Raw genomic sequence first — 243,793 nt, 5'->3', positions numbered from 1 at the left:
TCGCACGCAGCACACACTAACTGTGTGTATATAGGCTCGATGCGCACTTCACACATGCACAAAAGCTCCAGATGTGCTGTGTATCTTGTTTAGTTGACTTTATTCTTCTGTAAAGCCAAGAGAAATATTAATCATTCATTTACTGTTAGGGGATGGGTCTTCTTCTCATATTTCAGTAAAGGGGGTGGAAAAGTAAAGTAAGCCAATTTTTTTCCTATTTAAGGCCAAAGCTGGGGAATGCTTGTGGCTGAGTTCTGTACATGGCCCGGTGCTGGAAGGGCAGGGAACGACCGATGTTGCTATTTTGAATAGATTTTTCTTCCCCCCCAGTTTTTTCTTTTTGCACAGAGAGTCTCATGTCTAATATTTAGACATGATGAGCTTTGTGCAAAAAGTAACTTTGCTCATTCTTGCCGTGTTTCAACCCTCAGTTATTTTGGCACAACAGGACGGTGAGTAATTCAAGCTTCTTATGATTTAATGTTTTTGTTTTATTTTTTATTTTCACCAATCATTTAATAGCTGGTAAGAAACGCGTACTCACAGACCTCACCAGAACACTTTTCCTTCGCTAATCCAGCAGTAACGACAGCGAATGCTGAAGCTGAAAGCTGCGGGAGCATGCATTACCCTCCCAAAGGTTGCTCTTCACTTTGCTGTTTGCCGGTGGTTAAGGGGACTGTGCAGTGCTCACTGCTGTGCTGCATTTCTTCTTGTTCTTACTTGTTTTCCTATTACAGACACTGGAGAGCTTTTCGACTGTTTCCTTTAACTCTTGGAATAGCGTTTCAACTGCTGGCTGGGTGCTGTCTGGAAGTTATTTGTCACAAGCTATAAGTCTGCTTCCAGCTTTGTATCTGGAGCGCTCCTTTGTACTTGCCTGTTTCCCCCCAGCAGCATGGGGCTGTGTTTAAACAATTTGTGCGCGGAAAACTGCCTGAAAAATTCTCCTCAGCTCTGATGAAACAGTTTTTAAGAGCGATACATGAAAAATATTTCAGCGCGTGGGATTTTTCCTTTGACATAAAGCGGGGGGGGTGACTGAATTCCCCTAACCACGATGGTTTCTGTCGTGCGTCTGCAGGCTGCTTTGGTCCCTCCTGGGACTGACCAGCGGCTGGCAGTGTCTGCGAGTGCCTGAGAGTGCTTGTGTGTGTGTCTGCCAGACAGCAAGTGAGCGTGGAATTTGGAGAGAGGAAAAAAGTCCTTCATATAGAATAATTCAGCTTACTGGGGAGATAAGTGTGGTATGGTGATTTAAGTTATACATTCCCAAGTGCATCTGACCTTTTTTGGATGTGTCCTGGTCCTGCTTGCCAGGCAGTTGAGACCAGAGCTTCCTTAAGATAAAGCGTTTTTCTTTCTTGTAAATATAAAAGATCTGCAATGTATTTATTCCTGCACTAGGGCAACAAATAACTTTACAAATCACTGGATAAGTGGCAGCCAGTTACACTGCAGCAAAGGAGAGCCAAAGGCCTTTAAAGCCACACCCTAGCCCTGTCTGTATGCTGAAAATCAGGAAAACAGCTAGTCAGCTGATAGCAAAGCTATCTGGCTAAGCCTGGTTAGAAAGCAGGAGCTTGCCATGAGACCAGCAGCCAGCTGTGGCAGCCAGGTAGCACCGCCTGCAGCAGCAGCAGCGTGCCCAGCACCAGCCCACCTTGCCACGCGTGGGCATGGGCGAGGCACTGCACGGCACCTGGAATTCTGTAGAGATGAAATGTGGTGTGCTGCAGACCGAGGCTTTTCTATTTCTGCTTTTCCAGCATATATGCTGTGCTTCAGTAATCCTCAGTGATGGCAATATGGGAAAATTTGAGCTAACACATGCTGTGAGTTCTTTCTCTGCTTACAGCAACAAACACTATACATATATAATTTGTATTAAATATTTATATTTCCTCTCTCTCTCTCTTCAGAGGGTTAAGGAATGTCCAATATAAAAAGAACAAACATCAGTTTTATTTCTCCCAATAAACTGAGGCCAGGTCTCTTTCTTTCCCTCTGGTTGCTTCCCTGGACGTTTCTGAAGTGCAACACATATTTGACTCAAGAGATGGTAAATCTGGGGTTAGAAGAACAATATACAAACGAAGTGTGAGGGAGTATTCTCATTTCTCTGCTACATTCCTGTTTCATGGTGTAGTAACATTTCCTTCCTGGGCTCACTTCCATACTACTTACAGAGATGCAGTTACACAGAGAGATTGATAAAATGCAAGTTAGCCTTTCATATACCCAGTAATATCCTCTCCTTGGAATGCTCCTTTCCACACTGCTCAATTTGCTTTTCTCACAGGGAAAGAGATAATTGAAGTCGGTTATTAGCATTGCGAATCCCAGTGATGGACTGGGAAGCCAAATTTTTCAGGATTCAAAAGAGAATTTCCAGACATGCTAAAATGCTCTCTCTTGTCAAGAAAAATGTTTATATGGTTAGTATCAAATGTAAGTCAATATAAAATTTTCCTTGGGAAAGCCTGCCAGGAGACAAGACTTGGCAAGATATTAAGGAAACTGCTCAGTATATACTAAGCTTAGGATAGTCAGATGTACCTCTGGGCTACGTGTTTCTTTGTATGGCTGTAATAGCTAGGAATGGAGGTTTGAGTATAGCCTCAGGTTGAACTTCTTCAAAAGCTTGGGCTCTGGATGTTGTGGAATAAGAAATTCTCTGTGACTTCCAAGAAGAAAAGCTGAGTACCCTGGTAATCCATTTCAGCCTGTAAATGAAGTCAGCTTGAGACAATTCAGGTTTTCTGATGTGTGCTGAGAGTTGTGGTGTAAAGAGCTGCCAAGCCCTGAGCGTGTTCAGGATGAAATGCCACCTGGTGACTGACAGCTGGCCTTCAGGTAGACGTGACACATTCCAGAAAGGTGTATTAATTTCCACTATCTGTAGGCACCTTTGCACCCTGCATGCTAAGCTACCAAATAGCAAAAGAACTCAGAAAACAACCTCAGGAAAGAAATCCATCCTCTACCCAGCCCACATGACTCGTATAGTTGTGTAGTCTTCAGGCCTAGGTTCATCTCGTTTAACTTGAGTTAGCAGAGTCAGTACAGACAGCAACTTCCAGAAGACAGCTTTAATTTTAGCTAGACTGGCTGGAGGTACTTGGCAATGTACACTGGCTACACAGGAAGCACATGCACAGCCCCACTCGTGTCGGGGCCAAAAGCAAGCTGAGATGGACCTGGGCCTGCCTCAGCTGTATCTGAAATGAGCAAAGGCTGTCACCTGGAGCGTGACACTTCTCATACGTACACCCACCAGTCCATGAGGGACTTCCCTGAGGTCACCAGGAGAACACTGCTGCTCTAAAAGCAGGGTGCAAGCAGAGACAGAAACCCATTTTTATTCCAACTAGATTTTTTGCTCTAATGTAATTTAGTGTTTTCATTGTAATGTATTATCTTGGATGTCCGGTCAGGAAGTTCATTTCTAAGATAATGACTGGATCTTAAAATATCACTGAGAAGACTTATTGACCTTTCCTATTAGTTCGAGTTCCAAGTTACGGTTTTAAAATGAAGGAGGCTTTAGGGGGCAACATGTAAAGAACTCTTTATGCTGAGTACTGATCTCTGATTAAAATACCCAAAAAGAAAGGATGATATTTTAGGAACACTTGTAAATAGGTTGATTGAACTATTTTGCTTTCTTCTTTTAATTGGAAGGGATTAGATGGGCAATGGAATAGACAGGTACTGCTCAGATGCAGTGATACTTCCAGACTAGCATTTTTAGCACTTAGCTATATGCAACATTGTACATATTCTTTTATTTTTTTGTTGATAAATTAGCTAGTTTAAGGGTAATGTTAATGACAGTCAGAACTATCTTTCCTGAAAGGTTATGGTAACACAAGCAAAACCTCCTCCAGATTTTTGAAGGTAAAAACAGACAATGTATATGTGGTACGCTTACTGTGTGTTAACATATAATTACATACTCTTAGGTCATCTAAACTATTGAAGGTACAGTAGGTCAGGGGTCTACTGCTCTTCTTCCATTTCTCCTAACTAGTTTATAGCAGGCAATGTTCTGCTTAGGAAAGTTGATACATCTCTTTCTGGTTTGGAAAAATCATGCTAAACGAAAGCCTGGGGGATCCACCCCCTCTAAACATTATATATATGTACTTGGAAATATGTCAAATTTCATAAACACATTTCAGATCACACATCCCTGGAAGACATTAGACTTAGGAAAATGAGACCATTAAGTATCCTTTTCATTATTTTCCATATTTGTTTTTGATTTGAGACCAAGTCTACACAGACTGCATTTTTAAAGGAGAAGGGGGAGTTGGTTTATTACAGGGAGAAAAGGCAGAGGTAGAAGGGTGTTGTCTCTGGCACTGATGTTAATGGTGATGTCTCAGAGCCATTACAGTTGCTCCCTTCTTTGTGTTGCAGATTACAAACTGGTCCTATTTCCTCTTCCAGCTTCTGCCAAAATTTTGAGGCTTGAAATAGGCAGGCAAAGTGTCACTTGCAGAGTCGTACTTGATGCCAACCTTACACAACAGCTGAGTGTTAGCTTTAATTAATGCTATTGAAGAGAAAGAAAGGAATTAATTTCTATTATTTTATCAGACTGGCTGATAAAGCAGGCTGACATGGATCTACTAGTTATTGTCCTGATAATGTGCTAACGTTGCTCCTTTCTTGTTTAGATCAGAAATGTGCAGAAAATCGGACATACCTAGCTTTACAAACGGGAAAGCTTGCTGTAGATCAGCAGTGATCAGATAGTCACCTAGCATTTTGGATCAAAAGCAATCTCTTCAGAGTTGAAAGGTTCAGCCTACCAGTAGGGGGAAACAACAACAAAGTGTGCTTCCCCAGGCTAGCCGGTGACCTGAAAGCTACATTGCTCGATGCTCTTACGGCAGGTTAGCAGTCTGGAGAAAAGCACAAGCCACAGCTGCTGTAGCAGTTGCATGTTTTAATTTGTCGCTTAGAAGTAATGAGTCCTCAAAACCCACAGAACTGGAAATTAGCACAATTGTCATGTCCATTAATGCTCCAGATTGTGTTATGCTTTAGTCATGCTTAAGCAACAAGGCAAATGATCTCAGCTGAGAAAAGGAAAGCTATTGGTAATAGCAAATACATGTTGTTAGCAAAGTGTTTTGTTGGACTTGAAGTAACTAGATTAGATTCCCAATTCACTGCAGAAATTTGATGTGATGGAACAAAATTCAATTTATTGTTGGCAATGCCCAGAAACTAAAGCTCAAACTTGAAAAGGACAGAATAAAATCCTTTCTAATGCAACACAAAAACCTGTTGGTTCATTCTCTTTGAGGTAGCTTGATAAATTGTACTTGCACAACCTTCAAGTGGCTTAGAGTTCAGTACCTATCACCTACCTGTATGCTTACAGTTTAAGACTTTCTGGGTGTGATTGTTGGCAGTCAGGTAAATAACCTTCAACCCAAGGTGGAACAAAAAGGGAGCTATTTTAGTGTCATCATTTTACCTTGAAGTAGCTGCTACAATACTTTACCAACTTGTCCCTCCTTCAATACATCCATGATGATATGTCTTGTGCACATGGAGAACTGAGCATGGATGTGATTCCTTCTTCAGGAGTAGTGCACAGAGAGAGCTATTTTGTCCCTGTTCCTTTGGGAGAGGCTGTTGAGGGAGGTGTAGATGGATGCAGAACAGCGTACTGCAGCCCCAGCTCTCCATGTGCTGCCCATCACCAGACGGGGACCCAAGGGACTGCTCCCGGAGAGAAGGTTGTCTGGGGCCATGCTGCTCATGGTGATGTTCTCTCAGTTACAGGCCGCATGGTGACTCACTGCAGTTCTCTCCCAGGACCATGCTGTTAACAGACAGTGCTCTGGCTTAGTAACTGCTGTGGGACGGCTAGTCCTGTATGGAGTTTCTTTCTTGCATTAAATCTGTTGATGCACAGGGGTTGTGAAGCTTTGCTTTCTGTCCTCTCCATGGTTTCTCTGACAAGAGGTGCTTTGTGCCTGCAAAATCTAGAAGGAATCCCCGCGGAGTTTTCTGAGCCTTCTCCATTTAGCCCAGTCAGACACTTTGCATTTCAGGCAAATAAGAGTCCCATGCATAACTGTAGGGACAGTGTCATTAATATTGCTTGCATTGCTTGGCGCTGCATAATAGCTTCAAAGATTAACCCTTACTTTGCTCCTGGTTGTGGCTACTGGACTGATAATCACCACAGACATTAAAAAATAGAGTATTTATAACACCTTACAGGAGTCAGAAATTCTCTTCTGTAAGTATAATAGAGAGGTGTGCTTATCCTATCTTGAATGCCAGAAGGGTGCAAGGAGGAATGAGTTCCATTGCCAGCAATAACCAATACATCTTTTACACAAAGGTACAGTACATTGTACGTCACATTTATACTTTCAGACAACCATTTCTCTTTCCCATCTTGTAATGCACAGCAAAGGTTCTCCCCATTTTGCTTGAGAAAATCTACCCTAGTTCCAAGCACTATTTATTTTCACTTCAGACCCAATATCCTCATCTCTGAGTGTGCAAAGTTGAAGTCTCTGCCTGCTTCTTGTCAAAATGACAATGGAAAACATGATATAACCCCCTCCAACAACAATCGTTTGTTGGCTTTAGTTTAGATAAACTTCATCTCTGGGACTTCTGGCTTTGTTTAGTGAAAGGACAGCAGAAGAGATTCCTTTCAGATTAACTAAGAGTGCTTCCATTTTCCCTCATTTACGTCAACCCCTTCATTTAAACATGAACTATCAGGATGAGAATGGAAGCGGTACCTCATTTAACAATGTCTGCACAGTTTTGTCTTTCTTTGAATCACACAAATACTCCATGAAGAGATGGCTGTCAGGGGAGAGAAAGCATGCACAGGACATTGAACAGGAATGATGTGAAGATAATGACAAGATGCATGTTTTAACGCTGAATGTGTTGTTTTGGAAGCCCAGGGCTTCTCTTACAGTTAAAGGGGGGTGACATTTGTAAATTTAAGACTAGCTGACTTTGTACAAGAATGGCCTGCAGCATAAGCCAGAGGAACACAAAGTTATCCATAGCCAAAGGAGACCAATCCCTGTCTGCTGCTGCTTTGCTCTCTCAGTTAATGTGCATCCTGCCCCATGGGGTGGCACAGGCACCTCTGCTCTCCTGCCAGGACAGCCAAAGGTCTGCTTCCATGTGGAAAATTTCTGTGGGCTGCTATGGTGGCTTCAGGGTCTGTGTTAGTCCCAGCCTCAGCACTGCGAAGGGCAGCAGAACCCAGGAACAACCCAAGCATGGTTGCAGCAGTAGATATCAAAGGATGATCTGTGTCTGGAAACTACTTCTCACAGCAATTCAACACTGGCAGTTCTTGGAAAATTTCTGGACGTAATTATTTCCCACTGAAATTCATGCCCAATGCCCAGGCATCAGCAGGCCATCTGCTGCAAAACTCTATTTTCCCCCTCTTCTTTCCCATCCCCTTTCTGCTGCTGCTTTTTTTTTCTCTCTTTTCCTTCTCTCCATTTTCTTTTAGGAAAAGAGGCAAGAGCAAAGTTGCAGCTCCTTTTTCAAACAGACACGAGAGAAACAATTGCTCGCTTGGATACAGCTAATGGAAAATATGGGCAGCATCACTCATTATTCCTTTGATGTTCAGGATAATAGCCACACTGAGCATCAAAGGAGAATGAATTTCATCCCCCATGTTTTTCTTCAGTTATAAGCAGTGAAAATAGCCTTCATATTATCTTGGAAAACACTTCTGCATTCACGAGAGGCTCTTTTAAAAATTTATATTTTTTTCTGGGCTTGGCTTTAAATCTGCTGTATGTTTCTAGCTCGTTTCCCTGCAGAGCAGTAGTCATTCTGTGCCAGTTGTTTAAGAGAGGAATGTTCTAGTGAAAGCAAACAATAGGCTGTGTGGTGGGAATTGCAAATCTTTGAAAAGAGTAATTGAAATCTGCGCAGATAGTTGCAAGATTTTTTTGTGCAATGTTCTGAGCCTGTTGGTGGCTTCGCAGTTGGCAGGGTGGTCCTCTCGTTAGAGCACTCTTTTTTTTTGCATAGACAGAATAGCATAAATATGGAGGGGAAAAAAAAAGAAAAAAAAAAGAGGAGTTTAAATCCAACCAATTCTTTTGCTGCTAGAGTAGCTGCAAGGAGAAATAGTGGCTTAAACTTCTTTCAGTGAAAAGGAGAAAAAAAAAAAAAAGAATAAGAGGACAGAGCCTCTTCATTTATCAGGTTTCCTCTGGCTCAGGCTCTTCCACTCATACCTTTTAAGGACTCCAACAGATTAACTGGTGCATCTGGCTGTGTCTGCTCAGGATGTTACAGCTCTCCTCTGCTCTGGGGAGCTGCCTACCCTCGCTCCATGCCAGCTGGCTCTGCGGCTGCATGGGGCTGGGCGAGCAGGATGCGTGCGAGGGGCCAGGCAGGCACCGCAGTAAGCGATGCTGCTCAACTCTTGTAGGAACAAAAGTCAGCTCTGGCCTTGCAGGTGCTTTGCTACGCCTAAAGCTTGGCCTTCACCTGACAAGGGCTCTAGTTTGGAAGATGCTTAGGGATTTAGAAAATAGGTGGAGAAGTTGGAAGTGTCTTCAGTACCCTGAGAAAACCATCGCAATACTGGCTTTAGTAGCCTTAGCAAGTTGACAATAAGAACATCGTGCTCAGCGTACAAATAGCCAATTAATGTCCTCTATGAGAATCAAATACTGCCATCTGTATCCAGCAAACTGTCCAGAATGGCTGTGAGGTGAATTGGTACAAATTGGAACAAGGAGTGAATGAATACAGATCCTTTTGCAGATGAAACTAGGCTAGTGATGTTCTAGGCATTCAGAAATGCCTGCTGCCTTTTGTTTTTCCCCTGACCTTGTGAATTACAAATACTTTTAATTTATTGTCAAAGACATGATTCTTTTCTGTGGACTATATGCCAGAGTTCTTTAATCCATCACTGGAATATGAAATACAAGAACCAAAGCCTTCATTTACTTCCAAATTCTGAAATTACAGGGAAATCAATAAAACTGTACAGGGAGTTATGTGAGCATAGAATTTGACCCCCTGTTTTTTTACTCATCTCTGATGCAAATCCACTACGGCCACAGAGCTATAAGAGGGCTGACTTTGCCCAACATATCTGAAAATATAAATGTTATTACCATATGTAATACAGTGCACTATAACATTTCCCATCTGTTCCAGCCTCAGGAGAGAAGTATTGAATCAAGCTGGTCTCTTCCAAGGAAAAGCAGAGAAACGGCATTGCATAAAGTCATTAGCCCTCTCACTGAGCTAAGGGGGAAGAGAAGATCATGGGCAGCTCAAAACTTTAATTATCTGGAAAAAAAAAAAAAAAAAGTTGTTTTAATTGCAAATTTAGGCAATGAAAAGCAAAATCTGGTTGCACAGCCTGGGCAACTTGCTCATACACAACAACTTTCCCAGATTTTCTTTATTCTTCGCAGAGCAGGCCTATGGCAAGAATGGTGCAAAGAATCCTTCAGCATTATAAACAATTTGTCATCCTGGTCAAAAACAGAAATGGAGAAGAGAATGTCTTGGAGATACACCTTCACCTTGGGTGATTTTTATCTCTGTGATAGAATGGTGTGCTGGATTTTGGTAATTTTTTCCACTTACTTAATCCTAGTAGTAGTGAACATGAAGCTATTGCTCTCTTTTAGAAAAATGTTAGGCCAGTTTTTGATGGGATTAAATTGAGATTAACTTGACACTTGAACTCTGACCATACAAGCATTCATTGACTGCCCAAAGAGTGGGCAGGATATATGTTTAAAGAAACCAATAAATCCATAAAATCACATCAGACCTTGAATTTATGTCAGCTTCCGTCTGGTTGAAGTTTTAGACACGGGTCTTTGTGCCATTTGGCATCCTTCGCTCTAAAGACAAGGAGCACATCAAAACAGATTACTGCAGAGCAGTGAGAATTTATACCAGCACTACAGCTAAATGGCCACAGATAAGCTGATTGCAGCCTGCTGCTTATTTTTAGAGTGACACCAAATGGCACAAAAGGTGATGTGCAAAAAACATTTTAATATAAGAGCAGAGGGGATGGAAAAACCTCATAGGCGTTTTACCAGTAATGGTAAGAATGACTGAGAAATTATGCAATGGCCCTCCAAAAGACTGCACTGAATTAAGATGAAATTTTTACTTGCTATGTGCCTTCCTCTAATGCAACCAGTTGATCTTGTCAAAATGCTCAGTAAAAGCCCAGTAAAATCAAGGGAGTTTCTGATCAGATGCTGTTTACCCTTGATCAGGAATGAATGATACACATTGCAGATTATAGCAAAACAAGTCTACCTCTACTTAAAAAACAAGTAAAAATGTAATTGGTTGAGTTGACTTCGGAGAGGAAATCCAAGATTAACATCCCAATACAAATGGTCATTCAGAAATATAAAAAACAAACATATATATAGGCCATGAAGTTGTCAAGAAATAGCTAACATCAGAATTGTTTCTTGTGTCCATCGGGTGATTTTCCCAAAACAACTCTTACCAATCCAGAAACAGGAAAGAAACAATTCTCAGGACAACCTTAAGAAATAAAATTATTGACCCAACAACACAAACTAAACCAATTTGTTTTCCCATTAAGAGCTTTGAAACAAGAAATCTGTTCTGCCATTGTCCTCCCTGCCGTCCCGCAGCTGAAGGCGGTGGGGCTGTTGAGCAACAGCATCCATGATGGGATGTCACTGGTGCCTGTTTCAAAGCAAGGCGTCCGTGGCAGGGTGACCTTTAGGAGTTTCATGGAGAACATCATTCAAGGATGTCACCACGTGAGACTGAATAGAGAAACATAAATGCTGAACGCAGGGCACTGTGACAGTCCCAGTCCCTTCAGATCACATCACCTTCGAGAAGAGCAGCAGCCTTCAGAACATATGGAAGAAAAGTTGGAGCCCTTAACATCAATCAAACTTTGAAAGATTAGGAAAGAGCTATAACCTGTGAGGAAAATAAAAGCATTTTGAGTTTTACTTGGTCACCAATTATGCCCATAAGGATATTGTTTGGCAAGTGTTTCAGAAATTTCTAAATGCCACAGAAAGGTTGCAGCATTTGGAGCTTACAAAGAAGAATGAAGGACACAAGCAGTGATTTGCTTAAAACACAAATACTTGCTTGTACTTGTGCAGACCTGTTGGGTTTTTGTTTGTTTTTTTTTTTTTGTTTTTCCCCTGTTTTGTAATGTGACAGACTGGGTGGGTCTCAGAGCAGGGACAGTCTGGCTACATGGCATAATGGACCTTCACTTGAGAATCCAGCCTTCTCTATACATCGCCAGTGAAACAGAGAGAGTTTCCTTTCTCCAACACTTCTGACATAAAAGTACAGCATTATGGTTAACCAGCATTGTTTTATGCTGCTTTCTCTTCCTTGCTCTGCAGCTGAATAAAGAGGAAAAGGGCTGGGAGTGGAGCAGTGGCACTGTCCAAACGCCAGCTTTTTTGGCAGATGAGCATCCCTAGAAGCTTCACTTTCAGTCTAAAAGTCTTTTTTGCTCTGAAACTTTGGAAATCTGGGAACCATTCAGTTGCACTCCCATCCTATTGCACCCAGTAACAGCTCTTTCTCCTGCAGGCAATGGAGAAGGAAAGAATTTTTAAGATGACACCTCTCTGATTTTTCACAGGCTGAAGTTGTTGTTTTGTCAATGGAGGTTTCATCCCTGATGCTTCCATTCACCCACATAGGCAGTACAAAATTCGCCAGCTGTTTTAGGACAATTCCAGCTGAGCAAATGTCTGCAGGCTCAGCAGTTTAAAAACCATGTCATTAACCCACTGCTTTTCTTATATTTCTGCCTCTTTTCCTGATGCCTATGAAACACAAACTATTTCAGGCTTTTCGAGTCCTCAGCACTTACCTTGCTGGAGTCCACATGGGCAGAGTAGGGCCGTCTGGCTCAGCAAGCCAATTAGTTGATGAGGAGAGTCCATTTGTTTCCATTAGTGATCACACCATGGAATGAGCGTGTTTGATTTTGTTATAAACACCGCCTTAATACCAGACAGCAAGGCCAAACCACTTGCTTTGAGGTAGACGCTGGCATTATTTTTCTGCTCAGTAGATGGAAAGCAGGGATGCTTCAGGAGCTGGGATGGGTTCCTCAGGCTCCTTCAGTGTAGGGGAGAATGGGGCATTTCCACTGAAAATGAAGTTTGTCCTCATAAATTGGCCTCTTGGTTGAATAACATACAAAGTATTGCTGGAATATACAATAAATAGATGCATTTAGTCTAGAAGAAATGCAAAAATACTTTCTGAAGTAGTCATACAGTAAAGCAAATAACCCAAACCAGGTCAGCGTAAGAAAGCATTGGCTTTGTACAATTAAAAATCCCTTCCTGTCTCCAGCAGGCTTTGGATCCAGTCAAATTTAGGGGCAAGGGCTCCTTCATTTCAGCCTGTTAGGCTTGACTAGATCTAAGGTAAATAAATGCAAAACTTTTGCTTGACTGGTGGTGGTGGTGGTCACCAGATTCTCGCAGATCAAAGCTTCTCAGCTCTGCTGGCAACTGGGCTCTGTGAGTTTGCCACTAATGCAATAGCTGGTCATCTGCTTTGTCCAAAGTGGAAAAGCCTGTGGTTTTGGAGGATGCTGTTAGGAGATTTTTTTGTTTGCCACATAAATGTGGTCAAGTCATAATCACAGCACTTGCACAGGTACAAAGCCAAAAGCAAGTAGAAAGCAGGTCAGCTTCTCAGGTCATAGCACTTGCTAACAGATTTCCCAGTATCAATACTTATGTAATGTATGACATCTGTCATCCTCCAGGACTAAAATGACCGTATTTGCTTCCGTCTCTACCTGTCTGGGCTCCTTAATGTTCCACTCTTAATGTTCACTCTCCTTCAAGACAGAATGGTGATTTTCCTTTCAGCTCTGCCTGATTTGTGTGCTTCCATATACAACTGCTAGTCTGCTCAGAAAATGGGAAATAACTCAGAACTAGCATATGACAAACACTGTTACCATTTTTTTCTCCTCCTTTTTTTAGGCTGGCCCAGAGAAATACTACTCACAGCAAAATACAAAAATATTTTTAAATGTGAATGCTCAGTAAAAGGCATAAAAGCCAAGTTATTCAGGCTTTCAGATACTCTACAAAATTAATGATTTTTAAAATTTATCATAGATTGACACAGCTCCCAACAAGCCATCGCAATAACTGTCACAGAAACAAAGCTTTCCAGAGCCACCGCATTGAGGGCTTTCAGGAGCAGAATAAGATTTTGCATTGCCTTAGGCCAACACTATTCAGTTCTAATATATTTTTGAAATCTTTGGCTTATATATATGTTCAGGAATCCATCAGAAAAGCTGGTTAAGGCAAGCATGCAACTGTTTTACCACAAGTCTAGGAGCAGGGAAGTCAGCTTTTTTACGACCTTAGGCTTCCTATATGTTACTTGCCAGTGCTTTAGCACAAATCAGCTTTCCAAAGCATTTCAGAGCTAACATTTAATCTTTATGAGCAATGCAAAATGCATTATGTCATAACATGCTGACAAACGGATCTACATCTGAGCACAGAGGGGGTGTCTTGAATGGACTAAGTCTTCCCAGATGCGAGTTTCCTTTGGAAATCTATTTAATACTTTCATTCTGCCAAAGGCCACAACGATTTTCATTGCAACTCTCCTAGCTTATTTCTTAATTCATTTAACAATGTCCAGAAAGTTAGAAGCAAGTATGAATGTCATTACATCCAGATGGCTTCAAGCTTTATTTCCTCTTTCTTCCTGTTGAATGATGCCATCTACTGCAGAAAAACTGAATGGCAATCTTGTAAAAACAGAAATTTGCTTTATTTTTTTTTTCTTGTACAATGAGGTCAGTCATTTAGGTGTACATTACATGTACACACAATAACAGCATTAAATTCTTCTAGATCTGAGTAATGGTGTTTTTATTTAATAATTCTGTGCAAAACTGTGTTTTGCCCTAAGCTAAACAAAACTGGTCTCTTACCTTGCTCATGATGTTTGTAAATGAGAAGGACATTTTAACCTATGGAGGTGGAAAGTGTGTAAGTTGAGGTGATGCTGGGTACATTGCTGTACAGCAGATCCATGCCCAACTGTGATTTCAAGAGCACATCCATCTACCTACTTTCTTATGGACAGCAAGCTCTAGTCTTCCTAGTAGATTTGAATTTATTCTACTCCATGCAATATAATGCCTTCTGGGTCTTCTTGTATACAGTGAGCCACTCACTCATACACTGACCTACTCAGCTTCTGGTACTTCTAATTCAGGTTGGTTTGTTTGTTTGTTTTATGAGTCATTAAATCACTAAAAAAAAAAAAAAAAAAAAAAAAGATTTCATTTGTAATGCTGCTCTTGTTTTGTAAAGTACTTTTCAGCCTTCTTGTTTATTGGGAAGCATTTCTAATTTGTCTTGTCAAGTTTGGTATTTTTTGTTTGTTTGTTTGTTTTCAACACAGTGAATTATTGGTTTCTTCGAGGAGGAAAATGTTTCTTAGAGAGACAGTCAGCAATTAATCAAGCAGAGAATCAGTTTATTTACCTGGGACGCTGACGTGATTATGCAGGATGAGAGCTGGGAAACCTAGCAACTATTTAGAAACTAAATCTAACCTGAGAGACTAATGATGGATGTCTGGATCCTACCCTGAAATAAATATGACACTTCTTATCGATATAGTGGCTGTTAAATGTTGTCCTCTGAAGCAGCACCTGATGCTGTGACCCTGTGTCCTGGAAATAAGACGTTCTTCACCACCTCTCAGCCAGACAGGAGGTCTTGGTGGGCTTCCCCATTACCCTCCTGTTTGAGCCCAGATAAAGTATGAGTATGATGACATGAACTTCATGGGTGATACAGAGGGAAAAGTCAGGTCAATAGGGACAAGGAGATGCAGTGTCTGAAAATCTCATTTCAGTTGAGTGCAGGGCAGAAAAGTAAGTAGACTGTTCAGCTCTAAGACAAGAGGCTGAAGGGAAGATGAAAAGTACTTATGTATTATGAGAAAGATAGACCTGAGCAGAGAAAACTGGGAAAAAAAGAAAGAAAAGAAGCATGAGAAGAGAAGAAATGCGACCAAGAAAGACAGAAAGAAAAGCAAAGAATATAAAATTAGGCCAATGTGCCAATGTGGTAGTGGTACAGAGAATTAACAGAGATGAAAGATACTGCATGTGAGAAAAGAAAATAGGGCTGCATGACCAATAGTAATAAGCTGCAGTATAGATTTGGACTCAGTCTTGTACTACATAATTAGGACCATTACAACAATTTGATGGTATTCAGAGTTTTCAGTCCGGAGCCAGCAGTAATTTTAATGTCAGAACTCTAAATTACATTATTTGGTATCTTTTTGTTTTTCTTTTCGAAGAATGATGCGTAGTAGGCAACTTTACCTGGTACCAAAGTCTTAAGGACCGTGTAGGTACACAGATAGCTATTTCTCTATCCCTATGTATTTGCAAACAGAATTATTTTGAATTATTCATGGAAAAAAAAATATGTCATTAATGAAGGCATTCACTGGTACTTATATTTGCAGTCTGAGACTCTAATACTTCTACAAAATTTACAAGGAACTTTGTTGATTATCTAACTTTGTAGCGTTATTTGTATATTACTTTATTAAATGGCTGAATTCTGGATCTGGTTTCTTAAAGAATACACAAACCCAAAGTTTAATGTTCAAATCTGTTTCCCATTAGTCTCCTCAAATTCATTATCTACAACAAATTTGATCAGTGGAATAGCTGCTGGAAGGAATTCACATAGCCATGGATATTACAGATGAACAACTTTCTGAAAATAGAGACTTACAGCATTTGAGCAGTCCAGATGACAAATTTATGGCAACCATTTGAGCAATTAATGCAAACATTCTTTTAGATCTATTGCATATGTCAGCTTTCGAAAACCATTTTGAAAACTCTTGATGCTCTCTATTAATGCAAGATGCTAGCAGCAAGAGCTCATGATGGACAGACCACTTATTCTGCGTCTATGTGCAAGTGCACATGTTGGCACTTGGGTGCCAATGGTATGCTCATTTGAGAGATTTGGCACACTTCCTTTTTATCTGCATCAGAGGATTCAATTGCTAATTACACTCAGTCTGACACTGAAATTACTCTAGACAGAAGATTATCACAGATTTAATTGGGCTTTGGATCAACTCCAGGAGGTTTCTATTGATGTCTATTTATAGATTCAGAGCAGACTCTGCAGTTAGTGTAACAGATCGTCCCAGTGTCTGAAAAGAAGCATTTAGCCTTTTATTGTACACAGATAAACTATATTACAGTAGAAAACAAAACAGACTATCTGAAAGCTTTCATGTTAATCCTCTTTGATTTGTAAAATACATCTGTAATAATACTGAACATTATTTTTTTCTTTCTTTCCCATAGTCCTAGGAGGATGTACCCATCTTGGGCAGGTTTATGCTGACAGGGATGTTTGGAAACCAGAGCCGTGCCAAATCTGTGTGTGTGACTCCGGATCTGTTCTCTGTGATGACATCATCTGTGACGACCAGGAGTTAGACTGCCCCAACCCAGAGATCCCCTTTGGAGAGTGCTGTCCAGTTTGTCCACAAACAACACCACAGCCTACAAAAGTAAGTCGTCGATACAGTTACTTTGATGTCACCTTCTTCTTGAGCTAGGCCAATCTCAACTGATTCTCTCTTAGATAGTTTTAAATACTTTTCTTTTAAATACAAAGCATGTCACTTTATGACTCCAGGCAAATACTTAGAATGGGCAAATTTTGCCAAATCAAATAAAAAACACTGAACTTTCACTGAGTTTTATCTTTATTTTGGTAAATTCGAGAATATATCACTATGTCTGTATTCCAGCAGTGGATTGGTACCAGATCTGATAAAATACTTGTTAGCCCTTTGGATCATGCAGCTGAAAGCCTGAAGTCCTTCAACCCACTTTTCCATAGCCAACAGGCAAATAGAAATAGAAAAAAAAGAGGGATAGAGGGCAATGATTAGCTATTCATTTTTTCATTTTATGGCAAAACACAAGACTAATGCAAACAGCTTATTTGTCAACATCATGCTCAATGTAAATCCATGAAACTATTGCCAGCACAAATTTCACAGCATGCTGTGAGCCTGCATTTCTTATCATCTCAATTCTGTATCTTTGTATAGTAAATTTATTATTGCAGAGTTATCGCATGACTTACTGCACTGTAAAGGAAAGTAAGCAGTATTAGCTAAAGCAGTTGCATCAACTTAACCTAATGAAAAAAAATATTGTTAGTGCATGGCAAATCTACCTAAACTGCCTCAGTCCTTGAGCTAGCTATACTGAAATCTGCATTGTAGAAATACTCAAAGGTCATCTGAACATTTCATCCTTGTTCAAGATCCGTGAGATCTTAAAAAAAAAAAAAAAAAGTATTAAAAAAAAAAGTTGAAGTATATTGATTTCCACAGGTACATTGACAGTTCTTAAGCAGGCACTTAAATGGGACAGACTCCTGAGATTTTCGTTGCTTCAAAGGTTGGGTTGTATTAAAAGAATTCTGATGAATGATCTGTCAGTATTTCAGTATCCCAACTTCCATTATGAATAAGAAATACAGATCCCTATAGAGTGATCTTTGTGTTCGTGTATGGAAGAGAGGAGAGACTGTGCGTAAGAGAAAAAGAAAAGGCTGAACAGAGATGTGTAGACAGAAGAGGAAGGCAGAAGATATGCAATTATGGCTTTATAAATAGTGTTTCTGTTTAAACGTGAAAAGTCGCATACAAATGTGTATCCTAGTGTTGGTTCCATTATTCTAGTGCACTTATACGGCTTCCAGAATTGCCTGAGCTGCTTCACTGAACAGTTTGTAGCTGCACAAATGAGTGGTCCATACTAGCATGATGGAGATTCAAGCACAGCTTCCTCTCTCCTTGAGTCTTGGAGCTGCTTTCTGTTCAGTTCCTGGAGTAAGGGGCTGTCATTTCAGGACTGAAATCCCCAGGCAGGTTCAAACCCTATTTAATCAGTTCCGTGGTACCTTGTAACAAAGGCCATGTGGACTACTTCCTTCAGTCTTCAGTTTGCAAGAGTTTGGTCAGCCCAGTGGAAGCTGTCCTGCTGACCTTGGGTAATGGACAGGAAATCTCCACCTTGAAAGATCCAAGATCGTTTCAGCTGAATATCCTTTGCTATCACTAGCAGCTGAATTCAAGAAAAAAAAAAACTGTTCTAAAATGCTAATTGAGAATCCAGATTGTAACCTATAGATGAGTTACTGATTGAAAAATAAATTACTTGGGGGAGTAGGGCTGAAAGAAAATGAAAGTTAACTATGTTATCACATGTATTAATGTGCTTTTTAGTAGACAAGGATGCACATAATTTGTCCTTTACAGACTTTCACGGTGGACATCTGTCCCTATCGTACTAAATGGTAAAGCCCTACTGACTTCATTAGCACCAGATTTTTGCCTGCAGTAGATGCACACACTTTATGGATGCGCCATGAATATGAAGATGAAAGACTGACTGAAAAAAAAAAAAGGCTTTTTAATGTTTTGAATACGAAGAATTTTAACTTATTTGATAAAACTATATTTCAGTATTTAAATGTATTTTCCTCTTGTTTATTTTTTTCATATATATATTCAGTTTTCAGTTTGACTTTGTTTTTCTTTCTTAATTTAATTGCTTTTCCTTTTTTTCTAGCCTCCAGTCCCACAAGGCCCCAGGGGAGAACCTGTAAGTGCAGCTTTTTTTTTTCTTTTTTTTTCCCAAGAAAACTAAAAAAATCAAGAGCCAGTTCTTACATATATACCATTCAAGCTGCAATATATACCATTCAAGCTGCTGAGATACCCAGCTTTCCTAGATGTCAGCGCTGTCTGCAGCAAATCTGTGCAGTGTCGTTACTTTGAAGTAATCTCTTTAGCTTCAACTCTTAATGATTCCAACTGGGGAAAAATAGACAGTGAGGAGAGTTTAGTCCAAACTGCATTGCATGTTATTTTTGTTGTTGTTGTTGTTTCTTCCCAGTAGAAGGAAAATCTATGGTCTCCACTTGCAGTATTACTTTCGTATTCAGGAATGGACCTGTTTAATATTTCTGGTGTGCTTGATCAAATATTGGATGCAATAAGGCTCCAGCAGCTAATAAATGTTTCCTCATTCAAACTTGCCTACTGTCTGCATCTTTCCTGAATGATCAGGCCTGTCCCTAATTATGCTTAATAGAGAACGCTTCCCACCACCACAACCCCACAGACTTTGCTACGAATAGAAATATTCGTCCCACAATGCCCTTGCACTTCGAGGCAAGCTTTGATGTCTGTATCTGCTGTGTTTGTGTCCTTGCAGGGCCCTCCTGGTCCTCCAGGCAGAAGTGGTACCCCTGGATCCCCAGGACAGCCAGGGAGCCCTGGAGCTCCTGGTCCCCCAGGCATCTGCCAGTCGTGTCCCAGCATCAACGGAGGTGTAAGTCATCATTGTGTTCAGCTTCTACTTGTTGCCCATGAGCAATACTGTCCTGTGGACACCCACAGCCCTTGCCATGAAGCAGAGAGGCTGGGCTCTTGGGCTGGTGATGACTTCCAGAGATGACTAAAAAGTGGATGGGGAGGGAGAGAAGCTTGACTGTCTCTCAGCCTTTTCCAGTCCTCAACAAACCATCAGGAAGGTAAATAGACGCAGTTGTGGCAAGCAGTCTGCAACTGGAAGGCACCCATGCTGAGGAGAAATTTTAGGCATAATATAGTCAATAGCAGCACTTCATTGACTTCAAAGGGCCATTATTTCACCAGGAAAGCTTGGGGTGAACTGGAAAATAGGAGACATCCTGTGTCATGTGAATCACAGGATTGCCCTGATTGTTTTTGTTTTAAATAATACATAGGAGGGGGATTTTCAAAGGCAGTAAAGAATTTATCGCTTGTACCTTCACACATATGTTGTTTTCAAAGGCATTTGTCTCTCATTTGTGCCTTTGAAAAACACAGCTGAGTAATAGGTCAAGGTTTTGTTTCTCTGTAGTTTATTTGTTTTTCCATGAAATTTGGCTGGAGCACAATTAAATCTCAGTCTTATCTTATTTTTAAAACTTTTGGGCCAGATTTGATGAAAGACTTAGATGACTCAGAAATAATCTGCCCAGAAAGAACTGTGCTGGAGGAAGTGTGTCCCCTCAAGCTTAATGACAAAGCAACTCTCTCACTTTCCTTTATTTTGCATGTTTAACAAAGAAACATTCCTAGGCAACTAGACTGAAACTCATGTCCCCTGCTTGCAGAGAAGTCCCATTTTGGTTGCTATTTGTTGTGTTCCCTCTTTATTTTTGGCCCACCAAATCTTGAATTCTCTTCTGAAGAGCTGGGCAGACACAGAAGGAAAGCTCCTGAGGTCTTACTGGGGTGGTGGTCAAAACCCCTGAGTCCCCTGTGCAGCACCAGCATCACCAAGATTAGCTGGCTAGTAAAGAGGAGACTTTAATATTGCAATTTCATCTTTAGATGCCTAAAATTCTGTCCAAGCCCCATTTTGGACACCTTCCAGATGTACAGGCCATGATTTTCAGGCACAAGTGGCCTTGGTAGCTATGCTTAGCACTGTAGTATAATTGAGGAAATATTTTCTTCATCTTAATTTTTTCTGCATGGGGCAGTGTTCTTTTTTGCACTCTAAGTGGTTCATGCTGTATTGCGGAAGATTTTAACTGCAGGTACTGTGCAGCTTGATTTTTAAGGTTGTTGATTCACAGTTAGCACTTAGTCAAGTGGTCCCACTGTCTCCCATGTAATCAAGCAAGCCCAACCTTACGAGATGGAATGGCTTTAATGCAAAACTGTTAAAATGTTATGATAAAACAGTTACTTTTGAACACAGGCCACTGTTCATCTGTTCATAGTGTCCACATACTCTTCCCACTCACAGGTGAGCCAAAACACTGAGGAAAGATGTCTTGGTTTTATTTAGTTCTGAAAGCAATCGTCAGGGAAGGACTGAGCTGCTGCAAGATGTGCTTGAGGTCAGCCTAACCAGCCTCAGTGGACATCACAATAATATACCAAGATAACTACCACTTTTGGCTTGGCAGATGCAGATACAAGAGAGGCTGAACTAGTCTCCACCTCCAATGCTGTTAAATCCTGGCCTGATGGCTGATATCAATAGCACAGGATCCTTCTTGGGCCTGGCCAGTGGAAGAGCTGGGTCCAAGGTGGTTTGGGTTATCAGACAGAACTCTGCATGTATCTGCACGTCAACCACCTATGTGCACTAATGCCATGTTGTTCAACTAAGTTCCCTAATATCTGCATAATAAAGTCAATGTTAAATAGAAGACTTACATAGGATCTCCTTGAAAAACTGATTGTAAAATTCAATGGTTGGGGCTCTTTTCAAGCAGTATTTGATGTAAGTGGGCATGTCAGAGAAGCTATCTGCTGTCACAAAGCCCCACAAGACATGTTTTCTCTAAATGCTTTTGACTGAACTTCCATTGGTTTCCAGACAGATTGTCAGAAGTGTTTAAACCAAGAACACAAAAGTTATTGGCTGGGCTTCTCTTATGGATGATGGTACTCAATGTATGCAAATGAGTTCTTTCTATTAATTTGCCATATAAATGTAAGAAAATACTTACTTGATTTGTAGCAAACATTTTTTCTCTTTTTTTTTTTTTCTGTTTTTCTCTATTTCTTTTACAGAGTTTTTCCCCACAGTATGACTCCTATGATGTGAAGGCTGGCTCAGTTGGCATAGGTTACCCCCAGCCCATTGTAAGATGATAAAGCCTTTTATCTGTCCTTTTTTTTTTTTTTTTAAAGAACAAACTTTTTGCTTGTAGATTGTGCCTTGGATGTCTATGTATCCTGATTATAATTTAACAAATTATGTTTTAATTTAATTATTGCCTGCAAGTGGAATGTGGTGTAAGACAGGAGTTTGCTTGGCAGCGTCATTCTAGAAAGTTACTATAGATTATCTGTGGGTGCTTTGTTTTGGGGGTGGTTTTTTCTGTTGTATTTTTTTTCTTTTTCTCTCTCTTTCTTCCTTTTCATCTTTCTAATCTCTCTCTGATTCATTTTCTCATCCGGCCCAAGAGTTTACTTCTTTCTCCCTTCCATACCCTCCTCATTTATCTGTTTTGGTATCTACTACCGATAGCTTCCCCCAACCTCCACCACATTTTTATCCCTTCTACTGTCCCAAATCTTCCTTTATTCTTTCAACAGCATCCTGTCCTTACTCAGTGTGATTTTCCATACTTGTTCACATTTCCACAACTCAAATTTGCCTGATAACAAGTGAGAAAACCCCTGGTATAATCTCCTTTTCATCCCAGGCATCAAAGCTTTTCGCTTTTTATTATTATGATTTTTTTTACCCACAGCTATTCAGACTGTGTACTAAGGATCCCTGCTATGCCTGGCCCAAGTTTTTCACAATTTTTCTAGTGAGCTAAAGCTTGGATTGCCTGAAAGAGTTATGCATGAGCTATGCTTACTATATAAATTAAATGGTAAAGGTGTACCTCATGACTTTTCTTTTAGGCAATAGGATTTATAGATATTCACCACCGTTGACATGGATCGTTCTTGCAGCAGTGATATCATACTGATATCTTTAAGTGTCTTTCTTGATTCAGGCAATCTGCTATGTGATGGATGTGATGAATTGCTATTATTTGAAATGGGCTGCTGCTTTGGTTAAATGTAATCGTGATTGCTAATCTTGTGCTGTATAGCAAGTTTTGGGTACCATATATTGCAATATATCCAGGCATTCCCAAGCAAACGTATTGTTTTTCAGGGTTCCATCAGATCATCTTGTGAAATAAATTTTACTTAATCGTTGGAGCTGTTTGTCCTGAACTGTAGTTCGTTATTTTCTCACCTTTATATTCATCTCTTTATTTCTACCTCATTCGTTCGCTAATGTGGTCATTCATCCATTTGTCTTATTCAGTCCTTTATTTTTGTATTTGTTTGTTCATTTATTTGTTTTCAGCTCCTTACAGTTTTTGCCCACAGCTTGTTGCATCATCTACATTTTGCTACTTGGTGTCTTAATATGGGATGCACTGAACCATGCTTGTTACCAGGGTTTCTTTCAGTTAACAAGCATGGTTACTCCTCTCTTGGCATTTTTCCCTGAGGTGTTTACTGCTTGTGCTTTGATCACAATTAAAATAACAAATCAAGTCAAATTACTAAACTAAATTAAATAATAATTTAATTGGGCATCCTAGAGTGTTTTCAACCAGAATTTTCTATATACTGTCACCTGTTTTTTTTTTATACTGCATCATGCAATACATGACTGCAAAGTAAGTAGCAGAGCAGTAACAGGCAGATGTGACTAAATTCTCTAGAGCTATGCAGCACTTAATGTTAACATTACATAGATTCTTCCCCTTAATTTTAATAAATATCCAAACTGAAATAAAGTGGATGCATAATAAAATGAAAAATGTCATCCGTAGCACTGACATTTTCCAATGGGTGGTTACTATGCCTGGTATTTCCTCAGTCACACATCTCCATTCCTGTCTTTCCAGTGGCTTTCTACTGCATGTAGACTGATTTTGTATTTTACATCTCTGTTTCTGTGTACTTTCTCATATAACCTCCACATGTTGGCTTTGACCCTTTCCACCAGTGCACATACCCTAACTAAAATCCGCTCATTTATCCACAGTCTGGAGACACTGGCAGTGAGCAAATGCCATTCCTAACAATGAGTTTATCTCTCCAGTGTGCACCCTGAAAAAGAATGACATCTCATTTGTTTGTAGCCGTATGTCTGATGGACGGATTGCAATTGATGAGTTGATGATTCCAATCCACGCTGAATCCAGACTGAGTCTGTGCCAAATGGGTTGTAACAGTGAACAGAGAGGGGCTGTCTGTTGTATTCATGTACTGAAGGCAACCCCGTTTAATATATAGCTATACTATTAATCTTGTATTACAAAAATAAGTTTTGTGTGACATCTGTAACGCCTGACCTATTCTGACACCATATAACAATATCCCATGAAACAAACACTGTGCCATATTAAGGTACAGCATGTATTTGCTGTACTGCAGCACACTGTTTCTCATATAATACCTATACTTCATTTTTTGGGCTGTATCAAATCCACAGAGTTAAATTTAGCAAAAGCATTTTTAAAGAACCACATACAGCTGCAATAAGTCACTATGCTAATTTTTAAAAACATTTGCATATCAAATGCTTTTGTGGCTGTTGCTACTAAAAGTAGAAATATTAACACTTTTCCCAAATTGAGAATTTCCTTAGTTTTTTATTTTACTCCATTTTTATCAATTAAATAAGGAACAGTGTTGCTGATTTGAGTTACTCCATGGGTATATTGAGGTGTTATCCTCTGAGTCCTTTGGTTAGTCCAGGTATAATTTATGCCTTATGGCTTTGCACTGTTAATGTTCAGAAAAAGGCTCATTGGCAAAAATGCTTGCTTTGCTGACAAGCAACAAAAATATGGCCTTAATTCAGTAAGTCCTATGGTCATAAACAGAGTTCACTAACTGCACCAAGTGGATTTTTCTCAGTACTAATAAGCATTCACATGTAAAAATTTATTTCAGTTGTTGGTGAATATTGCAGCTGCATTAAGCTTTGTAAATATATTACACTGATATAATGACTATTTTTGAATCTACAATATAGACTGGCTTTCCAGGACCCCCTGGCCCCAGCGGCCCCCCTGGCCCACCTGGTCATGCAGGTCCCCCTGTAAGTAAAATTAATCTTTTCATAAACATCTGACTCTTCTGTCTTAGCCTCTCCTTTTCTCTTTCATCAGTATTAGGTACATTTGCAGCCATTAAATCTAGATACTAAGCTGAAGAATTTTATGGATAGATGTAATTTCTTATTAACGGGGCTCTACCATCTCTGCAGCACCAAGACTCAATGGCTGAGGGCTATTCTCTGTGTTTATGCCTGGGGCTTACTGTGATTCTGTGGAGTGTCACCTAAAGTTGAATATTGCCCTTAAAATACACCACTGGCTATGAGTCTCTGCTAATATTCCCAAATGTTTGTTCACACAAAAATTTCACATGAGAAAAAGGAAACTGGAAATCCTAGTGCACATTCGGTAAACACACAAAGGATTTGAGGTTTTCAATGTATATCCCCTTTTAGAGGAGTACTTTTAGTTCTGTTTTCATGGAGGCATATTCTGCTTGGTAATAAGATCATTACAAAATACAGTAGCACCATGGTACAGTGCGTGGAGTTATTCACATCCTAACTGCTTTTTGCTGCATCATAGGGTTCTAATGGATACCAAGGTCCCCCCGGAGAACCAGGACAACCTGGCCCTTCTGTACGTATACATTACATATCATTATATATGTCAAAGGCATGCTCCTACAAGCATGAATCTGTGTCATCACTGGAGTGGATTGAAATCTGGCAGTTCATCCTGCCTGTTTACTATTGTCTATGTCAATAGTACAAATATTTTATGGCACTTAATGCATTTTTAATCTGAAAGAGACTTAATATCTATTATTATATTTAATATTCATTATTTTTCTTCAGGGACCTCCAGGCCCTGCTGGCATGATAGGCCCAGCTGGTCCACCAGGAAAAGATGTAAGTTCACTATTATTTAAATTATTTATAGATTTAAAAATAAGAAAAACAAATTTCATTAAATGTTAAGTTAGCAGAGCACATTGATACCATTGCATTTAAGAATTTTTAACGTCTCCCAGTTTCTCAATTAAACAACATGACTGTAAGAAACTGGATTTGGCTTACGTCAGGTATAAGTGTCTATTCCAAAAAAGTTTCAATTTTAGCAGGATATTCGACTAACACAATTAGGAAAAAAAAAAAAAAAAGCAGACAGTAATGGTGGTTGCCTGCTCCCTTCAAGTCTTGCTTTGAGAGTTGAGGTTTTTAAAACCATCTTTTGACTCACAGCTGGAAATCCTGGATATGTATGGTACAGGGAGAGACAATCAGCTAAAGTTTTTGTCCATTTTGAGTGTTTCACCATGAAAAATACTTTTTTTCTATGTTGATACAATTTCTAAAATGTTGGCTTGAAATATATTAGTTGTTAATCAAAATCTTGATTTAAAAAAAAAAAAAAAGTGAGTTGATGAATTCTGGCAATGTTTTTCAGAAGGCAGTCATAGTGTGTACCTTCACCCTTGTGTAATTTTCCTTGCTGTCTTCAGTGGAAGTTTCACCTCCTTATTCCAACTCACCTTGATCTCTCAGGGCCAGATCTTTGCCAGTAACTGAAGCAATAGCAAAGAAGTCAGCAATTTACTTTCTTTCCACAGGGAGAACCAGGAAGACCAGGCAGGAATGGAGACCGTGGAATCCCTGGATTACCGGTATGAAAAAGCCCCCAATAACAGTGATAATCTAATGATAGGTTTTGTTTTCCCATTTTGTATTAGTAAAGTGAACATGATAATTAATGAGCATCAGTTTGTGCCCTTCATACAGTAGGTATGTAAATTTACTCATCTTTCTGTGTTTGTGTGTTTAGGGTCACAAGGGACACCCTGGAATGCCTGGAATGCCTGGAATGAAAGGGTCACGAGTAAGTATTTATTGGCTGTACTGGGTGCAATGGAGTCTGTTGCTCTACATGAGCCATGGTATTGCATTGTGCTCCTTAAGTCATCAATTTCCAGCTAACGAGATTGAATTATAGTAACACAGACCGTTGAATTTTATCTAGTTACCTCAATTGTACTGCTCCATACTGCACGTTGGGTTAAAGCATGTGTTCCAGAAAAGCATCCACTCTTAAATAATGCAAATAGAGACACGGAGGAATAAGAATTTTCTTTCAAAGACTGTTCCACTAGCTAATAGCACTCATTGTTTAAATGTGCTCCTTTATGTCTAACATCAAGTAATGATGACTGAATGTGTTATAACATGTCTGTCTGAAAGCTCAGCAACGTGCTTCCTTCTGTGTCAATTAAAAAAAAAAACAGGAGTGGTACTTAAGTTATAAAATCCTAGTATCAAATACCATGTCTCCATCTCTACAGCACCTAGCCCAAGACCCCAATCTAAATGAAATTATTTTGGTAATAAAAACATAAGTATATGATATGATAATTCTAAGTGATAATTAACCATTTAATAAAAATATTATTAAACATTATTCAAATATTTGATAAAGAAGAATAGTGACAGACATACAATTTATGCTATTCTGTTAAAGTCAACAGTAAAAAACCAGTGTGTCAGCAAGCTAACCCATTGTGATATCATTTATTAAATTATAAATTGTAGAAAGTGTAAGACAGTATACAGTCTAAAACTATTATAAAAACAATTGCAGTAGCAGAATAATTAAACATTATACTGTATAAACTTTACTGACAAGGTGAAAGTTTGATTTAGATTAATAGCTATTTTATAAACAGCTGTCTGTTGTTTATACAGTCTGTTTCCATCCACATCACCGTTTCTTAACTTTATGACATTATAGCTTTAAGTATAAAGGAAAACAATATAAATGTATGTAAAAGTTAACTGAAGTCAAAGATAAATTAAAAGCTCTGTTTCCACTTCTACTGTTTATACTTTGGAAATTAAGATTAATCAATCATAACTATAAAGTTATTCAAGATTTTAGAAATAATTGTTTGTAATCTCTGCTCTAAGTACTCAGCTTGCACCTGTTATGGTAATGATATAATGAATATTTGTATTCAGCATTTATACCATGCATCTTTATAACAGGACTAACAGGATTCAGTCAACAGTATTTAAACATCTCTTTTATCATAAATTTTAGATCTGTGTGAAGGCTAGAAAACTAGCTGAAAAGAGACAAAGTGAGTTCTCAGCAGTGTAAACTGGAGCCCACAATTTAATCCATGTACACAGAGATTTTTGTCACTATTTTTTTCCCTGTAATTCTTTCTTAAACAATCTCAAATTTCCTACTGCCGTTCTGTAAGAATGTGTAACGTACCTTCCTATGGTTCAAAATCATTTTCAATCTTCTTCAAATTTAAAATATTCACAAAAAAACAATGTACTTGAAGCTCAATAATTGGCCAAGGGGAATCAGATTTTCTAGACCACAAGAGAAATAGTATTCACAGATATGGTTTTCCTTTCCCGCAGGGTTTTGATGGAAAAGATGGTGCCAAAGGTGACAGTGGTGCTCCTGGTCCAAAGGTAAAAAAAACTGTAGTGTAATGTTTTTAATAGGTGCAAAAATACCCTCCATTATTTGTTATGTAGCTATGCATTGCATATTATGCTATTCTGAAAAGCCATTAAGCATTGAAGAAACTGACTGAAGATCTCCATGAAAAGAACCATTCCAAAGGAGTTAGACTCTCTGATCTATGTCATGCCCTGATCCTATAGCTGTGACAAAGATGAGATTCTAAAAGGACAGGACATACCCAGATCAGTTGACTTTATTCCATAATATTAAAGGACTGTGTCTTCCTAATTATTTTTTTCTGTTCAAATATTTTCTTTTGGCATTTTCTTTGGTGGCTCAGGCCTCACAGATGTCTGTTCATGCTGCAGACACAGCACCACACAGAAAGGGGCAAAGGGGTGGGCTGTCTCTTCCTCTTGAATAAACCAAAAAATGTTCTCACCAGAGTTGATTCTGTAATTGTTTGTGTTTTTTTTTTTTTTTTTTAATTTACATAACAGGGTGAAACTGGTCTTCCTGGAGCAAACGGATCACCGGGCCAACCGGTAAATATGTGTACCCTGTAGCATCTAAATGGAAGGGCCACTGACACTTTCCCCTTAATAGATTTATTCATCTTTTCATTTTCTTTTTTTATTTATTTATTTTTTTTAGCCTTAGTTACCCTACCACATACATTGACCAATAGTAAGGTCTGCAAATAAAAGCAGTACCAAGCCATATGTGTTTAGGAAACCATGTCACAAACTAGTTTTCTTATGTTTTCTAGGGACCAAGAGGACCATCTGGTGAAAGAGGAAGACCTGGGAATCCTGGTGGCCCTGTAAGTAATTAATCACAGCTGTTGTTCTTATCAGCAAGCACATATATCTTGTTTCAATATGTTGGGAATTCCTTGCTTGTTTTAAGATTTATCTTAAAACATCTGTAATGCAAAGGATTAGAAAACTGCATAGCATCTGTAAAATCATATATGAAAACATATCCCTCCCCAGCTAACCAGCGATGTTTGTACAAATACTAGATAACCTGAGCAGCGGACCTGGTCTAACATGTCTGTAAGACAGGCAATTTATGATTTAAATCATACTGTTCTGGTATCACATTCTGTTAGACTTTTGGAGTGATCTTTTTGTCTTTTATGTGAGTTAGAAGTAACTGTTATTTTGATCTTACTTATTTTTACTTTTTATTTACCAGTAAAAACTGGCCACAGGTGATTCTTGTAACTGTTATTTCCTTAAGAATTCTCAGAAGAATATATTTTTGTGTCTTGCTGTCTCATCATTACAGTGCAAGTCACATAAAGTGATGGATATTCCTTCAATAACATTTAGTTAATTATTATTCTAGAATTTCACACTTGAGGAATCCTTGGGGTTTGGTAAACTAAGTGGGACTGTACAAACACAGAGAGATGCTTTGTGAGTCATGGGTATTAAGGCATGTGGGTTCTGTGCCCAGGTAGTGCTCTTATCAGACCCCTCTGTTTTTTCCATAGGGTGCCCATGGCAAAGATGGAGCTCCAGGAGCAGCAGGCCCACCTGTAAGAAGACCTAGAGTTGTTTGAATTTGAATATTTGTGTTGATCAAGATGCTTGAGCCATACAGTGAAAATAGGAGATTTTTAACACTTTAAATCAGAATAGAATTGCTGTTCTCTATGCAGATAAAATTTTGAATGCTCTTATCCAAGACATTATTTTGCTGAGGTATGCAAAAGGTTATTTATCTTTTCCATCTGCATGATGAAACCTGAGCATGCCCATTTGTATGTGTAGCACCTTTATGGGCTTATTTTTCTCCTACACCTGTTTATTATAATTAAAACAAATCTGGAACAATTTTATAACTGTATTTCTTTAATGATAGCTTTCATGTGTTTTTTAAATTGACAACAAAGAAATTTAGCTGAACATGAACATGAAAGTCAGGATAACAACACATAGGTGTGATATTTTAGGACTAGCCAAACTTCATCTTCTATAGCATAATTTATATTTGTTATTTTGCCAGGTGTTTCCTTATTCAGAGAAAAATGTCATAATCAGGCTTTTCTTTAACTTAAGATTAATTCTATCCATATGGCTTTCAGCTCTTGTATTAATAGGATTTCTTTTACTTTTTAAGGGTCCCCCAGGCCCCCCTGGAACTGCAGGATTTCCAGGCTCTCCAGGTTTTAAGGTATTCAGCTACAGATACATGATAATACAGGATTTAGTGTTTTATTTTGCATTATGGGAGGGTCTCGAGTGAACTTTCAGCATCTAGAGGAGCTATGCATCATACATTTGATGGATTGCACTGGGACCACGTGTCTCAGCATTGGGTAGCTGAGCTGATTTGGCTCTTGCACTCAGGTGATGGTAGTGGTAACGTTTTTCTCAAATCACGCAAAGGAGAGGAAGAGGCCATGACATTAATACTGATTTCCATGGAGATATGGCTAAAATGCATTCATTTTTCCCTTTTTATCCTTAGGGTGAAGCTGGTCCTCCTGGTCCTGCTGGTGCTAGTGGTAGTCCTGGAGAGAGAGGAGAACCTGGTCCTCAGGGTCATGCTGGGCCACCTGGGCCTCAGGTATGTAAATACCACCTGAGAATGGGGAAGTGGAGTGCCAGCTGCTCTTCACAAAGCCTTACAGCTCCTTTGGTTTAAGGATGATAGGTTAGCAGCATCAATTTAGACATTTCTTTTTTCCAGGGTCCTCCTGGAAGAGCTGGAAGTCCTGGCAACAAGGGTGAAATGGTGGGTACTTTTCATATCAGTGTCTTTTACTGCACTAAGTTCATGAGGGTCACTGATGACCTGGGCAGAATCCAACCGTGCTGAGCTCTGTTCATCCCGGTCATCTCCTTTTGGCTCTCCACAGGGACCTTCTGGTATTCCTGGTGCTCCTGGTCTGCCAGGAGGCCGTGGTCTTCCTGGCCCACCTGGTGCAAGTGGAAATCCTGGAGCAAAAGGCACTCCTGTGAGTTACTAATATTCATTACACTGTTTGTACAAAAAAAGCATGGTGGAAGTACTTCTGATACTGTTAAAAAAATAAATAAATTGAATTTGTCCTATTAATTTGAGATGGTCTCATAAATTATTTTATGGTAACTATAGAGAATTATTTTTTATAAATATATTATTTATTTTTCACACATTACCTTGTATATTGGTATATATGAATTAAACATATCAATAATACTTATTCACTTTCTTAAATTATGTATCAAATCAGAAACACATAACAAAACAGTATCTTGACTAAAACTGTTGCATTAAACAAAATCCGTCATGTTAAAATCCCAGTTTCACCTGCTAAAATTCCCATTGTCCTGAGTCTGCAGTCCACTACACCTAGTGAGTTGTATCTAGTCTTACCCTGTCGTTTACCCTGATATGCTCTCTCCTGGCAGCTATACACCACACATAGTTCTTTCTCAACAGACATAAAATTCTTCTCAGTGGTGCTTAAGGTTACATCACTTCTTTACTGAATTTTCAAAGAGCACCATACATTCAACATCTGGATCCAATTGGTTTCTATTAATTCTGTTGCAATAAATTACTAAAATAATAAAAATTAGTCAATATATTGAAATATGTCTATTTCTTAGTATTTTAGTACCACCTGATAGTGCTGGAATAATACCCTGTTGCAATCCATAACGCTAATGAGATTTTCTTCTGTTTAGGGAGAACCTGGTAAGAATGGTGCAAAAGGAGATCCAGGCCCAAAAGGCGAGCGTGTAAGTGATTTTAAATGCATTCAGAGGCTTCTTCCCAGGAAGTTTGAACCTTGAATCATTCCACGCACAAAACTAGGGGATTTCTTTTGGAATCCTAAGGTTACTGGTGGCTTTTGTTATTGTTGCCAGGGTGAAAATGGCACCCCAGGTGCTCCTGGACCTCCTGGTGAGGAAGGCAAAAGAGGTGCAAATGGTGAACCTGGCCAGAATGGTGTCCCTGGAACACCTGGAGAAAGGGTAAGCCACTGTAGATGACCATGCATACTAGGTATATTTTGAGTTAGTACAAAGGTGAAAAAAGCTGGTATTCAAAATTCTTTGAGATGAAATTTGATTCCATATCAATTCTCACCAAATTCAACATGTGGAACAGGGTTACAAAACTTGGGAGAATTCTTATCTAGTTCCTAATCTCAGCTGCAGAGTTTGTCTCTATCTCAGTCTGAAATACTTTAAATTCTTTTTTTGATATTGAGGAACTAAAGTGGAAGTCATATCTAAAGCTTCATGCTGAAAAACAACTGTAAACACCACATAGGAATTGGAAGCATTTTTTAATTTTTATGCTACTTTCAAAATGTCTTCTCTGTTTAAAAAATAAAAAACAAAAAACTATTTGTGATAGCCATCACAAAGCATTAGCTTTGAAAAGTGAAATTTGTGCAAATTCTTCGACATTCGGGATGTGTCATTATATCATCATCTTTATTGTCAATATGTCTTTAGCATTGATAATGTCAATAACAATATGGTCAGGATATCTTATATCTTATAATGTCATTATTATCAACAGTTTTTCAGCTAGTACATTCAGTAACTTTCCAAAAAGCATTCTCACAAAGGAGTTCTTGAATTGATTTATTGAATAACAAAATAGCAACAACATCACAAATTTTATATTTCTGTTCCCATCTACATCAAAGGAACTTGTATTCATTTATTTATAACACCTAAATTAAGAATCGCTTGCAATGCTTGCTGAAGCTATGAGGAAGCTATGATATATGTGATGCACAGTGAACGAATAATTTTAAATATATAAATTAGGCTGCAATTTATATTTTATAATTAAAATTCTTTGTGAGCAATAAAGATAGTAGTAAATATAATTATTACAATAACACAGTAGAGCACTTTTCAGTATTGAATTAGAAGAAAATAGTTCTTCAAGACTGACTGTGTTGTTTTATTTTTTATATGTATTTTAAAAAAACGCTCATGAATAAAGGGACTAATGTAGGGCCTGTTGAAAGAAAATGAAGGACTATCTATTATATCAGTAGGGTTATGTCCTTGAGAAAATTCTTCTTCAGACTTTCTTACCACAGTGAAATGCCATTTCCGTGTATTTCTTTCATTAATTTTCTGAATGTCTAAAGGTAAATAGTTTAGAGAAAATATTTCCCATTACCCAAGTTATATTGCCTAAGATCCATATTTTTTTCTTTTATTTCACAGGGCTCCCCTGGTTTCCGTGGTTTACCCGGTAGCAATGGACTTCCAGGCGAAAAGGTATGAGTCTTCCACTAAAACCATCCCACGCTTCTGTTGAATCCATGTTAATTTGAATGGACAATTTCAGACTGAATATGATTCCAATTTCCTTCCTGATATTTTTTTTTTTTAGGGCCCTGCCGGTGAACGTGGCAGTCCAGGTCCCCCTGGCCCAAGTGGACCTGCAGGAGACCGTGGACAAGATGGAGGCCCTGGTCTTCCAGGAATGAGAGTAAGACAAGATATCTACAGAAAATAAGATAAATTCTATTAAAGATGCCTCATCTGAGCTGATAAAACAGAGAAGTCCAATTAGAGAACAAATTCTAGTGATGTTATTACTTCCTTTGAATCTGGTACATACATTCATAGCTCTATAGATCACCATGCAGGAATGTGGAGCTTTCAGAAACAGCTGTCACAAGTGAATGTATGAAATTTATATGAAGCTGAATATGCTCCACAGCTCTCATGCATTCTTACGAGATATGGCTTTAATATGAATTAGCATTGGATGAATTTCTGTATTGTCTTTTTAAGTTTTAATGAATATTAAAGTGTATTATAAGATGTGTTATGTTTATAACATTTAATAGATAGCTGGTTTATTGCATTTGATATTGTTTTACTTATTTAAATAGAGCTAAATTTGAAATTTAAATACATGTTTAAATTATGCATTAATATGTGTGTTTTAATATACTTAAATATTTAATGCTTTATATATAGTTTATTTGCAATTAATGCAAATTAATATAAATCTGATTGATCAGATTTTCATAGCATATATATCAAGAAGACTTTCAGAGATAATTTATTGTATAATGCACACAGAACATAGTAACATTCTGTGAACTGCACTAAGAATTAGAAACCGCTGACAAGAAATACATTGAAATTTGAGCTTGGATGCAGGCTTCTGGGAGTTAAAATTTTATTGGAAATGAAAATAATGACTTAAAATATAACATAAATAATCTTATTTTAAAATATAAAACATAATAAGTAAAAATATATTATAAGTTGTGCTGCTTTTAAGTACAGGGCACAGTGAAACCTGTTTCATTCTTTGAATTTTTACCCTCTGAAATGAGTTTTTTCTCAAATAATGAAATAATATATTTTTGTGCATGTTGTTTGATGGCTTGATCATATACTATGAAAATCTATGAGAAAGGGATTAAATCCTAGCAAAATTATTTGTTAGATTTCTTCAATTTTCCCCTTAATGAGAGGATTTTAATAAAGAAGTTAAAAACAAGAAAATATTTTTAAAATTTATTTATTGTAACTCAATACTACACATTTTAAACTGAAGAATAACAATTTTTTTCTTCTATTGCAGGGTTTGCCTGGAATTCCAGGAAGTGCTGGAAGCGATGGGAAGCCTGGCCCTCCAGTATGTACAACATGCATGTATTTTATACTAGTCTTCCTACTGGCCTTACCCTGATCCCACAGTATCTACATGACACTTTGTTATCATAGTCAGATTGTCTATTGTTTGTTTGTTTGTTTGTTTTAATTACCAGAGCGCTTCAGGTGCTGTTTCATTGTAATAGCTTTGTGCAGATCTTATACTCCATATTTCAAATGTATTGAATTATATAGAAGCTTGGTTGAAATTCAAAATGCATGAAGTCTTGCATTTAAATGTCTCTAGCCTGATCTCACCTTGACTATTAATGACTCACAGATAGGCATTTATTTCACCAAAGAGATGCCATGTCTTAATTTATTTTCTGCTTATCCCAGGGTAATCAGGGTGAACCTGGCCGTTCTGGTCCACCTGGCCCAGCAGGCCCACGTGGTCAACCAGGTGTAATGGGTTTCCCCGGTCCTAAAGGAAATGAGGTTAGTGGTATTTCTCCACATCTGTGCTTGAGCAATCAACTGTTATGATTGCTTCATAGTGGAGGAATTTGGTGCTACAACTTTGAATTATTTTTTTGACCAGAACAGGTATTTTAAATGTGATCTTACTCTTTTGTAAGGGTGCACCTGGTAAGAATGGAGAAAGAGGCCCTGGTGGACCACCTGGAACTCCTGTAAGTTTTATTCATGATTTTTTTTAATAATATAACAAAAATATTAATTACTAATAATGTGATTTTATAAAAATATCAACTCATAACCGTGGCCAATTTTGCCTTTGTTTAGGGTCCTGCTGGAAAGAATGGTGATGTTGGCCTCCCTGGTCCTCCTGGACCTCCTGTAAGTGTGGGACTCCCATAACAGTCAATTATCAGCTATTGCCAAGGTGGTCTGCAACCTACAGAAAGAGACTGTAAATTTGGGGGGGGGGGGGAATGTTTTTATGATATAAAGAAACTTCCTTTTATGAAGACAAATACCAGAGTTCTTCTTCCCCATTATTTCCATACATTAAAACTATGTTGGGAAAAACCTGAGGCAGGTATACGTGGTATGAGTTGAAATGAAAAGTCAGTTCACAGCTGTTAGGGATATATCTTCTCTAATTGAGACATATTCGTGCTCCCTTCAAAGTTTATCAGAGCTAGCAATTTTGGACTAGTGTCAAGTGACACAAATATTAAGTGAGATAAATATTTCTCCTAAATTATATCTAGTGGTTGGGGTGAAAAGAGCAAATACCAGAACACTGAGATACATTAGCCTTTAGAACTGTGAAGTATCTTCTCCAACTCAGGATAAAGAGACATAGATTAGAGGTGGTGTGGAGGTGTTTCTATGTTGAAATATTCTCAGACAGTTTCACTTTTTCCTCATTGCTTTGATTCTAGGGTCCTTCTGGGGAGAGAGGAGAACCAGGGCCATCAGGTTCTCCTGGGCTCCAGGTACTGTGTGTTTGTAGTTAATTTCTTTCTGATTAACAGACTAACAAAACAAAAGAGAAAGAAAAAAGAGACATCTAACCACTTTCACTAGCATGCATGTCATCATACTTTGAAGTAAAACAAATCAATCAGTTGATAAAATGTATTGCTCAGTATTTCGTAATTGCAAACCAGATGGCTGGCTTAGTGGATATTAAACTGCTGACTATCAAATTAGTTCCTCCTCCTTTGTAGAGGATGGGAATGAGTAGGGTCCACATCTTTGTGTCAAAACATTTTGCTAAATAGAAGAATGCATATCTATGTAACCTAGACTTACCTTATGATACTGTTCCTTCTTGTAGGGATTGCCTGGTGGACCAGGACCAGCTGGAGAAAATGGAAAGCCTGGAGAACCAGTAAGTATTATTTCCTTTCAAAGCTCTTCCCAGATATATCAAGTTTCCAAATTCAGACAGCCATCAATGTTCTTCAGAGCAGAGAAATCTGTTTTCAGGGATAATAAGAGGGAGAAACAGGGTGCCAACCACAGTGCAGATTTATTAAATAAAGTGCACGGATAACTTGTGTTTATTTTCTCATAAACAGGGGCCAAAAGGTGATATTGGAGGACCTGGATTCCCAGGCCCTAAGGTAAATCATACAGCATCATTTCTACAGTTACATTAATAAATTGACAATTATGAACCTGACAACAAAGAATAACATGTTTCTTTGTCACAGGGTGAAAATGGTATCCCAGGTGAACGTGGTGCACAGGGTCCTCCAGGACCTCCTGGAGCGAGAGGTGGGCCAGGTCCAGCTGGCTCAGAAGGTGCCAAGGTACCGACAGACTTGCCTGCCTTCCTGTTGCTCTGTGCAGCATTCAGTCATGCCCCACACCGCTTTTTTTTTTCTTTCCTTTTTCTAATTAGTTTTGTCACTCTTTAGGGTCCTGCTGGCCCCCCTGGTGCCCCTGGAGGCACAGGGCTGCCTGGCTTACAGGGAATGCCCGGAGAAAGAGGACCTTCTGGAAGTCCTGGACCAAAAGGGGATAAGGTAATGCACCCATCTTGCGCACCCTGCCAGTTTTATGCTATCTCAGTGTCAGCCTCCCATAAGGCACGGGGTTTGTTCACGTGTTCACTTTTGGCCTGATTTCAGAGGTACTGATTGTGCAGTATTGTTGATTTAGCAGTGTTATATGGACCATATACATTTTTAAAATACAGCATTTTACAGCTGATGTAATATGCTAGCTATTTTGTTCTGCTTCGTCTCATGAGGGAAGGATAAAACAAAACAGGTCCAATGAAGCTAATAAACAACTAGAATAGTTTATGCCAAGTTGCCTGCCCATAGTATGGACTCCATTTTGAATCAGTCTGGAGTTTTTGCATCCAGGTATTCTGTATCTGATGCTGAATACTGCACAGAACGTCACCTTGTTTCAGATTTGTATGACCACAATAAGGAAATATGGTTATTTGGATACCCTCAGTAGGAGATGCTCTCTTCACTAATGTGTGGTGGTTTTTTGTTTGTGTTTGTTTTGTTTTGTTTTGTTTTGTTTCTGTTGTTTTGTCTTTCGCTTGCTTTTTGCTTATGCTTTTTACATCTTCTGCTTGCTAGGGTGAACCTGGTGGCAAAGGTGCTGATGGCCTTCCTGGTGCAAGAGGAGAGAGGGTGAGTGGTCTTTCAACTTCTAACAGTTTATGAATTAGCTTCATACAGTCCACGCTTAGAAGGCGAGTACACTTACAGTGAATAAATACGATCTAGGAGAGGTAAAATAGTAGCCCCATTGTATTTCATTCTGGCTGTGTGAATCTGGTTTTATGAACTAAATGAGACGTACTACTATTCTTTGTGATCATGGCTGCCCAAGTAGATATAACAGTTTTTGCAAGTATAAGATTATAGTTAATTGGTGCTTTCCCTCCAAAGCATTGTCCCACTGCAGAAGTAGGAAAAATGTTATTAGCTTCCTTAAGCTAGCCAGCTGAGAAGAGTGTTGGTTATAATGAAGCACAAAAAGACACTGTGATAGCAAAGGCTCTCATACAGACTACAGTTTACTATGTATGATATATTTATACATCTATATAGCATATGCACTTGAAATGTATACATAAATCCAACAAATACTGCTTGCATGTACATACATCAAAATAATAAGGGATAGCAAAAATATAAACACAGCTTGTACTAGTGGGAGGAAGTAGAAAAATAGATTTCAAACCATAAGGTACACATCCAATTCTCAAGGAAAAAAAATTGAGGGCAGTGGTCAAGAGATGTTGAATTTATCCCAAAGAAATATGGACCAATTGTCTATATAAGAAGTTAGAGCAATAGGTGACTTTTATTGTCTGACATTGAAAGAGCCTTACTGACTTCAAATGGCTTTGGATTAGATTTATATGGGGGGGAAAAAAATAATGAGAAATGGAGATGTCTCACATCACAAAATAGTGTGATGTCAGTATATCACTCCAAAATGTAGTGTGCAACTACATGCTGGCACTGTAGAGCTGCTTTCATTTAAATATCATTATGAACATTTGCACTGAAACACATATGTTATTGATCAAAATAGGTGAGATAACACCGTCATATTTTGATACAAAATATATTATTTTCTAATTGTTTAGGGTAATGTCGGTCCCATCGGTCCTCCTGGTCCTGCCGGCCCACCTGGAGATAAGGTAAAGCATCCTCCATAAAGATGTGTAATACCATGAACAGTAGCATCACTGTCTCCTGGGAAGAGGAGGAAATCCTGGTAATCATTCTTGTTCCTTACAGGGAGAGACTGGTCCAGCAGGTGCCCCAGGTCCAATGGGTTCCCGTGGCGGTCCTGTAAGTGACAGTCGTTTTCTTCCAGCGTAACTTTACTCATCTAGCCTGGTTGTACAGGTTTACACCCATGTTGTAAACTGTCCCTATCAAGAATGCACTCAGTTGAGTCCATAATAAACTAAGTACATTCAGCTCTCATTGACTCTTGGGATTTACACATGCTGAGCTTCAGAAAGTCAAAGCTTTTAACATTGTAAAGGGATTGGAGGGCTGCAATGACAGATCAGAGCAAGAGTTTGAACCAGTAGTTGCTAGATAAAGCAGAGGGATGTCTTTTGATTTGTTTCTATCTTGTCTTATGATTAAGTAAAAAAATAATATATACTTAGATTAATAAAACCACTTGTGGCTCTCAGTTGCATCTAAGAAACAACATGGACTGTGATCAGGGTTTATACAAGTGTACCTGAGATCAGTTTGTCACACTTTAGATAGTTATCATATAATTACTGAACAGTTCTTTTTAGAGCTCAGGAGCAACTGCTGGCTTTGGTTGTTTGCCTTTTTTGTTTGCCTTTTGTCTGGTCGTGTGTCCATCTGTTCCCCTACCCTAACCCTCCCCTCGTTAAGGCAAAGAAACTTCAGCTGTATTCATGAGTGTTCTCTAACTTCTAATATGAAGCCTATTTTTCTGACATCTTCCATTGCTGACTTGTTGCTATCTACAGGGTGAACGAGGTGAACAAGGTCTCCCTGGACCTGCTGGCTTCCCTGGTGCTCCAGTAAGTATAAATACTTAAAAGCAATTGAATATGGCTATCAATTTTTCATCTCTCTAAATTAATTTTCATCTCAGAAAGACTTGGCTGTAACCACTTTAATGTTAATACTTACTGCATACATTTAATTTACTTGCTACTCTTTTTGTACTCAGTCACGCACAAAGCAACATTTTCTTTACCCTTCCCTTCCCATGCCAGTAGACCAATAAAGGTCATCCCTTCTGAAGAGTGTCTAGATAAAGTTTCTCATTACAGTGGTATTGTCTGCATTGTTTGGTTGTCATGTCATAATATAACAATACAATTTTTCTACAGGGCCAAAATGGTGAACCTGGTGGGAAAGGAGAGAGAGGCCCACCTGGTCTAAGAGGAGAGGCTGGACCCCCTGGAGCTGCAGGTCCACAAGGCGGCCCTGGTGCACCAGTAAGTATGTGCTGTTCCTTATTGCTCCAAATGGAGACACTTCTTCGGTTCTCCCTCAGCCTCCAGGTGGCTTGGCCTAAGTGCAAGCATTCAAACTGCCTGTAACTTAATGGTGCAGCCTATAGTTTCTTATTTATTTTTCACATTATCTGCTTTACTTGTTTCTTTCCATTTAGGGTCCACCTGGTCCCCAAGGAACAAAAGGAGAACGTGGATCACCTGGAGGCCCTGTAAGTGTTTCTTTGATTTAGTAACTGATGAATGGTTCTGTCTGTTAGAACAAACATGGTGTAAATGAACCACAAGGCCTTCAGTGACTTTAATATTTGTATTTCAAGAATAACTAAAGCCTTCCACAAGGAGTAATAAAGGCTGAGGCGTTTGTGAGCAGGATTTCATAGATTTTAATCTAAGTAAGGTGCCAAAATGGCTTTTGGGACAACAACACAAAGCTATAAAATGGTTTATATCAGCAGTTATTAGATTTATATGATATCTATGACAAGTTTCTCAGAGATAATTAGTTCACGTTTGAGGGACATGTGGGACCTTTCCATGAGGTATGGGGGGGGAAATTCCTCACAAAGTTGATAGTCAGTTGCAGGCTGTTTAATTCAGATTTTATTAAAAAATATAAATAAATGATTTCTGTACAAAAACTGACTTTAATTGGATAAATTGTCATTTTTCTAATCTTCAGAAACTGACAAAATTATTGATGTCTTACAGGGTGCTGCTGGTTTCCCTGGTGCTCGTGGTCTACCTGGTCCCCCTGGCAACAATGTAGGTTGTATTCTTACCTTGCAGATATCTTTAGACTTATTAATCTTAATTAATCTGGATGTACTTTGATATGAATAGTGCACAATCGAAGTTATCTTGAATATGATGTTTGTGCTTAGAGAAAAACTTCTAGTAAAGAGAGTTTACCTCTGTAAAAAAATCAATCTGAGTTTTTATTTGCTTTAATGATTAAGCAAATACAAAGAATAAGATGTATTTATCCCTTTTTAATAAAAATTACAAATTATTCATTGTACTGTAACTAAGACCTGAGAAAACTTCTATTTTATTTGAATAAAAGAATTTTATTTCGGTTTTATAGTTAATGACAGATGCAAATATTGCTAAATAATAAGAAAAAGTAGGGTTTTATTTAACATTAACATTAAAGTCAATGCAATTCTTCCCACTGATTACCTAAGCTAAGAGTTTTAATGAAAAACATCATTCAGCACACGTTTGCGATAGCAGTGAAGTTATCTGGCATGAGTGAATCTAGAAATCGGCTAGGACTGCTACTATTTAGAATTGCTGTGGCAGAGCCTTGGGTAAGGAACGTGCATCCTGTTTTGGATGCATAACAACCACTGGACATCCCAAATAGGCAGGTGTTTCCTTATGCCTTCTGAAGGGGTTGTTAGGCATTGGAATATGCTGCCCAGGGAAGTGGTTGAGTAACCATCCCTGGAGGTCTTCAAAAGATGTTTAGATGTAGAGCTTAGTGATATGGTTTAGTGGAGGACTTGTTAGTGTTAGGTCAGAGGTTGGACTAGGTGATCTTGGAGGTCTCTTCCAACCTAGATGATTCTGATTCTGTGAAATGCAAATTGTATGTCCAGATAGTCAGGAGAAAAAATGTGGCTTGAAAGCAGTAGACAATGGGACTAATTCTCTTTATAAGAACCAGGTCAGAGTTGGGTGCATAGGGGTTGCGCCCTAACTCTACCTTTAGGCAACAAACCAAGTTTGATTTGCTTCTCTGAGGAAAGATAAATGCAGTAAGTGTGTAGCACTGTTTCAGATACTACAGCTCATGCTCTTCTTTTCAAAATGTTTAGGGTAGTCCAGGTCCCCCTGGTAATGCAGGGCCTGCTGGCAAGGATGGGCCTCCTGGACCTCCTGGTAATGCTGGTCCTCCTGGCAGTTCGGGATCTCCTGGAGCAAGAGGTGAGCCTGGCCCACCAGGTGAAAAAGGGACACCAGGCCCTCGTGGAGAAAGGGTGAGTACATGGCAAGCTAGGGCCTGTTATACCGATAGGTAGGGATTGTGTATTGTCCTCTTGTACTCAGCCACACCTCAAGTACTGTGTTCAGTTTTGGGCACCTCAGTACAAGAAGGACATTGAAGCCCTGGAACATGTCTAGAGAAGGGCTACAAAGCTGGTGAAGGGCCTGGAGCACAAGTCCTATGGGGAGCGGCTGAGTGAACTGGGGTTGTTTAGTCTGGAGAAGAGGAGGCTCAGGGGAGACCTCATCGCTCTCTATGGGTACCTTAAAGGAAGGTGTGGGGAGCTGGGGGGTCAGCCTCTTCTCACAGGTAACTGGTGATAAGACTAGAGAGAATGGTCTCAAGTTGCACCAGGGGAGGTTTAGGTTGGAAATTAGGAGAAAATTCTCCTCAGAAAGTACAGTCAGACATTGGAATGGGTTCCCCAGGGAGGTGGTGGCATCACTGTCCCTGGGGGTGTTCAAGGAAAGTTTGGATGTGGTGCTTAGGGACGTGGTTTATTGGGTGACATTGGTAGTAGGGGGATGGTTGGACCAGATGACCTTGGAGGACCTGTCCAACCTTAACAATTCTATGATCAAGAACCAGAAGCCACCTTCCTGAATGTCAAAGATGCACAGTGTTGACTGACCTTTCTCTTAAACAGGGGGCACCTGGCGACCCCGGTCCTCAAGGTATCATTGGTAGCCGCGGTAACACGGGTTTGCCAGGCCCGCGTGGCCTCCCTGGAGCAGCTGGCATGGCCGGTAGCAAGGTGAGTGTACATTCACTGAAATGATAGCCTCCAAATTAGTGCAGTGACTGTAATCCAGCAGTCAAAAATAGTCTAGAGTCACAGTAATTAATATGTTGTACTTCTTAATGCTTTTTAATCCCATTATTTGCACTTACAACCATAAGGTCAGGCTTTAAAACATCCATTGGACAGCTATGGGATGTGAGGTTGTCTTTAGTCTCTAATACCAAGACTTTTAGACCAGATTACTTAGAAGTATATAACGAGACAGCAAATTTAACGTGAGTCAGCAGTGTGCCTGGCAGCCAAAATGGCCGACCGTACCCTGAGGTGCCTCAGGCACAGCACTGCCAGCTGGCTGAGGGAAGGGAGTGTCCGGCTCTGCGCTGGTGCAGCCTCACCTTGAGCACTGTATGCAGATTCAGGCACTAAAGTATAAGAAGGACATTAAACTATTAGAGAGGGTCCAAAGGAAGGCTACGAAGATGATGAAGGGTCTAGAGGACAAGGTGTGTGAGGAGTGGCTGAGGCCCCTTGGTGTGTTCAGCCCAGAGCAAAGCATGCTGAGGGGAGGCCTCATGGCTGCCTGCAGCTTCCTCATGAGAGATAAGGGCCTGCCCCTCTGCTCCTGCTCTTTGGGGACAGTGACAGTACCCAAGGGAACAGCATGAAGCTGTAACAGCTCCATGGGAGGGTCAGGCTGGGTCTTAGGAAAAGGTTCTTCACCGAGAGGGTGGTCAGGCACTGGACAGGCTCCCCAGGGAAGTGATCACTGCCCTGAGCCTGCCACAGTTTATGAAGCATTGCCCCTTTATGGAGAGTAATGGGCTATAACCACTCCTTGAGTTTAAGTTACAGTTCCACCTACTGCCACTTGTTTATCTTTGCTTAATTCCCAATATGCTTCTTGCCTAAACTTAGAACCCAAACAGGAAAATACTTACACTTGCCTCCAGAAAAGAAGGTGTGAGGCTTGGTTTGTGTTTTACCACTAATATTGTGATAGATGGTCATTTTTTTTTGTTAAATGCTTTGGCAACTGTTTTTGGGCACATAAGAAGAGACACACCTACTAATTTTCTAGTTGAGAAAACAGTAAAGTACACTGCTTAGGTTCAATGGTCTTGCATAAATATTACTAATGATGAAAAGAAAGTTTGGACAAGCTGTTTTTTTTTTTGTTTCTTGTTCCAAGTATTCAAAATCACCAACGTCACACTGGCATTTCATTTTATCAGGTCGCCTTTGTAATCACTGTATATTTCACTAAAGATATATAACATGATGGCATTTCATAAGCATATTATCTACAATTAAATTTCTTCCTTCTTTCTTTAGGGTGAAGACGGTAAACCAGGCGTCAATGGTGTTCCAGGAGAACGTGGTGCTCCTGGTCCACAAGGTCCTATGGGACAAAGAGGCTTACCTGGAGAGCCCGGCAGAGATGTGAGTGGATGTGTTAGGCTTTCCTGATAGCTTGTGAGTTATATACAGAAGACTCAGGAAGTAACTATGTTTTAAGGTTCACAAAGCTTCCCTCAAGCACCTGATGGACGATGTCCTGTACAGATTACCTTCTCACGTTAGGAGAAAGTACGATCTCTGTTTTACCTTTTCCTACCAGTGGACCATGTCTCTGTCTCACGTGGAACTGAACAAGAGACTTCACTGCCCATGTACTTACAAAATAAAATGTCCAATAAATAGTTTATGGGCCCCTCCACCTCCAGAAACACTTCGTTTTTGAAAACCCTTGCTCCGATGAGCACTATTTCAGTTACTAGAAAACATGGTGGTTGTTCATAATCCAGTTTATAAACAAACTGTACCACACTGTTTTTTTTCCAGGGTAACCCTGGCTCGGATGGCTTGCCTGGACGCGATGGATCCCCAGGAGGCAAAGTAAGGACTGAACACTGTCTTCAGAGTGTCATCTCTGTGTAATATTGGCAATATAGATAGCTAGTTCTGTGCCATGTAACTTGTTCCTCAATCCTCTTACATTCCAAAGAATGCAGTCTTTATGTTGAAATTCTGTAAAACATTAAATTTCTTGCTCTATTTGCTGTTACCATCTGCAGGGTGACCGTGGTGAAAGTGGCCCTCCTGGATCTCCAGGACCTCCTGGTCACCCTGGGCCTGCAGGTAACAACGGTGCCCCTGGAAAAGCTGGTGAAAGAGGATTTCAGGTAAAACCAAAACAAATAGCCTACTGCTTATTTATATACCTTTCCTGTGAAAAGTCCATTTCGTACAGTAATAGAAGTGGAAATTTGGAAGACTGATACTATAGCTATCTGTATTTGTTTCTGCCCTCGTTTCTTGGCATTGAGGGCCACTTTTATCAAAATATCAAGCGGAAAGACATCACAGTTTATATTGCAGATAACTATGTATACAGTAAACTCAAAATTCACATACCTAAGATGCCAAAAAGCACATCGTCCCACCAGGCCATTAATTTTCATCCCATATGATGCTCATTCAGCATAAGCAGCCTTATTTATTAAACTAAGGAAGTAAGTTTGGAAGTATTCAAGTTATTTTTCTGAAGTGCTGACACCAGCACTGGGTGCACTGAGCACCTCACAAACTGAAGGAGGAGTCTTCTGCACAAATTATGCATTGGTGCATATGAGCAGCTGAGTAAGACTAACTTTGGTAGGAAAAGCAACTGATCAAAATTCTTATTGATTATATAGTATGTGTAGCTTTTCCTTGTCTCTGAACAGTTTCTGGCTTTGAACATACTCCATCTGGAAATAAAAAGGTGGTCTAGTCGATTGCAACTGATCCATTTTATCTTGTTCTTATTGTGTCACAGGGTCCACCTGGCCCTCCTGGCTCTGCTGGTCCTGCTGGTGCTCGTGGTCCTGCTGTAAGTCATATTTAAAGTATTTGTGATAAAACACACTCACTGTTTTCTGAGGTTCCGTCATGTTTCTCATTTCTTTCTATACTCCTTTTATTGCAAATCTACTCTTGAAGGGTCCTCAAGGTCCTCGTGGTGATAAAGGTGAAACTGGTGAACGAGGCAGCGCAGGCATCAAGGGTCATAGAGGATTTCCTGGTACCCCTGGTCTCCCTGGTCCTCCTGTGAGTATTTTGCAGTGGATTGAGAATTTCATCTGTGTTCTTAATTTATGTGGTTTGCATCTCAGGTAACTAGTTGGCTTTCGCTAATTCACAGAGGAAAGAAAAAAATGCAAAGAAGAAATGACTTGTGTAATTTAATTGTCATACATGTTGAAAAGTTCATGTTCCTGAATCAACCTGAAAAAAAAATATTAAAAGAATTGGAAGAAGCTGCTAGGAGCTAGAGCTGAGTTTGCTAAAATCCCTTTTAGTTTTGTGTCTTTCTGACTAAAAAAAAAAAAAAAAAAAAACGCTCTTCGTATTCATTTATATAGGCTATTCCTGATTAAATTGTCAGAGATAAAAACCTATGCTAGACAGGCATCTAAATCCATTTAAAAAAAAAAAAAAAGCTGCTTGGAGTTTAAAGATGTCTCTTCTGTCAGGCATCTTTCACAGTAATTAATTTCAGAGCATAATGGGCATGAAGTTGTAAACTACTGACTTGTAAACATGCATTACCATTTGAAACAGTTCTTAATAGCTAAAATTGAAGGGTAAGAGACAAGCATGCCCTAGGTATTTATGACAAGTAAAAACTTAAAGAGGTGGTTATAGTGGAAAGAACTCTTAATAGCATGCATGATAGAAGTGAGAATCAAGAAACCAAAAAGCATCTAGTTACTCTACCAATGATGGCAAGAATATGGAAGTTTTAACTATAAATGCCAGCTATATAAATTTATTTAATAACACACCATTACCCTATTGAGTCACTTATGAGTAAAAAGAAGGCTGATAAATTCTCAATTATCCTATGACAATGAGATGAATCATTTTAAAACACATGGTTTATCTCTTTGAATACAAGATACCATTCAAAGCTTGTTGATGTCCGTTGGTTGTCTTGCATTTTGAATATCACTAACTTATTTTTCATTAAGAGAACATTTGGTAACTTTTACTGGCAAAAGAGTGACAACTATTATTTCTCATATCTGACATAGTCCTTTCATAAACTTGTGTTTCATACAATCATAAAGATGTTTTCAGTGTATTTTTTTAAGGCACATCCAGCTAGCTGAAAAATATTACTGGAATGACTTACTTACCTGTTCCTCATAGGGTCCCCTGGGTCCACAAGGTGCAATTGGAAGTCCAGGAGCTTCGGGTGCAAGGGTAAGAAAAACTCCTTACTTAGCATAACTGGAAGGAAGATTCAGCATGTTTGAAAAATAATAATAATTTTAAAATGACCATCCTAACAGGCAACTGCTGAAGAAAAAGAAAACACCTGATAAACTGTACAGAAATTTTAGAAAGCTCTCACAAATATTTTTGAATTAAGACTATCTGGTAAGCTATTTTTACCATAATATATGCATTCACCTTTGTTCTAGGGTCCCCCAGGACCAGCTGGGCCCCCTGGAAAAGATGGTACAAGCGGCTATCCAGGTCCAATTGGTCCTCCTGGCCCCCGTGGTAACAGAGGTGAAAGTGGCCCTGCAGTAAGTCAACTGTGCACACTCAAATACTACTTTAGCGATTGTTCATTTAACAAAAGCTCTCTCCCATTGAAATATCTCCCTCAGAAAATTCTGTACTTCATGGACTGAGTTTGTGGTAGGACAGATCTAGCTATCAAGGCTATGTCCAAAAAAATACAGATAACTTGTAGTTCAGTGTAACTACTGATGTGTTGGGTGTTGTTAGTCCCAGATAATTATTGACTTTTCTGTGTACAGTGGGAAGATAGAATTTCCACTTCAGAGAACAGCTTCCCTTTGTGCCCTAAAAAAGGGCTTTCTTAAATTCCTCCAAAGAGACCAGCACTGCAGAGGTCACCAGCATAGCTTATGGCACTACTTACAAAGCCAAGAAATATTCCATTCTCTAGATTTTGGTGAAAAGGGTTCCACCTTCCTAAAGCTTAAGTAGAAGGAGGACAGTCACAGCCTGACAAAATCAGGAAAAGAAAATTCCAAGTTTAGGAGAAGAACGTCTAACAAATATTTATTCATAAACAAATATTTTCCTGTAATGTCTAACATATTTATTCATAGCAAGTGACATTATTAAATAAGTAAATGAAATGAGGATTCTTTTTTAAGATTAGGATTCACACAGATTTATAGTTTTAACCTGTGATCTCTACTCAGCATCATGTTCCACTGTTTCTGTTTAGGGTCCACCAGGCCAACCTGGTCTTCCTGGGCCTTCTGGTCCTCCTGGTCCATGTTGTGGTGGTGGTGTAGCTGCCCTGGGTGCTGGTGAAAAAGGTCCAGTAGGCTATGGATATGAATATCGAGATGAGCCAAAAGAAAATGAGATCAACCTGGGTGACATCATGTCTTCAATGAAATCAATCAACAACCAGATTGAAAACATCATTAGTCCCGATGGATCACGAAAGAATCCAGCTCGTAACTGCAGAGATCTGAAATTCTGCCATCCTGATCTTAAGAGTGGTATGCTAAGTTTTTATTTGCGCTAATGGTAGCAGATCTAGATCTTTCCTGAATACTATTGTCTTTGAGTATTTAAATACTCAGAGACATGCTATAAGAAGTATTTAATTTGTTCAACAAATGTCATGATAAAGTTGGTAAACACAATAATCATTTAAATACCCTGCATTTACACAGTATATACACTGATTTCAATTCACTTATAAGTGCAAATTTGTTTAAATCCCTTAAAAAAAAAAAAAGTTCAATAATTCTTTTTACACTATTCACATAAAATCAGTGTATTTTTATATAGTCTTATTTTCTGAAATAGAAATAAGCCTAATGTCATACAGTCGCATTCTTCTCCAAATATACTAAGTCCCTGAACACTCTTTTTACCATCTGTAGGAGAGTACTGGATTGATCCTAATCAAGGCTGCAAGATGGATGCTATTAAAGTATATTGTAATATGGAAACTGGTGAGACATGCCTCTCTGCTAACCCCAGCACTGTGCCAAGGAAGAACTGGTGGACCAGTGAAAACAGTGGAAAGAAACATGTTTGGTTTGGAGAGTCTATGAATGGAGGCTTCCAGGTGAGAAATTAACACTGTTAGTAGCCAAAAAGGTAGTACAAATAATGTACTCGTATACATCACAATTTGCTAAGAAATAATCCTGAAATTAAACTGAACTAAACATTTAACGGGTAAATAGTAACTATATAAACCAGCTCTAGGCATGACTAAATGAAAACCTTTTGCTTACATTTTGTGCTCTGCAGTTCAGCTACGGCGATCCTGACCTTCCAGAGGATGTCTCAGAAGTTCAGCTGGCATTCCTCCGCATCCTCTCCAGCCGTGCCTCCCAGAACATTACCTACCACTGCAAGAACAGCATTGCCTACATGGATCAAGCCAGCGGAAACGTTAAAAAAGCTCTGAAGCTGATGAGCTCTGTGGAAAGTGAGATCAAGGCTGAAGGAAACAGCAAATACATGTATGCAGTTCTGGAAGACGGCTGTACTGTAAGTAAACAAGACTTTACTATGGTAGTCTAATAAATAACTCCTGCTAGAGTACTAGGCCCAGAATAAAGGGGGAGAGAGCCTTGTATGACCTTGGTCCTGGGAGAGGACACAGTTACAACTGTAGAAAGTTGCACACACTCCCAATTAAATCTGTACTTTACAGACATCTTGCTCTAGAGCCAAAGACATTTAGAGGCCCACAGTGAAGTCGTGGGGACCAAGCTTTGATCCCAATCTCATGTCAACTCTAAAACTAACAGCAGTAGTAAGTGAATCATCTCAGTCATTCAAGAAATTCAAGGCTAGCGGAGTCAAGCCAGTCGCATAGGCTATGATTATGGGAATGCGCAAACCCAAGTATTTTGCATATTCAACTGTGCTGCAGCAGAAAGTACTGGAGAAAAACAGTAACATAAATGAGCATGCTGATCTCTCACTATCTGCTGCCTTTTCAGTAACAAATACTAAACACAAGATACCATTTCTGCCTCCTGCTAGGATCCCAAAACACTAACAACCTGTAGATTAGCAACATACAAGGATACCTGCATGCATCTACTTTGCAGCCATTTTGTGGCCATTTTTAAAATATGAACATGAAGAGCTACTTCATTACTGCTAGCACTCTTACCTGTGGCCAAAACAACTTTCCAAGCTGCGTAGCCATTTGTACAACCTCTCAGCACACCAAGCATATTTCAGTATTAAGTCAGGGCACTGCTCCAGAGTACCCAACTGTCATCAAGGATCCCATCCATTCTTAGCAGAAACGTCTAAAACACCACAATACCACACAAGCGTCTGACCAGAAATTAAGAATGTCTATCAACGTGTTAATTTCTAAGGAGATTGTGGGCTGTTTTTATGATGCTGAAAGGAATAAATTAATATGGAAAGATAAAGTAGAAAATGCAGTAAACTATAGGATAACTTTTATATAGCCCAACATTGATTTCTAACATTTTTCTACCTATTTCATTTCACAGAAACACACTGGTGAATGGGGTAAAACAGTCTTTGAATACAGAACACGCAAGACAATGAGGTTGCCTGTGGTTGATATTGCACCCATAGATATTGGTGGTCCTGATCAAGAATTTGGCGTGGACATTGGCCCGGTCTGCTTCTTATAAATCGAAGATCCTGCTCTTTCTGAAACCCCAGCAAACAGATTCACACTCCAACTGTGCTCCTTTGTTTTAACCTTGTCAGCTAGTACAGATGACCATCTGTATCCCAGTTATTTATTAACAAAATTTCTGGGGGAAAATTAATTTGATATCAAGGGTTATTTTTTTTCGCTATTACACAAAGTACAGTAAAAATGCTTTTTGCTCTTTTTTTTTTTTACCAAATTCCATCTTCAGAACATGTCTCCGTGGTGCTATAATAAAACTTCAACACTTAATAAAACAACACTGTGTTCTATTAGTTGAATGTTAGCCAATTTACAAAGCACTGATTGCTCCCAGTACCAAAGTTTACCCTTCTTTCTAAGATGCAGTCCATAAAGCTAGAAAGACTTCCCTGTTTCAACTACCTCAACATGGACAGAAACTGGGATGTCTGATGAGTCAAACCAAAACAAAAAATCCACCAAATCAGTCAAAACACATTAAAACCATTGCTTAAGTCAGTGGAATCATTTGGTACAAAATTGTGTTATTTCTGTACTGATTAGCTGTGAAAAAGTACAGTGTATTTTAAGAGTTTAATACCTTAATGGCAGTTGTCACCGTAATTTTATTGTTGGATTGTATTCTGTTATCAAAGGTGCTTCTCTACTTTCCTGTCATTGCTGGTCAAGACCACTAAAATTAGGGAAGTGTAAAAGACTAATATGATGGTGCTAATGTATTTTTTCACTCCTAACTCTGCAAGTCAGGGTTATTGACTTGCTTTTTTTAAAAAAAGAAAAAAAAAAGTAAAGGATTAAAAGCAATTGTAAATGTCTCCTGTCAAAGATCGTCATTGGCATGTCATAACTCAGAATTTTTTTCCCTTCACTCTGTAAAAGTCAATAAAAAAGCAAAATTGTGAACTTCTTTTTTCACATTAACACATTTATAGTGTTGAAGGTTAACCATCTTTGTAAGCTTTTATATGGTTGTTGGTCTATTCCTTACAGAGACACATAATAAAATATCTTAATAAAACTCCTTGTTGTTTCATAAAACTGACTTTTTAATTTTACTGTTTGTACTTTTTTCCTCAAACAAATTAATAAGGTAGGACACAACTCTTGTGCTACTTCAACTGTTTTTCTCAGATAATTTTGCTTAAAGGAGAACTTTGTAATCCTAAGGAATGCAATTTATGGCATCATACAATGAAATTTTCTGACTTACTTTTTCCACTCTTCTTCCAGAGGCTCATGTTTTCAATCACGGTGAACTTCTCTGCCTATCAGCCTGGATTCAGTTCTGACAGAAAGAACCAAAACAGTACCCATGCACCTAGACAGTTCAGTTTGGAGGAAACACAAGAGCTTAATTACTTCTCCCCTCAAAACTGTGCCTCCATCTAAACAGGCCGTTGTAGGCTGCTTAAATAAAATGGCCCAAGGGTCTTCTACAGTGCAGGCTAGTGGCATTGGTTATTTTGATACAGCTGACAATCTAAGCATCTCCATATTGTTTATAGCTGATAGAGATGCACAGCTCAGTCATCCCTTGACCTTAACAAAAGCTCAAGTAGTTGCAATTACCTCAATACTTTGATGGTGTCTGAGCTTCAGGCCAGAAGAAAGAAATTAGCCGCACACCAGAATCCTGGCTGTGAAACCTCTCCCACAGGTAGATGCTGATAGATGCGACTCAGTCTTTAGCATGAAAGAGGATCCAGGAAAAACAGCCAGAATTACTGCACCACCATGCATCACCTCAGAGTCCAGGGTGATGAAGGCCCCTCCTACAACAAGGTCAGACAACAAAACTTAAGGGAAAAAAATTATAAAGTCTTAAATGCTCCTACTGATGACTGCAGATCTGGCATTCTCTGAAAATACTTCCTAGATTGGACCAAGCAGGAAAAATAAGTAGAGAAATGCTGAAGGTTTTTTAAGAAACCTCAGTAGGCTTGGGGCTGAGCCAAGACACTGGCCTGCTCTAGTTTCACAGAATTTGGACAGGCCCACACAGAACCAGAGCAGTGAAGGTCTGGGAAGACTTCGCCAGCACAAATACAGTATCAATGCAGACATGACTGTACTTACAACACAAAAAAATAGTGCCAGCAATTCATAAAAAAAATTGGCTCTCACAGGAAAACTCCCCATTTTATGATGAAAATAGCTCCTGTTTGTGGAAGATGAGAATTACATGTAATATTAGTCTGACATACATTACATGGTGGGAAGTCTAATAATTGGAACTGAACTTTTACAAAAGCAGTTCGTAAGAATGCTAGCTGATGGAAAAATGCATTGGAAAAGCCTGTTCTCAACCAACATGGCAGAAAAAAAATAGCCTCTAATCTCCATTACTACCATAGCTGAGTGTATGACGACTAAGTTACTCAACCTAAGTAATTTACTTAATTCAAATAACCTTCATTTTTTTTCAGAAGGTCACTAATTAGGCCAATATTGATTCTGATACTTCTGCACTTTTATAGGAAGGCCTTTGAGACAAGGGAAATATGAAATAGACCGCATTAATAAAAAAGAGTTATCCTAGAAAATAAGGATAGCCTTTGAAAGACTTAGCTTTCTAGTCCCATTTCTTACTCTTATTGTATCAATCTGCAAAAGGCTCCAATTTTTATTTTACATGGTAAATATATATAATAACAATGACAATGACAACAACAACAACAATAATAAATCTTATCTGACACTTTAAGGCTAGCAGCACCGTTACTCACCACTGTAGACAGCGAGCGCATCAAGATCACAGACTACAGCAGTTCTGGAAATAACCCTATTTTGCAGAGGTTACAACAATTAGAGAACTTTCAAAGATGCACGGAAACACCAACACTTGCTTTCAAGCTCTAAATTGATTTTAGCACATATTCAAGCATGTCTTCATTTGGTATATAAATTTCAATTTGTACTAGGGTCACCAAATAGGAATGTTTTGCTTGCAATGGATAACACACCCATTTCAACCAAGTCAGAAACCTTAGTGGCTCTTTGAAAAATCATATAAATGTCTTGTCACCTTAGAAAGCACAGGAAAGAAATCAGGTCTGACAGGTTATGATTTTTAAATTAAGTGCTTCTCTTCCAGAACTGTGAGTAAGGAGGCACTTGTTGCACAAATCCTAGGCTGCAGAAGTGTATGAAATCTTTTTCCTCATATTTAGCATTTTAATTCAGCATGTGGTTGTAATTATATCTCAAGATCTTAACGACAATCTACAAACCTAGATTTAAAGTACTGAGAAAGATATTTTGAAGGATATTTTGGGAGATAGGGAACCTTCTCAGCATAACATCTTCTCAGCTGTTTCTGCCCACCTGCTTACCATGAGGAGGTAAGATGTCATCCGCTCCGTGCTGAGGGATTGCCACTCCAGGATGAATTAAGTCTCACAGAAAAAACTCCTGATGCTCTTGTCTTCTTACCCATACTTTGTCCTGAAATAACTACAGCTTAAAGGGTGTCTTCTGGAAGCATTGACTGTAACCTGCCCTGCTGCTTTCCCATCACATCAGCCACTCTGCTTGTGACATCTCCTGCCTAGCAGGTCTGCGGCCATCCTCTTTTCTTTTCCCCCACGTTGCCCGTGACAAAGCTATGCTCATTCAAAATTGCTCTATCACTGCCAGAGGAGATTCACGAGATAAACTGCATAGTCTCCTTTCAGCTTACATTTAGCCATGGACACCTCTGGATTAAGGATCAAAGCTTGCATTTTGTTGCTGAATTTCAGGTCCATGTTCATATCCATTAAGAACACAGTTAACAAGTCCCAATTCCTCAGGGGTTTTGTGAATGTTCCTGTCATGACTCACATTTCAGCTTTACTGTCTTTGTTACAGTACCTCCAAGGTACCCAAAAAAGCCTACTGATGCTTCCTTGTTCGTTTGGTTGCATCTGCAAGGCAGAGAATAGGACTGCTGTCAGGAAATGGCTGAGTTGATAAGGCAGCAGTAAATGCTTTGGGTTTACTCATTTTTTATGTAGAATAATATATGTTCCTTAGAGGACAGAGGTTCCTAAATTACCATGATGGATCCTATAGTTGTCACAATGTTCCGTGAATGTTGTGTTCCTGTGTCTCTGGGAAGATTGCTCCCTACCATACAGGGAAAACTATTTGACTGGAGGTTCCGGAACTACAAAAGTGTTCTTTTATTACAACCAGCTGGATTTTTGACTCAGCTGACTAAGGTCAAAGGGCAGTTCTTTGATGCTTTGTCAGACACAAACTTGCATGTTTTTTCTGCACTTACATTCCTAAATAAGGCTGCAGTTTTCTCTGGAGGATGCATCACTATATCTCAATTAAGGAATAAAGTCTGCAATAGAAACATTTGATAGTGCTCCATCTTCAAAACTGAGAACACAATAGATTGTAATGATTATGAAATATTATTAGTTAGAGAAACCTTGAGCAAGAACTTATAAAAAGATGATTTCTTATTCTAACCACAAGGAAACAAAAATGTGCAAGAAATTAAGGTGCAGGGGACAGAATAGAAAGCAACTCCTCTATAGCTTTAGGTTCAGTTAGAATGTTGCACGATACCTTAGTACTTTCCCAGATCTTCTCCCAACAAATGGTAAAGCATACATGATAGCACAAGAGGTATACTAGCAATTAGTCTCTCTGAATTTTCTCCTATATTGGGTACACATATAAAGCATCTCAGTTTTAATCTTTGCATCATTCTGCTCAGGTCCTCCCCAAAACTCACTGGCTTTACCACAGTATGTCCTGTTCCTCATGTTTGACACTGTGCCCTTTCTTATTCTGCTCATGGAAAAACAAACGAACAAACAATGGTTTCTTTATCTATTCCTAAAGATATTTTATTTTTCCTATAATCAGCTCCTAGGAGTGAGTAACAACTTCACAAGAAAGCTGGTCTTTTGTACTTGGTTTTCCCTTTGCAACCATACATATGCTTTTGGGGCAGTCAAGGGCTCTTAATCATAACTCATTATATTCATAATGGTTCTCATGCTATTTGATACATTAATAAGCATTACCTCCAATTTTAACAGTAGCTAAATTACTGAACTACAAGACAAGTAAAACATGTAGGCTAAAGATATTATACTTTTTAAGAAACTGAATCTAACTTTATGGTACCCATATCTATGACTGCATGAAGTCACGGGCTTTAACAAAATCTTTAAACTCATAGCAATAAAATAATGATCTACTGGACACAGTAATCCAGAATCAAAATCATATTTTTTCTAGCATAAACACACTAACCGGGTCTATGGCTCCACATTTTCTTTAGCATTTCTGTTTAAAGTATTGAACTGATGGTTTGGTTTTACCTTTTGTCGTGAGGAGTGTGTGATAACACCGTCAGTTTTTATTATAATTTTTACCTTGTTTTCTGTATGGTATTTTCCTGCTTGATGGGGAATCTTTTTCTTTGCATTGCTATTTCTACATTCACATTTAGTTCTGCTATTAGTTTTGCATCTGTTTTGATATCTTCCTGACTGCCATTTTTTACTATTATTATTATAAATACAGCCTCTCTCATTGAGTCCAACTGTCTAGCAAGTATTAAGCCTTTAGTGTATCCTCCCTTTCCTGAAAAAAATAATAAAAAAAATTTAATCTGTAGATTGAGAGATTTAGTCAGTGAGTAGATAAATTATCTTACCTGTTATTTTAAAACCTTGCACATTTCTGAGCAAAAGGCTGCTGAAGGCCACCTTTGTATAGCGGGTTCTGCTGTCTGGAAAATCCTAATCACTTTCTTAAATTTCATGTAGGATTCAAATAATTTTTTACCCAGTTTTAGAACTGGGAATTCCCTCTGGAATCTCATCTGAAATTCTGAGAGCCTTCCAAGGGATATTTGACTAAACTAAATCAAATTCAGCAGGTCACAGGAAGTGATCCTGCCTGCCTGTTCAGCACTGCTGAGCTCACACCTAGAGCGTTGTGTTCAGTTCTGGGCTCCCCTGTACAGGAGAAATACGGATTTACTGCAATGAGTCCAGCACAGGACCACAATGATGATGAAGGGACTGGAGCATCTTTCATATGAGAAGGAGAGAGAGCTGGGACTGTTTGGCCTGCAGAAGGCTCGCCTGGGGCTCTGGGGAATTTATACATTCATGTGTATAAATAGCTGATGGGAGGGAATGCAGATGAGGGAGCCAGACTACTACTATTTTTTATTTTTTACTGTGATGGTGTTCAAACACTGGTACAGGTTTCCCAGTGTCCACCCACAGAGACACTCAAACCCTGACTGGACATCTAATATAGATGATTTCTTGAGCAGGGGCTTGGACTAGGTGTTCTCAGGTGCTCCCTTCCAAACTCAATTCTGCGATTAGAGCTTCAAACTCTTCTTTATTTTTCTAATTTCCCACACATACCTCATATTCTTCAACCGTGTCACCTCTCAGCGTGCAATACTCTTCCCACATTTACCAGTCTAGTAACTGCTTTGCTCAATCTCAGCCAACTACAGAAGATAAAATAAACCTCAGGGCCCATACCCAGCAGTAATAAGAAAAATAATACATTTTGCTTTTAATCCATTTTTAGACTCTTTACTTGCCTTCACAGAGAAAAGCTTTTCCTCATTCTCCTCTCTTTGATTGCTATGCTCTGCAGACTTTGATTGTGTTGCCTCTAGATACAACGCTATCAAATTTCCTTTCTTAAATTTCCACGTTGCTTGGTGCATTCTTCTACTGCTGTGTAGTACCCTGGTACTCTACAGAATGATTTCAGCATTGAAAACTTAAAGTCAAATGTTTATTGTAGTTACTAAGAAGCTAACAAATAGTTAAGGAAGGAGCTTGAGAGGGAGAGGACATGAGATTTGAACTTCTGGTCCCATACACCCAGAGACGAGAGTAACCACCGAGCTAGAGGGCGGTGCCAGAGCAGGGAGAATTGAAAAGGTCTGTAAGGAAGGACAGTGGAGGGGAGATATCTTAAGCTGCCTTTTAAAAGGGCAAACGGTTCATGCTAAAAGTAAACTCCTTTTCACAGTCACTCTATAACTGAGGTGCATACATCCAAAAATGCAAGCCAAAAAACCGCTCTTATTCAGGCAGGATTAAACCATCAATTCCTTTTCTGCCGCACATATTAAGCATACAGAACTGCTCAATATAAAGAGCTGTCTGTGAGGAGGCTCTGATCACACTTGACACATGCATCCAGAGCTGGGCTCATCAGGAAATACAGAAGGAATAAGAGCACTGTTTTTTAAAAAGCTATAATATTAATTAAAAAAAATCAAAAAAAAAATCAAAAAATTCATTATACAGTATACAAAGCAGTATTAATATCGCCCAGCCAAACCACTGGGCAAGTTGACTGATATGCTCAATAAACTGTAGCACCACGATCAGTCCTTCTCCGTGACCCTTACCGCTCCCAATAAATTAGGAAAAGATGTCAAGCAGCAGTAAAGGAAAACATCTTGGAGAAAGCATAATTAAACTCCTATCAAAGTATAAGATGAAAGCTTACTAAAACTAGTCAACAGCAAAATAAGAATAGGCTCAGCGATACTTGAATCTCAACTCCTTGTACATTATGCTTGCAGAGAAATACACTTTTTCATCTCTGGGAATATTTGCCAGACCCTTCAAGGCCCACTGAACATATCTGAAAGATCTTTCACATTTTTTCATACCTCAGAATGAAAATATTCGCTCAAAGATTTAACTTGTAAAAATCTAAGTTAAATACTCCATAAAAGTCATCAGTGTTAGGAGTCACTGCTCAAGAAAAGACATCCAAAATGGATTCTGTCGTATAGAATCAAAGCCCCAAAGGTGAAAAGTTAAAGAACTCATAGCGCCACAGACCAAAGCTGCTCCTTTCCTTACTCGGCTGCTTTTTTCTTCTCAGTGAGATATTAAAAAGGATGGGATCCCATTGCACTGAAAAGGCCCCTCACAACAGACAAGCTCTTCTTGGTCTCAAGCCTATAATAAGCTGCACAATTGCACAGAGTCAAGTCGCATATTTTATAGCTACAGTTCAGTGACACGGGGATAAAAGCTTAGCAGTGATGATACGAGCTTAAGAACAATCCAGACAAGTTGGTTAAAATCAAATTAAAAAAAATAATAATAATCCAATTAGGTCTTTCTCTAAACATTCAAGCTAAACTATTGTATCATCAACTCCACCATTCTCAGCATACAGTAAAGTGCCAATTTGTGAGTAGTGGATAACAAAATTTTACCTTCTAGATGAGATTTTAGTGACTATTTGCCACACTACTGCTGTACAGCTGCTATTGGGAGGTGTCAGCTACTGGAAACACTGGGGTTCCTTTCTCACCGAGGACAGCACTCTGCGGGGCTGGCAGTTATGAAAAGCAGAACAATAACCAATTCTTTTAATTATAAAATTGATTTAAATGCAGCCTCTGACATTTTACTGCCATAACTGTTTTAAAGTATCTTTTCTATCATCCCTGAGGCCATTAGCAAAAAAGACAGGAGAATTGCACTAAATGCCCTAAATAGCTAATATTTGATTAATGCTATTTTAGAAGCAAATCAGCGTTTTGCAAATTATCAGCTCTTTCATTCTACATTCATGGAATTAAATCTGCATTTATACAAGGATATGCCACGTGGCCAGATGAGAAGAAAAGTAACATCAAGCAGCATCAAGCATCAAGCATCCTGCCCCAACTCCTCCCATCCACTCCCCCACCTTTTTTTTTTTTTTTTTCCATGCTTAAAAAGGTTCTACATTACTTGGGGAAAGTTTAAACAATAAAAGAGAGGTAATACGCATGTACAAAACAGACATTGCTATTCCAGAGCAGAAAAAAAGCATGTCCGACTATTTGCATTACAAAGACTCTTAAGTTAACTATTTTGGTTTCCTGAGAGCTCACACTTCAAGGCTTTGCCTCAGCAATTCTCCAATGATGTATTTTACAAAATATTATTTTAGGGTGCTTCCTAGTCAAAGCTCTCTTTCTGTGCTTGAGGCACCCTCCTGAGGAAATATTGTGCATTTTGTATGGAAATAAAGATGCAAGGAGAGAGACTTGAAAAGAAAGAAAACATATATCCCTTACAATTAGCTACTCTTCTCCTTCAACAACCTCGCAAAACATTTATACTAATCATGGATTATGATATTCTGATGATGAAAGTCACAAATTAAAAAAAACAACAACAACAAAAAACTTTCAAACGTGCTTTTACCCTCCACGTGTTCTTTACTTTGTGCTTCTGGATAAATGTCCCTTAGAGACACGATCATCACCATCAGATATCTACCTTTCCCCAAGCATGTTGGAGTGAGCCGTCATACCTCAGATCATTCCCTGTAGATAATATTATCTAAACATTTCTTAAGGCTACAATATGATATGCTGACTCCTGAGCCACATATTAACAGAAATCATTTCATAATAGTAAAAAAGAAGTCCTAAGTGTTCCAGCATTTGTAATAAAACAACAGATAATGACAGCATGAATCTGACGACTCCCAACTCCTATGGATGTGCCTACGGACAATAAGGGAACTTCCAAAGCTCCTGCCCTTTCAGGAGGAAACAAACAAATTCTTGCCTGCCTTAATAAAGTGCAACTTTATGGGTTGTCCAGAAACTGTTTTCTGTCAGAGATAACTTACATTGACACTTGGAATCAGATAAATCACATTTTGCTCAGACTCAAATAAAAAATACAAATCTCTGGTGTCTCAGACAACACAAGTTTGGCAGCCTTAATAGTAGTTCTTGTGACTACTCCAAACAAATCGACACCTACCTTGTGAAAACTGTCACAAAGTATTATTCAATATACTTTCATATTCTTTGGTGTAAAATACTTCAGGTGAACGCATTGCAAAGGAGTTTTTCAAACAGCAACACAACAAAAGTTAAATACTTCTATTTTTACTTTGGAAACAAACTGATATGGGACACACTGGAAGGAATTCTACAAAAAGGAAACCACTTCCATAGCGAGAAGCATGTATTTAATTAAATGCTTTGCAAAGATACATGAATAAAGCTATGTGCATGACTTTCTTTAGGGATGGCCCCAGCTGTTTATTTTTTTTTTTAAAGAAACAAACAAAAAACTTGGAGAGCACAGATGCAATAAAGAAATAATAATAATAAAAAAAAAAAACTACGTAAGTTTGTACCAACATACTTTACAAAATAAAGCATGCTGGTGGTACAAAACATTTTATATACTGCATGACCAACAAATAAATGCACTGCAACATTGTTCTCTCAAACACCGTAAGCCTAACAGCTAAACTCTGAAAATGACATTGACAGTCAGCATCTTTATTTCATCGGCCTTCTACAGAGTCATTTAGCACCATCACTTTTTGTTTGTTTTTGCCCTGCCTATCTCCTTTCTCGAAATAATAACAGAAGCGTAGCACCTTTTAATATCTAAAATAAAAATAGGAATATTAAATGCATCCCAACTTCCAGAGATGAGGTAGCTCATGCTAAGAAATGATGGAATTTTCTTGCCTTGACAGCTCAAGACCAGTAAGACAAAATTACTGGTGATGCATGTCTGGATGTCAGCTAAAACCAATAAATTTTCTTTTTCTTTATTAGCAATTGGTCTGATATACATGTGAATGATTTCCAACATACATAAATTGGCACCATATATAAGACACTGGTATAATTTGATATGTAATGGCTTATTAGATGGGCAAGTATTGGAAAATCGACAAGTATTGGGTTTAAAATGTATTTTGAAGCTTAATAATAATTTAATGGAATTACACAGATACATTGTGAGAAGTGAAATCAGGCCTTACAATTTAATATATGGGACACCTCTACTGAAATCTTGTATTTACCCCAGTAGTATTTTTGCTTCATAAATTAATCATGGCTGTGGAATACTCTTATGAGCAGACTATTATATAGGAAAGTGCAGGAAAGACAATGCCAGATTCAGATGATTTTGTCTGAGAGATTTTCTTCTACAAGAGACAGATATCTGTGAATGGCTAACACACTGGCAACCACAGGAAGATAAACTGGGGTAGAGAGAGTAGATATGATTGAAATATTGCCAACAGTTCACAAAAGTGCTCTACTTTTCTGTTATTCAGTATGCATCCAAGCGAAAGAAATTATTAGAGCCTTACATAGTCCCACATTAAAACTATCTATTTTGAATACCTGTAAATTCTGAAGTTATCTGAAACAAAAGCAAGGACAAATATTCATGTAATTTTTAAAAGGTGGTCATCAGTTCTCTTAAAACCGTACTGTTGTACTAAAAAGTTGGTTTCAATCATTTAAAACGGAACGTTTATAAGTAAAATAAATATTCAAAAGGAGGCCGGGCATTTAACAAGAACTGTATATACAATGCTGATCCAATATCAGCCATTACTTCAAGAGTCTCAGGATTAACTTCAATCAGTCTAAGTTCATGTGTTTAATTGCTGCTGTGGCTGGGTAGTGTGTTAATCTCCCCCCTTCCTCTTACACAAAACAAACTGGCCCAATTTCAACTCCGAATTCCTGGTCAGTGCTGCCAACGTCCACTGGTGCAATATCTATGATAGGTAAGCGTGCCACATTTTGTGTTCTGTACTCAAAGACAGTCTTGCCCACGTTCCCATTACGTTTCTGGAAAAAAAAAAGGGGGGGGGGGGGAGGAGGGGGAATTAGTCCAAATCTCATCTGAGAAACAGCCTGAATTCCAGCTGGTGAGTCAATTGTCCGAGATATTTCAGAATTATCTCATTGCATCTCTGCTGAGTAACGGCATCCCCTTCTGCACTGCACCTCGATTATTTTAAAATGCGTATGTCTTTCTTTTACAGTGATGAACAGATCTTTCCGACTGACAGCAGGATTCCTCCCTCAAGCTGGATTGATTGTTCTTTTTGATATTAAATTTTTCTTTATATCTGTGTGACCTGCACCCACATTCTTGAAGTACATTCCTTTAAAGTACAGAGAGTAGTCTGATATATATAAAAGGCAAAACAAATTTTAGGCATATTTTGCTGTATATCTTGGACTAGGCCGAGAATGGTATTGAACTTGACAAAATTTATACCACCTCTACTTTCTGTTTTTTAAGGCCACTAAAAAGTTTTGGGGGGAACATTTTCCTTTCCTATTCAGTAAGCCACAATACCAATGAATTTTCTCCAGGGTATTGCTGCAATAGTCCTACCCAATTGGTAGACAGATGCTTGAAATTAACTGACTTCTTTGTGTGATTTAACACAGAAGTAAACTAATATTGGGAAATGCAAACTCTGAAGATATCTATTTCCATATGCTCACTAATAACTAGTAAATTATAAATATCCTCTAAATAATGAAGACTTCTATTATATAAAATTGGAATTAGTAAAATACCTATGCAATCACTTACTTCTATAATTCATGGTGAAATTCTGCAGCACTATAGTTACCCTGTTCTATGGATTATTTTTTTTTTTTCCAAATTAAGGAAGAACTGCCATTACTGCCATTGTTAGAAACCAAAAGTCCTTTTACCCCATACCAAGTGACAAAAAGACAGAACTTACTGAACAGCTGTCATGAAGCACAGTGTATCTGAATCGGCTGTTTCCTTCTGCTTTAATCTCCAGGTCATTGGCCCCTTTCAGAATTACTGCTTTTTTCAGGTTCTTTGTCTGGTCATCCATGTACCCAACACTGTTCTTACAAAGGTAAGTGATATTCTGGGATGCTTCCTTTGATAAGAGGCGCAGGAATGTCATTTGAGTGACAGCTGTATCCCCATATACAAACTGTGAAGATATGAAATAGATCACCATTTATTACATGAAAATTGATTAGGATCTTGTAAATTTTATAAACGTTTCTGAAACACTATGACACACATGACAACAACTTTATTTTCTTTAAAAACAGATTAGGTGACAGAATTAACAAAGTAAAACTTGTAACTTTAGCAGTATGGAGCTTTCTGAAAGAAAGTATAGAATTCAATTAAACAATTACAGCAGTGATTTCAATCATATATTAGCGTAAATATACACCCTAAATACAAAGATAGTGAGTTACTAAAATAGGTTGTTTAAAAAGCTGGAATTTTTAGGGTCAAGAGAAATAAACATCTACCAGAAGTGGTTTATTTATAGCCAATCCTGCATCAGATGTTCTTTCATTGTTTCTCCCAGCTCTCTTTCCTATAATTTCTGTATGATTACAACTAACTGTATATAACTGAGTCTAATCAAGAGTTAAAATGTTCTGACTGTTGCAGAATATTCTCAGTAGAGCAGACGAAATTCTAAACCAGAAGGAATCAATGTTCACAGTAGTTAATTCTTGAAATAAAATATATTTATTTACCTGTGATCCCCTGTTCATATCAAGGCCATACCAAATGGGCTTCAAGTCAGATGATCTGCTGGTCCACCATGTTTTACGTGGGATAGCAGATGGATTTGCAGAAATGCAGGTCTCTCCAGTTTCCATGTTGCAGTATACTTTTATAGCATCTTCAACACATCCCTGGTTAGGATCAATCCAATATTCACCTACAAAGAATAATGAATGAAATATAAAATTCTGTTATATCACTAAGATTCTTGAAATAACAGGGGAGTTATACGAAAAAGTATGTCTTGACAGTACAAAAAACAAGAAAAAGCATGCATATCTTTCATGTGACAATCCAATGTGTGTTTTGATGTGTGCTTCGGGTATACACTATAATGGTGCTTTAACTGAAAGCTGACAAGTATTTCAAATATTTCCAAATTGGGGAATTCAGACTTGAAAGTTGTTTAAGGTTATTTAAATCCATTTCAAAGCTCCTGGATGCTCCAAGCACATAAAGTACACAAAAAATGCTAGAAGATATTTTTTTCTGCAGATTCTGAACTGATATCAGCCACTCCTAAGTTGATGCTGGAGGCAACGTATCAGGAAACAGGTGAAAAGCTGTTAAGGCCTGCAACAAATTGTCTCTACCTTCCAGTCTGTTCTGATTTATCACTGGTAACCCATATTAATTAAGAAAACTCCTGATTTGCATGTTAGAATATTGCCACCTATGAATTGCCAGTATGGAGCAGCAGCAGAGAATTCTGGATGGAAAGCATTCATAGGACATCAATTCACAGGTAACATTTTGAGCTAATAACAATTAAGCCACTATTCCCAACTGATGTACCAACTTGCATCTACCATCACGTAAGTGGTACTCCATTGTGCTAACACTTTCAGAATTAGTAGTCCATGGAAGTATAAAATATTTCAGATGTAAAAAATACATCTGAATATATGTTGAATAAATGAATATGCAGCACAACATAATACATACTTCATAGGGAAGAAGAAATAATTTTTATGAGAAGTTTTTGAGTACTTAGTGTTAATGTTGATTTAGACCATCAAAATCTGTACTACACTTTTTTTCAGTGACCAAGTATATACCAGAAATAAGACAGAATCATATGGCTCATACAGAAGGTGGTGTGTTTATACGCACCACTCTTCTTGGATGGGTGGCACAGCTTCAGGTCATCACAAGTCCGTGCTGGGTGTTTCTTTGAACCATCCGGGCTGCGCATAGTCTCAATCTGGCTGCTCAGTGACTTCAGCGTGGCATGGACTCCTGGGTCTGTTTTATTGTGGTCATCTGGAGCTGCTTCATCTTCAGTAAACTCTGGGAGTGGATCTGCCATAGCATCATCATAGTGTCCCATAATGTCACCAATGGCAGCAGTGAGGTGGCCTGGAGGGCCTGGAGGGCCTGGAGGGCCAGGGTCACCTGGTGGACCCTAAGATAAAACAAAAAAAAATAGGCAATAGAGGCACAGCAGAGTGAATACTAGGCAAAATGATATAGAAACTAGCAACTAAACAAGCAAAACTTCAAGGCCAGTCACCTTGATGTGCAAGGAAAATTCAGATATAGGTAAGCAGTTTACATTTCCAGGATCAGAGGTAAGAGATTAGAACTGCACATGAGGTACCACACTCTGAGAAGAGATTAGAACTGCACTCTGCTTCATGTCCTCACTGACTGTCTTAATACCTTGCTCATTTTTTTCTGACTCTAGCTTGCAGACAACAGCTGGAAAAAGTCATCAAGGAACGGCCTCTTGATTCCAGTTTTTTAAGCCATCTGTCCCTCCTTGTTCTCAAACCCCAGCCTAATTGCTTTACTTCATAGAATCCCAAACAGCTGCAAGTAATTTTTAGAGCAATCTAAAATTCCTGCCTCCCCTGAGTCACCTCAGGCACACTTGCAATTGGTAAACCTGGAGGGAAAATTTGGCACCATCTATACGTTTTTCTTTCGTAGCGCTAAGCTTTCTGGCCCCAGGTCACCAAAGATGTGAAACAGAATTCACACCATCCTAATTTGGCACAGCAGGTATTTTCCTGAATAAGAAGATATCCCTGAGTGGCAGGTTTTGAGGTCCTTCTGTTAATCTGGACTGTGCTATGTGGGGAGGTAACTGAGCCTTGAGACAGAAAACATCTGTCAATAGGCATCATATGTCCACGTGCAGGCTCTGTGAGCTCCTTGGCAGTGGAAAGTCTGCAATATACCTTCACTGTAAGTTTGATGCTCTGGTGCGTCAGAAGGTATATCAAAATGTAACATTTCCTTTGAGATTAATTAGTGCTCCAAAACTAGTGCACACACCCAAACTAATACACTCTACATCTGGCAAATGAAATGCTTAACATTTATTTCTTATTGTTTCCAATTAATAGTGGCATGCAAGTCACCATTAAAAGGAAAACTGAAAATATTGGTATGTAGTATTTCTTGTATTGCCTCATTACACAAAAGAAATATTTGGATACACATATTATTCTTAAACTTTACCACAGACTATTCATGCAATATTGATGCCTCAGCAGAAATGGAAATTCTGATAACTGACAGAAATTCAAATGAAATAGTGTAAACATTTGCACAATAAAGACAGGAAACACCATAAATATTTGTCTTACAAGACAGGAAAACAGCTGAAAGTGCCTCCTCTGTCTTGCTCTTTGTTTTAGGCATCTTTCTATCCATGCTCCCAAAATAAGCAACGTCATTCTTTAACTCTTCACATGCTCATCCACATCACCCCTTTCTCAGACCACTCTAATTTTCTAACTACCCTCCTTGGGATGATATAACGTGTTTTATGATTTATGATTCCTATACATAGTTACCCCAACTAGTTGCCTGAGAAGCTGTATCTAGTATCATGATTTATCTTGAGCTCATGGACATTTGAGAACGTGCTGCAATGGATTGCAAAAAAAATCTCATTATGTGAAGGTAACCTCTTCCCTCCATATTCCTATCAGCTTACCTCAGGTCCAGCTTCTCCTACACTTCCTCTAACACCAGGAGGCCCAGTTGGCCCAAGTGGCCCAGGACTTCCATCTTTGCCTGAAGGACCGACTGGACCTGGAGGACCCTAGACAAAATAAGAGAAGGAAGGAATCTGTTTTAGCATTTAATAACAGTTGTATACAAAACAGCCTTTTTACAAGCAATACCTCTTCAGGAAGCAATACAATCATTTATGTCTATTACCAAACTTTAAAAATCGCTCTTTTTCTTCTCTAAAATTAAGAAAACGGTTTCAATGCTGTTCTTCTAATGTTAATCACCTCAGACAATATATCCACTGGATCCACGGTATTTCTTTTCCTAAAACATTTAAGTGAGTTCAATTCCAAGTGCTACACTTTGGAGTAGCTTCTGTATGCCCACATGTATACAGACCCAGAGACATTTTGTCACTTGGGAACATACAAGGATTCATATTTCACCTTTACTTTTGGGTCAATGATACCCAGCGGGTGTAAGAAAGGCAGAATACCAGTAAGCAGAACCGCCACATGTGGCTTTGCATCAGATGTAGCATAAGTGTCTATATAAGCAGACTGTAGCCCTATAGTTATTCTGAACCTTTTATCTAGCTATAAACTACACTTATGTTAATGCCTTGTTATATTAAGCAAGGCAATGCCTTTCAGCAAAAGATATGGTAATCAACACGATAATGAAATCAATAAAAGCCAGTAAACTAAAAATGAAACCCAAACAGAAATCTATTCTTAGGAAAAACAAGCAAGAAAAATTCCAGGCTGAAATCTTATACTCACCCGAGGACCAAATGGGCCTGGAATGCCAGGACTGCCCTGTTCACCAATAGGGCCCTAAACAGAAGAAACTATTATTATCATTGTGATATTTACAGTATATTCCTTTAGTCTTACAGAAATAGGGAGTGATATACAACATTATGTACAAATAAGGTTATATATACAGGAACAAGGGGTAGTACCTTTCCTCTTCTGATCAGTTTTCATCTTATTGTTCTCTTTTGTCAGAAAGACACAGTAACTACAACAATCATGACTGAGATATATAGAATGATGCTTAAGTATATATAAAGTTGTTTCTCCAGAAGACGGGTGCTTCACAACACAGAATCAGATTGGCTTACAAAAGAGTAACTGACTGCTATTATGAACTGGAAAGATGCTTTGGGTTTTGTTTTGTTTAACTCTTTGCCTACATGTTGAAACTTTCAGCTCTTGAACACGATCAGTGAAGAACTGTCAAAAAACTAAGTTTTTGATAGTATTTCCAACCAATTGCCACTGAAAACATGAAGTTCTTACAAATATGAGAGAGACAGTCATAGTCCTCAGGAGATTTTGCATTTGATTTCTTGACTGTAAAGTGTTCAAATACACTGACAAAAAGTATTCCACACTCTAATGTGATTATCAGAAACTACCAACTTTTTTTTTTTTACCATCTTGTGCTGACACATTATAGACTGTCAGTGATTGGCCACTTTCAGGGCTGGTGCAAGTGGAACAAGAAGAGGAGAATGCAGATCTTGAAAAGCACAGGTTTACTTCACCATGAAGCAGTATTGTAATATTGCATTAAAAATGTAATGCGGACAGACAGGCCACTCATAAACACCTACTGGGAAAAAAAAAGGAGCTCTTGTGTACTTGCTTTTTCATTTGTTTTGATTTTTTTTGTTTTTTTTTTTTTTTTTTTGGTTTTGATATGTGTCTAATACATGGTTTAACTACCAAGGAAATAAAATTAGAGTATAAACAAAACAACTTACAGGAGGACCAGGAAGACCTTGAAGCCCAGTGAAACCCCTGTGTCCTTTCTGGCCCCTGTCACCCCGATCTCCATTGTCACCTTTGTCACCACGAGGCCCTTGGGGACCCTGTAAGAATCAGTAATGAAATGTAAAATTCTTAACTGGGAAAAAAAAAAATCATTTTCTTTTAGACACTGTATTAAGACCTATTTCACTTCTAAAGCTAAAAAGAAGGTGATGCTGAGGCAGCTCTAGGAATCTTAATTTTTATGAAAGAATAAGGAAATAATTACATAAAACTGTTATACTTAATTTCAAGTGTGGTAAACTTAGTCTGTTTAGTTTCATTAGAGAGTAAAAAAGAAAACAAAAAAAAAACAAACAACTGTAATAATGATTCTCAACAAATTACATAATGAAATTGCGAAGTATCTTTGCCTTACTGGATATGGTAAATGATTATCGTGGACAAGATTGAAGTATTAAGGATCTTTCACACACTTGTAACAATAAAACCTATTTTGAGTATGAAAACCTCCATGTTGTATACTTTGCTTCTCGCAGCTCTTTTTGCCTTCATTATGAGTAAAGTACAACTGAAGTTACATTCTCTAACTGCAGATAACAGTGTTCAGGCTCCCCAGTACAAATAGCTTGGTTCTATTGCTGTCTTAATTTCGTTCTTGGTATTTTAGATAGGTTGAATCTTTTCATACTAATTCAAGAATCATTGGAAAAAAATGGCTTCTGCTTCCAATTCTATATTTGTTATCCTTAATTTCATTCTAAATTTCTCAATGCCAAATTCCAAATAGTTGATCAGTGGCATCAGTATCATTAACTACTCAATAAACTTTCCTTTCTCTCATATGACTTCTGCTTAGGGACTGGACAGCTTTCTTTTGAATTTCTCAAGTTTGCAATTCATTTTTTGTTCCAAGCTTGGACTGTAAAAAAGTTATGTAACACAAATAGATGGGTTTTGTTTGTTTTTCTGTTTGGATTGATGTCAGAATCTCATAAGCTGAACAAGGCAGTTTCATAGGAACAGGTGATTTTTTAATATTTCTGCCATTTTGATCGTAAAATCTGTCTTTTTGTTCAGCATTCATTGCTTTACCCCTAATTTGAATTGTCAGACAGACTCTAGCAATTTACTAACTCAGGTCTCCCATCCTCTGGGCAGTATCACACTCCAAATAGAGAGACTTCCAAAGCATTTGTTATTTCTCTGCAAAGTATTTTTAAAGAAAGAGTAAAAACACCAGTGCACTTAAACGGATTTGTACACCTTTACAGTTCAGAAGACTACCTGTATTCATATGCAGTCAGAACATTAAAAGTTGAAGCCCTGTTCAGCATTGTCATTTGGGTTCTGTTTCTCACACACATTTCTGTAAAAAATAGCTCAGATAAAATCACAGCGATCGTGGAGAACTTACAGGCAAACCTCTTTTTCCTGCACGACCAGGGGGACCCATTGGACCTCGAGAACCCTACAAAGATTGCATAGAGATGACACGTGAAGCAATGTACAAAAGTAGACAAAATACTTCTCTTGATAAACAAAATATTAAAAACAAAGCAAACAAAACAAAACCAGCCAAACAAACAAAAGGTATCACTTACAGTTTCACCTCTTTGACCTGCATCTCCTGGAGGGCCAACAGGACCTGGAGTTCCTGGGCCCCCTGGGGAACCTGGTAAGCCTGCAGGGCCAGGTTCACCACGATCACCCTGCAGAGCATAATTTCAATATTAATTATCTGAAGAGGACTGGACTAGATCAAAGCAATAAGTCTTTAGCATTCCTAATCTATTTTCTCACAGTTGCAATCTACAAAGATAATCATTCTGTAAGAACTCAAGTCTGAGTTTCTGGAGGCAGGTGTTCTTATAAAGGTTTCCTCAACTTTGAGAGATATTTATTATTCAAAGCTATAATATGCTTTTAAAACAACTTCTCCATGGCGGTTAACTGAATGAAGAAAAGAAATCCACTATAAATCAACAATAAAAATGGAGATTTACATAATTGACTTAATAAAACAACGTATTCTTACACGTTCTCCAACAGCTCCATCTCGTCCAGGAGTACCATCATTACCAGCAGGTCCCTACAGTTGTGAAACAGATACAGGGCTATCGATTAGCTCCATAATCTTACATTTCTACAAGAACTAGAAAGCTGTTCTCCATCTTTAGCTTCAAGTATAGGAGAATAACCACTAGACTACTCATTTTTGTATATTACTAGGCTCAAACACTTACTTCTGGGCCAGCTTCACCGACGGGACCAGTGGCACCTGACTGGCCTATAGGTCCTGGGGGGCCTTTATCACCTGGTGGCCCAGTGGGACCTTGTTTTCCTGGTGTACCCTAAATAGATGAGAAATATGACATCAAAATTTTAATCACTAAATGAAGAAAGCACCAGAAAAAAGGCTGACTATAAAACACTATTCAGGAATCTGAAGTACCATCAACATTCATAGTTTCCTAAAACTGAGAATTAAGTAATGTGTTCTTCTTATAGATTTTGAATATGTATTTAATGTAATGTGTATTTTTAAGCAATTCAATTGTGTTAGTCGCTTTTGAATAGGCTTGTATTGTCTAGAAGCTTCACAAGAAGTTTATCTAGTAGCAACTCTCTAAGCGCACACTCGCCTTGACATGTCAATATATCTGACGGACTTATCTGCAATAGACAAGGTCTTCCCAACTCTGCAAAAATGTAATGCAGTTTGAAATAAGTAACTTTTTTTTCCTTTGTCTGTCTCACCAACAACATATTTTGTTAGCCTGGAATAATTTCTGGCTGTAAATTGACTTTATGGATCAAGTGGTAGTGACAGGTCCTCCATATCATCATTTTATTAATACTCTATTTAATGACTTGATCTTCTGGATCATTATGCTTTCCAATAAGTATCTATAAACCCCAGAAGAAAGTAAAGAGAGCACAAATGGCAATTTGGAATACTATAGTTCACAATTTATGAAATAGCAGTTACAGAATATTTACTCACATTCAAGTGACCTTTGGGCACCTAAATGAACAGTCTGGAGTGTTTTTTTCAAAGATCTAGTTTCAAGTCAGATAGGAATATTTTAGCAAGAAGTCTTAACATATTACCCACTTTTAATTTAGGATCAGATCATCCAGTAATGGCAGAAACAAAATCTCCCACCTCATGCATTTTCATGAGATTTAGTTATTCACTATTCTCTCTACGTTCACTCCAGGAATTGGAGATTTCCAACCTTCTCCTCACATTATGGTGCACTATACTCTCACACTCACAAACATGAGGATGTCCAAGGCTGGTATATCAACTTGGTCATTACTTACAGCAGGACCTGGCAATCCTGGCATGCCTCTTTCACCTCGCTGTCCTGGCATACCAACAATACCTCTTTGACCAGTAGTTCCTGCTGGACCCGGGGGGCCATCTGGTCCCTGAAATCCACAAAGGATAAAATGATGTTACCATCATTTCTGTAGCAATAATACAACAAGACCAAGCCTAGAGGGAATTAATAACAACAACCAGGACATACCGGCTGCCCGTCTTCCCCTGCATCACCCTTGTCTCCAGGACCACCAGGAGGCCCGGCTGGCCCTCGATCACCCACACGGCCATGAGAACCAGGATCACCACGAAGACCTGGGGGACCTTCCTTTCCTGGCTCACCAATAGGCCCAGCAGGTCCTGGAGCTCCCTAATAAGATTAAAATACCTCATTACATTGGACCTTTTCCTAATCAGGACAATTAAACTCTAAGGAATGTGTTTTGATTAACTATAAACATGCACACTCTAAGGGATGACCACAGTGTGACAGAGCTCAGAGCTAGTACAATCTCAATTTACAGTTGTGCTGGACTCCCAGGGTTTTCAAATTATGTCCAAGCTTTACCCCTCTCCCTCATTCCATTGCCATTCCAAACTCCCTCCTTTAAAAGACATTTTATTTCACTTATTTTAGCCTCTGGTGTATAACTGCTGCCAGATAACTCCTTGCCCATTCTTTCGAATATCAACTGTTTTCACACACCTTTGTTAATTTCTCAAAGACTTTTAAAGAATTTCACATTTATAATATGTTTTCCATAAACTTTACCTTTGGATAAACTAACAATGGCTGCAAGTTATTTTGGACAAAATCATCTTTGTGGAGGTGAATTTTCACTTGCAGATCCACAGGTGTTTTTTTTTTAAAACTACAGTGTTTCTAGAAATGTTTAGACATGAGAGATTTTGTGTGTGTGTGTGTTCTTACTTTATTTATTTTAATAGATCTTATGAGTAACTCCGTAACGAGATAAACTGGAAGAGGCATCTTCCTTTCACAAAAACTCTCCTAACTTCAGTCATCATTGAAGGGGAGCGGAGGGGCACAGGAAGATAAGGTTGTTGTTTTAACTCACCAGAGCAGCTTGAATAGCTTGAAGCCTAACCAAAGCCTACTTAACCCAGTGAAAAGTCCTGCATTAATTTGGACACACTGGATCAACCCCAAGACTAATGAATTTTATTTAATAAAGTCGGATGTAAACATGCAGTCACAGAAGTCAGTGCTCTCTTCCATAGCATCAGGCCTTAAACATTGCTTCATCCTTCCCACTTTATTTAGTCTTCAATTTCTCAATGACCAGCTTATAAATTACACCTATGAGGAATATGTCAATTGACTTACAGTTGGTCCTGGAGGTCCAACTCTTCCAGCAGATCCTGGGAATCCAGTAGCACCCTAAAAAAAAACATTTTAATATCAACTTTACTGAAAGAAATATAGCATGGATCGCCTAAAGTTTTCTTAACTGAATTAGTGAGCAAATGCTATAGTTACAGACTGTGAAACACGATCTGAGATGAGGAATGATACACACGTCGCATAAATTTGCAGTATTAGATTATCTGCAGTCAGCTAACAAAAAATTAAATCTACTTACAGGGGGACCCTGAGTTCCTCGACCACCTTTCAGACCTGGAACACCTGGAGGACCCTAAGAAGAAACGTGGAGTGATAGTGAACACTCAGGACATTTTAATTAAGCAAGATCAACCTATGCCACTGTTTCTCCAATTATGTTATTTATACTTACTGGTGGACCAGGAGACCCAGCAAGACCCTGTGGTCCTGGAGATCCAGCATCTCCTTTCTGTCCAGGTTCCCCAGGTTCACCTTTCACACCTGGCTGACCATCAGGGCCCTATAAGAGATCGTATTTAGAAGGGGCGTCAAGTCAGAGAATACCACATTTTTCTAACTTAACAAAGACATTTTGTAAGAAATATCTAGAAGTCAAAAAATAACAGGAGAACAAATCAGCCCAAAGAACAGTGCATTTGCTCAATGGGTCGACTCAATAGAACTCTAACAGTTCACCACAATCTGCAGATCACAGATATGTTTTCTGAAAACTCTGTGAAATCAGTATTTCCATTAACAATAGTTTCTAAGCTAGTTAATACTTTCAATTTCTTTAGATTTTCTATTTTCCTTGACACCTATTGCATATCTAAAAGTAAAAGAGGCTGAACAAACATTCTTTTTTCTTTCCCCATCAGGGAAAGCAGTTGCCTAAGTTTTTGTGAAAGATTGAATCACACAATATTTAGACTCTGGGAAAGTTTGGAGGTATTCACTGAAAAGCTCACAATTTTTCTATTTGCTCCATCAATTCAGTCCATCCTCCACTAGTCATGGAGGAAATCTTTTCTACTTTTAGTAGATGACACTTTACAACTTGCCTCATTTTAATCTCAAAGGAGCAACATAGCATATTCATGAAGATATGAAATCTGGTGAACAATTACATAATCTTATCAACAAAATTACTTTTCAACTGTCTAGGGTATTCATTGGCCCTCTTCTCTACTTTATATAATGATGGGAAAAAAAAAATCTCTTTTTGAAACAAAACTGTGACTCATTCCAGAACACTGTAGTATTATTCATAATGAAAGAAACTAAAGTCAAAGCATGACTAAAGGAAACTCATTAGTGTTACAAAACACATACCGGAGGACCAGCAAAACCAACAGCACCCGTTGGGCCATTTTCTCCTCGGGAACCCTGGTCAAAAAATTAAGAATAATTGTATTTAACATAAATGTCTTTCTATATATGGTAAAATTTGCACATAAATACAGAAGAAAAGAAGCTAAACATTTCTCGTCATAAGTGTGATTACATTCTTGCTCTATTAATCAGAATAAAATGAGCATTTAATCACAATATAAAGGATGTTAACTATGACATCAAGATCTTCCATGTGTTTAAGACTATATGTAAACTTTTGGAATTTAGAGATGGAAGACACGTGCAAGCAGTAGAACAGCATTAAGAGGAATTCTGCTCTTAATCCTGCAAACCACTTCCAGTGGCTGCAGGATTAGCTGAAGAACATACGCTCTATGGAACCTGCCATTCTCATCGGGGAAAAAATAAAAATAAAAAATAATAATAATAATTCAAATGTGTATTCTTCTACAAGGTCAGAATGGGCTGTGCACTGCTTCAGCTGAGCTTTCCACAAACCATTTGTTTGGAAATGGGGGAGCTGAAGTCTGCCAAGCTCCAGCACTCCCCAGAGGGGTAGAAGCTGTTCCAATTTATACTGGAATTAAGATTGTTCTGATTTATGACAGAGACATAATCAATTCCAAGCAGTATGAAGGATCTAGAAGGGCTAAGCTTCTAAATCTTTAATCATTCAAGCCAACCCTCAAAATCTCTAAAATCACAAATGGAAGATGACAAGAACTAACATAATTGGATATATCCAATAATAAGATGCATCTCTGAGCTTTTTTCCATCTAAATATTCTTATGGATACAGTAGTATCTGGTGTGGGCATGCGTTTAAAAAGATTTAAACAATTAAAAGTGGTGTCATACGTTCAGGTCTGAGGTACATGAGGGTAATTTTATGTAAAGATTGCCCTAAAACAAGTGTAAGACAGAGCAACAGGATCTGGCAATACTTCTGCAAGTGCACAGCATCAAGACAGGAACTACAGATTTTGGCTACAAAGAAAGGAGAAGAAAAAGGAAAATATATCAGTAAATGATACAAATACCTGGAGTGTGGATCAGAGTTAGATATTAGCCGTACCTTGGTAACATTTTTTAACTTATGCCAGGAAAAAAACAAATGTTTACTCACAGGGTTTCCACGAGAGCCAGGAGGACCAACTAGACCTCGAGGACCTGGTTCACCCTTAAAATAAAATTTAAGGTTAGTTTCCAAGTAACTTATCTGATGAGTAACAAAAGTTTCAACAAAGCATGATGATTAGAAACTTCAGTAGGGAAATGGCATAAAAATCTCTACCTTTTCACCAGTGGGACCTGCTGGACCCATTGGGCCTATTGGACCAGGGAGACCCTTTTGAACAAATGAAGATGAAAGAAGTTAGAAAAATGATGGTTATTCAAAATGGTTATTTTAAAACTTTACATATGTTACTATTTCCATATGCTTCTTCATTCATTTAAAATTCTCCTTTATTTCTGAATAATTATCGGTCTTCTTTATCTAAAATTTACTAGCGTTTCCTTTCCCAGTAACCAAAATTGCATATCTCAATAACCTTGCTTTCCCTCATTCTCTCTTTCTTCACTAAATTCATCTTCTCCTTTGCAGCATTTATAGATAAGGCCAATGATAAAAAACAGCTCTGGCTTCATTTGTCCCTCTCAAGAGGAAATGAAGTCATTTTTCACCAACTTACAAGAAGCAGACTATATCTTTTATGCTAGTATTTCACTCTTTAATTTTAAAGTTTCTATCGTTACTTTTAAAGTTTCATATATATCTTGCACACTCCTCAAAAGTTTCCTTCTTCTCTTCATGGGGGAGTTAGGCAAATAGGTTCCAATCTCTCTGTCCAAACCAATCAACTACATTTGATGATCATACAGCACTAGCTTTCTTGAATATTTAGAATCCCAAATTAACATACTACTTCTGGGAATCTTTTCCATTAACATCTTAATTCCCATTATCTATTATACAAAATATGGGCTTGGAACACAGGCATACCAGAATACTGTGCACATCTATCTTGGAAAAACTTGAAAACCAAATCTGGATCATAGGCAGAATGAGAACTTCAGCCCATCATATCTCCAAGTTGAGTACTGTTTAATTCTATGACCTGAGTACCCCTAACACAATAAACAATCTTCTGTGTGAAGAGCAGGTCTAAAAAGTGAGAGATTTACTTACTCTTGCCCCATCATTGCCAGCTGTACCTTCAGCACCTTTCTCACCTATGCCACCCTGTGGAAAATACCCAGAAAGTCTAAGTTATGACACTGAATGGTTCACACTCTGGGACAACTGCAGTATTAAGAGATGGCTGATTCTACTCAGCACAACAGAAATAGAGAGACTTACTCTATCGCCCTTCGGGCCTGGTGTGCCAGCAATCCCTCTTTCTCCAGGCATACCTTGGAGACCCGGCGGGCCTGGATCACCAGGCGTCCCACTTGGGCCTGGGCTTCCCTGAAACAAATAAAGAGCAAGTTGTTGTCTATTCATCTGAGAAGTATCTTTGTCTCTAGGCTGCAGAACACGCTGTGCCTTGTGTTGAAGTCTCTGGGGTAGTTTTAAGTAATAATTTTCTCTTAAATTTGGACCTTATTCATGTCCAAATACTTTTCATTTCCCATTGTGTTACTCAGGAAATCGTAATACCATAGTCCTTCCAAATACATTAGCATGTACTCAGTGCTTACTGGTGGTGAGAACAGACAAAAATAGAAGCTTGAGCTTCTCTCTGACTTGCCCTTGATGCCACATAGGTCTATTACACAAAGTAGCAACAGCTAGAAGTTGCCAGAGATTTTTAATTATGCTTTGCTTCTCACAGCTCATATCCATTACAGGTCCCACACTGAGGCACTCCCTTATTGGTGTGATCTTCCTAGGCCCAATTAAATCAATTGCAGGTGAAAGAAAGGCATGCAATTTTCAGCATTTGCTTTTAAACACGCAACCCTACCAAGCCTCTTCAAGTAAACTGACATGGTTATTAAAACAGAGCTATTGCTAGAGGGTTTTTTGCAGTTTAGAAATGGCTGTGCCCAGTTCTACTGAAAAACACAAACAAAAAAGGAAAGATCTCTCTTATGTTCTTGCAAATGAAAATAATTATCAAAGACTTCACTGCAGCAATACAAATTTCCCTACAACTTACCTTTGGACCATCAGGACCATGACCTCCAGCCATACCCTTTTCACCCGCAAGTCCTGATGCACCTGGCTCTCCCCTTTCCCCTGGATTGCCTCGTTCTCCCTAAAAAAAATGGATAAATATTAATTATTTACTAGCTAGGGTACAAGTCTGGTAGGAAAAACCTTTAATACACCATAAGCACAGAACTGCTATTTAAAAAAAGAGCCTACAAACATATTCTAGGCAAACCAATCCAATGAAAAAAAGTGTTATGTTTTTATTTTAAAAGCAGGTAATACCGTGTGTTGTTCAGCAAAATAAAGCCATTTCACAAACTGTAAGCCAAACAGTTTTACAGACTAAAAAAGAGTTCAAATACCTTAGCACCTATTAATTAACACTGCTTCTTGAGCTATGGAGCCATTAGAGGTGGTCGGTTTCATAGAAAAACATACCGCCTCAAAATGTATCTATGTTTATAATCATTTTATTGGAGGTAAGATTGAAATAAAAGAAAGACAAAATGTTCATGATAGCTGTTAAAGTTCATGTAATGAATTAGCTTTCAACCTCAGAGAATGTTATAAATATTTCTGAAAGAAAATACTTGAAAATACATACCCTAGGGCCCAATGGACCAACAACTCCAGGATCTCCAGGAACACCCTATGCAAAAGAGAGCTCACCATTAGAATGAAAATATTATTCATAGCCTTATAGCTGTGAAATTAGAGAGAAACATTTTCATTTCCGAGGTACTGTAATGTAAATGACTAGTTCTTGGTGCTATCTGTCCATGACAAGAGAAGATGACTATATTCTAGTAATTATTTTATCCAAGAGTAGTCTTGATAGACAGCTTGTCAACTACATCAATAAATATTATGAAACAGTGTAAGCAATTAAATTACAAAGAGAATAAAAGAAAAGGTAAAACTAGATTATGAAGTGAATTATTGTCAAATTATACAGAAATTACCTGATCACCTGGTTTTCCTCCCTCACCTGGAGGACCTGGTGGCCCAGGCAAGCCCTGTTAAAATGTAAATTTAAAAAATGTAAAAATAAAATATGTTTAAAAAATGATGAAAAATTATGTAAATCCAGATTTAAGACACCAAGAATATGAATGTATTATACACAATACAAGATTATGCCAGCAGAGATCCCCAAGTGAAATAGTTACAAGAATATTACATCAGTGTTTCCCCACTCTAAGTGAAATGGCAGCCCTTCTTTAACGTTTGTCAGACATATGTATACTGTCCCTAAAAAATTAAGTTCTCTATAAACAGATTGACTTAATTAATACTTCATTATCAACAAAAAAAAATATTTTGCTTTGTATTTGGAACATCTTTGGAAAATCTCCAAATAAAAACCGAAAAAAAAAATATTGTCTCAAGAGATACAGAGCTGCCATTTAAGCCTTTGCCAGTTCAGTTTAGTGTATAGTTGATGTGAAAGCTATGTATCAGTAATCATTCTAAGCACTATTGCCATCAATTCTGAAGCTGTGTTTTGTTAAACATCACTTGATTGAACTTCTCTAATTTAAGTTGATAAAGACATGGTTTATTTTTTTTCTGTTACAAAAACAAATGCACATACCTGAAACCCTGTAGGACCTGGAGGGCCTTGTTCTCCTCTTTCTCCTGCCAGACCCTACACAAAAGGAAATAAAAGTGTTAGAGGAATAGAGTCAGGTTCCACATTTTCCTTCTCTCTGAATATGTATATTTACAATTATGTATTTGTTTATTTCTCCCTGGCCAAGGTATACCCTATCTAAAAGATATAAAAGATAAAACTTATCTCCTTATTTCTTTAATATCCTCCCCCAAAATTCTGTGCTGATAGAAAAACACTCCGTTCCACTGAAACTAAGGAAGCTAGGAAAATAAACTATGAAAAAATTTTGCTCTTGTGCTATTTTTTTTTATAATTGCCATAAAAGGAACTGGAATACCAATATAAGCACATGTTAATACAAAGCCCACATTTTTTGTAGGATTTTTTTTTCATGTTATTGAAATTTTTGTTTGGAATCAACAAGTGGCATGAAGATAAATAAAAATAGAGGCAGAAAGATCAATGAACGGGTGGTAGGTCAGACAGCCAAGCAGTGTTGAAAAAGTTGACTTACTGGTGGGCCAACAGGACCGGAAGGACCAACTTCACCATCTTTACCAGGAGCTCCCTAAATTAAGATTACATAGTAAAAAGCCTTGTATAGTGAACATACATAACAGAAATGCACGCTTTCTGTAAGCACTGAAAATGATCACAGTCACACTCACTCTCTGTCCTGGGACACCCGCATTGCCTGCTTCTCCAGGTTTTCCAGGATCACCCTAATTTGCAGGAATAAAAATTACCATTTTTAGGTTTTGTTTTCAGCTATTAACATGTCTCCAAATGGTTAAAGTTAAGCAGACCTTGGGTACTAGATGCAATACTCACACTACTACCCTTTGGACCAGGAAGGCCCATGCTGCCTGGCTGACCTCTGATTCCTATTGAACCTGCAGGACCAGGACGTCCATCTTCTCCAGGGGCACCCTACAGAGAAAAAGCGTTTTCCACATGAGATTAAAAATATTATTTATTCACATGAGCCTATTAAACTCTGGAAAATGACTCCCAGTGTAACTAGAGCCCAACCAGCTCTGACTGAACTTAAGAACAACCATGACCAGATAATCACTTGAATTACTTCAGCAAAATAATTTCCTTAAATGGAATTAAAATATTGGATTCATTTTGTCACAGCTCAGTAATTGAACCCATGCTGTGTCTCAGGAATCATAGAGGGAAAAGGTCAGCGATGACGGATGTCTTTCCAACATAAACCAAACAATCATAACAAAAAACCAGCATTTAATGCTAGAATTTTCTGTTTTAAAGTTGGTGAATATAGCAAGTGGTAGTTAAAACACTTTATCTTATATTGTTTACATATATAGAATAATATTAACATAGTTCGGTGCTACAGTTATCAGTCAAAGTGTCTTTAAAGCAGACAGAGCTCTAGCCACACTGTTGAAGCTAAGCAAATACGTAATTGTTGTAATTGAACCATTACACACAATTATTTTATTGTTCCCAAAAAGAGACACTTAGAAAAGATATTTAGTTCACAATGATTGAAAAATATTGCAGCAACTGCTAAGCAGACACTGTTATACAGACAAAATTATAGGAACATTAATTGCACTAATTTTGGAGTTGGGAATCCAAAGTGAACACTTAAAAAAGAAGGTGAACCTTCAGAAATCAAGAAAAATCAGGTTAATAATGTAATTTTAATGAGTTGAGAACTCTGAATTACTGTGGAATTAGCTGAAAGGACCAAATGTTATGTTGCTTACCAAAGGACCAAGTTTTCCTTCAGGGCCTTGAACACCTGGATTTCCCGTCAAACCCTGAAAGTGAGAATAATATTGGTGTTAGGTTGCACATGTAAGTCTAGGACAATAGAAAATTGTAAATTAACCCAAAAGATATGCTCAGTTAATACTATTGTTAAAGCACTCAGATACTCTTCACACAATTTTCCTCTCTGCATGCAAAGTCCTCATCTTTATCTTCCAACTACTTTACAGCTTCATCATCCACTGTCTTTGACCTTCCTTTTTGCTATTCACCCTTTTCTCACTTTTACACCTCTTGACCCTCCCACAGATTCATCTTTACTTCTGCCAATATTACCCAGTGAACTATATCACCCCTTGTTCTTGATGCTTCCTCTCTCGTTTTGTGACATTCCATATTCTCCCTAAATCTTTTTCCAGAAAAAAATCTCTTGATGACATGCACCACTCAACTATATAAGTCATCAATCACCAATAAAATGAAGGTTAAGCTTTTAATTCATATTAGCTGTGGTAACTACGTGCTTTACAAGCACACATCCTTAAGTTGCATTAGCCAGTCTAAATCAGGGCTGTTTCTTTCAGAGACAAATGGAACCTGTGCTTTCCAACATCAGCAGAAAAAAAGACGACAGGTATTTTGGCCTTTACCCTTTAAGTAGTCCCACTGAAATAAATCTGTCCTCGTACAGCAGTTTCTTAATTTTACGAAGTGATGACTGCAAACTTTTGAAAATGAAAAATGTCATGGCCTATAGTGTACTGTTATTAACTACTTACCCTTGCACCTGGGAGGCCAGGTTCACCAGGGCGCCCAGGATCTCCCTGACCTCCTTTAGGACCAGAAGAACCTGCTGGACCACGCTCTCCTTGGGCACCCTACAAAGATACCAGGGCTATTTGTTAACAGGTATAACAGCCACAGTAAGAGAAATTCAAATACAACAGATATCTTTAATTAAGGATATACATATATATATATATATATATTTGAGAACAGACTTCCAAAACATTAATACTCTACTATTATTACTTTTTTTTTTTTTTCCAAATTTCTACTCTTCCATAACGCAAGCTTATGTAAGGACTTCAGAATCCTTGTATTTTTACCAAAAAGTTAAGAATTAGCAGAAACACTAGACAAACACATAGGTAAGTCATTTTCCTGCAAATGTTACAGCAATTAGGAAAAACACAGATAAGTTGATCTGTTCAAGGGACAAGCTAGAACAACTATACCACACACAAAGAAAGGCAATTCTTCAAATAATCACCTATTATAGAGCAATGTGTGTAGCAGTATAGTAGTACAAAGAGGTCAATGTCTTTTATCTATTCACATCTGAGCTTGAGGGAGCATTAACTCAGGGGCATACAGTGAAAGCTGAACATAACAGCAATTCAAAGTGATTTTCCCAATAAACTTTTAGTCTCAAAACATTCAGACCCCTTCTTGGCATTTGCCAATTTCTTGTGAATCTACTTCCAGTGATTTTGAGGATCTGCCCATTTATCCAGAAGCACATGTTTTTAATGGAACACTTTCTTTCATATCTGCATGTATGAAAATTTAAAAAAAATGACCAAATAATAGACAGACACTTTTATTTCATTTACCTTTGGTCCAGGCAAGCCGTCAGAACCTGGAAAACCACGGTTTCCAGGAGCACCCTGGGAAAAGCCATAGATAGATTACTGCCTTAATTTTTACATAACTTATTGTAAATAAAGTATTTGGTTTCTTGTCTGGAGGTAGGTACAGTTTGTTTCTTTATGATTTTCTTACTTCAATACTTTAACCTTGTTTTTTGGGCCATTTGGAGTGGTAAAAAAATCAGCATTTTATTCATGCATGCTGAACAGCCTCTTTGAAAACAGGATGATCGTTTGTATAGGGGTTAAGCACATCATCTGCAGATTAGCTCATCATGTCTACAAACTATTACCATGCTGTACTGTACACTGAATTCACAAATTAGAATATCCACTGTAAAAGTAATACATAGTGACATGGATTTCTTTCCCCAAAAATAGTACTAAGAAGTAAGATCGATGCAAAAACCATCTTCCCATATTTTTATATCCTGAGCTTCAAAGTATCATTTTCAAAAAGATTATAGTATATTACAGAAGACAACATCCTAAAGTCACTAATCTGGTACAGAACCAAGTCGTAGCCATTATTTGACTACTGTTAGGAAAATAAAGTTTGGCCACACCTACAACCAAAGTCTATGAAAATTAATGGTTAGGTCAAGTTCAAAACCTTTTCAGATTGTCAGTGCATCTCTCACAAGACATTCTTCTGGATTGCTTACCCTCTCTCCAACAGGACCTGGTGGACCTACTGACCCAGGATCACCTCGAGGGCCTCTTTTGCCTTCTTCACCTATAGGACCAATGGGACCCTGTGGACCTTGTGGACCCTATTAAAAGTAAAATATGTTTGAAAATTCATTGTTAAGCTCACCACTGCTCATATTGAAACAGATTATCTTCTAAACATCATAAACATTTTTTCCAAATAAAGGAGGAAAGAAAAAATAGTTAAGGTTTTGATTCAGTTATAAAATACAGCATTTCAGGACCAGTTTTTCTCTTTTTTCATTATTTATAAGCAAATTCTTCAGTAAGAAGGTCACTATGAATAAATTGTACTATAACTGTACAGTTTGGCAATACTCTATTATTACTACTATATTATTATTATTACTCTATTATTATTATTACAGTGCTTATTATAATAATCTCTTTGCCCAGAAATGGTAATTTTTAATTTTATTTATTATGATCAATTGAACAAGTGGCAAAAGACTCAAAATCAATGACATTCTTGAAGAAATTCTCAAAGAAACAAGAAGCCAGTCAGTGGTAAGGAAAACATTATTTTATCTGCACAGGTTTTTCGGTTGTTGCATGCTCACTTAAACTGGTGAGAAAGAAAAACTAAAGATAGATTGACAAACCAAACTGAACCCAACTTTGCAGAATAACTTTACCTCCAAAATTCATATGGTTACTGCATGAAATTAGCCATGTTCCCGAAGAATAATTCATAAACGTTAGCTGTGGGATAAACAGCTATTCATACCATACAAGTATAGATATATTTGTATTACTTTAATAATTTGTATATATTCACCTGCATAAGTATAAAGTGTATTAAATGTATGTTTAAACAAATACTTGTTTATTATGATTAGCACACAGATCTGTGTGCTTTTAAATGTCCAGAAACATGTGGGATCCATTTCTTGTGTGATGAAGAAATTAGAACAGAAACCTCAGTAGCTGCTGGCTTCTCTGTCTTTGAGGCCTATAAGGGGTAAGCTATTTATAATATCAAAGGACCTGCTTTACCATTCTTTCTTTATACTGTCTAGCCAGGTTCACTTTGGTTTGTCTTCCACAATAAGTATTTGACAAACAGAAGTAATCATGAGAAATAACATCACAAATGTCTTGAAAACTGTACCAGTCTATTCCAAATACTCTTACAAGCCTTTGTGATTCCTATTCATTTTACAAAGCTTATACTTACTGGTTCACCTTTGGGTCCTGCTTCTCCCTTGAAACCTGGAACACCAGGGTCTCCCTGAAAAAAAAAAAAAAAACCAATCACATGATTAACACCTATAGAGTTAAAACTCTGCATAAATCATTCGATCATTTTGGATTATGTGATGAAATAGAAAAACATTCTCTAGTAACTAGTTGTAGGTAATATAATAGGATATTTTCAATGGTTTCTCTTTCCCTTTAGTGTGTTTGTTTATTATGACATTTGCACAAAAACTTTAGTGAAAAACTTTTAATTTGGGGAGATAACAGTTACTGTTTTTCAAAATTTATATAGACACACTTAGATTTCTAAGAAAGCCATAACAGTATTTTGGACGTGCAGAAGACTCACAAGATCTGACTCTCAGCATACTCATTAATTTATTTAAAGGAACCTTACTGCTAATCACTGTTTTAGTTTCATGGAGTGACACATTTGCTAGATATCGTAATTTCTGTGGTGACAAAGCCATCATTACCGGCTGCCCTCGAATACCAGGTGGACCAGTACTGCCTTGGGGTCCTGGGGAGCCAGGTGGACCTGATAAGCCAGGGGGACCTCCGGTGCCAGGAGATCCCTACAAATAGAAATAACAGCGTGGTAAAGAAAAATAATAATATAAATAAGGAAATAAAATAAATCCACTTACACAATTTCTTCAGCAAGCCATGTGACTACTTACGGTTGGGCCTTTAGCACCTGGGGAACCATCTGTCCCTTCAGTACCCTAAAAATAACACACAAATCATTAAAATTAATTTCAGTTAGGGGGAGGTTGATAACAAAAGCAGAAGATAGCTGTTTGATGCACTTTACAAGAGCAAAAAATAAAGACTATTAAATAAATATATTAACATAGGATCTACTTCTGCAAATGTAAATAGTAACAAAGTGTGCGAGTTAACGTGACTTTTCATCTTCATATCTTAAGCTTTAAAGTAATTGTAGGATTGAGACTATACCACACTGTGCAACTTGAAGCTTTCCAAGTTTTTTTAATTGAATTATAGAAAGTTGTTTTGAACAAAACCAGAAAACAAATAAATGATACATTTTCTTTTCTGGAGGAGAAAGTAATTTGGGCAAAACTCACTGCCTATCAAATGGGGTATTAAAATTCCCTATAAACAGGCAACATGCACACACTAACTACTGAGGAACTCGATTTAATATACTTACTGGAAGACCTTGCGATCCAGCTGGGCCTTGTGGACCTGTTTCACCTCTTTGTCCTTGAGGGCCTTCAGGACCACGAGGACCTGTTGGACCTGCTTCTCCCTAAGACATCACAAAATAAGACAACTGGAGATTATTTTGATCTAAATAGTAGCACTTCAAAGTAACTAAGGAGGAATACTAGGTTCATAAGACAAAAACAACTCAGATCTTTAAATACTTCATTATCCTTAAAATATATTTTGACTTAATTCTGTGTCAATGTGAACATAAAACTTCAAAACTACAAACAGATTTTTTTCTCAATGTATAAAAGGAAACTTTCTACGGAGGAGCAGCACTCTATCCAGTGGCCCAAATCAGATCAGATATTTTAGACAGACATCTCTATCTAAAATCCCAGGACAGATTTGCAATTCAGAAGCTTTATTTTAGCTTTGTTACAAGCATTGAGATGTAGGAGTAACAAAACATTTGGTTTTTTTGCACAGTACAAATTAACTTGCTGTTGCAGCACTATATTATATGTTAAACAAACAAATATATATTTATACATGCAATATTCTGTAATACTCTGATTGTCACAGGTTATGCTGGTTAGAGTATGACAGACCAAACAAATGATCACTCCCAGCAAAGCCTTGCCAGGGTGGACTGGATCCTCCTCCAACAAAACAATTTCTTCTGAGATCTCCTTTGAATTCTATTTTTATAAAGGAAATTTTAATTTTAATTTTGGAATTGATGCTGTTAATATTGCATCTTCAGAACTCAAATGCACATTTTCAATATGTAGTCTGCTTAGCTTTTATAATTTCAAAGCAGCTATTCCAATTTATATCATCTGATGATCTAACTTGAAGGTAGCTCCTCCTTTTCAAAAGTTTTCATTGATTCTTCACATGACAGTTTCTCCAAATATTTATTTAGATACTTAGTACTGTTTAGCCATACCAAACCATTTCATGACATGCACTAAAAAGGCCTATTATTTAATTATATATGTTATGTTAATACTATTAAGACTCGTTTCCAAAAAAAAAAAAAAAAATGTTTCATGAATGTTGCCGGCTTTATGACAACAAAAAACATCTGCTGAACTTGGCTACCTGGCTAATTGAAAAAGAATTTCTTTTTGTATAATTTTTTCTTGTCATGTTTAAGAATTGGAAACAGCTAAGAGCAGTTGGGTGAAGGGCAATTGAAAGAAGTATAGGGAAACTGTATGAGTCATCTTTTCTATCTTCTTTGCAGACTTATTCTCAAGGCTAGGAAAAAAATAATTGAGTGGTTTCTAGAAAAACAAGAGAGGAAATTCCCACAAACACAGTACCAGAACTAGTGAAAGTTTTCCATGTTAGCCCAATCACTCAGAACCACAAAAGTTTGAAATCGTCATTTGAATTATTGCAATAAATTGCGGTACATCTCTGTTGGGGTTTCAGGCATTTTTCCTATCACTTTAGGTCATCTCAAAAACTGTTGTTGGCCAAAACTGGTCACTGGAAGGTGCTGCTTCCTTACTAAGTCTTGGATTAGTCATCACAGCTCAACTTGCAGAACTCATCTTGTTATTCTTTAAATAAACTGCACAAGATTTTGGGAGCACAGCATGACAGTTATCTTATTATCATCCTTTAGTGCAAGCAAAAGTGAAAACAAAAAAAAATATCTTAATTGTGGTGAGTTCCAACTATTTCATTTGACTTCTGATTTCCATCTTCTTTCTCAAGAATATCAAGACTGATTTCACAGCAATTCTTAGTGACCTGTGTACACGTCATTATGGAAACACTATGTAGTCCAGGGCGATTCTGTGTTGTTAAACATACTAAAAGGTAGTTTTATTTCATACCTTTACACCAGGAGCACCTGGAAAACCTGGAGAACCAGTTATGCCAAGTGGACCCTGTAAAAGATAGACACAAAAAGGTATAATTCCAGTGTTTAGATCATACAGATAAGTATCTAATCATTGGGTAAATATGATTCTGGGATTACATATATTTTCATCGTAAAATATTTTTCATAACAAAAAATAAATAGCTATATATTTTTTTCTGAGAGATGTACACAATTCTATGGAATTGTGATGTTTTAATAATATATTTACTGAATTATAAGTAAATTTGCAGCTTGATTCAGCTATTAATGTGCAAATTGCAACATATACAAATCAAAGTTATTATAGCAATTGTTTTTCAATTTTTGTTTAAATAAAGTCTCATTTTCTCTCTCTAGGTTTATATTACTGTGGTATGGCAAGGAAAATATATTTGTTCAGTGATCACAATTTGTCCTGCAGAAAGTAGCAGAGGAGAGTTTCAATTATTTTAAACATAAAACACTAACCTATAAAAAAGAGAAATACTAGTCACTTCTCCATTGAAACAATTGTGTTGCTAGACAAGATTTTTGAGGTGAACAATATGACAAGTAATAATATAATTAAAGGCCGTGCAACTACATGTTCCTGCTTCCTACTCTTCTCTCCCGTTGAGATTCCCAAACTCACAACCAAATTCATTTGCAAACTTTAAAATGCAGGTTTTGTATTATGTTTTCAAGGCTATATAGACAAAGATGTACAGCAGGAAGTGTTTATTGCTTGGATTTTTGTACAGATATAGGCAGATATTTCTGGAAGAGAAGGAAAGGCTTGTTTATGGCATACCATGAAACACTATTCCATGCAGAGGTTCATCTTCAGTTCCCAAAAGCAGTACAGCGGAAAGTCTGACAGCTTGAGCAGACCACTCTATTGATGTCGCTACACTATTTCGAGTTCTAGAGTCAAATTCTTGGTGCCTTGTACTGCAGAGCACAGGTGCACCTTACATTTGGGCATGGATGCAACCAGCTGGACTTGCATTACATGGCAGACTGGCCAAAGTCACTAGACAGCAAACTGCAGATGTATATACTGTAACACACCTGGTATGATGCTAACCCCATTAAACAGAAAGGCTTCCTATTAAGGACCTTGGAATAAATTATAAATTGTTTCCCTTTCCATAATGCCTCTTGTGCTGAACAATATATTCAACAGAAGAACATTTCGGCTGTATTAAACTCTGTGTGGCGGCACACAGTGGTTATAAGTATTCACTACAATTCTGGCTTCCCAGATGATTCCTCTCTCTTTTCCTGATTTTCTCTCTTTTTGTAAAATATGATGCATACCATGAAAAAATGTTCTATGTAATGAACCTCTGCTGACAAACTTAATAAGAACAATTTGTAATAGTGAGTATTAATTACAGACAACATTTCTGCCATGACCTCGGCACTGGATTTCTACAGAACTGATGTAACAGCTCAGTAAGTATAATTCTGAAAACCTATGTCCCAGTTTATTGGCTCACAAATACACGTCTGCCAAATCTCTCTGTCATTTCAAGGAGAATTCCAGAATTAGGGCAGACCACTGTACTGACTCAGATAACAATGCATTTCATTAACTCTTCCTCCAATAAGAAACATATGCATTAAGAATCAGTATCTCCCTTGTGACTCTGTATGGGAATTTACCAAAAATGTTAGTCAACCAATTATCATATCCAGTGAAGCTGAACTCATGTCTTATGCCAAATAAAAATTTCAAGCTTCGTGTAGAATGGCTTGCTCTTAACTCTATTTTGCTTTCAGTACTGAAAAATCTTTTCACCGGTTCAAAGCTTCTTCTAATAAGTTGCCCCTTTTTTGTGATACACTAAATAACTGAGTTTTTAAGCCTTTAGACAAATACTTATCTGTTTCTATTACAGTTACTTTTTTTAAAAATGAAGTTTGTCAGAAAACAGTTCATTAAGGTGACATAGATAAAATAAATGTTTCTCAGGACTTATATCACTATGAAAAAAAGTTTCTACAGAATGAAATTTTAATTGTGGTCAGGTGTGTTTGGGGATTGGTTTCTTGTTTGTTTGTGGGTTTTTTTGTTGTTTGTTTTTTGTTTGCTTTTTTGATTTGCTTTGCTTTTTAAGTTGAACATCACAAAGTGGTAAAGGTTCATGTTGGCTGCATCAACAGGCGGAAACTGTCAACTGCATCCCAGCAGTGATGCTTGCAAAATAAACACACAAACAAACAAAAACCGACATTTTTAAGGTGTGAGTTGGTCTAGCACAAATAGCATGAAATCATCTTAAACTTCCATTTGCAAAGGCAATACATAACTACTGTATAACTGTTAATAATCACACTGGCTTCCGCATACATTTGCTCACGTGAATTGACTTAAATGCATCTTGCAAATGCACTATGATATTGGATCATAGGAACAAAACTATCACCCTTTGGTATGCTAACATCCACGCTTTAAGCTGCCACAGTCATATTCAGCTCAACTGCAATTATGTCAGAACTTCCACAATCATGCATACCAGGCTTTCTCAGTAAGACACTTTTTATCAATTTGGAAAATGTTCACACATATGCTGCTGGTTCTTCAGTTCAGTGTGTGACTGTCTATAATTAAAAGTCTGTCTTTTACATGTTTTGTAATGGATCAATTGCAAGTATCGAGTTTTGCTATTGGTGAACGCATTTCATCTTGCTGAGAATGGGTATAACCTCATTTGTCAACTTTGTACGTAAAGGAAGATAACCTGCAATTATAAACTGTTGTACATATCGTTAAGATAATTATAGCCCTAAAACATGGATCCTACTTCATAAAAGCAGCAAGGCATCATCTCTCCAGGGAAGGTGCTGTATCCTACCCCTCTGCAAATTAAAACCTTTAGATGAAGTAAAATACAGAGCATTGTTTCTCAGCACTAAAGCTATGGTCAGTGCCAGAACCAGGAACCAATTACAGATATTCTAGGGACACTTTCTTTTACCAGCAACTACCAACAGTTGTTTGTGTTTCTTTTGGTGATGTCAAAAGGAAAGTGCTAAATATGAAGTGAAATAAAAATGTGATTACGAAAGAAACTTACCATTGGCCCTGGCTTCCCAGGCATTCCGTGCTGGCCACGTCCACCCTAGATATGAAAACAGACAAACATTTGTAAGAACTCTTTTTTTTTTTCTTTCTTTATTTTTTTTTAAGTTGTCATTAGCATTTGTGGTAACAGCCATACAGACTAAAGCATTCAAACAAATGCTGGATTACATTTGGAAGAAATTATGCTTCCTTTAAGTAAACAGATTTCTCTATTAAATTCAGAGAGGACGATATTTTGACACTGTCATTGTATGGAACAATAACAAATTGAGCACAGAAAAGTCATGGGGAGAAATGTAAGAAAAAAAGTACAAGCAGTTTTTGACACTAGATGTAAAGGAACAGAGAGAAATTTCTACTCAAATATGGTCTCATGTCAAGGCTAATCCCCCTTTTTGCTGAAAAGCAAAATAATTTTTAACAAGATTGCTTTCTTGCCTGGAGTTAAATGGTAATAGTTAATATAAATTGAAAGCCTAGATTTTCATTTTAATCTTGTTTCCAAACTTTTTTCTCTCTCTTTCAAGAGAAAAGCCATATTGCACAGAAACAAATAAGACATTTAAGAATCACAGAAATAAGTGGGAAATAAGTGGTGGGAGGATATCTGGCTACTTGGGCAATTCTAGCTTGAAAAATTACCATGCAGCTAACATTTTCCTTTTAAAGCTGTTTTTGACTTTTGAAATATATATTAATCATTTCACCCCAAAATTTCTGTCCAGTCTATAACTTTCTTAAGCAAAAGTCACAATGGAAGTGACTAGCAGTCACACAAAAAAAAAAGCACTTCCAGGCTAATGGCTTTAAAACAGAAGAATTACAAGGAGACAGAATCAAGACCCTACTTACAGGGGCACCCTGTGGTCCAATTCGACCTCTCTCTCCTGGCATTCCTCTAGGTCCCTTGAAGAGAGAATTAAAATAAATAAATAAAATCAGTATTCAAGAGGTCATCATGGTAGAATAACAAAAAGTGGAAAAAACAACTCACTTGATTTTTTCTCCATAGAGGAGGGGACGCTCCCACTCCCCTCCCCATCCCACCCCATCCTTTTTTAATCCATCTTTTTCATTTATTTTTACTTTTTCTTCAAAAAGCCTTGACTTTTCTTTTCCTTCAAATAAGTTTTGCACTGCATTACTCTTTAGCACTTTTCTGTTCCATTTTCTTTATGTGTTTGTAACAAGAACACGATTAGTTTCACTGAGACTACAAGTACAATAAGAACTGGCGATGTGAACAAGGGTTGCAGAAACCAAGGGCCATGGTTTTTTCCTCCTGTAGTTTTACCTTTTCTTGTTCTATGGCAGGAAAGAAGTAGCAGCTTACATAAATCCTTGCAGCCTCACAGGCTTGCCCAGTGGAAATTTAATAGACTGCAATTTCTCTTTTCCTGCTCCAACAGTATTTCTCATTTTAAACACATTAGAATGAATTCTATATATACTCACTAGGGTCAATAATGCAATCTCATTTACTATGGCTCATTCACAAACTAGGTTCCACTTCAGGGACATTGCATTCTGCATGACACAAGATAGTGCTTCACAGAGATGTCATTAACTTATGTAAAGCACCTGTCTGATATCTGTAAGCACTGCTGAAAGTGGATTTTTGGAATTTATACTGTTTACAGTTTTCCAAAACCACATCTGAATGAAAACTACTCTGAGAAAAAGTTTCTCTATTTTTATGCCACACATACTTACCCTCACCATAACCTCATAACCTCCCAAATCCTCTCTCTGTGATTTTCTTAGTTAGTGCATCTCTGACCTAAATTATTCTGTTTCTATCACAGAATGTAATAACCTAATCCATATGAAGCATCAACACATTGGAGGAAAAAAAGGAAAAAAAAAAAGAAAAAGAATGTAGTTACCCCTAAATTTCTGTGCATTGGCAAACAAATACAAAACCTACATTCAAATTTCTGTTATAATCTTCTGATTTATCGTAATTATTTGTATGCCTGTGAATTGCCAGGAATAACAACTTACAATGGACTAAAACTACTCTTAGTACAATAGAAAACAAAGCCTTAATAAGGAGAAAACTCAGCCTCAAGACATCAAGTACAGATCTCAAAACCATAAAATTCCTGCATATACTACTGGCAATAACATGAACAATCTTAAAAACAGTTCTGTAAGTAATATCCACTACATGTGACACTCACTAGAGGACCCGTTGCACCCATGGCACCTGTTGGTCCAGATTCTCCCTAGAAAGTGAAACGAAATGACACAGTTAGAGGGAACAGGTTAGAGGATAATAGAGTTACATGTCTCATTCCCTTCCTCTGCACTTATGTTAGACCTAAGAGGCAGATTTGCATAGTCGTTTGTGTGCATCACACCTGCTCCAAGGACATCATTTCATATACCCTTGGTATACAGGAAATATTGTCATCATCTTCTCCCCCGGTGTTTCCCATCTCTCTTTCATTTTCACTTCATTCACCAATTAATGGAGTATTGTCAAGTCCAATGTTTCAGCTCTTGTTGCATCCACAGAAAGTGGTAGACAGTCTTAGCAAAGAAATCTCATCTTAGACAAGCTTTCAACTCCTGATTTCACAGTTAAATTTACATTTGTGGAAGATTCCCTTCATTTACTACATTTTTAATCTGAAGGAATAGGTTTAGCCCACCTGCGATTGTCACCTTCAGCAAACCAAAATGTTTCAGTATTGGCACTGATTAGCATGGAAAATCCTGAAAAAAAGTTTTCTATGCTTTATTAAAATAACTTTTAATCCATCTTGAAAATACTGAATGCAGCTGGCTATCCCATGTTGTCACTGCTTTGAGCCAAAGTAGTAAAGGTGGTGCAGTACCAGTGAGGGTCAAAAATACTAAGAGAATAAAATTGTTAGGTGAGAAATATTTGGTTTGATAAACTATGCTCCCCTCTGCAACATCTGCTTCTTTTAAGCCAACCTTGTTTAAACCTAGTATGGTAACCTAAAAGAAGAAAGTTAGGATTTAATTGTTTTATTTTATTAACTAAAGAAAATATTAGAAAACTGTCCTCACTCTGTTTTAAGTCTGGCTGACACAAGTCACTACAATCAGGATTTCCAAGGGAATTCAGAAAGCAGCAACGGAGCAGTCTCTCAACCAGTTCACACAAAAACAACAAGAACCATATACTAGCCAAGTGGCAATGTGTATGGGCTCCTTGCTAACAGAATTTGCCGTCTTCAACATTGCATAGGTGTCACAGAGAGACCTTAGTTAATTCACCTCATGATACTCTACAGAACTAAAACTGAGTCCCAAATGAAACTGTGACCAGCAGTTCACTCAAACTCCCTCTTCCTGTATAGAGACCAGACATGCCAGTTTGTAACAGTTGATGTGGATTGAACACACAGTAAAAACAGTCAATTCCATATAGCCTCTTCAGCAAAAATGTAACTCCATTCAAGTACCACTCATAGGAGAGGGTACAAAGCTTTGTTCTAAAGATCTATTATCTTACACTATTTTGGCATTTCAGAAACCATGCTTAAGTGTTTAGTTCTTTGAGCCATGAAAATACCTTTGCTCCAGCTGCTCCAATTTCACCTTTTGGACCGTCAAGTCCTTTTAATCCCTGTAAACGTTATAAAAATATGGAAAGATTATATTGGTATACACGCACACCCCATTTCTACTATTATCATTAAAATCTCAATGTTAAAGCCTTAAGAATGGACCTGAGGTGGCAAGAGCAAGAAAGAAGGGGGAAAAAAATTAAAAAACAGATGGAAAAGGGGAAAAAGTTTCTAAATATTTTTTAAATGGAAACCATTTGTACAAGGTACATCTCCTTGGATTTACTTTCCTTTTTAAAAAAAGAGTTTTTTAAAAAAATCCTAAAACAATAGGGACAAGGCTCTGAGCCATAGGAAACCTATTTATTCCTCCCTGAAGTAAAGTTCTGGCCAGAAAACTCAGTAATTTGTAATCAGTCCATCTTGCAAACATATCCACCTCTCGAGTTCCCCACCCTACTGCAAGACTTGCCAACAAAGTGAGAGAACTGTCAGGTTTGTGCCTCCTGAAACTTGGCAGGGCTCATGCAAGCTTCTTCCAGATTCCCAGAACATTTGAAAATAAAGTGAAGACACAAGAATATAACACAGAGGTCAGCTTAACTGGGAATAGCGCTGATTTTCTGCAAGGCCCTCTTTCTCTCTAATGGCAGTGATTCTGCTGTGATTGGCAGGACTAACAGCGTAGTCAAATTCACCACAAATACAAACCAAGCTGAATGTCTTTGCACTGAAACTGTCTTGAAACATTATGAATAAGGAGAGGGAAACCTTGTTGCTTACCCTGTGACCCTTGAGGCCTGGAAGACCTGGAGCACCAGGAAAGCCTCGAGGCCCCTAAGTAGGAAAAAGGAGGAAAAACAACACCAACAAAAGTAAAACACTGATTTCTGCAGATAACCCTAGTAATAATGCTGCTAACAGGGAAGACGGTAGTAGTATTAATAATAATATTCCTAATACTCCTTCAGCTTGGTGAACAATACAGCCAAGCATAGAATTGGAGGGGATCACAGACAATACAACATAACATCCTATGAAGCTAGAATATCCTCGTGTTATATGCTTTTTCACTGGTACCAAAAGCTTTATAGCTTACATCGGTGTATGATCAAACCTTAAATTTCAACAGAAGTAATGAAAAAAAAACCAACAAACAAACAATAATGGTAGATCAAGTTTTGAAGCTTAACATGGAGTAACCTCAATTAAATAGAAGTCAAAAATCAGAGTTATCGTTTAACATAAAACAGAAACTGAGGCCAAACTGCTAACTGTACGTTATATCAGAATATATCAGACAGATAGCATGACAAACAGCTATTAAAACATACCTAGAATTTAAACCAAAGTTGCCTCGCTCTTCAATTTCTACCAAATTTCAGGATTTCTCTTTCAGGAAAGGTTAAGTAACAAAAGGGACTTTTCACTTCAGTGGCAGCTGGGCATTTCCATCTCCCCCAGCTCTCCACAGCTATATGGACCTACAACTCATTCCTTGTTCATTTACAGGTTTTTGAAAGAATTACTGTTATACATTCTTTTAATAAACTAAAAGCATTTACCAGAAGGAGCCTCTCAAACCTATCTAGGAAACCAGCACCAGAGATTAACTTTTTCTGCTTTGAGAGGACTTCACTCCCTTTGTGGTCTCATTGCAACCAAGGGCACTTCAGTCGTGATTTTCTATTTGAGAGAGTTAAGCGCATCAGTATCTTGCTTAGTGAAAAGAATAAAAATTGAGTACCTCTCAACCAAAATTTTCAAAAATAGCATATTTCATGCATTTTGGCATACCAAAAACTCATAAAGATATATAACAGAAAATGAAGCATCATGAAGTAACTTTGAAAAAGAACATCTAAGACCTCAGCATGAGAGAAAAGCACTTTATGTACACACAAGCTGTTTCCTTGTTAGCATTAAGAAATGTAAGAAAGGTCTTTGTAAGAAATGTCTTTCCCATAGTCAATTATGTGGATAATGTCTGATCATAAGGTTCAGTTGAAAATTACTCCCGAATCTACAGATTCCTAAGGGACAAATTACTTCATAAAGGTATGAATTTTCTGAAATGAGTAGGAAAGATTGCTTGAACTTATTTATACTCAGTGAGTTTCAGTGAAGGACAATCTCAGTCATTGTACAAGGCCTAGCATGTAAATTTGAAATTGTACAAATTATGCTTCTTTAGACTGAATAGAGCCCGTAAAAACGGTTTATTTGAGCTGTGCTCAAGCAGTGGTATATCATGTTATACAACCAGGGCACTCAAACGATGAAGGACACACATGGGACAAGTCAGATGGTAACCAGGCAAATCCTGCACAAGGGGAAATACTCATCAGATATATCTGTAGAAGTCTATGGGGCTTGTCATTGATCAAGACATTACACACTTCTCTGATATACCAACTGTGTAATCAATGCTGTTCTATCTGGTGTTATGCAATTGCAGCAAACTCTTAGTTAACTTTTGTGGGTGTGCAGTAAAAATACTTCTTTCCTTCATTCAAAAGTCTTTTGATTTTAACGAGAACACAAATTCCTATTCTTTATTAGCTTGTCATTGCAGAAAGAACCTGCAAATCTGTTAAACTGGATTTATCATGAACAAAGGGAGAAATACTTTCCGAAGTTACTGGCTAAAAATTCCCAGTGTTTCAGTCCTTCAGGACAATTTTACTATACCCTACTGTCCACAATATCCTAGGTTGATTGCACATGTAAATATGTTCTCTCAAATCAACTTTTCCCAAGATTTTATTAGAGGCTTTAAATGCAGATGATGTTCAATAACATGCACTATTCTAAAAACATATGAAGCAAAGATGATTTTATTGAGCAAAAATAAAACAGCTTGATCTGAACAGAACAACACTCTGCAGACTACATTAGCCTCAAGCAGCTTATAAAACAATGTCTTTGTGTTTTATAAAAGCTTTGGAGGGAAGCTTAGGAAAAAATGCTGCCTCATTAAAAGATCGTTTCTCTCTCTCAAAGAGATCATATCTCCCATTGCTAACAAAATTACCAGGCAAAAGCTGTATGCTTGAAAGAAAAGGAGGCAGCTTAAGAGATGATGCGTATCAAGTGGCTTCTGTTCTGAGATGTATCTATCCCCTTTTTGGCCACACTACAGCTCCCTTCAAGGTGCAGAAATGGGACTAACAAAAGCAGAATTCATAATATGGGCCAAAATTATATGTGATGATAAAATGACATTTCAGATATAACCGCTTTCTTTTATTTTTAAGTTAACCATTATGAGTATCCTCTGCACTGTAAATACCTACTATTTGGAAATCCTTTAATCACTTTTGCATACTGAAAATAAATTTTATTTACAGTTATGATACCTTCTTTCCCTGTCCCCCAGACTGACTGTTTGAAAGATAGACACTGCCACCCTAACCTGACATCACTTTATATTCTCTCAGCACTCTTTGCACATGACTGTGAATGACCACGTGAAATACTGGGAACTGTACAACTTGCATGCGCTGTCATCTGTTTTATGCATATTTCGTCTACGGAATAGTTGAGATACGCACCTATGAGACGACTTTCAGCACTAACACAAGGGTCATTGAATGACCTATTTGTTTCTTAGCTATTACACTGATTAGGATTATTAGAGTTAGCTGACACAAGTACTTAAGAAATTGAAAGGGCAAGCTTTACGCTTACTGTTAAAACAGATATTGGTGACACAATTATTATTATTTTCTAAAATGTAAATAATTATGTTCTTACTGGAGATCCTGGGAATCCAGGCTCACCAGATTGTCCTGGTCTACCGGGTTCACCCTAATGAAAAAAAAAAGGAACACATGAAAATAGCAAATATAGCAAATAACAAAATTAATTCACTTATCTTACCATTTTCTATTCAAACAAATGAGGATATTCAAACGTCCTCATTCAGCACATCACTATTATAAATTTTCTCTTTACTGTAACAATTTCAATGACATAAATCAAATGCACACTTGACTAACAATGTGCATTGGGCATGTTAATTTAAAAATGTTTTTAAAAAAGAATTGTGGAAACTGAAGATTGAGTCCAAAACGCACCTCAGCATCACAAGGTGGTGCTGCAATGTGGTTTTCCTGGGAATTAACCAGGCAAACTTTTGCCATCACTATGCTGACAAATTTAAATTTCATTAGGAGCAGCAATTGAAAACCGTTTGCATTATAGCTCATTACTTCTTCTACTCAAATTCTGTTTTTAAATGGGTATCATTTAATTCTAAATCAGTAACTATTTTCTCCATGATGCAATAGGAAATAAAATATGGTAGAACTAAACAAGCATATTTTAAGGACTAGTCAAAGTCCTCCACAGCCACAACCAAATATCCCTTTACATGCATCAGTTAGTTCAAATACATCCAGGACACTGGACTGCAGGAATATGAAAGGCTTCAGAAAAACAGTTTCTGGACAGAGACACAGTAAAACACATCACAGATGCGATTAAAGTACTCCATACAAACATAAATGGAAATGGAGCAAGTTCTTCAAGTAATATTGAGATTTAGTTTCAGTGCATTGAGGATTGAGAATAAACTGTTTCCAAAGATTCTTATAACTTCTTGTACAGTTTACAAGAAAGCAAAATTACGGAAACTATGGTGATTTCTATACTAAATCATCTGGCATCTTCAGGTTTCATCTCACTTCTCAGTAACAATTTACAACTCAGATCTAACATGCTTTGCAAACAAAGAATATATGTCTAATGGAAAATTCTTAGGTTACTGTTGTGCGGTACATACATATTTATTTATATCCATGTATTTATACATGTAATATAAATATACATGTGTACATAGTCATAAAATCAGTTATGGATATAATAAACTATTAAGTTTTTAAATAGTAAAATTTTATTGTCCTGATCTGGGTAAATGTTATCATTACAGTTCTTCTAGCTCATCATGTGATCCCAAAAATCTGGATATATATGTATATAATGCTGTATATAATCAAGCATGTATCAAGGTTGATTTCAAGAGAGATATCTTAATTGAAGAACTGGCTGAGGCAAGAAACAATAAAAAGACAGTGCTTAAACCACAGCTATCATGGTAACATGTAACGAGAAGAAAGGATGTTCTGGAAAATATCCATTGCTACAGTTATAGTTATGATACTGCGATAATGAGAAGTATGATTAGAAGGAAAAGGAAGTAGAAAAGAGTAGCTGTGACAGGAACATCTGCTGGTTAGTCATTGTCTCAAAGAAGCCAGTATTTTTTTTATTAAAAATAAAACAAGAAATGAAGAATAACAAACTTACATCTTCACCAGGTTTGCCTGGAGGTCCTTCTGGACCACGAGAACCAACCGGACCCTAAGGAATAAATATATTTCTTGAGAAGTCAATTTAGACATCACTAAAATAGCTATTTGCTCTATCTGAAAGTCGTGTTTTACAAAAACAAGTGTAGAGAAAGGATGACTTTATGTCAAAACATGCCTGCTAAATTCTGTGGTGCTCTTTCTAACCATCCTGTCCCTAAGAAACGAGCATTAAGTTATATAAGAACATAGGATGGATTTTTCAGGAGAAAAAAAATATACATATCAGTTGTTGTTGTTCCCAGATTGACTCTCCCTTTTACCGTTAGTCATTATATCAATTCCAAAAAAAATGAGTATTTTTATCTACCTTTGTATGATAGAAACACCTACTAGCTACAGTGTTACAAGTGCTTAATCATCCTCAGATCTGTGGTGGCAAAGTCATAATGATTGTTTACAATAATCATAATTATCATTCATATACAAAACAATTCACATTCACTGATACAAGACAACATGCTTTGCACCCCTCAACTCTTGACTGAAGTAGTAGTTACCTGATAGCTTTGGTTGAGACAACATTAAAAAAAAAAAAAAAAAAAAAAAAACTCTTCTATAGTAAGGAGGTATAATAAATTGTTTACTTTTTTATTGTAGAAGTGTTTGTATTTATTTTGCCTTACCATAGGCCCTGGATCTCCAGGTTCACCAGGTGGGCCTGTGGGGCCAGCACCGCCCTAAAATTAATGACATAAATACAATTACAAATTCCAAAAATTAAACATAAAAGGATGCAAATTAAAATCCATGATCAGGTAAACAACAGACCATGGAACAGTCTGGATTCTAATTCAGAAACAATTCACTCTGCAAGACAAGTGGAAGGTGGATGCTAAGATCTAAAGCTTGATGGATAAGTCATCAGCCGTACACAAAACCCACTGGATGCTAACACCATCCTAATACTGAAAATAACTCAACCACCATTTTCATTGCTGTTTACTCATTAAAAGATGTGTGTTGGGTTAAAACCATTTTAAGTGTCTAATTCATTGTTCTTTCCAAGTTAATTTCTGTCTATAGAGTACAACTGGAGCAGAGCTCGAGAGCAGTATATTTAGGTTCACATCTAGATGAAGATGCATTCAGCCATTCTTCAAGACAGATATGTCTCAGAGCTGAGTTCTCTTCTACATATACAAGTTGCTATGTGATTTGTCTTCTTTGTCCAATTATCTTAAATCCCATGATATGAAACACTTACTTGTTTTCCTTGGAGACCCTGAGGACCTCTTGGACCCACTGGACCCTATCAAAACCATAAATTGTTACACACTGAAAATCACACTTCCCTAACTAATATTCATTCTGCATTGACAGCAAAATTGCCTTATAATGCATAACTATATTGAAAAAAAATGTAAGACTACAAGTACAGTTGGAGAGAATAGTCTCCCCTTGAATTGAAAGTCATTACTTATATTAATCTAATAATGGAATTAATGTCAAAATAAACTCATGCTGCTGTTCTCGGCCATGAGCAGGAGCAAACAGCAATGGAAGGATGCATTTTCATGAATCACACAAAATACCAGAACAGCTTCTAAGTGGTTGATGTTTGTTACAGAAAATTCTCCTTTACGTTTTCATGGTATTTTTAGAAAAATTTCATGCCTCATTGTAACTTGTCCTATGAAATAAAAATAATCCTGAATGTAATGCTCTTCTTTCTAGCAATACAAAAAATATATAGCAGGCAATAACTTGCATTTTGACAGAGGTCATCTTTCACACACATTCGTTTTTACAAATTTTTACATTGCATTTTAAATCCTTTTTGCAAACCAAATGCAAAAGAGTTACTCATAGGCCATTTAAAAGTTCTGATCAACAATAAAACCAAAACACAGTGGATCAGCTGAATGACAGTCAGTTACTGAGTTTTACTGAGAACCTTTCAAACAGTGTTAAAACAGTTCAAAGTTTACTGGTGGGGTCTTGGATGGATAAGATGCAAGTAGAAAAACTCATGGACAATGCAATCACTGAAGGACAGTTTCCTTGAGAAAGAATGCTAAAAAATACAGGAGAAAAAAAAAAAAAAAAGCTAACAGTATCTTCACAATGTGATAAATACACATAATACACAGAGTAAAAAGTAAAAAATTCAAAATTAACCAAAAGAGTTCAGACAGAGACAGCTTAGGGTGGCAAAATGTTTTTTACAGATGGTAAAAAAAAAAAAATTAAAAAATCCATGTTACCACTGTTCTCGCTACACTAAAAAGTGAAGGGCATATCTAAACAGTGAGAGATTCCAATCATAAAACTGGACCCACTGGAGAAAGAGAATGTCTGTCTTAAAAGAATAAGCTCACAGCTGGTTTCAGAAATACTCTTTTAAATTGCTACCAAAAATAACTATCTTTGATGTCACAACATGAAAAAGAGCCTTCAAAGTTACATATTTGTTTGTTCTGCTTTGCATTATACCTGACACTCTTCAGTTCCTCTGCAGTGACTCAAGAAATGAGAAAATCAGAAGGGTTTTTGTTTGTTTGTTTGTTTGTTTTTCTGTACCTTATTTGTAATAGCTGCTATATTTCGGAAGGAGAGAAAGAAGACAGCAAGAAGGCTAGGGGGATGGGACAAAAAGCTTTCACTTTAACAGAATAAGCTTTTTCCATTGTTTTCAGGTACTATGGAAAATCACACAAGAAAATTCTGTATATTCAGGTTCTAGATGTATAGGACGTTGAACAGAATTCTACTTTTGGTTTTTGTATTTGCACTTCACTTCAGACTTTTTCGACAGTACAGGGCTAATCTGGTCTTACCACTGCACCGGGCATCAGTCCCATCTGACTACCAAGTCCAGATTTCTCATCCAGTCCTGCCATCTGAGCTGCAAATGGCTGAAAAAAATATGATGGGTGATTTTAGGTGTCGGTCATATTGAAGATTCACAAGGCAAAATTCTGTGCAACTAACTTTTCATTTCTTACATTGGCTTTGCAGCACTCACAAGTAAATTCTTATTTCAGTCATTAAAGTCTTCTTTCCTATACATTTGATGTGGTTTAAGGCATCAAAAAACCAGTCAAATGCATCATGCTGTCTGCTTACTATTCTGACTGTACACCCACTTTAATAATAAACAAATAGGAAGATGACCTAAAAAGAGGAAAGCTTCCCATGAAAATAATTAGATTTCTTTCACTGCCCTCAAATATGAATCACACCTTAGCATCACCTGCAATTTACTTCATTTCTTCTAAGATTGATTTGTTTTCACTTACTGTGCTTCAGGTTCAGAAACATCTGAAATTAAATGAAAATGTAGCCAATTTTATGACTGCATATTAGTATTTTGACTTTGTTGCCCTTATCCAGCAAAGTCGAAGGCCACTGCTGTTCATCCATGACAAATGAGTTAAAGCAAGGAGAACTCTCAGACATTCTTCCATTTTCGTGCTTGCAGATGTAGTTGAAATCAACAGTTTTATTTTGTTTGGTTCAGAGACAGATACTCGCTCATGGCAGGTCAGAGCTTAGAATGTCTGAGAACAAGCTACAGCACATATGGATATTCAGGTCTTCTGAGACTCATCTCCAAACACACTTTCTTAAAGACTGGAGATTGCCTAACTTCAGAAACAGAAACATAAAACAAAAATGCCTTAAATTTCTGGCCAGACCTAGTTTTCCGTTTTTTCTGTGGAAATTTATGAAGGATGGTGATCTATCACCCATCCTGGTTCTTCTGCAGTTCTCTGTGCTGAAGAGATTAAATTGGGCTGAACCTGCTAGATTTAGGACTATTTGCAAAGTTGTTTAAATCAAGACATGTTGCTCAAACTTGCAGGCTGTTGGCCTACCTAATATTCCAGCTAATAATCCAGTTTATTGGAGCAGTATAATGAAAGTTTTCAGTAATGTTGCAGGAACAATGGAGGTAAAAATCAAAACAGCTACCTTCCAAATAGAAACAAACATTTAACTGAATATACTTCAGAAATTCACATATGTATTTCATTATCAATCATAATTAGTCTTCCACAGAATTTTGGGGGGAAAAAAATAAATAAGCCTTGCAGAATGCATTTTACATATCTAGGGCTGGTTAACATGGCTTTCCATAGATAATTTCTGACTTAATCATCTAAGTGTTGGTCTGATTAATTTCAGCAAGAAATAGACTTGACCACATTTTAATTACCCTATTGATTATTTCCTGAAATATATCTTTTTTTTTTTTTCTTCTTCTGTATTCCTGATTTAGTTTATCAATTTCCCTGAACCTTTGCATTTAATAGAACCCTACTTAGATTTGGGCACCTTGGCTTTTCTAATTGTTAAAATACATTGTGAAAGGTGTGTCCTTTCAGAGCTTTTCAGCGTGTTCCAATTTTCAGCAAAACTTGCATTGCTGCTAGCCGCTGCCCCTCATTATTGAGACGCAGGAATGATGAACATAGTTTTCTGTATTTGCTGAAGCATAGAGAAGTTACTCTATATCATGTGAACCTATCCAGACACTCACTCTGCTTTCTATCAAACCAACTGAAAAACTTACCCTGCTTAGTCCGTCTGGTCCTGGGTGGGTAGGGTGTCCGGGAGGACCAGGGTCACCAGGCTGGCCAGGGATACCAGGTTCCCCATCAATCCCTTGAGGACCACGAGGACCCTAGAAAGAAAATAATAAATGCAGAGTGTGCGCACAGGTATTCAGGAGAAGCCTTATAAATGGCAAATGGTCTCATTTGTGATAAATCCAAATTTGCAAAGAAAGATCTTCAAAAAAAACATCCATCAACATCTATTCTTACTTTCAGATCCGTAGCACTGACTAAAATGAGTTATGAATCCAGCACACAAGTAAATTGGAGCAATTTCTCTCAAAGGCTATTCTAGAAACTTAGGCTTCCTATAACTTCATATTCGGGTATACTATTCCTGATAAACTGCTGTGCATTATATAGAACATCAAGAATTTATTTATAAAATACAGATAGCTCAAATTTGTGCACATACATAATACACACTCAGAAAATTCCAGCAAGACTGATTTCTGCAACCTCTTGACATCACAAATGGTTTAGCTCATACTATTACTGAATTTCCAACACTTCCACTGCCAAAAATGCAGAGTAACTCCCTTGGTGTTGATGTTTTCTCTAATTAGTGTTTGCAGAATAGGTTGGGAGGCTATTCCATTGCTCCCATTTTTATCGTTCACTTTTGCTTCCTAAACTGCATTCATCTTATGATGACAATGCGGTTGTGTCAGAACCAAAATTAAATACAGAAGCAGCTAATAAGACATTAATGGAACAAAATCAATGGCAGTATGGCCAATACATATATACTTCAATCATAAGTATGGACTTCAAATTAATTGTCACACTTGCCTTCTTCATTTGGAAGAAAAATGCTGGAAAAGAGTGAGGAAAAAAATTATACTGTATAATGAGCTCTTCTACGTTAACAATCCTTACACAGAAAACTTTGGAAGCCTGTCTCAATGACTCATCTTTACAAACACAATCAGACAGATTGCTTGTATTTCCATGAGATGAGGCCTGTATTTCCATGCAGTCTGCAACAAATTTCAGTGGAACTTAGGGTCTGAACTAGTATAGTTTGAATTAGTATAGCGTGCACTTTAAAGAAAAAGCATTCTTTGGGAAAGAGCTACATTGACATAGTACTGACAATAGGATTCCTGGAAACTCTCAGCAAACAAGCTAATTTTCTCCTCTTATTTCTCAATATATCTTTATGACCTGAATTTCTATATGCCTGGTAATCAGAGGACATTTTTTTCGTATCAAATACACATCCACATATACTTGCAGAACATGAGTTGTAAACAGATGCTATTCTGAAACTAATGTACAGATTGCTGCATGTTGGATAGGAACAGAAAGTTCTTTCAAAAAAACTTTATTATCTAGTATTTCTATCAAAAATATAACTATACACTGCCAAACCTAAAAGTGTATAATGTCTGAAGGAGGAAAAGCCTAAGTTGTCTTCTTTCCTTTATTCTCAGCACAAAAGGAAAACACAGCTATGCATTACAGAAAAACACAGATTTGCCTGAAAGAATTCATCAGACTTCTATAAAATAACTAGTTATTTTCGACACCCAAACTGAGATGCATTAACAAGATCTGATTTAGAAAAAAGAATATTCTTTTTAGTTCCGTCTTAGGAAAGGAACTACTTTTTTAGTTACCAATCCTGCTTCAAGAGCAACACTGCCACCACCCCTACCTCAAAACCCCAAAAGTCCCTGAAAAGCTTGTTTGTATTTATAGCTGGTAACTAACTGATGGTGTATAACCAAATTGTATTGTATTTTAATAAAATATTGATTATAATTAATAATATATATGAATTTATATGCGTATTAAAAACCTTTCATCGTCTTCCACCAGCTCATGGTAGTGAGGTTTAACAAATATATTAAAAACCTAGCACAAGCCACAAGGTGGCATCCTTTAAACATGTATTCAGGATAATGACAGTTTAATAATTCTGGCCCGTTGCTGCTGCTGGTCAGGAAACATTAGTACAGATTTTGCCTGTAATGGAATAAAAGGAAATGCAATTCACAGTAGAGCACTTTGAAACTACTATCTATTTTACTGCTACTTCAATTACAATCTAGTATAAAAGCATACTGAAAAAAAAATGCACTGATGGTTCTGAGCATGCTCAAGATTATTTTCTGTCTTCAAAGGATTAGTTGTAATTGCATGTAATTGTATCACAGTCTAAAACTCCCCCTCCCCAGATGTATTTTGTAAATCCAAGCACACTCTAGCCTTGCTGTTTCTCTCTCACTGTTATGCTACCAAAGAATTTGAAATAAATTACATGCTAATAGTCCCAAATTCACAAATCCTGCACTAGCAGCCACTCCCTATCTAAAGTACTACTCTTTGCTCTCTGATCTATACCCTGACACACACAGTCTCACCAAAACCTTTGACATTATGTTTTCAAAGAAGCTGACTGGTTCCTAATGCCTTGATATCCCTTCAAAGCACTGTTAATAATGAATGTCAAAGCAACTCAAAACTTTTCACAGCCTTTTGATATTTTAAGTGTTTCTAGCCACCACTCTGTAAAGACACACAAGGAACTCATGGCACAGGACCAGAAATTTAGTGTCTCATTGATAAACTTGCACTCTGGGAAGACACTTCAGATATCTCTGCAAACACAGTCAAGATTCCTCTGCAAATGACAAGGTTTCACAATTACTCCAAGAATTCTTTTATGTATCTTGATAGCAATTCATCAGACAAAGGTCTTAAGGTGATCCAGAGAGGAGCAGTGGCTTGGCATCCAACTCAAAGAGGCTACACAATTATTCCATGTCTTTAGAAGCACTGTCATTACCATCTATGGACAACAGGCATTCACTGGAGGAACAGCAAAAAGAGTCAATTTTAGACCTATGCCTAAAACACAGCTCTGTTATTCAAGCAAAATACGTTAAGTATTGGCTTGCTCTCTCCTGAGGGATAGGAAAATATCCACATAGAAATTACAATGATACTATTCTTTAAAACCTGCTAAAAACAGCTTCTGCATTTTGCCCTAGCTTTTTCAACAGGAACGTGTCGTCTTTGGTATTTTCAGCACTCCCCTTTTGGCCTTTCTGTGGTTCTCCACATGCAGACGCTGAAATTCCCTTATGAAGTCTTTATTTCCACTGAGCAATCTTGATTATATTATTCACCAGCATACCAACATATGTAGTCACATATTAACTCCTGCTAACTTCCTGAGCTTTGTCTTCTCTGAAATACTCTGATCCACAAAGTCCACACAGCTGCTGATACACAACAGAAACCAGCAACAAAAAAACCAGCAAGTTCTTAAAACAGAGGAAGATGATGTTCTAGATTTTTTTTTCTTTGGTCTTTTAAATCCTGGAGAAAACTGTACTCTCAGACACTGCTTCAAGTAACTGTTGAAAAACTATGGCTTTTAGTGGAAATACTGCTAAGTTTCTATCAGTTATCTCAGAACACCCAGAGATGGTGAGATATAAATATTTTTTCTGTTTGTTAGTTAATTCTTGGAAGATATGAGGAAAGCTCTGGTAACTCTCAAAGACATGGAGAAAGTTCAAAGCAATCTAACCTCTTAAGGTTAGTCCAGAACTTAATTTTTAAAAATATTTAATAACTTACAGGTCTTCCCTTAGGTCCTCGTTCTCCTCGTGGTCCTTGTGAACCTGGAGGTCCCTAAAAGAAAGTTTAGAAATATTGAACACCTCTTAAAGTAGCTAACGACTTATAAAGCTCTGAAGATATGAAACACCATGCTTATTTGAAAATTAATTTTTGATTTTTTTTTCCCCCACATGATCATAAAGGAAACAGCTATGACCACTGAATATTCAGTTATCTCTTCTCAAATGCACATTGCCTGAATGGAACAGAACCAGGATGTAGAGATCTACAAAATGGTTTCATATCTCACATGCTCCATATCTTAATTTAGCACAGGTTTTCTGAATGCTGAAGTCTATCAATAGTGAGTTGCACAGGTCTGAGACGCCCTTCCTGCTAGTCCAGAACTGCTCTCTGCTTAGTTGCAGCTGGAGAGCATACTGCATCTCCTTCTACTCCTGTTAGAAAAGCATTCCCCAGCAACAACCTTGCTCAAAGGTCCTCAGACATGCATGTTCTACAAGCACACATCCATTTGCTTCGGGCATTGGCTGACCTGACACTAGTACAAAATCCCATAATTTTGATACCTCCTCAAGTTCAGCAGTTTGGCAGACAATGCCCCCCATCACACGCATGGAAGATTCTTCCTTCACATCATTCTCACAATACAAAACAGAAGTGGCAGAAAGTGGAAAATGCTATCATCAGAGAAACAGAAGTTCAGAAAATACTCACTGCAGGTCCTGGGCGGCCTCGTATTCCGGAAACCTAAAGAAGGCAATAGAAATTAAAGTTACCACACAACGTTATGCCTATAAAGAAATATCATTGTTATTCTATACAAAGGGAAAATTAAAAAAAAAAAAAAAAAGTGAGATAAATAAGTGAATGACAATGATTTAGTCTCAATTATTTACCTAGTCTTTTGTCTCCACACTTTAAAGAAGGAATGGTTAGGCATTGTAACAGGCTGCTCAGGGAGGTGGTGGAGTTTCCATCCCTGGAGGTGCTTAAAACATATGTGGATGTGGCACTTAGGGACCTGGTTTAGCAGTGGACTTTAACATGTTTTTGAGTGTTAGACGATGGTTGAAGTTGACAATCTTATGGGTCTTTTCCAACGTAAATGATTCTATAATTCCAGAAATGTACAACAATAAAGATAGAAAGGGAGAATTTATATCATTTTCCCTAATGTTTCTACTCTTTCCAAACACTAATATACCACCATACCTCCACAGAATTTAACTATAAAGATTATGACACTTTTAACTCTAAGATTCTTTTCCCAAAATGCAAATGACAGGCATTTCCAATGTCACATATGTGACACAGGGTAATTCATTCCGCACCTTTCACTACCAGCCTGTACATTTGTATTGCATTTCTTTAATTGCTGCAATTCTGTCTTAAGCACTGAAATGTCAACTTCTAGGGGGTGTAGATAGATGAAGAAAAAATGGACTCACAGGTGGCACTATTCCAGGTTCTCCTTTTTGCCCCTGTAGGAAAAGGATGCAAAAACATCAGATGGTAGAAAACAAGTGAAATTAACAGTAATAGTTTCACCAATATAATTCCTGTGACTGTGACAAATGCAGAGACTTTTCTAAGGATACAACTGTGACTAATTTAAAGTCCCTGCAATAGTTAATCCACACTATTTTAATGAGTACAGACACTGATTAAATGAAGGCTATAAATTAACTGAGTTTCTCTAACTGCTCAACACGCTGGATGAAAAAAAGACACAAAGTTAGAAATGACCATGATATTTTTTAAGTAGTAGAAAACATGCTGCCGCTCTGTTATGGGATGATTTGATTCAGTTGAAATGCAAAGCCCACAGCAGCATTCAGATGCCATTTCTTCAAGACATTAAATTAGAATTCATAACATGGACATACAAAACCTGCATGTCCACCTGCAACATAGGGACAGAATACAAAGCAAAGTTGCATGGCCTCAGAATGAAGGGGATTGCATTTAGCAATTGACTTTTCTGTGTGCTGAATGTGTTCACAATGATTACACATTAAATAAAATAACTGGATTTAGACCTACTGGTGGTAACCATTTTATTAAGAGAAAATGAGGGCTTTGTAAACATACAAAATTTCCTGCCTCATTTAGCAAGTAGTGAGCTGGTCACAGTCCATTTATTTCCACAAACTACCTCTCCAGAGATAGATACTCAGTTTTAATGACAGTATATACTTGATAACCTAAAATTAATTTCAATTACTTCTTGAGGCTGCTTACCATCTTAGAAACTCATTTATCAGAATGCATTTTAATTTCTCCTATAAGAATAGATCTTCTCCGCATTTAATTGCACACCATAAGCTGTGATGCCTGTGGAAGCGTGGCTCTGTGCAGGAACACATCGTTGTAGTCCTTTGGCAGTGCCAGGACCACGTGTCCCCATCCTGCACTCAGACATACCCAGCACCTACAGAGCTGTCTGTCGGAGGGGACCTGCATGAGCCCTCAGGTATCAGCTGCCAATGTTTTACTTAGCGGTGCCTCAAACGTAGTCGTGATGTGATGCAAGCTGCCTGGGGCACCCTGAACTAATACCACAGTGAAAGCACGAAGGGTGTCAAAAAATTACCATTTTTAACCATGGTTTCATACCTTTAAATATGGCTGAGGAGTATTTTTATGATATTTGGGCAATCCTCTAGTGATTTATACAAAGCCCCATTTATTCATGGCCAAGTATATAGAATTAAATATATCAGCAAATGTAAGAAAAACAACGTTATTATTAAAAACGTGATTTAGATCAAAGAGCGATGTAAAACATTTTGAAAAACTTGAATTTGGAGGTATAACTTTATGATAGAGCTCATCACATCAGTGCCCTGGGATACCAGAAGTAAGGCAGAACAGATCTGGGGTATGTTTGCCTACCAGTAGAAGGTGTCATATAGGTTCCTGCAATTATATCTGGCCTTAGGTGCAGCGATAAGCAAGATGGGCTGCAAAGCTGATGTACCAGCCACGCACGATATCTCAGGGGCTGCTCTGCCCTATATGCAGTAGTGCAACAGCTATCTTGTGATTGTTACCTGAATTACGTGTAGTTTAAAGCCAACACCAGGACGTCTAGACAAGATGCAGTAATGCCTTGCACCTGAATATAAGACATACCTCCAGCACAAAGTGTCAACAAATACAGCAGGAATGTTTAAAGAGTGGTTGTGCTACCTAGTGCACACCGGGCAGCTAAGTTTCAGCAAAACCAAGCTGAAAGTTTTAGGACTTTGACTTCTAATAAAATGGTGGTCCCTTCCATCATTCTGTGGCACTGCTAGATATGAAACAACCAAACTACTTAAACTGGAATTCCTGTGATGTAGACAGCAGGGATTTTCAGTCAGGGGATTCTCTATATTAACGCTAGGATTTTTTGTCTGCATCCCAGGATTTTTTCCATGAAGATTTGCTTCTTCCCATCTTGAGGAAGAATAAGAGAAAAAGAATTAATTCCTTTTACAAGAGCTTATATTTATTTACTGTAAAGCGCTCCAAGGAGATGCAAGAGACTTTTTAACAGTTGTAATATGTTTAAAAATAAGTAAATAAATAAAGGAAGTCTTACCTTTCTTCCTCTACCTATTAAAAGGGATAAAAGAAGAAAAGAGAAACAATTAATGTTTTTACTCCAAGAGACAGACATGGTAACAGTTGAGTGAAGGTGTTACAACTAGAACCATCCCAGATCCTGGATGCACAGAGGCCTGGAGAGGGTCCCAGAGATACACATACTCCCTCGTTCATGTGTGAGGAACCAGAAAGGTTTCAGTGATGTCCCTGACCCTCAGCCTTTTTCAGCATTGCAAAGATAAGAAGCAGCACTTCAGGAATGCAGAACGCCCAATGGGGAACTCTCAGAAGCTTTTAGCACTGGCTGAATGGCTGGCAGTCAAGTCAAACAAAGTTTTATTACAGATTTGCATACAAGCAATGCTGATGGATCCACAACATACAACACAGTATTTTTCAAAAGACAGAGCTGACTGGAGGGTCTGTGACTTGTTTTTGTTAAAGTTTTGCAATATCACACACGCCTGAATTCAGAGCCATGTAGCCACACTCATATCCACAAACATCCTTCAGAGGAATATTTTATTAATACCCTGAATAACAGTAAGGAATTCTGGAATGTTTCCATACTGCTCTTATATCTTATGGGTGTATCTGTTGGCCTTGGCCTAATGCCTCCCAAAACACAGCAGGAGGCACCATCTGTTTATTAATGCTTGCCACATCTTGCTCCATTGCTCAATTACACAAGTCCCTACCACACACTCTTCATTACTACTTCGTTCTACACTAATTTAATCAACAGTAATTATACCTCCTGAAAAAAATAAATAAATGCTTTAATTATCATATACAGAATAGTTCAAATAATGCAACACACTGTATTAATGAATATTAATTGCAATTTAAGAGATTTTGTCTTAGGAAAATATTCAGAGGGATTTACTTCATCCAAGTCTCTCCCAGAATTAAAAATGGACTGGAAAAGACATTATCTTGAAGGTATATCACAGAAAGTATGCAAGAAGGAAGTTAAGAATATACTAATTTTTTTCTGATGTCTCATGAGAGAATTGTGCGTCCATGTTTCACCTTGGGGAAACGCTTTATAGTGCTTACATTTCACCACTTACGTATAATATTTGCATTTATTCAGCTATTGGAGAGGCCTGGAATTGAGCTTGCTATCAAACCACGCTCTATTTTATTATATGTCTTAGCATATTCATCTTTCAGTTCCAGATGAACCACAAAAAGAACCCAGAAAGCAACCTCCTTGAAATATCAAGATGGAATTCAGCTCAACCTCTTAGCTATAAAGCCTTTGGGCTTAATCAAGACTCACAGTCAGAAGAGAACTGTTTCCAGAGCCAGCTCAGGTGCAAAACAAGACAGAAAACAGCTGCCAAGTATTTACTCTCTTCAGATTTAAACTTTCACAATGGAAATACTATTAGAAATTTCAGTATCGTGAGTTCCTACTTCTTTGGGCTGATTTTAGGGAACTTTAACCTCACCACCAATCTTCCTGCATATTCCGACTTGAAATTGGGAACAGATCTAGATTTCATCAGGGTCTCCCTATCCCATTTTGAACCACAGCAGAGCAAATTTCATTCTCAAGGCCAGCCTGACTGGTTCTCCTTTCAAAAAAAAACTGAACTGGAAAGCAATCTTACCAATGCCGTTGTCAAAATCTCGTGTCGTATGGGGACACACAGGACAGCACTCCCCTGGGGGCACCTGTGGGTTCTCACACTCCAGCACATCTTGACACTGGATTTCATCGCAAAGAATAGCTCCGTTGTCACAGACACAAATTTGGCAAGGCGAGGGCTTCCAAATATCCCTGTTCAGGTACATCTGGCCATTCTGAGTGCAGGCGATTTCTTCACCGTCTTCTCCTGGAAAAAGAGTGAGGATATGTAAAGCATTTTCCAACTGTGAAATCAAAGGAGTATTAGGATGAGGATGAGGAAAGAGCAGGTCTGGAGATGAAAAGCAGCACCACATACATGAAGAAAACAGTCCACCAGCATAGCTGAAGTTAATATATAACCACCATATTAAATACCAGTCATCTTAAATGTCTTTCTTATTTTACCACCTTATTTCTCAGTCAAGGGGAAGTAAAATGGAGTTGTTGTGGAGAGGCACAACCCCACCACATGGTCTCAAATGTATATTGCCTTAGGAGTCTGGGTGCCTTTCTGCTCAGTGAGGTACTAACTCTGCATTGACAAACTCCTGCCACATGCCAGCTCTCTGCAATGTTTGCCCACAGGGCATTAGGGCATTTTCTGGGAAAAAGGAACCTGTGATACTTTCGTAAAGAATAAAAAAGTGCTACCTGCTCCCTGCTGCAAGTACTTTACACAGCCAGACTTACAATAGTGTGGAACAGACATGGTAGAATGTTTGGTGGAAAAAGAAAAAAAAAAAATCATTTATTAGGACCTTGGCATAAGGTAATATCAGCATGGAGGGTGAAATCTTCCAAATAGGACAACAGGACACCAGTGCATGCATAATTCATTGCTATTGATATATGTTAACTATACACAAAATACCTCTTAAATATCTGAACTATACATAAAAGAACGTCCTACGTGGCCATTTATATAGGTGCAGCATCTACTGACTAAACGAATGTCCTATCTGTGTATGTATTTCTCATGTTTGTATGGAGCTCGTCCTATTTTACTAAAGTTATGCATCCTTTTTACCCTATCTACCCTTTATTTCTTTTTCTTGAATTCCATTAATTCCATTTAGAAATCTATTCAATGTAGTTCAATGTAGTTTTCCAATCTACTGTCACCAAGACAGAACGACTTCTCTAGGTTGAATTCTCTTCTCTCTCTCTTTTTTTTTTTTGTTCTGAGAAAACTTAAAATTTTCAAAAATTTCCCTATTTGAGGGGAACATAACTGTCCCTTTAGGTATGTAAGCAAACAGTCCAGATATCTGTAGTTTTTTGTTTTGGGTTGGTTTTGGTTTGGGGGCGGGGAGGAGGGGGAGTTGTTTTTTTTAAATAATGAAACAATAATCTCCTCCTAAAAATAAAATACAATTTTAAAATAAAATACACTTTAAGAAAAAAAATTCTTTGGTTGTCCAACATTTTTTAAATGCCCTATCAACAAAAAAGAGACTTTTTCACTTTGGCCTAATGAATATTTCATCCTCTAAAGCTCCACCCAACCCAAGCTCCAGCAGAAGGAATGAACCATCCCCAGACAGTCCCCAGGCAATGGGTCCCAAACCTGCAACCCAAAAACCCCAGTGCCAAGATTCCCTCCTCAGAGCCATAGGCAGCAGAGCTCTCACACGCAGCTTCCTGTGCTCCAAACAACTCTCCTGACCTTGGGATACCGTGGCAAGGATTAATCTTATTCTGGGTGGCAACTCCAGCTGACCACAGAAACCCTTCTATCAAAACAGTCTTTGGAACTGGAACAGTCTGGTTAAAATCTTGGTCTGGAGATTCCCAAACAGCTCTAATTTTGAACCAAAGAAAGACTGGGAACAGAGGTAGCTCTACATATATATTCTGGGTGCATCCCAGTAGTCAAAGATCACTATCAGCATTTTTTAAGAAAACCTGTTATTAGCATAACAATTAACAGCACTAAGCACAAGGTCAGCTTCACTGTTCTATGCATTTCTGCCCTAACTTGAACCAGATGTAAACAGAAAATCACAAAGCAATAAACAGGAACAGATTTAGGATTTTAGCTTCATGCCTTAACTCAAGTCCTGTTACTCCATCAATGTCAAAGCTCAGAGAAACGGAGCAGATGTGTCATTAACTGTTGCCTGCCATCATCAGCTTCTGCAGCTTTCCAACAGAAACTGAAATCCAAATTTATACCAGGTCATCTCCTCTCTTCAACTGGTTCATCACATACACTGACAAAACAACTCAAAGGGGTGCCACAGAAGCTCGGGAGGAAATGTTTTCAGTGTGAAGTAAAGACATCAACCGAGTGTGGTGCACAGCCCATTTAGGATACTGTGAGAATCACTTTCCAAACTGCAGAAGGCATTTTGAAAAGCACTCTTCTCACTTCTCCCTTGTGTGCATGACATAACGCGCTGTCTGACATATTTAGCCTTTTTCCCCCAGATGTCTGGCATATGGTCTGTGTCTTCCTTAACGTATCACCAGTAGAACTCGCTGTGCTGTTCCAGAGCAGCAGTTTGCATAAATGAAATTTCTGAGTTACCGAGCCCAAAGTCAGCGTTCTGTCATGACTTCAAATAAACCACACAGCAACTGCTTTGGCAAATCGGAGCTGCGCCAGGTGGTGACCAGCTTCTGCCAGAGCCCTGCTCAGTGGCTGGGGAAGAGACGGGCAGGGAAAGAGAGGGGGAAAATAAGCACATACTCACTTCTGGAAATATATTAAGAAGTCTGACTTCCTCTCAGATTGCAGATACACTGATAACTTTAAAAGAAAAGTAAATGTATTTTTTATTTCAACTCTTTTTTATCACATTTGCTGTCTCTAGTTTTCCTTTGGGCTGTGACTGTGCTAAACTAAGAGTAACCTGCAGAGAGCAGATACTGCACCTCCAACTCATCCCACAAGCACCTTTTGACTTTTCACTGTCAGATCCAAACTGTAGGCCTGTTATCCATCCATACCCAGACCAAGAAAAGCAGCAAAGGAAATTGTACTATTCTGTTTCTTCCCTGGCTTGGAAACGAACAAGTTTTTTTAATTATAGAGACCGAGTAACAAAGTATTTGTTTCACATGTTCTTTCTACCTCTGCAGTTGTAACACAAGATGCTGAAGGACTCCAGAAATTGTTAATGTGGCAAAATGATTTGGTAGTCCATTAACAAACTCCTTTCTCACCAACCAGAAGTACAACTATTATTGCTATTGGACCTGACTACAGAATCCACAGGGTCACTGATCCATGTGAGTCAGGGAAAATGAGTCTCAAAGCAGCCTGCAAACACAAAAGGCAAGGTACGAAAAATACCCTATGAAAAATTTAAAGACATTCGTGTGCTTGTACAAAAGGACCTTTCTGAAAGAGGTTTTCAATGAAAGGCACCATGACTACAATGTGATTTTTTTTTCTGTCATACATTGATCTGTTGGAATATCATTTTAGCATGAAAGAACTGTTCAACCAGAAGTCAAAAGTCATCCCCAGCTGATATATCAAATCATCATATTCAGAGACCAAGCATCAACTCTTTGTAAGTAGAAATCACATCATGCACTGACATACCCAGGCCCAGCTCCGACAACACTGAAGTTGTACACATTACTGAAGAAAAAAAAAAAAAAACTCCCAGCCACTAGATGGCTGTCAAAGCCCATCAGTCACACGAGCAAAGCCCAAAGGCATCCAGCAAGGGCGTGCAAGCCACACCCTGCTTTGGGCATTTTTGCTGAGCTTGGTTTCTTTGCAAGCAAATATCCATGTTAATTCCCCTCCTCAAGGAGCCAAGGACAGGACGAACGTTTTAAGAGAGAGCATACAAAACCACTTAAATCTTGCACTACCAGCCGTGTACCATGGTGCAAGTGCACCTGGAGATCCACCACTTGCTCACTTTTATGGCACACGTTGACTGGTGAGCAGAGCCTGGACACCAGGCTGCTCTTCCAAGGGCTGACACAGGGGAAAGAAATGGAAATCAGAGAGTAAAGTGGGAGAAAATGGGTCTTGGTTTGTTGAAATGGTAGGGGAAAGGGAAGGATTCAACAGCAAAGCAGCTCCATTTCATTTCACTTTTACTCGCTCAAGCAGTGACATAATTAAAGGAGTGTAAATGCTGATAGACCTACAGAGGCAGAGAACACAGCCTAACAGAGCCAGAAGAGATGATGACTGGTCCTTAAAGCTCCGGCTGCCAGTGTTACACTTTCTTTCTGCCAAGAGGGACTTCTTGATGCATATTCTACACTAAGTCCAGTACTTTTTTACATTGCTTAACATAAAAAGTCTAGAACAGAAAAGGAAATATTACTGAATGAAAAAGACTGGAGACAAAACAACTTCTGCAGGTAGCTTCTCATCTTTGTCAGCCTGATTCTAGACTGTGAAAAGTATATGGAAATATAAGATTGCAGTAAAATACTTAGTGTTTAAGTTAAAAAAAAAAAACTGCAAGAAAACTCTAGAATATGAAAAGCTGAGTTTCAAGTTGTGCATTACAACTATCTAATCCTGCTTACTCATAAAGCAGAGGTGCAGAAGAAAATCAAGGTGAAAGACAGTACGTGCTAACAGCCATTCTGCAGATGTACTGTTGTGCATGTGGACGGAGTGCCAAGAGATGGACAAGAGTAACTTGGTGTTAACAATGCTTGATTGCCAGCCTGCTACAACATTAGCATAGAGCTTGATTCATTTCTCATTAACTCAATGGAAAAAAACTCTTATTTACTCCTATAGGAATCACACTGCCTGACATTTTGTCTTTTGATAACTTTTTTTCTCAGTATTCTGAGTAGTTTTGAGCACTAGCCAAACCATTGTATCACACAAATTCTAATGTAAGTAACAATTATTTTGAAAATCAGATACTTCTCAGGAGTGCTGAGAAATATAAAATCTATTTTGCATTTGTTCCATAGAAAGGATTCTTCTTAATAGTGACTAGCACAGACAGCTTACAGAGGAAAAACATATATGAGGAGGAACCTGGAATCCCTTAGCAATAATAATAATAAATCGATTCAGTATTCACTTAATGTGAAATATTTGACTGGCATTATCAAATCAAATTTGTGTTCAGATGTTTCCATTCAAGATACATCATGCATCTCAATGAACTAGAAGTAATAGCAACAGCACAAGGATGCACTTAAATGCAAATAATGAATATGAGCCAGCAGTGTGCTCAGGTGGCCAAGAAGGCCAACGGCATCCTGGCCTGTATAAGAAGCAGTGTGGCCAGCAGGTCGAGGGAAGTGATTGTGCCCCTGTACTCGGCTCTGGTGAGGCCGCACCTCGAGTACTGTGTTCAGTTTTGGGCCCCTCGCTACAGAAAGGACATGGACGTGCTCGAGCGAGTCCAGAGAAGGGCGACCAAGCTGGTGAGGGGTCTGGAGAACAAGTCTTACGAGGAGCGGCTGAGGGAGCTGGGCTTGTTCAGCCTGGAGAAGAGGAGGCTCAGGGGCGACCTCATCGCTCTCTACAGTTACCTGAAAGGAGGCTGTAGAGAGGTGGGGGTTGGTCTATTCTCCCACGTGCCTAGTGACAGGACGAGGGGGAATGGGCTAAAGTTGCGACAGGGGAGTTTTAGGTTGGATGTTAGGAAGTACTTCTTTACCGAAAGGGTTATTAAGCATTGGAACGGGCTGCCCAGGGAGGTGGTGCAGCATTCTCTTAGAAAAGCTCACCAGTAACAAGGTCTTTAACACATCGTTAATTCTCTAAGAGTTACAGAAGATGAATGTCCTCTCCATGTCTTGAAAGTCAGTTAAATTCCCCTCCACAGTCAAGCCAGTAAATTAGGAATGACACATACAGACCCATCGTGAGTATAGCACAGAGGATTTATTCATTATAGGACGTCAAGGTCCTACGAGGTGCACTGTGACATCTGTGTCCCCAGGCACATCTGGTTCCAGGGACTGATTTCAGCCACATTTGAGAGACCTTGTGAGAGAGCAGGTCACTAAGGTACTGTGCTCCTGCAACTTTTGTGAATGCACAGGTTGGAAGAGAAGACAGCCCCAAGTTAGAGCCCCCTGAGGTTCCCTTGTAAAACAAGGGGATAAATCCCTTTCATGACACTTTTGGGATAGTATTTAAAACACAAACATGTAGGAAAACAGGCTTCATCGGAAATGTTTCTTAGGAAAAGAGGAGCTTTGTGGGTTTTTTTTATTTGTTTGTTTAATTCATTCTATAAGTTCCTGCTTAAACACCTTACAGGATAACTTGCAAAGTTCACATGAAATAAATATTTTTAGAAGCATTCTACAGATTAAAGAAGTCCAGTGGTCTTAGTTCATCATGAGATTTCAATGTGATTGTTTAGTCAGTCATCTAGAGAAAGAGCTGAAGCCCTTGTGCCTTGTTTGGGAATAATAAAAGACCCAGGGTATATTCCTAAATAACGCAGGTAATTTTAAAACGTGTATTTTAGGAATGGAAAATTACAGAGACTCAACTGTTTTTCTTGCAAAGTCCACTACCATAACATTAAGTACAAATAAATACTGCCAAGTATCAAGATGTAAGTCAGCTCCCAAGCAGGGACTTAATTAACTGCTGAAATTGCTACAGCAGTTAACCGGAGCCTTACTGAATACATGCACTTTGCAGCTGGCCAGCTGTTCTGGCTAGCACTACGGGGAGGGAGTTCACCCACCAAGGTTTGTCAACCAAGAAAACCCAACCTCCAAGCTCTGAAGAGCAGTCCAGAAGGAAAAATCAATGATAAACCAATATATGTTGACTCGGGAGAAGAGAGAACTTCCCAGGTAAAGGCCTCTTTGAGTGTGATCTGGCTATTGGTTTTATCTCTTCCAGAAAATTTTGCCAAAATAAATAATTCTGTTTTCCATCTCAGCACTGTGATTCAAAATTTGGATGAATTGGGAAAGCTGAAAAGCAAGAACCACGCTTAGGATATTGTTAGACTACTCTGAATGAATTTTAACTTGATATTCTAAGAATATAACTGATTCCCCACATTTCCTTAACTGTATGGGAGCAATACTACCCCAAAGTTTGGTTTGTTGGTCCAGGTTTCCCCTCAGTCATAGGTTCATGTAGTTATGGCTCAACCAGTGAGAACAATAGTTTTGCGCTTTTTTTTAATGGAAAAAGTTAATTTCCAAAACACAACAATCGAGAACAATATTTTAATTACAAGGTCCAACACACGCTGGATACGAAGGCAGAATATACTGGGAGCCCTTCTGGTAAAAAGGATTACTCTTGCTGGTCCTACAGTGTTATCCACTGTTTCTTATACTGCTCAATTCATTAAGAGTATCTGATGGTGTTGTATCTGCATATTGACTTCATCATTCCTGAGCTAATTAATGAACAAGGCAGCCTTTCTAAAGACCCTGTCTTATCCTATGGACAGGGCAGTGCACTGTAAAGATTGGTCACATTGGTCTTTTTCTGTGGGTAACCTTACAGCCTTGGGTCTGTGCATAGCAGAAAAGCATTTGGTTTCACTAACTCACTAGAGTCATCCCGTAAATAAGGACAGGTGTAAAAATGTCTTTATTTTTCTCCATTGTTACTTTGGTTCAGAAGTAGAATGGCTGGTCAAATTCCTTGGTAGGAGAAAAGGTTGAAGAGGGAGTTTGAAGAGCCTGGTCTGCAGCAGTGCTCATACAAATAGTCCCTGATGACAACAATCAAGCCTCGAGTATACAGTGAGAAATGGAATTACTTCCAAATGTCTGAGGCTGCACACAGATCGTTATGTGGAGGCATTCGGGGCATGCCTGAGAAAACACTGTAGCAGATTTCGGCAGTCGGAGGAAATCGGTCAAAAGCTCAAGTCCGTAGTGGGGTGTCTGGTTTCTACTGGAGCCCATGCCGCCACAAGCACAGTGCTTGGACTTTGTCCTTCGAGGTCATCGTGGTGCAGCCAGTTCAGCCATATCCACCTGTCCCACAATTTACTTCCCAACTCGGGGCAGGCAAAGCCTAAAAGCATGCTTACCCTGGCAAATTACTAAGTTTTACTATTTCAAAAGAGGCTTGACGCAACAGAGGTCTTTGATTTTCTAAGCAAAGCATTTGAACATAGTCTTGACTCTGGTATGACAATTTTAAGTGGAATCACTTTCATTGCTGGGCCCGCAGGAACAGCAGATTCTTTTGATGGGGGCACTTACAAAGGGCACGTGCAGAAATGGTTCCAGTCTATGGAAGCAGAGTAATGCCAGGGCTCGGCACTGCTGAATTTTCACAAGTTCTACAATATAGGCATTGCCTTTAAAATTAAAACAGTTAAAACTGCTAGGCTGAATGCTTTGGCTTTGTTTTTGTAGCACCCATGCTCCGACAGAGGGACTTCTGGCCAACCTGCTGCTGCAGATCTTATCAGGATGTAAGGAACTGTGCCTAACGTCTAAAATAGCAACACTTTAAAATGAAAATGTAATATTCTGTCTACTTTGGCACACTATTCTGGAATCTGTGAGCTCTTGATTTGGGTCTTTCCGAAGTCCAGTCTTAGGCTGCTGTGCACCAGTAAAAAAAATGATCCGTTTTGTCTGTGAAGAAACTTGTATCAGCAAGGCGCAGTTTCCACACTCACAGGACGTTTGGATTCCTGCGACAAATCTACAAGTGCTTCACAAGCAGCCCTCCTGGTCATCCAGCCGGCCAGAAACCGACTGCCCATGTGATGGGGTGAGATTGCGCTGCGTCAGCTCCTGGAGAACCATTTCTGAAAGCACAAAGGGAGCTGCTTGCTGCGCAGTTGTACAGATGCCTCTCACTGCTTTGTGTTTTCATCTCGTGTCAGATGATGAGAAAATACATTTTGACACCTGAGCACTGTAAGTAACCCCTTCTATAAGCATATACTTTGCAGATTACTCCTAATAAAGAATCATAGAATAATTTTATGTCATGTATATATTAAAGAATACATTGTACCATTCTCTGATAAATGAAACAGACATAAAGAGGATCCTTAATTTCGTATTAAATGTTCTTGTAACTCCTCTACCTATTACATTATCATCAATATTATTCCATTTTAACTTTTTTTTTCCAACTCTAATCTTTCCTTCCTGAAGTTATATTTCATCATAGGCCCTGTAGAAATCTCCTGCCTAAATAACTTTACTCACTTCTTCATCAATGTTTTAAAGTGTCTGATTAATGACAAGAATATAGCTTACAATTTAACTCAAAAAAAAATCATGTCAGATCTGTGATGTGTGTTTTAAAGAAAAATTACTCTATGCAGCCTAATTAGCTTAACTACCTGTGGTGAGACTGGGAAGTAAGCTGCCATCTGCTGTGACACTAACAGTGGAGCTGGTCTGTGTGAACACCATATACCACAGCGTCAGCCTTAGCGGAATAAATCCCACGCTCAATTCTGATGGCAAACACAGAACAACCTCTTTGCTCAAGATGAGCAGATCCAGATCACTCGACCTACAGCACGTGCGTCAGCTCCCTAATTTCTTTGTGGCCCATCCATTTACACACTCTGGTCTTGATCTTGACCTGAACAGCCCAAAATGGACATCTGAAAGAGCTGAAGAGTGGGCAAAAATCCCTTCTCTCTGCCTGCTGACTGTGCTCTCACTAACACAGCCCAGTACAGTTTGCCTTCACTGCTGCAAGCTCACATTGCCAGCTCATGTTCTACTTGCTGTCCACACAGACCCTGGGTCATCATCTTCAAAGCTGCTCCCCAGCAAGTCAATCCCCAGTTCATCCTCTTCCAGATGCATTTGCCTTTGTTAAACATAGTGAGGTTTCTGTCACCCCATTTCTGTCTAGATCCCTTTAACCAGCACCCCTGCCATCCAGCGTATCAGCCATTCTTCCCAATTTAGCCACCAACAAAGTGTTTAAGGGTGCATGCTGAAAAAAAATTAATCTTGGCCCCAGCACTGACCACTGCTGGAGGAATGCCACTATTAACTAGCCACCAGCTGGTCTTTGAGCTGCCAGCCATTACTCTTTGAACTCAGCCAGCTTTTCATTAACCTTGTTGTTTTCATTCACCTTGGAGCCCTTCGGTCCATACTATCTCAATTTGGATACAGATGCTATGGGAGACTGCATCAAAAGCCTTGCTAAACTCAAGGTAAACAATATCCACTGCCTTCCCTTTATTCACCAAGCCAATTATCTCACTGTAGAAGGCAATCAGATTTAACCAACTTGACAGCAACAGGAAAATTCATGAAGCAGCTAGCCCCTACCTGCAAGCTGATCTCGTCTGTGTACCCACCTACCAAGCTCGGGCAAGTTCCGCTGTTCTAGTTTCATATATGCAATAATGCTCAAAGTTTGACTGACAAATTAACTACTTTGCACTGTAAAAGAGCTGGTTTGCCTTCCTTATTTTGTAGGATTTATGTCCTTTGAAGTCAGACGAAATGGGTATGGATGTTGTCTTATTACATCTAAGAGAAACACACTTGCTGCTGCCCAAACATCCTCATTCTTTGAAGCCATACACATCAAAGTTCAATAGAAACGTATCATTACATTGCCTTTTCCACAAAGCTCTTTTACATTGTGGTTTGCAAAGTGTATTCACCCAATCCCCTAAATGCATCCTCTGCTGACTAATATCACCCTCTTTTTTAACTAAAAATAAAGATTTGTAATTAGTAAGAAAAGTCAGTTCCATAATTAAAAATCCTTACATTCCAACAGGCTCAGCATTTCAGACTGAAGAGAAAACCACCCAGTGCTTGGGTGGAGTAGGAAGGTACTGCTGGAAAGTTATACTCATAATATGTAGTTTGTCCAGCATAGCTATTCATTTGCTGAAAATTTGGGCCTCTGAAAATAAAAAAAAAAAATAGTAAGCAAGAAAGTTTTCAAAGATTCCAGCAACAAAACCTGTTTCTTTTCTGCTGCCATTACCTTTGCCACACTTCAGGCAGCTCGGTCAGCAACTTCTGGTTTCAAGATTATATGGAATAGGCTTTGGCAGCCCTCAGGGCATTGTAGCTGCTTTCTGCACAGCATCAGGGATGAAGGAGCAGCTTAGTTTCAAATGCAATCAAAAGTCAGTCACATATGTGAGAGAGAAAGATGGTGATTCACATACATCTCATGTCCAAGAAGAAATTTAACTTCTGCAGAAATTAAACTTATTTGTTACTTACAGATACAGGAGTAATAAGCAATTTCCTTCTCTCAATGTCTAAAAATAAGTGTCAATAAGCAAAAAGTGAGCAGAATCCAGTCCATTTCAATAAAGAATAGGTATGAATAATCAAAATCCTTGGGACTGAATGTCAGAGCAGGACAATTAGCATCAGACAGGAATTTTTCTACATTTTTTTTTTTGATTGTTGGAAAGCATCGAATTACTGAAATACCAAAGAAGGTAATTTTACCAGATACATCCACTTGAAAACCCTTCTTTTTATTTTCAGAATGCTTGAAATAACATATTTCAGTCAAGAAAACATTGGCTTTGCTACAGAGATCTCTATACCAAGAAAGCCTTGTAAAAACAGACACCCAAGTCAAGTTGAGGAAAAGCATTTTCATTGACCTGACCTGATACTACCTTATTACTGAGTCATCAGACCTCTCAAGGTTACCTCAGTTCATCCTGAACTTCCAGCTAGGAAAGCCATGGATATTTACAAGCAGCTTCCTCTCTAACACAGACCGGTGTTTGCAACTCGCAGGATGTCTTCAAGTAGAGTTTTATGTTTGCAGACCAATTTAATTTAATGTAATTCCTACTAGAAGAAGGATAAAGCTAGGTCAGGGAAAGAATATCCCTACCCCATTTTCAAAGTGTTGTACAGCTTCCTTAAATTTAAGGAAAGAAGACAGTTTCTTATTTTGCCTTTATGTAACAGGGGGATATGGTAACATTAACTTATGCTTGTTTAAATGTACAGGTAGGCATTGTAGGTAAAATCCACTGTGAAAGCAGAATTAGAGGTCTCTCTGCATATCTGGAGACTCCCTGTTACTGCATCTTGTGTTTGAAAATGGTTACCTTTTTTTTTTTTTTTTTCCAATTTCATTTTTAACTTGGCTCTGGTATTGCCCCAATTCTTGGTCCATACATATTTAAAAAAAAAAAAAAGGCGATGAGCATAAAAAATGACATTGAATGTTAAAAACAAAAGTCAGCAAAGAAAAAATCCTGTCCACCCTGTCATTTAGATGCATAACATTAATAAATGTTCTTTAAAAAGATACATACCAGCCTTTACTTTGCTCTCCTGCAGGATTAGGATTTCTGGAACAGAGGAAATGAAAGGCTTTCCTGCAGGCTCTCCTGCTTTTATTCATTGGATATCCTTCCATGCTTCAGGGATGAAGCATTATGAACTTTTGTCAGGCAAATTGTCCATGGTAAAAAGGGTTTGAATGAATTAAAATTCAAGTAGGGATCTGTAGTTTAAAACAAACCAGCCGTCATCACCTCCAGCAACTGTTTGCTTTGAACTTCATTTACTTTCTATTTCCCTTAGTTCTTCCTTTCAAAAACTACTTCATCATTTTTCATATCTTTTAAATTTTATCCTTCCGTTGTTTCTTTGATACAAGCCTCTAAAAGCCCAGGAAGGCTGCATCCAAGCAACTTTTTTTTTTTCTTTTCCCACAGCCAAGCTCTATAAATACTGAAGTCTTTCTGCAGCAGTTAACTCTCCCAGCAGAGGTGGAAGCTGCAAGCAGGTGCCCATAATGCATAAATCATGCAAACTTGGCTTATTTTCCCTTTTGTAAAAGAATGAAAATCCGTGTGGTGTTGAGAGAACTTAAATATTTGACTGCAAGTCCATGCTCCACATAGACTTGAGATAGCTCTGTGTGGGTGGTATGTGGGCACTCTATAATTCGAGTGCCTATGCCCTATCATTGGTGTAAATGCTCGGTCTTCCACTGCATCCAGAAATCTGCAGGAACTACATAGGGAACCCTGGCCCACAACTGGGCTGTTCTGTGACCAGTCCTGGTTTTGTCTTTGAAGTGGAAATGACGAGCTGGAAGCTAGAAGTTCTGTGCACCACCTTCACCTTGGTTCAGCAGTTAAAGTCTGAGGCCTAGTTCATCTGTCTCCCAAGCCACATGATTGTACTGCAGACCCAAATGGAAACACAGAAAAGAAAAAAACCACCTGGACTGCCATTACTATTACTTGGTCTTCAGTGTTATTAAATGGTAAGATTTGGGGGATCAAGCCTCTGGAACGAAAAGACACCCAGTAATGCCCAAGGGCTTAATGCTTCTCATGCAGAGCACTGTTGTGTTGGATTCAGAGGCACTGAAATTTCTGATGCATCATATTACTTCAGCTCCTTCTAAACACCTTTTAGTTTATATGTTTTCTCTCTAACATAGTAGATGGCTAGAAGCGACTATTAGTGGTGAATTAATTGTGTCACCAATCATATCTTTCACGCAGCATTTAAGACCACAATGCAACCAACTAAATAAGTGCAGCCCGATTACGTCAACTAACTTTACAGATGAAGACTTTTCTTAAAGAATGGAATGGAATAGTTCATAGAATATCCCGAGTTGGAAGGGACCCATACGGATCATCAAGTCCCAACTCCTGGCGCCACATAGGTCTACCCAAAAATTCAGACCATGTGACTAAGTGCACAGTCCAAACGCTTCTTAAACTCTGACAGGCTTGGTGCTGTGACTACTTCCCTGGGGAGCCTGTTCCAGTGCACAACAGCCCTCTCGGTGAAGAACCTCTTCCTGATGTCTGGCCTGAACCTCCACTGCTGCAGCTTGACACCATTCCCGCGGGTCCCATCACTGGTGATTACAGAAAATAGGTCAGTGCCTGCCCCTCCACTCCCCCTCGTGAGGAAGCTGTAGGCCGCGATGAGGTTTCTCCTCAGTGTCCTCTTCTCCAGGCTGAACAGGCCAAGTGACCTCAGCCACTCCTCATACGTCTTCCCTTCTAGGCCCTTCACCATCTTTCATAGCCCTCTGGACACTCTCCAACAGTTTCACATCCTTTTTGTACTGTGGTGCCCAAATTGCACACAGTACTCAAGGTGAGGCTGCACCAGTACAGAGTAGAGCGGGAAGTTGGAAGGGACCTTCAGAGATCATCTAGTCTAACTGCATGACTGCTTCAGGCCTAATTAAAAGCTCAAGCATATTACTGAGGGCATTATCCAAATGTCTCTTGAACACTGACAGGCCTGGGGCATCAACCACCTCGCTAGAAAGCCTCCAGCCTCCAATTCCAGTGTTTGACCATCCTCACGATACAGAAATTTTCCCTAAGGTCCAGTCTGAACCTCCCCTGGCGCAGCTCTGTGCCGTTCCCAGGCATCCTGTCATCAGTTACCAGAAGAGACCAGCACCTGCTTTATCCATTTCCTCTCCTCAGGAAGATGTAGAGGGGTCCTTTTTAGGACCCTGTGGCCTCTGCCTGAGCAGGAAATTATTACAGGCTTTGCATGTAAACAGTGTTCTGTGATTTTAAAAACATCTTGGCATATGAGCGTGATACAAGTCCATTCACCAGCTCCCTCTAGTAGTTTCAAGTGACTTCCAGGAGAATTCAAATAATGTTTTGCTAAACTCCAACATATCACAAATCCACCTGAGCATTTCAAGATCTTACTTTTCCTCAAAAAGCATCTCTACAGTTATTTTTAGGTTCTTATGTAATTCCATTTTCTGAACCACAAAGCTCTTCCACCATACCTTCTTCCTCCAAAAACCAAATTTCTCCTCTGAACCTCTGTTTCCTTTCCCTAAGAAAATAACACATCTTTCCTTTACTTCAGCACCTTACATCTCTTGGAATGTTATGGGATCCCTTAACATTACAACTCCCCATTTGAGAAATGTCCAATAAAATTTAGGAAGAATCAGTAACTGCACTGGCAAGAAGTAAAGCAAAATGCGTCACCCTCTTGGAAAAAAAAAAAAATCATGACAGCTCATTGATTTAGTAATAGACAACCATTTAACATCCCTTACCATCAGTTTAGAAATAGGAATCCAGTTCAGTGAGGTATGAAATATATGGGAATATGCTTTTGGTAACAAGAGGAAAGTCTGATGCTCATTATGAGCAAGAGGACATAACTGAGACCATTATCTTGGAACCTTAAAGCCTGTAAGATATTTTTATGTTGAAGTCCCTTAGGAGGTGAGGTTGCTTGAGTCACTACTCCCAATTCTGTGTAAAATAAGACTAACATCTATATGTAAATAAACATTTTTTTGTTCTACCCCCCAACTGAAATGCCTGAAATACTGTTAATTAATTAGGAACATTATACTTCAGACTTAGACAGCTTTAGAACAAACTCCAATCTTTTACCTCCTTCAGAATCTCACAGTCATCAAAGCATCCTTGAAGATACTCATATTTCTTATAGCTGAAGAAAAATGCTGGAAATAAGGCGTTGCATTCTCAGCTGGTACTACAAGTTACAGCTATTAAAAGTCAGTAGCTATCAGTAAACTAGATCTTCTACCATTTACACCAGCTAAAGATTTTGACTTTTAGTCCCTCAATGAGCATCTGTTGTTTATATAGATATCTATCATTCTGTTCTAAGAAAGTTCCCAGAGGATTAGAAATAGCTGGCATCTATCCACAAAGTACACTAGAGGTCTGTGATAATTTCCAGAACACAGTGTCTCATTGCTAAAATTATTCACAGTATTGAAGAAATGCAATATTGCCAATGTCCTTCCTCAGCAACTCCTTCTCCACCAGTGGTTTGTGCTCTTGTAGCCTCATGCAGCTACTTCCAACAATTTTTTGTGCAAGTAAAGCCAAGTATGTTATCATTGTATTTTTAAAATATGAATTCTACCAGGTTAGAAGGGTCATACCTGGAATCAAATTCATTAACGGGTTGCTAAAATGAATGAATTTTTCCAAAACAAATGCACAGCAGGAAATGAGTTATTACTTTAGAAATTAAAAATGCACACCAGTGCTTATGTCAGGCAGACCTTCCAAATGCTCGATGAGCATCCAGTACTCAAAACCAACTTTCTAACTTAGTGTAACTTCAATTTTGCCTTAAATAAAACAGTGATCTAAAAGTGAAATACTAACACACCAATGCTTATCTCCTTGCTTTGCTGCCCGGCTCTTTACAAAAAGCGATGTGAGATTTCAGACTTTCAGTAACAATGCGAACTGTGCTAGGATGCTCTTAAAGGGATAAATTTATTTCACGCTCCTAGCCCACCCACAAGATTTTTAGGTTGCACTTTTGAGCATGAATGGGTTGACCTTCAGTTGCACTGAAGCTACTGGATCAGCAGCATCACCCACTGCTTATATCGACCCTTCAGGGCAGCTGCCTTCTACACCAGTTTGAGCAGAAGGGCTGAGTTACAATTTTAAGAGCTGCAGAATGAAATGCACATCTAAATGTGGTCCTGTGCGCTGTATCCCTGAAGAACCACCAACACTGATGAACTGGGGGGGAACAAAAAAAGGAGCAACTTTCTGCCTCTGGTAATGAAGTAGGCGTAAATTGATATATTAACTGCATGGTATCAAAATGGACAGCTGTCTTTCATAAAGCTCATTCTCAGCACGTCAGTAACTGCACTCCTGTATGTTACAGACACTGGAAAAAAAACAGAGAGCAACGTATTTTCATAGTGATAAGTTTGACAAGAAAAGATAATAACCACGTTATATGAAACAGATGGTTTACACTGCTATGCTATAGATAAAGTTGTGTCAGCAATTCTGTAACAGGCCTCCCTGTTTCCAGTGGTTTTCTAGCTGGCAGATGAAATTTCCACATCAACTAGCAAGATACAATCCCAGGAGTTATTTGGTAAAGCTGGGCAAAAAGTCATTCTTGAGCTACTATTGGAAAAGAGAGAAGGTAGTTTGTGTGGGAGCAGATTGACAGAGGAAGTGGGGCGTTCCCAGCAGTTCTCCGACTTCTACCAGAAATGAGTTTAGCAAGCAAGGTGGGATCTCATCCTGCTGCTCTTGGTGTTCCCGGCACCACTGCAGAACGATAATGCATATCGTATCTGTCATGTAGTGGCTCTATAGGTACAAATATGTGTGTGTGCAATATGCAGTTTTATGAACAGTTGTAAACCAAAGATAAGTGTGGTTAGAAACTGAAGATAACACAGATAAAACAGCTATTTGTGACAGATTTCATTGCTGCTGGAACTAACCCCAGATTTACAAACAATGTTCAGATACATTTCAGAGAATATTAGTTCAGCTTTGTCCTTCCCCAAAGCATTTAACCTGAATACTGTTCTAAATACAGAAGTTAGGGTCAATCGAGTGCTCCCAACTACATAATGGGATTTGTGCAAAGAGACACAGAGGCACAATTTGATCTAGAGCTGATGATTATCGAAGATAATTGAGTGCATGTATGCTAAATGTATTTGTTGAAAATGAACTGATTTTTTTTTAAGATCTATGTTAAAGGTAGAACTAACAAAGCTTCCATTTCCACTCAGTTCTGGATCCAATCCCATCATGGTTTGGGCCGCTCTAATTTAACAAACACAACCACTTTTCTTAATTTCAGTAAATGTGGATTGGGCTCTCCTGTGTACACGTACTCAATTTACTTTGTATTGACTAGCTTCGTTCTTCTTGTGCTACAAACTTTGGGGTATTCCAATTTCCTCTTATATTTAGGCCACAAATTCCTTATTGACGAGGAATTTGCTCACTGCTTGACAGGGGATTTTTTGGACTTTTTGTTTTTTTTTTTTAATCAAGGTTGGGTTTTGGTGGTAGTGTTGTTTTTATTTTTTTTTGTTAGAGGGGGTTGTTTTTCCCCCCCCCCCCCCCCCTTTTTTTTTTTTTTTACTGTTGTGGAAGGCACTGAAAATGAATAATAAACTAAATGCTGCCACCGTGGCAGACTAAATTTGTATCAGATGCTCTGAACTATCAAAGTTACTTTCTTATTTAAAACAGAACAACGTACAGAGTAAAACAAAGGTTACACCCATCCAAGCTAGGAAATAGTGTTTCATATATTTTACATATATTATACATATTATAAATGTTATTTTTATATTTATTATATATATATTGTACATATATATATGTGTATATATTACATCAATTAAGCATCTGGGAAATCCTCCAGAGAGGCAATTTTTAGAAACTTGAAGACTGTTGCTTTGTTTCTGAGTGACTGAGTAATCAAGGCTGAGCACTGAGCTGTGTGGCATTTTGGGCATTTTGGCAGGGTATAACCTCTGTATAGATCTGTACAAGGACGTGTGACCGCAAGAACTGATACAAATTTGTGTTTACTTTGGGGCACGGGGCAGATCTTCCCTGTTGCTATATTGCAGGACAAGTGCACAGAAGTCTGCTTCCATGATGAGAGGCACCCCACTGCACACTGCTGACAGAAACTGCCAGAGCACATAAAAATGCTGTGATTTGATTTCAATGCAATACCATCAATTTAGAAATCCATCAACTTAAAACTACGGTGGAGTATATTTTGTAGGTTTTGGTTATGGATTGTTTTTTGTTATTTATTTGCTTCTACAAGGAAGCAATATAGGAGGTGAAAATGAGCTTTTCTTCAACATCAGGAGTAAATCTGACTTAGCGCTGAAATGCATTATACCAAAGCACAAACTATTCCTCAGTCACATCAAAATACACTTTATTACTATTATCTAGCCATATTTGTAAAACTGTGATTCAATAAATGTCTGTCAAGAAGGTTTGGGGATGCAAAATGTCCTTTCAGTGTATTAGGAGATGAAAGTATATGCTTTTGTTTTTAAATAAAATTAATGACATAAATTTATGTCATTTCAGGTCATTCACTGACCCACAGAGCACAGTTCTGCGTCTTTTGCTGCATCATTTCGATAAACAAAGTTAAAAATATGTTGTGTTCAAAAGTAAACCTCATTCTGAGGCATTTCTTGGATATGAATGCTTGAAGAATATAACAGCCTTGTTGTTTCAGAGTCCCCTGCACTTTTGATATTATGCAGAGCAGGGTAGTTTACACTCGATACAGTCTGTAATTCAAAAATAACAACTTACAAAAGCACATAGCTCAGGCATTGTTCTTTGTACTCTATAGCGTCTTTCCAACAAAACAGAAAGGCAACTGCCGAGTGATATACAGTTATGGCATTTATAAGGGAATAATAATAAATAAAAGGACTATTTACTTCACCCTAGTAAGATTACAAAATGGAATTACAGAATACTGTCAATTCTAAAGCAATAATCTCTTGCAGCTGCTGAGCATCTGAACATTAGAACTAGTTAAAAAATATCATTATTAAATTTAGAATTAAAATAAATAAATAAATAACTCACTAGCTATTATTTGTCAGTTGTAAACACAACAAACTAAATATAAAAAAATCTCATGCAGACCAATTTTTTTTTAAAATGCAAATAATTTTTAAAATAAATCAATCTACCATAATTCTTAGACATTGGCATTTACCAATTCTACCATGCAACCTGCCACATGGATTAAAAGCTTTGGTTTGGTGAATGTCTGCTGTGTACACTGCTAGAAACATCAGGAGAAATCATGTTCTCCACAATGACTATAGAGCATTTCATAATTAATTTTCAAAGCTTAATTCAAATAATATTTCAGTTAATGGTTTTAACCTAATTTTTTCTTAGTTATTATATTAGTAGACCTGCAATGCTCATTTTTGATGAAACAATATTAAATATGTAATTAAATCTAAGCTTATGAGTTAGATTGTCAAAATATTAAATTATTTGTCTCAAAAATAATTTAATCTTCTATACTTCCTTCATAGGTGATTTGCTTACTGAACTTCAGTAAATATCTTTGTGCATTGCCTCCACAATTTAATATAATTTACTTGAGACAATATTTGGAAAAGTAGAATGGATAGATATTACAAGATAGTGTGCACATCTAGAAATATTATATATACTATATATAGTGTGTACACTAGACATGTAACTGTATAGTATTTAAAAAAATAAATAACTGTAGGAAAAGTGCTGCTACATTTACCCTACTTTTGAGATAATTCACGAGTGGACTGCGTGATCCATCCCTGATCCGTATCATCCTTTGGAGATGACATCAGAACCGACTACAGTGTCTCATTTATTGAGAAATTATTTTAAACTGAATTTCTGGGTCTTCCACAAGGTGCTCCTGTCCAAATCTGCCTGAGGACTCACTAGCCCCTCTGGAAGCTAGCTTCGCGTGCATGCAACTAGAGTGAAGAAGCAAGTTACAAGAAGGACAGCAGGCAGGAGCAGAGGAAGATCACTGATGGTGCATCCCTTGTGTTAGTGACCCTCATGCTCGTGCCCTATCATGCCACATTAGCAGCAGCTCCATGACTCTCCCACAGGCAAAGAAAGCTCTTTATAACCTAGCTGATCTGCGTGCACGAAAGCAAAGAAAGCCTAACAAACAAGTCTGGCCGTCATTACAGATATAGCCCTTCTCCCAGACCAGGCTAAATGTCCCTGAAGGCCATCCACTAAATCTCACCAACATCCTTTCCTCCTCTGTAGGAGCCGTTGCAGCCCTCTGAGTTGTAATGGCTTCAGCTCCACATCCCTGAGCAATCTGGTAATAACCAAATTGCAGTCACCCTTCAAAAACAAACACTAGGACAAGATTTCTAGTATGAATGAATACTGACATACTGTAATAGGTTACAAATTCAAGTAACAGAAATCTTTGTTGTATTTTAATGCTTTTACTGAGGCATGAGAGAATAAAGATTGTGTCATGGTAGTCAGTGAACAGTGAATAAAACAGGTGATAAATTCAAATTATATATTTGCGTAAATACTAAGTGAATGCTGTGGTTTCAAAACTCCTAACACCATGGAAACAGACCAGGCATCAGACCCCACTGACATTATCAAGAAGCACAGAGGAGAGCTAAATGTCCACAGGAACCTCACCTGTGCCTCCCAGACTGTGTTTTCTAATTAGACAGATGAGGAACCACCAAAAAAACTGAAAGGTACCTTTGTAGTTCTTGAAAATCAGAAGAAAGAGGTATACTAAGGTTTTTAATAATGATGTAATCAATAAAAAAGGTTTTGTCAAACAGAGATTACTGGGCTCAGGGATGAAGTGGTGACAATGAATGAAGTGTGATGTACAGAGGGCCAGAGAATGGATGGTCTGAGAGTCCCTTTCACCTCCAAGAATCCAACAAATAATCTTTCACAAACTTAACAAGGTGCTACAGAAATTACTATTTCATATATATCCACACATACCTTTGGATAACATGATAATCATTTTCTGGATTTTATTCTAAACTACAGATTTTTATAGTGACCTGTACTGCTGCTATAGAATGAGTAGTTCACTTAAATACTTTAGAATAATTATTCTTTAAATACTGCAGAAAAATTCTGGGATGGAATCCCTGCCTTGCAGATGAACAACATACTGTCTTCTGCACAGTGGTGAAATCCCCTCTCCAAGACAGACTGGCTGTTTAGGTTTCAAAGGGGCAAAATACCCAGTGACTCTCCCAGTACTTGGCATTGTGCAAATGCCTTATATATTTATCATATACAGAACTGAGCAAGGTTTATTCCATGTTCATCTTCTGAAACCCCTGCTTCATCCTGGACTCAATGTACGCAGCAGTCTTTGACATTAAGGAGTCATTCAAATAGCTTGGGGTTCAGCCTTAATGTGCCCACGTTATAAGGCTCCTTTCAACATGTGAGAAGTTTCCGGTCTCCACAAAGTGGGGAATTATATTAATACAGCACCAGAGATTCAACCTCACATAACAACAGAAGGAAGCAAAGCTTCACTAAGTCACAACGCCTCCAAGCTTTGAAATCTAGGTAAGGTTTGTGGGCACTGCAGGATGCAATGTAAAATAAAATAAAAGCCATTCATGACACTACTATGCATTTTCACAAACTGCGATTTCTATCAATTTCTTAGCGCAGGGGATGCTACAAGAAACCTAACTTGAAATGAATTCACCATGGATAGTGAAGCAGTCCTAAGCAATAAATCCACATCTCCTAATCAGTCAGTAGAGCAGTAGAAGAGTTCTTTTTGAAGGGCTGCAGAAGTAGCCCAGGCAGATGGAGTTTCTCGATGGACATCTTCAAACACACCTTCACTATGCTAGTTATTTTCAAGAAAAGTGACATTTATTAGGCTATCAGTCACCAATGCTTTTGCAGGATATCTTCATCTCAGAAGAGTTTATTAATGACACTGAAACACAGAAGTACAGAGGAATCTGTTTCAAAAAAAAAAAAAAAAATCCCCACCAAAACGTTGTCCCATGGTTATGTCATTTCTCCTGAAACAGTCTCAAAGAGAACTGGCAAGAGTGAGACACAGATAACTAATGACTTCTCCAGTACAAAACAAAACCCCACGGATTGTCCTCCAAATCACTCTACAATTCTCAAGCTGGAAAAGAACAACAACAAAACAAGTCCACATTTCCAAACCAAACCTAAACTCTAGTTTATTATTCTTCAATGATTGTTTCATGCTGCATGAAAGCTTTAAAACCAAAACTGAATCCTCTAATAAAGTACTTCTGAGAAGGAGCTGAGCTTTGTTTAAAAAAGCCCAGTTGTGTTTGTTTCAGGTAAGATTAACTTGATTTACAGTACGATTAGACTTTTATTCAATTATTACAGATGTATTTTTTGGCTCCCAAATCCCCACTGGTTCAAAAGCCACTGTAAAGCTATCGTTTCGTTTTTGCTTGGTGCTAAACCTCCGATCAGTACCTCCAAAAAGCCTTTGCATGAATTCCCCTCCTCTCAGAGAACTTGCCAGTCTCTAGAGACAAATGAGCTTTTGTGCCACGTTTTATATCTATTTTTATATCACTGGAGGTCATTTTCCTAGGATCTAAGTGGTAGTTTCCTGCCACATCCACCCACTCACATTGCAGCTTCTCATGGTGAACTCTTCAAAACACCCCAGAGGAGGAATTATGGTTTAGCAAAGATCAAAGTGCTCTACCTATGAAAACCATTGATCTAAGTTTTGCAACACCAAGTTCTCCCACACGATCCCTCCTCTTTTTTATTTTTTTTACATCAGCTGTTCACACCAACACAAATTAAAGGACATCTCTGTGGACTATTGCTGCTGCTCAGTCTCTGTCTTGTATTTACTACATTCACATTAATTGCTAAAACTCATTCTGGAGTATAAGAAACCAAACAACCGCCTCCGTTTTTATTCCCCATTTTCCTTGCTCTGCCTAGGACTTCAGATAGCTTCAGTCACCTCACCACTAAGTGTAATAAATACACCTACAAAAACTCTCCCCAGTTACCAGAAATTCCAGAGAGTCAAATTTAAGACATCGACTATACCAAGTGGCACTTGAAATATCACCTTGAAAAACACTTGCCCCGAGACATAAGTAACTTCTCTACTAGAGCAATCCTTCCTCAGTAATAACCCACGCCTTAGGGTCAAGAAGGAATTAGCATCCATCAGCTTTTTTGTACTGCAAACGAGTGGTCAGTGCTTAAATCTTACGTGCTTTCCTTGGATTTCCACTGACACAATGTTTTTAAATGGTATATTTTAATTCATTTTTAATTTTTCACATCTGTTAGCAGCATAATAAATACATGCTGAGATATCTAACAACAACAAACCAAGCCATCACTTGCCAGAACAACCTTAAAACTTCTAGATGTATAGCAAAATGCAAAGCAATTCTGCAGGCATTTGTCTTGCAGCCTCTTCCCCTCACAGCTCACTACCCAGAAACAGAAGCAAGAAATAGGCCCTGCTGCTGTTTGGTATCCCCTGGCACCGGCTGCTGGATGCAGTCATTTCACCCCTAGGGCTCAGGTCAGCCCCCAGGGGACAGGGACTGTTCTGCTACAGGGAACTGGGGACTTGACCCTATAGCACGCTATTCCCCTGCTGCCTGGCTTTGAAACCCTTAGCAGCTGGAGGAGACACACACACACACCTCATCCTGCTAAGGATCATCACTGCAAATGCACTGTTCACAATGTATTTTTTTTTTCCTAAACTGCTTTTTAAAAGTCATTTTAGTATTAGACATCTATCTTTAATGGCAAATAGCATAAACATGACTTTTGTTTTTCTCTTCCCATTTTAACCTAACCTGAGTATCGCCTCAGTTACACAGAAAGTTCTGAAAAGATGGATCTGAGCCTAAAACAGAATTTTTGAGGAACCTGAAATAAAACCTTCTGTTTGTCAATACAAATATTGATAAATTAAATTATTGGCATAGTACATGATTTAACTGTTTACCAAAGAATATAAACACAGGCAGGGTATTGGAAGCTGCCCTTGGTGTAGCCCCTTACAACCCCATTACAATATCCATAACCATGCCAACCTTCCTCCCATGAGGATGCAATTTCTCTGCATATTTACAAATCACTGACTGCAAGGGACGGGAGCCACAGCCTGAAATACTAGTTTCCCTTTTTCTTTCCATTAAATATATTACTCCATGGAATTTTGGTTTATGGCTTAAAAAAAATAAATAAATAAATGGAAAACAGACACCATCAATCTGGGATTTCATCCATTCTGATTTTTCAATAGATTTATGTGCATAGAATGTATTTTTGTCTTTCAGACAGTTCAGTCTGGAAATGTACCAGGTTCAACATACTGTATTTAACAGACATTTCATGCATGTTCTCAGCAGTTAAAAAACAGCTGGACACTGGAACAAAATAGCAGGCCAGTATCAGCTTGGTTTGCATTTAAAAAAAAAAAAAAAATCAAATTCATTCCAGAGCATGCAGAGTGCTTGTGTTAGGAATAGACAATATTGTTGTTAATCATTCTTCTGTCCTATCTATTTCTGAGTGATTTATCAAAGTCTAGCAAGACAAAGAGGCATTAAGGACAGAAGTAATTAATTTAGCTGTGTGAAACCAGCTGTTTGCATGTCATAAGGACAAAGCCTATTTGGGGCTCCTGTCTGGGGAAAAACTGTGGGACAAATTATGAGCAGCGAGCGTGTAGTTGACTGGAAGTTTCCCTCCAGAAAGAAAAAAAAGGAAGCAGGTTGGGGGGCATTCTTGGAAAGGATATATTTTTTTTTTTTTGCTGTGTTTGGATGGTGTTACTGTCATGGCCACCTATTTTTGGCAAGACTCAACTCAAACACATTTCTTAATTTAATCATGTAAATCCCCTTCCAATCCACTTTCCATTGTAATCCATTGTAATGATTATAAATGTCTGTACCAGGCTTGAATTCACAAAATCACCCATACTGCCCTGCAATCTCTATGCAAATAAATAAATTCTATATCAATCACAGCCCATATTAAATATATGCAATAAATTTAATATACATAAATATATTTTAAAACCAAATATTTGCATCATTTCCCTAAATAGATCTCCAGATAGATCCCGTGTAATCCATAGTAAAGCTCAGAGTAAAGAACACAGACATAATATATGGCTGCTCTTGGTGATATTATTAAAGCATACAGTAATGACAGAGTATCTCTACATGAATAGTAGTATTAAATATTATCTTAAGAAAATAACCATTTCTACTGTGCCTCAGTATCTATTTTCTCAGCCAGGTAACTTCAGCTTACAAGAATGAGACATATTTTGAACCATTACCTTTATGTCAGGAGGTATACATCCATATATCTGAAACACAGGCAAATAGTTGGTTCTACTTTAAAATCTCTCATTTTCCTTCCCTGCAGTCACTGCACCCCTGCTCCACATATATTTTGTATCTTCCACAATGCTAATGAGAACTAGGTATGTATAAAGAGAGATAAAATAGACTTTCAATAAAGGAAAAATCCCAATAGCAATAGTTAGCAAATTAAGCATGGAAGAAAAATGTACATTTCACATGTCTTTATAATCGATTACATCCCACCTTAGCACTAAAGAACAGGGCACATTTTTTTCCAGTATTTTAATACATATGGGAACCTGAGACATAGCCAGAAAGGCTATTTCGTACGGAAATAGCTTTTCTTCCAGAGTTCAGGAAACTATTCCATTTCTTTATAAATATCTCCCTAATCCCAAGGCAAATTGAATTCAAAGAATGTGGAATAAAAATCAGTCTGAAGGCCCAGGCTAGCACAAAGCTTGATGTGATTTGTTTTCAATCCTTGGCCAGCACTTATTTTCCTTGCCATTTACACTCAACAAATCAATGCCTCTGCATTTTCTTTCTATTTCATGTTATTACTGTCTGACATACTCAAAATAAAGAAAACCTCCTCATCTAGGCTATGGCACCTAATACAGAACCTGCATCACAAGAGAAAAAGATCATCCAGCGGAGACACATTATTCAGTTTCAGCTGCTTGTTTGGCACTGCTCGTTTTAAATCTCAGAGTAGAGTTTATGGGGACTAATAACTCTAGTTAGACTCTAGTTTGACGTTAGCAAGCACCACCAAACAGGTAGGGAGAGGACAATATTGTCATTGACATTTGGGGCATTAGCTGACAGCCTAAACGTGCATCACTGGAGAATGGCACGGTGATGCCACATATCTGTAGGAACCCATGCTGGGTTCAGCTGGCCCTGCAGGAAGAGCTCCAAAGAGCCTTTAATCAAATACAGTCCAGTGTTTCCTAAATGCGGTGTCTGGACGCTCACCACAGAGTGTATTTGGAAAATGAAAAGCAGGCACAATGTGGAACATTTTCTTTTCAGTAAAACAAGCCCCCAGCTTGTAGCTATTAAGTTTCAGGTGCTATGAAGACACATTAGCGAGCTGGAGCAGCGTCCAAGATCCCCAGCTCTGCCAGCCACCACCTTTAGCCCATGAGCTGAAAGCTTCTAATCCCATTGGGGCAAACCCAGATTAATCCCCTACGCACACGTGGCGTTAGTTCGTCTATAAAGGACGGTACATTTTGGAAAACAGGATCAGAAATCACCATTCCGATGCTTGCTGTTCTACCCCTCTCATATGCATCAGTTTAACCTAGAAGGAAAGGTTCTCTCTCATTCTTCATCTCTGCACACTCAAGCAGCCTTCCAAGCCCTGCTGGCAGCTTTCAGAAATCACTACGTTACCAAAAAGGAAAAGGCAGACAAATCAGTTTAGTTAATGGGGTCTGGGCGCATAAACACAACGCGGCTTGTAGGAATAGGTCTTTTACTTGACCTCTGAGAACAACAGACAAGCTCAAGTCTTAAATAGAAGCCACGGATTTGAGAATAGTTACCCAGAACTTATTTAGACAGATATCCATTAGACCATCTCTCCCCTTTTCATTAAAAAAAAAAAAAAAAAAAGGGGGGGGGGGGGAAGGTAGTACAATACCAAATACTAGCCCCCCCCCCCCCCAAAGAATGTTTCAGACTAGCTATTTTAAAACTCTCTAAAAATATTTCTTAGCTACAATTCACCTCTGAAGTCAGGCAACACCATCTTTTCTTACAGGAACAGCATAGCTGAACAGATTTTGAAATTTCTAAGAGCAGTGGTACAAAAAGCCATTTGGAAAAATGTATTAAGCCATGTTCTATTTAGTTTTAGTCTGGTTGGACCTTTCCAGATATATGAAATGCATGAATTGTAAATTCTAAATTGTTCTTGTTTTGAGTAAGTAGGTATCCTACATAATTCAACATATCAAATAAAGTGTGTAAAACAAACAAATAAAACCACAAAAGTTTTAAATGTTTCACTTAGAATTAAGGTTTAACTTATAGAGAGCTAATAGATATACACTGACAAGTCCAACATTTCTGGCTTTCACCACGACTTAGGAAATCATCTATTTCTCCCACTATTCATGAGCAGAACATATTTGTCATAACTATAATAATAGAACTACTTCCAAGGAATATTAAACAGAATTATTATTGTATTATTACATCATATATTAATATGAAGTATAGTACGTCCTCTTTTTACCTTACCTATACTCCAAACAAAACCCCATCTTTCAGTACTAAGGAGTAATGAATAGGGGATGCCTTACCCTATCTGTTCCCATGTTTTTCTGGTAAGCCTGAAGATAGATGGTATTTTTCTTAAGACTATAGATTCTGGATTATTTGTGAGGATTTAAGCTGTCTTGGAAAACATGACAAATCTATCCCACAAGCTTGCTCATGGAAAGATGAAAGCTGTAAAATGTAAACTCCAAGTGTTTTTTTGTGGTTTTGTTTTTTAAAGGGGGCTACAAACTCAAACAAATCCAGAAGACACCTAAAAAAACTAAGCTTACAATTATTTTAGCATGACTCATGATTCTGGAAGACTTTGGATTGGCAATACTGATGTATTTTTGTTCCAGAAATTCCTTTAGAAGCATGTATTCAGGATGGTATACCTTTTCTTACTTAACACAACTACACAGTTTCTTCTGTCTCTTGAACTTCAGTTCCATTCATCCCATAAAATAGTCCTTCACCATCCCCTAAAATTCTCTCTTGTCCTTTCAGAAATAAAATAATCACCCTAAGCCCTACCACTTTCTTCTTCTCCAATTACACCACCGAGTTTCAAGCTACTCCTACTCTGTTCATGTTCTTTAACTGACAGAGCTGTAATACAGTAGGAAATGACTAAGTACAGATGAAGGCACAATTCATACTGGAGAAATACACATTGGGTTTCTTTGATTGTGAGCAGGACAAGCTTTGGTTTTTGTTTTTGTTGCTTTTCTATTTTTTATTATTCTTGTTGTTGATTTTTAAACATTGGAAAAACTAGTATTAGAAACTGCACTGTAAAATCCCACTGGAGATAAGATCAACCATCCCTGCAGTAATGCTAATGATCTCGGACAGTTACCTGACAGCAAAATCCAGGCTGTTTTTCTCCATTAGCAAGAGTAAATACATATTAATTACGTAGTATTGAAAATGCATCTTCCTGGCACTAAAGACAAAGCTACCATTTCGTTCACTTAGGCACAAAAAGAAAATCAGTTCCCAAATTGATTCCACCGTATATTATTGAAGCATTTTATAGATTCACTCAGAATATGCAAGCTTTCATTTGGGGAGCTGATAACCCAAAAGCACCTTTGGTGTTTATTAAGTGAAACACTGTACAAAATTCCTGACATCAATACACTTGCTAACCATTCAAGCATGCAGATTTAAGCAGATGAAACTAAAGACAAAGGACATTACAAAAATAGCCTGTCTACCATTATACAAGGGTTTATTCAAGAATTTGCCGTTGCAGAACTTCATTTTATGCCAAAGACCGAATCAGAGAAGAATATCAATCTAAAAGTCTAGAAATTAAGATAAAAGTGCAATTGTTCATAGACAAGCATACATTTGTCTGCCACCATAAATCCAACAGGGTTCCACCTAAATCTGAAGCTTGGAAAGAGCTCATCTCCATTTGAAAACTTTCAGGCTACTTTCTACACTCTGCAAGAGCTGACATAATCTGGCATTATGTTCCTAAATTATATGGTGTCTTGCAAGAAATGCATCCTCAACTGTGCATTTCTAAGGTTTCTAACATTCCGGAAGACTCTGCTTTGGTTTATTTTCTAGAATTTCCAAAAAATAGACCGTTCTCACGTTCCCTGCAGCCCAACTACTTGGCACTCCTCATGCAAGAAAAAAAGAGCATGAGACAAAGTGTAACTAATATATTCCAACAACCAGCCACATTCCTTATTACTGCATTAAAAGGACAGCCAGCAGCCAGAACTTGCTCATTAACCCTGCAGTTAGACAGCTGATTGTGTGTGCTAATAAGCCATAAGGAAGACCAAATACGCTGGCCTGCTGCCCTACCACTGATGGCTGTGAAGGACGGAATAAAGCACAGAGTAAAAGTTTGAAAACTCTGAATTCCTCCTGTTTACCTTCACTTGGGCCTTCCCTTCATGAGATGATTGTTTTAATTAATTTATCGTGTACTATGCCTACCTTTAATTTTTCTCGCTTGCTTCAATGTCCCACAGCCTTTAAAGCCTCAGCGGCTGGATCACACCTCCCCGCGAGGTCTGAGCCACACCAAGAGCAGGAGGCATCCAAGGAAGGTGTGATGTGGACACGCTGGCTCAGACAAAGCCATCCCCCTCCATGGCTGGCAGGGGAGGAGAAGGCAAATGACCAGGATGCCAATGCGTTTCACCCACTGAGAGGCGTGCTAGAATTGCTGCAAAAACCCTTCACACAGGGCTGAGCACAGCTAACTCTGGGGGAAGGTCTGGGCTGTGCTCAGCTGCGTTTCATACACTGAGGTGAGCAGTCCGTGCAGTAAGTGCACATGCACATCTATAAACACTCTTGCTTATCTTCCCTGCAGATTAAAGTACGTAACCAGAAAACTTCCTCCCCCATTTTGGCTGGAATTAGTCTATTGTTTCTAAGAGGTTATGGTCTCCTACATATAAAATATGGGCTTAATAGCAGTCATCTTTGGCAAAAGGTGTCCTATCCAGTTGTGTTTTAGATTCATAACAGCTAACTTTTCGTAAAAGTAAACGAGATCTTCATCAGCACAGCATTAACTGTATTTCAGCTGCATGACATTAGCCACGTCTTCTATTACCAGCATCAAATTGTTCCTTCTTTTTGTTTAGTTCTAGTTTTCCATTTCAGATTGTGTTATTGGTAACCAAGCCTTAATTAATTGCACATGTGTTTCCACAGTTCCCAAGAAAGGCTAACATCAGCATTATATGTATCAGCACCATGTAAACATTTTCCAAATCCTATCTTTGCTCGGACATCCTCCTCCCACAAAACATCTTTGTACTCACACAAAAAAACACACACAAAAAAACTAATAAATTTATGTTTACTCAACTTCAAGAGTACTAAGTATCACCATATTCACTGATGCAAAAACATCAAAGGGGATGCTCCTTTTTAGCATTATCAAGCAGTCTGAACTTCGTTTATTGTCCCAGATTGTAGAAAACAACTCAATTGTAAATCAAAGGGAGCTTGGGCATTTTGTTGTAAAATGCATTCAAGGTGCTGAGAACAGAAAAAGCTCAGTGATGAGTCCTGACGTGCAACTGGCCGTGTGTTTACTGTCACGTTCTGGCAGGTCCAGCTACTCACAGTCAATTTTCCTCAAACTGAAAGCCTGACATTTCAGATGCACTATTTATATAAGGGAAATCTTGTGGTTTTACTTTCTGCTTGATATACCTCCTGGCACAGCTGAGCTTGGGATTCCCAAGTCCCCGTGCCTGCTCCTGCTTTCTGCTTTCCTGCTCCAGATGTCCACCTCGTAGCCTGGGTCCTCTGGGTCCTGACCTTGTGTGCCCACAACCACATTTTCACTGGGTCCCCCGGACCAACGCATCCCTGGCTGCCTTCTCAGAAACCACAGTGCCCTCCTCTGGGCCACCCTTCTCATTTCTCTAGGGCTTGTACAGCCTTCTACAGGTTCACCGTTTAGCCTCTGAATGTTGATTTCACACATGCAAATATGAGTGGGCTTACTGTTTTTGTTCTTTAGTTGCAACATCATTAATAGTTGTTTAGTTCTCTAACTTTTTTTTAACTAAAATTAAAATTTCAGGTGAAATACGAGGAACTTTGGGGCATTTATACAGCTTAAAATATTACTCTAAATTCATTACTAACTTGAATCACTCTGTAAATTATCCTTCAAAAACCAAAAGGCAGGGTTGCAAGAGACCATAATAAAGTCTGACTATTACTTCAAGTGCGAAAAAGCCACAAAAACCCACACAAACTGAAGAGAAACTTAGCACGAGTACACATTCCTAAATAAATCAGCCTTGGTTCAATCACTTAATGTAGGGCACAGTGATGTTTTAGACACGACACTAGTCAAGACCTCTAAGCGAGGCTAGCAGGTCCAACACAGGACACACAGGAGATCCATACTCTTCTGGACTATCAGCTGAAGGCTGGGCAGGATGCATCACAGCTTCTCTAACAGCACCAGAGGCTTACACATGCAGTGCGTACCCATACAGTGCCCCTGTGACTGAGACAGTTGGAGATATCCTTCCCTACAGTAATTTATCTCAGTGTCCATGGTCCTAGTTTACCTAAAGTGGGTAAAGGCCCCAGATAAATTTACATATTCATGCTATTAAATTGCACAGGAAGCCTACTGATATTTGCTTTCTGCATCCCCCAAATACGCTGATGAGAATGAAACTCATTTGCCCCTTATTACACATCTATTGAATGGCTCTAAAAGTCAAAAGAATTAAAATCAGGTAAAACCACCATAAATAGATAACCAAATAGTGTTTGAATAACCACTTTGACCCAGATAGCGGCAGTTCCTTTGTGGTTGTATTTAACCAACTCTCACTTTATTCGCAATAGCTGGGGTTTTGTCTCGACCTACAGAAAATGTTTTTTCCAAGGAGTGCAAATGTATGGCTGCATCAAACCAGCTGCCACGTGGTTTCGCTAGCAGGTTTGGTCATGCTGTTGCATTCAGGAACTGCTGGCACTAGTATGCAAGCTTCATGCTACTTTTCAATAACCTATGCACAGGGCTGGATGGTTTTTAATGCTCATAGAACAACTCATGTTTTGGTTTGACTCTGCTCCAGTTTCAGCTTGCACGTCTGGCTTGACAAAACCCTGATGGCTGAATTCAGATAGAACTATTAGGTAATCCTCTAGCATTAAAATTACTTAGAGCCTTGGTTTACTCTTTATTTTAATGTTCCTAATACAGCAAAATACAATTTACCAGCCATGTAGCTTGCATAATTAACATAAACTTTTTGCTGCAAACTTTAATGAAGTTGGAAATATTTTGCTGATATGGAAGGGGAAGGGCTGAGGTTGTTAGCTAACTCTAAAGAACTTAAAACCTCTGATGCAGCATCGCACGTGATGGAATCAGACAATTAGCAGATACAGTGCCTGGAAAAAAAATAAAAATACTAACAATACTCAAAAATCCCTTTTGAATTATATTTTTCCCACTGATTTCTTTTTCTGTTCATTGAATGTATTCAGATAAGACAGACTGTGTGCTAAGTTTACTATACAATCTCTTCCTCAGGGGATTAGGATACTTACCTTCACCTTACATAAATTAGATACTATACATACATTATGTATACACTCTGAAGCATTTCAAATGCGTAAATACAGTTTGAGTATGCTCTAATTTAGAGTTATGATTGATATTCTGCAAGTGTTATTTGTGAAACTCATCATTTAAGATCTTTTCCTACTGTATTGTAAAACAGTAATATTTTAAGACGGCATAAATTTTATATAAAATATTTTAAAGACAATTAATTCCATTATTAAATGGAATTTAGTTATTAAATGCCTTGAAGTTTCAAAAAACCCTAGGTTATATAACATTACTTTGTTCCTATTTTACAGTGGAGGAATGTGGAATATTTGAAAGTTGCCTCTTGTTTCTGGTTGTTCAGCTGGAAAGACTTCCTTTATTGTTGTTTTCTAATGAAATGATGTACAACTACCACTCAACCTGAAGTAAAAAGGGCAAATAAATTGCTCCTTTCAAATTCAGGCCTAAAAATCTCCCAATTTAGAACGCTGAAATCTTTACCTCTTTGAAATAGTAGGCCTATTCATCTCGAGACCCTCTGAGGACAGCTACTCATCAAGTACATTCCTCCTTTTCTTTCTTTCAGCTGGCCAATGAAACATCCAACCAGAGGTCACTTTTCAGAAATTTGACCTTAGCCTGCACTTAGTTGGAAGATGACCTGTGCTTTTTTTGGTGGTTTGGTTTTGTTTGTTGTGTTTATTTATTTATTTATTTATTTTGGTTGGTTGGGGTTCTCTCTCTTTTTTTTTTTTTGTTAGTTTGTTTGATTTTTATTTTTTTTTAAGTTACATTCTGTTTAACACCTAGGTTGAGTAAATGAATACTTTTATAAAACCAAAAAGCATTTTTCAGTGTCAGGCTGAAATCTACTGGTTTGCTCATTTTACTTGCTTCTCAATAGCAGCACTGATTTTGGTGTTAATATTATTTCAGTATGTTTTGCCAAACTGTATATAGTGAGAAGTCACTCAACTCTGCTCCCTGTAAATAAATTTGTTCTCAGAATTTGCCAAGGGTGATTCTACATTTCATCTGTCTCCCTGTTCACATCTTAAAAATGTCCAAGGGAAGTGGGCTGACTCCCTTCTGATTTTGAAGTGAAGTGAGTCCATCTGAGATAGCAAGCTGAATAGAGCCCACTGCCAAGCCTCAGAAAGTCTTCCCTACTCCACTGGAGATGCAGGAAGCAAAGCAAGGGCACTGCAAATAATATGACCAAAAGACCAAGTTTATTTTCATGTTTTATACAAATTGCAACTACAGCATCTGGCCATTTTATAATCTCCCCTTTTTCTTTCTAGCTTTTATCTCACAAACTTTGCTTCATGACACTTTTACTACAAATTTATAAAGTAGATGGAATTATCCATAAAAAGAGTAACTACACCGCAGGAATGAATAACAGCAAATTAAATTTGCTGGGTACATTTTGTTACACACATTTTAAAATGTTTTAGAGATGTAAGCAATACATCTATCACAAACACAACTGCATCACAATCAACATTAACATCAGTAGTAGTGGAAGAACTCAACCTAGCACCTGCCTTTTCATCCACTGGAAAAAAAAATCCATCAGCTCTTTTCTACAACCCTCCACAAGTAACTGCTTTTTTTCCCCCACCTTTACTAATAAGTAACCAACCCACACTCTTCATAACCACAAGTGTCTGTAACACACCACACCATGCTTTATCACACTCAATGAACCAAAGCTGAAACTGCTAGAAGACAACTGCTGAGCAAATGTACTACTTCACCTGATTTCTTCTCGTGAGCTGGCACTGTCATTAACAAGTCCCAGTAAAGAAGTGCAGTCCCCAGTTTCTTGAACCTTGTCTTTTCTTGCAAGTGGTCCTTTTACAAGGACATGTCATCCTTTGGCATGTTTGTTGCAGTTAAAAAAGAAAAAAAAAAAGAGAAAAAAAAGTTTCTTGTCTCAAAGCTGCTTAGATGTAGTGTTGGTGGATACCACTGTTTCCATCCTGACACACATACTCCACAGCTAGTTTTGTATACTCACTATCCATCTGTTTTTAACAGATCTTACTCTTTAACAATACATACCAAGTTTTGCTTATTTGTTCTACTCTATAAACTTCTGTCTGATTATCACTACTTCCCTCCATATCTGTAAGAGAAATGGGAATTCCACATTCAAGCTTGGTCAGCATAGTCATGAAAAGGGAAATCAACTCCTACTTGCTTGCACTGCCTTGACCCTAACCAAAGATCACTTACAATGGGAAAAGCGTATTTTTTTTTTTTAATAAAACATTTACTTTGAGTCTCCAGCAACACAAGCCAGAACCTGCTGTCTTTTTACTTATACCATGGTGACAAACATCCCTAAACATAGAAATGTTTGTAAGAGCCACTCTGTATATTCAGAGTTAGAAGTCTGTTCTACATTCTCATGTTTCTAGCATTTGAATCGTCTCACATGTCTTACTTGATACCTTGGCATCTCATCAGTTTCAGTAGGTATCCTCTCAGCTTCGATGTACCAACTATATGAGACTTCTTTAACCCATAGCTATATAAATAAACATCACAGACCACAAAGATTAACACTGTTTCCTGCCACTCCATTCTGGCTACAACATATTTTGATTTCACTTATTTCCAGATGCAACTCAAGATTTCTAATGCAACTGAAGAAAATGCTCATCAGGATGGAATTTTAGAAGGCTTTTGTCAGTGGCTTCATCTATGTCTTCATCCTTCTATTTTCCCAAACTATTCCAGCCTTTTTCAGTTATGTTTATCAACTGGAGAAAAACTGAAAAGTTATTTGGAGAAAGAAAAATCACATCTCATCTCATTATGGTAATCCATTAACTGCAAAGTAGGGCATGTCATTAACTTTGTTTATGTACATTTGCTTGGATATTTTTCTTGTGTAATACAAGGTAATTACAAAATACAAGGTAAATACAGAACAAATTGCATTCAACCACATTACTTAGTTTTCTGTTAATTCTAGATAACATTAAAGACATAGAAATTGAAAATCTTAAGAATAAATAAGAAAATTAATATCTAAGCTTTAATGGAAATATGTACTGATTTAGAACAAGACTGAAAGGAAAGTATACTTCTGGTTGGTTTGTTGGTTTTTGTTCATTTGAGCACCCAGCCTGTGGTCCTGCTATGTGCGGAGCCAGCAGAACAACAAATATCTCCTTCCAACATGGGACTTGACTCTTCCTCTGCTCCAGTTTCATGACTTGTGAATTCACTGGCCCTGCATCCTTTCCCCCCCAATCTACATAAATGCCAGCTCAAGTCAACAACGCTGGAAACATCCATGACAGTGCTCCAGTAAGGACACTCATCTTCATGGCTTTAGGGGACAGACAATACAGAGTTTATGGCAGGGCTGGGGCTTATTTCATTGCTTGGAGGAATACTTGGACATAGAAACCACTTGGAATTTTCCCAATAGTTTTTTTTTTTTTTTTTTTTTTTTTTTTTTTTTTTAAGTCCACTGAAGTTAAATTCCTTATTTTTTCAAAACAAATGAAATTCTTTTTATGCTATCTTCTGCCTCTTGTTTAGAGACACAGTAATTTGACCACAAGAGAAAGAACCTTTTAGGCATAAATTATTCCTAAATGTTCCCATAAAAGTTGGGAAAAGAAAGAAATATCGACATCACACTATGCCAACATTCACAAATGTCTTCCGCTTCTTCTTAAATGATACTCCCTAATATTCATTCATCAACATAATATGCTTTTTTTACTTTTACTTTTGTTTCACATATGCATACAAAAATTCCTTCATATGTTCTTCACAGCTTCAATACGTCCCCTCCCCTACTCTATTAAGAAGTGCCACGTAGCAATCAAATAATTTCTATACTTCCAGGCAATGACATGATCTCAAGAAGTGAAAATAAATACGATTATTACCAATTAGCTTGTATGCACCTTAATCTTATCAGCTGTTTTACTGCCTGACAAAGTACAGGAAAGGACTACATGGGTCTTTACAGATGTAAATCATTTGCTTGATTTTATTCATTTTACTGGAACGTAAGCTTGATGATATCCCAAATGCTTTATTTCAGTAGTAAAACCTTTCAGTCTGGAGCAGACAAACTAGCTTCCTGTAGCTATTTTTAGGCAGTAGTATTATCACTTTTACTAGTAGCATCAGAATCTGTTTTATGGTAACACCTCGAGCCTCAGAATCAGGCTTGGTCCTTTCTCAAAAAGTTTACTGTGGCACCAGTAGAAATACTAGGTAATCTCCTGCAGATTGGGAATTCATACACTGCAACCCACCTGTTTCACTGCCTGTAGTCTTCACCATTGACACAAACATCACAGGGCTCTAAACCCACCTGTTTCCATACACAAGGTTAAACAATGTCTGAAGAGCATCATTGGAACTGGGTCTAGGTTCTCACCTGAGCAGAAGGAAAAGGTCCCTCTCACTTTCTGCATCTAGGACATGAAGAAGTGTGAAATGTGGCAACAACATCCCAATAACCGAGTGAAGAGGCACTACTCCCAGGCTTTGTTCACATATTTCAGGGCCATGCCGGGTCAGCGCCAAGTGAGGTGCAAACAATGAATCATAACATTTTTATTTGTTGCTTTTCCTGTGTAAAAATTCATGCATTATAGGAGTTCCCTGTATCACCAAATTACAGCCTGAAGGTTAGGGAATATTTCCAAATTTACTGATGTATTCTATATGCAAAAGGTAAGCATTAGTAAGGATAATATTTTCATTGCATGATTGCTTAACATGGTTAGCAATAGCTACACATACCTGCACGAACAGAGCAGCACCACACTAGAAACCCTCCAGATGGTTAGCGTATACAGTGTGATTTTACAGACAATAGAGGGGGAAAAAAGCACAAAACCAAACACCCAATCACCCGATCTCTGGATAACGTTGCAGATCTTTGGCTTGTGTAAGTTATTCCACCGAAGTAATGGCACCACTGTGATTTACACGAGCCTTTTTCCCCCGTCAAGGCAATAAGATCAGGAGACAACTCCTCTCCATCTTGTTCCAATCTCTCTGATTAATGTGTTCTGAGAGTCACAGTTTTATATCTCCACCAACCCTAGCATGCCAGTAGCCAACAATCTCTGGGTTAATCTAGTGCCAAGAATAACATTACTGTATTTTCTCTTAGAAAATAAAACAGAGAAAAGAGTAGTCTAGAAAGAGCTAGGGAGATGAAACCAGGAGTGGATTTAGATACCATACCACTCTCTCCCCGACATTAATAATCTATCATTCTTCCCAAATATATTAAAACTGTACCATCAGATTTAAATATGGTCTTTGACAAAAATTTCATTACCATAAAATTTCTAGCAAGAGACACTGGCAGAGAATGGAAGTTTAAAATAAATTTTCATAAACAAACTGAGAAAATCCTAAATTTCCAGTTTAATTCTGATCTTAAAAAGTTAAATGTAGCCTCTTCCCTTGTACTTTGCATAGGTGAATGAAAGCAGACCCTGCGTTTTCTAGGTTCCTAATGCTAGCAATGCTGGGAGAAGGTTTTGTGCTAATGCCCTGTCTCTCAGAGAGTGCAGAGCCATGCCTGCAGCGTGCATCGATGACCCCTCGCAACCCAGTTCTGGGTCAGGGACAGAACTTTCTGACCATTTCAGTGTGCTCAGTCCTGGGGGTTTGGTTCCAATCCTGAACGTGGGGCTCGAAGGCGGTGGCTGCAGGCAGCCCGCAGCTGAGCAGCGCCGGCGTGCTGACGTGGAGGAGGCACTCTGCTCCGGGACTGAGTGGGTCCAGATGCTTCTTCTCTCTTTAGAAAGGAAATTATAGTCTGCACAAGAGGAGCTTGGCACAGCCAGCCTTCTAAGCTAGGAAATTTCATGATCTGTTGGAATATATTAACATGTACATTTTCAACTCCAGCAGAGACAGAGCTTGTTTCTGGAACAAATGTTTGATAGGGGCTGAGTTGCAGGGCCTAAGGGAACATGAGGGGTTGGATGATTTCATTTCCCCTAAGCTAAGGCAGTTGGCAAATGTGGTTTGCTGCTTTTTTGCTTTTATTGTTATGAATTGTGTGGATAATTGATGGCAGGTTGCCTAGGATAGGCCTCCTTCATGGAAGCTGACATAAATAATCAGTGGCTTGCCTTTATTTCAGTTGTTCTGTGCAGATTTCAGAAATAACAACGACCCATGGAACACGGTGAAGTACCAGCCCAGAAAACTGGAGCAGGCTCATGGAGGTCACCCTCGAGTCAGTTCCTACTCCTGGCTCTCAGCACCAGCTCCAGACACTACCCCTTCAGGTGAAAGGGATTTCAACTTCCAAGCAACTTGCCTAAGACCATTCCCAAGCCCTGAACTTACAGTACATACTGCAGACCAGAGGTAAAATAAATAAAAAGTGAACATTCTGAGAGCTGCATTTAAAAAATAATAATAATAAAATAAAATCAATCCTCATTTTCTCAGCCAAAATTCTCCAAGCTCAAATAAACCCATTAATATTGCATTCAAATAAAACATTTACCCTCCCGGTTATACACCAGATCTGCACAGGTGTGTGTCTCACAAGCTATTTGGATTCCTACAGCACAAAAAGTGTTTCTACTGTTGGCAAATTATGTAAGGTAAGGTTGGTATCTAGGTGCCAACTTGTACAAGGATCAAGCACAGTTAAGTTTCCACTTCATAACCAGTTTATTTTAGCTATGAAAATAAAAACCGACTGTTTGAAACATTCATTTGAAATTTATCATGTTGTTTATGTTAATCTATCAAGGATAACAAGAAAAAAAAAAAAGTCAATTTAAAACTTTTCCAGTGCAGAAATCAAATCAGAACCACCATTGGGACAGGCGATTGACAATCAGTTTTCTAATTGTTTCACAAATGGGAACTGGTACGTGTTCAATAAACCAGTTCTCCTTTTTTTTTTTCCTCTCAAAGTAACAGGAACACCTGAAATGAAAATCATTTTTGGAGTGAATTGGAAATCAAGCACTGGGTTTTGCCAGCTTGAAGCAGTGCTGGGAGGCAGCACCCAGACTGAGCTGAGGACACGCAGGGCACGAGGAAGGAGCAAAGGAGCCGGAGCACTGTGGTCACTGCTCATCAGGCTGGGAGCAAGAAGGGGCATATAAGAAGGGTGAAAGGTAACATCTTGGTAAAATAAAAGTGAATTCCATGCCCAAAATATGTTTCCCACCCTAAGGAGGAGGCAGATCTGCAGTGAATCTAACCAGCCATTCCCGAGTCCAAATCCTGCTCAGCTGCCCTCAGTAAATGTCAGACTGCCAGAGTGAAATTCCCTCCACCACCCCCTCATTCAATACTGCAAAAAGCCAACCTCCCAGCAGAGCTGATACCAATGTTGCATTTCTTTTATGGTATAGCACCCGGGAAGGCACAGCAGAGGACATAACTATACATTTCCCATAAAATGCTATGTAATTTCAACTTAACAGCACTGCAAGCTCTACAAAATCCCTCTGTGAAGTACATTCTCTATGTGCACCTCATTGTTATGGTTGGCTGGATTTATGTAATTATGTACAGTTTGAGGTCAGTATGGAAAACAGGACTCATCCTTTACCGGCGAGCTCACTCCAAAAAGAACATACCCTGAGGAGCCCAGGGATCAGGCACTGCGGCAGAAGAGCCAACTGGTAAGGTACAAAGGCTGTGATTGCTTCATTCAGAACACAATTCCTCTTCAGAATATCTTAAGGGCAATAAATTAAATCCCAGATGCACATCTGGTAATAAACAATGAAAGAACAGAATAGCATCCATATAAATCATCTCTCTGTTAACAAAAGCATCTTCTTCCAAATACGACAGAATACACCAGCCGGTGCGACAGTCTTTTGCACAACATCCTCGTGCAACTGAGCTAAACAATTAAATATAAAGCAGGTGTCTAGAGCTCCCTGTGAAACACCCTTACACAGAAGGTGGACATTACATGAATAAATCTTTGAAAGCAACATCTGGGTATCCGAGTATCTGGAGGGAATATTCAGGAGCAGCATACAGTTGGAAATAGATGCCTAAACCCTCTGTGCTCCCATTTCCCCACCTATTAACAGTGCAGCATCCTTAACACGTGAAGAAACTGCATACATTTGTGTATGCAGAACGTTTTGAAAGGAGATGACATTTTACAATGATGTAGCTCTACAATGTTTTCAAGAAAGCAATCCAGAAATAAAACCCATTTTAAAGTCCATAAAATACAGGAATATTGAAGTATGGTTAGTGGGGCACTTTAACAGATCTTGAGAAACCTCTCTCCAGCTATTTCCTGCTCTAAATCTCTGTTGCTGGTTGGTGAAGAACAAAAATTTTATTGCTGCCCTGAAATCTTTGTATGTAATTGCACAGATCAGAAGCACTTGTAACACTGACTCAGGGTGTATTGCAGAGGCAGCAGACTGTGCTCCAAAACTTGCTTTAGAAATTAATGTAACTGGTACGCACTGGTACAGAAATTAAAACATTGCCTTAGTGTGAAGACAATTCCATTTCCAAAACCAAAGCTGTCTGGTAGGAGGCTCCTACTTGTTTCCCACAAGATGAGGAGAGGAGAGAAGAAAAAGAGGGGAAAAAAATAAGAAAAATAGTATAACAGAGGAAGGAAGCATTTTGAGGACTCACTTTGTGTTTCTTGGTGGGTAGTATGTCTATATGCATGGGTAATGGCTAAATCTGCAATTTCTCCCAGCCCCAAATCCATTTCTGGGTTACCAAAATGTGTAGCAGAGCTATATGTCATGAATGACACGTGCCTACATCACCCTTAGGAACAGGGGATATGTTAAGTCCAGTAAGACTTGAAAGAAACATTTCAGATGTCTGACAAGATTGTGCTGTACTGCACAAGAAATATTCGCTATACAATATACATCCCTGCCCATGGCAGGGCTTGGAACTAGATGATCTTTAGGGTCCCTTCCCTAAAGGGAAGCTTTCACAAGCAGCTTTTCCTGCATGAGCTCAGAAATCGTTCACCAAATCCCCATCCTATTTGTACCAGATGACTCGGGGCTAGTGGGGCGCAGACCTTTCACCCTCAGAAACAAATACTAGGAGAACCTGACCGAAGCAAACAGCTCTAGCCTTAAACTGAAGTTTGTTATGTATCAGAAGGACTCAGAATGCTTAGCTATTTGCCTTGCCTGACTATAACACAATGTCCTGGAGCTAGCTCTGCCATTTGAATAAACAGTTATAAGTCAATACTGTCTGCAAACTTAGGAGCATCAGTGTCCTGGTATTTACATTACATTGTGAACTGCTTTACACTGTATAAACAAATGACTTAGAAAATTCTACGTCCTCCTAACTTCAGGGAGGAATTTCAGTCTTTCAGCCTTCACAAGGGAGAAGACTTGAAATTAAAAAAAAATAATAAAATTAAAAAAAAAAAGAGCAAACAAGAAGAGTGAATTTAAACACCTTATAAAGAAATAAAATCCAATTCAGGAAAAACCACTCTGATTTTTATTTTCTTTGAGACCAGAAGAATAAGCTGGTAGTTGCAACAAACAGCCACTGGAGACCAGTTTTTGTAAAAGTATACCCCTTTAGCTAAATCAGCTGCAAATCTTGTGGTTGTATAGTAAACAACTGGAAGTTTGAACATGGACCGCTCCCCTAACCCTAACCAAAATCAATTTATTTTGTTATGCTGGGAGATAACAAGGATACGTTAAACCCATACCATTTTTATTCTGGGAGTGTGGCAACTCTGGGTGAACAAGAGAAGGGACTTTATGCAGGGGCTCAAGATAGGCAATATTTACATTCTAATTCATTATTTCAACCATTTGATCAAGCTGTAAACTCGTGGATCTTAAGATTATCCCAGCTAACTTGAATATCAGCTGGTGGCTAGTAAGTCCAGCCAACATACCATCCAACAGCACATGCTTTCACTTCAGCTTGCCATCTTTCAGCCCACAAAGCTGTTTTATCTCACAAGAAGTGCTATATTTTCGACTATTTTGAAACAAGTTTAAACATTTAACCTATTGGATAAGCGTAACGAAAATCTGAAATAATTAAAGTCCTCATTCATTACGGTATTTAGGCAAACACAGCTAACTACAAGTCACGTCATTGTAAGAAAAAAGGCTATTCATGCACTTTAAGTTGGATTCTAAAGCACTCCACTGAATGGGAGGTTTAAATCACCAAACATTTACTTTCTGTGTTCATTACGTTCAAACACAAACAAAATACGCTGCCTATCTTGCACAGTGCCTGTAAAACAGACAAATTCCATCCTACAGGGGTTTCCTAGGAAACCGGGGAAGGCTCGAAGAAACAGAGAACAGCTGGAGGGGGAAAAAAAATTAAAGTATTGAGTTCTTCATATCCTCAATTGTAAAACCATGAGAAAGATATCACCAATAAAAATTAGAGCAGTACAATTCGCAGTGGTTGGCCCTGGAATCTTTCATAAGGACAAATATGCATAGCCTGAAGAGATCAAGACTTAACTCTTCTCTCCCTGCCACCCAAAAAGCTAAATAAATTGAAATGTGCATGATTTGGTGCAATGTGGTAAGGCTGCAAAGCCTGTCTACTAAAAGGAAGACAAACCTGATAAAGAGGTGTATGTACTGAAACCTTACAGCAAGCAACAATTTCTGTGGCTCACCGTCTAGAGATTTCTCTGCACAGGGGCCAGATTCCATTTCTGAAGTCAGCTAGCTATTCAAAATGAAAATCCATGCAATTCAACAAAAATATTATTAGCATGATGACTCAGTACATATATTACAGTAGTTCCCCAAGGCTTTATCAGAGATCAAGGGTGCTTTGTGTTCAGCAGCACTGCACAAACGTGTAGGAAGGTCCTGCACTTTACAGTAACAAGATAAAATCAGATTACACCATAACGACTCATCTCAGCATCCGGGTTTAGATAAAACTTTCTCTCACTACAGCAAAAGTTGCAACCAGAAAAATGAAAATCAGGTAAAGAACAACCTGTCCCTGATTTCTGAAGTAGACTTGTGGCACTGTCATTAGTATAATTTTAATAACCAGTGCTGTCATAGCAGCCATACTGTTCTGTTGGCTCTCCCTTCCCCACACGGCTCCATTTTCCATGTTCTGCTTTCTTTGTCGCCAGGCTCAATGTCTCTTACATCAGGTTCTTTGCTTCCTTTCTTCCTTTGTTGCCAATGCATGTTCCAGTGTTTTCTGACTCTTGCCAAAACAAGCATTTAAACATCTGGAAATCCTCCTCCATTACCTTCTCCAGTGAGATGCGTTTGCCTTGCAATGTAGTTCCCATACAGTGGGAACGTCTGATGTCTAGAGACATCACCATATATATAAATGCACTATATATATATATTTAAAATGTACTATATATATAATGAACTATGTATTACACTAGTCTAAAATTTAACACACTGTAAATTACTAGCACATATGAATTCATGTGAAAAATTTAAGCATTTATACCCATAGCTTTACTGTCCAAAATGTTTCTGATTTGAAAGAGTTCTAAATTAAAGATATTTAAAATAAATACAAAAGATGATGTTATATTACATGCAGACTTGATTTCTTTTCTAGTACATGCAATTTGAAATTAAAATATTTTTTCCACTAAGACTTCCCCTCAACAAAGAGTTGGATAAACTAAAGGGGATTTCAGATGCAAAACTGGGAGCCTTTTCTGTGATCTGCCTATAATAATGACATCAAAGTACCATGATTTGAATACTGGGCCTATGAAAATCCTCACGTCTTCAGAAGTTGTTGCCACATGCATTCCTCTTCACTGCTCAGACAATTCAAGCTGTTTTTAAAGGTTCGATTTTAATAAAATACAGGATTGCTAACAAATCTTATGCTATGTCTCATTAGAGGCTATATATGCTTAATGCGCCAGTTTGGTCCTGTACACCTTTCACCAAAGGCGTTATTTTAATAGCTCACATTGCTGGGGAAACACTGTGAAGGCATATATATGAGCTTTTCACATGAAAAACTCTTCCATGTTCCCCATCAGTTAGCATTAAGAAAAAAATATTTATCTTTACCTGGGGTTGGTAGCTGAATGATGAGCGAAAGCCTCTCCATCTTTCCCTCATGCTTTTCTGCCTAACACGAAACGCGTGATGAGAAGGCTGTTTTCTCTACTAGATCCTACTATCTGACAAAGAATTGCATCCTTGGTTTTACCCTCCTCTGATCACACAGCATAATGCAAACTCTGCTTTTTGTTTGGTTTTAGTTTTTTGAATCACCAGTCCAGCCTACACTTTTCTAAGATAATTCTGTTCTTTGATTTACCCATATTTTTGCACAGATGGCGAGTATCTCATTCCTCGTTCTCATCTGTGAAATTCATTCATATCCTGCTTCTTTCCTGACCAAGATGACTACAGAACACCATCTGTAAAACCACAAGGTATCATCCACAATGGAGATACATTACTGCTAATCTTGTACCTATAATTAACGGTCCCACCGCTCAAAACAGCAACATTCAAGCCAATACTGGCTTTAAGATTTCAGGAGACACAAGCACCAACTGCTTTATTAGCAGTGAAATGCTTTTACATAACACTGCATAAAGCCATCAAACAGCAGTCTTTTGAAATTATCTGGAGAGAGGGAAAAAATAATAATAAAAAAAAAACTCTACAACATCTTTCCCCTGTAACAGCCATGTACGTTGTAATTCCACACTACACACCATGAATGAGTCTAGGGGACAGAGATGCTGCAGCACCAGCTTTGAGTTTGAACCCCAAAATATTTTGGAAAGATTTGTTTGTATCTCCAAAAACTTGAAGTCTAATAGATTTTCAATCTTCCTGATGAATTTTCCAAACCTCCAATAAGTGGCCTTTCCCTGTAGAAATAATATGTGGCAGCTCCAGAAGGTACTACTCAGCTAGCACCAGCAGCCCTGCTGTCAGGCAGTGTTGAGGCAGGACAACCCCAGAACCGCTCTGTGCTTTGCCAGCCGGAGCCCTCAGGGGTTAATCTCCATTGCAGCTGATTTCCTTGACAGGTTTCTGGTCACAGGCACCACCGAAATGCTCTCCTGTTTTTGACCTTAGCTTCCTTAAGCTGATGGCTTAATGTGAGATTTCTATCGCCAGTGAGATTTCAGTTATTCCAACAATGTACCATGGGACGCCGTTACCCAACCACTGAACACGGGAAGTATTTGGAGAACCCAAGGCACTGCAGCAACCACTTTGAGCTAAGTAGAAAATGCAACAAAAGTAATTATCACAGGACAGCAGTCACTGTGCCGTTACATCACGTTCTCATTACATCAAAAAATTGGTGAAACCCTGTAAAGAAAATGTTTGTGCAAAGCTGAATGGAAAACAGGCAAGCAAGCAAGCACAGCTTGCATTTACTGATTCTGTTTTTTACCCTAAATATTTTTCCTTGTCCTGTTGTGATATTTAACAAGACAGTAGACATGATAATTTAGACTGGAGAGTGATTAAAAATCAAAAAACAAATCAGGATCATCCATGATCTTCTGGAAGAAGGACTGCTTTAAAGCAGTCCCAGCCCAGCCTCTGAAGGAACCTGAATAATACAGCTATCCAGGGACAGGTGGCACAAGTTCCTCCCAAATGAGGAGCAATTTCTTCCTGGCCAAGCCAGTATTTTCATGGTCATTTTAGAGTGCAATATTAATCTTGGAGCAACTGGGCCAAGACACAGGCTCACAGCGATTCCTTTGACCTCCCTTAATCCCTCCCTTCCTACACTATGCTGCCATTGTGCCTTTAATATTTCACTTCAGGTCCTCAGCTTGCTGAAGGCTGCTGGCAAGGATTTGGTGACCAAAGAGTGTTTGGTGAAGACACTGCATTGACCTTCTCGATCAGACATCTACTGAACAGCAGGGAGCAAGCCTGAATGAAACAGCTTACTCTTGCGTTCCTACTCTCAATGAGTTCATGTCCAAACCTCTGAGTTCCTGCCAGCAGCATCAGAGTTGCTGTTTGTGTTTCTATTCAGCCATATTATCCCAAGAACAGGCACACAGAGATTCACATTAATTCCTTTGTCCGCCCATGCTACCTTTATGTAGTCCAAAGGCTATAAATGAAAACCGGCGAAGGCAAAAAATGCTGTGGAAGTTTTTCCCCTATAAAAACAGCCCCATCATATCATCCTCCCAACTGTAGTATTTACGCAAAGCTGCAGAAAACCACAAGCTCTCCAAAACTCCAGTCAACCTTCAACTGGCAGCAGCATGGCCAAGCAACAACCTTAGCCTGGCTCTCCGGAGACGAGACCTTTCTTTGGCAGCTAATAAAACCAGAATCTCAAGGGCCTGCATGAATAGAGGCTTCGTGTACAAGAGCACCGCACTGCTGGCCCTCTGACAATCATCCTTAGTCGTGGTGCTTACATAACACATGACCTTTCCACAGCAAAGGCGGGTGCGATAGCAGAGTAAAGAAATTGTTCCTCACTGCAACAATAAAAGACAGCACAGCAGGCTGCGAAAAATTGGTGCTGCTGGTGAGGAAAGATAATTGTAAGCAACTGTTTAGATACTTTAATTACCACAGCATCCAAAGCTCCCCGTGTGCTACTATTTTCATAACCATAAAGCAGCCTATGAAACAAGAATTTTGATGTATAAATCCAATGGCAGCCAAGCTCTGCCCTGCTCATGCTTCGCACCCAAGCGTATGGCGAGGCAGAGCGTGCTACATGGTGCTTCCAGCAGATGGGAACCACAAGCAGACCAAGGTGTGTCGCAGCTCAGGGCACGTCCAGTGGCCAAACACCTCACTAATATAAGAACCCTAAGTGCAAAAAGTTATTATCTGTTTCTATCAAGAGTGGCTGCACTTCCCAATCTCTGATATATAAGCATTAAAGAGAGTCACAGAATATTCCATATTTGTGTTTTCCATAAAGAATGAACTCCTAATATTGACACAAAATATATTCAGAATCATCAACATATCCCTTGGTCTGTAGTAAGGATGCTTTATAGCATCATGGCATCAAAAGACTACCACTAACACAAGCAACAGGGGGTTAGATTTGCCGCTGCTCGCAACTATTTTCCTTCATCTGCAGAGGTTTTTAATGTTCATTAGCAATTATTCAAAAATTAAAATATGCAAAAGGCTTTGGAAGCAAGAGGGCCCAAGTGCCCTTGCTTGCAGTCAGTAATAAGGAGGTCTAAACATGTGGGCCTTTTTAAACTATTAACTTGGAAAATGTCCCAAATTTGCTGAATTGTTGATAGGAGTTTTAGAAATGTGTCAGTTCCAGGACACACGAGGTATGCTGGAGTTCCTGGAAGGGAAGGCACCACAACGTAGGATTTCTTATTTGAAACAATGCAACATGAATTTTACAGTAGGCAATTTCAAGTAATAATGGATAACTTAAAACAAAAATTGCCTATCACTTTCTCTTTCTCTGGTAGCTCAATAACTGCACTAACTCTTCAAGTTTCTCTGAATTTAAGTCAGAAAAACCATAAATCATCTAAAAATAATGTCAAAAACTGTGGAGAAAAGGTATAATTTATATAGACACAATGCATGGATTACATCAGCTATATAACCAGTACACAGCGTCACCCATACTGTACCCATCACCCTCAGAACATTATGTATCTTATCAGCTACTTTTCTGCAGCTTGAAAACATCTGATTTCTTCAATAACTGAAGAACATTTATTTTATACTACTGAAAACCACGGTTTTCCTCCTTCCTTTCTCACTACGCTTTGAATTAATGCATTACACCTTCCAGTTCAAATAACACCCGGCCTCTTGCATGTGACGCTCTCGCCAAGGATTGAGAAGGGCACTTCAGCAAGGTGCGTCTGCTGCGCTTTGAGGGTTTGGGCAGCGAGCACAAGTCTTTCCTCATGCTTTGAATGTTCAAACTCCAAGAAGCCTTTGTCAAAAACTGAAATTCCAAGTTAATCTGATTAATTCATTTTACACTAAAGGTTACTTGTTTTTGCCCTATGCGTTAGACTGAGGATAGGTTCTTTTGTCTATAAAATAAGTTAAAGTCTTTTCTCTGATCCAATTGGATTCTCGATTGGATCAGCACTTTGATTTATTCTTTCTAATCAAATTTTTCTCAAAAAGTCTTCTATCTTCAGGACCTTATACACGAAAATGAGCAGGGTCACAAAGACAAACATGGGTAAAACAACCAGTGTACATATAAGGACAGATCACGTGCCTCCAGCTGGAATTTCGGCTATTTTTTATTAGTACTTCATTATTTTTTGGCTCTGAGTTCATTGCCTTTCTCTGTATATGGAAAAATAGTTGCACGCAGGCCATGAACATCTGCTCTGTTTTTTTTAAAGGATTGTAGCATTGCATAAAGGTTTGCCTTCAGAATAACTGCTTCCCCACACGTACACGCAAGTATCCCTGTGTTTCTTTTCTCACAAAACACTGAAAACCAAGTCATCTAGTGAGTTGGCCAGCTCTACTTCTAATCACAGACAAAGCATATAACTTCCAGCTAACCTAAAGAGAAACCTGGCTAAATACTACTTAAACACCAGGTACTGCTCTTAAGCAAAGTTTCCATCGGCACATTTATAATAAATTGAGATTGAAAATATTTTTTCAGAAAATTTCTAAAAAGTTAACATAAATCAAAAAAAAAAAAAAAACTTAGTTTTATGTTAATTCACAGTATTGTTAAAGAGAACCAATCCTGCAGTGTTTCACATGAACAAATGGACCCGTTGGAATGCTATCGTATTGAAACTAATTGCAACGATGAAAAGACTTCACCAAGAAATAAACTGCACATGTGCCAAAATGTGAATGAGAGAAAAAAAATGATCACTCTGGTTTCTAGGGCAATAATCTACATTTGTAAACACCGAGGGGAGGAGAAAAAAAAAAAAAAAAAGAAGCCTGCACAACAACCATCATACACAATTACTCCTCAACCACAATGCATCTTCTGAAAAAGTCAAGCTGATGTGGATGGCTTATGAGTACCTCAGTTGTATGGATTCCATAATTTTTGAGCAAGCGTCCACTCAGTCTGAGTAGGAAGAAACTTCTTCGGGATTCTTCTGGAGGAAATTTCTCCTTCCCACACTGTTACAGGCAGTTGAGCCAACCACAGATATTCAGAAGTCATGAGTCAGTCCCCAAGAACTGTGAGTTTGTTTTTTTGTTTTGTTTTGTTTTTAATAAATAATAGATTCTCATTTTCTGCTTGTTCAGAGCCATAATCACTTTTGGTTTTGAGTGATTTACAATGATTAGACCCCCAAACACTGATACAGGTACACACACACACACACACACACACACACACACACACGCTTTCTCTCACTCAAAGCAGAGGCACACATTTAAGCAAATGATCTTAGGATCTAGAACTCTGGGAAAAAAAAAAAACAAGTATCTTGAGATCCTCACTTATATTGTGAGAGCTAGCAAGACTGAGATGTTTTTCCTCCTTTCCATCTCATTCTCCTTAGGAGCTCTCAGCCAGGTTGAAAGATTCAGGAAAACAAGAGGAGCATCTGGTACGGATGCTCAGTAATTTCCCCCTCATAGCTACAGTGCACTTCTTGCCATCATATTCCCAGCACCTGTCACAAAGAGGAGGCTGTACAACATTTTAACCTCTTTTCTCCCTGAAGATAATGCCTCTGTGATCAGGGACATGTTGATGGACATTTTAATAGCCCCAACTCAATCAGCTCAGCTGCTTCTGTCTCCATTACTGCCAGATCTTTCTCCTCTCTCCTTTGGTTTCCAAAGTGAAAGACCTGTCAAATTCAAAGAGGGCAGAGAGGATCATGAATTCAGAGGGGATGACCCTAATTTGTTTGTTCTTGTTCACACAGTGGAACAAGGGAAATTAGTTCAGATACTTTTAATCAGTGCTAGGGGGCTCACACTGATCTCAGCTGACATAAGGCTGACACTGCCAGAGCGGGACAGGGAAGAATAAACCAACACAAAATTATCAGACAAAGGTGTGATGCAGAAACCGGTGAGAACCTAATGGCAAATATAGGTCTGCAGTGAGAAATATGGGAGATTGTGGCACTGGACGACCACCACTGCCATGCCCAAACGGGCTCTGCACAGACAGATCCTCTTGAAGGAGGTAATTCCCACAGCTGCAGCTCTCACCCAAGTTACCGAGAGACCTTCCACTCAAAGTGTGTTTCTAGCTTTCTTAAATAACTATGTTGAAGAAAGCAATCACATTTATAAGTCCAAATGGGTGGGAAAGCATGCACTACTTCTGCTAGTGCTTTCCTCTATACTGAGCACTAAGGGAAGAGGAAAGACGACACTGTGTGTGGAAATCTCTCCAGCAGAGCTTCCAAGTAAGCACTGCTTACATATCACAAGTTCAGCTATCTTCTGGGCACTTATTCCATCTCTGAACCTGTCCATGCCCCTACAAAGAACATAAAAGGCATTTGTAGAGCTGCCTTTATTCCTATGTAACTCTTTAATGGACACACTTAGCTAGGCTCAAAAAACAAATTTTCCTCTATTAGGCTTGAAAGTGTCTGTTTTTCACATCCTGATGTGCATTTTAAGTGTGTGTACTATACTGCACTGTCAGCCAAGTGCTCTTGAGCAAAAGAGATCAACCTGCAATGGTTCCAAGAGAAAAAAAATAATAATAATATAGAAGCTGGCATTACTTAAAAGCACAGCAATGATAACCACCAAAAAAAAAAAAATGTTAAACAGTATGTCTGGTTTAAAGAAGCATTACAGCCTTTTTATTATATATGTATATATTTACCTGCTTTATTATTTTGACTTATTTACCAATACATGGATGTCACTCTCACAGTCCTAAACTCTGTCAGATACTTCTGTAAAACTTATTGCTTGCTTTCACTGTGGTTGACATAACCAGTTTCTAAATCGTTCTCATTTTTTCCACCATTGGCATGAAAAATGACTGCTGCACCAGTTTTACATACTTTCTGAAAGTCTGAGAGGTTTTTTTTTTTCCTCATTTACACTTCCAAAAGCACCTTACTTATTTCAGAGGTATCTGGGGAAACTTGTTTAACATGGCACCTACATTCAAGTGACACTTGACCAACTGAATGGGGAGAAATGAAGCAGCAGCCAACACAAAATCACTTGCAGTCCAACACGATGTACACTGCTCTTGGACCTCTGCACAACTTGGTACTGAAACCAAGACAAACGAAGGGCAAAAACCTCCCCATTTGGCAGCGTTTTTGGGCTTCAGTCAGAAACTCCATCAGGACTGAAAACCCCTTGTTTATACTCTTAAACCAGACCAATATGTAGGATGTGCTCCCTTCTTCCTCGCTGTGCACCACCCCTCACAGTACAAAATTGCTCTGTTTTCTCTTTGTGTTTTTATTTTCAATATATTGAGCATATGAGAAGCAACTTCCTTGTACGTATGGTAGACAAAAGCTATTACATTCCCAAACAGGAAGATGAATAAGTGAAATAAGTGCAAACAGATGTCACTAATTTATTACAACGTATTTTGCTCTCTGGCTTACCACGTACATCTTGGTTTCCTCAGCCATCAGCATATGGGAAGTACATCCCAGAAGGTGTTGCTACACTACTGGCTCATCCCGTAATTTCCATAATAGCAACAAACTAAGAAGTGAGACGTAATAACTTAACCCAACAGACATCCCACATAAGATTTGCCTTAAAATAATAATAATAATAATAATAATAAAAGAAAAAACAGTAAAAGGTATGATTTTTGCTAAACAGATACCAAAAAACTGAAGTCAATATTTTCACAAGTGTTTTCTCTGGCATTTTATGTATCTGAAAAATCCACAGTATGCGTCTCCCTTTATGGCGAGTATATGAATTATACTCCAAAGACTATACAAAGTGCCCCCTCTATGGGACTTCTCACACAGCTGTGTGCAGTCAGGAGAGTCCCGCTTTGCTCCGTAGAACAAAATTTGCAGAACCGTAGCTGTTTTATTCACCCAATTTGAATCCTCCTCACTTGTGCAATGCAGCGTTTAGCTACAAGGAAAACAAAACTCTTGAAAATATTCAAGAAAATAATTACAAACTGTGCTGTATGGCAACATGCTGGTCCTTTGGCTTCTTTTCTGAATAACGTCCAACAACGTTATGCACAAGAAGCCCAGAAAGTGCACGCAGGAGTACAATAGCTACAGAATACCCTACAACCAGGCTTCTCACATTTCGGGAAACCGACATACAGCACGACGTCCAGAGTGATGAAAGCACTGAAAGGCTGCTAGGAACTCTCCCAGCCATCACCCGGTGCCCTGCAGGCACCGAAATGCTGCGAAGTAAGAGCAGATATAAAAGAGCCTGCGAGCCTTCAGGTTGCACGGGTCAGGTAGGCAGCTGGCCAGCCCTGCCGCTTTCAGCCAGGTCGCGTGGAGCCGCCGCTGGTCGGATGAGCAAGGCAGAGGGTGGGAAAGCACGACGGCAGGGAAGGCTGTGTTCCATCACAGCCTGTCACTGGGGATTAAACAGCCTCTGCAGCCGGGGCTGGAGGGGGAAGGAGACGGAGAAGGGGAGAGAGGAGGAGGAAAAGAACCACAAAAGAAAGGGGGAAAAGGGAAAATGACATTTTGGTGTTTCTCTAAAACAAAGAACGTAAGAAAGCAGAGGTCGCTCGGCGCAAAAAGGCTCCACCCTGCGCGGCTCCGTGTTTACTTCTCCCAGCTCCGACTGCCCCGGCTGCTCTCCAGCCCCGCAGCCTCCTTCAGCCTCATCCCTAAGCGCTTTCTTTTGTTGTAAACTTTCCAGCCCTGCGTGCTGCTCATGCCAGGCAGCGGGGTTTACTGCCGGGTGCTCCACAGCTGCTTTTTGCTTTCCATCGGTCCTCCCTCCCCTTTGTCCGCAGGACTGTGCGCAGAGAGCTGGGAACTCTGCAAAACTCCAACTTTTAAAATCCCCCGTCTTCTGCTTAGGTTCCCAAAGCACAAGCCTTGCAGCCCGATCCTCAGCGTATAAAGCCACAAATCTTGTTACTCTCGTACCCCAGAAGTTTTCCATTTTGCTTATTAACCAAATCACACAATAAGCACGCTGCATACAAAGAGAAGAGGAGGAAAAAAAGGAGAGAGAAACTCACCAGCGTCATATTCTTCCTCTTCTTGTGCTTTTATGGTTACAAATCGCCCTAATAAAGCAGCAAGGATGAAAAAAGTTCTTGTTTGTACCCAGATTGCCATCATGCCTAGATATTAGACATGTATCCTCCTGGGCAGCAAAAAGCAGGGAAACGTAAGGTTATTTTAGCACCATGAAGCCAGCTGGGGAATCTCTCTGTCTTTCAGCATCAGTCCCAGGACAAAGTCTGCGAGCCCTTTTTTTCAGCACCAGCTCCAGCACGGTCTGCAAACACTCTTTTCAGGGGATGCAGCTTTAAATAGGAAGAATGCTGCCTCCACTTCTCTTCCTGCCCCTTTTCGGCTTGTTCAGGCTCATAATCATCCACTCCCTGCCAAGCAAGACTCTGATTGATGGTAAATAACCGAATCAGAGCAGGCTTCACTCTTCCTTGAACTTTTCTCTTTGCAAGTACACTTGTGGGATATTTTCGTGCTGCTGTGCAGCGCGTATGCCGTGTCAGAACAATTTAATAGGAAAGCAAAGCATAATTCGGTACGAAGCTGTCAGGGGGAGAAAGCTTTGCTTTTAATGCACGCACGCTTCCCGGGAATGGAGGGCATAGCCCCACTCGGAGCTGCTTCACTTACTGGGAACTTGATCCCTTCCAGCGTGCTGAGAGGAGGGTTTCCTCCCCTCCCCTCTCCTGGTACCTGCTCCTGCCTGGCCCTGGCTGCCCTGCCCAACACGACTCCAGACCCCTGAGAGGGGCCAGGAGCCACCAGAGCAGCGCAGTGCGGGACCCTGCAAACCGCCTCCTTTCCCCCGTGCTGGACTCTGTGCAATCCGTCCTCAGGTGCTCACCGTGCTCTGTATTTACAGTCCCACCAGCTGGGAAGACTATTGCCAGCCTCTGGGAGATGCTCGACATTTCTACATCATAATGACAATCCAAGTTAACTAAATCATCTGCTTTTCTCCTCATCTCTACAGCCCCGGTCCCTGACAGCTGCAAATCTACCTAACCCCAGCCTCGTGCTTAGCCCTTAACAATGCACCGTCATTAGCATTCCAGCGTGGGCACTAAATAAATCTCTTTTTTGTGGATCACTTGCAACCAGGAGGAGTAGGATACTAGAGTTTTTTCTTCCCACCGCACCGATGGTCTGTGAAAAGGCAGCTCAGTCTCTAATCCCCTCCTCTCTTAAGACTGGGGCTGCCTGTACCTGCTGCAGGGAGAGGCAGATCCATCTGCTGGAAGGTTTTCTGTCTTTGAGAGCAATCCCATTCTAAGGAGATGCAATGAGAAGTAAACCGTCTTCACCAGGACACGTGCAGTTGGGAACACTGGCCCACTCTGCTCATCCCAACAGCGTGTGGCCCTTCTCAGTAGCATAGAAACCAAAAGCCTGCAAAGTTTTCTTCTGCACCCAGAAGATGAAAGGTAACACCAGAACCTGGTATAGCACTGCAATTCTACATCAAGCCTGCTACAGTAGGAAGACCAAATATTATGTATTAGACCGAAACAGATCAAAATCAGAAGAGCAAATTCTGATCCCTGCTGTCCTGCACCAAGCAGTCTTAACACAGCAGTCCCTGCAGGAGCATAGTATCCTGCGGTCCCTGTGGCTCAAGAGCAGGAGCTATGAGAAAGGATAAAAGCACTGAAGGTGCAGAAGCCATTGCAATTTTATTTTGACAAGCAATCAGAATCGTTGGTGAGTACCAGCTGAGAAACTCTAAACTGCTAAAACAAAACTTAACATTTGCTAACCTGCCTGGTCACAGGTGAAATTCTATTCTGACAGGTTCGTGAGTACTTGCACTAGTTTGCTGGTCTCAAAAGTCAGACATTTCAGATGTCATACTTCAGCAGAACCCCAGAAAACCTGCCTTGAAAAGCTTATGTTACCTGACGCTGGCTAGAAACATCAGACATTTCGGATATATGTCCAGACCTGAACTCTGGCATCTGTACAGTTCTACGTGCTCATTAGTAAAAGAGAGCAGCAAACAAGCAGCTTACAGCCAGAATCCACCACGCTGCTATTGCCAAGCCATCACATGAAAATTACACAGGATACAAGATGATTGTATACATGAAAAAGAACATGTTTGAAACCACACCTTGTATGGTTTCCTGCGGTTGGAGGTAACCTGTCACAAAGTATTAAGAACGGAAGTGTTAATATTAGTAATTTAAGAAAAGAGAGGCTGAGAATACAGGCAGTGTTTTAAAGTCTATTTGTGCTCATAGATGAAAAAACATTACAACAAATGTAGGTGTTTCTGAGCTACGTGCTACTAACTGTAGGGGACTTTTTGAAAATTCTCCTAAGAAAGCTGACAACTGCTCAGACAACTCCCAGCTAAAAGGCCTGCATACAGCCTGGGGAAACCTATGATAAAACCACAGGGAATTCCAACTCTACCACTGAATCATAGAAATGTCCATACACTGGTAAACCTCGCCATTGATAACTTTGTCTTCAAAATTAGATGTAAAGTTCCTACATTTATTTCTCCAAGTCTTAAGTGTGCAACAGGTTGGTAAATTCCTAGTGCATTCACAGCAAGAATGGGCCTTACCATCATTTTCTTGTCTGAGACAAACAACACAAGAACAGTGATGGCATTTTTCCCCTGACAGCTTGTTGAGGGGGAGAAAAAAAAAAAAAAAGAATCAGAAAGATCCCTTTTATCATTTTCAGTGCAAATTCCTTTTGAGGAGTCAGAAATTTTTAACAGTACCTTCTACCTCATCAGGTCTAGTGTACCCTTTGAAGAAGACAAATTATACCACATAACTACAACAGCTAAACAACAAAGAATAAAAGAGGATGTAAATTATTTAGCAAATCAATTCCCTTATGCTTCCTTTTAAATAATTCCTTTCACCATGTGTGTACATTTAATGAGGGTTTTCAATTTATTTTCAACCATCATAGCTCTAGTCATTAAATCTATGATTTATCATGTAAATGAATTCAAGGCCTAAACCATCTCACATCACATTTGGGACAAGTGAGAGGAATTTAGTTAACACCCTTGTAAACAGTGTCAGACTAAGCAATTAAGAGTGGGCAGATAAATAATTCCAAGTATGCTCAGCACCACCTCCCTCCTCCTCCCCTCAATACGGGGAGGAACCAATGCTGCATAGAATAATACTGTATATTTATGTAGCAACTTCTCTCCAACCATTTTTCACTTTTTCCATAATTTTTAGGATTCTGTAAGAGCAGAGGAATGTGGAATTTAGCAAACTAGCCTAAGGTCATGCATTCAGTAGAAGTAAAGCCAGATACAGATTTTTGGAGCTCATTTCTCTTCTGTCCCAAGGAAAACCAATACAAGATGAAAGTTACTTGGGAGGAGAATCCAGGGCCCCGACTCTTGGAGCCGATTCCCTTCCAACACACCTTCAATCAACCCATTGTTATAACTTAAGCTTAGAGCTTGTCACAAACCCAAACTTAGCAGACAGAGCCACTGCAGGAGAAGTAGGACCGAGTGCTCTCCTCTTTCTAGTCTGTCTCAGGAGAGCTATTGATCTGTAAAAGCACAACATAAAGCCAGTGTTTTCCTACCAGCAGGAGATTCTCTGCAGTCAGGATGGTCTCACCTACTGATTTGTGGTTGATTTCTGACTCCCCGGAGATGAAAAAGAGTTATGACATGATTAAAAGATCACTTTCCAATGCTCCCTGCTTCACACAACAGCAACCAGATGCTTTCAGTTTTGAAGGATCTTTATATAGAATGAAGGGAAACAAGAAAAACAAGAGCAAAATCTTCATCCAAAAGTAGTGTATGCCTTTTATTGTACGCTCTAAAACATCCTCATGGAATGACTACTGTACCCAAAGCTAGAACACTCCTAGCAATTTCAAGATACAGTAACCTGAAGAAAGATGCACATAAATACTCTCCAATATTCAGTCTGTTGATATCCATTTCCACATTTTAGCCAATGCGTAGGCACTGTACATTATGTGATCTAAAATCATACATAAGGTTCAAAGTCAAAGTTCAAATTCAGAGTACTTTGAGTGATAGGTGAAGCTAGGAAATACCACTAGGTAATGTTGAGGACTCACAAATATATTAAAATACAATTCACATACTTATAGCTTTCAAAATATCCAAGTCTGACCAGAAACAAACACACATTTATTAGTTTCATATCCTTCAGAGCATGCATACATCTGAGCAACTAGAATTCCAATATCCATGAGGGTCTCATTCAATGAAATACCAGGAACTTTCACAAAGTAACACAGAATGGAACAGTGCTCCTTTTTTCAAACTCGTTTGTACCAAGCAGACAAAAAAATGCATTCATATAAGTGACAAATCTATCTGCTACAATAAGAGGCTGGGCCAATCTTTTAGTAGTAATCTGAAATCAATGTAACTGTGGAAACTTAAGCCTGAATTCAAAACATCTGTTCAAAAAAGAGCAAGATTTTCAAAGGCAGTGCAGTTTGACCAAACGGATCCTAAGTCAATGTAAGAGTTGCTATCAAATTTTATGTAGGTAGTTAAACCCGTGGTAAGTGCTATTTGAAATTTCCACCCCCTATAATAGTTCTTCAATCACACACTTAGCTTGCGGTGTGCAGGGGAAAACACACTAGCAAATGGACATACCACATTTTTAACTCACAAGAATATAGTCAGCATACACTGTTACACTCATTTCTTAGAATTAATTGTTAATCATTAAAATTAACATGATTGAAATCATGTATGAGAGAAAAATATTTCCTTTCCTTTGAAGCGTGTTCACTTTGCACTTTTAAGACCCTTTACTTCATAAGGAATCAGTATTCTTGTTTTATAGAGGTCTTTCACATAGTAAAAGGACAGAAAATTCCATTATTTAAAATAAGAAAATGTAATAGGAAACTGCAGAAATTGGCAAGAATATAAACATAGGAACATGACACTACTTTTAGCTTGGGTCTTTAAACGGTCTAGATTCCAAACTGCACCACCTCAAAATCCCAATCTCCCTGCTCAGAAATCCACCAAAACCACTAGTATCAGCTAGAAATGTAAACAATGCTACATCAGTAATGTTACTGCCCATTTGCAGAATTTTCCCATCAACTTTAGGGTGGAAAGGTTAAAAAACGAATTGTAGTCCTTATGGAGGAGAGGGAAGAAAGATCTCTTTCTTGCTTACACTTAAACCTTGTAATTCTGTTTCACAGCTAGTTTTAATTTGGGTAAGTAGGATGATACTTTCCTTTTAAACTGTTAGTGTGGGGTCTTGGATTATGTCAGTCACTGTAAGTCTGATTTTGCTATGGGCGAGTCCAAACCTAATAAGCTCTGTAACCTTATTAGCACTGGCAGCCTTTCTTTCAGAATGCCTCAATTAAATTAAATTCAACATTAGTACAAGGAAAAAATCAAGAATAATTAAGGGAAATCTTGCATGAAGCCCCTCTGAAAACTGTACTTATTTTTTACCTAGAACAGCAAAAACAGCATTAATATTTTATTTTTATTGTTTATTACAAATTCATTGTCAGGCTAGTTTGCTTCCTCCTAAGAACTTAAACTGATTAAGTGAAAACATAAAAGAGCCACAGCAAGCTACTGCCATTGAAATGGCACAGGCAAATACTAATCCGTAATTTAGACAGGCACCAACTGCCTCCACCTTTTTTCTTTCTTTAAACATTAAGTACATTTACCTTGGGACCCTAAGTGAGTCAACTCTGTACTTTTTCACTGACTAAGAGTAAGTGCCCTCAACTACCAGAAGCAAAATAGCCAGCCTACCACAACATGATGCCTAGACCTATGCTCAGTTTTCCTGGTAGTTTTAACTATTTCAGTTTGGTTAAGAAAAGAGTACATGGCTTCCATTTCTGGTCTAAAGGACTAACAACGCTGGCTGCAAATACCAATGTAATGTTGGACCAATGCACTGTAAATACACTGGACAATTATTTTCTTTTCCCAATCATTATAATTTATTTTTTAAGCATTGATCTTCAGCATGATAGTTAATTATATGGAATACCCAAAGTTGACAGGCATTTACTTGAGGCAGGCCTGGGGAAGAGAGCATTCAAGTCTGTAGTAAAAATCCTACCAACCATAACAAGCCTAAGTTCAGGACTTGGTCTTACATACTGTATTGCTCCCAAGTTGCATCTTATTTCCTAGCAAAACAGAAATGCTGAAAGATATCGTACATACTATGTGCCAATTAACAGAGTTGGCCTACAGACTGGAATTGAGAATGGTTAAAGAAACAACACCACTCCACAGGGGATTTTCGAATCACAAAGCTACTCACACTAAACGTACGTTAAAATTAATCTTGGAGGAAAAAATATATATGTGTTCCAAGGAAAGCTAGTTACTGATCAAGCTCTACGGTCTGAGCTGCCAAATAAGATAAACCCTAAGGTAAGCAAATGTACTGGAATTTGTCTGTTAGCTTAAACACGAGAATTTTTCCTCAGTTGCTTCATACAGGGAGCAATGGGGGAACCACTCGGGTGGTCTGCAGAAGGGAGTATCTTGAGCAGATGGGGCACCGGCATGCCAAAAGCAGGGATAGGTCTGAGGAGAATTTCCCTTCTCAGGAGGAAAATGCTCAGGAAAAGGGCCACTGATTAAAAGAATTTTGTTTGGTTTTTTTTTTTTTTTTTTTTTTTTTTTTTTTTTACCTACAAAACCTTATTCTTTACTGCTTAGAGACTGAATATACAGCCATGTGAAACAAAGTGCCTGTGACTTTACACATGCTATAAAGTAGGACTGAAGGGATCCGTTTACACAGGATATTGTTTCCCATGTAAAAACCTTAGCAGATGTTTGGTAAATGTTTGATATAATGTCATAGATTAAATTTACATTTGCCAGAAAATCTCAATTTTTATTTATTTTTTTTTAATCCTGGATAGTCAAGGAGCATGTGACTTTACTTACCCCCTAAAGTTAGGGAAGGCCTCAGCTATATTGACAAAGGGAACTTAGCTTCCCCAGGTATCTTCCTGTAATTGCTCAGCTTTTTTGTAAGGTAAAGAAATTATTTAATGTCTTTAATGTTTAGTAAGAACAAAAGAGAAGAAAAAAAAAACAACATTTAATAATCTGGGGGCAGATATCCTTAACACAATATCGAAGTTTCTGACACTGGTGAAACATCGGCCTGCTGAAGATGGCAGCTGTGGTGAAACACTGGCCCGCTGAAGTTAGCAGCGGTTCAACTACTGAATTCGTATTTTCCCCCAGGATTGATATTTCTACCCCTTTCTAACAATCTTATCACACTATTTGATTAACAAGGAAAGTTAATACATAAACAGGCACCCATACATGAGGTACTGAACATAACACCCTTCTGATGAGTGCTTGCGGCAGCAACTGTAGTGGGCCCATCCACTGGGACTAAAATAAACAAATTGGTTCAAATCTTCAGGACACACACTCATTCACACTACCTTGGTTTTAAGATGATAAACAAGGTGGTTTCTGGTCAACTTTTACTGTACCTGTTCCTTGAGTATTCAAGAGAATGTGAATGGAGGGGAAAAAAATGCATTTTTTTGAGGTGAGGAACAAAAGCAGACCAATAAACAAAAGAAACGCAGTACATACATCTCATCAGTATATCAGCAGTCCTAGCAAACCAAGTCATGACCCGTTCAGCTATTTCTAGGCCTTTCTCTTCCATGTGTATCCTGATTTATTTTGTACGAAGTGCAGCCTTGCTGTGCACACAGAATCTGGAGCCCAGCCCCTGCTGCACCAGACGCACCACAGCAGGACAGAGCAACAAATAGCGATGGGCATCTTGCACCCTCCCCACCATGAGAGGGCTTTAGGAAAAACTTAGATAAACACCTGCAGGGAATAATGCAGGTAGGGTTTATCCTGCCTTACAGAATGGGAATAGACTAAATGATCTTTCTAGATTCTTTCCACTATTTTTCTATGAGCAGGAAAATGTGGTTTATACACTGACTATATTCTCTTTCAAAATTGCATCATCTTCTGGAAAACAGGATTCACTTCTAGCAGAGAAATAAGAAAATGGCAAACCAGGGAATGAATGAAGCCCAATTTTAAAAGTATTTAAAATAAACTCATGGAAAAAAAAAAAAAAAAACACTCATATTTTTAGTACTTTCTATGTTAACATGGACTTTCCATTCCTCTTTCTTGGAAGCAGCAAGGAAAAAACTGTGCCACCATTGACCAAATTAAGGATGATTAACGGAAGAAGGGGGAACAGCAACGGCAGAAGGAAGTAATAGAGAAAAGGGAGCAAGAAAGAAATAAGCATTTGTGTAGGTCAACAATATAAGACTTGCATTTATGAATCACACTCACACAAAGCTGAAACAAGAAAAAAAATTGTCTGACAGCTATAACTCTAGTGACATCAATACCCACAGCACTATTAGAATTATACGAGCAGGACAACACTTTGTGAATGTGAGTACAGTTGCCTGGTAACTTACACTAGATTCAAATACAGAATGCAAAACAGATTTATTAAAGAGAAAGGTTCTTTCTGCCTCCTTTACTTTTCCATTTCCTTTCCATGCTGTCTTCTTTCCAATATTTTATAGCCTTTATGAGCTTTATTGCATTAGGATTTGAATACATGTGCGGAGCACATTTCCCACTGCCTTTAAAGATTAAGTGCTAATAGAAAACAGTTTACTCAGAAACAATCCATCAAGTTTACATTTTATTTTTGCTGTGAAAAAGTGTTAACTGAACCTTTTTAGAAATTTTATGCCAGAACTATTCATGAGGTGGGCTTATTTTCAAAGCTATGGCCCATCAGCAAGAGGATTTTCATCTAGTTAATGGGCTGAAACAGATTGTTCAGGGGAATACCAACCCTCCATACTCACGGGCAAGCTTTATTTTGCCTCAACTGATTGAATATATGAAGTGTTTCAGGAAACCAGTTTGATTGCCTTCTTAAAGAATGATAGCCGAGATGAGTCTAAGGTGTTTTATAAAATAGCTATTAATGCTTAAAGACCATTTTCAATTTCCTCAGAAGCGTGTCTTATTTCTCAAAGATGCTGAAACTTCTCATGATGGGTAGCAACTTATAAATTGTCTCCCCTCTATCTCGTGTTAGCTACGTAAGCAGACAAACTAATCAAACTTCAGGGCAATGCAGCACGCAGACAACCCAAAGGTACCTTGTAACTGAGCCCCTTCGATTCAGTAACGTGCTGATTTAAAACAGAGAGATTATCCACAAAGGGGGACTGGATTTCTCTTTTCTCTGCATTTCTCAGGTCACAACCGTTTCAAAAGACGAAGCTCTTCCTAGAAAGGAAGGGTTTGCATAAAGGATTTCTATTCAAGTATTTTTTTTTTAAAGTATTGCACTATATATTCTCCTTCAAATCTTGCAGAATATTCATTTATGTCCACATCAGTTGAGCACAAAACCCAAGTCTAAACACTGCAACACCAAGCAAAGCCCACAAAGACTTTCCTACACACAAAACCACCCCAGACAAGATGTGGGCAAACCCTGCAGACCTCTTTCCGTGCATATTTCCACCATGTAACGTGTTTTCCACGCGAAACCTCAACCAAACCTCCAGTCACACCCCCCAGCTCTGTGTCCCACAGCAAAGTGGTGAGCAGCCTCTATCCACCCAAGCCTCCCACTGCTCTGCAAGCAGATGGGGCCATTGTGCAGGGAAGCCACAGAAACAGTAGAATTCACATTTTTGACACTTTATGCCCACTTTATTCCGTGTCTGCTACTATATAGACCTAATTGTCACAAATACTCATAAATTTTAATTGACTAAGCTTTATTCACTTAATCTAAGCACAAACACATCTGCAAAACAGAGGTATGAGTTCATTGCAAGTCATGCATCTTGTAATTGTGCTTGTTGGTCAGAAGCTTTTCATATTGTTTTATCATTTTGATTAAGGCATTCCTAACAGTATTTCATGTTACTTTCAAAATGATTATTTCACTTTGTTTAATAGAAAGCACTTGATGTTCCACAGATTTTTAGGATATCAAAAATTAAATATTTGATTATAATGGACCATATTTTTATGCTTATATTTAAGCAACTCACATACTAGGTAGAAAACATGAAAATGCCATTTCAACCTCTTCCATATACTTCCGACACTCAACACTGCAATACTACTTCTGCTATGAAGATCAAAGTATAACTTCCATGAACAATACTTTCAAAGAGGGTGGAAGAGATGTTCTTGTTCACTGTTAACAATAAAAAAAAAGGAAAAAAATCTAAAGACTTGTGAAACTGGAATACAATGTTTTTATTATCATTATTACATATACACTTACACAACTACCAATAGATAAGATGGCGGTTCATATACATATAAGGAAGGTAGAAGAATTTTCCACATTTTTCACCCGCTTCTTGCAAATATTTTTAGAATTTTATATAAGAATAAGAGACTGGTGTGAAATCCTAGCCCTATTCTACTGAGAACAAAGGGAAAAAAAATAATAATATAGATCCTTGCCCTTGTTTATTTGGATTCATGAAAACTGTAACCACGTCCCTCTAAAGAAAAAGCAAAGACTTTCATGCCAGAGGTAAAGCCATGTCATGATCTAGACCTTAATCTCAGCTTTATCTTATACGACACTCTTGGAATAGTTGTAAAAACTATCAGGAGCCACAGTGAGGTTGATAGGGCTTTGTGCAGATGTTGACTCAAAGATGTGGTGAAGTCTTTAAAAGTCACCAGCATACAGTTAAATATTCCTAGGGCTTGGTTGCTCTCCAGGCTTTGCTAAATTTAGTTAATATATATTTTTTTTCCCTTTTGCCTTTTGAAAATCTTAGATTTAGGCTTGTACACTGGCTCCCTAAACAGAAAATATAGAGGAGAGGGGATGAAAAGAAAAAAAAAAAAAAAAAAGGTACCCTAACCTCCCCTCAGTGTCACAGACATTTGAGAATTTATACTTTTAAAAAAATTCTTAGACCCCTAAAAATTCCCCTTTTGAAGCTGTGTAATATAGCAGTTTCCAGTTAGGGTGGGACCTACAACTCTACAAATCAGAGAGAGCTTGTTGCACTGCAACTTAGATATATTTCTAGAAAAATCAGTCCATTAACCTGCTAAAGCATGTCCTCAAAACCAACTTTCCACTATGGTCAAAAGCAAGCAACCGGTAGCCCATATTCAGACCTTCTGTGTCAACAATGAAATAAAGAAATTCAGATTGCGCAGACAAAAGATAAAGCAAATGAGACCACAATGCACTTATGATAGACTTGTAATGGCTGTTTGAACACTTGCTGCTAAACCTAAACCAAAGAATTTTAGAAGCGCACCATCTTACGTACACACTACAACAAACCACAGTACTCCAAGCTGAACTTAATACGCCCATAGACTAGAGAAAGCACTTAGGGTGGCACACAGATAAATATTTTCTCTGACAGAGAACAAGCCTGTATAAACTTGAACACAACTAAATGCTGCACTTATTATGGGATCTAAAGTACTTAAACTACAAAAAAAAAAAAAAAGCTACCCCAAGTTAAAATACATAGGAAAGACCAGAACAGATACACAACTCAGAATGTTGCTTTCATTCTTGTGAAGCTGGATCACATTCAACATTTTTGTTAGCATATTCCCTCTCACACTATTTATTGTAATGTTTTTGAAATTCTAGATGTTACATATATTACACCCAAAGGACCATTCATTTCTACAAGAGTAGATGTTTCAGTAAATCCCTCGGTCCATCCAAGGACAGTTTGCAAATGTCTATTTCCAAGTTTTATTTAGCGTCACTTTCTCACAGCCAGATTCAAGCCAGCATTGTGCCCTTTCTGAACAGAGGTCAGAGAACTTCAGAAAAGCCCAAGATGAGTGCTGCTTTTGTAATCACACCAAGAAACGACCCAAACAAATGGCAGAAACAATTACTCCAAGTGGTATTGAAACTTGAGTCTCTGATGCTTACCAGCGCTCAGAGAAGTCATTCACCAATATCTGTAAGGATACGCTGAAAGTAATTCTCTATTTTGTTCACTCGCACTCAGGCAGGGGCTACTGGAAGGCTTCAGTCCTGTAGCTTGGCTTGCCTACAGCATTCCTACCTAAACACACAGGTACCCAGCGCGCATCTTGGCAAGCGAGCTCTCTATGTGTTTTTTTGGTGCTGTGGTTTTTTTTGGTCCTATATTTATTTGGAAGTGAACGTATCCATACTGTTGAGGATAGACATTATCTAGGGTTTATTTTTACTCTGCTTCAAGAACATTTACAGCTGCTTAATCCCAGGCTATAAAACTTAGTCCTTCTGCAAATTCCCTGTTGGTCCAGGAATTCTCAAAATTAACCTATTTCCCTAACTCTAAAAACAAAATTTAAGCAACAGCAGCATAGTGTGCTTAAGCGACTAAGAATTAATCTCTTAGCCACATGACTATAATAAGACTAAACAATTAAATGAAATTATATAGAACGTATTAAAGTACTCTGCCAATTTTCTTATGCTGCAATTGATGTGGACCTCTTGTATCCTAAGGAGTTTCAGTAATTTTTCATTTAACAATCTAGACCGAAGTTCTCAGTGAGTAGCTTTTCACCTTCTTGTAGTACTGCTGCAGTATCCCTGTAAAATCAAGTGTAATTGCAAAGTAAGACTATAGGGGATCCATCTAAACATCACTTTTTCACATTTATACTGACAAATGCATGACTTCTGTGAAATATGATACCATTATAGTTACATCTATATTTAGGGACCTAAGGACTACTTACAGGACATGTTTGTCTTTATCTATGCAATCCTCTGCTCCCATTGTGCAAATGGGGAAGGATTTAAATAGTTAACTCAATGTCTATATTTTTGTAAGAAAGCCAGCGTGGAAAATTCAGTCATTAGCCTTCAAACAAAAACAATAAAATATTTTGAAATCCCAAGTCATCAATGCACCTGTATAGCTCGCTCTCATTAAAATTAATAGACATTACACACGTTTGTTGAGAGCAAAACACACTCTTACAGCTGCAACTCTTCTCGACCGACTGCTCATTTTCTTGGCTTTTTATGACTGCAGGCCACGTTACGTTTTAAAAGGCAAAAGCTGCAATATGTTTCAGTAGACTAATCAACGTTGTTGGATTTGGACTCGCATTAGCTTGAGGCTTAGGTCTGCATTTGAAATACGGAGTAGCAGACGGCTGTGACTCACGCTGCCACAACTCTTCTGGTCGTCCCTGCCAGGGGGCAGAGCAGGGCTTGGAGATTTGTGCATGCCACATTGAGGGAGAGCACATCAGAGCGATTCAGCATCCTGCTCCCTGAGCTTCTCTCCCACTTGCTCAGAAAGAGAGGACCCAGGCACAAGTGTGGCTGCCCTCCTGTCTGCAGCCAGCGATGAAATCCTGGAAGGGCTCGCACCGCAGCACGGGGGGTAGGACCCAATCAGCCCCTTGTCCCATGGGTGCTCCTCAGTGCTCATTTTTACTTCTTGCATCACTTTAAATTGCTATGGAAGTTGTTAGGGCTTGCAAGGCAGGGCTAGGACAGAGTTCGGTGTAGAACCAGAGGAGCTACAACTAGTTCCTCTGCACAGCCCTTGACGTTGGTCACAGGCTGACCCAACACAGCCCTGCATCGCTCTGCCAAGGCCGAGGAGCAAATGGCCAAGGAGTCAAGTCCATCTCCTGCTAGCCCACCCTGCTCTGCTGCCCATGACACTACCTATTCAGCCACAAGGTTTCTGTTTGGATTGCTTTACCCCCTGCCCCACCCCTCAGTATTTGAACATTTGCCAAAAGTGAGCTACATCATCATTTTCCAAAGGAAATAAGCCGCTGCATGTGTGGTATAGCTTTTTTACTTTATTTATTTTATTTATATATATAAAACAGTATGATAATATATTCCCAGGTCACATTAAATCACGCCTAGGTTTTCTGTCAGGTTGATAATTACTCCTGTAAATGAGACGTGTTCCATCTTCTGAACTGTGCGATGCCAGGTCCTGCAGGGTTACATGTGAGCATTTGGACAGCTTAGTAACTTTAATGAAAACCAGCTAACATTTGTCTTTTCCTCTTGTGAGCAACGTTGTATTACAGAATAGTAGTTTGAAAGCCATCACTTGAATAGAAAATGCAATTTTAAAACTTCCTGCTAATTTGTATTGTGCAGCAGATGGGGATGCATGGTGGAATACCAAGGAAATAGCAGTGCAAGTGTTAACATCCCAGCTTAGGAGGGCACTGGATCTGAAAGTAAGATACGTGTAAGTGAACATGTGAATAAGAGGGCCGAGGAAAACAAGTGGAGACATGTCTCCCTTGCAATGCACCTGAGCCAGCACAGAGCCAGGACTCACTGTTCCAAAGACAGGTAGCCCACGGAGGTAAGTACCCAGCTCAGGACACTAAAAGGTCTGGAAATTCCAAGGAAGACGATTCCAGCCAGATTAGGAGAGATGGGATGATTAATTTCATGTTTCCCGACTTCTTCAAGCAACAGATGCACCTGAGGTTTCCCTTTTCATCACACAGCCAAGCATTCTCCTTCCCTCATCAGGCCATTCCTCAGCAGCCTGCTGTCTCCTTCACCCAGTCCCACCAAGTCCCTAACTGATCACATCTCACTTCACAGTGGAGTCCCAGAAGCTATTTTGATTTCACTTTGTCATACTCTGTCAAATGTTAACCTGCCTATGTGCTCCTCTTCTTTCTCCTTGCCTTCCCCCATAAGAACTTAAAGGACTTTTGCCAGCAAGGCTAATAAAATGAAGCCAGTAAAGAGACTGAGCTACGGCATTTTGAAACCAAACTAGTTATAGCTTTCTAAAAATTAACTTCTTGTGTGTTTCTTAAAAAACGCATCATTTAATATCTTATTTCTGTTACTTATCCAAGTTCCCCAGAAAATACATAGGGAGGTTGGAAATCCAGATTTATGCTAAGTAGAATCTCCCTTTGGCCTGGACGAGGTTACTGCAGCTGCACAGTCATCCGCTAGGAATTCCTCTTCGTGGAGCATAAAAGTTGCTGCTTCATACGTAAACTCCCCCCGGGTTTGTAAGTTCTCATAAGACACGTTCATGTGGCTGCAGGAGTGAAGAACTGAACGAGGGAGCGATCAAACTTATTTAATGATAAGAGGAAAGAAAGCAACTCCTATGGAAACTTCCCCACACACCCTCTTTTATTTATTTTTTTTAAGAGTATTGAGATTTTATTTGGTTGAATAGAAACCTAATATCATCTTTGACTAGTTATATTTGCCAGCTTTAGCTACAGAAAGTAAAGTTACAAACTACCCTGCAACAACAAGTAGGATGAGGGATGAGTCATATTTAGGTCTGTTTTCACGTAATTAGTTTTTTTCTTCACATTTATGAGGTTTTTAAAAAAAACACAGACAACCATTGCAACTGGAATATTATTAAAAGGCCAACTGTGAAGAGGTTCTGACTCATTGGCAAGGTATTCCTGACTTCGAGAAAGCTCTGAGGAAATAATATCTTTTGTAATTTGCAGAAATGACGACACAAACCCTGGGAAATGCTGTCCAGCATATTTCTCAGATTTTACACTTGGGGTACTTTTTCCTTAAAAAGGGATCCTCACTTGGAATTAACCTGGTAGATATATCTTGTTATATGAAAGAAAACGAAAGAAAAAACTAGAAGAAATAAGGAATAGTGAAAAAGAAAAGACAAAACAAGAGTGAAAAAGTAAAAGCAGACAAGAGGCAGGAAGCCACAGCTTTCTATTTTTACTTTTTTTTTTTTCCAGAAACATCCAGTGAAGAGAAGGTTCCAGAATAAAACATCATGGCTTAAAAATGCAAGGTATTAATGACGTCTAAAAATGAGAGTTCAAAGCTGATCCATCTTTGGAGAGTATGCAAAAGTTTTTTGTTTCAATGTTGTTTCTTTTTAAACCAACTGTGAAGTAATAGCAAACCTGTTGCCTGATCAGTTTTCTGCACGTTACATCTCCTGAAAATTGGTGGGCAAGAAGAAAAGTCTGACTTTCTCCAAAGGAAGCAGAGCTTTTCTCTAAAAAGGAAAGACAAGATTTTTCGAACAATCTTCAGCTGTGTCCAGATGAACATGTCACTTTGAGATGTACCACGTCACCTTGAAGACTACAACAGAGTGGCTGCTGCTGAACCAAGAGCTTTCCAAGAACTATTTCAAGACACCAAACTCAATCAAAATGACTTGACAGAAAAGAGTGTGTTGCTTAAATACAAAATTATGGAAAACTACCAATGGTGAAAGAAAACATGTTTTATGTGGACCCCTCACCTCCTTGGTCACTCCTTTAAAAGTATATTTTGGAAGATTTTGGAAGAGGGTTTATCTCCCTCCGAGTTCAAGAGCGTTGAGCAAGTTCGGGGGAGGAAAAAAAATAACTGTTTGAGGTACAGTACTTTTTTAGCTACCCCAAATTACTTCGAAGATTCTTGCATACCCAGCTCTATTCTATAACTTTCCTTTATAATACCATGCAGTGGATACCTTATTCCCTAGTTTTCCCACTTCTCTACTCATGCCATGGTTCAAGGATAAAAGTATGTCAGCTTCTCCCAGCACACAAACACAATAAATCAGCGGAACAGCCTGGAATATGGGCAAGGACTTCTTGTTTTCTGTCCACAGCTGGAAAGCCAATGCATACAAAAAAAAAAAAAACAGCTTTCCAACTCCAATACTTTTTCCTTGATTTCTATCCCACCTAAAAGTGTCACCCTGTGCCATGAACTAGCGCTCATATACCCACACACAAACACTAGTTACATACAGCTAACGGTACTACTTATTAGTACACAGGCAAGGTAAGGGACCAAAAGACAGCAGGAACTCACACTGTCTAAAAAAAATAACAACAACAACAACGGAAGGAAGATACTGAAGAGAGAGAAAATCCTGACCACAATACAAGTCAATAGCTTTGTTACGCCCATGGTTTCACCCAATGTTATTGTATATACTCAAAAAAGAGCATGCAAACATTTAGCCTCCTAAATGGGACTTCCAGTCTGTGGGTTTTTTTGTTTTAGTTTCTTTTGTCCCCCCACTTTGTTTTGTTTTTTAATTTCCACCCTGTATAGTTCTAATCTACTATTACTTCTGTGTCCTCTCCTTAACTCCCTACTGTATTTTCTCTCCCCAAAAAACGAAGGACTTAGATCACAATTTCCAGAGGACAGCAAGTCTTGGGGGGTGAAAGGGCCACACCACACTACAGAGAGTATGGTGAATGCAGAGTGAGCTCCCAGCTTTGCTCCTGCTACAAGTTTATTTCTTGTATTTCAAAAAAGGTAAAGTAACTTAGAAATGCCTGCTTTGCATCCCCTTTCTTGGTACTGCTCTCCTGAAAGGAAAGTATTGCATCAGTAGAGAAAATAACTGAACATATTTGCTGATTTAAATAACACTTCATTACTTACATTTTTCTTGTGCCCAGAGCCAGTCACTTTATTCATCTGTGGGTTGATTTCCACACACACACACAAAAAAAAAAGCTGTGTCCCAGCAGTTTCACAACTTCAAATCCATCCATACCTGAAAATTCCCAGAACATGGGCTAATTCCCAATCCACACAGACTAATCAACCACCTACTTTGCAGTAGAGAAACAGACACACATTAGCAAGACACGTTTCTCACTCCCCATGATCCTGTTTCAGTTTTGTTAATACAGTTCAGTATTGCAAGAAGCCTAATTGAGCTCTAAAATTATACTTGATGCTCAGTGACAGCTTACTTTGTCTCCTCTTTGTATCCAAGTTCTTAATTATCACCTCCATTACCATATAAATTGTCAGCTATTAATGTAACCTCAATTTGTTCTAGTAGCTCTGAGTCACAAAACATGTAATGAAGCTTTCTTTTCTAAAGCCAAAGGTTCTTGCACTGAAGAGCTTTTCAATATCAGATACACAATCCACTTATCAATATCCACAATAAAATTTTGACTCAGATGGAGTCAAAAGTTTCTTAGATTATAGCCAGAGATATCCGAAACAATTAGTTATAAGAGACTGAGGATAAAGTTATAATGCAAAGACAGCTTCTAACATCACAATGCCTGAAAACCTGAAATGAACTAATTAACAAGTAACTGAAGAGAGAGCAAGCAATAGCAGAACAGTATATAGGAAGTCATAGGTGATGTGTTAGGAACCAGTGGAAAAAACATGCTAGATGTCATGACAAATCACAACAGTATGGATGAAATACCTTAATTTGCATCATAAACATGGCTGATGAGCTAGAGGTGACATCAAATCATTACACTCAAAAGAACAGGCAGTGCTTAAAAGAAAGAGGCAGCAGCAGGCAAAGACAGACCCAAGACCTGTGAACACTATTTTCATATCTGTGTTTGCTCAGCTTCCCACCTGAATGGGATGTGCTGAGGAAGCAATTAAATTTAAGGCATTTCCAAGCAGAGAAATCTCCATCCACCGTGTAAAAACAAAACATAACAATCACGCAATGCTGTTTTCTACACTGACAGTTCATTGAACTTGTGTCCTGTTGAATGGCTATGTGAAGTCACTGTAAAAACAGTCAATTCCCCTTTCTTGACACATCAATAACGAATTTCTTTTTTGTTACTTTACAAACATTTGTCAATGGGTCATTTTGTTCTCTGATAGTTATTATTAATAGTTTTTAGATCGACTGTTACTTCAACGTGCTTTATTTTTCATCTGTAAAGCCAGTTTAGTTTTTCTACAGCTCTGAGGGTTCTGATCCCCAAATGCGTATGGTTTATTTCCAGCACTGACTGATTACATCATGAAACTATGCTTCCAAGGAAAACTTGGTCTCTAAGCTATATGGGTGGGAGAAATTTGATCATCTGATAGTATTTCTTCCCATCTATGCTTGTAGAAGAGATGTCTTTTCACACTGGCAGCCGTGCATAATAAAAGGAAACAGCTGTGTGCCATCTAACAAGAGACTAAATAATCAAATATTTTGCTTCCATAGCAGAGAGCAGGTTGATCCTCTGACTGCAGTGGAGCAGTTAAGAAGTATTTGTGGGACTTAACCCATGTCATTTGAGACATGGATCGGGGCCAATGCAAACCTGCCTGCTTTTGCCCTCAGGAGTGATAGCTGCATGTTCACTTCACTGAAAGAAGCTGCCTATTACTGATAGATGGGTTGCCAAAAACAGCTGACCATACAGCTATCGAGACACTGAACACCATACAGGTAAGGAGAACCAGATAATTCCGTGAATCAGGAATGAATCATCTTTCTCCTTGTAAAATTATTTAGCTTTGCTGATGTCTGCATGGTTGGCATTTTACTTCAGCTATGCTGGGAGAGGGTCCAAGGTACACTCTCAGTGATCGCTCTCACAGACGTAGGAACGACCATACTAGTTTAAAGATGAGCATCTCACAGATCCCATTAGAGCACCAAGGACTGAGTACAGAAGATGAAAAAACACTATTTTTAGTTCCAGCAACTTTTTCCCAGGGACTAGCTATAAGCATTCAATCCAACTCATAAAATGTAGTAATAACTGGAAACTAAAGAAGTTCAGATAAAAATCCAAACTTCTCTTAGTTTGGTTATTGGTACAATTACGGCATAAGCATCTGTGTAACCACAGCCCCTAGGGAACGGAGCCCTGCATTCAGTATCAGAACACTAGGTTTCATTTGGGGTTATCCTGTGGGTTTACTACACTTTTGCAAGTCAATTTCAGTCTTATTTTGCACAGAGTAAAAGTGACAGCACATTCTGTAAAACATTGAGATCTTTTGAAGAGGGATGCTTTTTAAATTCAGTATGTTGTTTATATGGAGGAGGCTTCCCCAAGAAGAGTACAAATTGAGTGCTGATCTCCCTCTGAAATACAGCGCACTGGGGCTCCTTATTCCCTGCACCACATCATAAATGCAAACTCTGCAAACAGAAGGGTCTTCCAGCTACTTTCCACGCCTCTCACCATGAGTTCACTTACTTGCAGGCTACAATATCCATTGATCAATGCTCATTTTTAAGAGACATCCAGCTTTAACTACTTCTTTCAACTTGAAGATGCCTATTAGTTAACATTTAAAGCTGAGACACAAACTAGTTTAAAAGAGCATTCTCACCTAGAGTTAAGATGGTTTCCTGACTTAGAAATGACTGCATCTATTAGAGCATCAGGAGTTGTCTAGTGCTCTCAAATAATAATTAACAGAGGATGAATTAACAAACCTTCCTCAGAGAATAACTAAAAAAATAAAAATAAAAAGTTGTCTGGCAGCCTAAGTTAGTGTTTTTACACATATTCCCTTATCTATCTACAGAAAGCTGGCTGAAATTTTCTTCCGCAAAGTTTCAGATTTACATTATGTATTGAAAACCAGTATTCGAAACAAAGCTTGGCCTGAGCTCGAATGGTGTCACTTTTGTGAAGTAAAGTACACTTTCCTCTGCCTAGAAACCACAAAATCCTTACACACTATTTTGCGCACACTCTGAAATTTCAATACTACATTAATACGTGGGAGAACAAAGTAAGGCATCGCTGCTACACTAGAGAGCAGTTTCCCATCTTCCCTGTGCTCAGGTTTTATTTTATAGGATCAGGCAGTAATTCAGTTTGGAAGGGACCTCAGAGCTCTGCAGTCCAGCCTCCTGCCCAAAGCTGGGTCCCCTTTGAAAGCAGACCAGGTTGCCCAAGACTTAGCCAATCTGGAGACAAACAAACCTAAGTTAAAGGACAACTGAGAGATGGAGTGGCAGAACTTGGCTGCTCCCGTTATCGTCAGGACTGGAGCTCTATAAAGGCCTGGTCCAGAGCCCACAGAAGTCACTGGTAAGCTCGCCATGACTTCAGAGGCCTTGGATGAGTCACAGCTCCCTAAAATAGACCAAAGTGCAGCCATCTGGATTAAAAAGATCTAAGACAAAGTTTCTCCTCATTCTGTATCTCAAACCATCAATCAAGTATAAATTCTTTATGACTCAAAACTTTGCTCCTGTTTTCTGTGCAAGCAAACCTAGAGACAAGGCCTGTAACTGGAATTTCAGGCCCAGATGCAAATTTTTCTATAGTTTCTGATTTTAAAAGGAAAAAATAATGATTAACAGGACCTTTCAAAATCACCCAATTGACCAATGAGATTAACCTTGTGTTTAATTAGCATTAGTAAAGAAAGAAACAGGATGCAGAAGCACAGGCTGGAACAATAAATCAAGTAAAAATATTCACAAAACACTGTAAATTTCTAGTCACAGAAAGTTGAGTTCCTTCTATTCGGGCAAAGTAAAAATTAGAATTGCCAGATGTTCTACCATAAATATACCCTCAAACCCCAGACTTCTGACCTTTCATTTTGGAAAAAAAAAAAAGGACAAAATTTAAGCTGGCTGGCAAGAAGTCCAGAATCCTTAAACAGCAGCACAAATTGTTGGTCGTTATCTGGTAGAATAGCCTGAAGATGTTATGATCCTTACAGGCAAAATAAGGAGATAAATATATGATAAAGTGTATTTTAACTGCACCCAAATTGAGGGCACTTGTGTATTCAGCTGCAAAGGTTTGGAACTAGCAGGGTAGGTATGCAGGGCTGCCACCAAGCAGCTATTAAACAAATGAAATCAGACTGTACAGGAACTGGGAGTGTCCGAGGATGATAAAAACTTGCAGACGTGGCTGCCAAGCATTTGGTGCTGTTTCCCAAAGCTAGTAGCTGTGTTTAAAGACATGAGAAAAGCATCCAATGACAACATGAGAATGACAAAGCTAATCTTCTACATGAAACAGGCTATTTGGAAAGGTACTATTTTAGTGGATGGGTTGTTCTTATTATCTACACATAAAAGGAAGAAAATGAAGGTTATATACACTCACTCACTGGTAAGGCAATAAAAAAAGTCTGAAGGCTTAAAATATTACCCATATTGTGAAGGCAACTGTGTGTAAGAGCAGATCTTGCAGCGGACCTATTAGGCATTAGAACTTGCAGTCCTAGGGACTGCTCCTTTCTTATCTCGCCAAGCTCTGCAAAGCAAATATGAATGGAGGGAAGGAAGCAGGTTGAAAATTAAATAAGCTGGAAGCCCCCTGTTGCAAATGTGCCTTTTAACTCCTTACTCCTTTAAGGAAATCAAGTTTAAAAAAGACATTCTGAACTTTCCATGACACTCAGTCTCATAAGAAATATTCTCCATTTAATCCAGTCTCACAGTAATATTAGATGAGGTTTTGAGACTGAGAGGAAAAAAAAATTTAGAAGTGACCTTATACCAACTGTAGAATATGAAACAAGTCATATAGAAACAGAGTAACTCACCATCTCCATATTCCATTAAAAAAAAACCACACAGAAGTTCTTCACAGCAACGTGCAAACGGTAACCAGCACAGCCACTTTCTATGTCCAAGTTTCCCATGCAATTAAGATAATTTATTTTCTCTGGTACAGAGTCAAAAATTGCTGAGGAGCTATAAATCATGTAATGATGTTTCTTTGTTTGCATTTCAGAAAGTTAGACCAAAGCTAGTTCATCTCTGTCAAAGATTTCCTTTCCACGTCAGGAAACATTCTTTCTAATTGCACCCTACTTAAAGACGTGACAAATTGACAGTTCAGATGTAAGTGCTTTATTTTGGGGGTGCCAGAGTTTCCTAGCCAGTCTGATCACCCTGAGTTCTTAAGACTAAGCTCAAAGACAATCACAAGTGAACAATCTGACACATTCATTGCAGTGTACAAAAAATTCCTTTATAGAGTACCATATGTTTTTACAATGACATGGATTAGCAGTTTTCATTCCCTGAAATAGTTGCATCTGTCATCATTTATGTTCCTACCAAAGAAGTCTGGTATTTCGGAGTGGTTATGCTTCTCCACAACTATGTCCAAATGGAGGAAATGAAGAAGAAACAGATCAGGGATGGAGAACTATATTTCAAATATTTGAAAGTGACCACTGTAAAGGCACAAAGCTTTCTGAAAAGCTGCTTTTTCCCAGTTTTCTGAGGAAGTAAAGCTCACTCTTTTTGTCCTACCTTTTTAGTATATTTTCATGAATCACTGCAACTGCTGCTGGTTGAAATCTGCTTTCCATTTGATGTCAACTTTTAAGATTTATAAATCTGTTTTTTATAACTTAATATAATTCAGAGAAAAGAAATTGAAATAGGCACTTCTGCATGCTACTGGATTTGAAGAGTACATACAGGGTTTTCAATTGGCTCTGTCAGTCTTTTCACAGCCTGATTAGTAAAACACCCTTGCCAAGCAAACACAAACAGTAAGAGGTAAAAGTAATACGTCTTTAAAAAGCAAATTAGATGGACATTCAGAGCTATCTTAATTATTGCATTTACGCACCAGCTCTGACATCATTTCTAATGTGAGAGCATTTTTAACCAGGAAGAGAAATCAAATCAATTTGGATAGAAAAAAAAAGATATTTATTTTGCATGCCAGTCTTTATATTTACCTTCGATACCTAGATTCCTTTTCTTAGATCTTCTTTAGACTAAACACTTGTTTCAGGCTTTTCTTTAATTAGTATTTGAGATGCTTATGGATAGTTCATCTAACAATTTATTTCTCTTCACTTTACAGCTTTCAACAATGTTTATAACTGAATTTCACTAGTGTGACAGCGTATAAAAATTAGCCTGCTGGACAAAGCAAGCATTAATTCACACTACAACAGTGGGCTCATATTTTCTACTCTGCAGCAAGACACCAGTTGGCGTTTCTTTGTTTTGCCTTTATCACAGTCCATACCTTGTTAAGGACTTCTTTGCATCATTGGTATGAACTCTAAATTGCGTCAAAAGTCTCAAAAAACATTGATAAAAGCAATTATAAATATAGATATAAATTTAATTCAAGCCATCGAAACCTGAATCCTAAAGGAAACATTGCACCACAACAAGCAGGAAACCTTTGGAGGAGGTGCCCAGCATGAAGGGTTTCTGTGGATGAGCTGGGGAGAAGTGCACTGCAGTAAGAAACGCTCTCAGAGTAGGCACTTCTGAGCAATTAGCAATTTTGCTACAATGAGGGAGCATCGCTCCACCTCCAAGACAAGGCATCTCTCAAATTCCCTAAAGCAGCACTTCTCACTCATGTCTTTTTTCTGTGGAGGTGTGCTTTTATCAGTATCTACCCACCAAAAACAACTCACCTCACAGACTATTTCAACATTAACACTTCCCACTTTCAATTCTCAGTTTGAAAAAGACATTTGCAAATAATATTCTACCATTATTTTCTTAACTATTAATAAGATTGTACTCCATATTAAAAAAAGGTCTAATTGAAATCTTAGGACAGTCAATAAAAGATTCTGGAGTTTAACTACAACTTATCTTGCAAGTCAACACTTCGGTCTGCCTAATGACAGAAATTTTTAGCTGTGTCTCATTTAAAAAAACTCTGCAAAATACTATACACAGCCATAAAACTATATTGTAGTTTTATTTGTCTCTACAATTCAGAACCTCACCATAGCAGTTGTGAATAATCACCAAAGGCTATAAAATAAAATGACACTATAATTAAAATGACACTCTTCTGAACTCTCTTCTGATAACAACCTCCTATATTCAGCCACTAATGAATTCATACTACCTTGCCCAGCTACCATAAAGAGCTTAACGCAGAACTTATGGATATCTTTGTCTGCAGTAGACAATCAAAAACTCATGTTCTTCCTGAACACATTGTTACTGCATTTGGAAGATTGCATTTTACCCCACTATGAACACAGCTTTGCTCTCCAAGACGACATACCACTAGTGCCACTGAAATAAGAGGCAAAACCAGCACGAGCAATAAAATGAGGTCTGCTGGGCCAAATGTTTCACATTCAACATACAATTGCTGGCATAAAATCTAATGTCTCTCATGCTCATTTCCCTTAAGAATGGAGCAGGATGTGACTCAACAAAACACACTCTAAGTCATTTAATAGTGCTTCGAAGCACTTCATACTTCTAGTTTGAGTCTAAAAAGAGTTTGAAGAGCAGACTAAAAACCAATCTTAATTAAGGTACTTACGGTACCACCCTGGCAGTTTAATTGCAAGCAATAAATGTTTAAATTTGGTCCATTGCAAACACTCCCCATTGTTGAAAAAATCTACACTGTGCCTCTTCAGTACTGATGGCTGTGCTGCCATTTTACGGTGAATGAAACCGGCAAGCACAGTTGCACACTGAGTAGCTGCAGTGCAATGACAGAGCTGTCGAATGATTATTAGCACCATCTCAGTTAAATTAGGGGATCCTTAAAATGAGTATCATTTTCACTGCGCAACCTCTTCACTGCAACACTTGAACTTTTGGTTTAGAAATGCTGTAGTTTTAGCAGTGCTTCAGATAATGGCTGCCCTTCCAATGAGCCTGGCTGCAGCTCTATCACTCCAGACAAGGCTAGCTGTCCCTGGCCAGGTGACTCATGGGCAGCCGTCATGTCTTCCACTGCATAACATAAACACGACAGCCATGCAAGAGGATGGGAACTTGCACATGGGCTTATTGCAGTGTTAAGAGTATACGTAATTGAGAACTGCAAGTTTTATCAAGTCTTTTTACAGTAAACAACAAGCCTATATGCTGTCGCGGTGCCTGAATAATTCTGCTGATAATACCAACAATTAAACCCAGCTATTTGCCTACATGCAAAAGAAACCAGTAACCTAACTGAATTTCCAGGGCCACAGGAATTTTTCATGGTATGTTAAATGAATTTACTCTGTTTTACAAAAGCCACCTACCTTGTACACACCAGATTGACTTCCCTGTTCTTATAAACCTGCACAAGATTACTTATTTTCCCCAGTTTTGTTAAAATAAGTGAGCTCATTTAAGTACTTAAAAAAATGCAGTTTAGTGGAGACCAGATTTAGATGGTTGATAAGGAAATGTAAATATTTTGATTTCCAAGCTGCAGATCAAAATGTAACCCACTCCAATAACAACAACAACTAAAAGTTAAATTGTAGGATAACTGTATAGATATCTATGGTTTCAGAATTATTTTCTAGTGAACAGGCATCTTTAGTACATAAACTATCACAACTTTCCATCAAAAGGTGCCCCAGAGGGCGAAGCGTGCTTTGAAATTGTCTGCCTGAATTAAGATGAGTAAATTAGCAGCTTGATCTACACCTGTCCATGCTAAGTTTGGTCTCAGAGAAGAAAAAAATTTACTTTCTAACATTATCAATATGACATAGCATTATATCTAATTAAGAGAAAAAAAAAATCCAAAGCCTACCCATCTTCACAGCATCCCTTTAATCCTCAATTATTTTGCTAATATACCGCCCAACTAGAATTCTCCAGTCACAGAAGTCACTCGCTCTGCATGGATATATACACTCTACTCATACATACACACGTACCTAAGTATGCAGCACGTGAAGCGTCAGCATACCCTGGCAAGGAAAGTTACAATTTCCTTGTCCCTTAAACATGTCTATGGCTACGATAGCTTCAGCAGTCACTAAGTTCCACTTCTGCACCAAAGACCATTGCTGTGCTCCTGCTCATTTACAGAATTGCTCACTGCTCACCCTGGGATTTCCAAAATAAGAATAATTGTCCAAACCAACGTCCTTGCTCATTTAAGGAATCTAGGTCATCCAAACGAGGGATGACAGCCACCCAGCAAGCCATTTAGTGCCATCTTTTGCCAAAATACCATGGTATGAAACTTGAGACATACATCTCTCCATATTTGCACATGAAGTGTTAATTACAAGACTGGTAATTTATCCAGCTTTGTTGATGGAACTCTGCAATCTTTCATTTATCAGTGATATGATAAAAGACAAAAGGACATGGGCTCTCCTTTTTGTTTTCCATATAAATTAAAAACTCATTGGTTCTTAGAACAGAAGTTTGCAAATACAAACATCAGGAAAATTCCTTTTGCTCACTTTCCTCCAGGAGTAGCTAAAGGTGTACAAATATAGGAGTGGCAAATTCCACAGGAACTTCAAATAGATTAAATAATCATATTTATCATAAGATGGTACTAATCCTTCCTTACGGCTACATATTTTAAAGCTATATTTGGATACTGAGAAGCGTAGGCAGCTTACAGGAACACAAAATATCACTGGCCTGATTTTTAATTTGAAGTGATTTTGAAACTTGCCTCCTTCCACACACACTCAGATGAATTCTGACATAAGCCTGAAATGATTTCTCATTTCCCAACAGAAAAAAAAAACACGCACACACAGCACCAAAGCTTTCAGTCATAGAGCGGGAGCTCTCAGCATAATCCAAGGGTGAAACCCTGCTGCTGCACATATCAGAAGTCCTGCTTGCATCTGAGATGCCCCGATTTCACGCTGCTCTCCATTCCCCTGACATTCAGCAACTGGCAGGAGTTTGTAAGTTATTGTGTTCCACAAGAGTGTACCGACAATTTCAAATATAAATCTAGAGCTAGTGTACAAAAATAGATGCTGAATTTTATTACCAAGGAAATACTAAAACACCATCAGTTATTTCTTATCCAGTTTCGCAACAGAATGAGAATACCAACAAACAGCTGCAGCAGGAGCATATTTGCCAAAGAAAACAGTTTGCAAACATGTATGTTAAAGAATGATTCCCTTCTTAAACCCTGGAAAAATGGGGAAAGGTCTATGTTAAATTAGAGATCAAGAACTCTTTTTCTCTCACTCATTTTCAATTCTGAAAGCCTGCAGAATCAGCAGCATAGTATCAGTTCTATAATTCTGTTCAATTCCTTTTACAGCAGAAAAATTAAACAGTAAGCTTAAGCATACTTTCAGCATCAAAGAGGTTTGTTACTTATTTAGGTATCAGAAATCACATACTATACGCATAATACTAATGGTAAGGACAAAATGGGTTAAATTCTATGCTTTACAGAGCAGACAGAAAAATGGAAGCTAATGCAACTGTTGGTCCAGGATATTCGACAAGTCAGAATAACATTGCCTCATACAACCCTCTGCAAGCTTCTTTCTTTCAAATCAGATGCCTCTTCCAGAGTACACCCTACTTTCTTTTTACAGAGAACAACGCTTTTGTTGGGATCCTTTTTCCAAGAGATAAACATTTCCTAGGGGGTTGCCGTATCGTTCCTTTCTGATTCTCCCACCTTCAAAGGAGCCAGTGTAGAAGCAGCAAATCAAAGCCCCAGCAGTGGAAAAGATGCTCACACACAGCCTGCTAAAGACTCGCACGTTGGTTTCTGTGTGAGAAGGAGCTATATAAAGAGTTCCTGTAGGTATGATTGCACAGACTGCTTCTTTAGATCACATCTTCAAAAAACAAAGTCTACCACGAGACTCATGACCTATTCTGGATGGAGAGAGACACTTCCCTCGTTCCGCTACCCTCTGGCTTTGAGATGTCAGGCCTTCTCTTCTCTGCTGTCACTCACACAGACTGCTGGCTCAAAGGGCAAGTATTTCATATGGCAATTGATACTTCTAGACATTGCTACAGAAGAAACATCTGCCGATTACTAGAGAGCCTAAATTTTCTCTAGAGCCAAAATATCTGCCTACCCATTGTCCTTCAGATATGTACCAAGACAATTTCCCATCAAGTTAAGAGAAGAACTGCTCACAGGAGAAAAAGAGAAAATAAAATTCAGCATTTCAGAAAATTTGGTGGGGTCAAGACATCAGACTGAAGTGAATGCTGCTGCAATAAAGAGATTTGAAAAGGGTGAGAGGTTGCAGCATGACTAGTGAACAGATTTTTCATTTCCTGGAGACTAAACGCAGACATTTTGGGAACTCCACTTTGAAACTGGATGAAAGTTGTGGCTATAATGATAAAGACGAAAGCTACAATTCAAAACCTGCCAGGATGCTATCCTCTACAATGTGCTCTAGGTGATCCTGCTTGGAAGGGGCATTAGACTTCAGAGGTCCCCTCCAACCTCAACCATGCTGTGATTCTGAGAAATTGCAGCAGATTTAAATTTGATTGAGCAGCCAGTCAAGCAACAGATAAAAGTAATCTAATGAGCTATCCCAAGCAAGATGTATCTTTTACTTACATTAAAAATGCAATTCAGAAACCAAAGCTTCAGATAAACATCCAGTTCTCCAAGTCTCATTACAGGAGATGACATCCCTGGCACATACAGAAGCATGCAGCTAGCACTGGCCACAAACAGCTCACAAACACTGATACATCTCAGGTATGCGGCCTTTCCTATGCTGCAAAAAATCTGTAAACCCCCCCAAGCTAATATATCACTGAGATACATATCAGGCTTCTTTCCCAACAGAAAGGGAGGAAGAAACAAAGCAACACATTTTGCACTCTCAGTGAACCTAGAGAATAGAAAGTTTAAAACTGTGGCCATCACTTCCAGGTTGGGTTACTTCTTCCAAAAGAACTGATCCGTAGCATTGCTTTCATACATACAGTTAGGTACAAGCAGCAAGGCACTTTCAGCTTACGTTAAAGCTTTCTGTAAGCAAAGTTCTCTTAAAACCATCTGTTAAAAATGTGTTCTGGACTGCAAATCCAGTTGATATTCACAAAAAGAAAAATGTATCTAAAGTGTGAACCACGTGTATTTTAATACCATCCATATATATAAACATAGTGTATATTTATATTATATTTAGCCAAAAAATACATTTAGAACTTAGACGTATAATTTATCCTCAGGACACCAGTCTCTGACTATGTCATTTCTTAACTCTATCTTCTGCTTGGCAATACATTGTTAGCCACATCACTATCTAATATGACAACTGCTACATGTCTACAGTTAGCGAACGGTTAAGCCTGATGAAGCAAAAAAAAGCTTCCAAATCAGAAATTTTTGGGTTTACCCTATATATTGCAAAGACTCTTCAAATTGCTTCCAGACAGTGCTATTTTTATAATTCCATCGCAAAAGAAAATCTTACTTTACACTTTCTTTACCTAGATTCAGCTTTAAATGAAAACTACATGTTTCATCAGTCAGCAGTTGCCCAAACTGCTGAAGAAAAATCCAGATACAAGTTCAAATAAAGCCTTAAGGAACTCAGGACAGCAACTCTAAGAGTACTCCCCAGCATCTCTCCAGGAACTGGAGAACCTTAATGTCTGGTGGTTATTTTGGGATTTTTCCTGACTAGCAGTGAAGCAGTTGTACAAACTGCACAAAGCCAAGATGTGCTGCTACCAGGTGCTCAGAAGAGCAAGCAAAGAATACAGCAGAGGACCAGGCAGGCAGGCGCTGTGAATGTCTGTTCTGGTTACTAGTCCTTCTTTACTCTTCACAGTCCAAGATGACTGGCTTTTAATATTATTATTTTTTTTTCTTTTTGATGGCTGTAAGGTTAGTTGTCAGCAAATTTCATGCAGTAAGTGAACAGGCATTACAAGTTACCATATTCCTGTAGGGAGCTCCTTTATGATTTGACATTATGTTTGCCAAGCATTCCTTTCTGCTGTCTCCACATTTCCAAATTTGCAGTATACAATCATCTCATCCTACAGGAGTGGAATATTTATTAAGCTTTTCCACTCCAAAAATACATTTTGGAAATATATGTTAAATGTCACTTTCCTAGGGCATTTGGAGAAGTTGTTTCTGGTTTAAGACACTCTGAAACAGGAGCCCTAAATACAAGCAAAACGATTGGTTCATTAGCTCATGGAGCAGATTATCTTGAGTGTCATCACGCGGCACTTGCAGGGCAACCAGCCGATCAGGCCCAGTCAGCATGGGTTTATGAAAGGCAGGTCCTGCTTGACGAACCTGATCTCCTTCTATGACCAAGTGACCCGCTTGGTGGATGAGGGAAAGGCTGTGGATGTGGTTTACCTTGACCTCAGTAAGGCTTTTGACACCGTTCCCCACAACATTCTCCTCAAGAAACTGGCTGCTCAGGGCTTGGACTGGCGTACGCTTTGTTGGGTTAAAAACTGGCTGGATAGCCGGGCCCAGAGAGTTGTGGTGAATGGAGTCAAATCTGGTTGGAGGCCGGTCACTAGTGGAGTCCCCCAGGGCTCGGTACTGGGGCCGGTCCTCTTTAACATCTTTATCGATGACCTGGATGAGGGCGTCCAGTGCACCCTCAGTAAGTTTGCAGATGACACCAAGCTAAGTGCGTGTGTCAATCTGCTCGAGGGCAGGAAGGCTCTGCAGGAGGATCTGGATAGGCTGGACCAATGGGCTGAGGTCAACTGTATGAAGTTCAACAAGGCCAAGTGCCGGGTCCTGCACCTGGGGCGCAACAACCCCAAGCAGAGCTACAGGCTGGGAGAAGAGTGGCTGGAAAGCTGCCTGGCGGAGAAAGACCTGGGAGTACTGGTTGATAGTCGGCTGAATGTGAGCCAGCAGTGTGCCCAGGTGGCCAAGAAGGCCAACAGCATCCTGGCCTGTATAAGAAGCAGTGTGGCCAGCAGGTCTAGGGAAGTGATTGTGCCCCTGTACTCGGCTCTGGTGAGGCCGCACCTCGAGTACTGTGTTCAGTTTTGGGCCCCTCGCTACAGGAAGGACATGGACGTGCTCGAGCGAGTCCAGAGAAGGGCAACCAAGCTGGTGAGGGTTCTGGAGAACAAGTCTTACGAGGAGCGGCTGAGGGAGCTGGGCTTGTTCAGCCTGGAGAAGAGGAGGCTCAGGGGCGACCTTATCGCTCTCTACAGTTACCTTAAAGGAGGCTGTAGAGAGGTGGGGGTTGGTCTGTTCTCCTACGTGCCTGGTGACAGGACGAGGGGGAATGGGCGAAAGTTGTGACAGGGGAGTTTTAGGTTGGATGTTAGGAAGTACTTCTTTACCGAAAGGGTTATTAAGCATTGGAACGGGCTGCCCAGGGAGGTGGTGGAGTCACCATCCCTGGAGGTCTTTAAAAGACGTTTAGATGTAGAGCTTAGCGATATGGTTTAGTGGAGTACTTAGTGTTAGGTCGAAGGTTGGACTCGATGATCTTGAGGTCTCTTCCAACCTAGAAATCTGTGATACTGTGATTAATTTAATCAAAAAGAGCAATTGCAACCCAGGCTCCTAGAAAAGGAAAGGTATTTCATTTGCTTAAGTGTTTCTGAAAGGTCTACCAGGAGGAACAAAAGATTTGGTCAACGTGAGCTTTGAGATTCACATTCAAAACAGTATGAGATGGTTTTACAACACCATAAAAATTCAAGGATTTTTTTTTAAACTTATTAAACTTTCATACAGCAACATCAGCATTTCAGTCTGTATTTAAGAGTATACACGTTTCTCAACAAGTTCTGTTGTACATTTCCATCAATGTCATCCTCTAAATAGCTTTAGAACTTTAACCCCAGATTTTCGCATCTGATGCCCTGAGAAGCCCCAAACAAAGCTGCATTCCTAATGTGGTAGTCAGCACGCGAGCACGCAGGGAGCCATGCAGCACTTTCCCAGAACAGGAGGTACTCTAGGAAGGTTTCAAAGAACGGGAGTTCAATGGTCATACACAACTGAATTTGAACGGAAATTTCTCACTATATGGCCGTGAAAATATTCCTTATAATACCCAGAAATGCTTCAGAAATAATACAGAAGTCATCCATTTACAACAACAACAAAAGAGCTTTTTAGATTTTTTTTAAAGAAAAAAATGGATTTCTATCACATTTAATACAACTTTTCAATAAAATATTGTCAAAAAATACCCAGGAAGTAAAATCCATTCTTATAGCCTAAGAGGAAATGGTTAGGTGGAGGAAAAAAAAAAAAAGCACCTTTGTTTTTTTAAGAAGGTAAATAAAATGCTCTTGTCCTTCCCATTTATTGTTTGGTTTTAAACTCAGATTTCTTCCTTTTCATAATCCTCTTCCCTTTTCTCCTCTGCTACATAACTTAGTACAAACTACCTGATGAGAATCACAGCTAAGAAAAAACACATCTGTGCACCATGGAAAAACATCGCTCCTGCAGTGACTTACTGCTATGCTTTAAGTGAATGTTAACTAGAATTCAGATGGTGGGCTGGGGGGATAAAAGAACACGAATTCAACCTCTATAGTTTGAATTTATAAGGCACAAAATTTCAAAGTTTCTATTATATATAGAACAAATGCAGATCTAACACATAGTAGTCCAACCCTGCAAGCCAGGGCAGAAGATGTAAGTGTTGCATTACTACTAGCAATATTATAGATGGGAATCCTTCATCCTTACTAACTTAAAATTGCAGTTTCTATACTTCTAAGGTTTCCAGAAGGACCATATACCAAAACCAAGATTCACTACAGCAGTTGGGCTCAAGTCGAGTTGCTATCAAAATGCTTTTGGCATTCAAGATTGTATCCTTGTCACAGAGACACACAATAAATAAATAAATAAAATAATAATTAAAAAAAAAAAACACACACACAAGAATTTAAGACATTAAGAAAGCAGAGACTTCAAAGGCTAACATAAACAATTTGTGCAAGCTTTACTGCTTTCACACAACCACTCTTAGATACTGCTCATATAAAATGTCAAACTATGTCAACTACCTTACAAAACTGTATACAAAGAGTTATCCAGACTATTTGACTTGTAAAATTATTTATATTAGAAAAATTCAGTTCAGCAATGCCACCCACGCACCTGCACGTAGAAGCAGGCACGTGGCTCAAACAAAAGAAGCTATTTTAGATCACCAGTTCAAAGATGGGTCAATGCTATAGCAGTCCCCCAAAAACGACAACTACTAACTGATCACTTACAGTTTTTCATGTTGATTCCTGCATGTTCCTTCAGAAGACTGCAACTGATTTACTAACTCCAAAGGTTAGTAAATGGTAGATTCACCTGTGGGGTTTCTTTATTGGTACTTTTGGGCACCACACCTGATTCACAAGCTTCAGGTGTTATTCTGCTACAGCCTCTATTTTCCAAAACTTTAACTGGGGGGGGAGAAGGTCATTAATGCAGAGTAAGCAGCAAGCACCCATTTTATCACCATGGCTATAGTTTGTTAAAAAAAAAAAAAAACAGTTGTTTTGCCCACCACAAAACAGCATATTTTTTATGGTTCCAGAGGAACCAAATCTTAAAAAGTAAAGTTTCAGAAATAATTATGACCTGTGCATTTTCACAAAGAGCCTCAAACACCCACTCATGCAGGGAAGGAACACAATCAACGCCATGATTCAAGTTTTCATACTTTCCTTTTCCTCTCTCGTACGTAAATTCATGGAGCTTTAGTCCTCTTTGATTAAAAATAAAATTCAAATTATAAAGAATTTTCAAGGCCATAGCTGACATTTTCCTAAAATTGCATTACTACTTCATAAAAATAAGCTTCAACATTTAAAAAACAGACCTTAAAAACCACCCATTTTTCATCTCCTATTGGTTCAAAATAATGATATGAGGCCAGAATAAACATCTTCACTTATAACATCTTGACTTGTTAGTAGCAACACCACACAAATTCTTCCAGACTTCTTGAAACTCAAAGATTTGTTGGTTGTTGTTTTTTTTCATGTTTTGTTCTTCTTTAATTAAGTGGTCCAATCCTAACACATAAGTGGAAATCATGCCAAAAAAAAAAACATAGAATCTTGCAGAAAATGTCTTTATGGGTATTTCACCATGTTAAAAGGACAAGCTTATCAATTTCTAGTGACACAGCAATTAATATCTACCAATTTATATTATTTCTAGAACACAAGCACAAAAGGTTTGAAAATGCAGACCCCCATTTTGTCACAAACTCTATGCAGGTAAACATCTCAAGAAAATTAGCAAATGTATAGATATTCAGCTGTTTTTTGTTTTTGTTTTTTTATAGGTATGCAAAGTACATAAGCAACAAAGCTCATATAATCACATCTCTAGGTCAGCAATAGTATACACAAGGATTTTTCCCTGAGCTCTTAGTGTAGCTATAGCTCTCTCTATAACTCACCACGGCGAACCTCCAGATGGCAGGACTGCTTCCTACTTCACCTTTCTCCTTCTACCTGGTTGCCAAAGAGATCCCACAGCACCTGGCACTCCACTTTGTCAACTTCACCTGGATTGTCAATTAATCTGTTAATAACCCTAATGACTCACAGCAGTCACTGAGACTTCTTTGGTGAGAAAAACACTTGTGCTTACAAGCGAGCACCTATTTTCTGGCCACTGCACAAAACAGTCATAAAAATGTAATTAGCTGCACACATAAAGCCTCACTATTAACATTAAAAGGCAGTGTGGTTTAATACTTTGCTGTAGCTTTTCAAAGCTTTCTTTTCTTAACATTGTTAGTTATTATCATAGAATCAAAGAATCATAGAATATCCTGAGTTGGAAGGGACCCATAAGGGTCATTGAGTCCAACTCCTGGCACCGCACAGGTCTGCCCAAAAATTCAGACCATGTGACTAAGTGCACAGTCCAAACGCTTCTTATTATCCATAAGAAGATACAATATTCAGCTATAGGTTTGCTAAGAAATCAGATTTGCACCACCTTTAGGGAAAACACTCTTCTCAAGTGCAGTCTCTGGTGTTTAAAAAAATAAAAAAATAAAATTAAAAAAAAAAGTAAAATTTATCAGGGTGGGGATTAATAATGGAACACATGAAATTCAGTGCTGTCTGTGAAAAATGAAATGCAGCTTTTTATTTTCAAGAATTCTTAAAGTTCAGATATTTATTTTTAACATTTTTTATTGTTTAGCAGTGCCCCACATCAGTGACTCTTCCATTTCACCCAACCCACGGAAGTGAAAGGTAGAAGAACACAGCAGGTACAGTAAATACAGAAAGACATCAGCGTCTTGGATTCAATCAATGTAGTTATACAACACAAAAATTTTAGAAGCGTTAATACTTAATTTTAAGTGGAAAAGGAAAATAAAGTCAAATAATTTTAACAATTTCAGGCAGGTAACTCTTTATAGAAAGTGAGTTCTAACCACTCCAAAAGCTGGCAGTGTTAAGCATCAGTAACACGGCCTCTCAAACAGCATTTCTATTGCATGTTCCGTTGGGGGTCTTAAATGTTTTAAGAATAAAGCAAGAATTATGAAATATTTCTGCTACTTACTGTATCTCTCCTTCAGAATAATGCCTGTCTAGGGACTCTCTCAGATCCAGCCTTTGTCACAGGAATAGTTCTTTCTTGATGATTTGACCAAATCTGTTCATAAAAAAATAAACAGAATTTCCAGTTAGAACATTATGTTAAGAAAAAATTATGCACTTTGTCTTCAAACTTGGGTCTTTTCTATAATGACTGTCGCATGGATAAGTTTACACACAGAACAACTTTCAGAATTTGGATGAACAAATGGCAATGAATTGTGATTTTCAGTCATGAGATCTGCTGCTTTTATTTCATACAGTAAACCCATCACAGGTCTAGCTAAAGCTTTAGCACAGCAGATGGAAGTTCAGTTTTGCAAGAAATGCTATAGTATTTTATACCTGGTTTTGTCTGACAGGATTTTGCCTGTGATACAGGCACTACAGCCCAGCACCGAAAGCTGAGCTGCAGCCAGGAAAGAAATGGAACTGGAGGTGCAATCCCAAAAGAGGGCAAAGCAGCTGCCTGGTCTTTGTCTGGGTGAGGTGGGAGGGCTTCACAACCCAGCTGGCAAGGGAACCCATGGCCAAATGCTCAGCTGGGCTCTGCCTGACCCAGGCAGGTTCCAATAAAGCCCTGGTGGCTGGCACCACCTTCAAGAAGTGAAGGGAACTAAACATCTTGACATTTTGCATGTTATAAACTTTCAGAGGAAAAAAAAAAAAAAAAGGCATTCAACAAACAAGATTTGGTTGCATAGATGTCTTTAAAATCTGTCCTTAGGCACCTAACATGAATCTTTAAATGGGTAAATACCTTTAGTAACCCAGTTTTAACAATCCTATGGTTCTACATCTCAGCTGATGACTTTGCTTATTTGTCTGCCAAAGTAAAAAGTCATGAGAAATACACGGATTTGGAAAACAAAATCCAAATAAAATGCTATAAATTATCAAAGACCACCAGATTCAGCTTTACTTTTTTATGAGAAATCCTGTTCTTTATTAGAGTAACTTGCAAGGTATTTTAAACTGAGATGGATGCAGAAACACATTGCTAGATGGATTGGACAAATCCATCTTATAGCAGCACATTACTGAAAGTTATTACCTTCCCAGAACGTGGGGAGCTAATGCTGGTGCTATTGCCTTCAAGTAATAAAAATATGATGGGGACAGACCCATAACCAGCAAGGGAGCACAGCATTGTTGGCATTGAATTTTCATCTATTTTAGTTCTCCGTACAGTAGCCCTGGCTGGTCTCGTCATCTGCACTGAGGGAGTGAGCATGCGAAACATTTTCTGTAGCTGCTTTCCCATTAAGGGTTACTCCTGGAAATGCTGTATGGGAACTAGCTCTCAATCTTCTGTTGTGTATGTTCCTTTAAAAACTTCATCTTACATCCTGGCTACACTTTCTTCAGTATGGTCGGTTCTTTGCAAACCAATCACTATCCTCCCACTGTTTAGTATAGAGTTCAAATTTAGTATAATGTTCAAATTGTTCCACAGATCAGCATGGCCAAAATAAAATCTGTGCAAATCGGTAAATTAAATTATGCTGGACATGGGAGCAACGTACCAAGTGCCACACAAGGGTCCTACTGCACAGTCTGGCACACACATAGACAAGTGATAGCCAGGAGATATTTCCCTCTGTTTGCTAGCTGCTCAGCGCGCTAACTTGCCAAACAGAAATTCACAATAAGGAAAATGAAATTAACTGCCACATGAAAAAGCCAGGAAGCACCACAGATTTAGTAAACTTAATTAATTTCTTCTAAACAGAATTCCCTCATGTTCTTACAGCTGGGCTGATGAAAAATCACTGCTCTGCAACTAAACTGAATGGAAAATATTAAGAAAGCCAGGATTGGAGCAGACTTATGAGTCACTACAGAGCAATCCAAAGGGATACAGAGGTCGTCCACTCACTAGAATGTGGGCTGAAACAGTCACTGATTTATTCTCCAGGAATCCCAATAAGAGGCACTCTCAGGGGAGCAGAAGACAAGAGACTTTGCCATGACTGCAGCTACAAAGATGACTACAGTAAGAAATTCTGGCAAATGTTAGTGGCTGCGATAGTAAATCCATCCTGTACTCAAAAACCTTGGAGAGTACTAGGGCTGATAGAGAAGCAAGACATAATCACAATAGCCTGACTGGTATGATTTGGGGAGTACTAGATGCATTCACTAACTGATTTATTTGTTTGCATTCTTATCAAAGAAAACATCTTCTAGGGTTAGTGTTTGGGACTCATGGTTTATGACTGAGGTTTCCAAATGGAGTGTCTTTAGGTGGCTTTGGACATCCTTCTGAACTACAGGACTGGCAGACATTCCTTGACAGGAAGGAATAGAAGTAGCCTTACGTTTTCTGCTATATGCAGAGTTCACCTCATCCCTCAGAAGTGGTGAATTCCAGTGGCTACTTTCAGACAGACATGTAGGATTGCTTAATGAGATAGAAAAGGTAGAATAAAAAATTAGATGACATTATAAACCAGGCTTTCTATTGGAGGCTGCTGGATCAGCCTAAACTAGGTTAAATGCCAGGATTTGTCTTCATATTAAATATATTAATTTAAAATTAAACCAATTTTTAAAATACACCTCTAAGGTTCTAGACGACCAAACTTAATTATACAATATGCTAAAATGCAATTAAATGAAAACCCACAACCTTGGCCACCCACTACTTTGCTCTTCCATAGTTTAAAATGGAAACTTTTAATCTGCCTGACAGAGGCATGGTTTCTTTAGCAGTATTCCTGGAAGTCACCACATTAAGGTTATTTCTGAGTAATTCAGGCAGAATTCCTGGTCTCTGAGCCCTTGCAAGATGGCTGTGTGTGCAGTCCAGACCCTTTTATAACAGGGAGATACAGCTCTGGCAACTCTACTGATTATACCTGTAGTACGTGGAACTGCACATTAAAGAAACTGCGACATCAACTAGATAGAACTAGTAGAAATTACCTTACATGACATTAAAAAAGCACTAAGCCCATGTAAAATCAAATATATAAAAATGATGCAGTTTTAGTGAGCAGTTGGGAACAGAAAGCGAAATACAGGACATCAAACTTAAAGCCGAAGAAAGAAACTGCAGTTTGGGCACTACAAGCTGATGCCATATTGAAGTCCAGATGAAAATGACCATGCTTATAACTGTTACAGAGCTGCTTTCTGCCAGCTATGGCACACTAACTGATTCATCACACTCCTGCCTGTCACAAATTCACCAACGCATGCATTAGTTTCATGCTTAAAACCCTGTTTTGTGCAATATATGGATAACACCTGTTTTATCAACCCTAAATAGAACAAGAACCACGATTTGCTATCACTAAGTTCTTTGAAACTTTTCTGATTTCAGTAGCATTTCTGTAGTGGTTGCTGAAGGCAGGGCTTGGCCACAATAGCCTCGCTAAAGCTCACCAAGACGTTTTGCTTCACAAGTTTCTTGGTGCCTGGCCATCCTCATCCCCACTGCGGCATCCAGTGGTTACCTGCATTGCTAGCTATGGAGCTGAACCAGTGGGAAACTTTGGTAATTTTTATATTTGACTCCAGTCAAATGGAGTTCTTCCAGTTCTTCCTCTTCATCAATAGCTTTCTTCACGTGCCTTTCTTATCAGTGGCTATGGTTTGATGAAGGTTCTCACTCAGACATAAGCCAAAAAAAAAAAAAAAAAGCAATTTAGGACTAGGTTCTCTAACCTCCCACGACTAAAAGTTCACATTTAACCATTAAAGCAGTGGCGGAATTTGGCAGCCAAAACATTTTTACTTTGTATGATAACATGTGTCACCACCTTTTAACATTTTAAATGGCATATGTATTTTAAATGGGGAAAGCGATCACAGAACTGCATAAAATCACTCTGCCAGATGTTGATGTAGTAGAAGAGGAATCCCAGAGATATCACATACTGGAAGCCACAATTCATCTAGCAATCCAACCTGGAAAACATGACGAGTGCTGTGGGTAATGTTCAAACATCTGTCTTTCTTCCAGAAGGAAGGAAAAAACCCACACCCTGGATTTTTTTAGAGCTACATACATCAATGCATACTCTGAAAATGCTGTGAACTTTTACGTGCCATTTTCTGTCTGCTTTTTAAGTAACCTCACTTTGAGTGTAGACATGGCTCTTCAATTCTGTCTAGAAAAGATGACTAATATGATCCCAGTTAGAAATGTGCAGTTTTAAGTATGTTATTCTGTGTTTTGCATCAACTGTCCACAGCGAGATGGGAATTATTAATCATTGTAGCAGTCTGCCGCACACAAATAGATTCATTTAACAGATGTAAGATTTAAGTAATACTCTCTGCTCACGATGAAAAATTTGGAGGAAGTCCAGTGAAAGTAAAATACAGAGCACAGAACACATTAAAGGAGGAAAAGTGAGGAAGAAAAGTGTCCTAAACAGCCGGCACATTCATGCCTTCCTAGGAGGACACCAAACTGGGCAACCTTGGGGAAGGAGGATGAATCCTGTCTGCTTCCTAAGAATGGGGAGCACAAAATTCACTAGCCCCTACCTCTCTGGGAAGCTGACTCCACAATTATTCCTTGTTTTAAACAGGAAAAAATGTCCATGAAAGTCCTACACAAGAGCACAGTGCCTTTAAAGGGGCATCTTTCTGTCTGATTTCCACTGGTGATCAGATTTATAATCTGAGAGATGAGTTGTTCACTTGCATGCAGGTTAAAAGGATTTTTTTTAATTATTTTTAAGAACCTGATACAAAACCTACAGAAATAGCTAGAAGGTTCTTAAACTTCAAAAGGATTTGGATGAGTGTGTTGTTGTGTTAGAAGATGGCAAAATAAACTGTGCACTGCACTTTTTTCCTGGATGAAGTGCCTGAAAAACCCACACAAATGAGAGCTCTTCAGAGGTGTTTTTTTTTAGTAATCTAAGACAAAAATCCTTACAGAAAGACAATCCCTTCAAATGATCACAGTATTACATCATCTCTCAAAGCATTATTAAAATACCATTCCCATAGCGTCAGTTGGTCTTACTACCACCAAGAAGGAAAATTCGAGTAAATGGAATATTTCATTTGCAGTCTTACTACACGGCTAGAAATACCATAACAGGTTGTAATTTTTGGAGGATAATAGATTGTAATAATATATGCTGTGGCTGCTTTTTGGTTTTAACATATTTCTAAAATAGACCAGTATTTCCATCTTTTAACCAAGTTATTACAGCTGTAGCATATTTTCTGTTACTGCTGTTAGAATATGCTTACATGACAGATGACTATATTTTATTTTATACAATGAATCATACAATCATAAAATGTCCTGAGTTGGAAGGGACTCAGAGTGATCCTCAATGCAGCCTGGGTTTAGAAGTACCAGTCAAGGATTATATCCTAACAGTATTATGGTAAGAATAGGAAATAAGAGTGTGTGCCTGTCACAGATGAGAGACTACATCTGACAGACAGAACTACAAGGTAATAGGCAGATAGCGTAACACACAGTTTAAAGTCAGAGCTAATCCACTGGCTGAATATTGTTGGGTATTTGGAGGTATTTCAGGGTTGAGGATATTGCCTGCAAGTACTTTCTGTTTTGTTAAGATTTGGGTTATGATAGGCCTAGGGGAAAGCAGAGAGCTGTCTGCAACAACAAGGTGGACAGGTTGTACATAACTGGTAGTGAAGAGATGTGGGTGAGCTAGAAACATATTAACTAACAAATAAGTAAGGGACTGGACCATCAGCCATACTTAATGGAGAGAGACAATACTATTAACAATTCTAAACATAAAGCTTAAAGCTCTTAATGTGTTGTTTTTTTTCCATTAATAAGACTTAGTTGAGACAACGTTCAATTCAATAGAACCAAACTACAAGTTAATGGGAAAATTAAGAGCAGACAAAATGCTTTCTAGCTTAAAGTAAGCAGAAGGCACCAAAAATATGAACTGGGAAAAGGCGATCTTGTACATGTTTAATGAACAGAAAACACCAGGTACTCTAGGATGATCTCAGAAATGGGATAATGGTAGTGAACTACCAAATACATCTGGAAGGTCATAATTCCATTTCCAGTCTTGGAGAATTGATGTGGAACGTCCTAATTCCTGACAGAAATAGCAATGATTACATTTACTTTAAAAGCAATTATGTTATATTTTGCTGACACTTTTAAAGAAAAATGATAAAATGGTCTAAGACATTTCTGTGCATCAAAGTTATCCTTGTACAGTAGGGTTACAAGTTCCTCCACAAGCATGAGCCTACTTCATGCATTACAAGTAAAAGTAGAATTTTCAGAATTTTTGTATAAACAAGATTCAGCACATGACAGTAAACAGGCTTTATATTGTCAGACTTCTGGAAATTCACGTAAGTTATTGTCGATTTCACAGAAGACACTGAAAAACCTTAATACCCAGATGATGGAATCACCAAATACTATGTACTACATTTATTCCTTGGTTCAAGGTAAAAACATTGCCTCAGATCAAATTGATAGAATGTGATAGAAGAAATTATGGGCTGGACTCAATTCTATTTGTACACTTGTAAAAACTTTGCTGGAATTGTTGTGCTATTATTATTATTAATAATAATAATTACCAAGTCTTAAATAATGCAATATTAATTACTCAATATAATTATTGAAGCCATTACTTTCTTGCCACAGGAGTAGTTTATGAAATATAATTTTCAGCTGGACAATACAAATGTCTAGAAGCGCTTTCATTCCTAGACTGCATATTCCAACCTAAAAACTCATTTGAAAAAGGGAATGTCAGAGAAAATGTCTCCATTGATGAGAAATGGATTGAATTAGTTCTGTGAAGTGGAGAGCAAGTGGGATTAATTTGGAGAGAAATATTCCAGAAGCAATCTCTATAACTGATAAAACACTTTGTACTTTGCCTACAGAAAAACAGGCTGTTGGATGTAAGACAAATTGTGCTGTGATTAATTCGAGTCTGCAAAATGTATGCAACTGCATCCAAAGCATGATATACACTTCTTTATTCTTTTTTTTTGTCTCTGTGGAAGTTGTTTTTTTCAGCCCTCCACTCCCCACAAAAAGGTGAGAAAACATAATATTTGCCAAAAAAAAAAAAAAAAGTCGAGTTGGCTGAAATGCCTACTTCTACAAAGAAAAATATGAAACGGTGGATAGAAACCATCATTTAAACTCAAAAAATACAAGTCTATAGCCAGTCACAACCTCCTTTCAGAGGACGTTGATATCAAACAGAACCTGCTGATACTTCTGTACTTTCATTCCCACTGCTCCCTCCTTCAAGTCCTTCAGCCACGATCTTTAGCTCTGTGTTCAGATCTGCTAGGTGGGTATAAAGGTCTCTATTCTCAACTAGAGGAAAAGTAACTTTTTCATAAAATTTTACATCACAATTTACATCCTGTAATGTGGCTCTTATGTGGATTCATTTAACAAATGCAAAACAGCAAAATGTGCATGGTAGAGCATACGGACCTCTTAATTTTACCGTTCATTATCACAGTTTTCCAAGGTAATGTGAAAAGAGAAGCAGAGATATTAAAATACATTTCTTGCTAAGATCACTTTCTTATTTCTATTACATTTCCAACACAGGAGAATAACAGGAAGTTTCAGGTTCCCTTCTATGTCCTCTCAAAATTTAGTCTATTTTGTCTCTGTGGTCTAGAAATATTTTCATACTTTCTCTTAGTGTTTGCCAGTAACTTATTCTAATATAAACGTTAGTTTAGCATTCTTTTCAATTAAAGCAATATTCCAATTCTTTCACTGTTGGTATTTTCTCTTTCCAAAGAGATTTTTTTCAATACTACTAAGCTAAAGTTACTGCTTTGCTTTTCTTCTTAATCTCCCTCCTTTGAGGACCTAATCCAACTTTCATTTATTAATATAAATGCATTCACACGGAGGATCAATTAACATTATTTCAGTATGATGGAAGATAGATAATGTGGTGGGGAGGAGAAGGCAAGAGAGAGATTTAAAATTATATTTAACATACTGACAGTATTTTAATATTTTAATCTACTTTTCACCCCTCCCAAAGCACAGTCACATTACCTACTGAATTGCTGGCATTTATGAATACTGATGAAAACTTAAGGTGTGTGTTGGGATTTTCTCATCTTCATACTGTTATCCTCATAACTGTTTTGGGGTAAAGGCAAAACACTAAATGTTAAAAAATTTTAACCATGAAGTTGCCACATGGTTGGAGATGAACATAAGCAATATAAAAAATTGGGCGAGCAATTACACCAACTATGAAGCAGTGTCTGTGTTGGTGCCACTATTGTTACTGAGCACTGGAATAAGTAAATACAAAAGTATTTTCCCTGTTGCAAGGGGCCTATGAGCACAAAATTAAACTGACTAAAATTAATCACCTCTGCACCAAAACCAGTAATGGAATAAGTTACGAAATAGTTACTTCTTACTCAGCTTGGCTGGGCTTTCATGGGAAAATAATTGTCTTCTGCCAAATGAAGTGAAAACAAAATTGCCAAAGGTGAACAACTGGGATATTTTGGTCACCCATCAGGAATCGCCTATAAATTTTTCAAATTCTACAACAGGAAGCTTTTGCTGTTTGCACCTTATTGCATTTTATTTTTCAATTGACAATTATATACCCTGAAAAAATACTGTGATTTGTTTTTTCTTTTTCCTTCCCAGAAATGGTAGAAGGGCGAAATTACCATTCCTTTATGTCACCTCCCTTGAAGAAAAGTAGGGCCTATTTAGATGGCCTTCTACTTAATAACTGAATTTGAACTGCAAATATCAGAGAATAGTACGGGTAATGTCCCTTAAGACAGTGTATAAAGGTAGCACTTGTATCAAGACTTCAGAAGTTTAGGAAACTACATTATATCCAGAACTATCTATAACATCACTCTGAAGTAAGCAGACTTGGGTCTAGACAGAAGCATTCTGTGCTAGCTTCAGGTGTGAGCTGGATTAAGAAATACAGCTGTTTGGGGGTTTTGTTCATTTGGTTGGTTGGATAGTTGTTTTTTTGGTTTTTGTTTTTTGACAGAAGGAGAGGGGCTTTTCCAAGCGTTTATCTTTCTGTCCTTTGACAAGAATTGATATTCAGATTTTAGATAGCCATGTTCGGAATTAGGTTCTCCCCAGTGTGTTGTCAGGGTTGAAAGCCTACCCCACTAGAATCAAACTCATAGTAAGGACTTTCAAAATCCAAATCTTCCCCAGAATCCAGTACTGATGAACAAAGAAAATAAGGGCTTTTTTAAAATGCATAGTATACACATAATAATAAATATAAAACAGTTACTTCTATTCGGAAGAGAGACCTTGGGGCTATTTTCTATGGACACGGTTCTATGAAAAATATAAGTTGTTTGGTAAGGTTAAAAAAATATTAAGAATATTATGAAATGTTAGGGGAAAAATAAAAAGCAAAACATTTAATAAGCAAAGTGATAGAACCTGAGGAGCTTTACCAGAGATACAAAATGGCTGCCATATGAGAAACAAATTCGGTGACTTTTGTTTGAGAAGAGATACTGAAAGATGGACTATGGCAGAAATCTGAAAAAGAAGAAAGAGTGATACAGACATGTACAGAGATGAGAATGACTTTTTTTGTTTTAAAATACAAGAAATAGAGGAAAGGAAATTATCAGTAGGGATGCTCAAAACTAATTAAAGGAGATAGTTCTACACACAGAAGTTTGCTACACTGTGGAAATCATTGAAGCAGGATGCCACCAATGTCAACATTTTATGCAATTTCAAAACATAATTTTATAAATTGATAGTATAGAAATTCATCAAGATAAACAATATCCAGATATTAGTTTAGATTTCAATTTTAGTTGTTTAAATGACATTTAACACAAGATCTTGTTTGCATGCTCCTCCATAACCAGAGACCTTTAAGGAAAGGTTGGACGTGGTGCTTAGGGACAGGGTTTAGTGGGTGACATTGGCAGTAGGGCAACGGTTGGAGCAGATGATCTTGAAGGTCTATGATTCTATGATTTCACCGGTATCAAATGCATTTTGCATTCCAAGAACGAATTCTGCTAGAAGTCTGAGTGCAATGCCTACTTAGAAAGAGTGTTTAGAATCAGTACCAAAACTGAGGTGAGGATAATCATATTTAGAGGAGCACGGTAAACCTCAAGAAGGGAGAAGCCGCCTGATTTCTAACCCGAGTGAGGCTGCTGAGGCCCGGCAGGCCCGCAGCACAGGCCGACACCGCCACCTGCTGCCGGCGGCGCCATCTTGCAGCGGGGCAGGGCCCGGCCTCACAGCCCGCTGAGGAGTTTTGGAGCCCCCCTGAGCTAGGCACCGAGATAAAGCAGTACTGCGTCAGATTGCCTATGGGGAAAAGAAACGAAACTTTGTTTTAGCTGCTGCTAAAACAAAGAGATCACCGTTTTTTAGGGAGAGGCATTAGGATGTTCTTTGCCAGGATGTACAGAGCTGACACTCTAGGGAAGTGCAGCAGTCATTTGTGCTCTGAATGCAAGGGCTCAAAGCATGGCTGGCGCGGGCTCACCCTGCTTGCACTGCTGCAACCACCACACACTAAGTCTGGTACACTGGGGAATCGGCCTGGGCCAGGACAATGGCTATGTCCCCAGGACAAGTTGCCCCTAGGCAATGGGGCATTCAGCCGATCAATATGAACAAGCCTAGCACCATCAGGGGTTGGGATCTGGAACGTTCATATGTACACGTAACGTCTTCTTTCATAGAAACATTAGGGTTGGAAAAGACCTCCAAGATCACCTGGTCCAACCATCCCCCTACCACCAATATCACGCGCTAAACCATCATGTGGTTGGCATCCCTAAGTACCGCATCCAACTCTGTTGCAGGACACAGCCCATAACTACCAGGAATATCAAAGACAGGCTGACAAACCAGAGAAAATATTCCCTGAAGTCACGATTCATTGACTTTTTAATGCTGTGAAGAACCAATTACAGAGTACAATAACTGGCTTTACTAATAAGGAACAACGTCTCATACCGCATTTGGTTCTACTACTAGTTGCTGCCTCAAACATTTGTGAAAGATGCACAAACCTGCCCCAACTACAAGCCAACCTGACTTTTCTCTCATGCAACTAGCCAAGGCAGAACTGTTTCCAAAGTGTAGCTGCTCAGTGCATCAAAACACTTTGCAACATGTTCTCATTCCCATAAGGCACTCCGCAGCCAGCAGACTGTTGTAATAATATTTTTTTGCAAGAATGGACTTGGAAAATAATAGCTTTTTATTATTGCATCTTTGTGCCAGTGCAGACAGAATCCTAACTTACCAGATGTTTCTTATTTCTTTTTCTAAACTGTACTTTGGCTTTTGGTATTTCTAAAACCTGAGGGTTTCAGACAAAGAGGTTTCTGTATTACCTTAAGAAATCCAAAGATTTTTAAACAAATATCTTATTTAGCACTATCTCAAAAAAAAAAAAATATATATATATATATATATATTCTATGAGTGTAGCCTGATTTTGAGCTCTAGAACTACACCAACCCTCCCTCTTCAGTGAACATTTTGGGTAACTCTTATAGCCTCACCTGCTTTAAAAAGAAAAAGGAAAAGGAAAAGGAAAAGGAAAAGGAAAAGGAAAAGGAAAAGGAAAAGGAAAAGGAAAAGGAAAAGGAAAAGGAAAAGGAAAAGGAAAAGGAAAAGAAAAAGAAAAAGAAAAAGAAAAAGAAAAAGAAAAAGAAAAAGAAAAAGAAAAAGAAAAAGAAAAAGAAAAAGAAAAAGAAAAAGAAAAAGAAAAAGAAAAAGAAAGGAAAGGAAAGAAACAGTAATAAGTTCCCTAAAAGTTCCCTAAAAACAGTAAGTTCCCTAAAAACAGTAATAAGTTCTGGAAGCCCCATGAATGGAAAAATATTCAATATGTGAAAAATTGAAGTTTTGATGAGGAAAAATGTGGTTTGGAAATTTTGGGTTTGGTTTCATTTTGCTTGTTTTATTAAAATAGTGAAACCCCAGAACTATGTAGGGCCCTACATTTTGCAGAGAAAAATGCTGGAAAGTATTGATGATCTTGAATGTATATTCAGGGAAGTGGGATGCAACAGCATGAAAACTAAAAATCAAGTATGCTTTGTCCTGTCAGTGCAAAGTCATACCTAGTACTTTTGATTTCAGCTTAACTGGGAAGGGAAAATCTCAGTTTTCTTACCACAGCTGCTTCAGCAGACATGTGACTGAAGTTTTTTATTTTGCTGCTTGCAAAATATGCCAGTACATTTCAGTTCTTTAATCCCTAACAAGCAGCAGCTTCTGCTATAAGAAAATAGGAGCAAGTATGGAAGGTACACAGTTTACAGCAACTGATTTTACTAACTGCTTTTGTGTGCAGCTATTACAAGAACAGTGCTTGAATTATGGATGGTCTTTAAGCCCTATATTAGAAGTCTATACTGCTTTTGAAAATAAGTGACTCAAAGGATCTGGAAAACTCTCATTCCCTGTATAATAGGCAAGGCAGAATGAATTCTCTGGAGCAGAAGAATTAAAGCAATCGAGCACAGTAACAAACAGTTAGACAAGAGGCAATGGCAAATTAAAAAGTCCCTGCAGCTATTGCAAAAACTCACTGTTCAGTTTACAACTTAAAATAATGTTACATTGAAGTGCAGTACACAGAGACCTAACTCAATTTGTTCTCTTTGGTTTGTTTTCTGTCCTACCTCCGGATTTTTGTTATCAGACTAACAGTTCACTAAACCAGGATGGATCATTTTTTTTATTTTATGACCTGCATGACAAATGGGCAGGCACTGTTGGCTGCTCAGCCACTTGTCTCACTACAAAATGTTCCAGTGGCATCTTCAGTGCCAAAAAAAAAAAAAAATCATCTTTTTGAATTATTTTTTCACTCACAAACTGCTTATTGACTTTTATATCTTTAAATGTACTACTAAGCATAAACAATGAGATAAAACAGATAACCGGGTTCCCTGTGATACAATTCTCAAGCGTAGTGAAACAAAGTCTCCATATGGGGCATGGCAGTGAATAATAAAACACTAACTACAAAACCACGTTTATTTTTGTGTTCTTGAAATCTCACATAGACTTTTTCTGCCAGTATATGTGGAAACTCAGGACCCACGATAACATAATTTTAGACCCGGGCAGTCTCCCTGAGGTAAACAGGCTCTGGTTTTTTTTCTGTAAAACTAGCTGTCAGACTTTGGTGCAGTCACTCTTGGCCTCTAAGGCCTCTGTGTTCTTGCCTTCTCCTCTGTCTACCCTCCCTTCAGTTAGGACAACTACCCTCTCTTTCAGCTACACCCCATCTGTAATTTCCTAATACTTGAAAGGAGAAAAAAAAAAGAAAAAAAAAAAAAAAAAGCCTCATTGTTTTGGTGCTGTGAAGTCCAAAGTCCAACAGCTCTCATGTCCAATTTAGAAGGCTCAGAGTAGGCCTTCAGCAATGGTGGAAGGCCTCACTAGTTAAAAACTTGTGGGGGTTTGGTTTTTTTGTTGTTTGGGTGGGAGGTTTTTTTGTTTGTTTTTAAGGCCAGATTCTAAGTTTAAAAAGACAACATTTAGAAGAAGGCAAGCTAAGGTGGGTTTGGGTTTTCAGTCACTTACTAGGACATGACTGTTGGTTGCAAAAACTGTAGCCAAGTTACGGTGCCTGTTGGCGACCATGGTGAACTGTCTTTGATTTCAAATAAACTGACTAGAAAAGGAGAGTTACTGTCTCTAGTACAAAAGCAAAAAACTTTATGAATGCTGACTGACCCTGTGTGCAATGTTAGCAAACATCTGCATCTCTGAAGAATTTCCACTCAGGAAAGCTGTCCATGCTTGATTCCTTTTCAAGTCCTTCTTGTTGTAGTAACTGTAACAAACACTTAGCTACTGTAATCAACAGTTCTTCATTGCTCTATCTCCTTCCTAAATCTGCTGTGATACAAAAGCCCGGTTTCTTAACAATGGTACTTACACAAAATTGTCCCCTTGCGTGACCTTTCCCATAGCTTGGGAACCACCGTATGTCCTTCCTAGTCTGAGCCGATCCCACCACAAGAGCTTCCGCCCGCACCAGCAGCCACCACAAAGGTAACCAGCATGGGGATGACCCCAGGAGACTGAGATTTCAACACCTGTGGTATCTTCCCAGAGTGGAGGCATAATGCCAGACTGAAACCTTTCCCCTTGCTGTTAGTCAACAGCATGGAGGCCTTGCAAAGACAAGGTTCAAGTTCCCACTAGCATCAACCAGAACTTTTCACAGACACTGTAGAGGGAAGATGAATATTGTTGCTCATTCTGCAGCCTCTGCACTGGGACAGCCAGTTTCTGAATATTATTAAACAAGATACCTAAGTGGTGTCCAAAAAAAATGTATAGGAACCATAGTAAGCACTCCAAGACCAACTTCAGTTTACTGTGCTTATTTTTTAAACACAGCTTGACCAATTTTGGTTAAACATGAACTCAGTATAAGGAATAGTTTTGATGGGTTTCTATGCAGTTCACTGGAACATGATTTTAGCTCTAAATGTAACACTTAAATGTAACTCAAACCCTGAGGAGGAGCATCTCCTGGTCATGCTGCTTCTAGAATTTGTCCATATGCATAGAAATGGTTCCAGTACCTCTACCATCTATTTCTCCCTCCTTCCCCAGCCTTTTAAGTCAGGTTCTCATGATTTGTTTCTAGAGCTCTGCTGATTCTTTACAGCCACTTAGTAGCAGCTATTTTCTCTTTGGCTGCTTATACAAAACAGATCCTAAAAATGCAGAGAGCTGCCTCCAAAACCTTTTATCAACACACCCCTGCATTCCCTGATACACACCTGTTCAAGGGTAATTTCTGTTTCAAGAACATGAAACCTACAAAAGATTACCAAAGGCAACTAAGAGTGTCAGCCTTGCAAGCTTTGCAATCCTAAATCAGAGGGACAACATGCTAGCCAATACAAATTTAAAACAAACAAAAAAAACCTTACAGCTGCTTCAAGTAGTTTGAGAGTGTAACGGCTGTGGAGTCTCTTTCTTCTTTCCCGTGGAAATTGGTGGGCTGACTGTGGCAATGTACATGTCACCTCGTTGCTGATAGCAATGGAAAAACCATCTGCTATGTTTACTGAGTAGTAAGCTGAATCATGGGGATGAAAGTCTGGAGTGTATCCATGCCTGGAAAGCTTTATTGCATCCATGTGAACACAGTGACATGCAGAGAATACCTAGGGTTGTCCTAGGTTTGACTCCTAGACAGTCAGAAAAAGATTTCTGTCCTTACCTCTTTACAGCTGCCCTTTCTGTAAACAAACAGATTTCTAGCATACTTCAAGAAATAAGACATACAACACTAGATATTCTATCACTACTATTCCTCCTACTTTACTCCCTGACATTTGACATAGAATCATGAAAAAGAGGGTCTGAGTTTCAAGAGGTAACTGTTGCAGAATATAAAAATTTGGTAAGCGATGGATTTTTTTCCTTATTTGAACCATATGCTGTGCTCTGTAATCTATCACAGACAGGACTTTACTTGTTACATAGATGTAGCATCCACTACTGTTGAGTTATATGTGTGTTTTATGAGAAACAATACAAAGCTATTAATTCATGTGAGCTTATCTTTTAAACCACCTTGAAGGGTAGCTTGCAAGTTACTGGGAAGCACAAAGCTACCTGGCATTGACATATACACAGAAGGGCCACTAGGGACAACAGAGCAACTGTTTGACTCCACCAAGGCAAGACCAGACAAGTTCAGTTGCGGATTCTTTTTGAGCACAGTCAAAATTTGTAAATGTTCAGAGAAACAGTTCCACTTCTATTTTCCACCTTAATTATCAGGCTGCTGGTGATTTGTTTGGTTTTAATTTAAACGCTGGAAAAAAATCAAGCATACCCTTCTAACACCTGTAAAAATACTGCAATTAATGTATGTCTAGGAGAGTCGGTCAGAAGAGAATATTTGAACACAGATGAAAGACATTTCCTTTGGCCACAACAGAATTTTATTAGATACATATTTGAGGCCCTTTATTTAAATCCTGTGCAGAGTTCGAAAAAGGCTTTGGACTGAAAACTGGTCAACTGGGTATTTGGAGATGTCTGTGGTTTCTGATGTAAAATTAAATGAATTAAGACTGTCAGTATATTTCAGAGAAGCACTACTTAGGAGAATACTGTTGTTAACAATGTTTTGATACAAGGAATAAAAGGAAAGTTTTCTGAAAATTGGATTCACTTTCTGTGGCCATCAAATATTAGAAAGGAAGAAAAATGACAAAAAAATACCTATTACAATAGTAATTACCAATGATGCATGTTTTGAGGGAATTTTCAAGCCATTGTGTCTTTCTGTAAGGGATTTCAAATCCATTGCACAACACAAGCACAAATAAATTCTGGTAGCTTAAAAGAGAAAATGAAATTAACAGCATACATTAGTGCAGTCAAGGGACCACTTGACTGAAGTAATTTTTAAAGTCTAGATACATCTCTCCAGGCTTCAAATTTTTACTCACCAGTTTTCAGAGAAATAATATTTGCTCTGGTGCCTGAAGAAAGGTGAGAATTTTGAGACTTTGATTCTTGATGCTCCTCAAGCTATGCAGTTAAGACAAGTGGTGAGCAAAGTCAAGCTAATAAATGATATCAACAATTCTCTCTGAATATACAACTACTTCACTCGTCTCGTACAAATAATGGAGAAAGTTTTAAATATGTGGATGAACTGTGCCATTGTAGGACGTTTTAAAAAGACAAAAGAGTCATTAAGCTTGTAATCCAGGCTGTGAAAAATGGGTAAACTCTTCTACCTCATATTATAAGTCATAAAAACTATTTAACTGGGTTTCCCTTACCTTACATACACATACGCTTTCTCAAATGCACATCAGAAAACTATCATATAGGAATAATGCAGTTTTGGCTCCAGATCATTTTAGGCTGCCTTGAGAAGCACCTACAGAACAAACTGAAATATGTGACTTTTAACCAAAACATAAGCAATTTGCCACTCAGGTAAACAGCTCCATCATAAGCTTCTGGTATAAGCAAACCAGTTAAAACTTCTTTGACCAATAATAGAGCCTGGACAGCTAAGCTTTATAGAGAACTAAAAAGAGAAATCAATCCAGATTAAGAAATATTGCTTTAACTACAAAATACTACTGCTCTATTATGTTTCTATAAAACTTCTCTTGTAGATTATTGGGCTGCTTGTAAAAACAAAACTTCAGAAGAGATTCAACATATGGTTTGCAGATCAGATAGTTCACAGCTTTGTAGTTAGGATTTTTTGTTTGTTCTAAGAAACACAACTTGTACTTCATATGCCACATTTATCGATGTGCATAGACCTAGCCATCTGGTGCATAAGCAAAGTCTAATTTTTAACCCTTGTCCAGCCCAGTTGCAATGTTACCATTTTTTGTCGTTAATTTATAAAGCTTTCATTAAGGTGTCACATAGCAAACAAAAAATAACAAGGAGTGGAATTTGCCAAAAGGAATTTTGGAGAAAATCTTATATAAAACCATGGCAGTCATTACCCTGGAAGGGAAATTCAATCCTTTTTTCTTACTTTTTAAAAGCAAAGTAGAGACAAAAGTTAAGTCCACAAGAGCCAGTCAATTATTTCCATTCTTACGCATCTACAAACCCTGAATAGCAATGGAGAGGGAACGTGATCAACAGTCCTACTACTTCTAAACACAAAGAATCCAAGAGAACAAATTCTGCCTTCAGAGATTTATCTGAGTAGTCTCACAGATGGTAGAAATTACCAGTGCCCCCTTTCTTCCAGAACTATGAGAGTTTACACGGGTAGGCATTTTTCCATACAGTTTTCCTGGTGTTACTGAGAATCAGCATGGACAATCTTTGGTGGCAGATTTCACAAATGGTTGTAGAATTCAAGAAATCCAGGGAGCTTTTTGCTCTTTCATAATACAGAATTATATCTCCTCTCCATCATTTTCAGTGAATTATTATGGGGTAAAGAAATCGACAATACATATTTGATTTATCAGTCATTGTTTCTGAGTATTGCTGTGAAGTTTTACTGTACCAAAGACCTCTCATTTTCTCTGCATTCGTGGGTAAAATCTATCATCAACATCTCTGGAAACCAACTCCCAAATGATCTACAAGTATCTGTTACACTAAGGCACAGCTATTACAGCATTCATCTCATGTCAAAAATAATGATTTCATATACTAGAACCTCACCTTACATTTCAGAAAGTACTTCATATGATTCATACTTCTTACTTCTTGGCCCTTCCACAAGCTAAGCTCTATTAACTACTGGTTTTCTTGGACTAGCTTCAGGCAGGACTTCTCAAAACTTTACTACATTTCAAAGCTCTATTTCTTATCCAGAGATAATTTCTTACTCGGTGCAATTAACATTTCAAAAATGTAAATATTATATCTGCATGAAATTGCCAGTTTCTAATAGGTAGGTAATAATTTCCAATAGCAGAAACCTAGCATTGCAAATGTGACTAAGGAGGTTTTGTCATGGAAAATTCTATCATGAAATAGCTATGCATTGTTTTATTGTCAAAAAAGAAAAAAGAAAAAAAAAAAGACTGTAAGCATAACCAGATGGAGAGATCTGCCAGAAATTCCTGTATTATTTTTCTTTCTCCCAAAAGCATTTACTGTGGTGGCAGTTTAGCATTCAGTTACCCAGGGTTTCTTGTGGTAAAGCTATTTTTGCAAGGAAATACTCCTGCAATACACTTTCGTAAAAGGCCAGCAACAGGCATCAATGCAGCTCTGTTTTTATTGAAATCAGTGGCAGATTCATCATAAGCAAAGGTAAAATAGCTGTGTTCATACCAAGCACACAATAAAACTACTTAGTAAGTCCTCAGTTAAGTCCTCAATTAAACTCAGAACTAGTCATAATGTGGAAAAGGAAGATAGTGCAGAAGGTGAAGAGATGTAAGCACCTCTCGTAAGCATAGGCTAGCACAGGCACACTGAAGAAAGATTTAGAGCACAACAGACATAATTCCTTGAAAATGTTTTCCATTGTTTCAGATATCAACTCTTACAAAATTTGAAATCAAAAGGTAAATAAAGTTGTTATTGATTTACAAAGCAGTGTGGCACCTGCTATGCTATACACCTTGTCCATGCAGTTCAAAGGAATTCCAATGAAGATCAGAGCTGAACTTCAGGGCATTTTTCTTTGACTGCAAAGAGCTTTAGATGGTTCTGATGGTTCTTGAATTTCTTTTTATGGGATCAAAACCAGTTGGATATAATGTCTGGAATATCTACAAGTGTTTATCCAGTTGTTTTTTGTTTGGTTGGGTTTTGATTTTTTTGTCCTCCTCCTGTAGTTTTATAGCCCCTGTAAAGGGGCAGGACACCACATTTCTATTGCCTTATAACAAAGATTTTACAAGTGCTGTGCTTCAAATCTGCACAAATGATTTTTGAAGCAACTTAGAAACAAGGAGAGTGCATGCCTCAGCACTGTTACTGTTCCTTACACTAAAGTAAATCAACTGCAGTTTGAAAATAAATCCTAAACAGAGCAAAGAAGTTGGGCAAGAGAATAGAAAAGCTAAATACAACAAGCCATTAAAGAGGTACAAAGCTCGTTTCATTTTAATGTCTTAGAAAGCTGCTGGTACATACCTTATCAAGTTTTGCTGGAATGTACATTAAGCTGATGGAGGTTAATCTTAAAGTGTATGAACACTTATAAAAGACCGTTGGTGGCTTGGAAACTTCATATATAGGCCCTAAAAATCTGTATTATGGGAGCAGACAATTGCATTTTTGAAAGAAAATAAAAATACACTGAATAGTGAGAATAATAAAATCCAGAAACACAGTTGAAGTCTGAATTTAAGATGTTTACTCAGAAGGGCATCACCAGGTTCATTGTAAACCATATTAAAGAAAAGCTTAGAAATAGAGGCACTGTTTGTGCACTGTTCTGGCAGTGTTCTGTTCTGTTCAGTGATGTATGAGATGATCTGCAGATTATTCCTACAATTTTACAACAAGTAAATAGTTATATACTGAGCATGGTGAGCTGTCAGACAGAGAAAGAAGAAAAAATACATAATACATCTATATAAAAAATAAAGAACACCTAATGGAGATCCCAGTATTACATGACCATCCTACATGTGTGTTCTCCAGGTTCCAAGAGGGAACAAAGTAAAATCATTGTACCAGTTTTGTTAGTCTGGCAAACTAGTCACACGCAAATCAGTTTAACTCTGGCGTAACAGAAAATAAACAGGGGGAAAAAAAAAAAAAAAAACAAAGACTAAATTGACGAGATGAAGGTTTAGAGAGGAAAAATTAACATCTCTCTGATGTTTTTTGTAAGAGAAACCAAGGAAGCAAGTAGAATACGACAGTTTATAAATATATGAAGGATTTAAACATTGAAAGGCAAATGGTAATCAGAAAATGCTGCTTAGAAACACTGCTCTAAAGGTCAGAGCTGCACATGCTTCCTGATAGTGAAACTGAGGGATTTCACTGTCAGGTGATACCGCTCCTGCTGCCAGTAAAACCATTTAAAGCCTTGCTCTTTAACAAAAAGCATCAACACAGTAACATGGGCAAAACAACGTGTAATGGAGCCTATGCTCCTACATGTGCAAGAAAACAGGCTGTGACTTCAGAGACTTAGCTCTCAAGTTGGACTCAAAGATCACGGAGGTTGCTTCTGAAGGAACAAAAAGTTCAATTACTAAATTAATCTTGTTTTCACATGCCTGATCTTTCATAAACGTGTGGCAAAGTTTGGATTCACATTTGTATTGAGAGTTTTGCTGGAACCAGGAGGGGGATTACAAAACCAGAAGTAGTTTTTTGAGCTGTAACACCACATCTTTTGCCACTGAATGAGCTGTGGATGGAAAAAGCTGTAATAAATAGCACACAATGTTCCAAAAGCTGCTAGAGATGAAAAACGGTGACTTTAATCCTGTTGGGAACACACTTTCTTTGTAAGCACATACACAAATGTGAGCAAAGTTGCAGCTGATTGAGATCTAGGTAGATTTTGACTCCAAACTAAAATGCAATGGGTTTTTGTTAAAGGCTTTACCCACACTTATTCACAGTTCTGAAACAAAGGCAATTCCCTTTCCATAGCTGAAGCGACGGAAACAAATCACAGTAGGACAGATAGTCTATAGATTACGGAGTTTGATAATTTTCACATTAAAAAAATAAACTTTCAGGTTGGAGGAAATTATTCACAAACTCTGCGTAAAATGGCTAAGAGCACCGGGGGGGGGGGGGGGGGGGGGGGAACTGCCCGCTGTGCCACCCCCCTGGCCTGGGGAGTTATCTCCAGCTCTAGGCCCTTGTCACTCCATACTTCATTGCCTAACGGTGTCTGCTGAGATGCCACAGATTCCCCAAGCCTCTTCAGAGTTTTAAGAAATAAATTCACCAGCATTAGTTTCACAAAGGCGTGGGCAGACTGACCATAAATAAACAGTGCCCTGTACTGCAGCGATAGCAATATAACCCCACTAACAAGGTAAAACTTGGAGCATGTCTTGCTGCCTCTGCTTCGCAGTGGTGCTTCTAAAGCAGAAACTAAAGGTTGGAGAAGTTATAGAAAAACAGACCTTTCAGTCCACTAACTTATTTTAGAAGTTATTTATCTGGCAGCCGCTGCACTTGGCCATTTATCTGTTCCACAGAAGAGCCTGACAGGCTAACAAACTCATACTCACTGCTGGCCAGTTCAACGTGTGCATTTTCCAGTGTCTGTGTAATCCTGTTTTGGACTGATGTCATGGCTGCCACTCCAGCAGACCCATTAAAAATAAAACACACACATCTAGAGCCTCAGCTGTTATCCAAACCAGAAACATATGATGGTAGAAGCAAGATACACCGCCTTATAAAGGGATTCTGCTGTACAGCATCTGTGTACTGAGGAATGCTATACATTATCTACAGCAAAGTACAAACAGTTTAAGTGCATTTAAGCTCCAGGAAAAAAAAATAAAATTAAAAAATAAAAAATGAAATCTCTGTAGCGTTAGAAGTACAGCAGATCCCCCTCAGACTTTCTCTGAGTGCAACTGTAGCCATAAAAAATACAGCAAATTGATGCAACCTTACAAAAGGACTGACATTATCTCAACATGTCCATTGTAGCTCACTGCAACACAAAATTAAAAGCAGAATGACACTACTGCTGCTTGAAAATAGCTTAACTGGGCATCAGCCTAGGACTAAAATGCAGCAGAAAACTCGGTGTTCCTTCAGAATGGAATCTCGTAAGGAATGTTGCACAAAGGGGAAAGGAAGATTAAAAGCTTTAAAAAAATGCACTTGATGCTGGTCAGAAGACAAACTGCTAAAAATCCATTTTCATGCATGAAACACTCATAGCACACGCATATTTGAGAAAGAGATGGACAGAAATAACTCAAAGGCATGCTTTGGCAAATGCTTAATGAATATGCTTCCTTTCCTCTAACTTAAAAAATATATATAATATCCATGAGGCTCTCCATTTTACCATGATAAGGCCAGGTAACAGGTAAATACATATAACCTTCAGTTTACATTTCTGAATGAAAAAATAAGAATTTCTGAAAAAAGAAGATTGCCTCTGTGGTACCAATAAGCTTCCAGCAAGAAGCAATTGCTAAGGATTTTAGGGGAAAATAATAATAATAATAATAATAATTAAAAAAAAAAAAACATTTAAGGCTATTTGTATAAACGTCTGGCCAAATATGCACAGGACTACATCAGCTTGCTTCAAATTCAGGTGATGCTAGCTAATAATTGGAGCAGAAAAGCCAGCAGAGTTAACTATTAATCCAGTCTTTCTTGTACAGCAGAGTACCAGCTAAAGCTTAAGCAAATGGCAAGTTAGATATACCATTTCTATCGATCCACAAAAGCTTTAACGGATGCTGATGAAGAGCAACATATTGTCGAGTCTGACTCCAAAAAACCTGCTTGAGTCAGAGACAGAAAATGTATCCACAGTTCATTCCTGAACCATTCAGGGTTTGGTAATGGCTAACAATAAAAATCTTGACAAGAAATCAGAAGCCAACACTTTATGTTTTCACACAGAACTATTTCACAGTCTCATTAGCTAAGTTAACACATTGATGCTTGGGACACCTGGGCATGAAACAGCAGAGGGCAGCTGACTAGGCAGGCAGGCTGCTGACAGCTCCAGGGCAGCTACGTGTATGGTACTTGTACAGAGAGAAAGATTTACAGGTAGAAATGTATGAACGAGAGAGTCTATTGAGTAATCAAGAGGTATCAAGATCTTTGAAAAAATACGTATTACATCCATTGAGGGAGGGAGAAAAAATCAGAGATCCAGAGAACTGCTTAAATTAGAGCTAACTTCCCTGAACTATTTCTGTTAGGTGCATTAAAATTAGAATATTCCAGTGCCATCGTGCAAACCATGCAACGGGCCACTTCAGTTTGCTTCACTCTTTTGTCTCCTACCCCCTCCAAAGAGGAGAGATGCTCACTAAAGTATGCTTTCAGATACTTAGGGCTGAGGTAGTTCCCTTTCCACGCTTTGGTTACTTTCTGGAGGAAGGCACGCCGACGTACAATGTCAGTGACCCGGCCCAGGCAGAACACACAGAGCTAATTATACTTTTATACCATTTTATAATGATATCCTAAACCTGTGATGACCATACTTACACTGTAGTCAGGCTGGTTTTTTTCTGGTTCTTGTTTGCTTTTAAAGAAGCCTTCACAATGCAATTCTTAACTTAATAATTACCACGGGGTAATTTTGTCTCTGTTTGGATCTTGTTTGTTTGTTTGTTGGCATGAATAATTCAACCTCTGCAGTTTAGATCCCATGGTGTCTTAGTTTTAAATTAGAGAGAACTCTGAAAAGTTTCTTGATTACCTTTCAATAATTAATCTTACCTTTGCATATTCTGAAAAAGAAAAAAAAAAAGTATCTATAAAGAATCAACAGACTGAACATGAGGAAGCTCCAGTTTTCTTATCAAGAGGCTTACTACCTGGCTGACAAACACCAGTGATGAACAGAGCATGCTGCTGACTGACAACATCACCTGATTTTCCTGTTGTATCTGAGAGGGGACTTTGTTGTTTGCCTTTTTTACTAAGTAGCTTCAGTCATTTTATTAAATCAGGTGAAAAAACACTTGTGAAGTGTGAATTCTGAGTAACCCTGAAAGTTAAGGTATAGTTTGCATTGGAATTTTAATGTACATTACACAAATTCCATCCTTAATGCTATTAACCAGGGAACATCCAATATTTTGTGCATAAAGGGAAGAGAAGTGAGTGCTGATAGACACTTCCAGAAGGATGCCAAATGACAAACGTGAGAAAAGATATGGCCATCAGTCATGTTTGCTCTGCCTTTCTGCTCTTGACAAGTCCAGTTGTCACTTCTAATGACCCTAGAGAAGTAATAGAGCCTCCAGCACTCCCAGCCACCAAATAACATAGCGAAATTACCGCTGGACTGCTGTTTTTATTCAGGAGATAAGTGCTGATCAGGCACATTGGAGAGAGCTGAAGTTCCATAAAATGTCCATAAGCCTTACAGTTTGCAAGGCTGCCCATTATGTGTCACATATAACTCTCCTAGAGACAGGAGGGAACCCATGAGCTAACTGGATAATGCAACACATGGATCTTGGTTATACTTGTTAATTTACCAGCTGTTATTAAAAATACAGCCTAAAACACAAAGCTGAACTGTTTGGGTTCCATTAGCCAAAGGCACAAACATACAAGAGCCAAAATATTACAAATCTGTTTTAAATAAGTGATCATTCATCTTTTTGATGGATAACCGGCTTTTGGTATTTTTTTAGAGGATTATTATGTAAGTTTGCAAGAAATGACAACAACATAAAACATAAAACTGAACAGAATGCCCTTCTGAGTCTTTACAACTGAACTAGTCTGAGGTTTGCAATGTACAAATTGATTTTGCTTTCAATTTGCCTACTGTACTACATTTACTCTAGCATTACAGATGTTATTTAGAAGGTGCAGAGCCAGTTTAGATGATTCCGGTGACATCCATCCCCAGCTTTTATGGCATCATCTCTAGTATCAGACCCCAATCAAACGTAGCACTTTTTGTAAATTACTTAAAATGACAGCTAACTGCTGTAAAGTGCGGAGAAATCAGAGAAGTTAGCCATGTGGATCAACAACATCAGTGTAGGACCTTGGTACTCATTAAAGAGCCAGAAATGAACATTTTTATCTCTGGAATCTTAAATCTTTGATCCTGGTTCTCAAAACAGGTGTATCACATCTATGTCCCAGTGAAGACAGACAGTTGTGAACACACACAGTGTTGGTAAGGAAACTGTGACCTGGCACAGTATTACCTTCAGTGCTTGAAAAATTCATGCTTTGCACTGTTTGATACAGGACAGCATTTTCTATATGTCTGGATGATGCAAAATAAGCAAAAATCCATGTTTTCTAAGAATGTTCTAATGTTTATGCTGATTTTCAAATACAACTCCAGGGGGACAGGGGCCATGGCACACAATGCAATCCTAAATTCCCCCCCCACACACACACTGTTACAGTCCCTAATACAAAACCCTATTTTGCGGTACAGCTAAACCATCAGGACACCTTCCTGAGCAGGAATTTCAGTGTTCTTTTTTTCCTACTGAAAAAGCTCGTATATTATTTTGATTAGTAACATGTCATAGATTTGCTTGGCTGGTCTAACCACATGATGGAATACTTTTTTCCGCTATAACTAGAAAAAAAATATTCCTGTTCAGCACATGAATTATGACCTCATTTTCCTCTAAATAACTGTCTTTGAAACGGGTTTCGGCAACACCTTAGAAGTAGTGAAGGCTTTGCCCTTCTCCTCCCAAAACACCAAAGGCTTTAAAGTTTGAACGTTCTGGCACTTATGTCTCAGTAAAGAGAAAAATAATAGAATAAATAATAAAATAAATAATATACTTTTCCAAGCAAAACGTTTTGTCTTGAAGAAGTAAATCTTTCTAAGTCTCGTCTGTTCTCCTAAAGGCTGAGTGGAAACATGCAACTCAGGCCTCTCCACGGGTTTTGGACAAGGCTTCAGATTTTAGGGGATTTTCTTTTCCCAGAATTAAATGCATAATCTCAAGATTCAGCTATACAAAGTCTGTAAACTTCCCTCAAATTTGCTAAAATTGAGAACACTTGTGTGGACTAATAGGAATTCGTTTAGGTTGTATGGAAGACTTTTGAAGACCTCTTGCTTAAGCAGTCAATAAATAGTATTTTCTTTCCTTTAAAAAAAAAAAAAATCAAACGCATTTTGAAAATGGATCTTGCACTTGCAGAAAACAAGCATAAAAAGAGAAGCATTTCTGCAAATAGCAAATTATTCCCAACATTCTCCTTATTCACGGTAACACCTCTTGGAATTAAAGAGCACCTTACAAATGCGTTCAAGGACACTTGTGGAAGGGAGGGAGAAAACTAGCTCATTCAAAACAAAAATGCCACTATTTTGTGTTCAATTAATCGATCGACATAAATCTCACTTAACAGCTGGGTGTGACTCATTGGGCTCCTGTGGCAAGGACGACTGAGGAGCTGAATTCATGTAAACTCCTACTCCCTAAGGGCTGTCCCCTCAATCCAAAAACAGGACCTGGCACAAAGAAAGTCACGAAATTGATTTTGAAATGCTTACATAGACGAAGATGAACTACTAAACACCTGGGAACAGTATGATCTGATGCAGGTTCCCTAGTATTGCTCACAGGTGTACTTTTCCTAAAACTCAAACACAGAGGGATGTCCTTTAGCACCTGCTGTGGTGACAACTTATTGAGCAGCTGTCAGCAGCTGCACAGTGCATTTTTAAGATATATCCTTCTGCTGTACGTAAACTGTAGCTTCCTCACACTCTTGTCCTGAGAGCTAGGCAGTGTGTAACAAAAGGTGCTCAGCAGCCAGCTCAGTGGAAAAACTGATCCCATTGCTCCTCCACCTCTCCTGCTTCAGCCAGCGGCCAGAAGAGCAGGCAGCTGCCAAGCAGGAGCATACAACAGCCCTGCACATGGGGCATGTCCTGCGGCTCCCGTGAGGATAACAGGAGGTGCTGAACGACACGGCAACTAGCAGCGAGAGCCGCAGGTGAGCTGAAACCGGGTCGCACGCCCGTGGCAGTTTCAAGGCAGTGGAACCAGCATCCGTTCCGCCGAGGGTCCCTGGTTTAACAAGCCCAAACACATACCAGGAAGGTTTGAACAGGAACCAGGATTCCAGAGGCCAACCGAAACAAAAAAAGAAAACTGCTGAACTGAAGACACAATTATCAAGTTCACTTACAGTTTAATCTTCACACCTTAAAATTTGTTTCACATTCTTACAAGCCCAACTTTTCATTACCTAAGCTTCTGTTTGAGTGAAAGGCATTTTGTAAATAAAATGAAAGTGCATTCTCCTTTTTTCACTGCGTAATTCCCAGTCAAAACATTTCCAGCACTTCCATTTGTAATGGAATGACCCGAAAACAGATGCTTTCCGTATTATCCTGAGGAAAAAGGACTGGTATCCTCCCAGTCTGCATGACACTGCCAATGGCAAGGGCCTTTCCTAAAAGGGATTGTCACCAAGCTTTCCTTCACTTTAGTTATTTCAGTAATTTCATTTTATGTAAATTGCATCATCCACAGCCAATATCATGAGCTTTGGGAAAATAAACCTCTGTAAGCCTCCTCCTGTTCTCCTGTTCAGGGTAAACAGTACCTACATCCCAAATAATCGGTCCATTTGGAAGGAATTGCAGCACCATTGCATGCGATTCTATAATTATTCATTGAAGACAGTACATCAAGTTAGATGTTCATACTTCATGCTGTAGAAGGATTGCTAGCAAATAACCTCTGGGAAGGATATGAAGACCTTGCCATAAGCAACTCTGTTTTTGCTGCTAGGATCATGTTTGATCTTACCTGCAAAAGGCTAGGCTGGCAATTCTGAATTTCATTTAAAAGTTCTTTTTCAGACTATATGCAACTTTATGGCTAATGAAAAGTGCAATACAATGGTGAAAACTAGGAACTCTAATATGTAGAGTGTTTCAGAGAAATATTTGTACCGATTTCAGTCCGTATCAAATAGAGGAGCTTTGTTACAGATCTTTCATATTTATTACATTTTCTTTTGGCGTATGTTTCAATTTCACACACACACACGTAAATTAATCAGTGCTCCTCCTGTACACACCAATAACAAACTAAAAACCACATCAGAGCAGGGCACAGTAGTGTGAGAACGCTTTCATATGGCATCTACACACATACGCAAAGAAGAAACAAGAAGGAAAGTTCCTGCTCCAGCTGGTGTGTGCCAGCTTTCTGCCTGCAAGGCACAACTAAGCAAGGTCAGCGAGTGTGATGGAAACTGAAAATGCTTCTTGTTCCACTAGTATTAAGAGATGGCATGCCGAAATCACCTTTCTGTCACTTTACAGTAACAGAAAATAGGAAGAATCTACAGCATTGCCCATGGAAATATATTTTAGAAATACAGTAGTACTGCAGTTCTTTTGCTTGTGGCCTCTCAATAACAAATAGGAATATCCAAAAACAATATGAAATGTCATATGTAAGGTTATAAGTTTCATGCAAAACTGTATTAACCATATAATGTAGAATTCTCTTGCATTACTTATTTTTTATTTTAAATCTAAAGTGAAAACTCAATTCACAGAGATAACAGTTGGTTACTTCCACAAGCCTCAAGTGCACGCATTCAAACAAAACACAGGTGCAAGCAAATTTTAGCATTTGCCATAAGGCTGACTGAAGCCTGGCCTTCTATATTTTTACAGGAAACCTTTGTTGTATTTGGCAGACGTTCTCCTGTGGAGCTGTCAGGAGTTTTTGCCTACAGACATAGTTGCTCAATGGAGGAAGAAAATTTAGCTGAAAAATTCAGTTGCAGATACTTTAGCTATTTTACTTTGACAGCCTAGATTATTTTGGATGTTTCAAAAGCTACACATCTAGAATATTAACCAACACTGCAAAGTAACCTTTGCTCCTGCTCCTCTGACCTTCTAGTTACTTAAGAGCACAGATTTCACAAAACGCGGCTAACAAACAATCCATTTCATATGGAAACTTAGTACTTTTCAAAATCTCTGCAGTGCCAGACAAGTACTTCAGCTCCTCCTACACCACCATGTAAGAGGTACAACATTTCTGACTCCTTTTTCTCCTCCATGCAGAAGTGACTGGAAGCACTGCAGTAACAATATACCTAGTCCCTGGGGAAAGGGAGGGCCTCGCATTGCTCAGCTGCAAAGTCTGCTGGCTGACCAAAGGAAAGACTTTCACAGCTAGTTTTAGTTTAACATGATTATACTCATACACTAGAGTTTTGTTGGTAGTATTTATCTCAGAGGAGACCTTTAAGTAGGAAAGGATATGTACCCTTCAGACAAGCAACAGCACCTGTCAAACAAATGCCAAGGTGTGAAGGAAACTTCTGTGCAAAACACGGGAAGAAAGCAGAGGATACATTTTTCATGAGAAATAGGTGTGAAATGAAAAAAAAAAAGAAAAGAAAAGAAAAAAGAAAAAGAAACAAGAAAAAAAAACACAACAGTTAAACCTTTCTAATAGCCATATCAGAAGAGGGGAAGGGACCTGACCCTTATAGTACATAAGCTGGGACAGAACAGCCTCAGTTCTGAAGCAGCACCCCACTGATTTCTTCTATCATTCTCTGAGGATTCTCTCATAGTTTTCACTCCCACCGAAGACAGTGATCTCTTTAGAATTTTTTTTAAAGAATTAAAGGAAATACTGAAAAAAGTGCCTTACAGCTGCTTTCTGAATTGCTCCTCAGAAAGTAGCAGAGAAAGTTAATCCTAATGAACTAATGTAATAAAGCACCATTTCTCTCCTTGCCTTCCAGCTTGTTACAGTGAGACTTTTCACGAGGGCACTAAAGCTCCAACACGACCACGATATCTTCTGCCTGCCTCCCCGTCACTGGGCACAGCCCACTGCTGGGCCCTGCTCTCGCTGCTTTCAGCAGGAACGGGATGGGATTTAAAAAAGGCCGAGCGGTTATTAGTAGTAAGGAAGTAGCACAAATGGGACGAAAAGAGAACAGTACAGCTTGCAATCTGTTGCTTTGTGGTTAGCAAAGCTAAGAGCAGGGGATTACTGTTTACACACAGCAGTGCATGGCTACAGCTGGTTTGTATCAGAGGAAAGGCCGCGAACATTTGTTGGACCATAAGCACAGAGTTTAAGACTGAGAGTCTTTCTTTCATCCAGATTTTTTTTCTCAGTACTACAGTACTCGCCTTCCCTAGCTGGACAAAGCTTGGCCTCCTTTCCAAGTGGTAAGAAACAAAATCTTCAAAGGCATTATGGAACAGGAAGCACTGGAGATCCAGCAGCTGCTTAAGGTAAATAAGCTCACAAGGCTCATTTGATCCTCGCTTCTCCCAAGCTGTACCCTTGCTTACCAACAGCCACTATTTAAAGACAAGAAAACCTCAAAGCAAGATCTTTACACAGACTAACATAGTCTCATGGTACGTCCGTCTCTTCTTATCCCAGATTCTCTGCACACACAGTTTCAGTTCAGAAAGAAATTAAAGGTGCAAGCTCAGTTTTGCTTACTTGTTTTGGCACCTGTTTGCCCAGCTGAAGCCCTGACTGTTCTCTGTGCTTGCACCGGTGCAACTGCAAGGTACGTACAGATGCACAACGTGCAGATGTTGCACAGTAGCTTATTAAAAAGCTGCCATATGGGATGACATATACATGCATGGAACCAGACACATGTACCATACATAGACTGAAAGACAGTTCACAACCTAGTTACAAGAGCACAGCTGTACAGGTAATGTAGACGCTATCATCTACTGAACACGAAGGAAATGGAGCTCGTTAGATGACAGAGTCCTAGCTCAAGCAATTTCACTTTACTGGTATTCTGGGCTTTAAACACGGTGTTCTTATTGTTGCAGTCATTCTTCTAGCACCCTCTAGTGTTCACAGCAGCTAAGAATCATTATTGTAACATACAATCTCATATTCCAAGCCTCTAAAAAGAACTGCTTTCCTAACCTGAAAAAGAAAACTACTAATTTAGTCCATTCTAGGAGCTTCCCATAACAACAGCATGTGTCCCTATTACATATGCAAGTGTAATCTGACATGTTAGATTTTCTTTCAGTAAAGAAATGAGATCCTAGTGTTCACACACCACAAAAAGGGAAACATTCCTAACAAATAAAATAATCCTTGAGGTACTCACTTTTCCTTTCAAGAGTAGTTGCCTTTCAAATAAATATTTCCTGAACTGGAAACTAGCAAGTGAATTCGCTGTCTTTGTTTTAAGCATATTTGCACAGTCAAAACAGCAATCCATTATTGAATGGATGAGGCATCACCATCTAAATGATGGAATTTTAAGAGATAAGAAAACCTGCTTATTTTTATCTCACTACAGACGATTGCAAGGCCTAATAGCTATGGTTTCCTACAATTTTGATTTTCAGCAAAAAGGCATCCAAAGCCAGTTTACAAACAGCAGACCAAATTTTTAAGTGTACCTCATTGCCAAAGCTCACAGCTTGCTTGGAGCACTCCTCGTCAGAGAGCCACCTAACCCACATTCTATTAAGGTGCACAACTGAAGTAAACCAATTTTTCCAGAAAGCAAGAAATCTGCTGAATAGTAAGTGGAGTGCAAAATTACTGTTATTTCAAGAGTTTTTGGCCTGAATTGTATTACTGACTTCATGAATGAGAATGGTAACCTGGTGTATTACACCCTGCCTTAAAGGACTGTCATTCTGCTCCCCTGAAGTCAGCTGTAAGTTTTTTCCGGAGCTCTATTCCACTGTCCTATTAATTTGGGCTATACTTTGTAGTACTTAATTCTGAAAAACTCACAATTCCTCCTAAATAACCACCAAGCTGAATGCGCCACAGTTTTTATCAGAACCAAGATACTTTGGAAAAAAAAAAAAAAAAAGGCAAATTTCTTTGGCTTTTCACAGACTGACATATAAATTTTATGTACCATGAGTGTAAATTTAAACAAATCAGAAAACCATACACACCCCACTTCAACCAACTGGGGGGAAAAAAAAAAAAAAAAAGCAGAGATTCGTTTTGCTCCTTGCTCACTTTAATACCACAAACCAAATACTTTCAACATCTCATACTCCTTAAATACCCCAAATTACAAATTATATTTTTTAGTTTTTTATATGCCTGTTTATATTTACACATCCATGCATCAGGTTTTTGCCACTTAAAAATACTGATTAGGATACTGAACTAAAAGGCTAAATTACATGGATTTATCAAAAATACAGTAAAAACTTTTTACAGGGCTGCTAGAGAATTTATGACAGGCATTTTAACTTTGAACACAAAAATCTTTCACTCTTTTTAAATGAAAGTTTGTGAAAATACTATCAGTTATTCCATGAAGTGAGGCCTGGCCATGAGTTCTAGACACAACCATAGAATCATTAAACAAGAGACGATGCTTTCAGGATCAAATTTTTTTATTCATAACATGGCAGTAGAAAGATTTCCAAGTGGATGACAAATACGTCAATGCAAAGTGTAAAAAAGAGGTAGAAAAAGAGCATACAAGATAGGAGGAAAGATAGAAACAAAAAGCCAAATGCAGAACACCGATCCCCCGAAGCACAGCCACTGCTTTAAGTGCTGGGTTGTTGTTATTCCAGCAGTACAAACCAGACATTCCTTGCCATGCTTTGGGATTACAGCCCAGCAACGCAGTCACAATTTACGTTATTTCAGGAGCAAAAGACAGTTTGGTAGTTATGATGTACAGGTTTTCACCTGCAGGTGTGCTGTCAAATTGCTCAAAGTGACTCTGTCCAAATGTAGCAGTAGTGCTATCCTAAATACATGTTGCAGTGAATTGGATTGTGTCTGTATGGTAGACGTGATATTTACCATCTTAGTTGTTTTTACCATCTTAGGTGGTTTTCTTGAGTATGATGCGGTTTATTACCCAGATGCTTACGGCTGACCTCTTGGAATGACACAGTGACGTTGCTGAAACACGCATAAAATAGACAACAATAAAAACACCGCCACTAAAGCCACTTTTATTGTCCAGGAAGGAGGAAGCAAGGCACGCCCCCCCGCGGCCCGTGCCGCCGAAGTGGCGGGGCGGGGCGGCGGCCATGTCGGCAGCGGGCGGGCCGTGCCGCCGGAAGGGCGGGCGGCGACAGCCTCAAGATGGTGGCGGCCGCGGCGCTCCGCGTGGTGTGCTGCGGGGGCAGCCCCCTGCACGGCGCCCGGGCCGTCTTCTCCGCCGACGCCAGGTACAGCGTGGGGCGGCCGGGGTCTGCGCTCCCCCCTGGGGGGTGTCCCCACAGGGTGGTCACGGCTTTCGTCTCTCTCGCCGCAGGTACCTGCTGTGCACCTCCGGGGACTTCGTGAAGGTGTACAGCGCGGCCACCGAGGAGCTGGTGCGGGTGCTGCGGGGTCACGGCGGCCTGGTGACGGGCGTGAGGCTCAACCCGCACAACCGCCTGCAGGTGGGGCCGGGGGGGCGAGCCCCCGGCGGTCGGGGCCGGTGTGGGGGGTGGCAGGGGGCTAGGGGAGGCGCTGGGGAGCCGTGGGGAAGGGAGGCGTGCTCCGCGTGGGGTGCGGGTTTGGGGGGGGCCCTGCGGTGACTGGCGGCTCTGTGGCTGCCGGTACGTAGCCCTCCGTGTGTGCTGCTCCTCCGGCACCGCCGCTGCGTTCGGTGCTCTGCTCTGCCTCTCTACAGGCAGCGTCACTCGCGAAGACGGACTGCACCCGTGTGATAGGCCTGTTGAAAACCTGAGACTCAGCCACGTTGAGGCTCAGTTCCGTAGATCAGTCTTTCAAAAGTAGTGATTTCATGTTAAACCTGTCTTTTGTGTTTCGTTGTAATATCTGTTATTTTTTTCTCCTTAGCTTTATTCTTCCTCTCTTGACGGTAGCATTAAGCTGTGGGACTTCACAGATGGGATTCTCATTAAAGTACGTTGAGTTATTCTTGTTGAGTATGGGGCAAAGTTGTTCTTGACCTATTGATAGTAAAATGGTAATAAAGATGACGGATAGCGAGCGTTGACACAAATCAGTGTGAGATGTGTGCTACTATTAACGTAGCCTGAAAACTATCTCTTCGTGGCAGTAATGAACTGTTGATATGTGTGTCACTGCAGAAATTCATGATGATACATAATATTCTTAGGGAAAAAAAGGCTGTGTGCTGACATACTGACTTTATTACTTGGTACAGTTCAGTCCAATGTAGTTTTTAGGGAATATGCTGTAGTTTGTGAGATACCAATAGGAGCTGATAGGATGGTTTGGAAGTGTGGGCTACTATTTGTCCTGTTGCTTCTATTTTCTGCTAAGTAAAGGGGGTCCAATAGCTGGGTCTTTTGTTTTGTACTGGGGGTAAGGTGCCTTCACATTTTTGGTAAATCTGATGTTTGTTAGCGCTGATTAGTGCTGTTTTAACATGAATATTAGTCCTTGATAGAATAGGGTTCTTACTTGTCCTTGAGTGGACAACTAATACAGCAAGGTTTCTTCAAAGCACACCTGTTTTCCCAACTGTAAAAGCTTTGCATTACTGACTCTTAAGAACTTTATGCTCAAGTATAATAACTGTTGGATTTTTATTTCTTTCATCAGACTTTCACTGTAGGATACAAACTTCTCGCACTGTATGCACTTGCTAGTTGTGAGGACTCGGTATTTGCTATAATTCCAAAGAGAGGTGGAAGAGGTATGATTAGTGTCATCATTATGATATAAGTTACTGTTTTCCTAAGCTACTGGTATCTGAGTGAATAGTGCACTGCAAGGTGCTTTAATGCATTAATATTCTCTAAGTGTTATGACAGATGCCTGTGGTTCTTTATTTTGTTCTCCATTTTCATTCTGTGAGGTCTGTTTTTTTTACATTTGATTAACGAAGTGTTAATTTTCACTTCTAAATCACATAGTGCACATATCTGATGCTGTAGATGCATTAATCTTTAAACAGTGTTTACCATAATATAGTGTACACACAGCATTTGAGACTACTATTTCACTTTAACCATTTGTATGGTTACTTTTTTCTAGACTTTAGTTTGAAATAAATTTTAAATAGAGCTTGACCTTTTTCCTTCTCAATTTCTACAAATGTCATATCAGAGCAAGATCAAATGTTACATAACTTTGCTTGCTTTCTGCTTATGGTTGCACTGGAATTTGCTATTTAGTCCTCAGCATTCAGTGCTGTTTGAATTAGAATATCTTAAACAATGTTTTTTTGAGAAGCATTATAAACTTTTCAAACATATTAGTACCTTCCAATATTCTTGTTTTTTGTTAAGGTAGAGTGAGTGCAAATTGCCTTTATAATGGACATGCATAAACTTGTTTGTAAAAGCTCATTGATAACAGATTTTTCTTTGGTCAGATGCATTCCAACTGGTCTCAGTGAAGCTGACAAAAACAGCAGGCCAAGATGTGGAAGCCAAGGAATTTTCTGTGGTTCTGGAAGGTGTGGATGCGTCACCGAAGTGTACTGCATTTGGAAGAGAGGTATATTCACCTTTGGCAGAGGGGTGGGGAGTGCTGGGGTATTGTTTTGTTTCATTTCCTTTCAAATGACCTATATGCTGCTTTTACACACATACAAGCACAGCAGCACTTCAGACTCATCAAGCAAAATGCATTACTTTAAAAAAAAATCATTATATGGAACCTTCTTGGCTGTAAACAAATTGTAGGTTACTGACTTCCAGAAGGGCTACCTTGAGAAACATAAGCTTCAGCAGCACTTGGAGGCAGCCATGATACTTGTTAAAACAATCTGCTAGAACTGAACTTCTCACACATACTAAATGGACAGGAAAAAATAGGAAGTGCCAGAAAACCAGCCTATTGTTAAAATACCATTTTTCAAGGAGAACTGAGTCTACTCATAACTTCCATGAATGTCTTAAAGTCCCTTTTGATATTGAAGGCCTTAAAAAATCCTTAACATCTTATGTAACTAAATCAGGTTTTAGAAGTACATATGTAGTTTTGTTTTGCTGAGATTTTATACAGCAGTGCTTATTTGCTCACAACGACTGATTATGTCCGACTTAGAACAGTAAACAGGGAAAAGGAAATGCCTAGTGTACTATGTTTTGGGGTTGTGGGGTGAAATGAACACTTGAAAACAGGAATGAAGACACAAGTGCTAGAAGTGCTGGCTGGAAGTGTTGTATCAATCCTTTCTTGCCATCTGTGTGCAGGTACTTTCTAAGCACATTGGACAAAACAGATAGATGCTGATGTTAAATCCTGTGTTAACTCCAATTTCAAGTGCTTTATAGTGAAACGTGTACAGTACAGTCTGTATGTCCTAACTGGTCAGTTGTTCTTCCGCTGTAACAGGGTGAATATGTGGCATCAGTCAAGAACTTTCATCTCCAAGTTTATTTTTTTAAACGGAAACAGCTGAACAGGTAAGAGTGATGAAGATGTCAGGTATTGTTTCAATCTGAATATATTAAAAATGTTTGTGTTAACTGGTGATGTGTGCACACAGTAATCTATATTTCTCATCAACCATTTGGTTTTATGCTAGATAGGATGTAGACAGTATACAAGAAGCTTCCTTTAAAAAAGCAGGCAGGAAGAGTATTCACAGCAGCTCTTGATAGCTTATTTTTTTCAGCTCAAGTATGTATTTTTTTAGATGATGCTGGACTGAAACAAGTGACAGGTTAGTCAAGGACCAAGTGGGATAGGGAGGAGTGGAACAAGTAAGTCCTGCAGCTTGATTGAAAGCAAAGATGTAATGAAATAAGAGGAAAGAAAGTCTCGCTCTTTTTTACATTGTGTATGTAAGTTTATAACAACTTGAAGATGATTGATTTTGCTTGTCAGAATTATTTTTGTGTACTTGTGCATCAGCTAAAGTTTTTTTTGTTTTAAAAAACATGCATATAATTAGAGTTACTTTCCTGACTTCTCCAGGTTTTCTTTAAGAGCAACAAATGCGAAAGGTGGAAATAATCTCTTCACTTGTGTAGCATGCCATCCTAAGGAGGATTGTATTGCAACTGGCCACGGTGATGGAAAGATTCGTCTCTGGTATGCTCATTTTGATTCATCTTTATATCCCATAAACTGGCATGACCATAGGAACTAAGTGAAACCTGAGCAAAGCGGTCTAATTAGTCCTTACGTTGCTCTTTATGACTGCTGAAAATGGCAAAGAATAGCCAGGCTTGTGGGGCTGCAATACTCGCATTGACTTCAGGGTACAGCTTAATTTTAATGTTAAAGTGGGGGGAATATTCCCATTCAGCCACACTCCACTATTCTGTAATGTATTTGAAAAAGGTAATGGGAGAGCAGTTGAAGTCTCTTTGTGGGCAATAGAGTCCCAGTGAGAGCACACTCGTGGAATTGCATGGTTAAGAAGAGTCAGCTTGCCAAGTTGCTCTGCAGCTCTAGGTTGCTCAGTGTGTGTAAGATGTACAGGGTGTGCCAGGAAGGTGTACTATTCATCTGGAAAGCTGCTGGCATGTTTCCTTCCCTGTCACCGAAGCGTACAAGAAACTGTAGTTGAGAGGTTAGAAAAAAGAGATTCAATTCGATATTCCCCTTTGTTTGCTCAGTTGTTGATGACCCTGTGCTTAAAGTACTCTTTTCCTTCTCCATAGGAGGAATTTCTACCACAACAAAGAGTATGTATTCTCCACACTGCACTGGCATCATGACAGAGTCATGGATCTCTGTTTTTCTATAGAGGGTGAGTACAGAAGTCTTTCCAAGACACAGAGTTGGAGAATGGGGGGGAAGAAATCAATGGAAGTTCAAGTTTATCCACTTACTAACAAATAAGTTTGTAGTATTTTAAGTATGTTCAGGAAGGATCTGAAATAAGTGGAAGCAGTTTTGCTTTCTTGATATTATTTTGGTTGGCATTCATAATTCAAAACTTGACCTCCTATGGCAGAATGTGAAATGTAACCCCTCTTCCTACTGCTTCCACCCTACTCTGCCTCCTCTTTCATCAGCAATGCCAATGAGCTCTTGCCAGAGTCTGTATGAATCTGAAGAAAGTAAGCCAGTCTTGTCTGAGCTCAAACCTAGTGATGAAAATCCAGTGAACTTTTAAGTGAGTGTATTTCTTGGCACACTTACTGCAAAATACTTACAAAAGGAGAACATCTATATTCTAACACAAATACTCAACTGATTCAAAAAGTAATGGGGTTTATGATCCCCAAAGCAGTGTTTAAATTTTACTCTTGGCACAAGTTCTTGTTACTTCATGTAAGTTTCTCTAACAGTTTAACATGGGATAATAGGAAACATACATATGTGTATTGCACAGGCTAGGCATGAGGAATAACTGTTTTGTGTGTGGCAGCTTAAGAAAGGCTTCTCAAAACCTGTGTTTTCTGTCACTGTAACACAAACACACATGCTGATTTTTTTAAAACAAAACCTCTAACTGCACGTTTATTTCCTGAAAAGGAACCAGCTTGCTGAGTGGAGGAGTTGAAGCTGTTCTAGTTCAGTGGCACAGCGGGTCGGACTGTAAGAAGGATTTCCTTCCTCGCTTGGGATCTGCTATTGAGTACATCTCCGTTTCGTCTGATGGCACCCTCTATTGTACCTTGCATACAGACAACAGTAAGCCAAGTATTTTAAGTACCACCTAATGCAAAAGTGGAATGGAAATTTGTATCAGCTCTACATCATTAGTTTCAAATGAGTTAACTAGATAATACATAACAGGTTGAATACTGATCTGGAAGAACACAGGCTTAAAGCAGGTTGTTTTGCTTTTTCATCAGTTCTGCAAATTTGCTGTAGCTTGGCTACATCTTGATTTAGGGGTCTCACAGATTTTGAAAAGATATATATATATATCAGATTAAGTGGAGACGGTTAAGGCCCTTTCCCGCTGTGAGATGTTGATACTTTCTGGAAGCCTTTATGTGTCTTTATGGAAGTCTTTATGTGCTTTTCCTTTCAGGAATAACAATAATAAACAGCAACCTAAGATTTTCTAAAAGTATTCAAGGGCTCATTAAAGGTAAGTGACATGAAGTTTATTCTCCTTAAGGGGCAGAATACGTAACTTCCGATCTTAAGTCGTTCGTCATCTTATTTGTCATCTTATTTTTGTTCCTAGCCAGGGATGTCAAGACTGGTCTAGTGGTTGATCCTAGAACCAAAGCTTTGGTCCTGAATGGAGAGCCTGGCCACCTGCAGTTCTATTGTCTCCAAAGTGACAAACAGCTATACAGTGTAAGTTGGACAGGCCTGTGCTAAAACTTGAACTTATTCAGTCAAGTAAATGATACATCAGAATTTCTTTGTAGACTTAGTATGACAAACAAAGAAAAAGCCAGCAGCTGTACCATGCAACTGGATTCCAGCCTGAGATTTTGTCAGCTTTGTCACAATCTTCTGTTACCTGTAAGCATAGCTAAATGCTGACAGTTGAATAAATCCTTCCAGCATTGTTTCTCTCAAGTTAAATGCCACAAATTTGTAGGTAAAATCCCCATGCAATATCCTCTCCACACACACACACTTCCTATTATTATGGAATTTACATGCCATAATTTTGCTTATCCTGAATTTTTTTATGCCGCAGCCCAGTCAGTTCTAATCATTGCTTTCAGAACATCCTTTCTCCATTGTTTTATGAATAGTAGCTATAAATCTACATTGGAATTCTCAAATTTATTCTTGTCTCCTTTTGCAGCTGGATATTGTTCAACAAGAATACATCCAGCAGGCAGGTTTAAACCAAACTGACCTGGTTAAAGTTGCATTTAGTGCCCAAGGCAAGTGGTTAGCAACAGTGGAAGAGAGAGAAGAAGAACCTGACCTTGAGTTGCACTTGAAGCTGTGGTTCTTTGATGAAGAAACACAAAGGTAATGATAACTAGAGCTGGCCTTCTAGATGTCCAAGTTTGTATCTTAAGCATGATGCAAATGTCTACACAAACTTGGTCTTGTAAAGGGTTTTTCCAAATGAACTAATTATAATAAAATTATAATCGACCCTAGGAAGGGATTAAATGCATGTGACACATCTGAAACAGCCCACAAATGTGAAATAAACAGAGAATAAGTAGAGATTAGGAATAGCTGCCCTGAATGTTATTTTTTCATGTTCAACAGGCTATTTTAACCATGGGGCTTTAATACTTATATTTATTTGGTGTTAAAATGATAGACTGGACAGAACAGATCTACAGGTTTCTCAGTTTTCCTACCCCTCTCTACTCCATCACTAATTGATTAGTCCTAAGTTACAGAAAATTGTGACCTTGTTTTTTTCTTTAACAACACA

The 243,793-nt window shown here is 38.6% G+C and overlaps 3 protein-coding genes across 4 annotated transcripts in view; 2 read left to right on the top strand and 1 right to left on the bottom strand.

Moving 5' to 3' along the window:
* The first annotated feature begins 310 nt into the window (after positions 1-310).
* COL3A1 (collagen type III alpha 1 chain) lies at positions 311-51,714 on the top strand. Its single transcript, XM_013178763.3, has 51 exons — positions 311-452; positions 16,442-16,650; positions 18,731-18,763; positions 19,379-19,495; positions 21,724-21,795; positions 24,713-24,778; positions 25,323-25,376; positions 25,595-25,648; positions 26,350-26,403; positions 26,562-26,615; positions 28,166-28,219; positions 28,715-28,759; positions 28,984-29,037; positions 29,716-29,760; positions 30,345-30,398; positions 30,696-30,794; positions 30,918-30,962; positions 31,087-31,185; positions 31,901-31,954; positions 32,084-32,191; positions 33,413-33,466; positions 33,582-33,680; positions 34,794-34,847; positions 35,204-35,302; positions 35,443-35,496; positions 35,609-35,662; positions 36,214-36,267; positions 36,612-36,665; positions 36,856-36,900; positions 36,991-37,089; positions 37,198-37,305; positions 37,879-37,932; positions 38,901-38,954; positions 39,055-39,108; positions 39,777-39,830; positions 40,146-40,253; positions 40,430-40,483; positions 40,983-41,036; positions 42,095-42,256; positions 42,911-43,018; positions 44,339-44,446; positions 44,849-44,902; positions 45,082-45,189; positions 45,825-45,878; positions 45,989-46,096; positions 47,201-47,254; positions 47,476-47,583; positions 48,261-48,543; positions 48,934-49,121; positions 49,310-49,552; positions 50,542-51,714. Exons 1-51 carry the CDS (start codon positions 374-376, stop codon positions 50,686-50,688), a joined length of 4,380 nt encoding a protein of 1,459 aa, XP_013034217.1. The 5' UTR covers positions 311-373; the 3' UTR covers positions 50,689-51,714.
* COL5A2 (collagen type V alpha 2 chain) lies at positions 50,884-167,882 on the bottom strand. Its single transcript, XM_048058465.2, has 54 exons — positions 167,433-167,882; positions 113,333-113,557; positions 111,709-111,722; positions 109,571-109,603; positions 108,837-108,869; positions 108,117-108,170; positions 104,480-104,590; positions 102,741-102,818; positions 101,168-101,212; positions 100,587-100,640; positions 99,899-99,952; positions 98,345-98,398; positions 95,372-95,425; positions 94,594-94,647; positions 93,227-93,271; positions 91,896-91,949; positions 91,036-91,080; positions 87,945-87,998; positions 86,093-86,191; positions 85,596-85,640; positions 85,392-85,490; positions 84,893-84,946; positions 83,670-83,777; positions 82,969-83,022; positions 82,132-82,230; positions 81,349-81,402; positions 80,441-80,539; positions 80,278-80,331; positions 80,124-80,177; positions 79,589-79,642; positions 78,957-79,010; positions 78,599-78,643; positions 77,999-78,097; positions 77,197-77,304; positions 77,026-77,079; positions 76,129-76,182; positions 75,961-76,014; positions 74,814-74,867; positions 73,894-74,001; positions 73,741-73,794; positions 73,485-73,538; positions 72,345-72,506; positions 72,136-72,243; positions 71,052-71,159; positions 70,844-70,897; positions 70,410-70,517; positions 70,223-70,276; positions 68,799-68,906; positions 67,810-67,863; positions 67,008-67,115; positions 65,174-65,465; positions 64,030-64,217; positions 63,237-63,461; positions 50,884-62,319 (listed from the first exon to the last, which is right to left on the bottom strand). Exons 1-54 carry the CDS (start codon positions 167,533-167,535, stop codon positions 62,173-62,175), a joined length of 4,491 nt encoding a protein of 1,496 aa, XP_047914422.1. The 5' UTR covers positions 167,536-167,882; the 3' UTR covers positions 50,884-62,172.
* Positions 167,883-236,611: 68,729 nt separating this feature from the next.
* WDR75 (WD repeat domain 75) overlaps positions 236,612-243,793 on the top strand; it is a 15,771-nt gene continuing 8,589 nt past the window's right edge. For both annotated transcript variants that reach the window (XM_048058474.2, XM_048058475.2), the window contains exons 1-12: positions 236,612-236,765; positions 236,852-236,981; positions 237,385-237,450; positions 238,117-238,210; positions 238,892-239,016; positions 239,860-239,930; positions 240,445-240,561; positions 241,137-241,225; positions 241,957-242,115; positions 242,462-242,521; positions 242,621-242,736; positions 243,200-243,372. In XM_048058474.2, coding sequence (XP_047914431.2) covers positions 236,680-236,765; positions 236,852-236,981; positions 237,385-237,450; positions 238,117-238,210; positions 238,892-239,016; positions 239,860-239,930; positions 240,445-240,561; positions 241,137-241,225; positions 241,957-242,115; positions 242,462-242,521; positions 242,621-242,736; positions 243,200-243,372 — 1,286 coding nt within the window. In that variant the 5' untranslated portion in view covers positions 236,612-236,679. The remainder of the gene's footprint in view (positions 236,766-236,851; positions 236,982-237,384; positions 237,451-238,116; positions 238,211-238,891; positions 239,017-239,859; positions 239,931-240,444; positions 240,562-241,136; positions 241,226-241,956; positions 242,116-242,461; positions 242,522-242,620; positions 242,737-243,199; positions 243,373-243,793) is intronic.

The sequence above is a fragment of the Anser cygnoides genome, chromosome 6 (genome assembly GCF_040182565.1).
Source record: "Anser cygnoides isolate HZ-2024a breed goose chromosome 6, Taihu_goose_T2T_genome, whole genome shotgun sequence".
NCBI classification, from domain to species: Eukaryota; Metazoa; Chordata; class Aves; order Anseriformes; family Anatidae; genus Anser; species Anser cygnoides.
This window is presented reverse-complemented; position numbering and strand designations above follow the sequence as displayed.

Coding starts and splice junctions, on each gene's coding strand:
- COL3A1 (XM_013178763.3), top strand. CDS start 374: ATGATGAGCTTTGTGCAAAAAGTAACTTTGCTCATTCTTGCCGTGTTT. Junction 41,037..42,094: donor CTGGTCCCCCTGGCAACAAT/GTAGGTTGTATT, acceptor CAAAATGTTTAG/GGTAGTCCAGGTCCCCCTGG. Junction 45,879..45,988: donor CTGGTGCTCGTGGTCCTGCT/GTAAGTCATATT, acceptor CTACTCTTGAAG/GGTCCTCAAGGTCCTCGTGG.
- COL5A2 (XM_048058465.2), bottom strand. CDS start 167,535: ATGATGGCAATCTGGGTACAAACAAGAACTTTTTTCATCCTTGCTGCT. Junction 102,819..104,479: donor GACCAGACGGACTAAGCAGG/GTAAGTTTTTCA, acceptor TATTTTTTTCAG/CCATTTGCAGCTCAGATGGC. Junction 84,947..85,391: donor CTGGTATTCGAGGGCAGCCG/GTAATGATGGCT, acceptor TTTTTTTTTCAG/GGAGACCCTGGTGTTCCAGG.